Source organism: Haliotis rufescens, unplaced genomic scaffold (assembly GCF_023055435.1).
Source record: "Haliotis rufescens isolate VD_foot unplaced genomic scaffold, xgHalRufe1.0.p SCAF_14, whole genome shotgun sequence".
Lineage (NCBI taxonomy): Eukaryota > Metazoa > Mollusca > Gastropoda > Lepetellida > Haliotidae > Haliotis > Haliotis rufescens.
In genome coordinates, this window is record NW_025963824.1 from 26,935,795 (window position 1) to 27,196,188 (window position 260,394).

Below are 260,394 nucleotides of genomic sequence, written 5' to 3' on the forward strand. Positions count from 1 at the left end.
ACACGAAGTAAAATAACTTCTGTCAATGGTGGAGTGCAATTCCCCCACGTACCACCGACCGTATCCTCGTGCGAGAGACTACTTCCGGTATGACGTCACTTTGTTGACAGTTGGATCGGTGGAAGAATTTCTGAGACAAGAGAGTGATAGCCGGTTGGAGCCGAGATGTGTGAGTTGACATTCAAGTATTTTATATTTATTGTACATCTTCCTAACTGAATGAAATACTGAAAAGAATAATTATATTCTTGTAATTTCTTGAAAAGTAAATTAATTAAAACTGTGTGGTTGGTGGTATTTGGAGTGATCCACAATTCGCTACCCAAAGCTGTATCCCAATACCCACCCCCTGAACCGTTACACAGGTTGTGAGAGGAACATCTAAATCGTGCTAGTGCAATTCTAATTGTTTAAATTCAAGTTTACAGAGGTACGCCTCAATTTCAATATTACTTTTCATGATTCTATAATATTAACATATGCTGTCAGTGCCCGTCATAATGTGTGCGTGAAGTATTACGGTGCAAACAAACTGCCTGAGCATATACAACGCCATTTTCACACAGACTGTTTTTTACAGATGTCAGTAGGTATGTATAACTGTATGAATGTTTTTGAATACGCTTTGATATGAATGTGATGAACGAGGCCTTGAACAAATACTGTAAAAAAATAATTATACACTCCATTCACCATCGATAAACTGGTCATTTGGTTGGTTTCATTAGCTAATTAATACATAGATGCGTAGATATTTGACCATTTTCAATCTTTTAACCAAAATATTTGTGAAGGTTTCAAACATTCCTTCGCATGTGGATTTTGCGTTTTGTGTAGGGACAAAAATGTTAAACCCCCTGGATGCCACAGGGACATATATGTCCCTCCTCTACAACCCTCACTTTGAAGTCAAATAATATTCAAAATACATCACCCACACAACTACACTTTACAGTTTTGAATAAGGTGGGTAATTCCCTGTTCTGTGATATCATATCATGATATCACTGGCATTTTAGGCCAAGCAAAAGTACTGAAGATGACCTCTGAAAATTAGGTACATCGTAAATGTCGCCATTTTTTACACATTACTAAATCACCACTCACGGCGTTATTTACAGCATGTTTTGAAATCTACATTTCGGATATTTACTCGGAGAAATGAATTTCAAAAATAGCATATTAGTGATCACGGGTATCTGTCTTTTATGAAATCACCAATGATCATTCCAAAACGTCTCCGATAACCCTAGAATCGTATAGAATGTTTTGGATAAAAACGAAAACACGAACGAACGCCGTGCTCGAAAAACTGCACATGGTTGAAATGTAAACAAAGCAAAATTCAGATTTTACACAGTGTAGCATATTCTCCTATTTGGAGCTTTCCATTCGTCTATTCGTTCAAAATATTGGCTCAATATTTTCAGAATATGCATAGGAAGAGAATCGTAGGAAGAATTAGGGAATTTCAAATAGATACATTGCAATGATTTGATATTTTCAACAGAAGTTGTCAAAGTTACCGTTCTGGTTGACGCCATGACTTACGCAAAATCACGCACAACGACAACGGTATTTATCGGAATTTCTGACTATTTCCGTTTGTTTCAATGAAAATTATGACAACAAATAACAGTACATAGATTGTATGAATGTTTCTGATTACTTACATGTCACATTTATGTTTATACGATCCCTGAATCAATGCAAGTCCCCTCGTACAATCCCGCGTACTGTTGAAAGTGTACACGCCATTTTGTAAAAGTGGGTCACAGGTAGTGATGTCATACGTCAACATTGTTGTACATATTTGGTAATTTCTTTGAGGTCAAGGTCCTTGAATAAGAGTGCACACGATCAGTGTATCAGTTTCAGTTATGGTGTATATTTTGCATGTCTTTTATACATTTTTTCACACAATTAATTTCACTTTGGATATTGTCAATGTTCAAAATAAAATCATACGTACGTATAGGCCAAAACATGTATGAACGAACCTTTGATAATCTCCTGTATGTTTGAACATTGTTTACATAACAATGTGATAGGTTTATAGTGTCGACTACGATATTTCTTTCCTTTGGACAAGTGTTAGAAGATGAAGTGTAAATGTTACTGCAGCATGTACGTATTTCTTGGAATGTGTAATAAGTCAACATTATACGTTCATATAACCAATGTCCATGAATAGCCGTTTCATTTTATTTTATAACTAAAACTGAATATATTACTTTAACAAAATGGATAATATTTTTCGGTGAAATATATGCACACATTTCTGAAATGTCTTGGTCTTGGGTTTGTCTTTTATGTCGTTGGATACAGAGAACAGTGATATCCAACGATTCGCCAGGTGCGCGTTAGTCACAAACAATTTACGAATTATTCCTCTCGTTTTGCATTATATAATCAATGGTTACATTATTTTTTCAATATTTTGATCACAGCCTAGTAAACAGTTTACTTTATTTCTCGAGGAATTGTAAAATGTATAAAAAATAAAAGCCATGCCAGGTACCCCGTTGGTTCAAACGTATACGATTATCCTGATAATTCTATACCAATAGAGCTTTCTTTCATCTTTTATTGTGTAAGAAAAAATAAAATAATCATGAACAAATATATGTCCAATATTGAATATAATTTTGGTTGTTTTGAACTATTCTTTTGGGAATTTCATTACGCAAATTGATGCCAAACAGGCGCGTGTCTCGTCCAATTAAGATACCCGATAAACTATCTAATTGTTTACAAATTCAAGACATTATTTACTTGGTGAGAGCAGTCATTTTATGTTGTGTCGAAAAAGCGTTAAATTCCGTTCCACACATCGAAATTTTCCATACCATGAACGAAAATTAGAGGAAATATATATTAATCAAAATACCAGTGTCGTCTTTTTCTGACGTTATCAAAGACATAAAACCAGCCATGACGTCAAAATGAATCGTGTTATTTTTAGGGTATTTTATTACATTTGATGATAAGGCTTGTGCTCCATTAATAATGATGCAACATTAGTCAAATTACACTTACACAATCAGGAGAATGTTGGAATCTAAGGACTAAGTTATAGGTTAGATAAGGCCTTCCATTTCTCTATTACCTCCTTTTTGTGAAGTACGATTTCATTATTCTTATGGGTATATTTTATAACTAAACGTGTACAGTTTCAATATCGTTATTTGTGTTGGAATAATTTGGTTCCTCCTGAACAAAACACAACGAAAATATACTGTCCTTACCCACAGCTAATTCTCACCAAGTGACCTGAGTTACAACAAACTAGAGCTTAGCATAGCGGAGTTATGCCCCCTTTTCTTTGTACGTGTGTAACCTCTCTGTCACCTTTTGACGTCATAGAGAAAAATCAGTTTTCGTCATTTACGGCATGCTATTTTTTTGGAATTGAATGTATGTCGTTATACATACGCATATAACTCCATTTGATATGTAGTTATGTCGTTCAGATATTAGGCAGTATTTTGTTCGCTCAGAGTTTCCGTAAAGCTTCTTTATAAAAAAAAAAATGGCGCACAGTACTTTAATCGGTGTACGATAAAAAGCGGGGAAAATTACTGTTTTTCAACGCAGAAAAAAAAATAAAAATTAATATATCAGACTGGCCAGAAAGATTTACGGCGCAAGTTCAAGGTAATTCAACGGCACAACGTTACACGGATGAGATTCTTCCGCCACACGTCCTCCTCATTATTCAAAGCGAACGTCAGTTTCCAACAAGACAACGCCCGACCTCACACAGCAAGACTGACAACAGCCTTTTTGAGGAATCGCGACATCCGGGTCTCGTGGATTTAAACCTTTTTAAACATTTATGGCATGCACTGGATCAACGACTGCGAGCACGTCAGCAACAGCCGCAGAACCTCCGACAGATGGCACTAGAAGTGCAGGAAGAGTGGGTGAACATTTCCCAGGCCGGGGATTTGATTGCTTCCATTGGAGAACTGCCTCAGTAAGTCAGTCACAAAAACAGCGCGTCGTAATACATTAACACCAAGTACAAGACGTCAAAATGGCCGACACGATAAACGTTAGGGAGATATTTCCGAAGTTTTTAAGGAACCTGTGGCTATTACAAGTGTCAGTCATCATTGATCATTTGCCCGATCACCGAAATGTGATTGAAAAGATACGTCAAACATATACCAATGTACATTCACCTTATGCTGTAGACTGTCACTGCAGCCTAGAATCGGATGGAGTAGATACTACGGTTGTTTGGATGTGTATTTCTTCTCTAGGATGGGTTGTAGCGACGTGCCATCTCTCTGACTTATCCCAAGGTATGCTAAAACGCTAATTTCAAGATTAAAGGGTCTAAATGATGAGAAACAACGCTTCTGCATGTATTCGTGCTTGGGAATTCCCAAGTATTTCCCTGGGAATGGGGAAGTATCAGTGTTTACGTCATTTCAAGAACACGGTTTCGTGAAAAAAGGATGAACGTCAATTTGTGTCGTTCAAACACTTATAAACGTCTATTACGCGGCCACTTATGAACGTCAATTTCGCGGCCATGTGACCGACCTATCGTCCAGTGGAAAAGCAGTATATTATTTAAACTTCAAATTACAAAATTACTGATGCTTAGACTGAGAATGAGATGTGTTTAATGCCACGTTTTTGTAGCGTTGTCACAGCATGGAATATGGGAGAAAAGTGTAAAGTGATGCAGTTCTCAGTTGCTTACCACTTTAGGGAAACAGCAAGTTGTAGCCTCGCAGTGGGCTACTGGAAGTTGAATACATCTTTACTGTTTAACAATGAATATATCCAAAAAGTGAAAGATACACTAGAAAAACAAAGCTAGAATGTTCAAAAGTAATATTCCAAAGATGAAGCCAGAAAAACTGAAGATCTAAACTTAAAACTAAAAATCAGTGATACTCTTTTTTAGAAACATTTTTGATGAGTGAATCAAAGCTGTCAGACATGTCTAATTATAAAGTACTTTTGGAAAAATTAAAAGAAGAATCAAGGGACCAATAGGTACAAGGAAGGAGAAAAACTATGAACATATTTTTTTCACCTTGAAAACAGGAACTATACCAGTACACTGATTAACAGTATTATAAGGGGAGTTGATGGACAATTCATCTTAACTGAACAAAGAAATTTTTATGAGAAATATGCTCTTCAAGTGGAGAAATAACTTATTCATCCAAAAATTTATTACACAAACTTAACACACCAAAACTAAATCACAGTTTGATTATTTAGAAGACATGATTAACATGAATGAAATAACAAAGGCCGTAAAATCTATGAAAAATAACAAAAGCCCAGGTATTGGTGGATTCCCTGTTGATTTTTTCCAATTCTTCTGGAAAGATCTTGGAATATGGGTATACAGATATATTACAGAAACATTTTGAAATAACACTTTGAGTCTAACAATGAATAGAGGTGTCATTACCTGTATACCCAAAGGCACTAAAGATAACCAACTACTCAAAAACTGGCGACCAAATTCTCTCTTAAATTCATTGTATAAAATTTTGAGTACATGTATAGCAAACAGAATTAAAACAACACTTAATACTCTTATACAAGAAACCCAAACTGGCTTTATCCCTGGAAGTTGTATAAGCGAAAACATACGACTACTGTATGATATTTTGTGTGAAACAAAATTACAAAATAAGCCTGGTTTACTATTACTTATAGACTTTGAAAAAAGCTTTTGATACTGTTTCAAAACAATTTACCATGTTGACACTGGAAAAGACCTAATATAAGAAAATGGATATACATACTTATAAATAATGCTTCATCTTGCATCATCCAAAATGGACACCTATCTACATTCTTCTGTAACGAAAGGGGATGTAGGCAAGGCGACCCATTGTCTCCATATCTATTCCTGTTTGTTGCAAGAAACGTTGGGAATAATGATTCGTGATAATAATGCAATAAAAGGTATCAAACTGAATAATGTGGAACATAAACTTGGATAATATGCTTATGATACTGCAATATTTCTAGATTGGACTGATGAAAGTTTAAGTACAGTGATTGACACCCTAAATGATTTTTATAAAATGTCAGGATCAAAAATTAACATTGATAAAATAAAACCAATATGGATAGGCTCAATGACAGGCTGTGACATCAAACTATGTCAGGATCTGAAACTAGACTGGCACAGTGGGGACTTTGTGATATTGGGAATAAAGCTTAATTCGAACTTAAATAATCTGTGCGTAATAAATACAAAGAAGAGAATTGAAATAATTAATCAACTTTTAGGAAATTGGTGGGAAATTTACATTGATAGGTAAAATCACTGTTGTCACAGCCTTCGACTTGACCAACTTAGTTCATATAAATTCCTCTCTTTCAAACACTCCAGGTGTTTTTATTGATGAACTAAACAAATTATTGTAGATTCATCTGGAATGATAAAAGGGACAGAATAAAAAGAACAACTTTAATTAGAAAATATGACGAAGGCAGACTGAGAATGATAGAGGTAAAGTCTTTTATAATTTCTCTAAAACTGTCAGTTCCCAAAAAACATCTCCAAAACATAAACTGTAATACCCTAGCATCTTCCCACCCAAAAACATATTCCTACTTTGGGCCAATATTGAAAAATGTATGCACTTAGCTAACCCTTACAGGAGAAATGTTTTGGCTGCTTGGGGAACACTGTATAGAAGACACAAAACTAACTCCACAAAAATTGAAGAAGTACTATCAGAACCTCTTTGGTGTAACCATCAGTTTAAAAAACAACCTGATTTCATTATAAGAAATTGGTTTTTAAAGGGAATTTACACTATTAAAGATCTCTGTAATGAAGATGATATAATGCCCTTCAATGGACTTAAAAGAAAATACCAAATTAAAGGCCATTTATTGACTATTACCAAGTTCTATTAAACATACCAAAACCTGGAAAGATGCTTTTAGAAATAATCACATTATCTTATATAATCAACATTTAAATACCACTTTGATGGACTTACTTGTAGCGCCTAAAGGCTCCAGATATTTTTATGATTAGACTATAACTACAGCAAATCTCCCAACAGTCTGTGAAAAATGGGATACCATTCTCGACTTAGATATATCATAGAAGAATGTTTTTATCAGATACAGGAAATGTACAAAAGATGTAAAATTACTTGAATTTCAATATAAATTTATTCATCGCATCATCTATACAAAGAAAGGATTGTTTAAAAAGAAAATTCTCGATGATCTGTAATCATTTTGCGAAACTGATACTGAATTCTTACTTCATGTATATAGGGATTGTAAGCATGTTAAAAGGTTTGGGGCGAAAGTCGAATTTTTCTGAATGCAAAATGTTCACAAAATTTACATTTACAAAATGCTCTGTTTTACTTGGGTACAACTCTAACATTCTGTTAAATCACATCATACTGGCATGCAAAAAATACATACTTGTATCAAGTATTAAGAAAAAGAAATGTTCACTTGAAAGGTTTCTGAAGACTTTTATTGATATATCAAATTGCACACAAAAACAATACAATAAGACAGTTTGACAGAAAATGGAAAACTTTGGCAAATGAGTTTTCTGGGTAATATGTCCGTATTTTTTAAAAATTTTTTACAAGAACAATTTCCACAAATGTACTGTAAGGATTTAGCTTCACACTTAGTTAATAAACATGGCAAATGTAGCCTGCCCATTTCACCATTTGTAAACATTGTAGGACACCTGTAGCCAACTTAATTTTGCTATCTACTGTAGAGGTATGTAACCTCCACCTAATAAGTATTCCACATGACGTGCTACTCAATGTATAACTTTGTAGTATCATATACTGAATTGAATAATACATATTTAAAAAAAAAAAAAAAAAAAAAATCATTACTGGTGAGGTTTAATGACTGCCTGGGGATCGTATCACCGACCTTTTGCTCTCGGGCAGACATTCTATCTACTAGATCAAACAGAATTACAATTTACCTGAAATCAACTGTGGCATCAATATAGATAATGACATAGTCAGTAAATAGATTCCTAAAGCTAGTTAAGAATCGTTAACCGCCATTCAGCCAACGATACATCCTAGCGACCATAGTTTTATATGAAACGAGTCTGAACAACAAAACAATTTAACCATCATGACGCTATAGGAATAATGATAGAACAAAATACTTCCCCAAATACTCAACATTAATGGAATTGTACAAATCATAGTGGTGACGAAACAGGAGATTTAAAAAAATGTTCTGACCCGTGACTCTAGGCCATACCATAAAACCAGCTATGTATATTACAAACATCATATATTATATACTATTTTCAGTCAGACAAAAAAGCAAACAAAATATATCATACATCGAATATTACATATTTCCCTCAATCACAATGTGAAATATGTATTGGACAAGCATTCACATTTCAGAGGGTTAAACCTTTCAGTTGTTAAATTTGAGAGTGAATATGTTGTGTATGACCAACCCTGTTAATTTAGATAAAAGCAAACGTTTTCTATAATCGTAGATTAAAGTGACTAAATCCTTTCAATTATCCTACGAAATATCTGTTAAAGTCATTGTACGATTTCGACTATATCGTAAGGAATGTGTTTATGAATCACTAGTGAATAGTGACGATACCAGGTGTTTCCGAAAAGGTGAGCCCATCTTGTCCCACTGGTGGCATCTGTCACAAACACGTGCAAAGCCAAGTTAAAATATAGACACCAAAGGCTCGAGCTGCTGGAATGTTGCTCGACATGATGTTTGTTTGTTGTTTGCTGATTAACACCCGACTCAACACTATTCCAGCTCTATGACAGTGGCATGTAAATAATCTAGTCTTGTGAGCAACGATCAACGTCGTCGGGTACGTTGGCACGCCATCATCCAAGTCACTGAGCCTGACCACCCGATCCATTAAGTCGCCTCTTACGACAAGCATAGGTTGCTAGGGCTGCTAGGGTTGCTAGGGAATTCTGACTCGGGATCCCTCACATTAACATGAACCTAATTTCCTTGCATGGTTTTGACGAATACCATATGAACTTAGATACTAATTTAAAACAAATGAACACACCAATTCGATCTGAATAAAAAGATCACCCTCGGGGATGTGTTCGAGTTGTTAAACAAACAGCAGCAACCCCACCGAATGAGATGGTACAGTGTTGTCTAAATATGCTTATTTCTCCTCAAACATTGAACTAGCAATCTATCATGCTCATTCTCACTTCTGTCTCTGTGTGTTTCGCGTCCATATGCTCAGTAATGAGAGCTTAAAAGGGAACAAACTGAACCAATAGGTACTGGTACGTCCCTTCCTCGAAAGAGAGATGACAAAATACAGAGGGAATTGTTTTACTAAAACGGGAAATCCTTTTTTCCAAGGGTCGGTGATATATTAACGAAATAAATACATTTTTTATTGTTTGAGCCAGACTGTATTTTAGGACTCGGAGCAGAAAAAAATGAAGAGAAACGAACACAAAATCCAGAAGGCCTTGATGTAACTTCACAGAATTAGTAAGGCCAGCATTAGTCAGTTTGTAGCCTTTGTGCAGTTGTCCCACATGTAGCAACAATAATCCCATATCGCATGATGTGCATGACGATATGGGCTCGTATACGTCCAACGCTGTCTGATCATAATCTGCAAATGTCGGAAGTCGTAACAGTTTCGGTTTATGTGTACGCTTGCCTTTTAAATGTTAGTATGTACTGTGTATATAAATATAACTGCTTGTCTTGAAAATTACACACTTTTTTTACAGTCCGAAACAAACATTTCAATGTTTCATCCTTGAAATAAACCTTTCCAACAACATTATGCTGGCCCATTTGCTCTTGTTGGCATTAAGTGACACAGAGAGAGTGAATTACTGTCTTGCCATTTGCTGAGGACTTATTTGACCCTCAGCTTCGTGTACCTAATCTCACTAAGCCTTCCCTTGTCACACGTGTCCATATAAACACACGAATGAATCACCAGTTGGGTTAAACATATGTTGATCATTACCTACCCACCACTAGGGATTTAATCATTATTGTTGACAACAAGAACGTGTTGATGGATTGAGTTCTTACTGCAGCTACATCAGCAGCAGATACAAATACACCGTTGATGTCTTCTACTCTCATCATCTTCAGTCATGTTCACTGGATCACGATGGATCATCACTTGGGCAGTACTATCATCTCCACCACACAGATAGTGAAGTGCTGTCCAGCCCTCCACGCCATCCTTGTTGACATCAGCACCGTTTTGTAACAACAGTTTGATAGCGCTTTCATTGACATCATCTCCAACACACAGATAGTGAAGTGCTGTCATGCCCTCCACGCCAGCCTTGTTGACATCAGCTCCGTTTTGAAAGAACAGTTTGATAGTGCTTTCATTGACATCATCCGTAACACACAGATAGTGAAGTGCTGTCATGCCCTCCACGCCAGCCTTGTTGACATACGCTCCGTTTTGTAACAACAGTTTGATAGTGCTTTCATTGACATCATCTCCAACACACAGATAGTGAAGTGCTGTCATGCCCTTCACGCCAGCCTTGTTGACATCAGCTCCGTTTTGTAACAACAGTTTAACAGCGCTTTCATTGACATATTCCCTAACACACAGATGGTGAAGTGTTGTCATGCCCTCAACGCCAGCTTTGTTGACATTAGCACCGTTTTGTAACAACAGTTTGACAGCGCTTTCATTGACATCATCCCCAACACACAGATGGTGAAGTATTGCCATGCCCTCCACGCCAGCCTTGTTGACATCAGCACCGTGTTGTAACAACAGTTTGACAGCGCTTTCATTGACATTATCCCTATTACACAGACAGTAAAGTGCTGTTAAGCCTTTCACGTCAGACTTGTTGACATCAGCTCCGTTTTGTAACAACAGTTTGATAGCGCTTTCATTGACATTATCCCTAGCAAACAGGTAGTGAAGTGCTGTCAAGCCCTCCACGTCAGCCTTGTTGACATCAGCTCCGTTTTGTAACAACAGTTTGACAGCGCTTTCATTGACATCATCCCTAGAACACAGATAGTGAAGTGCTGTCACGCCCTTCACGTCAGCCTTGTTGACATCAGCTCCGTTTTGTAATAACAGTTTGACAGCGCTTTCATTGACATCATCCCTAACACACAGATAGTGAAGTGCTGTCACGCCCTTCACGTCAGCCTTGTTGACATCAGCTCCGTTTTGTAACAACAGTTTGACAGCGCTCTCATTGACATCATCCCTAACACACAGATAGTGAAGTGCTGTAAAGCCCTTCACGTCAGCCTTGTTGACATCAGCTCCGTTTTGTAACAACAGTTTGACAGCGCTTTCATTGACATCATCCCTAGCACACAGACAGTGAAGTGCTGTCCTGCCTTTCACGTTAGGCTAGTTGACATCAGCTCCGTTTTGTAATAACAGTTTGACAGCGCATACATTGACACCATCCCTATCACATAGATAGTGTAGTGATGTCACGCCATCCACGTCAGCCGTGTTGACATCAGTTTCGTTTTGTAACAACAGTTTCATAGCGCTTTCATCGACTTCATCTCTATCAAACAGATAGTGAGGTGCAGTCATGCCCTTCACGCCAGCCTTGTTGACATCAGCTCCGTTTTGTAACAACAGTTTGATAGTGTTTTCATTGACATCATCCCTAGCACACAGACTGTGAAGTGCTGTAAACCCCTCCATGTCAGCCTTGTTGACATCAGCTCCCTTTTGTAACAACAGTTTGACAGCGCCTTCATTGACCTCATTCTTAGAACACAGATAGTGAAGTGCTGTCGCGCCCTCCACGCCAGCCTTGTTGACATCCGCTCCGTTTTGTTACAACAGTTTAACATCGCTTTCATTGACATCATCCCTAACACACAGACTGTGAAGTGCTGTAAACTCCTCCATGTTAGCCTTGTTGACATCAGCTCCGTTTTGTAACAACAGTTTGACAGCGCCTTCATTGAGATCATTCTTAGAACACAGATAGTGAAGTGCTGTCGCGCCCTCCACGCCAGCCTTGTTGACATCCGCTCCTTCTTTTAACAACAGTTTGATAGTGCTTTCATTGACATCATCCCTAGCACACAGATGTTAAAGTGCTGTAAAGCCCTCCATGTCAGCCTTGTCCACATCAGCTCCGTTTTGTAACAACAGTTTGATAGCGCTTTCATTGACATGATCCCTAGCACACAGACATTGAAGTGCTGTAAAGCCCTTCTCGTCAGCCTTGTTGACATCCGCTCCGTTTTGTAATAACAGTTTGATAGTGCTTTCATTGACATGATCCCTAGCACACAGATGATGAACTGCTGTAAAGCCCTGCATGTCAGCCTTGTTTAAATCTGCTCCGTTTTGTAACAACAGTTTGACAGCGCTTTCATTGACATCATCCCTAGCACACAAATAATGAATTGCTGTCACGCCCTCCACGCCAGCCTTGTTGACATCAGCTCCGTTTTGTAACAACAGCTTGATAGTGTTTTCATTGACATCATCCCTAGCACACAGACTGTGAAGTGCTGTAAACCCCTCCATGTCAGCCTTGTTGACATCCGCTCCCTTTTGTAACAACAGTTTGACAGCGCCTTCATTGACATCATTCTTAGAACACAAATAGTGAAGTGCTGTCGCGCCCTCCACGCCAGCCTTGTTGACATCCGCTCCGTTTTGTAACAACAGTTTAACATCCCTTTCATTGACATCATCCCTAACACACAGACTGTGAAGTGCTGTAAACCCCTCCATGTCAGCCTTGTTGACATCAGCTCCGTTTTGTAACAATAGTTTGACAGCGCCTTCATTGAGATCATTCTTAGAACAGAGATAGTGAAGTGCTGTCGCGCCCTCCACGCCAGCCTTGTTGACTTCCGCTCCTTCTTTTAACAACAGTTTGATAGTGCTTTCATTGACATCATCCCCAGCACACAGATAGTGAAGTGCTGTCGCGCCCTCCACGCCAGCCTTGTTGACATCCGCTCCTTCTTTTAACAACAGTTTGATAGCGTTTTCATTGACATCATCCCTAGTACACAGATAGTGAAGTGCTGTCACGCCCTCCACGCCAGCCTTGTTCACATCAGCTCCGTAGTTTAACAACAGTTCGACAGCGCTTTCATTGACATCATTCCTAACACAAAGACAGTGAAGGGCTGTAAAGTCCTTCTCGTCAGCCTTGTTGACATCCGCTCCGTTTTGTAATACCAGTTTGATAGTGCTTTCATTGACATGATCCCTGGCACACAGATGGTAAAGTGCTGTAAAGCCCTCCACGTCAGCCTTGTTGACATCCGCTCCGTTTTGTAACAACATTTTGACAGCACTTTCATTCACATCATCCCTATCACACAGACATTGAAGATCTGCAAAGACCTCCACGGTAGCCTTGTTGACATCCGCTCCGTTTTGTAACAACAGTTTGACAGCGCTTTCACTGACATCATCCTTAGCACACAGACATTGAAGTGCTGTAAAGCCCTTCACGCCAGCCTCGTTGACATCCGCTCCGTTTTGTAACAGTAGTTTGATAGTGCTTTCATTAACATGATCCCTGGCACACAGATGGTAAAGTGCTGTAAAGCCCTCCACGTCAGCCTTGTTGACATCAACTCCCTTTTGTAACAACAGTTTGATAGCGCTTTCATTAACATCATCCCTAGCACACAGATAGTGAAGTGATGTCACGCCCTCCACGCCAGCCTTGTTGACATCCGCTCCGTTTTTTAACAACAGTTTTACAGCGCTTTCATTAACATCATCCCTAGCACACAGATAGTGAAGTGCTGTAAACCCCTCCACGTCAGTTTTGTTGACATCAGCTCCGTTTTGTAACAATAGTTTGACAACGCTTTCATTGACTTCATCCCTAGCACCCAGATGGTGAAGTGCTGTAAAGCCCTCCATGTCAGACTTGTTGACATCCGCTCCGTTTTGTAACAACAGTTTGACAGCGCTTTCGCTGACATCATCCTTAGCACACAGACATTGAAGTGCTGTAAAGCCCTTCACACCAGCCTTGTTGACATCCGCTCCGTTTTGTAACAACAGTTTGATAGTGCTTTCATTAACATGATCCCTGGTACACAGATGGTAAAGTGCTGTAAAGCCCTCCACGGTAGTCTTGTTTACATCCGCTCCGTTTTGTAACAACAGTTTGACAGCGCTTTCATTGACATCATCCCTATCACACAGATGGTAAAGCGTTGTAAAGCCCTCCATGTCAGCCTTGTTGCCATCAGCTCCGTTTTGTAACAACAGTTTGACAGCCCTTTCTTTGACATCATTCCCATCACACAGAATGTGAAGTGCTGTAAAGCCCTTCACGCCAGCCTTGTTGACATCCGCTCCGTTTTGTAAAACCAGTTTGATAGTGCTTTCATTGACATGATCCCTAGCACAAAGATGGTAAAGTGTTGTAAAGCCCTCCATGTCAGCCTTGTTGACATCAGCTCCGTTTTGTAACAACAGTTTGACAGCGCTTTCAGTTATATCAGCCCGATCACACAAACAGTGAAATGCTGTAAAGCCCTCCTTGTCAGCCTTGTTGACATCAGCTCCGCTTTGTAACAACAGATTGACAGCGCTTTCATTGACATCATTCCTAGAACACAGATAGTGAAGTGCTGTCCCGCCCTTCACACCAGCCTTGTTGACATCCGCTCCGTTTTGTAACAACAGTTTGATAGTGCTCTCATTGACATCATCCCTAGCACACAGATAACGAATTGCTGTCACGCCCTCCACGTCAGCCTTGTTGACATCAGCTCCCTTTTGTAACAACAGTTTGATAGCGTTTTCATTGACATCATCCCTAGCACACAGATAGTGAAGTGCAGTTACGCCCTCCACGCCAGCCTTGTTCACATCAGCTCCGTAGTTTAACAACAGTTCGACAGCGCTTTCATTGACATCATTCCTAACACAAAGACAGTGAAGGGCTGTAAAGTCCTTCTCGTCAGCCTTGTTGACATCCGCTCCGTTTTGTAATACCAGTTTGATAGTGCTTTCATTGACATGATCCCTGGCACACAGATGGTAAAGTGCTGTAAAGCCCTCCACGTCAGCCTTGTTGACATCCGCTCCGTTTTGTAACAACATTTTGACAGCACTTTCATTCACATCATCCCTATCACACAGACAGTGAAGATCTGCAAAGCCCTCCACGGTAGCCTTGTTGACATCCGCTCCGTTTTGTAACAACAGTTTGACAGCGCTTTCACTGACATCATCCTTAGCACACAGACATTGAAGTGCTGTAAAGCCCTTCACGCCAGCCTTGTTGACATCCGCTCCGTTTTGTAACAACAGTTTGATAGTGCTTTCATTAACATGATCCCTGGCACACAGATGGTAAAGTGCTGTAAAGCCCTCCACGTCAGCCTTGTTGACATCAGCTCCCTTTTGTAACAACAGTTTGATAGCGCTTTCATTAACATCATCCCTAGCACACAGATAGTGAAGTGATGTCACGCCCTCCACGCCAGCCTTGTTGACATCCGCTCCGTTTTTTAACAACAGTTTTACAGCGCTTTCATTGATATCATCCCTAGCACACAGATAGTGAAGTGCTGTCACGCCCTCCACGTCAGTCTTGATCATATCAGCTCCGTTTTGTAACAACAGTTTGATAACGCTTTCATTGACATCATCCCTAGCACACAGATGGTAAAGTGTTGTAAAGCCCTCCATGTCAGCCTTGTTGACATCAGCTCCCTTTTGTAACAACAGCTTGATAGCGCTTTCATTAACATCATCCCTAGCACACAGATAGTGAAGTGCTGTAAAGCCCTCCACGTCAGTTTTGTTGACATCCGCTCCGTTTTGTAACAACAGTTTGACAACGCTTTCATTGACTTCATCCCTAGCACCCAGATGGTGAAGTGCTGTAAAGCCCTCCATGTCAGACTTGTTGACATCCGCTCCGTTTTGTAACAACAGTTTGACAGCGCTTTCGCTGACATCATCCTTAGCACACAGACATTGAAGTGCTGTAAAGCCCTTCACACCAGCCTTGTTGACATCCGCTCCGTTTTGTAACAACAGTTTGATAGTGCTTTCATTAACATGATCCCTGGCACACAGATGGTAAAGTGCTGTAAAGCCCTCCACGGTAGTCTTGTTTACATCCGCTCCGTTTTGTAACAACATTTTGACAGCGCTTTCATTGACATCATCCCTATCACACAGATGGTAAAGCGTTGTAAAGCCCTCCATGTCAGCCTTGTTGCCATCAGCTCCGTTTTGTAACAACAGTTTGACAGCCCTTTCTTTGACATCATTCCCATCACACAGAATGTGAAGTGCTGTAAAGCCCTTCACGCCAGCCTTGTTGACATCCGCTCCGTTTTGTAAAAGCAGTTTGATAGTGCTTTCATTGACATGATCCCTAGCACAAAGATGGTAAAGTGTTGTAAAGCCCTGCATGTCAGCCTTGTTGACATCAGCTCCGTTTTGTAACAACAGATTGACAGCGCTTTCATTGACATCATTCCTAGAACACAGATAGTGAAGTGCTGTCCCGCCCTTCACACCAGCCTTGTTGACATCCGCTCCGTTTTGTAACAACAGTTTGATAATGCTTTCATTGACATGATCCCTAGCAGAGAGGGGGTAAAGTGCTGTAAAGCCCTCCGTGTCAGCCTTGTTGACATCAGCTCCGTTTTGTAACAACAGTTTGACAGCGCTTTCATTGACATGATATCTTTCACAAAGACAGCGAAGTGCTGTAAAGCCCTCCACGGCAACCTTGTTGACATCCGCTCCGTTTTGTATCAACAGTTCGACAGCGCTTTCATTGACATCATCCCTATCACACAGACAGTGAAGTGCTGTCACGCCCTCCACGGCAGCCTTGTTGACATCCGCTCCCTTTTGTAACAACAGTTGGATAGTGCTTTCATTGACATCATCCCTAACACACAGATAGTGAAGTGCTGTCACGCCCTCCACGGCAGCATTGTTGACATCCGCTCCCTTTTGTAACAACAGTTGGATAATGCTTTCATTGACATCATCCCTAACACACAGACAGTGAAGTGCTGTAAAGCCCTCCGCGGCAGCCTTGTTGACATCCGCTCCCTTTTGTAACAACAGTTGGATAGTGCTTTCATCGACATCATCCCTAACACACAGATAGTGAAGCGCTGTCACGCCCTCCACGCCAGCCTTGTTGACATCAGCTCCTTTTTGTAACAACAGTTCGATAGCGCTTTCATTGACATCATTCCTACCATACAGATAGTGAAGTGCTGTCATGCCCTCCATGTCAGCCTTGTTGACATCAGCTCCGTTTTGTAACAACAGTTTGACAGCGCTTTCATTGACATCATTCCTGACACACAGACAGTGAAGTGCTGTCCTGCCTTTCACGGCAGCCTTGTTGACATCAGCTCCGTTTTGAAACAACAGTTTGACAGCGCTTTCATTTACATCATCCTTACCACACAGATGATGAAGTGCTGTCCTACCTTTCACGTCAGCCTCGTTGACATCAGCTCCGTTTTGTAACAACAGTTTGACAGCGCTTTCAGTGACATAATCCCTATCACACAAACAGTGAAGTGCTGTAAAGCCCCCCATGTCAGCCTTGTTGACATCAGCTCCGTTTTGTAACACTAGTTTGATAGCGCTTTCATTGACATCATCCCTATCACACAGATGGTGAAGTGCTGTCACGCCCTCCACGTCAGCCTTTTTGACTTCAGCTCCGTTTTGTAAGAACAATATGACAGCGCTTTCATTGACAGTATCCCTCGCACACAAATGGTGAAGTGCTGTCCCACCTTTCACGTCAGCCTTGTTGACATCAGCACCGTTTTGTAACAACAGTTTGATAGCGCTTTCATTGACATTGTCCCAAACACAGAGACAGTGAAGTGCTGTCACGCCCTCAAAACCCTCCAAGGCAGCCCTGTTAACATCAGCACCGTTTTGTAACAACAAGTTCACAGCGAGGTGATTGACATCATCCCTACCACACAGTAGGTGAAGTGCTGTCAAACCCTGCACGCCAGCCTTGTTGACATCAGCTCCTTTTTGTAACAACAGTTTGATAGAGCTTTCATTGACATCATTCCTACCACACAGATAGTGAAGTGCTGTCACGCCCTCCATGTCAGCCTTGTTGACATCAGCTCCGTTTTGTAACAACAGTTTGATAGCGCTTTCATTGACATCATTCCTAACACACAGACAGTGAAGTGCTGTCCTGCCTTTCAGGGCAGCCTTGTTGACATCAGCTCCGTTTTGAAACAACAGTTTGATAGCGCTTTCATTTACATCATCCTTACCACACAGATGATGAAGTGCTGTCCTACCTTTCACGCCAGCCTTATTGACATCCGCTCCGTTTTGTAACAACAGTTTGAAAGCGCTTTCAGTTACATTATCCTTACCACACAAATGGTGAAGTGCTGTCCTACCTTTCACGTCAGCCTCGTTGACATCCGCTCCGTTTTGTAACAACAGTTTGATAGCGCTTTCATTGACATCATCCCTAGGACACAGATAGTGAAGTGCTGTCCTACCTTTCACGTCAGCCTCGTTGACATCAGCTCCGTTTTGTAACAACAGTTTGACAGCGTTCTCAGTGACATAATCCCTATCACACAAACAGTGAAGTGCTGTAAAGCCCTCCATGTCAGCCTTGTTGACATCAGCTCCGTTTTGTAACACTAGTTTGATAGCGCTTTCATTGACATCATCCCTATCACACAGATGGTGAAGTGCTGTCACGCCCTCCACGTCAGCCTTTTTGACTTCAGCTCCGTTTTGTAACAACAATCTGACAGCGCTTTCATTGACAGCATCCCTCGCACACAAATGGTGAAGTGCTGTCCCACCTTTCACGTCAGCCTTGTTGACATCAGCACCGTTTTGTAACAACAGTTTGATAGCGCTTTCATTGACATTGTCCCAAACACAGAGACAGTGAAGTGCTGTCACGCCCTCAAAACCCTCCAAGGCAGCCCTGTTAACATCAGCACCGTTTTGTAACAACAAGTTCACAGCGAGGTGATTGACATCATCCCTACCACACAGTAGGTGAAGTGCTGTCAAACCCTGCACGCCAGCCTTGTTGACATCAGCACCCTTTTGTAACAATAGTTTGAAAGAGCTTTCATTGACATCATCCCTAGCACTCAGATGGTAAAGTGCTGTAAATCCCTCCATGTCAGTCGTGTTGACATCAGCACCATGTTGGATCAGTAGGGCCACATTTCTTACGTTAGTATCCCCTCCTTTACACAAGACATGAAGTGCTGACTTGCCATTTTCACCGAACATGTTGACAGCAGCGCCATGTTTAATGATTAGGTCAAAGACAGATGTATCTACATCCTTACGTGCACACAAATAGTGAAGAGCTGTATATCCCACCCCGTCAGCCCAATTCAGATCAATGTTGTTCTTGATCAACAGTTCCACATTTGCAACATCGACAGTACTCGCAGTACACAGACAGTGGAGAGCTGTTCCGCCATCCCCACTCACTATGTTGACATCCGCCCCGTGTTTGAGCATCAGCTTTAGAGCACTTGCATCGACACCTTCGCCTTCACACAACTCATGGAAGGCTGTTTTCCCCCGCATATTCCCCTTGTTCACATCTGCGCCGCACTCCAGAAGAACTTGGATAGCTGTCGTATTTTTACATCTTGACAAAACATGCAACATGGTGTCTCCATTACTGTCTTTGTTGTCAAGGGCCACCAGTTTATCATTCTGAAAAATATATATTCGTAACAAGAATTCTTAGATACATTGTTATATGGCAGTGTAATTTATTGTTAAAAAGTGTTGCAATTGTACTGCATTGTTTCTGCTGAGATTCAGTAGCAGGTCACATCATTGTGTTTTGAGAACATTAGTTGTCAGAAATGTCATACTGTTTAATGTAAGCATTGGTCATATTTAGATGCTTGTGTGGACAAGTGTAATCTATAATCTTCTGTAATGTTCTAGTACCGTTAGACTAATCAAGGATGTTATGATATGTTCCGGAAGCTAGTTTGGCTATATAAGCGGACAAGTGCGTACCTCTCTCATCTGACGCAAGATGAGGAAAGTGTGAAACGTATTTGGGAGTGAGTGAGTTTTGGTTTTGATAGGGACTCTGTTCAAGCAGTATTCCTTTGAATGCAATGGACACACATTGTCTTTACAAAATGTTAATTCTATATTTCATGACCTTTTTTCTTACTTACCTCATAGTTCAGATTATTGGTCCTGATCAAAGATGAAAAGAAATCCCTACACAAATCTTCCTTTTGAAAGAAACTGTGTTCAAGGACAGAAAACAATCCGTCGGCCACAGCCTGCGTAAGTCTTTCACAAAATGTTTTAATATTAATCCTGGTTGGAGGAACATTGATGACATTCCGCGAAATGCATTGGGTCTCCATAAATTTTATGCTCTGCATTATGTAAGAGAAACTGAAATGTTTGATTGCAAATACTACGTCTAATTGTCCAATGCAATGTGCTACACTTTCATGGATTGAGGAATGTGAGAACGTTATCATGCCATTGTTGTCTGACAGGTAGCTTCCGAACAAAGGAGATGACACTGACTGGAGACGGTTCCTTTCTTCGTCATCGTCTATTTCATTCAGGTCAAGCTTTCCATCCTTTTTCATCAGCATCTTAAACACTTCCTTTGTTTCCTCATTCTGAAGATGTGTGTTGATGACGCTTTCAAGACACTCAAGAGGACAGGAAAAGAATTTTTCAATGTCTACTTGTTTTCCTTGAGCTTTTAATTCTGTAAACATTTGACAACAATGTGGAAATCCATGTGGTGTCTTAGTACAAACTACCTGTTTCTTCCTGCTCTCTGGTATGTCAACAATACCTGCAAGTGTCAGGTGATACTGGAGAATTTCCATGCGCTCTGTTTCAGGAAGTGAAGCAAGAGATGTAAGAGCTTCCTTGCCTACAATATCAGGAGTGTGCTTGTCAAAACTGCCACGTGCTTCACAGAGAACGTTTGCCCTTAGGACAAAGATAATGGTCAGAGTGCTTGCGAATTCAGACTTGTTAGTTTTTCTGATATTTTCAAGGGCATCAAAGATGACAGGTTTCCATTTGCTGAAAGCTAGTTTGTCCAAGGCAAACGCACCTATGACATCATTCATCATGACAACAAATTTGACTCTTTGGTTGGTATTTTCTGTCAGGATGTAATACTGCTCAGGCTCCTTCACGTAAAACACCTCTCTGCCTTGCTTCATCATCTCCTCCAACACCATGTAGGCTGTCGTTGTCTTCCCATCACCAGCGTTACCAGTGATTGTAATCCAGTGCTGTCCTGATTCAATCTTCTTCACAATGTCGCCAACAAATGACATCTTAAACCGAGCCTCTGTCCATATCTTGATCTCTTTTTTTGTCTGTTCTATTTAAAAGATAATTTGGACCAGTATCAGTATATACAGTTCACTACCGTTAAGTGGAATAACTGTAGATATAGCAATCTGGATACATTGATTCTTTTATTCTGTCCCAACTGCCTCCTTCGTTATTTATCATCCTTTTTAAGTTGGACAACTAACTAGTTTCAAGACAAGACTGCATAAGTAGAATATTTTTCAGTTTCCTGAGTCATCTTACAATGGCAAATTGACTGCTGAACAAGAAAGAACCTTGTTATTGAAACACTCTGATGGTGGATGGCAGCTTATAGTTAACGATTCAGCTTGTCAAAATACTCGCGAGGCAAGGCATGTACCTCACTGACATGATATGTTAACTTTATATTACGTTTGCTATGTTCAAATGCAGGTAGTCTGCTGCTTATAAGTAAGGAAAAACGTTTAAGAAAACTATTTGGTTTGCAACACATTGGAGCGCGGATTTAAAGTCTCAAACTTTTGGAGTTCACTCAGCATAGATATTTGCTACTGAGCTTATGATGAAACTCGGGAATTGGTCCAGCAGATACATCGACTTAGTTCAAGTAAATATATGACGTCAAAATAAAATAGATAAATTAAGTACTCATACTGACAGAAATTGACATGCAATGTCTTTATTATATTATACTTTTATCCTTTGCTCATCACCATCAGGTTATAGTGGTCATTCCAGAATTCCTATGTATTGTATGTCTGAGTACAGCCATGACAATCAGCGAGACAAGGTTTTGTAATGTTGCGTACCTCTAATGTGATGTACTCTCGGGTCTCTCGGGGTTTCTGAAGAAGAAAACAAACCAAAACAAATTGAATATACTTTGGGGAGTTTTTATCCTGTTAATCTTCAGTTTTATAGATTATGTGGGTTAAATTATGTTTTCAATACGTTTGACAGCATAGCATTATGTGTCAGACATTTGCCTTGAGCACCAGTTTTTGTGAAAACCTTCAATAACACACCACAGCGAATTTAGGGATGTCTTCAATTTCTTTATTCAACGTACTGAGGAGGCCACAGGCCTATAGTACAATCATGATTACAGGAGCAATTGGTACAATCATATAATTTCCAAACTTGATTTTCTTTGTATAAAAGCATGATATATGTACATAGTAAGATTTCTTATGGTTTCAATGTTGCTAGTGGTCAGTACTAGTTTAAACTTAAATGTACAATGGTTTATATGAAAATATTTTGGTAAATAAACTTTTCTTAGTTCATCAAAATGCGGACATACTAGTAAAAAGCGATACTCGTCCTCAATTAATCCTAGGTCACATAGTGGACAGAGTCTATTGTCTCTCGGAATATTTTGATATCTACCTTTTTCAATTAAAAGACCGTGTGATGATCATTGGAATCTTGCAAGTGCTACCTTAAATTTTCTAAGACTAACACTGAAAAGGTATTGCTCTACAATGATATATGACTTGAAACTGCTATATAACAGGGACTTTGGTGAATGCGTTAGAGTTGCATTCCATGACTGAAAATATAAATCTTTTAATCTTTGTGTTATAGCATTTATGAACAACTTCGGATAAGCAATTTATTAATTTTAAAATGTAACCAAAACCACAACTATTCAGCAGATTCCTTAAGTCGGTTACCCAATTTGTTTTGCCATTGTTATCATACAAACACATCATATTGTAACATTTCTTAGGGAATCTTGAGGAGGGCATATTAAGTAGTACTAAAATGTGAAAATATGTCACGTTCCGATTCATCCTTTAAACAAACTGAGGTAGTGATGAGCATTCTTGGATAGATAATGACAGGTTTGATTTGGGTTAGAGGCATATTTTAACAGTATTTAATTCATATCACGGTGTGGTAACTTAATGTAGGATGAAAGTCAGAAGTGGTGCAGGTCTTTAGCGCTATAGCGAAACGTATGGGCATGGTTATTGCGGTGACCAGGAATAATAATCAGTGCGCACCTTGGGTTCGAACCTACAACTTTAGGTTCAGGCCACGTATTGAAGATGCAAAACCACACAGCAAATTTCAGAGCCTTAGACGACTGAGTCATCTATGAACCCCAAATTGTTTCGTTGTATTTAGTGCAGTGACTAACAACCAGTACATCCCAATCCTTTGTGTGAACCAAAGGAATGTGGCAGAAAACATTGCAGTCCGTTTGGCTCCAAATGACATTCGATGAAATGCAAAATAACTCAAAATCGGAAATGGTATATTAAATGTCCATACGGTACACGGCAATGAATTATTCTGTACACAAAAATATCTGCTGTTTGTTATTTTTATTCCCATAACTGGAAAAAGTTGTTGAAGAAACTATCATGTTGTTATGTGTAAAATGTGACAGCTTTCACGGAGGGGGGAGGGGTTAAACGGTTGGTTGGTTTGTTGTTTTACGCCGCACCAGCAATATTCCAGCTATATGGCGGCGTTCTGTAAATAATCGAATCTGGACCAGACAATCAAGTCATTGATATCATGAGCATAGATCCACGCACTTGGGATCGATGACATGCTTCAACCAAGTCAGCGAGCCTGACCACCCAATCCCGTTAGCAAAGTCGCCTTTTACGGCAAGCATGGGTTGCTAAAGACCTATTCTACCCCGGATCTTCACGGGTCAGGTTAAACGGATGGAGGAACAGCGCAAACACGTTCTGCAGGCAGTACAGAAAGGTACAGGGAATAACAGTATAAGAGAGGTCGTCTCGCGGTAATTAAAACGCAATCTGACTCGCTCATGGGACTGTTGCTTGCTGAAGTCCATCACGTGGCCAGTATCTTGACTCTATCCTATTGACGACTTTGGTAACCCAACGCTGCCATGTGTCCACTGTTACCTGACCAAGAGATTAATGTACTAGCTTTTCAACATCCCGCAATTTAAACGTTGTGTTCAATCGGGCAACGTGACCTTTGACGACATCCCATATCAACTCTATTGAGTTCAGGTCGCAGAGGTAAGGGGGGACTTTGACCTTTTATGTAACAGCAAACCCTATACATGGGCTTAGGTTTGTCAGATTTGATGATTTCAGAGATCTGTGGTTTTGTAGCCCTGGAAGGAAAGGTCATATTGCAGCCACATCACAATGTCTCCGTTTAAGGTTATTAGACGTCGGGGACTTGCTGTCTGCATCCTGTTATTGTATACTGTGATATGGTGCATTGTCCATGATAATAAGGGACTTGGCAGGCAAAGCAGGGACCGATTTGTTTTTCACCCACTCCAGAAATACCTAGCCGCTCATTTAGGAGATAAACCTACTGTGTTTTGAAATTTGATGTAGTCCCTCTGTAGAAAAGATACCTCTTAATTATAATTTTGAACCGAGCGCTTTTTCACCACTGATCCTTTTGTATCTGTATCCAAATGTATGCAAAAATTGCCATAGCTTCTATTTTGTAAGAAATAAATCATGTTCAGTTTCAAGGGATTTCTTAAAGTCTCAGTGACATGTACCTATTTTGTTAAAGAAGTTTAACAATTTCACGACTGATTTGAAAACTGTCTAATTTAACAACCCTACATAGTTTTGATGTTCCCCACCCACTACACCGGTTGCTGGAGTCAACATTTTTCAGCTTGTTAGGAGACATACCAAGAGCTTTAGAAGCTTTTCTAAGTATTAATTAATGGCATAAAATGGTTTTCCCTTCCTGCTTCACTTCGAAAGTGAACCATACACCTTAAAAAAACACATAGCTGAGTAGCGCATCTTGTCAGTCAACAATGACATATACAATGAAGCACGTATTTGTGCTGTTCCTTCTACCGTTGTGCCCCCCCAAGATGTCAACTTGAAAACATAACAACATGATAGTTTCTTAAACAACCTATTCCAGTGAATCGACTGAAAATAACAAACTGCAGTTATTAATGGGTACAGGGTATTCATTGCCGTGTACCGTATTGGCATTTAATAAATTATTCCCGAATTTGAGTTTTTTTGCAATTCATCGTTCTCATTTGGAGCCAAACGCACGGTAGTGGAAATATACACACACGTAAGGAGATATCGTTCATGGACATCCATGTTACAATGAGTGTTGATTTATATATCACTTACTGGTTTTCTCTGTGTGGTCTTCAGAGCGGGGGCCTTGTGGTTGATGAACCACCTGTTGTCCTCCCATTGCCACATTGCGAGCTTTCGGAGCATTCAACTCGGTCTTCTTTGTCAGATACAGGCGTGGGTTGTTTATTACTGTGAAGAGTATTGATTAGTTATGACCTTAGGAAAGTACTTATGGGAAGAACACAACGATATATTTACCCTGCAATTTGTTCACCTTATACATTCTGGTGATATTTGACAAAAGTGTTCAATGTGTTCATTAAATAACAAGTGAGTCATGTGTGCAAAATTATATATTTTTTATCAAACACATTTGGGCATAAAGAAATTATGTATACAGTTTAAAACACGGACTATAGGCCACCAGTAACCAAAGCTAGGCCACCTTGCTGGGGATCATGGGGACTTACGGTGCCTCTTCTTCCTGCAAGACATCCCAGCAGGATTTACCTCATCACTTCAGCTATCGGTGTTTGTGTTCAATACTAGCCAATATCTAAAAATACTCAGTTGAGTTGGCTTAAAATACTGGTTGATGATAGTTTCATCGATTATGAAAGGATTACGTGCCACACAGGGGGACAATCATTTTATTGTACTTTAAAACCTGGATAGAGCCTTTAATAATGTCAGTTGGTAAAATCATCACACCGAGTTTAAAAACAAGCAATTCATTACTCACATACATACTTAAATGTATTTTACAGACCAATTTCTTTCAAGTAGCTGAGAATGAGATGCCCGCTTACACAGGAAAAGAGATCTTTCAGATCTACTGTTTGATAATGTGAATCCCATTGCAATTGCAAAGTTTACACAGTCAAACAATTTATGCTTAACGGTGAACCTTTCGTCACAAGGGATCCACACAGGAGGTTCGTAATCGTCTGTTTATTCGTGGGTAAACCAACCATGGCCAATAGACAACTTCGTTAAACGACATCATCATGTCTTGACTGACAACCCAACTAGGTATGACCGATTGTTGGTTTAAATCCATGAAGTGTATTGATTCCTACTTGGGTGTCCCACCTTTTTTGCATTAGATCCCGAGTATAGCTGTTTTTTGTCCAGAGCTGCTTTTGAGTTACCAGCTATGCCTACATGACTTGGTAACCAGCAAAAGACAATGTCACACTGGCCAGTAGAAAGATTATTGAAACGTTCTAAAATGCCAAGGATCATGGGATGATTTGAGGAGACACTTCTAAGTGCCTAAAGGCATGAGAATGAATGAGAGAAGATGATGAATATAGGTCAAAGCTGTTGGGATAGTTCTTGATCCAATGATGATGGCACTTGCAACCTCACCACCATCCTTGGACCGATCTGTAAAAATGATTCTGTGAGAATTATGCTTGTTGATAAACAAAATGATTTATTTAAGATTTTTTGAGCTTGGTTAGAGTGAGGTCTGCATCTGGCTTCACCGTCTGCCAGTGTTGTATGTTGTTGACAATAGAATATGTAATAAATGATTCTAAACGCACCAAATGGTTAATGGCACTTGTGTTTTACGGAAACCACACTGGATGTCACTCAGGAGGTTTTTGGTCTCCAAGTACCAGACTAATAAACTGTTGACCAAGCGCTCCATGAACTTATAAACACAGCTAGTTAATGATATTGGACTGTAATTGGATCTGTATGATACCGTCCATTCTTTGGTATAAAATGACAATAACGTTGTGCCACGAAGGAGGGAAATTTCCAGCTGTCCAAATGTCATCAAATATATTTAGCAGTATTTCCAAACATGAATCAGGCATGTGTTTCAGGAGCTGATAATGAATGTTGTCGGCTTCTGCTGCACTGTCATGAACTTGCCCTTGGCCAGTATGCATGGAGTGCAAATATTTCGTTGTAGTCCTCACCAATATAAGAGTTAAAATTGACATTTTTTTTCATGTTGTTTTTGAAACCTCTGAAATTGAGGGTTATAGTTGAATGATGAGGAATGGTTTGCCAAAGTTTGTTGGCAATGTCAGATTTAGTTGTTAACAGTGTATTACCATCCTTTAGATGGTGAACTCCAGACTTTGATCCTTTGCCTTTAATCTTTTCACTCATGTTCCACACCTTGGACATGGGAGTGCAGGAATTGAGTTTAGACACAGTTTCTCCAGAATGACTTATAATTTGTTTAAAGGTACACCTCACTTTGACGCTCGTGATTTTAACATTAATCAGGTTGTTGACAGTGGGGTATCGGCGAAAATATTTCTCACCTTTCTTCTTATTTTTCCTAGCTTGTTTAAAAATTATTATTAAACCATGGTTTACGTATATGAGGGTTTGCAGAGGACTTATGAATGAGTTCTTCTCCAACATGCCTGACACTGTCAGGTGTCAGTTTTCTGTACATAATGTTTGGAATAAATACCAACTGGCCTTGTTGAAGGTGGTTCGTAAGAGAGATTGCTAGTTGTAAGTAATGTTGGAAAATGGTCACTTCCACAAAGGGCATCATGGATCGACCATCAGAACTCGTTTAAAATATGAACTCTCCAACACATTGTCAGTGGATTCCCAGCTTTGGCACAAACAGCATCTTAAGAGACATGATGGTGTAGCTGGATCCTTTAATTGCCGTTCTCGCCATGCTTGTGGTTTAGAGGTCCATCAATGGTACGACCCAGAATATGGAGAGGGTGTCATGGAATATGATAAATACAAATTCTTTTGGAATAGGCCCGTTTACAGCTTCAGGCGTATCCAGGCCAACAAACCTGATCGTGTCCTTTTTGATAAATCCAATGAAATCATTTATATCATTGAATTTTCTGTCCTTTTGGACACGAATGTGATTGACACGATTCAGGAAAGACATGGCAAATATGCGGACCTCGCTTTTGAAATGTCACACTTGCATTCCAAGTACCAAGTTAAAGATACTCCCCATTGTTCTCGGTGCATTAGGTTTGGTACCCGCCCAATCTGTTGACTGACATTGGGAGTGTACCCTTGTTTTCTACCAGGAATATAGCCCTACTGACAATCTGGATAACGCAGAAGGCTGCAGTGTTGGGGAGTTGTCACATTCTCCAAAAAGTTCAGGGTGGGTTTGACTTGGCAGTGCTTCCTGGGAGAAGTCCCAGTCGCTACGTGTAGAGGGGGCAAGGGCCCTGAGCTGATGATGAGCCTAGATAGCCTGACTGCCAGGATCACCCAAATCCTCTTTGCTGCATTTTTTATTTTAAATCGGTAAATGATAGTAATGTAGATATGTGTGGTGCTGATCCTCGTCGCACCTAAAACGCACCCAGTCAACTGATCAGTTACATTGAGTGTTAAATCCAAAAGACAACCTTTAGGAACCTTTAGGGTAGTGTGTAATGATTGTTTTTCATTCTTGCATATCAATACCATATTTGAATATCATCTTTCGAGTATATCATTTAATATCATTTTTTGAGACAACAATCAGTTACCTGAAACGACCTGAAACCCTGTACATGTAATAAATACGTCTCTATTTCTCTAATTTTCAGAATTGATATTTTTTTCCTAACTTTACTCCGTGGACGTATTAATAATTGTGTAAAATAGCTGCTTGGTTTGAAATAGTCAAGTTGTGGACGTATGTGGAAATAAACTTTACAATACCTATTGATGTTGGGTGTCTGTTCGTCGGAGCTTGGGCCCTCTTTCTGTTATATAATTCTGTTGTTGCAGTGGCCAAAAGTTGTGTCCCCTCTGTAATATAAGTGGGTATATTATGTTAAACTAGACACAGGATTGCATTACATGCCAATACATCAGTAGTAAAGGCCTCAGTAAAGCTTTCAAAATACTTTATGGTGGACATGTAGAAGACATTTCCAAATTTGACACATAAATGACAAAAATGATGCAATTCCCTATATTGATTTGTACCATATGTTTGATGGTGAACAGCTGACTAACCAACGTAATAAACATTTCCGGTTGAAGGAATTTATTTCAGTTTTGAGCAAAAAGATGTCAAATGCAGTGCAGCTTTGATACAGAAAATACTTTTGCTAATAGGTACGTTAAAATGAAAATGATAATCACTTTCCGTTTTTATTTCTCTTACAGACATATCATAGGAAGAGGATTGGTGCAGTACACAAAGAAGCAGAACTACACTACAATCCACCCGCGAAGGAAGACCTACAGTCGGCTCTGCTTTTGGCAAACATGTCTAATGAATATGGAAAGGCTTTTGTAGCATCTACTTTCATGTACCAAGTTTGATTGACATACAGTAAATATATCACAAGATACCATTTAAAGGAACTTTCCTGCCGACTATGACCTGGAGGATGACCTCGACCTTTGACTTGACCAAAATATGCCCCAGGGCTAAAAGCAATATGTATATGATAGGATATTCATAGGATGTGAGAGCTAGGCATGGTTTCAAAAACACAGTGCAGGTTTGCCATTTGCATGGTGGTCAGGCTTGCTGACTTGTTTGATGCATGTCATCGATCTCAATTGCGTGGATCGATACTCATGATGTCAATCACTGGATTGTCTGGTCCAGACTCGATTATTTACAGGCCGCCATCATATAGCTGGAATATTGCTGAGTTGGTGTTAAACAACAAACAAACAAATAGCATTAGGCTGCTTATTTAATTAGTCCTAAATATTGATTTAAGGAAGTCTTTCAAACTGAAGACACATATCGACACTCACCTTGTGTAAGCTCTACAAGTTCCAGTGACTTTTTCTGACCTCTTTGTCTGTTTTTAATTAGGTCACTCAAGGGTCCACTGTCATATTCGTTTTCGCTTTCATCTTCTGAAAGCAGTACAATTGGGTCTTCAGTGTTAGGGCCAGTGTTTGTGCTGGCTTCAGTGATGCAAAATAATCCTTCTGTATCCTGTATACTCATCGTGTTCTGCTTCCCTTCATCTTCAGTGCACCTTGTGGACAGAACATCTACGTTAGGGTTGAATTCATTGCTGACAAACACAGATTCCTCATCATTGGTACCAGTACTTCCTGAGTGGATGCTGGAATCATCATCGCCATCGTCCACGCTACTCTCACTTGATGAACTCATTTTTGAAGCGCTTGATTTAAGAATCAGGAATCTGTGGACAAACTGAACCTTAAATATACATACATGCAAGTGACACTACAGTAGGTGTATTTGTACATAGCCATACTTTCCGAACAGTGTTAGGTGGTTGTTTTACCCTCTTTGTCAGCGCACGCAACTACAATCTCATTAAAATCAAATCTGAGGACATCCAATTACGGGTCACGTCAGAACGACTTTTCATCCGACCAATAAGAGCGTTGCTTACCAGATAAGGAAATTGTTTTCTAATCATGCAAACTCGAAAAGGTTAAGACAGGGTCTTCCAAGCAACAGATGCTTGCTGTACTACTGATTCCGTCAAAATCATCTTCTATCTCTTGCTTCAATGGGATAAACATTTGAAACGGAAGAGACTTTCCATAACCCGTGGAGGTACTGCCATACAATCTCAGCCATCTATTAGTTGTTGCAGAATCTTGTTTTGTTCAATTTTCAAATTTTTAATCAAGTTCGCGAAAAGTTGTTCTGGCGAGACCTGTACTGGGATGTCTCCAGATGTAAATGTAAATGTAGCGAGCGTGTCTCGTGACTTTAGTCAACAGACATTTCCGAGTGATCCCGATGCGATTTGGCGCACTCGTCCTATTCCGTAATCGACAATAAACCGAGTGGTGAGTAATGAGCCGAAATGGCGCGACCTGAAAACGGCTCCAGGCTTTCAGGCGTTAGACGTCGAACTCGCGGGTAGGCAAGAGTAACATGGTATTTAATAATTCGTGGTGTGATTTGTGTGACAGAAAAAGTGTGGTAGGGAACACTGTAAGGACAATTTGGATAATAGTAAGGAACGGGGGAGGCATAAGCATGGCTAGTGACGACACAAGGGTGAGTGAGCTTTTGAATCAGTACTGAATAAATGGAGCGGGTGAAAGTGGCTTCTGTGAATGTGTCAGAACATTTTCCAGTAGCCAAAATATAAGACACAAAACCATTTCATCCTGCTTTCTCTACGTGTGTGTGTGAAGACTATGAGGAACCACTATATAATCTACAATAACGGGTAACTAAACCTTATGATCGTAGAGCTATGGTTGATTGATTGTAAATGGGCTCCAAGGGCTAAGACATGAGTTTGGGTAATCTAATAGCCACTAAACGGGAACCTAACCCCAATGATCGTAAAGGGGTGATGATCGTAAAGTGGATCCAAGGGCTAGGGCTAGGGTTCGGGTTAACCTACCCCAAAACCAGCGACCGTTAAGTGTGTTCAGCATCAAAATAATAGACCTAATTATATATACTGAATTCCTGTGCATAATAATGAAAATTAATGAATCGAAAAACATATTTATGTATATAAGTTCCCATTCATAATCATTTTAGCCACTCGAATTACGAAAAAAACGACATAAGAAGTGTATTGATTATAAAGGTGCTTTCGTAAACTACCGCCTGCTATAAAATGCGTTGCCACAGCCCATATTTAGTAAACACACATTAAAAACTCTCAACATTGCTTGGCTTATTCAATGACGTTGCGTATAGATATGATAGATCACTGGGAGGAGCTTATGCACACTCGATGACCCCTGGGCACTGGGCACCGGGCATTGTTTTCGTCGGTGTGACTACAAATTACATCATAGGGTATGGTGACGTGTTTGAAAAGTTTCTGACACTGGGTCTAGATTTTCGAAACGATCTCAGCTACGATTAATCTTAACAACTTACATTCAAAGAAAAGATATCTTAAGTTTAAGATAAGATACATTTTCGAAACTACCTGAAATCTGTCGCAGATCGTACAAGGTTACGATTCCTATCGTAACTCTGACAGAGAACTCATTTGTGTTAGAGATTGGTGTTCCCCATGACGTCACGGGGATTTCCCAGCCACTGACAATAAGAACAGCATGGAAGTGACAAGGAATTCATCATCACATTGTCAGGTCACACTGTTTATGTCGCAACTATTTGAGTGGCATTCCGTATAATTCTACATTTGTCCTACATGTAGACGTTTTGTTCTAATGATAAAAGATGCCATGACTTCCCGAACAGAAATAGCATTCGTGTGCCATGCAAAGGCATTTTTAAAACCCAATAAATGTTATAATCAATAAGTGTAGTGTAACCACACTATAGCTATTAGAATTGAAATAATGTGCAAAAAAATATTCCACTATTTTCCCTTTTTAATGTGAACACATCGCGTACAAAGTCAAGGACGAAAGTAAGGGACGTTATTGACAATGACTAGACGAGACGTTTGATCGAACAGCAGGCGTTCACCCTTTAAGATGCGTGTTCAAGTCTGATGTTACCTTATGTATACGGGGTCAGTTTAACAATACTGCTTGTTTTTTGTGTTTATGTCTAAAGTCAAGTTTACAGAGGAAACACCAACATTCTACCTGGAAACACTCAAAACAATTTTTTTTCAGAAAAGCAGCACACCCACGTGCGTGTTATAATAACAATGTAAGCTTGAGAAATTTGTTTGGTTATCTATATAGCCAATATATTTCACGAATAAACAAAGGACTCAAATACAATATGAAATAATGCAAACTTATTTTATTTATCAGCTATTTCCAACGACAATTCAACGCAATGAAGTATTCAAATCTTCACAAATAGTTTCATGCTACCATGGTCTTCAATGTAATAAAATTGGCGATACGCCTAACATTTGCAGCACACAGACATCTTGCACGGGCCTACATATGTGCGTTTACAAATAATTGAAGATGAAATAACGTTCAGAATAAAACAACTCATTTTAAATGTTACCTTTTTATCAAAACTTCCTCTTACATATGATTTATATTATTTTATTCTTACATTATGTTTTAGAAATATGCCAAATGAAAATCTACCATGCATTTAACAATCAGTTACTCAGTTGTTATATACATACCAGTCATCATACTTTAAAATAAAATAATTACTCATATTTTTCTGCCCCTTATAATAATGTGTCCCACCATTAAATGTGCTTTGAGTCTTGACAGGTGTTAATTTATTGATTTCTTACAGAATTCTGATACTCATGCTCTGAAAGTAGTAGTATTACAGAGACTTGTGGAGCACCTTTGGAATACAGTACCACAACTTCTCGTGAGGATGGTCTCTGCTGTAGGTTACATGTCTCAAAGACAAGCAACCAGTTTTTGTGAGAATCCGTCGGACGCGAACTCGCGGCCTTCGGATTGTTAGCCTGACAGCTAACCGACTGAGCTACGTCCATACTGTGCAAATTTACCTAGTCATGCCTACGACATTACGGAACTAAACGAAAAGGGTCGAATAGGTGATGGACACTTAGGAAGGTTACAGGTAGGCATGGTGTCTCGTGGCTTTGGTCTACGGACACTTACAAATGATACCGATGCAATTTGGCACAGTAGTCCCATTTATAACCATTTTAGCCTCTTGAATTACGAGAAAAACGAAATAAAAAAGACATTTAAGAAAAGTGCGTCCGTAAACTAGCGCTTGCTATAAAATGCGCCGCCGCAGGCTATATTTAGTAAACAAATATTCAAACCTTTCCACACCGCTTTGCGTGTTCAGTGACATTTCGTGTAGAGATGATAGATCACTGGGAGGAGCTTATGTACACACGGTGACCCCTGACGTCACAGGGCATTGTTTCGACGGTGTGACTGGCAACAAAATACTACAAATTACGTCATAGGATATTGTCACGTGTTTGAATAGTTTGTCGTACTGTATTCTAAAGGTAGGCCAATCATAGTAATATCTTCTTGTTTTAGTACCATCATATATATTATTTTGTTGACAAATTATTTCCCTTACAACCCACACATTGCTACACTATCCTTCTGTGGCTATAAATCCTGATTGTTATTCAATAGTTCTTCAAGACACCTATCATATTCTATTTATTAGATATAATAATAAAATAGCAAATATGATTTTAGAATGTTTATGATAAAAAATGGATGATGACATCAATGCAAATTGGCCCCACATTCATTTCATGTAGATAAATGCATTTATTTATTTAATTGTATTCGCATATAACAGATTATATTTACATATGTTTCAGTAAGAGTCTATAATCAGGCAATATATATATTGCCTGAAAAATGGGCCTGGATTTAGACAGATGAATGAGACTGAAATGAATTAGTCTCCTAAATTTTATCTCCTAATTTTTATTTGAATCTATTTTGATATAACGAAGGTCAAATGAACTTATGTAAGTAATGAAATGTTTCCACAATGAATTGATAGGTTCTTCAAACACGAAAGAATACTTGAGCCCTTTTTATGCTCCTTAATTATATAGCAACAGATAATGACTGTTAAACATGCATGCATGTGTAATCTAATACTAGCATACATGCACAAGTATACAAAGATAGCAAATAAAGTAATAACAGTCATTGTGCAATGCAGATATCAATAAAGAGAAGAAAAAAAAGAAAAAAAGTGTAAAGAGAAAAAAGGTAATATTAATAATTTGTTTACGTGGGAATATGAAACATCAGTCTCGAATAAGAAAACATAAAAAACAAAACCCTATTGAAAATTTAGAATGTGCTTTATCTATATTACAATCATCTGATGATTGTCAAGGCAAACTGGATGTAGACACTGCAATATTCATACAAACATAATTATAGAGATTTAAAATTAGTATGAATATATTGTTTAAATTAATAAGATGAAAAAAATCAGTTGGTATAAGTACCCTTGAATATGTATTTAAGCTAATATATAGTGTCTTCTGTGTCTGAAAAAAAAAAAATTTCTATTTTTTTAAATTTAGAAAAGACCATAAAAATATATCTTTTATTTATCATGTTGAAATATAATCGTGGTTGTATTTGGCAACAAACAGGCACGCTTCATCCATAAAATCTTTTTATACAATATGCACTTATTAACCCTTAAATATTTCTTTATTTTGAACATTATATCATGATATCTAGTTTCTTTTAAAAGTTCTTGAAAACATTTCTCACTTCTCTCAGTTATATAACTGATAAATACTTTCATGTGTCGCTTTCAAAATTCACAACATTTAGGCTACTGGCATCTTTATGTTGCATAATACCTTCACATTTCGCCTACTGCATCGCCTCACCGCTGTACATACTGATATGCATGCATATGATGTAGCCTGCTTGGCGATACTACAACTTAGATATGGGTACGTGTACAATGAAAATCTACTTCCTTTTCAAAAGTGTGATATTCAAACTTCAAGGGCAACACTTTCAGTACCGATTGCAAAACGTCTACAAAGCGACCTGGCATGTAAGATCAGCTGATCTCACCCCCTCGCTTCGAACGGCTATCAAGTGGTTAACTGTACAATATAATCAGCCGTGGTCATCCTTATGTATCAATGAATCATGGAACATCTATTTCCGGACATGTCAAAAGATAGATCATTGTTTAGGCGAAAAGATATACTGCCCATACACCAGCGTGAACATTGCCGAAAGAAGTGAAAGCTATACTGGTTAACCGTCTATAGGTGTCATAGTAACATGTACCGCTCGTATTGCGCATACCACATGCGCCCCCAGTTTAATGTTGGACCGTCCGGGTCAGCGCATCTAGCGGGTTAGTGAAGGGAAGATAAATTTCCAAATTTGAAAGTGACTGAATTTATCAGTGCCTGTTTCTTTTAAAAGTTCTTGAAACCATTTTTCACTTCTCTCAGTTATATACCTGATAAATACTTACATGTGTCGCTTTCAAAATTCACAACATTTAGGCTACTGGCAACTTTACGTTGAATAATACCTTCACATTTCGCCTACTGCATCGCCTTACCGCTGTATATATTCAATGCATGCATATCATGTAGCCAGCTTGGCGAGCCTACAACCTAGATATGGGTACGTGTACAATGGGGAAGGTAAATGAAACAAATCACCCAATTTTTTCCAAATTTGAATGTGACACTGTACCAACTAACCCGGATGTTCTCGAAACCCGAACAATAAGTTAACGACAACACTCGTGATCCTTCCTTTGACACGCTGAAGGATAAACAACTGTGACCTGGATATCAATGTGAGCTGTGAAAAGGCAAGCGTGCACACGTTTGCAATAGTAACAGTAGGGGATCACGCAACATTAAGACGACGCAATAAACTGGTTCCTTCTACATGTAGTTTCAACGTATCTACATTGGTTTTAGCTTCAAGTCCAATTGTACAATTTTATAACAATTTTAACATAATAAAGACAAGGTCGCAATCGTTAAAAGATGGCGCTTTGCATGAAGGGGCTAAAACAAGGACTGGTCGGCTCTGAGTCAGTATACTGTGTCTGAGTGGGGTAATCATGTTAAACTGCGGCATGGAATCTCCGTGAGCTAGCACTATAAATCGGCATCAGTCCGGACAAGTACAAGTAGCCACACACACACACACACACACACACACACACACACACACACACGCGCGCGCACACACACACACACACACGCGCACACACACACACACGTCCATGCACGTCGCTATATAAGTGCAATAATCTTGGACACGATGTTAAAGCTTATATCACCTCACCTTGTTCCACGTAACGTTGAACATTAAACGGGTGAAGTAGAAATCCCCTCATATAACCCATTTAAACAATGTTTTTAAAAAACCTACCTTAATAGTAATCGCAATTGAGATCCATTTTACCTGCAGTCCGACTTCCACCTAAGGTTTAGCTGTAACTAAACGACAACACCAAAGCAAGGTGAAATAAATTCAGGACTCTTTACAGGGCTTTGAGACTTCAATAACGCTGCATTATGTGTTGTGTGATAGTGACATTCCTCTGAAGTGTTGTCTGGACTGATTACAGGACTCATTGTATTGTATTACACCCAGGAATTATATGGGTGTGTTATTTTCAGATGCCCTGTTTCACCTGCGATTCGGTCGGTTGAACAGCTACTGTTTTTCCATGTCGTTTGACGTGTATCGAATAACTCATTTGCCTGTTGAATTCAATATTAAGTAAAGACAAAGTTTGCCAAGTTTATCTGTGGTTTGAATTATCTTGTGTATCAGTGTTGTGTAAAATCAATGTGAGTATCTTCAACTTGGTCAATTTGCTGTAGATATTTCAGTGTATTAACACAAGTTGTCTCCCTTTGACCACCTGCCACAAAACACACATGTTGCTCAGTCCAAATGCTTCTTTTTGTGAACAATTGATAATGAATTCAATATCATTATTTATATTGTGCTCATATTCACATTTGTATGGGAGGATCCCCTCTCCTATACGATTTGTAAGCTTCCTCATTATATCATAAGTGCTAAAGACTAATAAGGACAGATAGGTATAAACGGTTAATTAAAAACTGGTAAAACACAGTAACTATAAAAGTATCAAATCCCAAATGTAATATGAGGATTAAACTTGACTCCCAGTGACTGTCTTTATACTGCGGACAACCTCCATGGTGAATTGGTTGAGCGTCCGCCCGGAGAGCGGAAGGTCCAGAATTCGATCCCCGACCTCGTAGACCTCGTCATACCACGTTAAAACATGTACTTGTTGTTACCCTGTCTGGCGCTCGGCATTAAGGGGCTTAACCAAGGACTGGCCGGCTCGGAGTCAGTATACTATGTCTGAGTGGGTTATTCATTTTAAACTGCGGCATGATATCTCAGTAGGCTAACACTATAAAATTGGCATAAGTCCGCACGCACGCACGCACGCACGTCGCTAATTGTGTGCAATAATCTTGAGCGCGACGTTAAACCCCATCTCACCTCCAGCTCATCACACATCTTTCCACTACGGACTGGCATAAAACACTCACAGCGTGCATTGACTTCTTCTTCTCCTTCTTCTTCTTCTGGTGATGATGATGATGATGATGATGATGATGATGATGATGATGATGATCACAAAATGGCATAGAAAAAGACTGTGCATAGATCGTTCTTCTCATCACTATAATGCAGCTCAAGTTCACCAGCCAGAGTTTGTTGTTTGTTTGTCTGTCTGTTGTTCAAGGCAATATTCCAGCAATATGACGGCGGTCTGTACAACATCGAGTCTCGTCCAGGCAATCCAGAGATTGAAATATTGAGCATCGATCTACTCAATAAGAATACGATGAAATGTATCAGCCAAGTAAGCGACCTTGGCCAACCGATCCTGTCAGTCGCTCGTGTTGCGATTAGCAGGTTTTTTGGGGGTTCTTGTAATATTTGGAGATTTCCCTGGTATGGGTTGTTTAATTACGAGTGTTGAACTCCGAAGCTAATTGCAGGTTTACATTCCACAGGAATGTTTAGGTCAGAATGGTTTTAATGTGAACTATAACGGGCGCCTAGAATTTTTAATTGTGCTGACCCAAGCTTTATCTATAAGTCAACTGAAGAGGCATGTAGGCCATAATATTAATATAACGTACGAGCTAATTCTGAATCGTCCTTTTGACAATATAGTATTTACAATGAATACCTGAAGTATGATCATTCTGAGCCTAGCTTTCTATCTCAAAAGCTACTGTTAAGTTCATGTAGAGGCTTTGAGTTTATAATAAGCTTAAAATACGTCTACTAGGAGTTAAGTGAAACAGATACTATCACTCATATATAACCATATCTTCCTAGCCTTGGTATACTGCTGACACTTCTCTTTCGGCCTCAGTTCGATATTGGACTCCGAGCTCACCTGGCACAACACGGACACAAGCGCGAGACAATCTCACCTCCTTGACGTTTCTCCAGAGTGACGTCAGTGATTAGATTCTGGGTGATCGTTGTAATACCACATACAAGGCTGGAGTGGAGTTACAGATATTGCATCCCTTACCACAGACGCTGTTTTAAAATTAACGCTGTTGATACCAGTTAGACACCCAGTGTGTTGTTCATGATGAAGTTTAGTCCCCTCCCGACTTGATCTGAACCTACACGTGAATCCTGATAGAACAGGGTCACAATGACCCATGCTATATATTCTCTCTTAAAAAACCCACAAAAGTTGTAAAATCGTAAATATCTGTGTTGCTGATATCTATACAAAATTAATACCAACAACGAATTCGTCATTTCTGCATGGATTGGGATTTATTTGTGTGGAAGAAATGAAGTACATTGTACAGCAGAACTTTGGTGAAAAGATGGAAAAACACACACAAAATAACAACTACTTGAGAGCCTGGCGCCAAAACACGCCAACATGTCATGCACGTGCAGCAGCACTTGATGGGCTATAAAAACGTTTGGTTTTCATTTGCATGCCAGCAGAATCACAGCAAGTGAACAGCGAAAACATACAGCGACTGAGGGAGGCCAACGCAACAACGCCATCGGCCGACTGCAAGCACGCGAATCATTTTCGGCTACAGCCATGTTTTTTCACGTAACACCAAGCTCAATTACAAGACTGTGGAACCGTTATTAGACACACTGGACGACACGTGACCTTCCCAGATCTGGTCGACCACGAATCACTTCTACAGCACAGGACAGATTCGTACGGCTACGTCACTACACTGGTAGAACAGACTGGTTGCAAGTTCAAAAGAATTAAACGGCACAACGTTACACGGATGATATTCTTTGGCCACACGTCCTCCCCATTATTCAAAGCTGACGTCATTTTCCAACAAGACAACGCCCGACCTCACACGGCAAGACTGACAAAAGCCTTTTAGAGGAATCACAACATCCGGGTCCTGTAATGGCCCTCCAGGTCTCCAGATTTAAGCCTTTTTGAACATTTATGGAATCCACTGGATCAACGACTGCGAACACGTCAGCAACATCCACAGAACCTCCGACGGATGGCACAAGCAGTGCAGGAAGAGTGAGTGAACATTACCCAGGAACATTTCTGGTGTCCCCCGCCGTGTTATTGCTGGAATATTGCTAAAAGCAGCGTAAAACAATACTCACTCACTCACTGTATATACTTTATGTCATTACTGACTAGGTGTGCTATATGCCATTACTGACTAACTGTACCATATGCCATAGCTGACTAACTGTACTATATGCCATAGCTGACTAAGTGTACTTTATGCCACAGCTGAGTAACTGTAATAGATGCCATTACTGACTAACTGTACCATATGCCATAGCTGACTAACTGTACTATATGTCATAGCTGACTAACCGTACCATATGTCATAGCTGACTAACTGTACTATATGTCATAGCTGACTAACTGTACTATATGTCATAGCTGACTAACTGTACTATATGCCATAGCTGACTCACTGTACCATATCCCATAGCTGACAAACTGTACTATATGCCATAGCTGACTAACTGTACTATATGTCATAGCTGGGTAACTGTACTATATGTCATAGCTGGGTAACTGTACTATATGTCATAGCTGGGTAACTGTACTATATGCCATAGCTGACTAACTGTTCTATATGCCATAGCTGACAAACTGTACTATATGCCATAGCTGACTAACTGTACTATATGCCATTACTGACTAACCGTACTATGTGTCATAGCTGACTAACTTTACCATAAGCCATTACTGACTAACTCTACTATATGTCATAGCTGACTAACTGTTCTATATGTCATAGCTGACTAACTTTACCATAAGCCATTACTGACTAACTGTACTATATGCCATAGCTGACTAACTTTACCATAAGCCATTACTGACTAACTCTACTATATGTCATAGCTGACTAACTTTACCATAAGCCATTACTGACTAACTGTACTATATGCCATAGCTGACTAACTTTACCATAAGCCATTACTGACTAACTGTACTATATGCCATAGCTGACTAACTTTACCATAAGCCATTACTGACTAACTGTACTATATGTCATAGCTGACTAACTGTACTATGTGTCATAGCTGACTAACTTTACCATAAGCCATTACTGACTAACTCTACTATATGTCATAGCTGACTAACTGTTCTATATGTCATAGCTGACTAACTTTACCATAAGCCATTACTGACTAACTGTACTATATGCCATAGCTGACTAACTTTACCATAAGCCATAGCTGACTAACTGTACTATATGCCATAGCTGACTAACTGTACTATATGCCATAGCTGACTAACTGTTCTATATGTCATAGCTGACTAACTTTACCATAAGCCATTACTGACTAACTGTACTATATGCCATAGCTGACTAACTCTACCATAAGCCATAGCTGACTAACTGTACTATATGCAATAGGTGACTAACTGTACTATATGTCATAGCTGACTAACTGTACTATATGTCATAGCTGACTAAATTTACTATAAGCCATAGCTGACTAACTGTACTATATGCCATAGCTGACTAACTGTTCTATATGCCATAGCTGACTAACTGTACTATATGCCATAGCTGACTAACTGTACTATATGTCATAGCTGACTAACTGTACTATATGCCATTACTGACTAACTGTACTATATGCCATAGCTGACTAACTGTACTATATGCCATAGCTGACTAACTGTACTATATGCCATAGCTGACTAACTGTACTATATGCCATAGCTGACTAACTGTACTATATGCCATTACTGACTAACTGTACTATAAGCCATAGCTGACTAACTGTACTATATGGCACAGCTGACCAACTGTTCTATATGCCATAGCTGACTAACTGTTCTTCATGTCATAGCTGACTAACTGTACTATATGTCATAGATGACTAACTTTACCATAAGCCATAGCTGACCAACTGTTCTATATGTCATAGCTGACTAACTGTACAATATGTCATAGCTGACTAACTGTACTACATGCCATAGTTGACTAAGTGTACTATATGTCATAGCTGACTAACTGTACTATATGTCATAGCTGACTAACTGTACTATATGCCATTACTGACTAACTGTACCATATGCCACAGCTGACCAACTGTACCATATGCCATTACTGACTAACTGTACCATATGCCATAGCTGACTAACTGTACTATATGTCATAGCTGACTAACTGTACTATATGTCATAGCTGACTATCTTTACCATAAGCCATAGCTGACTAACTGTACCATATGCCATAGCTGACTAACTGTACTATATGCCATAACTGACTAACTGTACCATACGCCGTAGCTGACTAACTGTTCTATATGTCATAGCTGACTTACTGTACCATATGCCATAGCTGACTAACTGTACCACATGCCATAGCTGACTAACTGTTCTATATGTCATAGCTGACTAACTGTACTATATGCCATAGCTGACTAACTGTACTATATGCCATTACTGACTAACCGTACCATATGCCACAGCTGACCAACTGTACCATATGCCATTACTGACTAACTGTACCATATGCCATAGCTGACTAACTGTACTATATGTCATAGCTGACTAACTGTACTATATGTCATAGCTGGCTATCTTTACCATATGCCATAGCTGACTAACTGTACCATATGCCATAGCTGACTAACTGTACTATATGCCATAGCTGACTAACTGTACCATATGCTGTAGCTGACTAACTGTTCTATATGTCATAGCTGACCAACTGTACCATATGCCATAGCTGACTAACTGTACCACATGCCATAGCTGACTAACTGTTCTATATGTCATAGCTGACTAACTTTACCATAAGCCATTACTGACTAACTGTACTATATGCCATAGCTGACTAACTCTACCATAAGCCATAGCTGACTAACTGTACTATATGCAATAGGTGACTAACTGTACTATATGTCATAGCTGACTAACTGTACTATATGTCATAGCTGACTAAATTTACTATAAGCCATAGCTGACTAACTGTACTATATGCCATAGCTGACTAACTGTTCTATATGCCATAGCTGACTAACTGTACTATATGCCATAGCTGACTAACTGTACTATATGTCATAGCTGACTAACTGTACTATATGCCATTACTGACTAACTGTACTATATGCCATAGCTGACTAACTGTACTATATGCCATAGCTGACTAACTGTACTATATGCCATAGCTGACTAACTGTACTATATGCCATAGCTGACTAACTGTACTATATGCCATTACTGACTAACTGTACTATAAGCCATAGCTGACTAACTGTACTATATGGCACAGCTGACCAACTGTTCTATATGCCATAGCTGACTAACTGTTCTTCATGTCATAGCTGAGTAACTGTACTATATGTCATAGATGACTAACTTTACCATAAGCCATAGCTGACCAACTGTTCTATATGTCATAGCTGACTAACTGTACAATATGTCATAGCTGACTAACTGTACTACATGCCATAGTTGACTAAGTGTACTATATGTCATAGCTGACTAACTGTACTATATGTCATAGCTGACTAACTGTACTATATGCCATTACTGACTAACTGTACCATATGCCACAGCTGACCAACTGTACCATATGCCATTACTGACTAACTGTACTATATGCCATAGCTGACTAACTGTACTATATGTCATAGCTGACTAACTGTACTATATGTCATAGCTGACTATCTTTACCATAAGCCATAGCTGACTAACTGTACCATATGCCATAGCTGACTAACTGTACTATATGCCATAACTGACTAACTGTACCATACGCCGTAGCTGACTAACTGTTCTATATGTCATAGCTGACTTACTGTACCATATGCCATAGCTGACTAACTGTACCACATGCCATAGCTGACTAACTGTTCTATATGTCATAGCTGACTAACTGTACTATATGCCATAGCTGACTAACTGTACTATATGCCATTACTGACTAACCGTACCATATGCCACAGCTGACCAACTGTACCATATGCCATTACTGACTAACTGTACCATATGCCATAGCTGACTAACTGTACTATATGTCATAGCTGACTAACTGTACTATATGTCATAGCTGGCTATCTTTACCATATGCCATAGCTGACTAACTGTACCATATGCCATAGCTGACTAACTGTACTATATGCCATAGCTGACTAACTGTACCATATGCTGTAGCTGACTAACTGTTCTATATGTCATAGCTGACCAACTGTACCATATGCCATAGCTGACTAACTGTACCACATGCCATAGCTGACTAACTGTTCTATATGTCATAGCTGACTAACTTTACCATAAGCCATTACTGACTAACTGTACTATATGCCATAGCTGACTAACTCTACCATAAGCCATAGCTGACTAACTGTACTATATGCAATAGGTGACTAACTGTACTATATGTCATAGCTGACTAACTGTACTATATGTCATAGCTGACTAAATTTACTATAAGCCATAGCTGACTAACTGTACTATATGCCATAGCTGACTAACTGTTCTATATGCCATAGCTGACTAACTGTACTATATGCCATAGCTGACTAACTGTACTATATGTCATAGCTGACTAACTGTACTATATGCCATTACTGACTAACTGTACTGTATGCCATAGCTGACTAACTGTACTATATGCCATAGCTGACTAACTGTACTATATGCCATAGCTGACTAACTGTACTATATGCCATAGCTGACTAACTGTACTATATGCCATTACTGATTAACTGTACTATAAGCCATAGCTGACTAACTGTACTATATGGCACAGCTGACCAACTGTTCTATATGCCATAGCTGACTAACTGTTCTTCATGTCATAGCTGACTAACTGTACTATATGTCATAGATGACTAACTTTACCATAAGCCATAGCTGACAAACTGTTCTATATGTCATAGCTGACTAACTGTACAATATGTCATAGCTGACTAACTGTCTACATGCCATAGTTGACTAAGTGTACTATATGTCATAGCTGACTAACTGTACTATATGCCATTACTGACTAACTGTACCATATGCCACAGCTGACCAACTGTACCATATGCCATTACTGACTAACTGTACCATATGCCATAGCTGACTAACTGTACTATATGTCATAGCTGACTAACTGTACTATATGTCATAGCTGACTATCTTTACCATAAGCCATAGCTGACTAACTGTACCATATGCCATAGCTGACTAACTGTACTATATGCCATAACTGACTAACTGTACCATACGCCGTAGCTGACTAACTGTTCTATATGTCATAGCTGACTTACTGTACCATATGCCATAGCTGACTAACTGTACCACATGCCATAGCTGACTAACTGTTCTATATGTCATAGCTGACTAACTGTCTACATGCCATAGTTGACTAAGTGTACTATATGTCATAGCTGACTAACTGTACTATATGTCATAGCTGACTAACTGTACTATATGCCATTACTGACTAACTGTACCATATGCCACAGCTGACCAACTGTACCATATGCCATTACTGACTAACTGTACCATATGCCATAGCTGACTAACTGTACTATATGTCATAGCTGACTAACTGTACTATATGTCATAGCTGACTATCTTTACCATAAGCCATAGCTGACTAACTGTACCATATGCCATAGCTGACTAACTGTACTATATGCCATAACTGACTAACTGTACCATACGCCGTAGCTGACTAACTGTTCTATATGTCATAGCTGACTTACTGTACCATATGCCATAGCTGACTAACTGTACCACATGCCATAGCTGACTAACTGTTCTATATGTCATAGCTGACTAACTGTACTATATGCCATAGCTGACTAACTGTACTATATGCCATTACTGACTAACCGTACCATATGCCACAGCTGACCAACTGTACCATATGCCATTACTGACTAACTGTACCATATGCCATAGCTGACTAACTGTACTATATGTCATAGCTGACTAACTGTACTATATGTCATAGCTGGCTATCTTTACCATATGCCATAGCTGACTAACTGTACCATATGCCATAGCTGACTAACTGTACTATATGCCATAGCTGACTAACTGTACCATATGCTGTAGCTGACTAACTGTTCTATATGTCATAGCTGACTAACTGTACCATATGCCATAGCTGACTAACTGTACCACATGCCGTAGCTGACTAAGTGTTCTATATGTCATAGCTGACTAACTGTACTATATGCCATAGCTGACTAACTGTACTATATGTCATAGCTGACTAACTGTACCATATGCCATAGCTGACTAACTGTACCATATGCCATTACTGACTAACTGTACCATATGCCATAGCTGACTAACTGTACTATATGACATTACTGACTAACTGTACGATATGCCATAGGTGACTAACTGTACTGTATGCCATAGGTGAGTGAGTGAGTGAGTGAGTGAGTATGGTTTTACGCCGCTTTTAGCAATATTCCAGCAATATAACGGCGGGGGACACCAGAAATGGGCTTCACAATTGTACCCATGTTAGGAATCGAACCCAGGTCTTCGGCGTGACGAGCGAACGCTAAACCACTAGGCGACCCGACCGCCCCGTATGCCATAGCTGACTAACTGTACTATATGCCATTACTGACTAACTGTACTATATGCCATAGCTGATTAACTGTACCATATGCCATAGCTGACTAACTGTACTATGTGCCATAGCTGACTAACTGTAATATATGCCATAGCTGACTAACTGTACCATATGCCATAGCTGACTCACTGTACTATATGCCATAGCTGACTCACTGTACTATATGCCATAGCTGACTAAATGTACTATATGCCATAGGTGACTAACTGTACTATATGCCATAGCTGACTTACTGTTCTATATGCCATAGTTGACTAACAGTTCTATATGCCATAGCTGACTAACTGTACTATATTCCATAGCTGACTAACTGTACTATATGCCATAGGTGATTAACTGTACTATATGCCATAGCTGACTAACTGTACTATGTGCCATAGCTGACTAAGTGTACTATATGCCATAGCGAAATAACTGTACCATATGCCATGGCTAACTTACTGTATGTACTATATATCATAGCTGACTAGCTGTATGTACTATATGCCATAGCTGACTAACTGTACTATATGTCATAGCTTGCTAACCATACTATATGACATAGCTGACTTACTTTACTATATGTCATAGCTGACTAATTAATATAACTGTACTTTATGCCATAGCTGACTAACTGTACTCTATGTCATAACTGGGTTACTGTATTATTTGCCATAGCTGACTTACTGTATGTACTATATGTCATAGCTGACTAACTGTACTATATGCCATAGCTGGCTAACTGTATTATATGCTACAGCTGACTAAATGTATGTAATATATGCCATAGCTGACTAAATGTTTATAATATATATCATAGCTGATTAACTGTGCTATATGCCATAGCTGGCTAACCATACTATATGCCATCGGTGACTAAATGTACTGTATGCCATAGCTGACTGACTGTACTACATGTCATAGCTGGCAACACTGAATTCCTGATCATACTTTAAATCACTATATTGTCGAGTCCAGAATGAGTTTTAGTGTTTCGTGTTTTGTCTCTATTACGGTTATTCATATACAACAAAGGCATAAGGTGCATCGTTCACTTTGTGTGACTGCATTGGAGCATTACCATTCTTAGAGTGAGGGCCAAACTTTGAACGTCGGCGCTTGCGACAACCACATTCATATAATTTTTATATCACTATTTACCTCAAAGTACGTAGACCTTGATCTATACACAATTATATTTAGTACGCGTGACTTCATGTTTACATTGACAGCCATGCAACAACCATCTGTATCGCGGACAATATGGTTCCTCAAAAGGAGAGGTGACATGAGCTTATGTATGCTCAACAGGAATAATTTTTGTAGTGTTTGTACATAAAATGTACTCAAATAATATCCTCATTAGATAAGAAAAGTCTGTTGAGAACTGCCCCAGTTCCGTCAAAACGACAGCGCGTCGTAATACATTTACACCATGTACAAGACATGAAAATGGCCGGCACAATAAACGTGAGGGGGGAAATGTTCGAAGACTTTAAGGACCCTGTAGCTATTACAAGTGTCAGTCATCACTGATCAATTTCCCGATCACAGAGAGGTTATTATAAAGATATGTCAAATAGATGCGAATGTACAGTCTTCTATTGCTGTATTTATTCTATTTTTTTATGTATTCATGCTAGGGATTTCCCAGGCGTTTACCTGGGAATGGGGAAGTAGTCCGTCAGTGTTCACTTCATTTCAAGAACACGGTCTCGTGAAAACACGTATGAACGTCAAATTGTGTCCTTTATACACTTATGTGACCTACCTATCGTCCAATGGAAAAGCAGTATATCATTTAAACTTCAAATTACAAAATTACTGATGCATATACGAGGGAATGAGGAGCGTTTAATGCCAAATGTTTCTAGCAGTGTACAGCATGTCAGCTATATATGGGAGAAAAGTGTAAAGTGATGCGGTTCTCAGTTGCTTGCCACTTTAGGGAGACAGCAAATTGTAGCCTCGCAGTGGCTGATATGGTGAACAAAGTAATGTGCTGATACAATGACATGTATGGCACTAGTTCAGAGTCTCCTGTGTTGTTAACAAGTTGTCCAAGGTACAATGACAATTTCAAGAAAATATGTTGCACGATCCCAATGACGTTTCGATTGATGTCTTGTGAAAGACGATGGAAAAAAGAGTTAGGTATGAAGTATTTATTAAAGATATGGTCTTGGTATAAGCACATATACTGATGGAAACAAATAAGGGAACACAAAACAAAATAACAGAAGAAAGCGTTCCTTTCACACTCAAAATCTACAGGAAGACACACAGAGAAATAGAAGTATCAGAAGTGTTGCAGCAATGCAAAACAATCTTATTTTGTCTTCGTTATACACCAGGCAAGAGGTTTCATGTTCCACAGTTATATTTACATTGAAATGGCTACTCAGTTCATGATATTATTCTAACTGATAATAACACATGTACCCAAACAAATTACTGGTGAGGTTATAAATATAACTATTGATTCTACAATTATACCAGGATACAAATCGGATCACTCTACAATAACATTGACTTTTTCAAATACACTAAGCAAAGAAAGAGGTAGGGGCTACTGGAAGTTAAAAAGATCTTTACTGTTTAACAATGAATATATCCAAATAGTGAAAGATACACTAGAAAAACAAAACTAGAATATTCAAAAGTAAATATTCCAAAGATGAAGCCAGAAAAACTGAAGATCTAAACTTAAAACAAAAATTCAGTGATACTCTTTTTTAGAAACATTTTTGATGAGTGAATCAAAGCTGTCAGACATGTCTAATTATAAAGTACTTTTGGAAAAATTAAAAGAAGAAGAATCAAGGGAACAATTGGTACGAGGAAGGAGAAAAACTATGAACATATTTTTTTCACCTTGAAAACAGGAACTATACCAGTACACTGATTAACAGTATTATAAGGGGAGTTGATGGACAATTCATCTTAACTGAACAAAGAAATTTTTATGAGAAATGTGCTCTTCAAGTGGAGAAATAACTTATTAATCCAAAACTTTATTACACAAACTTAACACACCAAAACGAAATCACAGTTTGATTATTTAGAAGACATGATTAACATGAATGAAATAACGAAGGCCGTAAAATCTATGAAAAATAACGAAAGCCCAGTTATTTGTGCATTCCCTGTTGAGTTTTTCAAATTCTTCTGGAAACGTCTTGGAATGTGGGTATACAGATATATTACAGAAACATTTTGAAATAACACTTTAAGTCTAACAATGAATAGAGGTGTCATTACCTGTATACCCAAAAGGCACAAAAGATAACCAACTACTCAAAAACTGGCGACCAATTTCTCTCTTAAATTCATTGTATAAAATTTTGAGTACATGTATAGCAAACAGAATTAAAACAACACTTAATACTCTTATACACGAAAACCAAATTTGCTTTATCCCTGGAAGATGTATTAGCGAAAACATACGACTACTGTATGATATTTTGTGTGAAACAAAATTACAAAATAAGCCTGGTTTACTATTACTTATAAACTTTGAAAAAAGCTTTTGATACTGTTTCAAAACAATTTACCATGTTGACACTGGAAAAGACTGGCTTTGGACCTAATATAAGAAAATGGATATACATACTTATAAATAATGCTTCATCTTGCATCATCCAAAATGGACACCTATCTACATTCTTCTCCATATCTATTCCTGCTTGTTGCAAGAAACGTTGGGAATAATGATTCGTGATAATAATGCAATAAAAGGTATCAAACTGAATAATGTGGAACATAAACTTGGATAATATGCTTATGATACTGCAATATTTCTAGATTGGACTGATGAAAGTTTAAGTACAGTGATTGACACCCTAAATGATTTTTATAAAATGTCAGGATTAAAAATTAACATTGATAAAATATAACCAATATGGATAGGCTCAATGACAGGTCGTGACATCAAATTATGTCAGGATCTGAAACTAGTGGGGACTTTGTGATATTGGGAATAAAGCTTAATTCGAACTTAAATAAGCTGTGCTTAATCAATACAAAGAAGAGAATTGAAATTATCAATCAACTTTTAGGGAATTGGAGGAAAATAAATTTAACATTGATAGGTAAAATCACTGTTGTCAAAACCTTGGACCTGTCAAACTTAGTTCATATATTATCCTCTCTTCCAAACACTCCAAGTGAATATATTGATGAACTAAACAAAATATTTTAGATTCATCTGGAATGATAAAAGGGACAAAATGAAAAGAACAACTTTAATTAGAACTGAGAATGATAGAGGTAAGGTCTTTTATAATTTCTCTAAAACTGTCAGTTCTCAAAAAACATCTCCAAAACAAAAACTGTAATACCCTAGCATCTTCCCACTCAAAAACATAATCCTTCTTGGGGTCAATATTAAAAAATGTATGCACTTAGCTAACCCTTACTGGAGAAATGTTTTGGCTGCCTGGGGAACACTGTACAGAGGACACAAAGCTAACTCCACAAACATTGAAGAACATACTATATGAACCTCTTTGGTGTAACCATCAGTTTAAAAAACCCGATTTCATTATAAGAAATTGGTTTTTAAAGGGAATTTACACTATTAAAGATCTCTGTAATGAAGATGATATAATGCCCTTCAATGGACTCAAAAAAAATACCAAATTAAAGGCCATTTATTGACTATTACCAAGTTATATTAAACATACCACAATCCCGGAAAGATACTATTTGAAATAATCACATTATCTTATATAATCAACATTTTAATACAACTTTGATGGACTTACTTGTAGCGCCTAAAGGCTCCAGATATTTTTTTATGATAAGACTACAGCAAATCTCCCAACAGTCTGTGAAAAATGGGATACCATTCTCGACTTAGATATATGATGGAAGGATGTTTTTATCAGATACAGAAAATGTACAAAAGATGTAAAATTACTGGATTTTCAATATAAATTTATTTATCGCATCATCTATACAAAGAAAGAATTGTTTAAAAAGAAAATTCTCGATGATGATCTGTGCTCATTTTGTGAAACTGATACTGAATTCTTACTTCATGTATATCGGGATTAATTATATTGTAAGCATGTTAAAGAGTTTTGGGCGAAAGTTGAATTTTTCTGAATGCAAAATGTTCAAAAAATTTACATTTACAAAATGCTCTGTTTTACTCTAACATCTGTTTAATTACATCATACTGGCATGCAAAAAATACATACATGTATAAAGTATTAAGAAAAAAAAGATTTCACTTGAAAGGTTTCTGAAGACTTTTATTGATATAAATTTGGAAAAATTTGGCAAATGAGTTTTCTGGCATTTTTTTTACATGAACAATTTCCACAAATGTACTGTAAGGATTCAGCTTCACACTTAGTTTATAAACATGACAAATGTAGCCTGCCCATTTCACCATTTGTAAACATTGTTGGACACCTGTAGCCAACTTAAATTTGCTATCTTCTGTATAGGTATGTAACCTCCACCTAATAAGTATTCCACATCAACTGTGGCATCAATATAGATAATGACATAGTCAGTAAATAGATTCCTAAAGCCAGTTAAGAATCGCTAACAGCCATGCAGCCAACGATACATCCTAGCGATCATAGTTTTATATGAAACGAGTCTGAACAACAAAACAATTTAACCAACATGACCCTACAGGAATAATGATAGAACACAAAACTTCCCCAAATAATCAACATTGATGGAATTGTACAAATCATAGTGGTGAAGTGACTTTTAAAAATGTTCTGACCCGTGCCTCTAGGCCACAACATAAAACCAGCTATTTATATTCCATACATCACATATTATATACTATTTTCAGTCAGTCAATAAAGCAAACAAAATATCTCATAGATCGAATATTACATATTTCCCCCAATCACAATGTGAAATATGTATTGGACAAGCATTCACTTTTCAGAAGGTTAAACCTTTCAGTTGTTAAATTTGAGAGTGAATATGTTGGGTATGACCAACCCAGTTAATTTAAATAAAAGCAAACCCTTTCTATAATCGTAGATTAAAGTGACTAAACCATTTCTATTATCCTACGTAATCTCTGCTAAAGTCATTGTACGATTTCGGCTATATCGTAAGGAATGTGTTTATGAATCACTAGTGAATAGTGACGATACCAGGCGCTTCCGAAAAGGTGAGCCCATCTTGTCCCACTGTTGGCACCTGTCACAAACACGTGCAAAGACAAGGTAAAATGTAGACACCAAAGGCTCGGGCCGCTGGAATGTTGCTCGACATGATGTCGGTTTGCTGATTAACACCCGACTCAACACTATTCCAGCTCGATGACAGTGGCATGTAAATAATCTAGTCTTGTGAGCAACGATCAACGTCGTCGGGTACGTTGGCACGCCATCATCCAAGTCACTGAGCCTGACCACCCGATCCATTAAGTCGCCTCTTACGACAAGCATAGGTTGCTAGGGCTGCTAGGGTTGCTAGGGAATTCTGACTCGGGATCCCTCACATTACCATAAACCTAATTTCCTTACATGGTTTTGACGAATACCATATGAATTTAGACACTAATTTAAAACAAATGAACACACCAATTCGATCAGAATAAAAAGATCAACCTCGGAGATGTGTTCGAGTTGTTAAACAAACAGCACCAACCACACCGAATGAGATGGTACAGTGTTGTCTAAATATGCTTATTTCTCCTCAAACATTGAACAAGCATTCTATCATGCTCATACTCACTTCTGTTGCTGGAATAAGTACATAAATGTCACTCTGTGTGTTTCCTATCCATACCCTCAGTAATGAGAGCTTAAAAGGGAACAAACTGAACCAATAGGTACTGGTACGTCCCATCCTCGAAAGATCATTATGACAAAATATTGCGGGAATTGTTTTACTTTAAACGGGAAATCCTTTTTTCCAAGGGTCGCTGATATATTAACGAAATAAATACATTTTGTATTGTTTGAGCCAGACTGTACTTTCGGACGTGAGGGAGAAAAAAATGAAGAGAAACGAACATAAAATCCAGAAGGCCTTGATGTAACTTCACAGAATTAGTAAGGCCAGCATTAGTTCGTTTGTAGCCTTTGTGCAGTTGTCCCACATGTAGCAACAATAATCCAATATCGCATGATGCGCATGACGACATGGGCACGTATACGTCCAAAGCTATCTGACCATAATCTGCAAATGTCGGAAGTCGTAACAGTTTCGGTTTATGTGTACGCTTGCCTTTTAAATGTTAGTATGTACTGTGTATATAAATATAACTGCTTGTCTTGAAAATTTAACACTTTTTTTACAGTCCGAAACAAACATTTCAATGTTGCATCCTTGCAATAAACCTTTCAAACAACATTATGCTGGCCCATTTGCTCTTGTTGGCATTAAGTGACACAGAGAGAGTGAATTACTGTCTTGCCATTTGCTGAGGACTTATTTGACCCTCAGCTTCGTGTACCTAATCTCACTAAGCCTTCCCTTGTCACACGTGTCCATATAAACACACGAATGAATCACTAGTTGGGTTAAACATATTTTGATCATTACCTACCCACCACTAGGGATTTAATCATTATTGTTGACAACAAGAACGTGTTGATGGATTGAGTTCTTACTGCAGCTACATCAGCAGCAGATACAAATGGACCGTTCATGTGTTCTACTCTCATCACCTTCCGTCATTTTCACTGCATAACGATGGATCATCACTTGGGCAGTACTATCATCTCCACCAGACAGACGGTGAAGTGCTGTTACGCCCTCCCCGCCAGCCTTGTTGACATCCGCTCCGTTTTGTAACAACAGTTTGATAGCACCTTTCATTGAATTTATCCCTAACACACAGACAGTGAAGTGCTGTAAAGCCCTCCTCGTCAGCCTTGTTGACATCAGCACCGTTTCGTAACAACAGTTTCATAGCGCTTTCATTGACATCATCACTAGCACACAGACAGTGAAGTGCTGTAACGCCCTCCACCTCAGCCTTGTTGACATCAGCGCCGTTTTGTAACAACAGTTTGATAGCGCTTTCATTGACATTATCCCTAGCACACAGACAGTGAAGTGCTGTCACGCCCTCCACCTCATCCTTGTTGACATCAGCACCGTTTTGTAAAAACAATTTGATAGCGCTTTCATTGACATTATCCCTAGCACACAGACAGTGAAGTGCTGTCACGCCATCCACCTCAGGCTTGTTGACATCAGCACCGTTTTGTAACAACAGTTTGATAGCGCTTTCATTGACATTATCCCTAGCACACAGATAGTGAAGTGCTATAACGCCCTCCACCTCAGCCTTGTTGACATCAGCTCCGTTTTGTAACAACAATTTGATAGCGCTTTCATTGACATTATCCCTAACACAGAGACGGTGAAGTGCTTTCTTGCCCTCCACGCCAGCCTAGTTGACATCAGCACCGTTTTGTCACAACAGTTTGATAGTGCTTTCATTGACATTATTACTAACACACATACAGTGAAGTGCTGTAAAGCCCTTCTTCACGCTAGCCTTGTTGACATCAGCTCCGTTTTGTAACAACAGTTTGATAGCGCTTTCATTGACATCATATCCATCACACAGATAGTGAAGTGCTGTCATGCCCTCCACGCCAGCCTTGTTGACATCAGCTCCGTTTTGTAACAACAGTTTGATAGCGCTTTCATTGACATTATCTTTAACACACAGACGATGAAGTGCTGTAAAGCCCTTCTTCACGCAAGGCTTGTTGACATCAGCACCGTTTTGTAAAAACAGTTTGATAGCGCTTTCATTGACATTATCCCTAGCACACAGATAGTGAAGTGCTGTCACGCCATCCACCTCAGCCTTGTTGACATCAGCACCGTTTTGTAACAACAGTTTGATAGCGCTTTCATTGATATTATCCCTAGCACACAGATAGTGAAGTGCTGTCATGCCCCCAACCTCAGCCTTTTTGACATCAGCACCGTTTTGTAACAACAGTTTGATAGCGCTTCATTGACATTATCCCTAACACACAGACGGCGAAATGCTGTTTTTCCCTCCTCGTCAGCCTTGTTGACATCAGCACCGTTTTCTAACAACAGTTTGAAAGCTCTTTCATTGACATTATCTCCATCACACAGATAGTGAAGTGCTGTCATGTCCTCCACGCCAGCCTTGTTGACATCAGCACCGTTTTGTAACAACAATTTGATAGCGCTTTCATTGACATCATCTCCATCACACAGATAGTGAAGTGCTGTCATGTCCTCCACGCCAGCCTTGTTGACATCAGCACCGTTTTGTAACAACAGTTTGATACCGCTTTCATTGACATTATCTCTAACACAGAGACGGTGAAGTGCTGTAAAGCCCTTCTTCACGCCAGGCTTGTTGACATCACCTCCGTTTTGTAACAACAGTTTGATGGCGCTTTCATTGACATTATCCCTAGTACACAGACGGCGAAGTGCTGTTTGCCCTCCACGTCAACCTTGTTGACATCAGCACCGTTTTGTAACAACAATTTGATAGCGCTTTCATTGATATGATCCCTAACACAGAGACGGTGAAGTGCTCTCTTGCCCTCCACGCCAGCCTTGTTGACATCAGCACCATTTTGTAACAACAGTTTGATAGCGCTTTCATTGACATCATCTCCATCACACAGATAGTGAAGTGCTGTCATGCCCTCCACGCCAGCCTTGTTCACATCAGCACCGTTTTGTAACAACAGTTTGATAGCGCTTTTATTGACATTAACTCTAACACACATACAGTGAAGTGCTGTAAAGCCCTTCTTCACGCTAGGCATGTTGACATCAGCTCCGTTTTGTAACAACAGTTTGATAGCGCTTTCATTGACATTATCTCCAACACACAGACGGTGAAGTGCTGTCTTGCCCTCCTCGTCAGCCTTGTTGACATCAGCTCCGTTTTGTAACAACAGTTTGATAGCGCTTTCATTGACATTTTCCCTAACACACAGACAGAGAAACGCTGTCACGCCCTCCACCTCAGCCTTGTTGACATCAGCACCGTTTTGTAACAACAGTTTGATAGCGCTTTCCTTGACATTTCCCTAGCACACAGATAGTGAAGTGCTGTCACGCCCCCCACCTCAGCCCTATTGACATCAGCACCGTTTTGTAACAACAGTTTGACAGCGCTTTCAATGACATTATCCCTAGCACACAGACGTTAAAGTGCTGTCTTGCCCTCCTCGTCAGCCTTGTTGACATCAGCTCCGTTTTGTAACAACAGTTTGACAGCACTTTCATTGACATCATCACTAGCACACAGACAGTGAAGTGCTGTCACGCCCTCCACCTCAGCCTTGTTGACATCAGCACCGTTTTGTAACAACAGTTTGATAGCGCTTTCATTGACATTATCCCTAGCACACAGATAGTGAAGTGCTGTAAAGCCCTTCTCGTCAGCCTTGTTGACATCAGCTCCGTTTTGTAACAACAGTTTGATAGCGCTTTCATTGACATCATCACTAGCACACAGACGGTGAAGTGTTGTCTTGCCCTCCTCGTCAGCCTTGTTGACATCAGCTCCGTTTTGTAACAACAGTTTGATAGCGCTTTCATTGACATTATCCCTAGCACACAGATAGTGAAGTGCTGTCACGCCCTCCACCTCAGCCTTGTTGACATCAGCACCGTTTTGTAACAACAGTTTGATAGCGCTTTCATTGACATTACTCCTAACACAGAGACGGTGAAGTGCTGTTTTGCCCTCCACGCCTGCCTTGTTGACATCAGCTCCGTTTTGTAACAACAGTTTGATAGCGCTTTCATTGACATTATCCCTAACACACAGACAGTGAAGTGCTGTAAAGCCCTTCTTCTCGCTAGCCTTGTTGACATCAGCTCCGTTTTGTAACAACAGTTTGATAGCGCTTTCATTGACATCATCTCCATCACACAGATAGTGAAGTGCTGTCATGTCCTCCACGCCAGCCTTGTTGACATCAGCTACGTTTTGTAACAACAGTTTGATAGCGCTTTCATTGACATTATCCCTAACACACCGACGGTGAAGTGCTGTTAAGCCCTTCTTCACGCTAGCCTTGTTGACATCCGCTCCGTTTTGTAACAACAGTTTGATAGCGCTCTCATTGACATTATCCCTAACACACAGACAGTGAAGTGCTGTCACGCCATCCACCGCAGCCTTGTTGACATAAGCACCGTTTTGTAACAACAATTTCATAGCGCTTTCATTGACATTATCCCTAGCACACAGATAGTGAAGTGCTGTCACGCCCCCCACCTCAGCCCTGTTGACATCAGCACCGTTTTGTAACAACAGTTTGATAGCGCTTTCATTGACATAATCCCTAGCACACAAACGGTGAAGTGCTGTCTTGCCCTCCTCGTCAGCCTTGTTGACATCAGCACCGTTTTGTAACAACAGTTTGATAGCGCTTTCATTGACATCATCACTAGCACACAGGCAGTGAAGTGCTGTCACGCCCTCCACCTCAGCTTTGTTGACATCAGCACCGTTTTGTAGCAACAGTTTGATAGAGCTTTCATAGACATTATCCCTAGCACACAGACAGTGAAGTGCTGTCACCCCCTCCACCTCAGGCTTGTTGACATCAGCACCGTTTTGTAACAACAGTTTGACAGCGCTTTCATTGACATTATCCCTAACACACAGACGGTGAAGTGCTGTCTTGCCCTCCTCGTCAGCCTTGTTGACATCAGCTCCGTTTTGTAACAACAGTTTGACAGCGCTTTCATTGACATTATCCCTAAAACACAGATAGTGAAGTGCTGTCTCGCCCTCCTCGTCAGCCTTGTTGACATCAGCTCCATTTTGTAACAACAGTTTGATAGCTCTTTCATTGACATTTTCCCTAACACACAGACGGTGAAGTGCTGTCACGCCCTCCACCTCAGCCTTGTTGACATCAGCTCCGTTTTGTAACAACAATTTGATAGCGCTTTCATTGACATTATCCCTAGCACACAGACGGTGAAGTGCTGTAAAGCCCTCCTCGTCAGCCTTGTTGACATCAGCACCGTTTTGTAACAACAGTTTGATAGCGCTTTCATTGACATTATCCCTAGCACACAGATAGTGAAGTGCTGTCACGCCCTCCACCTCAGCCTTGTTGACATCAGCACCGTTTTGTAACAACAGTTTGACAGTGCTTTCATTGACATCATCTCTAGCACACAGACAGGAAAGTGACGTCACGCCATCCTCGTCAGCCTTGTTGACATCAGCATCATGTTTGATCAGTAGGGCCACATTACTGAAGTTAACATCTCCTTCTCCACACAAGACATGAAGTGCTGACTTGCCATCCACACCCACTATGTTGACATCAGCGCCATGTTTAATCATCAGGTCAAAGACAGATGTATCTGCATCCTTACGTGCACACAAATAGTGAAGAGCTGTATATCCCATCCCGTCAGCCCAATTCAGATCAATATTGTTCTTGATCATCAGTTCCACAGTTGCAACATCGACAGTACTCGCAGTACAGAGACAGTGGAGAGCTGTTCCGCCATCCCCGCTCACCTTGTTGACATCCGCGCCATGTTTGAGCATCAGATTTAGAGCACTTGCATCGACACCTTCGCCTTCACAGAAATTATGGAAAGCAGTTTTCCCCCGCCTATTACGCTTGTTGACATCTGCGCCATACTCCAGAAGAACTTGTATAGCTGTCGTCTTTTTACATCTTGACACAACATGCAACATGGTGTCTCCATTGTTGTCTTCGTTGTCAAGTGCCACCAGTTTACCATTCTGAGAAAAAAAAAATCGTAACAAGAATTCTTAGACATTTTGTTATATGGCAGTGAAATTTAGGGTTAAAAAGTATTGCAATTGTATTGCATTGTTTCTGCTGAGATTCAGTAGAAGGTCATATTATTGTGTTTTGAGAACATTAGTTGTCAGGAATGTAGTACTATTTAATGTAAGCAGTGGCCATATTTAGATGCTTTTGTTGTCAAGTGTAATGTGTTATCTTCTGTCATGTTCTAGTACCGTTAGACTAATCAAGGATGTTATAGAATGTTGTCGAAGGTTGTAAGATTATATTAGGGGACAAGTGCGTACCTCTCTCATCTCACATTTTATGTCACATAAAGCTTTTATGTGAAGATAATTGTTTTCAACCTCGATATCCAGCCTAGGCTTATAGTACCATAAAATTTTGTACTGCCATTGTATCTGCTGTGCAGTAATTTGTATTGATTTGTTAACCTAGTTGATATCACAATGAAATTGTTAAAGATACCGATTATGCCATTTCTTTGTTGATTGTTTATTTCACACTGACTTCATTAGCGTACAAATTTCTGGGTTGAATTATTGTATCAGTTTGAGAATCGGCATGCTGCATTCATGTATTGTACATGCTATTGCATGGTGTCACAAACAAACCCAAACTTTGTCCTTAGCCTGAATCATTTCTGATAATTACATCTAATGACTGCAACCATGCTCATGAAAGTCAGCTGTCAAAATATGTGAATATCAGTTAGATGTTTTAATCAAGTTAATTAAATACAGCATCTAGATCGTGAAAGACAAGTGTGTTTTCTTTACAACATTAATTATTCCACATATTGTTTTTCTTGCAAGATGAGGAAAGTGTGAAAGGTATTTGGGAGTGAGTGAGTTTGGGTTTTGATAGGGACTCTGTTCAAGCAGTATGCATTTGAACGCAATGGACACAAAGGGTCATGTGAAGCCTTTACATAACACATTGTCTTTTCCAAGATGTTATTTCTATATTTCATGACATTGTTTCTTACTTACCTCCAAGTTCAGATTATTGGTCCTGATCAAAGATGAAAAGAAAATCCTACAAAAATCTTCCTTTTGAAAGAAATTGTGTTCAAGGACAGAAAACCATCTGTAGGCCACAGGCTGGGTAAATCTTTTACAAAGTGTTGTAATATTCATCCTGCTTGGAGCAACACTGATGACATTCCGCGAAATGCATTGGGTCTCCATAAATTTCATGCTCTGCATTATGTAAGAGAAGCTGAAATGTTTGATTGCAAATACTACGTCTAATTGTCCGATGCAATGTGCTACACTTTCATAGATTGAGGAATGCGAGAACGTTATCATGCCATTGTTGTCTGACAGGTAGCTTCCAAACAAAGGTGATGACACTGACTCTAGACGGTTCCTTTCTTCGTCATCGTCTATTTCATTCAGGTCAAGCTTTCCATCCTTTTTCATCAGCATCTTAAACACTTCCTTTGTTTCCTCATTGTCCAGATGTGTTTTGGTTACGTTATCAAGACACTCAAGAGGACAGGAAAAGAATTGTTCAATGTCCACTTGTTTTTCTTTAGCTTTTAATTCTGTAAACATTTGACAACAATGTGGAAATCCATGTGGTGTCTTAGTACGAACTACCTGTTTCTTACTGCTCTCTGGTATGTCAACAATACCTGCAAGTGTCAGGTGATACTGGAGAATTTCCATGCGCTCTGTTTCAGGAAGTGAAGCAAGAGATGTTAGAGCTTCCTTGCCTACAATATCAGGTGTATGTTTGTCAAAACTGCCACATGCTTCATTAAGGACGTAAGCCCTGTGGACAAAAATAATGGTCAGAGTGCTTGCGAATTCAGACTTGTTAGTTTGTCTGATATTTTCAAGGGCGTCAAAGATGACAGGTTTCCATTTGATGAAAGCTAGTTTGTCCAAGGCAAAGGCACCTATGACATCATTCAACATGACAACAAATTTGACTCTTTGGTTGGTATTTTCTGTCAGGATGTAATACTGATCAGGCTCCTTCACGTGAAACACCTCCCTGCCTTGCTTCGTCATCTCATCCAACACCATGTAGGCTGTCGTTGTCTTCCCATCACCAGCATTACCAGTGATTGTGATCCAGTGCTGTCCTGATTCAATCTTCTTCACAATGTCGTCAACAAATGAAATCTTAAACTCTTAAAGCCTCTGTCCATCTCTTGATCTCTTTTTTTGTCCGTTCTATTTAAAAGATAATTTGGACCAATATCAGTATGTACAGTTGACAACCGTTAAATGGAATAACTATCGATATAGCAATCTGGACACATTGATACTTTTATTCTGTCCCAACTGCCTCCTTCTTTTTGTAATATCGTTTTTGATCTGGACAACTAAAATTGTTTCAAGACAAGACTGCATAAGTAGAATATTTCTCAGTTCCCTGAGTCATTTTATAATTGCAAATTGACTGCTGAACAAGAAAGGACCTGGTTATCTAAACACTCAGATGGTGGATGGCAGCTTACAGTAACGAATCAGCTTGTCAAAATGCATGTACCTCACTGACATGATATGTTAACTTTATATTACGTTTGTTATGTTCAAATGCAGGTAGTCAGCTTGTTACAAGTAAGGAAAAACGTTTAAGAAATCTTCGGTTTGCAACACATTAGAGGGCAGATTTAAAGTCTCAGCACAAACTTTTCTACTGGAGATGACTCAGCATAGACAAATGCTACTGAGTTTATGATGGAACTCGGGGATTGGTCTACCAGCAGAAACGTCGACTCAGTTCAAGTAAATATATGACGTCCACATAAAATAGATAAATTAAGTACTCATACTGACAGAAATTGACATGCAATGCCTTTAATATATTACACTTTTATCCTTTGCTCATCATCAGCAGGTTATAGTGGTCATTCCAGAATTCCTATGTATTGTATGTCTGAGTACAGCCATGGCAATCAGTGAGACATGGTTATGTAACGTTGTCTACCTCTCATGTGATGTACTCTCGGGTCTCTCGGGGTTTCTGTAGAAAAAACAAACCAAAACCAATTGAACATTCAACTACTTTGGAGGGTTTCTATCATGTAAATCTTCCGGAACTTAAGATTATGTTGGATAAATGATGTTTTCAATAGGTTTTACAGCATAGCTGTATGTGTCAGACATTTGCCTTGAGCACCAGTTTTGTGAAAACCTTCAATAACAGACCACAGCGAATTTAGGGATGTCATGTTAGCTTGTAAGGCGATGATCATGTCTGAATACATTTGAGTGACGACTGGTGTCAGACTTCTGATGACAATGTGAAAATATGTTACATTCCGATTCATCCTTTAAACAAACTGAGGTAGAGATGATCATTCTTGGGTAGATAATGACAGGAGTCCTATTTACATATTCATGCGTGAGTGAATTGGATTTGAGGCATATTTCAACAGTATTTAAATCATATCGCGATGTGATTACTTAATGTAGGAAGAAAATCAGAAGTGATGCCGGTCTGGGCATGGCTATGGCGGTGAGAGACGAGGAATAATAATCAGTGCGCACCTGGGGTTCGAATCTACGACCTTAGGTTCAGGCAACGTATTGAAGATGAAAACCACAGCAAATTGCAGCGACTTAGACGACCGAGTCATCCATGAACACCACATGGTTTCTATGAATTGAGTGCAGTGGCTAACAACCATTACATCACAATCCTTTGTGTGAACCAAAGGAATGTGACAGAAAACACTACAGTCCGTTTGGCTCCAAATGACATCGATGAAATGCCAAATAACTCAAAATCGGAAATAGTCTATGAAATGTTCCTACGGTACACGGCAATGAGTTATCCTGTACCCAACAATATAAGCTGTTTGTTATTTTTATTCCCATAACTGGAAAAAGTTGTTGAAGAAACTATCATGTTGTTATGTGTAAAATGTGACAGCTTCAACGGAGGGGGGGGAGGGGTTAAACGGTTGGTTGGTATGTTGTTTTACGCCGCAGTCAGCAATATTCCAGCTATATGACGGCGGTCTGTAAATAATCGAGTCTGGACCAGACAATCCAGTAATTGATATCATGAGCATCAATCCATGCAATCGGGATCGATGACATGCTTCAACCAAGTCAGCGAGCCTGACCATCCGAACCCGTTAGCAACGTCGCCTTTTACGGCAAGCATGGGTTGCTGAAGACCTATTCTACACCGGATCTTAACGGGTCTGGTTAAACGGATGGAGGAACAGCGCAAACACCTAGTGTACGCAGTACAGAACGGAACAGGGAATAACAGTATAAGAGAGGTCGTTTCTCGTTAATTAAATCGCAATCTGACTCGCTCATGTCACCGTCCTCGTCATCGGAATTGCTTGTGTCACTGCTGATGGTCACAAATATTGATGGGACTGTTGCTTGCTGAAGTCCATCACGTGGCCAGTATCTTGACTCTATCCCGTTGACGACTTTGGAAACGCAACGCTGCCATGTCTCTTCTGTTACCTTAAGGGATTAATGTACTAGCTTTTCAACATCCCGCAATTTAAACGTTGTGTTCAGTCGGGTAAGGTCACATTTGACTACATCCCACATCAACTCCTTTGAGTTCAGGTCGCAGAGGTAAGGGGGAAGTCGTAAGACAGCTTAACCTTGACATTTGATGTAATTGCGAACCCTATACACGGACTTAGTTTTGTCAGATTTGATGATTTCATAAATCTGTGGCTTTGTAGCCCTGGAAGGAAAGATCATATTGCAGCCACATCACAATGTCTCCTTTTAAGGTTATTAGACGTCGGGGCCTTGGTGTCTTCATCCTGTATACTGTGATATGGTGCATTGTCCATGATAATAAGGGACTTGGCAGGCAAAGCAGGGACCGATTTGTTTTTCACTCACTCCAGAAATACCTAGCCGCTCATTTCTGTGTGGTAGCCCCTGTTATCCTTGTCCTTCGCACGAAAGACGAAGTCACATCCTGGGAGAAAACCAGGACTAGCACAGCCAAGATGAAGAACGATAAATCTGTCACCTTTCCCCATTGGTAACTTTCTCATAGACTCCTTTCAGTCCCCACTGACTGCTGGCTGTGTGAGAGGCATTACTCATGTCTCATCTAGGAAAACAGGCTCCTATCCTTCTTCGCGTTTCGGCTTGATGGGTCGAAGATAATGATTTCGGAGATGAAGGATCATTCACATAACACAGCCCTATTTTCACCACTGATCCTTTTGTATCTGTATCCAAATGTATGCAAAAATTGCCATAGCTTCTATTTTGTAAGGAATATATCATGTTTAGTGTCACGGTATTTCTTAAAGAGTCTCAGTGACAAGTACCTATTTTGTTAAAGCAGTTTAACAATTTCACGACTGATTTGAAAACTGTCTAATTTAACAACCCTACATGTTTTGATATGTTCCCCACCCACTACGCCGGTGTGACATTGAAAATAGACCCGCGTTGAAAAGTGACCCGGGAGTCAGTATTCAACGTTGGAAACATACCCTGTCTCAATTTTCAACAGACCAGGGTCAGTTTTCAACTGTTGAAAAGTGACCCTGTCAGCTTACCAAGTCGTTAAATAGTGACCCGGGCCTCGCGTTTAAAGGTGACTCCGTTGAATTGTGACTTCTAGTTAAATAAAAGATCTAATGTTATACTCGATGAAATCTTTTTAGTGTCTTTATTCGGGTGTTTCTGAGTACGTATCTGTCAGCTGGCATCAGTTGTTTTACGTACATGTATGTCGTTTTGAGTGCGGTAGAGAGAAGGGTGGAGGCGCTTCATGCTTTATTAAAACGGGAAAAATCCAGATTCAAGATTTACTGGCCAAAACTATAGATCTATACAACCCAAAATCCAGCTACCTTTCAATCTTCATTTTTGTTAAGATTTAATTGATAAACAAAGTACTTTTAAGAGCGGATATCAAAACATTTTGAGCCTCAATAATTTACAGTTGAAATTCTGGTTAAAGTTACAAATATTTTTCAACGTAGTACCATTCCAGTTTCACACTTGTTTTATCTGGTTTTCAAATCATTAGATCTAATGCCCGATATAAAGTCCAGCCGTCAATTGTTGTCGTCCTCAAATCTTCAACCCCGCAGGTGCTTTTTCAATTTAGGGGACAAGTGGAAATCACTGGGGGCTAGATCTGTAGGTCACAGTTCGAACCCACATTCTCGAAAAGCATCAATCACAACCCAGCTGGCGTGTACTGGTGCGTGGTGTTGTTAGACAATCTAAAACAGGTACCAGTATTTGGGTATTCTCCATTGTTTTGTATAGAGTCGCTTAATGTGATAGAGAATGCTCGTCATCTACTTATAACAAGTGTTTTAGGTTCAAAGCATTTGATAACGTCCACTTTTCCAAAATTCAGTGTGTAATTTTGAAATTCGGCAAAATTCACAGATATTACTACAATTAACTGAAGTTTTTGAAATAGTGCTGTTTTTGTTTTTATTTCATTTAATCGTGCACACCACTTTTCACAATTTAAACAGGTTTTTTTAGGAATTGGGTGTAACATCATTGTCAATTTTTTAAACGAGTTCAATATCTTTGATTTTGTGTTTTTTCGAAGAGTTGCCTTCATTGCCACTCCGATACGGACACAGTTCACTGACTCATTAGAACATTGCCCTTTTGGTCAGGTTTTCAGCTTTCTTATCTTGAAATGTCTATAGTATGCAGATGTGTCTTTGATCTTTACCTTTGTTTGATCTATTAAGTGTTTGAACTTTTTAGCAATAGTAAAAAAGTTTAATCTTTGAAAACAAACTTGGTATTTAGCTGTTGGCGAGTCTGGTAACTTCCATCGCTCGGCCTGCACTTTTGTTTCACGTTGCAAATTATGGTAGTGGTCATTGTAGCATATGTGATCAGAAATTTCTTGGGTTAATAATACAAAACTATGCATTTCTGATTTGCTTCGGCCGCCTTACATAAATCGCTATTCCAAATTCGATGATGATGATGTGATCCACCCTTCCAACAGAGAAGCTGATAACCCAGTTAACACAGGGGGTCCAGGCAACGTTGCATACCTTTCAATCTTCATTTTTGTTAAGATTTAATTGATAAACAAAGTACTTTTAAGAGCGGATATCAAAACGTTTTGAGCCTCAATAATTTACAGTTGAAATTCTGGTTAAAGTTACAAATATTTTTCAACGTAGTACCATTCCAGTTTCACACTTGTTTTATCTGGTTTTCAAATCATTAGATCTAATGCCCGATATAAAGTCCAGCCGTCAATTGTTGTCGTCCTCAAATCTTCAACCCCGCAGGTGCTTTTTCAATTTAGGGGACAAGTGGAAATCACTGGGGGCTAGATCTGTAGGTCACAGTTCGAACCCACATTCTCGAAAAGCATCAATCACAACCCAGCTGGCGTGTACTGGTGCGTGGTGTTGTTAGACAATCTAAAACAGGTACCAGTATTTGGGTATTCTCCATTGTTTTGTATAGAGTCGCTTAATGTGATAGAGAATGCTCGTCATCTACTTATAACAAGTGTTTTAGGTTCAAAGCATTTGATAACGTCCACTTTTCCAAAATTCAGTGTGTAATTTTGAAATTCGGCAAAATTCACAGATATTACTACAATTAACTGAAGTTTTTGAAATAGTGCTGTTTTTGTTTTTATTTCATTTAATCGTGCACACCACTTTTCACAATTTAAACAGGTTTTTTTAGGAATTGGGTGTAACATCATTGTCAATTTTTTAAACGAGTTCAATATCTTTGATTTTGTGTTTTTTCGAAGAGTTGCCTTCATTGCCACTCCGATACGGACACAGTTCACTGACTCATTAGAACATTGCCCTTTTGGTCAGGTTTTCAGCTTTCTTATCTTGAAATGTCTATAGTATGCAGATGTGTCTTTGATCTTTACCTTTGTTTGATCTATTAAGTGTTTGAACTTTTTAGCAATAGTAAAAAAGTTTAATCTTTGAAAACAAACTTGGTATTTAGCTGTTGGCGAGTCTGGTAACTTCCATCGCTCGGCCTGCACTTTTGTTTCACGTTGCAAATTATGGTAGTGGTCATTGTAGCATATGTGATCAGAAATTTCTTGGGTTAATAATACAAAACTATGCATTTCTGATTTGCTTCGGCCGCCTTACATAAATCGCTATTCCAAATTCGATGATGATGATGTGATCCACCCTTCCAACAGAGAAGCTGATAACCCAGTTAACACAGGGGGTCCAGGCAACGTTGCATACGTAGGCTATTTGGTTACTATGTAGACTCCCAGTAACGTTCGACTTATTGGCTGCTTTAATACGTTGTAGCAATATTACGACAACGTTCTTACAACGTTGTGGGCACGTCCTTTTGTTGGCTGGTAACACTTGCAGTCCGTCCTTTCAGACCTTTGTCATGCATTAGATTAATGGTTTCTATTAAGTTCCACCGAATACGTCCCCACGCATCGAATGCGAATGGTGCTTTTAATGTTATAGGTTTTTAACTAATCTTATTGATACTAACTTCTCACAACATTGTTTATTCGACTGTGAAGTGGGATTTCATATTTTGAAATATTATGGGGCTGAAGTTTGTATGTAAATATACTGAGTCAACATACTATACAATGGACAAATTTATCAGAGAAGGTAATTTTTAATCATTAATGTCCAAAGAAGGATTTTAATTAACAGTGGTAACCGTAATTTATTCCAAGCACCTACGATATTCGGTAATAACATCAACAGATTAAATCATAAGTCCCAAGCACGAGAATCTGATGGCACACAAGTTCAGTAGTGTGTATGGCCACCATGTGCGTTGACAACTGCCACACAACGCCTCCGCATGGACCTTGTGATGCTTGTGAACACATGATTGGGAAGACGACGCCATTGTTGCTGCAAAGTGGTGCCAAGATCTTACAAGTTCTGTGGTTTTTTCTGGAGAGTGCGCAGACTTCTCCCAAGAGCATCCCAGACGTGTTCGATGGGATTGAGGTCGGGAGACCTTGACGGCCAGTCCATGACGTTGACTCACGCATTCTGAAGGAAACACCTTGTCCAAATTGCTGTGTGGGGTCTTGCATTATCGTGTTGGATGATTAAAAAGGGTCCATGTGCTGTCATAAAAGGCAGAAGTTCTGGTGCCAGTACCCGGTCGCGGTAAGCAGCAGCGTTGAGGTTGCCACGGATGACAAGAAACCTGGAACGTGCATTCCCACAGAAAGCACCCCACACCATGACACTTCCGCCTCGAAATCCGTCAACTTCCTGTACACAACACTGGGCGTAATGTTCATGACGGCGCCTCTACACCCTCGCCCTACCATCAGCAAATCGAAGATTAAATCGGGATTCGTTACTGAAGACGACTTGATACCAATTCCTCTGAGTCCGTAAGTGTCGCTGTGCCTCAATTGACGTTGACGTCTATGTAATTGAGTCAGAATCGGCCCGCAGTATGGCCGTCGTGCTTGAAGGTGAGCAGTTCTCAGACGGTTTCGAACAGTTTGCGCACTCAGTCTACCCCTAAACAGTTCATTTCTGGTTGATGTAGCCGTCAAAAATCGGTTACGGAGGTGACGTAAGACAATCTGACGATCCTCTACATGTGACGTCACACGTGGTCGACCTGGCCGAGGGCGATCAGTGGTGGTACCCGTTTGCTGTAGACGCGTCTGTAAATCATAAACAGTCCGTCGACTACAACCAATCGTCCTTCCCGTCTGCAACATGTGGATGGCACGTTCACGTTGCACATTTGAAAGGCGTGGCATGACAAATGGCCGTAAAAACTTTCGTTTTCTTGTCTTTTTAATGACTGCTAACAGGTATGGCTGAAAACACGTGCGGTATTATGGCCACGTGACCAGTTGCACGTGAAAAAACACTTTTGCCACTATTGTGCACATGAATTTGATCGATTCACCTGCACAAAAACGGGTGTTATCTGAAGACAATTCGTGGTCATTACTGTTTAAATACACAGTAAGTGCCCCATTGTAACCACCGTGGCGTCATGGTTGAAATACTACCCAAAGCCACGTAAAACCCAATCAAACAAACTTAACAGACGTACAAGCGTACACACAGGCAGTCACTGGGCGCTCAAAACAGCTGTACATGCACACACATTTCTGAAGTGAGTGAATGAGTGAGTTAATGCTTTACGTCACATCGGCAATATTTCAGCCATATCGTGACGATCATTTCTAAAGCCAGGAACCATGACAATTTGTATATGTTTACGTTAATACATGCCTATAAATACGTTTCACCTCCAACACTCATCCCGAACACCCTGATAAATATTTGCACCAATTTAGGTATGTTGCCAATGTCTTCTGGAAAGCAGTCATAATTCAACGGAGTCACTTTTCAACGCGAGGCCCGGGTCACTATTTAACGACTTGGTAAGCTGACAGGGTCACTTTTCAACTGTTGAAAACTGACCCTGGTCTGTTGAAAACTGAGACCGGGTATGTTTTCTACGTTGAATACTGACTTTTCAATGCGGGTCCATTTTCAATGTCACACCGGATTGCTGGAGTCAACATTTTTCAGCTTGTGAGGAGACATGCCAAGAGCTTTAGAAGCTTTTCTAAGTATTAATTAATGGCATAAAATGGGTTCCCTTCCTGCTTCACTTGGAAAGTGAACCATACATCTTAAAAAACACATAGCTGAGTATGGCATCTTGTCAGTCAGCAATGACATATACAATGAAACACGTATTTGTGCTGTTCCTTCTACCGTTGTGTCCCCTCCGTTCAATATGTCAATTTGAACACATAACAACATGATAGTTTCTTAAACAACCTATTCCAGTGAATCGAATGAAAATAACAAACAGCAGTTATTGTTGGGTATAGGGTATTCATTGCCGTGTACCGTATTGGCATTTAATAGATTATTCCCGAATTTGAGTTTTTTGGTAATTCATCGTTCTCATTTAGAGCCAAACAAACTGTAATGGAAATATACACACGCGTTAGGAGATATTATTCATGGACATCCATGTTACAATGAGTGTTGATTTATATGTCACTTACTGGTTTTCTCTGTGTGGTCTTCAGAGCGGGGGCCTTGTGGTTGATGAACCACCTGTTGTCCTCCCATTGCCACATTGCGAGCTTTCAGAGCATTCAACTCGGTCTTCTTTGTCAGATACAGGCGTGGGTTGTTTATTACTGTGAAGAGTATTAAGTAGTTATGACCTTAGGAAAGTACTTATGGGAAGAACACAACGATATATTTACCCTGCAATTTGTTCACCTTATACATTCTGGTGATATTTGACAAAAGTGTTCAATGTGTTGATTAAATAACAAGTGAGTCATGAGTGCAAAATTATATGTATTTATCTTTTATCAATCACATTTGGGCATAACGATATCATTTATACAGTTTAAAACACGGACTATAGGCCACCAGTAACCAAAGCTAGGCCACCTCGCCGGGGATCATGGGGACTTACGGTGCCTCTGCTTCCTGCAAGATATCCCAGCAGGATTTACCTCATCACTTCAGCTATCGGTGGTTATGCTCAATACTAGCCAATATCTAAAAATACTCAGCAATGAGTTGGCTTAAAACACTGGTTGATGATAGTTACATCGATTATGAAAGGATTACGTGGCACACAGGGGGACAATCATTTTATTGTACTTTAAAACCCGGATAGAGCCTTTAATAATGTCAGTTGGTAAAATCATCACACCGAGTTTAAAAACAAGCAATTCATTACTCACATACATACTTAAATGTATTTACAGACCAATTTCTTTCAAGTAGCTGAGAATGAGATGCCCGCTAACACAGGAAAAGCGATTTTTCAGATTTACTGTTTGATAATGTGAATCCCATTGCAATTGCAAAGTATACACAGTCAAGCAATTTATGCTTAACGGTGAACCTTTCGTCACAAGGGATCCACTCAGGAGGTTCGTAGTCGTATGTTTATTCGTGGGTAAACCGACCATGGCCAATAGACAACTTCGTTAAACGACCTCATCATGTCTTGACTGACAACCAAACTAGGTATGACCGATTGTTGGTTTAAATCCATGAAGTTCATTGATTCCTACCTGGGTGTCCCACCTTTTTTGCATTAGATCCCGAGTATAGCTGTTTTTTGTCCAGAGCTGCTTTTGAGTTACCAGCTATGCCTACATGACTTGGTAACCAGCAAAAGACAATGTCAAACTTGCCAGTAGAAAGATTATTGAAACGTTCTAAAATGCCAAGGATCATGGGATGATTTGAGGAGACACTTCTAAGTGCCTGAAGGTATGACAATGAATGAGAGAAGATGATGAATATAGGTCAAAGCTCTTGGGATAGTTCTGGATCCAATGATGGTGGCACTTGCAACTTTACCACCATCCTTGGACCGATCTGTAAAAATGATTCTGTGAGAATTATGCTTGTTGATAAACAAAATGATTTATTTAAGATTTTTTGAGCTGGGTTAGTGTGAGGTCTGCATCTTGCTTCACCGTCTGCCAGTGTTGTATGTTGTTGACAATAGAATACGTAATAAATTATTCTAAACGCACCAAATGGTGAATGGCACTTGTATTTTTTTGGAAACCACACTTGATGTCACTCAGGAGGTTATTGGTCTCCAAGTACCAGACTAATAAACTGTTGACCAAGCGCTCCATGAACTTATAAATACAGCTAGTTAATGATTTTGGACTGTAATTGGATCTGTATGATACCGTCCAGACTTTGGTATAAAATGACAATAACGTTGTGCCACGAAGGAGGGAAATTTCCAGCTGTCCAAATGTCATCAAATATATTTAGCAGCATTTCCAAACTTGAATCAGGCACGTGTTTCAGGAGCTGATAATGAATGTTGTCGGCTTCTGCTGCAGTGTCATGAGCTTGCCATACGGCAGTATGCAATTCATGGAGTGCAAATGTTTCGTTGTAGTCCTCACCATTATAAGAGTTAAAATTGACATATTTTTTTTCATGTTGTTTTTGAAACCTCTGAAATTGAGGGTTTATAGTTGAGTGATGAGGAATTGTTTGCCAAAGTTTGTTGGCAATGTCAGATTTAGTTGTTAACAGTGTATTACCCTCCTTTAGATGGTGAACTCCAGACTTTGATCCTTTGCCTTTAATCTTCTCACTCATGTTCCACACCTAGGACATGGGAGTGCAGGAATTGAGTTTAGACACAGTTTCTCAAGGAATGACTTATAATTTGTTTAAAGGTACATCTCACTTTGACGCTCGTGATTTTAACATTAATCAGGTTGTTGACAGTGGGGTATCGGCGAAAATATTTCTCACCTTTCTTCTTATTTTTCCTAGCTTGTTTAAAAATCATTATCAAACCATGGTTTAAGTATATGAGGGTTTGCAGAGGACTTATGAAAGAGTTCTTCTCCAACATGCCTGACACTGTCAGGTGTCAGTTTTCTGTACATAATGTTTGGAATAAATACCAACTGGCCTTGTTGAAGGTGGTTCGTCAGAAAGATTGATAGTTGTAAGTAATGTTGGAAAATGGTCACTTCCACAAAGGGCATCATGGATCGACCATCAGAACTCGTTTAAAATATGAACTCTCCAACACATTGTCAGTGGATGCCCAGCTTTGGCACAAACAGTATCTTAAGAGATATGATGGTGTAGCTGGATCCTTTTATTACCGTTCTCGCCATGCTCGTGGTTTAGACTCAGAGGTCCATCAATGGTACGACCCAGAATATGTAGAGGGTGTCATGGAATATGATAAATACAAATTCTTTTGGAATAGGCCCGTTTACAGCTTCAGGAGTATCCAGGCCAACAAACCTGATCTTGTCCTTTTTGATAAATCCAATGAAATCATTTATATCATTGAATTTTCTGTCCCTTTGGACACGAATGTGATTGACAAGATTCAGGAAAAACATGGCAAATATGCGGACCTCGCTTTTGAAATGTCACGCTTGCATTCCAAGTACCAAGTTGTCCTACTCCCCATTGTTCTCGGTGCATTAGGTTTGGTACCTTCCAATCTGTTGACTGACATTGGGAGTGTACCCGGATTTTCTACCAGGAATATAGCCCTTCTGACAATCTGGATAACGCAGAAGGCTGCAGTGTTGAGGAGTTGTCACATTCTCCAAAAAGTTCAGGGTGGGTTTGACTAGGCAGTGCTTCCTGGGAGAAATCCAATTCGTTGTCTGGGCTGCGTGTAGAGGGGGGCAAGAGCCCTAAGCTGATGATGAGCCTAGCCAGCCTGACTGTGCCAGGATCACCCAAATCCTAATTGATGCATTTTTTATTTTAAATCGGTAAATAATAATAATGTAGCTATGTGTAGTGCTGAAGCTTTTATGACATCGTAGCACCTAAAACGCATCCAGTCAACTGATCAGTTACATTGAGTGTTCAATCCAAAAGACAACCTTTAGGAACCTTTAGGGTAGTGTCATGTGTTTCATTCTTGCATATCAATACCATATTTTCATATAATCTTTCGAGTAGATCATTTAACATAATCAGTTACCTGAATCGACCTGAAACCCTGTAGATGTAATAAATGCGTCTCTATTTATCTAATTTTCAGAATTGATAATTTTTCCTAACTTTACTCCGTGGACGTATTATTGATTGAGTAAAATAACTACTTGGTTTGAAATAGTCAAGTTGTGGACGTATGTGGAAATAAACATTACAGTACCTATTGATGTTTGGTGTCTGTTCGTCGCAGCTAGGGCCTTCTTTCTGTTATATAATTCTGTTGTTGCAGTTGTCCCCTCTGTAATATAAGTGGGTATATTATGTTAAACTAGACACAGGATTGTATTACATGCCAATACATCAGTAGTAAAGGCCTCTGTAAAGTTTTCAAAATACTTTATGGTGGACATGTAGAAGACATTTCCAAATTTGATAAATGTCATAAATGACAAAAATGATGCATTTCCCTGTATTGACTTGTACCATATGTTTGATGGTGAACATCTGACTTACCAAAGTTATAAACATTTCCGGTTGAAGGAATTTACTTCAGTTTTGGGCAAACAAATGTCAAATGCAGTGCAGCTTTGATACAGAATTTTTTTTTGCTAATAGCTACGTTAAAATGAAAATGATAATCACTCTCCGTTTTTATTTCTCTTACAGACATCTCATAGGAAGAGGATTGGTGCAGTTCACAAAGAGGTAGAACTAGACTGCAATCCACTCGCGAAGGAAGACCTACAGTCGACTCTGCTTTTGACAAACATGTTTAATGAATATGGAAAGGCGTTTGCAGCATCTACTTCCATGTACCAAGTTTGATTGACACACAATAAATATATCACAAGATACCATTTAAAGAACCTTTCCTTCCGACTATGACCTGGAGGATGACCTCGACCTTTGACATGACCAAAATATGCCCCAGGGCTAAAACGAATATGTATACGATAGGCTATCCACAGGACGTGAAAGCTAGAAATGGTTTCAAAAACACAGCGTTGCATCGCCATTTGCATTGCGTTGCTTAATTAATTAGTCCTAAATATTGATAAAAGGAAGTCTTTCAAACTGAAGATTTCGTAAGACACATATCGACACTCACCTTGTATAAGCTCTACACGTTCCAGTGACTTTGTCTGACCTCTCTGTCTTCTTTTAATTAGGACACCAAATAGTCCATTGTCACATTCGTTTTCGCTTTCATCTTCTGAAAGCAGTACACTTGGGTCTTCCGTGTCAGGGCCAGTGGCTGCATGCAAACGTTAAACGGTTAAGACGGGGTCTTCCAAACAATAGATGCTTGCTGTACGACTGATACTGTCGAATGATGCTTCAATGGGATAAACATTTGAACGGAAGAGATTTTCCAAAAGTGATAGTTGATTCAATCTCATCATAAACGGATTTTCGTGTTCGCTCAATCTACATTTATATCTGATAACATTCCATTACAGGTCCTGTCGGAACGACTTTTCGCGAACTTAATAAACTAGCGCTTGCTATTAAAAGCGCCACCGCAGCCCATATTTAGTAAACAAACACTTTCAACATCGCTTGCCTTAATCAATGAGTGAGTGAGTATGGTTTTACGCCGCTTTTAGCAATATTCCAGCAATATCACGGCGGGGGACACCAGAAATGGGCCTCACACATTGTATCCATGTCGGGATCGAACCCGGGTCTTCAGCGTGACTAGCGAACGCTTTAACCACCAGGCTACCCGACCGCCCCCTTAATCAATGACATTGCGAGTAGAGATGATACAAATTACATCATAGGGTATTTTGACGTGCTTAAAAAGTTTGTGATACTGGGTCTAGATTTTCGAAACGATCTTAGCTACAATTAATCTTAACAACTTACGTTTAAAGATAAAATATTTTAAGTTTAAGATAAGATACATTTTCGAAACTATCATAAATATGCCACGGATCGTACAAGGTTACGATACCTATCGATACTCTGGCAGAGAACTCATTTACGTTGGAGATTGAACAAGAGGGGTGTTTCCCAGCAGCTGACAATAACAACAACATGGAGAAGTGGTTGGACTCTTGTTTAACGCCGCACTCAGTATTCCAGTATAGCAATATTCCAGCTTTATGACGGCGGTCTGTGTAAATAATCGAGTCTTGACCAGATAATCCAGTGATGAATATCATGAGCATCGATCCACGCAATTGAGATCGATGACATTCATCAAACAAGTCAAACCACCCGATTCCGTTAGTCGCCTCTTACGACAAGCATAGTCGCCTTTTACGGCAAGTATGGGTTGCTGAAGACCTATTCTACCCCGGATCTTTACGGGTCCACATGGAGAAGTGACACGGAATTCCTGATCACGTTGTCGTTCGCACTGTTTAACAGCAACTATTTGAGTAACATTCCGTACAAACCTACATACGTCGTACATGTACAGGAGACGTTTTGTTCTTATGATAAATAATACCATGACTACCCGAATACAAATACCATTCGTGTGCCACGCAAAGACATTTTTTAAACCAAATAAATGTTATAATCAATAAGTGAAGTGTTATTACACTATAGATATTAGAATGCAAAGAGAGATATACTTCACTATTTCCCCTTCAAATGGTCGCGAGCGCGCAGAATTTCATGTAACACAAAGTCACGGAAGAAAGTAAGGAACGTTATTCTAAATGCCAATGACGAGACCTTTGATCGGACAGCAGGCGTTCAGCATTTAAGATGCGTGTTATAGTCTGATGTGACGTCATGTATACTGGATCAGTTTGACAATACTGCTTGTTTTTTTATGTTAATGTCAAAATGTCAGGTTATAGGGAAAACACCAACGTTATACCTGGAAACATTCAAATAACAAAAATTGTCCAGGAAGCAGCGCACCCACGAGCGAGTTACGACAATGTGAGCTTTGGTTTGTTTGTTATTTATATATCCAATATATTTCAAGAATAAACCATGGACTCAAATACAAACATCAAGCTATTTGTATTTAGATGATCTCATTAATTTTTTTTATCTTTCTGTCGTGTGGCTCGCTTTAAAAGTTAGACAAAAAAGGACAACTCGTGCCAATGACCTGAATAACTTATCCAAACGTTTTAGAGTTATCCCCCTTTAAGTTGCTTTCAATTGCCAGTAACAATGAATTTTATCTCAAATGCTTTCAATAAATAATCTTATTTTTCTCTCTGTCAAGATCCATAATTCTTTTCAAAATTTGAAAGTGACACTAATTTTCGTTCACAAAGGGAGATAATTTAGGAACTGTCAAGGTGTCTCATGGGACACGCCACAAGTTAACGTGAACATACATATAATGTAATCCGTTTTTATCCTTTTGAATTAAGTAGAGCTAATAAACTGATTTGTCTGATTTGATTTATATCTGGCTAAGGAGTGAACTATTTACATTGTAAATGTGTGAAATCTATTCCCGAACGCATTGCTGAAGGTCATTTAAAAGTATTTGTCTGGTGACCCTATCCTTTACAATGATTTTATAAGCTGCATGTTGTCAAGTATCTAAGATTATTGTGGTGAAAATGTCTATTTTCATATTGATCAGTAAATTTCTTTTCATAAACATTTTCTGCGAAAATGTATTTGAATGTGAATTTGGACAATGTTTAAAATATATATATATAAATATGTGCCTAACTTTTGCCGTCAAAATACTAATAAATTGCGATATTTAATGAAATACATCTATGCCCCTTAAAAAATAGTTTTTAAATAATTATTCAACAGGCAATATCCAATCACTTGTTACCAAATATTTGTATTTCAATAATATAGATAACCTAGGTGTTGTTTCTAAAACAAAACAAGATACAATTACTTTTGCTAGAAAAACATTAAATATACTCTTAATACGAATATACTATACTCATATTTAATCATATGTATTTCCTTGTTAAATCAAAGTCACTTGTTAAAACCTCTCGTCCCACACCATTTAAGATCTGAAAAACTGACTGGAAACGCTTATGGTTTTGCCCTTTGTAACAATGTCATATTCAGATTGATATATAATTTTAATGCGAAATTCAAGACTTGCCATAAATGCGATCCAGAAAATATAACAGGTAAACACTGCGCATTTTGAAAACTATAACCTTGAGCACGGTTTCGCCGGTCGAATACAAAGGGAAACCGCACTCGACTAGAGTATGAACTTACACTAGCTGCCCCTGAGTTATCAATAAGGTCATGGTCATTACTATAGCCTGTCGAAACCTTATCAAATTTTTGAATAGGTATGTTGTTTCACACTTCTTCAGCATGAACTCGGATAGAAATACATTGTAAGTTATCAGCGTCATAGTTAAGTGGATCGCTGTGGCGATTAAGGACATTTCTGACGTTAAATCTTTGATGCTTTCTTTTTATTTTCGAACAATCAATTTGAATCACCTAATCTAAGTGCCCTAGTCGCAAGCACTTAAACAATTATAAGTGGTGTTTCTTGCCATCTGCAGTTTATGATAGCATACGTAACTGTAGTTGTGATGAGTTGTGTTATTACTTAAACAATAATCAGAGAAGTAAGGGAGTTCTTACTTTACTTAGAGATCAATGCGAGCAGGGGTCACCATGAGGTGTACTGAGAAGTACAGCATCAATCATCTGGTGATCTGAGTAGCAGACTGGAGTCTGGAATGCTACAGCACTGGCATGATCAGTAAACAACAAGTCCAGTGTAGCTCCAAGACAGTTAGTTGGAGAGTGAATGAGTTTAGTCATTTTCCGCACATTCTTTAAACATCTTCAACTTTCAGTTTTTCACTCGGATCACAGCTGAAATCCCCTGTAACTAAGACATGTTCTCATTCATGCTGCTTGGAGAGATTCTGCAGTTTCTGCATGAAATGAGAAAGTGAATGCGATAACCGTGCCCATGACAATTTTGGAGGAACATACACACATGCAATGCAGAACTTGCCAACAAGAAAGTAAATGTATTCAATACTGCGATATGACATTGCATCACATTGCTGGACACTGTTCTTGAAACTTGTTGATCTTGTAGTAGTAGACTGGTGTCTTAAATGCCACATCACCGGCATGATCAGTAAACAACAAGTCAAGTGTAGCTCCAAGACCGTGAGTTGAGAGTTGAAATCCCCAGTAACTAGGACATATTCACATTCATGCTGCTCGAAGAGATCCTTAAGTTCATGGAATGAGTAAGTAAATGTGACGACATCTTTGGAGGAACATACACACAAGCAATGCAGACTTGCTAGCAAGAACGGAAATGTATTCAATACTGCGAAATGACGTTACATCACATAGCTGTTCTTGAAAAACATACACAGCAATACCACGTGTAGTGTCCCCTGTATAGACTTAATATCCTCGAAGGTCTCTTTCACGTTAATCATTGATGTGAGTTTCTGTGAAACACAAAACATGAACCACACCGACAAACTTATCATTCTTCACATCCTCAAAATGAGCATTGAGAGAGTGAACATTCACGTGAGTCCATCACCATGACTGCTCTTAACAGGGTGTGTTCAGGTGAACAGTCTTTCATTCCACATTCTAGTCATTCTTTTTACTACAATTTTTGTGTTCATCAATACCTACAAGTTTTAGGCCTTTCCTTGATTTGATGCTTCTAAGAATTGTATACATGTTCACTTGACCCTGCTGGGCTTTAAATGTACATCTCAATTAGGTAATTTTGGTAATGGTTCTCAGACAACCCTGCATAGATCTTTTTGCAGAATGTGTAAACGGTTTCTGAATCATGCTCCGGAAACGAATGCTACACGTACAGTATATGAGCCCAAGTCCAGTTTCTTGCATGGAAACATTCTGAGAAATCCTAAACTGTCAAAAGGCACCAGTTCACCACTAGACCTATCTATGTGTCAAGTTTGGTGAAGAAATATTTACGGTTTTCAAGATCTGTTCCGGAAACGAGCACTACCGCTTTTCAGTCTTACTTAAACTTGTTGCTATGGAACCTGGAAAACTATTCTTTTTAAATAAACCAAACTATCAAGAGATACCAGTTTACCACTAGACCTATCAATGTGCCAAGTTTGGTGAAAAAATATGGTACAGTTTTCAAGATCTACTTCGGAAACGAGCACTACTTCCATTTTCAGTCAAAGTCAAAGTCGTCACTATTGGAACTCGAAAAATATTTGTTTTTAAAATCCCAAACTATCAAAAGGCACAAGTTAACCACTATACCGATTGATATGCCATGTTTGGTGAAGTAATAGTGTACGGTTTACAAGATCTGCTCCGGAAATGAGCACTGCCGCCATTTCCAGTCAAAGTCAATGTCGTTGCCATGGAGACTCGAAAAATAAAAAAAAATTAAATCCAAAATTATCAAAAGGCACCAGTTCACAACTAGACCTATCTTTGTGCCAAGTTTGGTCAAGATATCTCTCATGTTTTTTGTGTTATTTTCTGGAAACGAAACGTGACGGACGGATTGAAGGACGGAAGGACGGACGGACGGACTGCACTCATTCCTATACCCCCCTTCCACTTGGTGGCGGGGGATAATAATGTGGAAAAGGATACTTTCTGAGTTCTGCACCAGAAATGAAACGTGACTGACGGACAGAAGAACGGACGGCACCTATTCCTATATCCCCCTTCCACTTCTTTGCGACAAATTTACGACAAATTTAAGATATCTTAGGGCTACAATAGTTTCGAAATTACGCTACGATAGCCTACGATTTCTTTACGATAACTTTACTATAATTTTAGGGTTATGATAATTTCGAAAATGTAGGCCCTGTCAAAAATTCAATTTCCATTATATATTCGTTTATTGAATGAAATGTACTGATCAGTATAGAATTTTAAAATAGTAACTGCCATCACTGCAAACACGAAAACGTCGTTTTTTCCGTATATGGTCATAGGACGGAAAAACGACTAAAAATTCATTAAAATTGATTAATTGGCGAGCGTCTAGAAAGTGTCCGGAAAAGGGTCGAGTTTTTCAAGCGTAAAATGGACGGAAAAACGATGCTTTGTGCCCCGCCTTGTACAACTGTTAACAGCCAATGAGATGGCGCTGGTCCCCCGACGCACGTGATGCCTAAGGCATCCTTTCGGTAAGCATAAGGTTTCGTATTTCTGGCATGCCTTGCTCTAGTATCTGTCGCGCGTAGTGCAGCGAGATTAGCTGATAAGCTAGTTTTAGGATATGTAACATGTTAAAGGAATTCAGACACGCGCCAAGACGTCAAATCAAACCATGTTACCAAGTTTATTGTGATAACATATCCCTCCGCTATGCACAGTTACCTCTTTCGGATATGGGTTGTGTTTCATTTGGTTATAACAGTAACTATTTTTTTAGTTGAAGTTTACAAGATATACGGCTTTTCCATTGGAGGAGAGGTCGGTCACATGACGTTTTTCACGTGACTGTATTCCTGAAATGACATAAACACTGACCACTTCCACATTCCTGGGGAAAACCCTGAGAATTCCCTGGTACATGTACGAATTCAAACAGAAGCGTTGGTTCTCGTCATTTAGACCCTTTAATTTTGAACTTAGCGTCTTAGCTTAGTCTGGGATAAGTCAGAGAGTTGCATAGCCCGCTTAAGGATACCTCGCTACAACCCATCCTAGAGAAATAAAAACGAAAAAAACCAAAACATCGAAACTATCGTAGTGACAATCTACAGCAATCTATGTGTTTACCTTAGTATCTATTTGACACATCTTTACAATCGCCTTTCAATGATTGGCCAATTGATCAGTGATGACAAAAGCTTGAAATAACCACAGGTTTATTAACAACTTCGGAAATATCTCCCGTCACGTTTATCGTGTCGGCCATTTTGACGTATTGTACTTGATGTTAATGTATTACGACGCTCTGTCATTGTGATTGACTTACTGAGGCAATTCTTTAACAGATCTTCTCATCTACTGAGGATATTGTTTGGAATACATTTCTTATAAACAGACTAAAAGGGATGTTCCTCGCTTTTGGGGAACTATTTTATTCCGGGATGGCCTATTAAAGCTAGTAGTAAGTGAAGGCACCATGCGTGTATATGATCTGTTATTAAATGTGTTTAAATTACGGTTTGGGGGGTTAATAAAAAAAACTGACGCAAGTATATTCTAATCAAATCAATTGGGTAATTGAAGCAGCCTGGTTCCCCTGGTATGCGGCGCTGGCGCTACAGTGACCGAGGCAATGACTGCACAATGGCCGCCTCCACTAGACGAACAAACATGGCTGACACGCCATGTATATACTATAGAAAAACCCTAGAACGGGTTGTTAAATATTTTTTCTTAGCATTTTCATGAATGCTCTTGCAATGTATATGTCACGAGAATAACGTCCGTTGTTACTTTTAGTGAAGGAAAACATTATTTAAGCTGTTTCGAGACTCGAAAGTGTTCTTCAAATCAGTGAAATGTAAACAATGACACACACTAAATTTTCGACAGTGATACGTGCGTTAATGTTTCGTGTCAGCTCACTGTTAACACGAAATCGTATACATAATACGATCTTCATTTGATGAAGTAAATATCGCCGATTATGTCCCGTATTTTCACATTGTGAAATGGTGGTTTAGCGGAATTATTGAACGCCCAGTATCCTTAACAATCGTGTTTAATGACAGGGTCTGTCATTCGTTCCGATATTTGGCCTCTGGATTTTATTCACATGAAAATCCATTTATTTGACAATTGTTTTCTTATTACACAATGAAGTAATCATAAATATATCTAATAATTTTGGAATCATATTGGATTAATTTCAGTCTAGTGTTTCTGAACTATATCTCTGTGTGTTCTTGTTAAAATGTAGGGTCTGAATGGGATAATAATATAGAATATGATCATAATTAATTTGGTACAGTGGCATACACATCCATGAGTATTCTATATGATGCAATATAGCCTCTGGGGAATCCGTGTACAGAACAACATAAAGAACTGTGCATACCATTATTATTGAAAAATAGTTATGATTATAATTACCATGTTAGATGAATTATCTGTATACGAAATAATCTACAAATAAACGACTCAATAAAAGAAGTTAAGTTACATTATTGTTCAAGCAAAGGACAAAGACCCAGTATGATCATAAAGGACCACTCGCTAATTAGGTTCTTGTTTACTTAAGAGCAGAGTTGACCATGTTAGATGATATAACCAAAATCCAGGCGCTCCGCCGGGGGACTAACTCGTCTTGTTATTGTGTGGCATGAGCTGTGACGTAGACCCAAGAGAATAATGTAAAAAATGAGACCAACTCAAGTCTATAATGATTTGGAAAGTCTAGATTTCCACAGCTCTAGTCTGAAATTAAGAATTGTTCTGTGCTCCTTTTTAATTGCATTATTTTCATTTTGTAGACATGGATAGACCAACCAGGAAAGAAATTGATGGAATATTAATATCACATGTTACCACTGATCCAGTCAAATTCATCACATAATAATATATTAGTATTTGATATTACGACATTTGATTATGAGGGCATGATCATGTACATGTTCACTGTAGTAATGTACACGCTAGTCAACTTGATTATAATTTTCATTATAGTGTAGCGCGGCATCCTCACTTGTCATTGTGTGCCGGGACCCTGTCACGAAATATATTCGCCCCCAGAATAAAAAATCTCCCCCCCCCCCCCCCCCCCCCGGCGAATTTATACCGGTACTGTTCCGCCCCTCTCGAAATAAACTCTCCCCCCACCTACGAAATAAAATATCCCCCCAGAATATCCCCCCCCCCCCCCCCCCCCCCCTTTTCGGTCGTTTATATAAATACTTGCCATGCGTGTGTAATCGGTTAAATTGTAAGGTATACATTGTAGACAGACAGACAATAATGTATTAATGTCCCACTTCTGTACATACATAAAACAGCTTTGTACAAATAAACATTGATAGAATGTACAGAACCATTCAATAGAATTATGAGAGTTTATTAACAGAATATCCCACAGCTAAGTATATAATAAATTGTTGAATTAACATTAGATATGGTTGAGAATTAAGTGTGTGTATTTTCAATACATCTTAGACTGGTGAGCCGTCTGCTCTATGATAACCAGCCTACTCATATTTTTACCCTTTTCCCCATTGTTGGAAAGTGTGTCGTCTGCTACACCAGCTGGAGCCATCTGGTAACAATTTATCACAAGCTGTCAATAAACAATACATTATAATACATCAAGATGGCAGTTTCCATGTAAAGATTAAGTATTTCTAAGCAACTTAAAGATATGCACAATATCTAGACATATGTGTCTTTAATTTGCTTAGAAATACTTAATCTTTACATGAAAACTGTCATCTTGATGTATTATTCTGTTTTGTATATTGACAGCTGGCGATTGATTATGAGGTTATACTGTATCATTTTTACTGTTTTGATATTTTTCAATATGTTGTGGTCATCAGTTATGCAAATCAGTTTCGGTGTGTCTTTTTAACAAGGTGTTTTTCATTAAGATTCACCGCCAGCCCGATTGTAACAATTACATGTGCACTTTGCTTTAACGATGCCGGTTGATGTTGTTCAATATAGGCTGGCGGTGGGTGTTTTAGAATTTATTCTACATGCTAATCATTTCGGGAAGATGATACACATTTCTCTATATTTTGGGTTACTTTGCTTATAAAATTTCCGATTATCATTCTTAGTTTTACTTTTTCTCTTTTGCTGCGATAAAATAGTCCGAATCCAGGACCTTTGCATAGTCCAGATTTAAAGAGTATACATCTAAACGTACGCTGTCTTAAAGACACAGTAGATTTAATCACTGCTGAATTAGATAGTTATGATGTTGTATGTTTAAAGCAAGGACTGGTCGGCTCGGAGTCAGTATACTGTGTCTGAGTGGGGTATTCATTCAACTGCAGCATGGTATGTCAGTGAACTAGCATATAAGTCGGCATCAGTCCGGACTAGTACAAGCAGCCACACACACGCACACGCGTGCATGCACGTCGCTATATAAGTGCAATAATCTTGGACGCGACGTTAAACCCCATTTCACCTCACCTCACCTACACCGATACCATTTTCAAATCGTAGCCTGTATTAAGGAATATATTTTAGATCTTAAATCAGAGTATAACGGACAGCCTGAGCTGGAGGCGCGCGTGGATATGTTGACAGTTTGTACGTGTTAAAACCGAATGTTTGCGAGGATTAATAAGATTTCTGAATTTCAGTTACAACAGTAACCGTACATGTATTTGTCACATTAAGTTATTTTTAATTCAAATTTGTTTGGTATGATTATGTCTTATAATTATTTTAGGATGGAAGGTACAGTTACCAAATAACATATGCTGAAATATCAATTCATTATGACCAGAAAATATAGATATAAGGGCACACCGTCCATATATGAAATATAGGTTTGAGACATTCAAACGCTCGTGCACGTGCCATGCGATATGACGTCATTGATGGGGGCCTATGGACGTGCAATGTGTTACTGCACGTGCATCCTGTGCAGCTGTACACAGCATGTGCAACTCAAAATTCGCTGTCACTTTGGAAAGCATAATCTGTGGTCATTCAAAAATTCAAAACTTCTCAGGCGCAGACACAAGCATATCACAAGCAAATCATGCCAAGATTGACAGCTGCACAGCGTCATGAAGTCATTGGAATGATCCGAGCGGGAATGAGGCAACAACAGGTGGCAACACATTTCCAATGCCATCGTAACACGATATCGGCATTGGTGAGGCGTTATCAGAACACAAATGACGTTGCCGACCAACCACGTTCAGGACGTCCCCGAGTAACGACGCCAAGACAGGACAGATGGATTCGAGTTACACATCTCCGACACAGGTTCCAAACGGCAGTAACGACGTCCCAGACAATTCCTGGACTGCGCGTATCCATCCCAACACTGTCAGGAATCGTTTACGTCAGTACGGGTTTCGACCACGACGCCCTGCCATACGTCCCATCCTGACACACCGTCATCGAGTCAAACGTCTAAGATGGTGTCGAAATCATGTTCGCCAACCTCGAATATGGTGGAGAAATGTTGTCTTTACAGATGAATCGAGGTTCAACATTTCCACAAGTGACGGGCGCCAACGTGTCTACCGGCGTTTGGGAGACCGTTATGCACGCAACTGTATTGTGGAGAGAAATCGTTTTGGAGGTGGCTCTGTGATGATTTTGGCTGGGATAACAGCACGGCACCGAACCCCTTTGGTGGTTGTTCAGGGCAATCCCACCGGTGTTGGCTACAGAGATCAGATTCTGAGGCCTGTAGTCATTCCTTTCCTGCAACGTCATGGCCCGGGATTGACATTTCAACAGGACAACGCTCGTCCTCACACGGCTAGGGTCGCAATGGATTTCCTACACCATAACAATGTCATGTTACTGCCATGGCCTGCAAATTCTCCAGATCTCTCCCCAATAGAGCATGTGTGGGATGAAATGGAGCGCTGTCTGCGTCAGCTTCCACATCCTCCAGATAACGTCCGTGACTTGGCACAGGATTTGAGGAGGATATGGCAGGCCATTCCCCTGGCCTTCCATGCCCATTTGGTGGATTCCATGCGTCGCCGATGCACTGCTGTGATTCACGCACAGGGTGGTCATACCCGTTATTGACTTTGTGACTTTGTCGTTTGACCCTCTACTCCATTTTGATCTTCTCACGTCATCGTAACAGATGTTGTTCAGGTCCCGTTGACATTTTCTTATGGTCCGATCATTCAGCTGCTACAGCATCTGCATCATTTTGTTCTTGCTGTGTTGTATTTCAGTCCAGAATATATTTTCTCCGTGCACAGTTTCTTTATGTGGCTAGTATATTTTTAAAGTAACCCTCCTTACATTAAAGATAACTATTTAAAGAATATAGTACTTAAAGACATTGCAGCAAACCGAATAATCAGAGGGGAGACTTAATACTGAGGGGGGCGCGAAATATATCCGCCCGGGGGAGATTTTATTTCACAACAGATTCTCCGGGGGAGAATCTGTACCGGTATAAAATCTCCGGGGGGAGAATTTGTACGGGGGAGTGTTTATACCGGGACACCGGCGTCAGTACAATTTTCGTAGTTAAAAATATGTATCTACAAAATATAATCTGAAGCAGCCAAGAACAATATTTTTTTATTAACGCTTACTTTCATTAATAGCATTGAGGCAATCTAGGCTTGACAAATAGTTCTAGACTTGAGTTGGATTCCTTTTAAATTTATTCTCTATGGACTGGGAGACGCACAAGAGCGACAGTATCGCATGGAGAACTGGAGGACTGGGTCAGTGTAATCGGATAAGGGCTGTTTCGGGTTTGGGCTGTTGACTGAATAGAACAACGGCTCACGAACATGGGCACAATGTAGAGATTAAACCATTAGCACCTCTGTTTATATAAGATATGTTATTGTGATTTGAAATCTCTTTTGAACAATTGCGAGTTATTGTATACTCTGTATTCTTTCTTTATGATAGAATATATATTTTCTACTTTTGCTTGTTGAATTATCCACAAATAATGAGAACTACAATGTAAACCTCTCTCTGGAGATATACAATAATACTACTGAAGGGCATATCTGACTAATCGACTAATATTTCTTTCTTAAATACTGTCTGTTACAGGAATTCTCATCATTATATTATACTTTGTACAGTATTAACGTCAAATAATGGCAAATTGTGTATCTTTCTACATTTTGAATTCATTATAATTGCTGCAATAAAACCTTAAGACCAGATAGTGATATAAACGAATATGATCTATACTGTGATAAATGAATTATTAATTTCGTATTATGAATTAAATAAACTGAAATATGATAGTAAAAACAAATTATTTTAATCTGTTCGTGTGAGAAGGTAACGAGAGATCTAGGCAACTCACTAACGTAACCATTATTGAAAAAAATCAAATATTCAAAGTTTAGGGGTTTGAACATGTACATTGAATGACGGACAAGAAAGCAATGCAATAATTAAATTATGAATCAAATTATGTTATAAATATAACAGAATATATAGAAAATATAAGTTTAATTTCTCATTGTTGGAAGGTGTTTAATAATAGTTTTTGTTTGAGTGTTTGTTGTTAAACGCAGCACTCAGCAATATACCAGCTATATGACGGTGGTTCGTAAATAATCCAGTCTGGACCAGACAATCCAGTTATGATCATCAAGAGCACCGATCAACACAATTCGGATACGATGACATGCATCAACCAAGTCAGCGAGCCTGACCACCCGATGATGTGAGTCGCCTTTGTACAAGCAAGGGTTGTTGAAGGCCTATTCTAACCCCGATCTTCACGGGTATTTTTTTAAATAATATGTTGCAATGAAATTATGTACATGTCCATAATAAATATGTATAAGTAGATGGATAATATGTCCATACACGGCAATTAGATGGGTTAGACTGCAAATGGTTCAATGATGGGTTCTGTTACAAGTCCATATTTCAAGACATGTATTTGATATTCATAGCAACTCCACAAAAGCTACACAATGGCGACAAAACGGTACCAGCACCACAGATACCAATAATACATTTTTTTTAACATGAGATACATATAATTACTTTAAAGTTAAAACTTGTATCTAAATAGAAAATTAGAAGGATTAAGATGAAACACTTCTGACATTTTTCGTATTTTATTTTCGTTTGGAGAGAGAAGTAGTGACTTGAATCTGATGGGTGTAAACAGCTTTTTTCTTCCGCCCAGTCCTCACTGCAATGCTATAGCCCCAAATGAAACAAGCCTAGATGTTCAACAGGTTCAGGCTGAAATGTCCATCCCACTGGGGCTCCTTTAAATTTAAATATAGTTTCTCGTTTTAATCAAAGTAATATATTTTCAGAGACTGAGCGTTAGTCTAGCCGTGAGGTACAACTATCCAAAAGATCCCATGCGTGTCTATATATCTTCAGACAGACTCTCCATGTTCCTATCGATATGTGTCAAAATACAAATAAATTAAATATTACAGCAATGGTGAATAGGTTACTAGTATATGCGCATGTCAGCGTCGATCCTACAATATCCTTTTGCGCAAAATACATATATACTGATGAATTAACATTCGTGCTTTAAGCTCTTTTTCTACAGGATATTATGGGGTGTTACATCACACCAGAAAGCCAGTTCCAAATTCAAGTCATAATTTCATGGTCCGTCTTGTATGTTGGAAACCAATATCGCAATATGGCTGAATATTGTTAAACGTGGTATTAACCCGATTACTCACATAATTATTCCATTTTCTTCATGCACGTTCTACAATCATCTACGAACACTATCTATAAGGAGGTATATCTATATTCATCCAAATGTTCATACATATATGTCTAGACATATCTGTATAAATAAGTCGTCCTGCACTCTTCCTTAAAAGGTAGATGCTAAGCATTTCCTCTGTATGTATTTATATATGTAAATATCGTTTTAATGTCAACTCTGATGTAGTGAACGTACCACAGACCTGATGCTAGAATTGCACCTAATCTCTGAAAGGAACATATTTGACAGAAAAAAACAGTTATAAAAGAATAGTTATAAAATATAATAAAAAGGAGCCGAGAGACCTTCTTCATTTTGCCAAATATTGGGCTGTGTTGGACATATTTGTTTCGGGGTCTGTATGACAGACAACACTGATGCTTTTAAGTATAAAGATAAGCAAGTACAGCTGTTGTATATATTCAAATATGTTGGTGATAACCCAACCTTGAAAAATATTGAACGATGAGTGGTAACTATTTATGTCTTTATTTCAAATTAGGATGATAACACATCGGGTAAGCATGGCACTTTAATATACGTATCTTGTTAACCCAACAGTTCTTTTTAAGTAAGAGCAACATGTATATCGAGAGTAAAGGTTTGGTGCGTGACTTATCACTCATTACTTTCAGAAAGTGTGCATATTCTGTTTATCGGCAATAAATGACATAAGACGATTCATAAGGGTAAATACGATTTACTTCAGAACTAGGATATATTACTTAAATGTTAGGGGAAAATGTAAAAACTATGTAATTAACATAACTGTGGGCGGGTTTAAAGGATTAGGGTCCTTGCTTGGGCTTTGTGTTGGACGTGTAGACGACATTTCAAGGTTTGACGTATCAATGACCAAAATGATGTCTGATGCAATTCTCTGCCTTTTCAGGTGAACAATTTGCTTGCCTTTGCGGGTGCCACTAGTGGAGCGGATTGAGCTCGCGTTTTTGCGAGCACCCAGTGTCATCATTTTTATGGTGAATCATGAAACATGCTCCTGGTCTTGTCGTAATCGTGCAGTTGGCGCTACTTTTGGCAAGGGTTTCTTATGGTAATGGAAATGCTTATGAAAAGATAGAATGCTAGTGTATATGGTCATATAATTAAGACACAAACGACGAGTAGGAGTTGTTTATTGTTCCATAAACAACGACCACGACTTGTTATTTCTATATGAGATATCCACATTATTTACAGCCTCTTTTAAGGGTGTTAAATTAGGAAAAAGTACACGTTTTAAAATATTTATCCTACAGTGAAGTAGTCCTCCACACTATACATTCAGTGAAGAAGCCCATGAACATATTAACTATGTAACATACATTAATCGAAATAAGATGAACAGTTGAAGTTTGCAAATGATATTTTTCGGTCGAACGTCTATCAGCCAATAGTACATTATTGAATTGTGACTCCACAGTGATTTTGCAAGGCTACCTTCATAAATGTCATGACGCATTTTAGGCCAGGGTTCTATACTCGCATTAATGTGCTGTCTTATGATTGCATTAATTTCATGATTTACAGTATATATGAAGAACATTTCACGTGGGACCAACAGAGGGACTTATGACTATCGACTTGCTAATTACTTTTTTATATTCATGCTAGCTCAAACGATCCATTGGTTTGATTTATTTTTATGGTATCCACAAAATAAGTAGGATCCGATTTTTTTCCGTTTTTGTTGAAATAAAACTGAATTATATTTGCTGTTGCCAAATTGTTACAAAATGTTTGGGCACAGCAAGGCTACGTATTCACAACATATTGTGCTGGGCACAGTATAGCTGGACTGAAGGAGGGCCGTATTCCTCCTTGTGGGTGACCTGCTTGGCAATATGGGATAGGAAAACTGCAGGGGCTGAGGGCAGTCAAGTTGATGGTTCAGACAGATAAGAGAGATCATTTTACAAATGTGAAACCTCATTCCACAAAGGAATAGGCGAAAGCTGAAACTTGGTGAGATTTACAGAACAAAGGCAGTTAGTTCTAGTTTCTTACTGATACTCGATGATACATTTAATGAAACAATTAATGTGAATGTGTGTGTGTGTGTGTGTGTGTGTGTGTGTGTGTGTGTGTGTGTGTGTGTGTGTGTGTGTGTGTGTGTGTGTGTGTGTGTGTGTGAAGAAGAAGTAGAAGAATTGTACAGCATAAAAATGACTACGTAGTTCGAATAGATATGTAGAATGCCCGGTCACATTTTTTTGAGTAAAAGAAAACACTACTTATGTTTACATTGCATGCATCGAATATCACGTTTCAAATATTTTACAATATGTACATATTATAGTTCAGCAAACAGAGATTATCATAACGCAAAAGATTTCATTCATCAGAATGCACTAAAAAGTTCAACTGGTCAGGAGGTGAGAGTTGCGGAAGATTACGATAAACATACAGATCTCCTTTCGAATATCTAAAGTGTGAATAAAGATGACAGCTTGCTATAACGTGTACTGCATTCCTGCAGATTTAGCAATGTCATCAGCTATAAAAATTTATGTCTAAATGCTCATGCAGACAAAGACCCAAATGTTTATAGGCATGATCATATTATATTCTAAGCAAATATCTCCACATTTATAAAACAAAGCTAGATTGAGTCTTTGAAGGGCATTAAGAAGTGATACACATAAGGAAAAAAATATGAATGTCAACGTCTTTATTATGAGGAACACAACGTTTCGGTGTATATACTCACCCCTTCATCGGGTGAATAAATGCTATGAGGCAGAGAACATATACAAGTACCTGTAAGAACAACAAAAGTAAAAAGATAGCAAAGAAGGAAACGTAACAAGGGAAGCCAACAGATAATTAGCGCTGATTACCCCGGCCTCCCGTTTGCCCATTGTCTATTGCCCATTACCGATCATTCATAAGTTAGGTTTTGGCTTTAATTTGTCCATCAACGTCCATTATCTCAACCTTAAATATTACGAGAATATGTAGTTTACTGAGAATGGATTAGACCGCTGACTTGTTTCCTGGCGATTGGGTGCCTCACTCACAGTGTGGGCTCAAACCCCGGACGGGAGTCAACCCCAAAAAAACACGAGAATCTGTACTTTACTAAAAAAGTGTTATCCCAATTATGACATTTGTCGTCAAGAAAGCACAATAAATATATTCGGCTTTGGATGGGTAATAATATCACAGACATTTACGGATATTGATGACGACTTGGTAATGACTTCGTAACGCACGTCTTTTCATTTCAGGGATTGGTCAATCAAAATTCATCTTGGGCGGGATGGTAGTTCGAGTTGAATAAGCATGTTAACTATGATCTTCTTAATGTAAAGAATGCCGCGCATGAATGTATTAATGAGATTCCCAGGTACATGGGGCCTTTTCGTCCCAAGGAATACGCACAGTGGAGATTTAAATGGGGATATGGTGTACATAATGTCATCAAACCAGACAACGTTGGTCCTTGACTGATTGTGGCGTAAGACACACTTATTCACTTACTTGTATCGGAAATTGAATGTTCATCTCAATTGTTATTCATGAACACGTAATATATGTTTAAAGAAATAAAACAGTGCCATAATAACTACAACTTTATTGACTTTATTGGGTAATCAAAAAAGAGATCGCGACGTAAAATAGCCCAAATATCATACGATTTCACTTGTCCACCACCTTGGGGGCAAGGCGAAAACATTTCAGGGCGTTTGAAGCCACTGAGAATGCCCCATGCAGAGTTGGACGAACATTCTGCGGTAACGCGGCTGAGTTGACCAGAGGCGATCAGCAGTATTTCCTGTCCAGGTTATTTAGGTCCGTGTGTGTGTGTGTGTGTGTGTGTGTGTGTGTGTGTGTGTGTGTGTGTGTGTGTGTGTGTGTGTGTGTGTGTGTGTGTGTGTGTGTGTGTGTGTGTGCTTGATTTTTGAGCGGCATGATAGTTCGACTTGGATAAGCATGTTAACTATATAATCTTCTAGAGGTAGAGAATGCCGTGCATGAATGTTTTAATGAGATTCCTAGGTAAATTATGCCTTTTTGTCACCAGGAATACGCACAGTGGAGACTTAAATGGGGATAGGGTGTACACAATGTGCTACCTGGTAGATTGTGTGTCATCAAACCAGACAACGTTGGTCTTTGACTAATTGTAGCGTTAAACACACTTATTCATTTACTGGTATCGGAAATTGAATGTTGAAGTGACTTTATTGGGTAATCAAAAAAGAGACAGCGACCTATAATAGCCAAATTTCATACGATTTCACTTGTCCACCATCTTGGATGCAAGGCGAAAACATTTAAGTGTGTTTGAATGCCCCCCTGCAGAGTTGGACGAACATTCTGCGGTAGCGTGGCTGAGTTGACCAGAGGCTATCAGCAGTATTTCCTGTCCAGGTTATTTAGGTGTGTGTGTGGGGGGGGGGGGGGGGGGGGGAGAATATGTCTTAGTGTGAATAGGCATCACCAGTTTGGAATTGTACGATTCCGAACTTTCACGAGACTGTGTTTATGAGTCATTGTCAAATAGGGGAGACATGAAATCTCGGAAACAATACGCGAAAACGCGCATGCTCAGAACGGAAAATTTGGACAAGGCATTAAGTAATCCGCATGCGCAGAACGATTGATTTCAATACTTCCGCTAAGCGCTTCGAGTGCAGCGTCAAACGCGGGCCTGTAATCTAACACGCGAGAACTGACCAATGAAATCTGAGAAGTAGAAATACCGGTAGACGCTGTTGCTTGATTGACAATGTCAATCAAGAAAGGGAGGAGCTTAACGCTATCGTTCTCTCCCAGTAAATTCCGATGTCAAATAACGACGTTATTTGGACGGGAAAACGATGGTTTGAAAACGTCCAAATAACGTCGTTTTTCCGTCCAATGACCATATACGGAAATAAACGACGTTTTCGTGTTTGCAGTGCATGTAAGTGTTCATTTCCTGTTTTATGTTATAAAACATAGATACTTCACACCATGCAGACAATAAAATCATTGTTAAGGATAGGGTCACCGGACAAGTATTTGACCCTTAGAACTGCGTTCGGGAATAGATTCGACACATTTACAATGTAGTTATTTCGCTCCTGAGACATATTTAAATCAAATCAAAAAATCATATACTAGCTCTACTTAATTTAAAAGGATAGAAAAGGAATACATTATATGTATGTTCGTGTTAACTTATGGGTGTTCCATGAGACAACATAACTTGACAATTCCTAAGTTATCTCCCTTTGTGAAAGAAAATCAGTGTCACTTTCACATTTTGAAAAGAATTATGGATCTTGACAGAGAGAAAAATAAGATTATTTATTGAAAGCATTTGAGATAAAATTCATTGTTACTGGCAATTGAAAGCAACTTAAAGGGGGATAACTCTAAAACGTTTGGATGAGTTATTCAGGTCATTGGCACGAGTTGTCCTTTTTTGTCTAACTTTTAAAGCGAGGCCACACGTGGGTAACATTCTTGCTCGCGCAGCAGTCCATATCGCCGAGTAACAGTAGCAGCATGACAACTAAAAGGAAGAGTGGGGGGTCTGTGAGGACAAGGAGGGCAGGACGAAAACAGGCGAGGTTTGACAGTGACCGGGGACTGCAGACAACTGAGCAGGCCGCCACTGCAGACATCCAGCGCCAGCCGTCCGCTCCCGTCCAAGATGGCGCCATATCGGGTGATGTTATTCGTAACATAATTTCAATTACTCCTCCTTGAACCCTAGATATGTCTCACCCTCAGTTAGGCCCCTTTAACAACCCTCAGAACGTTCCTATATCTTTCGAAAGTATGGTAGGAACCAGTCGCTCTTCCGTCCTGGGCTCGTCAAACGATATGTCCAATGCAGCACACGTATGTTAAGCTCCCCCGTCCATGTCGACATCCACACAGCACACTGTCGCCGAGATCAGCAAAATGTGTATTCCACTAGCTTGGGATGATTTGGGGGATATTGTCCCACCGCATGTTAAAGAAAAGATTTGGAAGTATGTGGATTTGGCCATAATGTTCAAAACAAGTAAGGGGTCATCATATTCTGATACCGGTTTAGTAGTATGGGCCTAACTAACCGAGGCAATCTGGAGATAGTAAACCGCCAGCAGTCCAAGATTAACAATGTCGAAGGGCGGACATCATCCTTCTTTGGTTTTACCAGCGAGTTCAGACTTATTCACCGCTAATCATATCCAGAAGGTTCATACATAAATGACATTATTGATGACAATGTTGCCTCCGTCACATACACCCGCTTTTGATGCGATCGCATGGTTTGGGCAAGAAAGCACTTTTGGTCAAGGCAGATATAAAAAGTGCATTTAGGCTTTGCCCAATAAGGAAAAAAGATTTCAATTGGCTTGGTTTTCAATTTCAAGGTAGTTATTACTTTTATATGTGCCTTCCAATGGGCTATAAAATCAGTTCAGTATTTGAAAAGTGTTCAACATTTTTGCAGTGGGTCACACAATGCACACATCAAAAAGCATGAGCCAATACAATACAGTGTCAACAAAGTTTGGATATGTGCCTGGATATTTGCAATAGTCATTGAGTACCAATAGCAGCGGAAAAGACCGTGCTACCATGCACTTGCCTTACATTTCTGGGCATAGAAATAGACAATGGAAGCAAGAATCCCTGCTGAGGAAATCATACAATGTCAGCAAGCAATATCAGATTTACTTCAGCAAAACAAGGTCCCACTTAAACAAACACAATCACTACTGGGTTAACTGAATTTTATCTGCAGGGCCATGTCAATAGGCCGTCTTTTTTTCCCGCAGGCAAATTGATGCGACACGACATGCCAAAAAAATCAGTCATCATATTCGCTTGACGCAAGGAGCCAAAAAGGATTTACAAATATGGAAGAAATTCCTGCATCAGCATGAGTCTCATTGTTTCTGGATAAAGAATGGCTTCACCTTTATACGGATATCGCTGGAGGTGAGGGGAGAGATTTTGGCCTATATTTTGGGTATCAGTGGTCTTACAGTGTTTGGCCATGCGAGTGGAGAAAAGAGGGTTTTAAAGAGGACATAACCTTCTAGTTCTTTCCAATTCTTGTAGCTGTCGGTAGATCGGCTTGTAAACAGGAAAATTATGTTTCATTCAGACAACCAATCAGTTGTGACGATTCTAAACAAATTAACATCTAAGTCCCCATGTGTTAACGTTCTGATTAGGTCTTTTGTGCTTCTCTGTTTACAGAGCAGGGGACAGTATATCCAAGGCAGTAAGAATATCATCGCAGATGCTATCTCTCGTTTTCAGTTTTATCGCCTACCACAGCTGGCTCCCAATCTCAATCTACGACCAACAGACATACCAAGCCAACACTGGGACAAATGGAAACTGAAGCTATCAGGCAATTGGAGCTTTCACAATCTGACAACAAATCCTATACATTTCTTTGCATTCCCCTGTCAGATTTAGATCATCTTACAATATACCAGAACTATAGCCAGCCCCTAAAGAACAATTACTGCAATATATCTCGTATTTAACTCTGCACAACAAAGCTCATTCAACTGCTTCAGTATGTATGGCAGCAATGTGCTGGCATCACAAAGTAATATAGCTTGCAGAGACCACTGATCATTTCATATTTTAACAAATGTTGCTCAGCATGTGCAATGGCATAGGCAAACCAGATTCTCGTGCTCCGATTACTTTGGACATACTGCATAAGTTAAGCACAGCATTAAACCATATTTGCAGCTCGATTAATGAAACTCTCCTTTTCAAGGCTATGTTCTCGCTGGTTTTCTTTGCATTTCCTCTGATTCGTGAAATGGGGTTGCAGGTCATGGTTTGCTTTTAATGGATATAAAGACACAAGCACAACAGGTTGAGCTAAATATGAGGCACTCCAAGACTGATCAAACAGGCAGGCGAACGAAGCTCATGGTTGGATCTCATTCTTAATATGAAATATGCCCAGTACAAGCTATTTCTTTCTATTTGGCAATCCGGCCACCTACGCCACCATCTCATGCTCTGTTTATTCACATCAACCATTCTCCAGTTACAAGAGCACAGTTTTCAGCTTTACTACTCAAGGCCCTCAAGTTCAGACAACTAACAGAGGCTGCATTTAAATCTCATTCATTCCGCAATGGCAGCCATGCAAGGAGTACCACAGGAGATAATAAAGCTGTGGGGCAGATGGAAGTCAGATTCATTTTACCGCTTTTTCAGAATCGGTCTGATTACTTCAATATTACTAGCAATGCAATGTTATGTGCTAATATCTCTTTCAGTTTCAGACATTTGGTTTGTGTGATCATCTTACATTTATTGGGCACATAAGAGTTTGTTTAAGTTGGGGTTTAGAAGAGTGAGTGAGTGAGTTTGGTTTTACCCCGCTTTTAGCAATATTCCAGCAATATCACGGCGGGGGACACCAGAAATGGGCTTCACACATTGTACCCATGTCGGGAATCGAACCCGGGTCTTCGGCGTGACGAGCGAACGCTGTAACCACTAGGCTACCCGACCGCACCGGGGTTTAGAAGAAGAAACCTAGGTTTGGGCTCTGATTCTTGCATTTTCCTGGGGAAGGAGGGACTCCATTCGCCTGAGTTGCTGCCATGTATCATGGCATCTCTACCTCCAGGTACTATCCTACTAGATGTTAGCTTAAATGACCTTATAGGCCTTAAGGGTTGTGTTATCACATGGATGCAGGCATGGATGAACTCCAAAAATTCCTGCCAAAAACTCAGTATCTGGTCGGAAATGTTGCCGCGCAGGAGATGGGATGGAGCCGACTCGCCACTAGTTACTGATGGAAAACGAAACGAGCATGACTCGCAAAATTTGTCAAATGGGAGGTGCTAAAATCAAGCATCAGATCAAGGCAAAGAATGCACGCCTGTATTTTGATAATGACATTCGTCTGTCTGAGATAGGTTCTGCCTTTTTCATCAATGCCATTCAGGAGACTCTGCAATAGACAACTTCGGAACAATTTGGTGGCGATGATCCATACGGGATCAGTGGCGGGATCCTGGGAGAAATCTTAATTTGAATAGGGCTAGGTAGCAGGGGGCAATGTTTGTTGATGAGTTACCCTCACAAGCATCCCTTTGCTATGTGTTTATGGCTATGGTTTGTGGTTGGTACAGCTGCCTGCTGGAGGGGATGTTCCGACAGGTGATTTTGCACAGCTTGTCGACAAGGGCAGGGTGGGGAGTTGCTCATCGATGGTTACCATCACGGGTTATCTCCTCTTGGTTCTCAGTTGCTCGGGTGTTCTATTTTGGCGCTCATATATTATATTTGGTAGGTTGCTTCGACAGCTTGTCGACAGGGGCAGGGAGGGGAGTTGCCCATAGATGGTTACCCTCTTGGGTTATCGCCCCTAGGTTTTGAGCTGCTCGGGTGTTTCATAATGGCGATAGGATATTATTTGTGATAGGTATCTCCAACCAATACTGAATAAACTGCGCCCATATTTTGCCACACACAGGTGTTTTGTTTTGATTTCATGTTTGATGTTTTAATGTTTGGTTTTCATGAATGGATATCACTATAGTTCTTGTGATAATTAAATCCTCAAAGTACAAATAGCTTGATATTGTATTTGAGTCTATGGTTTATTCGTGAAATATATTGGAAATATAAATAACCAAACAAACTTATCAAACTTACATGAATCTGTCATTATAACTCGCACGTTGGTGCGCTGCTTCCTGAACAGTTTTTGTTTTGAGTGTTTCCAGGTATAATGTTTCTGCATCTCTGTAAACTTGACTTGTGGCAAAAACACAAAAAGCAAGCAATATTGTCAAACTGACCCCGTATACATCACGTAACATCAGACCTGAACACGCATCATAAATGCTGAAAGCCTGCTGTTTGATCAAAGGTCTCGTCATTGTCATTTAGAATACCTTCCCTTACTGTCGTCCTTGACTTTGTACGTGATGTGTTTAAATAAAATTCCATGTCCGCGAGAGGACCATTTGAGGGGAAAATTGTGAAGTATCCTTTTGCACATTATTATCTCCCGCCCCGAGGTGGAAGGGGGATATAGGTAATGGGTGCTGTCCGTCCGTCCTTCCGTCCTTCCATTCCATTGTTTACGGAGCAGAACACAAAAACCATGAGAGATATCTTAACAAGATTTGGCACATAGATAGGTTTACTGGTGAACTGGTGCCTTTTGATAGTTTGGGACCGTTGAAATGTTCGGGTTTCCATGGTAACGACTTTGACTGAAAATGGCTGTATTCCTCGTTTGCGGAGCAGATCTTGAAAACCGTACAATTTTTCTTCCCCAAACTTGGCACATAAATATGTCTTGTGGTAGACTGGTGCCTTTTGATTGTTTGGGGTTTTTAACAAAAAAATTATTTCGAGTTTCCCTGGCAATGACTTTAACTTACACTGAAAATCACCAAACTTAGCACAAATCTTGAAAACCGTACAATATTTCTTCTGAACTTGGCATATAAATAGGTCTTGTGGTAAACTGGTGCCTTTTGATAGATTGGGAGTTTTTACGATGTTTCCTTAGCAAGAGCGTAACCCAGAAACCGTTTACATATTCTTCAAAATCATCTACGCAGGGTTGTCTGAGAACCGTTACCATAATTACCTAACTAAGATGTATACCACTTGACAAAGGAACTTGGACAAGGTATATGGGAAATTATTGTGAAAACACAATTTACAAGTGGCACACAAACCAGCCTTCTTCCTCTCAGTGGGTACCGGTAACATGAACAGGGGCACCCGAACCAGCCTACTTCCTTGCAATGGGTAGTGGTAACATGAACAGGGGTACCCTGAACTAGCCTACTTCCTTGCAGTGCATGCCGGTAACATGAACAGTGGACCGAACCAGCCTACTTCCTTGCAGTGGGTGCAGGTAACATGAACAGGGGCACCCGAACCATCCTACTTCCTTGCAGTGTAGGTTTGTTGGTGTGCTTGATGTTTTGTGTTTCACAGAAACACACATCAATGATTACAGTGAAAGAGACCTGCCAGGATATCGAGTCTATCCAGGAAACACTTCACATGGTATTGCTTCACAAGTGTCAAGAACAGTGTCCAGCTATGTGATGTAATGTCATCTGGCAGTATTGAATACATTTCCTTTCTTGTTGGCAGGTTCTGCATTGACCTCTCTTAATGTTTATGCATGACCCCAAGTTCAAACTCCAAAACGAGGTTTTCCCCGCATAATACAACTATGGCGTCAAAACAAATTCCCGGAAGCGACTTGACTCGCGTACCACGCTTGACTTTTGCTTTTGTGGAGAACTTTGTTCGAGCTAACTCTTGGGAGTGCAGGAACTTCTCAGCTGAACAAGGGGTTCAAGTACTACAGCGAGGGTATCATATCCAGTCAGAAGGGTAACTTTCTCATTCATTTTCTACCAATTTGACGATCACTTCACTTTGACAGGTCACACTGACCTTGTCATAATCATGTGCTCGCAAGTGCTGATATATTTACATGAACTCAAAGATGTGTATTAAATATTATGACAGTCAATTGTAAGTTGGAAGACATGCATAAATTCAAAGTCATTATACATATTGGACATGAGAAGTACCGAGTACCGGAATATAAATTCAGGCCAGAGTGCAACTCAAAGGTCACACAGTGCGCAGTTCGGCGTCCCCTTGCATGCATGACGAAGTTTACATCTATTTCCCGAGCTGATGATTAAAACAAAATGATGCAAACCGTACCAAGTAACGTATACAAGAACATTCTTAATCTATTATTTGCGTGAATACTAAATACCTATAGATCTAGAAATATATAATATACATTTGTATTTCCATTTTCCAGCTTCTTGTGATGACAACTGTTGCCGCTTGACAGCAAGGTGCTATCGCTCACAGCGGAAAAACGAATCCCCACATGATATTCAGGTGCGAATGAATCTCAAAGATGCCTGAGTTTATCCCTGCAAGCATGTTGCCCAACGTTATTTAACAGGACTGTAGGTAGAAAGCAGCTAGGTTGAACATGTGAAAAGAATATTAATCGTTTTTTATGACCATATTACTATTTTGGAACCAGCCAGTATATTGGCTGGATTGGAATTTCCAACTACTGAAAATAATTCCAAGCATTACAATTAACGATGTCAATGGCAATAACACTACAAGGCTACGTAGAGCCATTACTACCACTGAATTATTTCAGTACTCTCACCACACCATGCTATGTTGCAGACAAGTACAACATCCTATATTTGGTTTATTTCTCTCTATATGCAGATTATTCTCCACTCTGAGCCGGTGAGTGTCAGAGTCAGAGCTGTGGACACATCACTGGAACTTTGTATCTTGTGGCTCATTACAAGCTGTGTGGAGTGAGGTCCATCCCCCAAGATGTTGCCAAGACATCTTTGCCAAAGACATGGCACACATACCAAGGGGAGACAAGATTTCATGGAATGTCAGTTCAAGAGGTAGAAGTTGTTGGCTACAAGAGAGTGATGAGGGCATAAACCTGTGAAATCTACCCTGTACTACCCAATCCGTTCACCACTTCCTCCATTTGAGCTTTTGTTTGACAAGCTGACTGTGTCTCATCCTATTTCATCTCTGCTCACCACTGTACCCCCTACTGGTGAACCCTATCCACCTCTTGTCACATCAAAGTTTGGCTTGTTTCACAAGGGCAGCACAATCAGTCATCAACAGAAACTTTCACCATCATATTTGCTGAATATTGTTGATGCCTTTTGCCCAGACCTTCCTGTCAACAGTGACAATACTACAGCCATGTCGCTAATGAGTCCCTACCCTGCTTGACTCACTCTTAAATCAGCAAGGAGGAGGCTGTGGAGATAGAGAAGGCTACCAGGCTGCAGGCTGCAGATAAGAAGTGGAAGAGATTAAGGACCCACAGAGTAACTGCATCCAAAGTTGGAGAAATATCAAAGCGAAAAAAAGGTAAACAATTGAAAGTTACAAAATTATGTCTAGATTGTGTATGAGAATAATAACACACAAATCAGATAGCTTATATGTAGTTATTAAAATAAATGTTGATTGATTTGCATTTTGAAACTGATATACTTTTTAATTGTATTCAGATCCTGAAAACTATGCCCAAAAGCTGAGGACCTCGACGAGAAGTGTCATGACTGAGGCCATGAGGGAAGGCCTTGCTAATGAGCCAGTGGCTGTTGCAGCATACAGCAGAGTGAGATATTTTCTTAATTTGACACTAACTGTGTTGGTACAAGTAAAATGCAACAAATCAATTTTATGGAATGTTTAATTATTTATCTCCTCATTATATTGACCTGATTGGTATATAAGTGTATTCCATTCTATCACTCAACTTGATGGTTTTCATTTTTGTGGTTTTTGAAACAGTTATCTCCCTTTTGACAATCACTAGTTATTCTTTAGGCACACATTAGATAGGTAAAATATCTAAAATTGACTTTCAGGTGAAGGATGATAAGATAAATATTTATCCGTCTGGTATTATCATCAACCCCAAGTGTTCTTGGATGGCTGACCCACGAGACAGGAAGGTGCTTGACCCAAGCACCACTCCACCATTTGGCCTCCTGGAAATCAAGTGCCCTGACCTAACAAGGACATCCACGATCTACAGTACCTGACCATGGTCAATGGTAACCTTTGCTTAAAGAAAAATGACAACTACTATCACCAAATACAGATGCAACTAGCCATGACTGGCCTAGTGGGGTGCGATTTCTTTGTATGGTCAACAAATCTACTTATTTAGAAAGAATATACTTTTGCAGAGAGAGCTGGCAGCAAACTAAAGACAAAGCTGATAAGTTCTACTTTGATTATATCCTATGCTAAAATTATCTTGTAAAAATATGTCATTTTCTCAGTCCATCAGGTATTAGTGACTACAGGAAAAGAAATCAGAAACTTATTAAGTGTGATAGGTATTGTTTTAATACTGGCCAGAAGACAACCATTTGTCACTTGTTTTACAAGTATTTGACATCACAGCTTGAAAAACAATCATAATGACCAATTATCATGTCATGTAACATCGTTAAATATTAATATATCAACAAGAATATTTAATAAATAACACAGCTTGTCTTTGCAACCTGTTTCAACAAGAATGCATTTTCAATGAGTAAAAGCTCCACTAAATGTATGTACAAAATAAACACTAATATAAGTGTTGTGAATCACTTCCATTCATCCATTCCACATGTGTCATATTTCTGTTTTGGAGTTTTTTTTATTATTATATATTGAGTTGAATATCAAGTTTAAATTCAGATGTCAACTTTTTACAGATATTAATTATTAATATCAACATGACAAAAATGCACTTCTCTATGACATATATTTTTGGGGTGGAAACTAAATAACTATCAGTGAGTATCATTAAATGGATATTTGCAATCTGTATGCGAGTGAGTGAGTTAAACTTTAATGTCACATCAGCATTATGTCAGCCATATAGCTACGGGACCAAGTTGATATGCACACAGTTTGTTCATGAATACAAAGTTACATTCAAAAACAATTTATGGAACATATATGGGCATAACAATCTCATGCATACAGTTTTAAAACACAGGCTATAAGCCACCTCGCTGGGGATCATGGGGACTTACAGTACCCCTACTTCCTGCATGACACCCCAGCAGGATTTACGTCATCACTGGAGCTTCTGGTGGTAGTGCACAATGCTAGCCAATTTTAAAAAATGCTTAGCAATGAGTTGGCTTTAAAACATTGGTTGATGATAGTTACATCGATTATGATAGGATTACCTGTCACACAGTGGGACAATAATGTTACGATACTTTAACCTCCTGGACAGATCATTTGATAATGTCAGTTGTCTCCACTTGTGCAGTACTTTGTATTGATTTGCAAATTTAGTGAATTTTGTAATACATTTGTTGATCGTATACCACTTGTTGGTTGTTTGTTGGTTTCACACTAAGACTTCTGGGTTGAAATACTGTCTCAATTTGGGAATCGACACGTAACACGTAGGATTTGGTTTCATGTAGCATCATGACTGACAGCAGGGGCTTAATAGCAGCAATAGTGTGATTATCACAAATGATCTTCGACTTTCTATAAATAAAGGGGGAAAAACATTACCATATTCAGCAGCTGTATGAACTAAATCTAGGCAGCATGGACATTTGGCAAAAGAATTATCTAAAGTGGTTGCTATAGCTAAAAACTCTTAATCAAAGGTCCCTGATTCTGAATGAATAATGCCACATCAGTGTGACTGTAGGTGGTTTTATTATGACACTAATCAAGTCTGAATGAATTTATGCCAAAGCACTGTGACTATGTCCAGGTTGTGTACACCGACGCTGACTATACAAATCTGAATGACTTTTGTTGTTTACTGCAGAAACATAATTGACTTTACATATTCTTTTTCCATGAAATTCTTCTGAGATTTGACTAAATTGTTTATTTAGAAAATTGCATTGAAGAGTCTGTTCTGTAAGTTCTTGCAAACACCACTGGTTACTTTATGCTAGTTCCTCGTCTTGCTTGATCAAATTTCAATTTGTGATATGTACCAATGAAATGTCATATAATCAATAAATATGATTTTTTTCCAAAAACATTATTTGTTTTGCTTCATAAGCATAAAGAAATATGATACTGATCAGCCATAACATATATAGGTGCTGAACAAATATAAAATATACTAATGCCCTAAATGTTTTCCTAGTATGAATACAGCTCACTTAACAAAAGTTGTAGTTCCACGCTAGTAATCAAATGACATTGATATTTTTTTCTGTGCTTTATTTAGGTGTTTTCTATGGATGCCATTAGTCTTATGCACCAATTTGGGACCATTGTATTGTGTTTCGTCCTCCCATTAAACTACACTGTCCAGATATAACAAGTAATTATACCGTTCCAAACTAATCTTTTAATTTCACCAGGGCCAAATGCCAAAGCACATGACCAATGACTTTCCATTTTTTCTGAGTGAGAATGGTGTTAGGCCACTTTTAGCAATATTGCAACAATATCACGGTGGGTGACACCAGCAATACGCTTCACACATTTGTACCCATGTCGCGAATCGAACTTGTGAACAATGCATGCCCACATATCTCAGTTTTAGGAGGATATTTACAACTAAAATAACAAAGAATATTACAACAGCTATCTCATATGTACAGACTAACATTAATAACCAGAAACAAGACATGAAGAAAATTTGCATCCGGATACCTTCCGGAAACCTTCCGGTAACCTACCAGATGCCTTCAGCAACCTTCAAATTTCTTGGTATTTTCAAGATAATTTTTTTATGTGTTTCACACTTAAGTGAACAAAATGCACCCCTCAAATTTTGACATTTTTTTTGGAAGGTTTTTCCGGGCCGGATCCAAAATGGGTAGGTATCCGGAAGGTTTCCGGAAGACGGAAACCTACACTTTTTTTGCTGTATGAAAACCTGATATTATACAGGCAACTGGTCAATGCTGCCCAGTTCAGCAATAGAGATGCTGGAGTCAAACAGGTGATTTTGTTAAACTCATTTGATAAGTCTCACCACGTGAATCCTAAGAGATGCAATTTTCTGGGTCTCTGCAACTTCTTCAGCTGTAAACTGACCACAGTTATGCAGGAAGGGAGAAATATGTAAACCAAGACCCTTCTCACTGGGAATACTTGCAATAGTAAAGCCCTTATCAGCCACGACACTGTCTACTGGTTCTACAAGATCTAGGATCCCGGAAAGTTTAGTGATTTCTACATCAGACATCACACCGGTGAAGAGACATGAAACAAATGTTACAGCTCCATGTTGGGCAATACCAATCAGACCTTTAAGAGTGCAGTTGCTTTTGTAGTGGGAGTAGAACATGGAATTTACCACTAAGGCGGATGGAATTTGAAGCCTGATTTCTGTGCAGTCCAAAATAACTCTTGTGGATGGGTATGTCAACCGGAAATCCTGGGGCATGTGGCGATCCACCTGCACTCTAGAAGGCCAGATCGGTATTGATCCTAAAACAAAGTACAAGAAATTGCAACCAATGATTAATGTCCTGCTGATAGTTGAAATATGACAATTGAACCTAACTGCCAGGTCTTGCTCGGGTGTGCCAAGTCTTAGTCGTACAAAAAATATGAAAAGTTCATCAATTAGAAGCATACTGCGTGGTCTTCCTACAAGAGGGATATAATCTGAACATACATAATATTTGCTGCATATGTTAAAAGCACTGGGTTCGAAAAGTCGAAAAATATTTTGAAAGAGTGATAAACTCTGAAGGAGGTTCAATAATGCATCATGGCATCATCATGGGAGAAACGTTCAACAGCAAATCTCTCAATAGTAAGCTGCCTGCTGAGATCAGCTTTCTCCTGCTGAAGCTGCTGGATCCGCAACTGGATCTGTTGGATGTCAGGAAGGCAGAGGTCAGTCTGTGTCTCAGTCTGAGGGTTTACAAAGACAGGCTAGTTTTGCAAGTTCCCCAAACTGAAACATAAACATTGTCAAACTGATCACAATCATGATGAGTTGTATTCAATTCTCAAAAAGTTTTATGAAACCTTGTCTGTCAGTGTCAGAGACCATGAAATAGCGCTGATGGTTTATGGTAAAATGTTGGGGAGGGCCATCCCTCTATTCTATGGTCTCTGGCCAGTGTATAACGAAAGGAAAATGAACTGACCTGTTAGGTTAAAGCTGAATGATGTTGCTAGTTTATTTATTACTGAGAATTACATAAAATCCTGCTTGCTTTGACGACCAAAATCAAACGAAAACACTTCACTTTGATGTTCAAACATGGTATTTGACTTGTTTTATGTATGGGCTTGTGTCTGATTCAATCACTTGACATTAATAAACCATTACCTCTGTTTTCTCATTCTTGCTAGGGGTCGGAGGGGTGGACCTTTCCTTGTTGTTTTTGCAGAGCTTAAGGGAAACACAGATGGCACTATCCCTTGCTTCACGGTTTTTCTGACTGGCGTGTACTTATAGTCCTCATTCAAAAAGTGGTTAGAGCAGACAGTTGTTTTCTTTGTTACCCCTAAGACAGATGATAATAATGTCAGTACCACATCGGAATATGCCATTAATCCATATAAGCAGAAATTAACTCTGTGCCGATTTTATTTCCAGTAAAGCATACAAAATTCAAATTATCTCTTTTCATCTAAGAAAAAAAACTATGGCAACAATTAGATGCAGATCGCTGATGACTTGTATACGTATCTAAAATGTCACGAACGAGCGATGTTTCCATCGAGCAGCGACTCGTTGCACAAGAAATAGCTGAAAAGAGTAACATGCCGATTTGCCCATTTTTTTCACTTCATTAGTATTATACCTGCCTCTGATTGTAATTTACTTTCATTACTACGTGTTGACTATATGAGAACTATATGACAGCGGCATGCATCATGCTCAACACGACTGTTTGACAGGTGACAGTTACAGTGATATTTTCTTAGATTCAAACGAAAAAAGCTGAATGAAAATTATACCTACCGTAAAAAAAGGTTCTTCGTCGCGTCGAATAGCCACTATCCAAAGTTTCCGCAGATCTGCATCCTGAGGGAAGCTGTGGAAACTGACCGATTTGTCATAACGTGCATCCGACATGCACTGAGACACACAGCAGTGTTCGGCCGCCATGATGTCATGATTTGACTGCTTGCGGGGTTAGCCTCGTTTTGGATTTTGACCTCGAGGTCATGCATAATTATTTAGAGACGGTTATTGCTTGTGTGTATGTTCCTCCAAAAGTGTCATGGACACGGTTGTTGCATTCACTTACTCATTTCACACAGAACCTTCAGGACATGTCCTCGTTACTGGGTTTTTTAACTGTGATCTGAGTGAAAAACTGAAACTTGAAGACTTCTTGTAGAATGTGCAGAAAATGACTAATCTTATTCACTCTCCAACTCACTGCTTTGAGCTACACTGGACTTGTTGTTTACTGATCATGGAAGTGCTGTAGCATTCCAGACTCAAGTCTACTACTCAGATCACCAGATGATTGGTGCTGTACCTCTCAGTACACCTCATGTTGACCCGTGCTCTCATTGATCTCTAAGTAAAGTAAGAACTGTCTTACTTCTCTGATTACTGTTTAAGTAATAACACAACTCATTACAAATACAATTACGTATTCTATCATAAACTGCAGGAAGTACCAATATGTAAAAACGAAATTAAAAGTATCACAAAGGAGAAAATCTTCCCAAAGTGACAAAATAACTATCAGAAATCTGACTGCAAACTGAAACACCTGCTACAAAAACACTCAAAAACAAAAATCCATCATAAAACCAAAAGAATTGACAGAGTAATAACCAAACTACAAACAGGCCACACTAAACTCCCACCTACAACAAATTAAAATGCCCGAACTGCAACTTAAAAGAAACTCCTGAACACAATATTGCACACATTACCAGCAACACAGAACAACACTCCAATCCACACTAAACTGCAACCAGTCAAACACAACATACTAGCTGCGCTACTAAACCCCCTAAATGACTTACAAACCTATAAAGCACCAGGCATCTATCTCATCAAACGGGGCCTACTCGGTCGCATCTAAAAAAGTACAACAACAACAAACCCCCACCCCACCCCACACACCACACACCCCCCACACACCCTTTTTGCATGGCATATTTCAAAGTTCCAAACTTGTTCTATAAATTACATGTATGAAGATCAAACTCTCAAGAAACCATATGATACTATAAAACATTTTTCAATGATATTGATAATACATAAGCAAATATAATGGTCATTGCTGAGATTGAGTGCTTAAAATAGTTTTATTTGGGAATTTAGAGGCATGGGACTCACAGCTTCAAAGTTGTACTACACTGGACATGACTTCCCATACGCGGGAAGTGCTTATGAATTTGTAATTTAGATAGTACTTTCTGTTATACAAACGTACTGCAGTTGACATATTTTCACCATACCGGAAGTGCTCATAATTGCTTTGTTATTTAGCAGAGGGATGATCTTTATCTTTCCAAGTTGTTCTGCATCAAGCATATAATTTCGAAAACCAGAAGTAATACATTTCATGTGGAAGTGCTTATACATTTTTCAGACCGCCTCCGTGGTCTAATGGTAGAGCATCCGCCCGGAGAGCCAAATACCTAAAGATGTTAAAAGATGGTACTTGTTGTTACCCTATCTGGCGCTCGGCATTAAGGGGCTTAAACAAGGACTGGTCGTCTCGGAGTCAGTATACTGTGTCTGAGTGGGGTATTCATGTTAAACTGCAGCATGGTATCTCAGTGAGCTAGCACTATAAATCGGCATCAGTCCGGACTAGTACAAGCAGCCACACACACACTACGCGTCCATGCACGTCGCTATATAAGTGCAATAGTCTTGGACGCGACGTTAAAACCTATTTCACCACCTATAAATTTGTTATTAATGTATTCAGGTGCAAAGGACTTTCTATTGTAAAAAGGTGGGGTTTTTTCAACCCCGAAGGGATGACATTAAAATAGAAGTACTTATAACTTGTATTTAGGGTCCTCCGTCACCTTGTTTGGTAATATCCAAATGGTTCATGGCGTGATGATTTGGGAAGGGGGGGGGGGGGGGGGGGGGGGGGGGGCATTGAGGAAACAGGTGATATTGGGACTACTTCTATTTTTGCATGAACGCGTATGTGTTTTCTGTTTAACGGCACAAAATATTCCAGCTCTATGTTGGCAGTCTGTTCATAAGCTAGTCTGAAAATAACGTAATGATACCACATCCTGATTAGATACTATATTTTCAAATAACATAAAGTGGACAAAGAGGGTAACTATTTATTGCTACCCATAACACTACACACATATATTGTCCTACCTGGCAGAGGTTTTTGGATGAAGTGCCAGGTCATTCCTTTTCGACTCTGGTCTTCAAGACAGTTAGTCACTTCACAGTCTGCCACCACATTGACTATGTCTGGCTTTCGACAGGTAGCTTCTGTTCGGAATTGATCAGCATTGAAAACATATTCACAAACTGATTGTGTCCTGGAATGAAGGAAAGCACTTTTAGATTGTGTTTGAAAGATATGTCAAGTTAAACATGTTGATCTTAAAACTCCAATAGCTACACTTTACATTAAAACATGTTGTTATTCTGGCACACTGAAGGACACACAGTGGGGAAGCAGAGGGAAGGAACAGTTATTTAAAGATATCTGATAGCACTAGAAAAAAACATTGTTACATAATATATAAAGAATGAATACCTGGCTTGTTCTGCTAAGACATCCGACTTTGTCACAATCATTGTGGGACCAGACCTTTGTAATCTTTTAGCGACTTCAAGTAACAAAACAGTTCCTCCACAGGATGGCCTTGTATTCACTGTCACGTGTTTATGATCAATATTTTCAGTAAGCACACGGAACTGCTCCGTGGTAAGAACCCATAACGAATTCTCTGCGTCCGTCCTGCGAACACAGTCAGTCACAGCAAGCGATAGCAGAAATGCTCGAAGGACCTTTCTGAATTTCTTTTCAAACATGCTAAGTGCCAGGGGAACAGCTAATTGAGACGTTTTTGCATGTATTCTATCGATGGCCTTTTTGAACCTGACATCATCTGATAGTTCGGCTTCTCGCAACAGACCAAAGACGACACTGAACTGTTCATCTGTGTACTTCCGAACCGCTGCTACTATGCCTTTAGCGATAGATTGGTTGTACTGCAGCGCTTCAGAGTGTTTCCTTCTGGTTATTTTGTCACAGATAACTGTAAATACAGTTGGTGGTTCATCTGGGACAAAGAGTATCGCGTCATAGAGTGCTTCAGTAGGCCTTGGTTCTGCATCTATATTTGCAGACACGTTCATTCGTTTTGCTGTGTAAGCCACACCAGACCTGAATAAACCGCTTTTTACTCTCTCTAGAACTAATCTACAGATCCCAGTATCGTCATTCGGATCGCCATGCGTTGGGTATACACACATACCACCTGAAACAGCAAATAGATAGTTTATCATAATTTTCCATATAATAAATAGTCTGGTTGTTGTCTGGCGTTCACCTATCACATTATGCTTTCTAAGAGCTTTATACATTTTGAAGCGTAAAGATGATAATGTAGTTATTTAGTTTTTGCCTCCATTTTTAATGAAACATTAACTCTTGTTCTATAGCACCTGTAGCTATAGGGGTCAAAGTTAAGGAATACATACCTGCATTCAGTACGTGGTGCTCTATGTCATCAATAGATTGCCTTATCTGCCTTACATGGGGAGGGTGACGAGCGAAGGACGTGATCTCCACTTCATGAATTGGCTCTTTTGGAACAGGCTCTGAAATTTATGCATGTGATTTAAGGCTCTGTAGCATGCATTGACTATTTCTAAAACGGATCAAAATATTCAAATATTGATAGAAATGACCATTCATTGATCTTTAATCAAAACGCTCATGACGTATTGTACCTTATCACAGTCCTACATATGCTTTTATATGCTGTATGACGCAGCATATCTCAATTTACAACCCTACATTAGATATGAATACATTGTAGTAGTTTACAGCAACAGTTCCAATTTGGAAATTATGATGATGATATGAAAACAATACTGTATATTCCAGTGACAGGATAGATCAATCAGTTAATTGCATAGGGTCAGTGGGACTCACAAATGAGCTTCATATATTGCACTGATATGGGAAATCGATCTCAAGCATTTGACGTAATAAGAAAATGTTTTTACCATTAGGTTACCCCATCGCATAAATCCACTACCCAATGTAGTTAAAGATGTTGAAATGTCTTGTTTAAAAGTTACATTACAAACTTACCCTTAATCTCAAGATGTCTTTGTTTTGAAGAAGTCATGTTTGCTTTCTGAAATGACAAGTGTTTAGTATATTATATAATGTTTCTAGTGGCAGATCATGAGGCAAAACTCATCTAAAGCATGTCGAAATATGCCTTTATATTACACAATATAGATTAGAAGACAAGAAGTGACTTGAGCTTTATAACAAAGTGTCAGTGCAGACAACGCGTTGCTAGTAGTAGAAAGAACTGTTAATATTACATCTTAGCAATCGATCACGCCACTCCACAACTGGTAGTCTCCTCTCCGAATTGCAGTCATCTAGTTCATATGCTTCTGGTCCTTTTCTGTCATGGAATACAAGTCCATTTACAGCAGGTGCTGCAACTTCTAATATAAACAACTCCCCCAATGGATGAAATTCTATCTTAATTAAATCTGGAGATAGGTTGCTGACAACAGCGTTATTGTCATAAGGAAGCACAAGTGTTTCGTTCCTTATTTGTTCTTTTATTTGTGCTTTAAGCAAATCATGCTTGTCAAGTGAAATGTCGAATCCCTCCTTTTGATATCGGTGAGACTTGTATGATCTATATGTAATGTCCTCCTCAAGAACTCCAAGATAGAATGACCCACCCCCTTCAACCTTGGAGAATGCGCTGATATAATATCTTAATTTACATTGTGTCCAAATGTAATTTGCAAATCTGTGTGGGTCATTTAGAAGCTCCTCTTTCAGATCTCTGTCTGTGACCTTAAAGCGCTTCACTTGGATGCCTCGAGTCTCTTGTAGGCAATCCAAACCACGAATTCTTGTACTGGTGTTGCGAAACGGAATCTTCCTGGTGAGAAACGTCTGAAGTTCTGTGTTTGTAGGATCCTCAACACTGTTATCAAGAGGGACCTTTGTGTTGAAGTCTACTGTCACAACTGTAAATGAAGGTGTTACTGTCACTCCAACTACACTCTTGAAGAGAGCGTTATAATCAATTCCAGCTTCTTCAGGTTCATCATCAGGATCTTCTTCAAACTCTTCTTCGTCAGTGGTATTGTCAGCGAGAGTGTGTAACCAGTTCTTCCGATACACTTGAACAAATAGACTTCCATCTTCAATAAGTGAATTGAGTTTAACATCAACTAGTTCGTTGAAGTGGTCAAGGTAATTATCATTAAAGTCAAGGTCATGAATATGAACAATTACAGCACCCCCACCAGAGTTTCGTAAAGCTGATACGCACTTCTTTAACTTCCAAACGAAATCCTTACGCCTTTCCGTCACTGAATTCCTGTCTTCATCTGTATTTGGAAGGTTGATAAATGACGAATTTGCATGAAGGAACAGGAATGTACTTTCACATGAGAGGATTCTTTGCCGTTTGTCTTTTATCTCTGAACATGTTTGGCACACTGAAAGGTAAAGCGACACATATACACTTATCCAAAGACACTAAATTATGTAAATATAACGGCAAACCCGATCCATGAAGTTATTGTTGGATGTTCTTTTGAAGATATTCAGTGGGATAATAAACTATAATATGTCACTTGCACAACCAATACAACAAAATATAATATAGAAGATACTTTAGGCTTGAGTTGAATTGTCGGAATATCATACAGCTAACAATTTTGACGTACACATGCATACAATTGCCTGTTTAACTTAAGGTGTACTAAATACGGTACCATTGTCTTAAATTACAGATTCTATAAAAACAAGAAACAGTTAAAATCGTACATTGGATTCTTTCTGATTTTGGAAAGGGTTTTGTCGTTTTAATTACTGGCATGGCAACACACACACATCATTGTTGTTAGTATTTTCTCCCAGGACTACAGCCATTCCATGACTTGTTGGTCTATTAATTCTCTTTACTTCATATGGTTTATGAAGTCATACTGATCATTTATTGCGACATTTATTGACATATTCATTCCCTATTTGACAAATGCATGATCAATTCAAAGATTTAGTTCATTAACATGCAACTGTTTTCAGAGTTTTTTATAATGATAGAATGGATTTTCTCGCTTTAATTTTATTTCATAATGGCGATTCATCTTTATTTTGAAGTTCACTGATGTGATGATAAAATGAGATATTAAACGTCAACAAATTGTTATTGTAATATCAGTATCTGCATCATGCGAACATACTACGTTTCCTCAACATGTGTATATGAAGAAGTATTTTTTTATCTATTATATGTGGAAAGACAACATACCTTCACGCGCTTCTGCCATCACCAAAACATCTGATACTCATTCTCAAGCGGCCAGTCAGTATGTATACCTGTAAAAATAAACTCTTACTGAAATATTCTACAAGTATTTAGAAAGTCAAAGTTATCACGATCACATCTTTTGTTAAACTAGAGAACAGCATTCATAAAAAAAGATAAGAAAGATAATGAATAATCGAGGCCATTTTCTCCTAAAAGGATAAGTAATATTGCATGCAAATGTTTTCTTTGCCTAAACGATAATTAGCTTATCAACATCAATTTTTACTCGGGCAACAAGTATAGATATAATATTTTCATCAGGCTTATACGTGTACTCACAGTACTTTATCTTTCACATACTTGAAATGGACGTTGAACATTCCAATTTTACAGTGTTACAATATTACATTTAATTTCAAGCACTTTATATTGTTATATTTTTCATATATATTTAAAGCATTCAATATATTGAAAATTAATAAACTTAACTTTGGTACATGTATGTGCATCTGTCATGACGGGGGCAAAGTTATGCAACGAAATTTTGTGCTTAATATTCCTGTGAGTGGGCTGTCGGGTTGAGTGTAAGGAGTTATGAACCGTGATAGAGTGTTTTGTAACTAAATGCAAGTCAAACTGTACAAAATCATTTCACAACGATTCACATGACACGTTGATAATCTGTAGAAGCACAAAGGGATTCAAATTGTCCTCTCTCATCAATCACCAATCTGACTGCATTACATAGCTAATTAAAAAAACATATTTTCCTTTGTCAAAGCCTAAGGATTTCACTGTATTAAACATTCATGTACCCGATGAGTAACGATGCCTTAAAGGGGCACTGATCTAACGCAATTCCCCGGACTGGTTGTTGCCTTTGTTATTGTTTTTTTCCCCGTGAGTACCCGGATGATACGCAACGCAACTGAGCGTGACCAGAGACTGGGCTTCCGTCTGCAAGGAGAGCAAAATAAACTTGGAGGCTGGAGGCAATATTTGTTTTACGCATTTTTGCATGAACACTGATTGGTTAACTGTGATCAATAAAGATTTCGACAAAGGGCGGATGTTAATTAATTTCTTCAGCCTAAACAAACAGACAATAAAAACGGCGGAGCTCATCAGATGTCGTCATTTGGAAATACCCCAGATGGTTATAGTTTAATAATAAAAAAAGTATCCATGCAGTGAAATCATTTTCGGATTTCTGATTGCGTCGATAATACGATTACTACTCCCTTTTTGTCATCAACGTTTTCTGGTATAACGCTACACTTGTGTATTTGTCGTCATTCACTTGATGCTCAGTTAATGAATTTATTACAGGTACAATTAGTGGTAGCACCACTTAGATTACCCGACAAAGGTTCCCATTTGGCATTTATTGTGTCTGGGGTAATTATTCAATCTAAATCCAGGTTTGAAGTGAGGTGAAATGTGTGTTATATAATATGCACGTGGCAGACCAGCAAGAGATGAATGATCAGTTGATTTACTTTTTTGTAAATCAACGGATCGTTCCTAGTCATCAATGGATTAACAGAAAATACGTTGATTGATTAATCACTGTTATCTTGCACAATGGATATGTCAAAAGTGAGTGTTTACATGTCTAGGTTTACTAAAACAAAGGGAATACACTCATATCATGGCGTGAAGTGCCGATGTAAAAACAACATACTTTGTTCAAAGGGTTAACTGACAATATGTTGATTGATTGATCATTGTTATCTATCACTCAATGGATTTTTTAGGCACCGTGGACGTTATGAAAATAGTTGTCACGTGGGCCTTCTCAGCCGACCCTTGAGACTTGACACCTATGTGAAACACATGAAACAATCCAGGTGATCAGTTGAAAAACGAACACGGGTTATAATATCCTGAAACGATATATATCTTTTAAAATATTTGATTGTTACAGAGACACGTAAACGTAACATTTTCAGTCTCTTGGTGATGACATTAAACATCAAAATGTTTGGAATTTGTTATCATAATAATAAAGATGGAAATGTTTTTCATTCACTTTGTAAAATAACTGGATATTTAGGCGTTTAATAAATTTGAAAATGTTACACATTTTGACAGTAAAAAATATACACACTGTAAAAAAAGCAATGCTCAGGTGAAATATTTTCTTTGTGTTGCAAGTCAAAATAGTGTAAACGAAAATCTCAAAATTACCAAGCAAGTGACAATAATACAACACACGTCTGTAGGGCATTGTAAAGTTCTAGATCTGTATAAGATAGAAGAAGATTTCAAGGCACCCTAACTATTTGATCTCAGCAGATGTTCGATAGTTGTGGACATAGTCTATTCATGATTTCAGAGCATTTATTCAAGGTCGTCTCCATATACAAAACCAGAAGCCTCTTCCACAATTATTACTGACTGTAGATTTACGTCAACAATAAGTTTGTTGTATATGCTTCTGTGGCAATATTGTGAAACCGGTTTCTGCATGAAAAAGTCACTGAATTGTTCTTATAATATATATCCTAAAAGAAACAAATAATTAACTTTATGCTAAAAGGTTTGGAACTGGGTAATACCAATCAATGCAAAAGAATAGCCCCAAGAAGACCTCACTCTTACATGTTATAAGTAATAGAACGAGTGCATTTGAAAACATTATACCAAATTGATCTGGTGACTACGTGAGCATAGCGGTCTGGGGATCGGCTCACTAACTTTAAAATTAGTTTCAAAATGTACTTGTGTAATGGCGTTAATCTTGTTCAGTTTGATGAGTCCTTTGTTACAATCATGATTGTAAGCAGGCAGATAACACATCATTGAACCAAGCCTCATCAGCCAAACATGAATACAGTTTTGGAAGTCGATGATACCAACGCAGAGAGCAAAATTACACATACACTACTGCCTAGAAGTTCATTCCCCTTACACGCATGGGCAACGCGTTACGCAACCAGTGTGCATCGGGTTGGTCACGCGTGTGAGACCCGTGTGAAACGCGTTGCACACGGGTGTGCACCCCGTCCGCCACTCGTGTGCAACGCGTGACACACTCATTAGAGGGGGAACAAACTTTTGACCAAAGGAGGACCCGTCTTAAGCTGAACCTGGAGGTGGTAACAAGGAGAGAAAATTTTGTTATCCTGACGAAAAATGATAATACACATGTATTTCCTAATGTCTCCTTTCTTTATGTGATTTTGTGGGAATAACATGAATACTGTTGCGATTAAATAGATCTGTTTTGTTTTATACGACCATTGCTTCTAAATCCGATGGTGTTAAGAGAATACATGGTCCTGGAACATGTTATTGCAATTGAAATGCTTTTATTGTGATTTGACATTAACCGTCTGTAGTACGACTTTCAGTGATAATATGTATGAGGTTTGGCGGCGCATTGTTTTTATTGGACCCTGATTACTTTATGATGACTTGGACTCTTTATCACAGCTCCATAGCCGTGAGGCTGGAAAAGAGCAGCATGTAATTAATGAGGGTGGGTTATATCATTGAGGATACACTTGAGGGAGAGAATACTAATTACCGTACTACAGGAAGAGACCTGTAGACGTAAGCGCGGGGTTGTGTTTTAGCTGGCCGTTTGATAATGGCCGCCAGGAGAAGTGAGCTTTGACTGCATCATCTAAAATAAATAATAAGATACAGCAGTGTTATTTTCACGGTCTGTTGAATAAACTCCCAGCGCAACGGTCAATGTATCTTCTACTTGATCCTTGATACATCATTTTGTCTTTCACAATATATAGTATTTCAACGTACAAAGGACACTGATCTAAAGCAATTCCGCGGGAGTAGTTGTTACCTGTGCATTACTGTATTTTCCCAGTGAGTACCCGGATGATATAGCAGAAATCTAGACTTGTTCGCGACCTGTGCTCGCCATTCGTAAGCGCATTTTAATTGAAAGTAGAAGGACGTATGGTCACACTGATCAACAAAAATGAAATACAGTTTTTGAAATGTAGGTATATTTGTGGGGAGCATCGGTAATGGTGATGCAGTTTTGATAAGTCACTTGCTTAGTAATTGTGCAATCTTCGTGTACACTATTTTGACTTGCAACACAGAGTAAATATTTCACTGAACATTGCTTATTTTACCGTGTGTATATGTTTACATTCAAAATGTAAACAGATTTCACTAAGGAAATGTATTAAAACGCCTAAATATTCAGTTTATTTCACAAATTAACTGAAAAATATGTCCATCTTTATTAATATGATAACGAATTCCAAATATGTTTAATACCATCACCAAGTACAGTTCTGTATTGTTTGGCTTCTTTTCTTAGCATAATTAATATATTGTGATGTGTTTAAGCTCTCTTGGTCGTCTTTATCATTTTTAGTCAGTCGGTTAAATAAATGAATGGATTATTCAGTCAATTTGTAAAATGACTGAAATATTTAGATATTTAATAAATTGCCTGAGTGAATCATATTTTACACATTGACTGTAACATATACACGCTTACAAAAGAAAATACTTGTGAAAACACCGTCTATCGCGCATCGAAAAACTTCCCAACCAAACGGAAAGGAACAAGAATGATTCTGTTCAAAGCTGCAGCGAATGAATGAAAACAAAATGCAAATATCATTATAACAACCTACCAAAGTTATAATGTATCCGGGAATATCAACATACAGGAACAATATCCATTGCGTCTGCAGCTGTACAAAAATACTTATTCGATGTAAAATGTCTATGTGAGAATCAGATACTTTAATAATAATTATTTGGAAACAATATTTGGAAACAATATTTGGAATATATATGAAATATATTAAAATATTTAAATATATCGTTTTTAAACGTTATTTAAATGTATCGAATAGTATAACCCGTGTTTGTTTCTTAACTGATCACTTATTTTGTTTCAATTGTTTCACATAGGTGCCAAGTTAGCTGAGAAAGCCCACGTGACAACTATTTTTATAATGTCCACGGTTCTTAAAAACATACATTGAGTTAGATAACAATGAACAACTAGTCAGTGTATTATCGGTTACCCTTTGAACAAAGTACATTCGATGGTCCTTCAGCATCAACATTGTCGAGGTGTAATTTCATTTGTTTCTTATAATAAAGCTTGAAATTCTTTATGATCCTGGCATCTAGTGTTAATTGTTAAAGTTAATCTCTGCAGCCGGTGCGTGTCAAAACACGGGGTTGTGTACTCGCGGGCAGATGACCACGGAGTACGCTGACCACTGTGTCGGATTAACGAGACTGATTAATGAGTGATTTCAGTAATTCGTTGCAAATTAGGTGTGTCGGAGTCGGAGTGCGAGAATGTCGGATTAACGGGACTAAATAGCGCTGAATCAATCGGTTCCCATCATTTGTGTCGGATAAAGCCGAGCGTCGGATTAACGAGTGTCGGATTAACGAGACTTGACTGTATGTTGTTTTTACATCTGTACTTCACGCCATGATATGAGTATTCCCTAGGTTTAGTAACCCTACCTTCACATGTAAACACTTACTTTTGACGTATCCACTGTGCAAGATAACAGTAATTAATCAATCAACGTATTTCCTGTTGATCCTTTGATGTCTGGGAATGATCAGTTGATTTACAAAAAAAGTAAAGCAACTGATCATACATCACTTGCTGGGCTGCGACGTGCATAACTCACATTCCACCTCACTTCAAACCTGGATTTAGATTAAATAATTACCCCACGTACAAGAAAGACCAAATTTGAACCTTCATCGGGTAATCTGAGTTGTGCTACAACTAAGTATACATGTTATAAATTCATTAACTGAGCAGCAAGTGAATTACGACAAATACACAAGTGTAGGGTTATACCAGAAAATGTGGATGACAACAAGGGAGTAGTAATTGTATCATCCACGCAATCCGAAATCCGCAAATGCTTTCACTCAGGGATACTTTTTTATTATCAAACTGTAACAATCAGGGGTATTTCCAAATGACGACATCCGATGAGCTTTCGCCGTTATTTGTCTGTTTGTTTAGGCTGAAGAAATTAATTACCATGCGCCCTTTGTTGAAATCTTCATAGATCACGGGTAACCAATCAGTTTTCAAAAATGCGTAAGTTTATTTAGCTGTCCTTGCAGACTGGTAGCCCAGTCTCTTGTCACGCTCGGTTGCGTTAACGAGCAAATTGACTCACGGCAGCTAGTAAGCCCAAGCGGAAATCCAAAGGTCGTGCTACCTGAAGAATCAACCTTCATTTGCGAAATATCTACTGCTCTCAAAATCAATATTTCTCCCAATACTAAAAGTCAGAACTTTCTAACCAAGGAGTACCAGTTGAAACAGGTCGATGGCTGAACATTCCCAGGGAAGACAACCAGTGTCCACTCTGTGATTCTATCGCCGTGGGAGATGAATTGCATTACATCCGATGTGAAGCTTTTCACTAACGGCGATATGAACTCTTAAATAAGCAATATCTTAAGTTTCCAAACATTTAAGAAAATTATGACCACTAACAGTGTAAGAAATCTTAAAGGCCTATCTAAATTCCTTAACAATGTGTACAATACAATTGGTACATTGTATTAGTATCCACGTATCCTATTTTTATTAAATTGTACATAATAAAAATTGTAGATAATTGTATGTCATGTTATTCTAAGAATAAATGAGTTTGAGTCCGACACCCGAGAAGAAGCCAGAGATTAGTGCCCCTTTTTGAATAGTTTACAATCATGTGTTTTACCGTTAGCTGTGTTGGCTTAAACGTATTTTTATTTCAAAAGAAATCTGTATCGGTAAAAAAGCAAAACATGCTTATGTAATACCTCTCCAGGTAACAACTTAACAACCGCTGGATATATATAAGAGAGTGATGAACATAAACATACAAAATGCACAAATGAAAGCAAGCAAGTGGTGTCTTTGAAATAAGGTAATGCAGTTTTCCTTTACTACATGCATAAACTTAAGCTACTCAAACCTTTTGCTTTTGACAATGATGTCATGATCTGATTTAAGAAGAGTCATGTTTGTAGAACTGCTTAACTACTGCCATGTAATATAATTTTTAGACCATACCCATGTGTGTAGAAATACACAGTGTTTCTGATATTATCGTATTTTTTAACAGTTATAGAAAAAGTGAATTGCATCTTCAAGGTGATATCCACAAGTGCAGTCTGGTATGTCTGATACATGTCGTCTAAACTTATCAGCGTTTAAGTCACTGCAGCCGAGCCTAAGGCGACAGTGGACAATTTGGCATGATCTATGAAAATATTTGAAGTCAAAATTATTAATAATTGCATCAGAACGATTAATTAAGGATTTGATTTCTTTTAATGAGCGAGCATTAGTTACTTCATCGGATAGAGGGTTCCGCAGGTTGATCATATCCAGAAAAAATGATAATAAGCATAGGACTGTGTTCTACATTTGATTGTTTGTATGTTGAATCTTTTCCTAAGGTTATATTTCCTGTTATCAGAGAATTGAATATACACTTTTCAAATAATTTGGCTAAGCAACTTGTGAGTGCTACAAGTCTATAATTTGAGCATTCATGTACATCGCTGACACTGACACCGCATCAGCCCGGCAGTGGACTTGACACAATTATTTGCGCACCGATTATATAACTCCTACAGACAGGTGGGGTGGTTGTTCAAAGCGAAACGGACGACCCCGTCTGTTATCTAATAAATGCTGTGCGGCGCCTTTGATCTTGCCTCCAACCATACACCTTATAGTAGTAAACGACGATCAGGATGGCCTGGAAATAAACACAATTCTGTCTGCCCGGTGCATCCACAATTAACTAGAATGCTTCATATCTACAAATATATATAGAAAATAGATTGCACTTCTTTATTTAATCATTACCCTTTTTTACCCTAATAGTACAAGTGCTTCCCCGTGTCCGAGATAGGCTTAAGTCGGAAAGCGCACGTTATATCTCCGAGGTACCTATCTACCAGAACTCTATTTGCTGTTCTGGCCATACATAAATATATGTAAGTTACGTACATGGGGAGGCTAGATTATTTACAGCTTACAGCAATATAGTGCAAATATTATGTTCAATAAAAGAAAACGTTGATAGATCTATAACACACTTTTTGTACTATTAAACCAACTGTGGACTTTTAAGACATTTTCGCTTATTGTAATAACATCTAGCTAACCAATCATGTCTATCTCTGAAATCCACAAGCATAGTTGCTGTCAAACCTAAAAAACATATTCAGGGAGGTCAGTTTTGATTTGCCAAGCACCTTAAGGTGAGTTTATTTTTAAACTGTCAAAAGCGATTGTCCCTTCAATACTAGTATATGTCTGGAAGCTGTCTCTCGGACTGTTATGGGTTATGATGTATTTTATGATATAACTGGGGAATGTTCAAATTAGTTACTGTCGTTTAATCCAACGTTCTAACTGTCAACTGTCTCAACAGGATCATAGGTTTGGTTATATATCTCCTCCCTGTCTCTATGTCTTAAGTTGTTAATCGGTAACTGCGGTCCAAATGTATCAACTTATTCATCTATTGTTGCAAACTTGACTGATTTAAACATATCTTATTGATCATGAACTACTCAGTCAGTCAAGCACCTGTATCAGAAATGTAAAACCAGCCATGTTTCATGTAGTCCCAATATCACTGAAAAATGCCGATGTAACGTGACAAATAAATTTACTCACAGGCAATATATTTTTCGTGAGAGTGAAGCACAATTTTATTAAAGTTTTATTAACAATTTCATAAACTATAATAATATTAATATTAAAATTCATCATCACTTGCCAAGTTTATGAAAATGTCCCCATTTGGGAGATGTCACATATAAACAAGGATTCGAACTAAGTTTGATCGTCTTTGACACTGAGGTTTATCCCCACTTTGCCAGCAAACTGCAGAAGATTAACAGTGAGTGAGTGAGCATCGTTTCTATGTTTATACAAGAAAAGATGTCATGCCAAAAACGCTCACAGTAGTTAGTAAGTAAACTCACGACCTGTCATGACCTGGTTGAGTGACTTCCTCAAATGAACGTGAAAGGATTACCCACAGAGAAAGAAAGGATTAAAGTCACCCATAAATCTTATCCTAACGTAGTACTCCAACTTCTAAATGCCTCTCAAAGAAGGATTAAAATCCTAAAGATATCCTATCTACGTGGTATAGGTACTCACAACCTCTAATAATAAACTGTTACGTTTGGTATCCCCAGCAATACTCACTATGGTAATTGGGCAAATGTAAAAATCACAAACCCTAACGAGATTCTGTCTACATGGTCACACCCGGTGATTGTGAAGATCTCAAATTTTATCAACTGTCAGACAGCATGGCTGTTCATATTCATTTACAACATCCTCTTATAATTAGTATAAAAGTGTCCCACACAAAACCTTCTTTTATTTATTTTTCAAAATACAACACAGAAAGTTGGGTGTGGGGAAATTGGACATATTCCTACGTGAAATAATAAGACATTAGTAGTGGTGACGGCTATGTTATAATTGAACTGTCTAAAGCATAAATTTGGCGAACGAAAAACGTTATATTTGCAATCAAATGGAATGACTCGTGTGGGCAAATGAATATGTTCGCAATCCACAAACAATTATTTTATTAATGGCGAACATTTACCAACCCGCGACAATCGTGTCAACACGGGGGTTTCTTAGCAATAAACTCGCATCTAAATTCACTACTGTTCTACTGTCGGCTAGCCACAATGGCTAGACTGGACCCTAGTGGAATGGTTCATGCCATAAAAGTCTAGCAACCGAACACTAATTAAGATGGGCCGACCTTGTATTTACGGTCTGGTGAACACAGCTCAATGGCCGCTCATTAACTCAAATTTCACATCTCACTGTTTTGTTTTATTTCACTATTCATTTGATAAATTTGTCAACTTCAACTGGAACCCGGTCCCGTGTTACACGCGTGGCACACGCGTGTGCAACGGGTTGCACACGCGATTCACACCCGTTGGACACGGGTGTGCAACGGGTGTGAATCGCGTGTGCAACCCGTTGAGCACCCGTGTCACATGCGTGTTACACGCGTTCTCAACGCGTGTTAGGGGAATGAACTTTTAGGCAGTAGTGTACGCCTTTCAGGTAACCTTGAATAGACTGCGCACACATACATGCACGATGTGTATCATTGGCACCATCAGTTGGTAACGTAGGGCTGATGAATAATGAAGTGGAACATAATATGATGTGAAATATAGTCCGATGCATTACTGTTGTTGAGAAGGCACCGCTTGCAGGGGGTAGTGATAAACTTACTTCAGGCGTCTCACTATAAGATAGCCAGGTAAAATGTCATAGTGTCAGGTCAGATACTTATAATTAGCCAAAGCAGTTTCACTTCTAAAACCTTAGCCTCTTTATAATGGATATCTGTCTGACTAGTGTTGGGTATAAATTCATGTTCGAGTAGTTGTTGTGAGCCAACCAATGGTTAACGCATTCTGTATCTGAGGGGAGTAGAAGTTTCGAAAAGTGCAATTCATTCTCATTTTAGTTATTTAATCATTTCCAATTCACACAATTTCATTTTGAATTAGGGTATTTCTATGTATTTGTTAAGTTCATCAATGTTACCCTTCACTGTTTGGCACTGATTAGATACATCCAACCATATGACCATCATCCATTGAAAAAACAGTTTTTAAAATCGTAATGCAACAAAAGCCTTAAAAGTTTCCAAAACACTACAACTTCTGATGATACAAGCAAAACAATCAAACCGCTTTAAACAATCTGAAATTAAATAACATTTTGTGAGACGACGTACACTGAAACCTAATCTAGTTCACAGTTGGTTGGTTTGCCTGCAGAAGTTATATATTTTAGCACCACAAATAATGTTCCGTGAGCCAAATACTGTTTGTCGTTTTCTTTTACAGTGACACACACAAGTAATGAATTTTCTAATTTCACACAGTTTTCATTTTTATTTTCATTTATGATATTTCCACATGTTCTGTTTGTTCACAAATAACGTTCACACAGCGTGAAATGGCAGCGTTAACGTCAGTTCTTTACCTGAATTAGATCCTGTGAGCTCCGTGCCTATTCACCTTGCAATGACTGACGACGTTTAGAAGCGATTGAGGCGGCAGTTGACATTGTCGGACATGGTGATCGGGTTCATCCCATAGATGTTCAAATGGGTTTAAATCGGTGATCTTGGAGAAATGTAATGTTCTGATTCTGTAGTAAATCCATAGTCACACGTGCAACATGTGCTCGGGCGTTGTCCTGATGGAAAAGCTCTCGTTAAGGGTCGACGATGGTGAATTTCACCTCGGTAAGGTTATACTGTCAAATTGCCTTGCACGTGTACCAGGTTGGTTCTACGGGTGTAGGATGTGGCTGGCCTCTTTCGGATCTGTCCACTTTGTCAACACAGTGTTGAGCAAAACGTTCACATCTACGCCTGAGGACACGGGTTGGTTCATCTCGACGTTGCAGTAAAATTCGAGATTTACCACTGAACCAAACTCTACGCCAGTGTCTCAAATTCCATTCCTGAACCCTTCACACACCATCAAACACGTAAACGTCGGAGCTGACGTCGTAGAATAGGACCTTAATACGGCCTTCGGGCTCGAAGTCCAAACTCCATATGTATTGTTTGGGCTGACACCCTACACAGACCAGGCGCATTGGAGGCGATGTATGTCGCTGTAATGGTTACGGTGACTGAGATGGAAGACCCGGATGAACTCTCCCGAGGTGCAGTTGAGATCCGTGTTCTGTCAGATCTTGGGCGATCTCTTGTAGACCCATACCTTCGGTATCCGTTTTAAAGATATGAAATTGTGCTGTGGAGGACGTTAAAATGACTACTGACGACGGGGACTCTCAAGCCTCTATACATCGATGGCATTTCGAGTTGCTGGGCCTCGTCGTGGCATATCGAAAATTATTCACCATTCATGCAACAGTAGGCACTTTACCGAACGAAAACCAGCCTTTTATACCCAATACCCCTACCTACCCGAAAAACAAAGCGATGAGCAAGAAGTTTTATTCCAATCTTACTCCGATGCAATGTCAAGAAATCCGTTTTAAATATCAATTATCAAACGGTGCGTTTCCATCAGAAAACACTGTAGAGTAACATATGTGAAATATGTAACTTTATCAAACATTTAAGGCGAAATATGTAGAATGTTTATAAAGAAAATCCCCTGTGTGTTTCGTTTTTGACAGAGTATATTTCCTATTGTCATATTAAGTAAGAAAATGAAGCAAAGCGCATGAAATGTGAGCGGGACACACATACTTCACTGATGATAAGATGGCGTTATGTAATCTGTTTGTGACATCATGAACAATGGAGGGCGTCATATCGTATATTCCTCAACAATGAAGCGCTGTGAAGTCGTATGGCGTCTGCCCGGAGAGCGGAAGGTCGGCGGTTTGATCCCACGACTGCGCCATACCAAAAGACGTTCAAAGACGGTACTTGTTCTTAACCTGCCGGTCGCTTGGCATTCAGGGGAAACTGAGTTTTATCAGATTTATGGCCAGAAATAGTATAACATTTTCTGCCTTTTACCCAAGCAGTTTAATGTAAGTTATCGACATGATTCCACAACCACGAACCAAAGCCCATTGTTTGTTAACATTAAGGAAGTACTGACACTAACACTTTAAGGCTTCAGTACAGCTTTCAGAAAGTTGTATGGTAGACATGAGGATAATTTAACGGTCCAGTGACAAAACGTATATGTGATGGAATTTTCTATGTTGACTTGAACCATATGTTCCCGAGTGAACCATAGTCGTGCCTTTGCCACCGATCGGATAGGATGCGATTCCCTTTTCGCGAACACCTAGTATCGTCACTATTTGATAGTGATTCATGAGCACGTACTAAACATGTAGTCGGAATCAGACAATGGACTTATGATTATAGAAAGTGTATTGTCGCTTTTATCCAAGACCTGACGACAAGTTCATTTCTCTTTTGTACTGGATTCGAAAGCTCCATAAAAATCCATACAAAAAGAGACATCTTGCTTGGCCCAGAAATTACACCAACAACGCCTTGTGTCAAATAGTAACCACAATCCTTAATACAATCACAGAGGGACGTTCTTTATATTCTCATTAGCTTTTTGAGACATATGGAATAAACACCATGTGGATTCTATCAAATTGCATTTTTGGCTCTGTAAACTTCTTCAACTCTGAATTTACCAAATTTGGGAAAGATGAACTTTGGCTTTCAAGTTAAACTTTCTTCTTATCATACGATGGCATCCTATTTTATAAGCACATGTAAACATTTACATTAATTTAAGAGTGAGGGAGCCTACGTAGACTCCCCAACTGTCCGTCCTCAAACTACTTTCCTCAAGTAAAACTCCGATCTAGTATTTTTTAGTATTTTGTGTTTTATTTTAAAATGTAGTCAAAATGTTTATGTAATGTATGCGTTTTTCTTTTGTACCAAATATCTGATTGGTCTTAACACTTGTTGATATATTAAATGTCAAAAGACACGGATGAGATTCTTTATGAATCATGTGGCTACTTTCAAATGCTGTGACATGGAAACATAAAGCGTAGCCTGTATTTTGCACAGCTGCAACTTTAATAATCATATTTAACATTTAACAATCTGTTTATACATCCCATTCTCAGTGAAACATTGAAAGTATTACACTGTCAGCTCGACATTTTGGAAATATATTTTAGTTGACGTTTGTAGTCAGGCGAATTCGTGGTGCAAAGAGTTATCACCCTGCAGATAGTCTTAATTGCTCAAGTTATCTTTGTTCGGTGATTATTTCGCCGGCAGGTTGCGAGTTGTATGTTGTCCTTGACAAATTGGATATTGTAGTCAAATTATGGAAGAGTTATAAATATCGCAAAGCGTCGGCGCCATCCGGCGGAAAAGAACACATATGGGAGCACATGCTACTAGTTTGGTAAGTTCCCTCACATGAACTTATGCTGATTGCAGCATGTATACAGGGTACAGATTGGCTGACACTTAACACAATCGCGTGTATTTGTGTCTTGCCTGGTTACAAACACGGGTGTAATCAATTATCATAGGACAACGCCTAAGCACAAGTAAACATTTGAAACTATTTTAAGAATGAGCATGCCGACGGAGGCGCCCCTACTTCTGTTAACTGATGTGTGTATTTTTATTGTCAAGTATAATGTCAATAAATCTATGTATATTTATTTGGTTTATGAAATTTTTGAGTTTTTATTTTGTGATCTTTTTCAGGTATTTTTGTTGTCTCAATTGCAGAAGGTATTATTACTCAACTGCTAGCATATATAGATATATTTATATATGCGTACGGATTACATGGTTGATACTATTTGAAACCTGACAGATTAGGTTTTATGTGCGATGTGCCTTCTCGTGTTGTTGCACTGAGTATATTTATCCCATTGTCAGATGTCTAGGCACTTGTTCTCACTTACATATGGGTCATTATCAAAATTTGTACCCCTTTTGGCCCTGTTGAATAAATAAAAATAAAACTTGAAATTCAAACTGATTTGAGAAGAAACATCTTAACTTGACAAATAGTTGGGTAAATTATGCCAACACAAAGAAACATAATTTTGAAATATTTCAAATATATTGGAGAATCAGTGGAAATCTATTGTCCTTGGTGTAACCATTATAGTTGCCGATCTTTTACAGAAATAAAAAATAAATACAATATTTCTTTCGGTGTATTATTGTAAAACTAATATTTTACCTCTACCAAGAAGAGAAAAAGAATCTCATTTTAATATCACCTCGTTTTAAAACGTGGATTGTCACTCTTTGTGGGAAATAAAAAGATAAAATTGCATTTTACTCTTCTCTTTGTCCCACACATTACCAAAAGGATCGATATAATTTCAATATTCTGTTTTTATTGAACATGTTCTTTGGACTATTTGAAAATCATGCTATGTGTGTTTACCTGAATAATTTTCAGAATTTCCTCTGGTTACACTAAAGACAAAAAAGTTACACCAAAGGCGGTAACACTAAATACATTACCATTACTCATGATGATTTTTCTTTCACGTCACAATAATCTATCAGTAGGAAATGATGCATTATAGTTTGTGTTGCATATTAGAAATGGTGTCAGACATGTTTGTTTCACAACGTTTTCTTTGAAGTTAAAACTACCGACTTGTGGTAACACCAAGGACATATTAAGTAACAGCCATCATCAAGTAACAACATGTCATCACCGGCTAATGATCGTAGCGCCAACCTTCTCACCCCTCTTCGTCATTTTGCTGATTAGGCTATCGCTAGCGAGTTTTTTGTCTTTATATTTTATCCTCCAGCATTTGTTTCTTATGTTCATGTCATGTGTCATGTGATTAAAAGCAATCATTTTACACTCTAATGGTAAGTGAATATTCCTAGCTCTGGACAATAAACAAAACAATAAACAAAACATTACTATATCATTTAAATACAAAGAGGGCCCGTGAAGATCCGGGTTAGAATATGTCAACCCATGCATGCCGAAAAAAGGCGACTACGCTTGGCGTAAGAGGTGACTAACAGGATCGGGTGGTCAGGCACACTGACTTGTTTGATGCATGTCATCGTGTCCCATCGTATGCCAATCACTGGATTGTCTGATCCAGACTCGATTATTTACAGACCGCCGTCATATAGCTGGAATGTTGCCTGAGTGCGGCGTTAAACAACAAACAAACAGACAAAAAAGACAATAGTAATATATTGCGTAGGCTTTTCACTATGCAATTTAAGAATGACTCTTTATAGTTTTAGCAACAGTCCTGCATTGTCGTCATATAACAACTGACCCAATGAGGTAGCCCTTCGCAACGATTGTCTTCATATCAAACAACATCACACGGCACAGCGGGGAGGTGGGGTAGCCTAGAGGTTAAAGCTTTCGCTCATCACACCCGACATGGTTACAATGTGTGAAGCCAATAACACTATGCATACAAACTCTTGGTGTTCGATAGATATTGACAACAATACCTATCTTACTTGTATGCAAACTCTTCAAATGCAACACTTTGTGTCTTTTACTTAAATTACATTGGTATACATTGTGCTACTGGGTCAGCGTGACATGTAATATTTTCGTAGTACAGGCGTGTTTATCGACCCAACACAAGATTGTTAGTGGCCTGGTTTCGATCACGGGTGTAAATGATAACGCACGACAGTCAAGTTGAACGCTATTGCACAAGACTGATGTTATCTCTCTCCCAAGACGACCTCATTCAAATAATCTATTGCGCATAGTGTTTCTACTATTAATATCTCGTCTATTACTGATTATAATGGATTAGTGTGTGTATTCTACCGTCTGTTATAGTGATATTTTTTGAACATTTGAAAGCTGCGCGGAGGGGTCCTGAATATTACGTGCCTACTCATTTTGTTGCCCTCTATAGATGTACCATTGTCATTTTGGCTCTTAAGGTCTTAAGGTTCTCATCAAACCATCGATATACCTGAAGCTTAGGTTAAACCTCTTGGCCAAATGTCTGTGTTTGAGTTTGCCAGTCAGAGCAGAAATTTCGAATCAAATGCATAAAGATGCATCTAAGATTTCACCTAGATGTTATCCAGCATTTCACATAGTTTTATCTCAGTAAATTTCAGATGTTATGTGCTTTCATTTTGGCAAAGTGTCCTTAATCTTTGAAGAAGTATATGTAAAATCTACGTATATTGGAGAGTTTCAGTTACAAAAACAGGTTACGTCGTTTCTAAGTTCTGTCATGATATCATTGTCATTTTGTTAACAAGTGTATAACTGTTGTGAATGAGAAAAGGAAAACTAAAACAAACAAATGATACATACTGTGTTAAAAATTCACAATTATATCAATGACCACATGTCACAACATAACCTACTTCTATGTAACTATATCTACGGTCAGCACGTTAAGTGACAAATGACCCATTGACCAATGTCAGGTTAAACATAAACCTCTAAACCAAATAACAAAAATACATTTTCTGCGTAGATATTAAACCCAACAACTGTCAACTGAGATATTAAAAACAAATAAATGATATATACTGTGTAGAAATTCACAATCCCATTTGTGACCACTGTCGAGACAACAACATGACTGTAACTCCTTCCTGGAAAATACTCAGTAAAACATGATTGATTATACAGCCTGTCAGCGGCCGTTATCAAGGCGAGGCTATTCTAGGAAATGAACAGTAACCATGCGCATGCCCGCTGAGAATACATGCATTAATAGTTGAATGTGATCTACTGTGAATGTTTAGTGGGTCGATTGGGATTTTCCAAAGTTGTTGGTGCATTTCACGAAGTAAAAACATTGATGCATATTCAGAAGAATAAAAAATGAGAGTACTTTAGAGTTATGTCACTGTGACCTGTCTCTTCTCCGCTACATTTAGTCATTATGCTAAAGCAAGCATGCATGGCCAAGTCGAAGGGTACCGAAATTTACTGTGCAGAAGACTGTCTCCGTAGCCTATAGCGTAGAGCGTCATACCAAAAGACGTTAAGAGATGGTACTGGTTGTTGCCCTGTTTGGCGCTGGGCATTAAGGGGCTAAAACAAGGACTGGTGGGCTCGGAGTCAGTATACTGTGTCTGAGTGGGGTATTCATGTTAAACTGCGGCATGGTATCTCAGTGAGCTAGCACTATAAATCGGCATCAGTCCGGACTAGTACAAGCAGCCACACACACATACGGGTGCATGAACGTCGCTATATAAGTGCAATAATCTTGGACGCGACATTAAACCCCATTTCACCTCACCTCTTAAGTGTCCGAAACACACACACACACACACACACACACACACACACACACACACACACACACACACACACACACACACACACACACACACACACACAAACAAACAAACACACACTGCACGTCGCTATATAAGTGCATTAATCTTGGACGCAACGTTAAACCCCATTTCACCTTACTGTGCAGAGCTTCGCCCTCTATCCGTAGTTCCTAATGTCAGATTCTCTCTGATTATAATCCCTGGTTTGTGAGCACCATACGTTACCCATTCCCTTTGGCTTTTCCAAAGTGTTAAACGTCTTAAAGCTCCATCACGTTTGTCTCGTACATAAAGCAGAATTCCTGTTCAAAGCGGCGTTGACGTTTGTATATATATTTTATGTTGCAGTCATACTTTTCACATACATATAAATACCGTGTGAAAAATTGAATGCAACATAAACAAATTCTATTTATTCGTAAATAAATATGCAGAATGACAGGCAGTCAGATAAAGACATATTCAAAAAATAAATAAAAAATACTGTCAAATTATCTCTATATCACATTTCGACTGAAAGTACTTGAATAGATAATTCACAGAAATCCTTATTGTTATTGCGCTGCTTAAAATCATTATTTTGCTGAACGTTTCTGCAAATAACACCAGTCAAGTGCGACCGTAATGTTGTAATGTGCATCACAGTGTCAGTGTGACATATGGAACCGTAGTACAAGCGTGTGTGCAGTGTCTGGCTGATACAAAAACGAGGTGTTACAACAAGAGAGCCTTTGTTGGTTGTTGCTATGTTTAAGTGAAGCTCAACTTTATGACAACATATAAGAGGCGAGGCGAGGCGAGGCGAGGTGAGGTGAGGTGAGGTGAGGTGAGGTGAGGTGAGGTGAGGTGAGGTGAGGTGAGGTGAGGTGAGGTGAGGTGAGGTGAGGTGAGGTGAGGTGAGGTGAGGTGAGGTGAGGTGAGGTTAATCTAGGGTTAATCTAGGGTTAATCTTTATCGAGACCTCGGAGAAAGGGTAAACCGCGGGGCATTTTAACTTTATTCAATTCATCAAACGTTTCATTGGATGTGTCCCGACACAATACGTTTATCCTTGATTATGTAGCAATGCCGCAATGTCAGGACCTAAAATAGTTTATGGGCAAAATGTTAACAGTTGCCTTTCTACATATGTATGCGAAGGTAGCGATACATCCCTGATGCACACTGATAAAGTCAGTCAACATGTGCAGTATTCAATACAGAATAAGCGAGGCGAGGCGAGGCGAGGCGAGGCGAGGCGAGGCGAGGTGAGGTGAGGCGAGGTGAGGTGAGGTGAGGTGAGGTGAGGTGAGGTGAAGTGAGTTTTTCCTATAGTTTATCGGCAAAATGTTAACAGTTGCCTTTCTACATATATATGAAAACGTAGCGATACATCCCGCACCTTAAAACTGATAACGTCAGTCAACATGTGCAATATTTATAACAGGATACCCCGTCAATAACATATTTCAGCTTCTATGCATAATACTATGATAACGTTTGATTAACAGCATTTACCCGGGAAGTAAACAGCAGCAACAATTGCTTTCGAAATGTTTCTATTACCTTATGTCTGGGTTATATTAAGAACGAGGAAGTACTCCTAACCCGGTTTTGAAATACTTGAACCTTTCCTCATCATCATAACACGGGGAGCATTTCTCACTTACGGACGCCATCGATTGTAATATAGAACCAGCATGTCATAAACAAGAACATATTACACACGTCAACACAAAAACACCCAAACTTTAACCCAAAAAACAATTTAGTTTGTGCAAAATAACAAGAATTTGCGTTTGCTAAAAAGGTGAGGTGAAATGGGGTTTAACGTCGCATTCAAGATTATTGCATTTATATATATATAGTGTGTGTCTGTGTTAATTCGGAATAATGCCGCTTTATTTAGTGTTATCCCACCGAAGTACCGTTCCGCAGTTCAACATGCATACCCCACTCAGACACATAATACTGACGACGAGACGAGCAGTACTCGTTTTACCCAATATACAGAGGGTCAAGCAGGGTGGCCACAACTACCATCGTTTAACGTGTCTTTGTATGATGTGGCAGGGAATCAATCCATCGACCTGCCACTCTCTGCGGAGACGCTCTATGCACTGGACCAAAGAGGCAGTCACAACGCATTTGACACACATATCTATTTATTTTAAGATAGTACTGAATCCTTGACAAATATGTGTCCTGGTGCATAAAACACGTTAAAAGATATGAGTATTCATAGTATTTACCCTCGTCCTGCGTGTTTGATATAAGGGCCGACACTGGGATGGGAATTTTGTACTGTTTAAAATGATATGAATAACCTCTCTGTGGCCTTAATAAATGTTCATGAATTAAATGATTGTTTTCGTTTATACATTTTATCAGATGTGCCTGAAAATAAGACGTGTTCATATTCTGACTTTAAAATAAATATAAGTTTGTTTAAATGGGTACATTTATATGTATTTATCATTGATTATACACGCGTGCCATTATCCGTGGAACACTCATCTATTAAGAATATATCGATATAGTAGTGTAAAATAGTTGTACAACACAACATTAACCAAAACGAAATGGGGTGTACAAGGCTGTAAGTCTCAACTGACAAAGGGGTAGTACTCCTGGCGCTTTTAGCAGACATCTCCTTCTCAATACACATTCCGGTGCAGTTTCGCTGTGCAGACTTGCGTCCCTTGAGCACGCCAGAAACCTATGGGGTTCACCGAAGTGGTAGACGTCAGAGACCTGCATCACTTCGGGCTTTCCTCCCACGTTAAGCTGACACGCCGCGATATAACTGGAATACTGTTAAAACCCAACTCACTCACTCACAGTACAGTGATGATTTAACACCACTGCCCAAACTTAATTTCGGACTTTCCCCTTATTCCGAAATTAGAGCTGTTCGGCCTGATGAAATCAGTGCGTTTACAATTTACAATTATTAAGTGTTCAATCGCAGGACGTGTTCTGTCTGATTTTTCTGATGTTTTGCTAAAAATAAGTCATGCATGTGTCTTGCATAATCCGGATTACGAGGTCTTCTGCAGGGCAATTATTAAATAATTTAGGGTTCACCAAGTGAAATGCGATATAACATAACCTACGAGGGCCATTCAATATATAACCAGCCTAATCTATTTGCTACTGCTCCTCACTTCTTCTTTTTCCACATAATCACCATTGAGGTCTATGCACTTTGTCCAGCGATGTGTGAGAGCTCAAAGCCCGTTTTGATAGAAACCATGGGGTTGTTCGTGTAACCACCCCTCCACTGCTGTCGGGAGTTCATCATCGGACCGGAAATGACGTCCACGCAGTTCTTTCTTCAAGTTTGGTAAGAGAAAGTAGTCGCTTGGTGCCAGGTCTGGTGAGTAAGGTGGATGAGGCAATACTTTGAACCCGTTCCGCTTCACTGCGGCAACCGCAAGTCGACAGGTGTGCACTCTGTCATTATCATGTTGGAGCAGCACACCTTTTGTGATCTTTCCACGACGTTTGGCAAGAATAGCAGTCCGCAAACGGTCCAGGAGATCGGAGTAGTACTCTCCAGTAATAATCTGGCCGCGTGGCAAGTAGTCAATGAGCCCTTTGGTATCCCAAAAGATGGTTGCCATGACTTTGCCAGCCGGTTGCCATCATGGTTGACTCTTAAACTTTTGGGACGGGGTGAAGCAAAGCAAATCCACTGCTTACTCTGTTCTTTGGCTTCTGGGTCATAGTGGTGTACCCAGGTTTCATCACCAGTAACAATTCTCTCCATAAAGTTGTCCGCATCCCGACTGCATTGCGTCAAAAGTGCCTGACACATTGACGCACGTACAGCCTTCTGATCATCACTCAGACATTTCGCGACCCATCGGGCAGACAGCTTCCTCATACCCAGATGATCATGCAAAATGTCAGGACACTTCCCTCTGAAATGTCCAAGGCCTTGGCCATTTCTGACACCTTCATTCGCCTGTCTTTGACAACCAATTGTCTCACAGCTTCACTGGTTTGGTCATAGGTCACCTCTACAGGCCTGCCAGGGCGTGGCTCATCTTCCAGGTTCACCCGACCCCTCTTAAATTCTGCAACCCAGAATTTGACCTGTGCATACGAAGGTGCACCGTCACAATAAACATCTCCTTTCCCGGTTTCCCTTTTAAGTGGAGGTACCTAATAACAGCCCTGTATTCAACCTTTGACGAAAAATTGGCAGAATCTACCCTTGCCATCTTTATAGATTACGTGTGTGACTTCAAATACAATTTCCTCAGTGAAACTTTGTCTATGCACGTGACATACATTGGTGCACAGCACGTGACAAACATGCAACCGTTAAGATCTGATAAATAGCTTAGGCTGGTTATATATTGAATGGCCCTCGTACATGAACGTAGACGTTGATGTACATTTACAGTTCATTTTCCTTGTTTATTATCACAATATCTGTATACAAATACACACACAAAATGGCCAGGTGTATATGTTTACCTAGGTCGTCATGGAAGAGACACTGTATTTAAATTTCAATACACATGTCGTTCTGTATGCCCGCAGTGTTGAGGAATCTCGATGTGTGTTTTTACTGTTAGGTGGAGTATAGAAATTAAAGCGACAAAACCCTTTCAATATTCATAAAAAGAAAGATCTGCTAAAAGCAGAGTCCATTGTACGATTCCGACTATATCATCAATCTCATTCAAATCAGATCTGAGTTCTCGCTGCCGCTAAACAAAGATCTGAGGACATCCCATATCGGGTCACGTCAGAACGACCTTTCATCCAACCAATCAATGCGTCGCTTACCAGATCATGAAAGTGACAGTTGGAAACTCGGAACACGGGTTATTCCGAACGTCAGTTAGGGCCCTTGACACTGATTCCTTCAAAATTATCGTCTATCTCTCGCTTCCGTGGGATAAACATTTGAATGGAGAAAGCATTGCACAGTACGTGGGAAGCACTGCCAAACAATCTTAACCACATATTAGACATTCCGGAATGTTCGTTTGTTCATTTTTTTAAAATTTATATCAAGAACTGTGTCCAAATACTTTTCAAGCGTAGTCTGAAATGAAAGTCGCCAGGTTACTTACTTACTTACTTTGGAGATTTAACGTGCGCTTTCCGACTGATGCGTATTTCGCCAGGTTTGAAACGGACCGTCTATATACACGACATCGTGCAAATAGTGGAACAATGCCGTGCAATATACACGACTGGAAAACTCCCTTCTCCGCCGTGAGACGCGAACGCTGATTGGTCTATTTATTTTCTACACAACAAACCTGGTTCCCGATCTCAGTTGCGCTACGCTACATTGAATATAGCTCCCCAAAATGTTAACTCTACACCATAGTGCGGGTATCGTTTCTAAAAAGATATATCTAGATAATAAAAATTCTTTACTTGTTGATAAAATTGTAATTTCTTCTCTAAACGTCTGTGAAGATATAAAGGTTTGCTACGGTAGATAAACCAGGTATCACGGATAGTTAAAAGTTTTGCAGTCGTACAGACATGTTGTGAACATAGAGATCTTAAATATTTTGAATAAACATACTTTACCTAATGAGATACTAGTTTTACGAACCAGAATATTTATAGTTTAGTTTTGTTGAACCAATTAAAATCAAAACATAATTTCCCCTATTAAAATACTACGAACCTTCTGGTAAAACAAAATTTACGAACTTTCTGTAAAAGAGCAAGCAATCTGAAGCAAACATTTATTTTCCGCATTTATGTTGTTAAGGCTGTGGCTATTTATACTGAAAAGATCAGGGAGTTAACTTCCTTGGAGAGTGTTTACGTGCACTTCAGTCGTGTACCTGACTGATGCAATCGGGTTGTCAAAGCAAGCTGAAACATTTTGTATTGCATACTGTCTGTTTGAAAGTATCATGTCAATGTGCTGCATGACTTGCCAATCCATTCAATAATTGGAATCCATTTTTAAAAATAAATAATTTTCCAAACCCATGTACAAAGTTCAAACGCGTATATAGAGGACATAATGAAATTCCAACAAGCGATATGATATGTATATATGCTTCTGCTGTGTTTCAATGCATGTGCGCAAATAGATATTTAATGACGTATAATGTCACTGCGAGTTTATTACGCATAACTTCCTCAATGGTATATACTGTTCACAATGGAGTAGATCATCATTGTTATAGGGCGGATCAAGATGGAGAAAGTCGACAAATACGTATGTTTTATGTGGTACCGAGTTGCATCATAATGTAAACAGAGTATAAATTGATTCAAGATAACTAAACTGAAATAAATACTTAACGTGTCATGGTACATTTAATATAAGTCTATTGTTCCGCTTAAACCCAGGAAACATACTATAAAGTAACCTGTGAATACGTATAGTGTGTGACAAAAACATTTTTGAGTTTTCAAATCCACACAAATTCAGAGTTTTTGGATCAACAAGCCAAATTTTGATGTTTTTGATACGATAATGTAAATCAAGAACGTTTGGCATTTCAAAAGCAACATCAGCATGAATTCAAATGTTGATACTAAATACTTCAAACAATCAAACTAATGTAAGCGATTCTTGGATTTGATATACATGTATGTATCTACGTATGAAATATAACTATAAATGCATTGACTGTTTATCATAAGTCAAACTTGAAATCTAACTTAACCTAACATTTAAAGACGTGATAAAGCATTAGAACAACTCAAAACAGCCCAGTCACAATGGGCCAGGAACAGGATATTAAGATTAGATTTTATTAATGATGAACTGCATAAAGAGGGGCATTCAATTCAAACGTTTAAGAATGTTGAATCTGACATGCACGAATACTTCCTTGTTTATGGAAAGAAACTTGACCCAATACCGAGACCAACAATAAGTCAGTTTAATATTATATTATCTTGTCAGAGAGCTGAAAGCTTTGGCAAAGCAACGTGGTCTACGTGGATATTCTCGAATGATAAGAGCTGAATTGATCGATTTACTCGGTTTGGAATACAACAAACCTCAGGCTGTAAGAGAACTCAAAGCTCAAGTGAAAAAAAGTGGGCTGAGAGGTTTTTCTCGAATGAGAAAAGCGGAATTGATTGATTTACTAGATAATAATAAATCAGTTGACGATGTTGATAAACCTACTGTTGTTAATAATAATGAGTTCACATTTGTACCCACAGCCGGCATTGGTTAAAATCTAAGAGGTTGGAAGATGGATATTAATTCCAACATGGATGTTAATGATGTTAAGCACATCGTATCAAGCAAACTTAACGAGGAGTTAGATGATTTAAAAAGTATAAAATACCAGCTGACGGTTAAAATGTCATTGAGTAAAAGTAACGCAGACGATGGCACTGAATATACCAAACCTTATTTCCAGAGCAATCAAGAAGTTATAACCGAACCCAATACTATAAGCGAATCATTAGATACATCAATTCAGGGGATACAAGAAACTTTAGAATGTAGAACTAAAAGAGGTTCGGGTTGTGGTGTGGATAAAATCGATAGTTTACATTTAGATATAGCAAATTATATGCCTTTCAAAGGTGGATCTTATATAGATTTACCCTCATATTATAAAAAGAAAAAAGCCATAATTAATGTAAAAAGTAAAGGTGATAACTGTTTTAAGAATGATGATAAGATCTGCATCGTTCCCCGTAGATTCTAAATTGCAAATAGACCTTCTAGCTATCCCCAAAACGATGGACTAAGCCTTGATGGTATAGACGAACCTACACCAATCTCACAAATTGATCAGGTGGAAAAGCAAAATAATTTAGCCATACATTTTTTCGGACATTCTGCTAAAGGAATTGTTGTACACAGGATAAGCTGTGCCCCAGATCATATTCCCAGAATCAATTCATTTCTGATCGAAAAAGATGGTAAATATCATTATACGTGGATAACGAGCTTAAGCAGGCTATTATACAATAAAAAAAAACATGCTAGAAAGAAATATTTCTGCGAAAGATGCCTGCATGGCTACAGCAGACAATATCTATTAGAAGGGCATAAAGCAGACTGCAGAGGTGTTGGACATACTGCCATCAGGATCGATTGGCCTAAAGAGGGAAAAAATATATTAAAATTTGAACATTATTGTAATCAAATGCCAGTACCGTACATAATTTACACTGACTTCGAAGCGCTTATCAAACCGATAGAAAATACCGAACGCAATACTGAATGTAGTTTTACGTACGAAACTCAAGAACATATTCCTTGTGGATTTGGATATATATAGTTGTAAGGTATGATGGGAAAACAAACCCGCCCGTGATTTTCAGAGTTCCCGATGCAGCGGGAAAGTTCCTAGAATATCTACAAAACGAAGAGAGAATAATTAGGGAAAATTTATCGCGGAAGAAACCCATGTGTATGACCAGGGATGATTAGAGGGCTTATAAGAAGTCAACGATTTGTGATGTTTGTAATAAACCCCTGAATGGGGATTCCGTAAGAGACCATTGCCACGTCACAGGTAATTATCGGGGAGCCGCTCATAACGAGTCTAACTTGAAAATAAAAATGAATTCTCAAACAATACCAATCGCCGTTGTGTTTCACAACCTTAGAGGATATGATTCACATCTCATTATGCAAGCTATCTCAAAGAGCGACTGCGGCTTAACATGCATTTCTAACGGACAAGGATGGGAAAGCCAGACTAAAGAAAAGTAATGGGCTTAGATTCATAGACTCAGTGCAGTTTCTGTTATCTTCCCTGGACAATTAAGCTAATGCGAACAATCCCGATGACTTTGCAATAACAAATCAATATACTGATCGGTTAACACGTCATTTGTTGCTAAGAAAAGGTGTATATCCTTACGAATATATGGATGATTGGTCTAGATTCGTCAAAACTAAATTACCACCCCTTGAATCATTCTATGGTAACTTAACAGAATCTAAAATAACCGATGCCGATTATGAACACGCTCTGACAGTGTGGGGTGAATAAGGTTGTAAGAATTTAGGTGATTATCAGGATCTGTACTTAAAAACACAGTACACTGTGTCTGAGTGGGGTATTCATGTTATACTGCGGCATGGTATCTCAGTGGCCTAACACTTCAAATCGGCAACAGTCCGGAATAGTACAAGCAGCCACACACACGTGCATGCAAGTCACTATATACATGCAAGTGCAATAATCTTGCACACGACATTAAATCCCATTACACCTCATCTATTACATGGGGAGAATGCCCCTCGGAACCGGACGTGCCGCCATCTTGGACGCGTGCGCAACCGGATCCGAAAATGCCGCCAACTTGTATGCGCGCGCCACCGGAACCGAAAGTGACGCTATCTTGGATGCGCACGGCACCAACTACTCTCCTCGCTTCGAACGGGTATCTCGTGGTTAACTATACAATATAAATCAGTCTTGGGCATCCCTGTATTATTGAATCCTGGAACATCTATTTCCGGATGTAATATCTGTAATTGAAACGCAGTAGTTTTAAACTAGCTAGTGTATAATATTATGACAGGCCAACAGATGTCCGCTCTTGTAATGTGATTAGTTGCAGGTAAGCGCAATCACGTGCTCTTATGTAACATGCGACAGTCTGAATAAACAGCCGGTCAAGTGGCAGGCTCGTCTCCCTACTCCCGCGTTTGTCGTTCCTCCCTGAGAACCCAACATCTTGGCGACGAGGATGGGATCCAAGGTAGCTATGAAGTATATGTAAACGAATTTTGGTACGTTTATCTGGCTGTTTGACGGTACATTAACGAGGTGTGTTCGTTGCGACGAGTGTGTTAGCCAGAGCACGTGGTCTGCTGACCTTTGTTTCACCCGTCAGTGTGAAGTAGAAGAAGCGGTATAGATGAACATTGACTTTTGTTTCGCTCTTCTTGAGGCATTATAACCGTCACTATCTTAAGCTCAGAGATTATGGCTACCACGGGTTTTGTTTGTGGATTGTTTGAATTTAATCCAAAGAAGTCGACATCGGAGGAATGGTGTGAGATACTGACACATGTTTTCGTGGCAAACGGAATTACAGACGAAGACAAACAGAAAAGCATACTGTTAGCAACATGTGGAACTGAAACTTACCAGTTGATAAGAGCATTGGTTCAGCCCGTGAAACCTAGCGAGAAAACAATTGACCAGCTGGTGGTTTTATTGAAAGAACATTTCACGCCGAAACCATCAGAAATTGTACAGAGATTTAAATTCCATTCACGGAATAGGAAGGCTGGTGAAAATGTAGCTGCTTATGTCGCAGAATTGAGAAAGTTGACTCTCGGGTGTGATTTTGGAATGTCTTTACAGGGCATGTTGAGAGACAGGTTAGTGTGTGGTATTTGTGATGACAATATTTAGAAAAAGTTGTTGTCAGAGACTGCTCTAACATTTAGTAGTGCATTGAAAATTGCTACCGCAATTGAGGCGGCAGACAAGAATCTACAGGATCTTCACGGTGATAAAACTGTGGGACATTCAGTACACAAGTTTCGCAGTAAACCATCAGCACAATATACCAAAGACCAGAGGCCTCATGTTGGATCTGGATATAACAAACCTTGTTTTAGATGTGGAAAAACTACTCATGCTCCACATATGTGTTTTTATAAGAATGAGAAGTATAATAAGTGTGGAAAACGTGGCCATATTGTGAGTCTGCAGGTCAGAAGAATCAATTCGACAGAAACAGAATTCTAAGGCTAAATTCAAGGGAAGAGAGTGAATGCTGTAGTGAGTGAGGTGAACTCCTGTGGCCCAGGTAACAGCAGTGCTAGTGTGGAAGACTTGTTTGAGAACTCGCTATTTCATGTTTCGATGAACCTTATGAAATCTACAGATTTGACACTTAATGATGTTTTGAACGACACTCAGCTGTTTTTGAAGAAGGTCTTGGAACACTTAAGGATTTCCAAGCTCACATCTACGTGGATAAAGACGCAACTCCGAAGTTTTTCAAACCTAGATCTGTGCCGTATGCATTACGCCAGAAGATAGAAGTTGAACTTGATCGCTTGCTGAGTGAAGGCATTATTGAGCCAGTCAAGCATTCTGAGTGGGCGTGTCCCATTGTGCCAGTCATCAAACCTGATTCTTTTGTCAGGATTTGTGGAGATTTTAAACTGACAGTGAATCAGTTTTCAAAATTGGAGCAATATCCAATAGCGACGTTGGAAGATTTGTGCACAAAGCTATCTGGGGGCGTAAAGTTCACTAAAATTGACATGAGTCATGCATATCAACAGTTAGTCTTGGATGAAGAATCCCGAAAATATGTCGTGATTAACACCCACAAAGGACTCTTTAGGTACACAAGATTGTCATTTGGAGTATCTTCGGCACCCGCTATCTTTCAACGGATGATTGAAAGAATTCTACAGGGACTCAATTACTCAGCGGGTTATCTCGACGATATCATAAACTCTGGAATCGACGCCAGTGAGCATCTTCGTATTCTGGATGAAGTACTTCATCTATTGTCAGAAGCAGGATTACGTTTGAGAAGAAACAAGTGTGTCTTTATGGCTGATGTAGTTGAATATCTTGGCTATAGACTTGACAGTGAAGGTTTGCATCCAGTGGAGAAAAAGATTGCTGCAATTCAGGAAGCTAAGGTCCCTGAAAATGTGAAAGAATTGAGAGCTTATCTTGGTATTCTGAACTACTACCATAGATTTCTACCAAATCTGCCTGACACTCTCTCCCCCTTGTACAAGTTGCTACAAAAAGAAGTGAAATGGTCATGGAGTACATCTCAACAAAAAGCATTTGAGAAGTCGAAGAACTTGCTTAAGTCTTCGGATGTCTTGATTCATTTTGACAGCTCCAAACCACTTTTACTGCAGTGTGATGCATCCCCCTATGGAGTAGGTGTTGTGTTGGCTCACCAACTGCCTGATGGTTCGGAGAGACCTATAAGTTTTGCTTCAAGGACACTGACTAAGGCGGAGCAGAATTATTCCCAACTTGATCGTGAAGGACTGAGTGTAATCTTTGGACTGCGAAAGTTTCATAAGTATGTTTATGGACGTCATTTCCAGATCGTGACAGATCACAAGCCGTTAGTGTCATTATTCAATGAGAATAATCCAGTGCCCCAGATGGTGTCTCCAAGAGTTCAGAGATGGTCAGTGCTGTTGACTGCATATGACTATAAAATTGTACACAGGAAAGGTACACAGCATACCAATGCAGATGCATTGAGCAGGTTGCCAGCGCCTGTCTCAGGGAAGCCTATGGAAGATATGACAGTCTTAATGCTTCAGGAATTGGACACGTGCCCTCTGAAGTCTACAGACATAAGTATCCAGACTGGCAAGGACAGAACATTGTCAATTGTTTGAGAATTTGTGATCCGAGGTTGGCTGCAGCGTGACAAGTTGGATGACCACTATGAGTCGTACTGCAGAGTTCGTTCTGAACTCAGTGTGATGGATGGATGCTTATTGAGATGTTCGAGGGTCATCATTCCATTGCAACTCAGATCTGTCATATTGTCAGAGTTGCATCAGTCCGACCCAGGAATCACCAGGATGAAGGGCTTGGCCCGAAGGTATGTTTGGTGGCCGCATCTAGATGCTGACATTGAAACAACAGTAAACAGTTGTGATTCCTGCCAGGAAGACAGGAATTGTCCAAGTGTAGCTCCCCTACACCCTTGGGAGTATCCTTCTCAACCATGGCAAAGACTGCATATGGATTATGCTGGTCCATTCATGGGTAGCATGTTTCTTATAGTGATTGAGGCCTACTCCAAGTGGATCGAATGTGCACCTATGTCCTCGTCAAATGCAAAGGCTACCATAAACCAGCTGCGTTGGATGTTTGCAGCTTATGGCATACCAGAAATTATTGTAACTGATAATGCTACAGCTTTTTGGGGGGAAGAATTTGCTACATTTATGTCCAGAAATGGAGTTGAACATGTGACAACATCCCCTCATCACCCGGCTGGGAATGGCTTAGCAGAAAGGGCGGTTCAAATAATAAAAGACGGAATAAAGAAGACAACCGGTGACACAGTTGCAACTCAACTCCATAGGTTACTATTTTCTTATAGAATTACGCCACAGTCTACGACTGGTTTATCACCTTCAATGTTGTTTCTTGGACGCAGATTGCGTTCGCGATTTGACTTGATGTTTCCAAACCTTACCTCAAAGGTGAAAAAGAACCAGAGAAAACTTGTGGATCAGTCAGCTCTAACGAAATGTAGGGCATTCCAAGTGAATGACTCGGTGTGGGTTAAGAACTTTGCTTAAGGTCCAAAATGGATTAGTGGACAAGTTGATGGTGTAACTGGTCCATTGTCGTACATCATCAAGTTAACAGATGGAAGATTGGTCAGAAGGCATGATGATCATGTCAGACGCAGGATGTCTTTACCTTCACCCCAATGGGACGTGACTCAACGTTCAGACACTCCGCTAGAATCGCAGTCTTCACGAAGGAAGGAGTATGAATCAGACTTACCTGACACATCACAGGTAGATTCCCATGAGGAAAGAATCCCAGGGGATGTTTCAAGTGTACTAGATATGTCTGAACCGGGGGAGGAAACGCCGGTAGTGACATCGCCTGTAGCACCCATACTTCGTCGTTCAACCAGAGTGAAGCAGCAACCGTCTTATCTGAGGGACTTTGTGTCAAAGTGACATTTGAGTGAACTGTGACTGTCATTTGCAGTGAACTATGTGTCAAGGTGGCATTTGATTTAGCTGTGAATTACAGTTACTTGTATCAGGACTATAATACTGAAGCAGGTTATCAGTATTATTATTTTTCGAAAAAAAGCTCAGTTTCGTTGAATTTCACTTTCTACTTTAACAATGTTTTCATTATGACTGTAACTTGTCAAGTTATCAGGGTTATTAGTACTTTACAAGGGTCAGTGTACTTTGTTAAGTTACTTATACTTTATAAAGTCCTGTGGACTATGTTGTTTATCAAAGGTTATTATTTTTGTTTCAAAGTAACTTAAATTTAGGAGGGGCGGATGTAATATCTGTATTGAAACGCAGTAGTTTTAAACTAGCTAGTGTATAATATTATGACAGGCCAACAGATGTCCGCTCTTGTAATGTGATTAGTTGCAGGTAAGCGCAATCACGTGCTCTTATGTAACATGCGACAGTCTGAATAAACAGCCGGTCAAGTGGCAGGCTCGTCTCCCTACTCCCGCGTTTGTCGTTCCTCCCTGAGAACCCAACACCGGACATGACAATAGATAAATCATCGATTAGGCGAAAAGATAAACTGTCTATACACCAGCGTTACCGTTGCCGATAGAGGTGAAAGCTATACTGGTTAACCGTCGAAAGGTGTCATAGTAACATGCACCGCTCGTATCACGCATACCAAGTGCGCCCTCGGTTCAAGGTTGGACCATCCGGGTCAGCGCACCTAGAGGGTTAATGTAGGGAAGATAAATCGAAAAAGATAGCTCAGTTTTTTTCAAATTATAATTAGAAAGTGACACTGTACCAACTTAACCAAGGACTTGCCGGCTCGGAGTCAGTATACTGTGTCTGAGTGGGTTATCCATGTTAAACTGCAGCATGGTATCTCAGTTGGCTAGCACTATAAAAGTCCGGACTGGTACAAGCAGCCACGCACGCACGCTCGTACGCCGCTTATTGTGTGCAATAATCTTGAACGTGACGTTAAACCCCATCTCACCTCGAGCTCATCACACATCTTTCCCGTACGGACTGGCATAAAACACTCACAGCGTAAATGAACATAATAACTTCTTCTTCTTCTGATGATGATGATGATGATGATGATCACAAAATGGCATGGAAAAAGGACTGTGCATGGATCCTTCTTCTCATCGCTATAATGCAGCTCAAGTTCACCAGACAGAGTTTGTTGTTTGTTTGTCTGTCTGTTGTTCAAGGCAATATTCCAGCAATATGACGGCGGTCTGTACAACATCGAATCTCTACCAGGCAATCCAGAGATTGATATCTTGAGCATCGATCTACTCAATAGGGATACGATGACATGCATCAGCCAAGTAAGCGACCCTGACCACCCGATCCCGTCAGTTGCTCATGTTGCGATAAGCAGGGGTTGTTGTAATATTTGGAGATTTCCATGGTATGGGTTGTTGAATTACGAGTGTTGAACCAAACTCCGAGGCTAATTGCAGGGATGTTTAAATCAGAATGGTTTTAATATGAACTATAACCTGTCGGGTGCCCAGAATTTTAACTGTGCTGACCCAAGCTTTATGTAAAAGTCAACTGAAGAGGCATGTAGGCCATAATATTAATATTATGTACGAGCTATTTCTGAATCGTCCTTTTAACAATATAGTATTTACAATGAATACCTGATGTATGATCATTCCGAGCCTAGTTTTCTATCTTCCCTAGCCTTGGTATCTGCTGACATTACTCTTTCGGCCTCAGTTCGATATTGGACTCCAAGCTCGCCTGGCACAACACTGACACTAGCCCGAGACAATCTCACCTCCTTGGCGTTTCTCCAGAGTGACGACAGTGATTAGATTTGTGGGTGATACTTGTAATACCACATACAAGGCTGGAGTGGAGTTACAGATACCAAGTGTGTTGTTCATCATAAAGTTTAGTCCCCTCCCGACTTGATCTGTTACACCTCTCCTATTACTTTTTGACGTTCGTTCGGGAAACACAAGTGTGAACAAATACATCACGCCAATCAATTTGAAACAAAAATAGCACAATTTTCATATCGTAAGCCATGTTTGTATCATATAGCTATCTGTTCATATGGCTAGGTAAATGTCTTACATGAGATATCAACATTATTTACGACCTCTTTAAGGAAGTATACATACCTTGAAAGGCTTTGTTGATTGCATGTCATCGTATACAAATTGCGTGGATCGAGGTTTACGATTGTTTGTCCCAGATTCAATGAGTTACAAACCGCTATCATAAAGCTGAAATATTGCTGAGTGTGACGTTAAACAACAACCACCAAAACAAAAACAGCCAATGCGTGTACAATTATATGTGCAGATTTACCGAGAAGATGAGAAACATAAATTGTGTTCCTGTGTCCATCTTTCACCTATCAGTGCTTATAACCCTGGCCTCCCGTTTGCCCAGTGTCCATTACCTATTACCTATCTGTGACAACTTAAGTACTGGCTTCCATACCTTCAGCGCTTATTACTGTAAAGTGTTGGCTTCTATTGTCTATTGCTAATTACTGTAAAGTTTTGACTTCCATACCTTCAGCGCTAATTACTGTAAACTTTTGACTTCCATACCTTCAGCGCTCATTACTGTAAAGTTTTGGCTTCTATTGTCTATTGCTAATCACCTATCAGCGCCAGTCATCTGTTGGCTTCCCTTGATAGTTTCTACCCTTTGTTATTTTCCACCTTTGGTTATCTTATTAATTTGGTTGTCCTTACATGTACATATATATGCTCTCTGCCTCATGGCATTCATTCACCTGATGAAGGAGTAAGCATATACTCCAAAACGACATGTTCCTCATAATAAAGAAGTTGACATCCACATATTCTCTTCCTTATGTGTATCACTTCTAAATGCCTTTCAAAGTCCTGATAAATTGTGTTGCATGATTACGCTTTGGCTGTTGGCTTGAACCTTTCATGTTACTTTGTCGCACATATCTGTCTGATTTGTAGGAAGCCAGTACAGTATCGTCTTATTTTGGCCTTCATCCTCTGTGTAAGGGCTAGTTGTTCTCATAACAATACCCTAAATGATGGCTGAGAAGACTGTGTTGTAGTGAAATAACAGTGTTGACCGTTCCGAGAGACGACTGTACATGAAGCTTGTCTGATAGGTTATGATGACGTTGTGGCTGGTTGGTTGGTTGGTTGGTTTGTTGTTTTACGCCGCACTCAGCAATATTCCAGCTATATGGCGGCGGTCTGTAAATAATCTAGTCTGAACCAGACAATCTAGTGATTGATATCATGAGCATCGATCCATGCAATTGGGATCGATGACATGCTTTATCCAAGTCAGCGAGCCTGACCGCCCATTCCCCTTAGTCGCCTCTTACGACAAGCATAGCAGCCTTATAACGGCAAGCATAGGTTGGTGAAGACCTATTCTACCCCAGATCTTCACGGGTCAGATGACCATGTGACTCAGTTTTCGATCACCCGATGTCAATTGTCTTATGATGATAGTTAGACAAGGATTTCAACTGATGAGAAACCACTTAATGTCATCATAAAGGCAACATAAAGTCATATTTATTACTTGTTTGAGGTGGTGTGTTTTTCTCAATTCAAATAGAAATTGAAATAGTAAACTGCTAACATGTATTAATTTAGTTATGTTTCCATATAAATGTGTACAGCTATGCGTGTTACTTACAAGCAGGGAATGAGTACAGCATCATGTATACAACTCGAAAGAAATTAAAGAACACCCACAATTGGAAGGCTTATGTTAGAATGCCTACCACCAGCCAAGACAGAAAGCTACAGTCCTATGAAAAATCGGGTGATATAACTGAAATACTGTTGGCCTTGAACTTCAATCATTTGCCCTCTCCGCACATTTTTTGTGGAACAATCATCAAAAACAAATTGGTTTTGTGCCACCCTTTACGGGTCAGATGTCCAATAATATGTTAGATATGTAATGGGTTGCATGCTGTGTGGATAATGTTAATACATATATTTACTGTCTGTTTCGCTTGCACAGTTTCATTCATATAACTTCAGTAGTTTCTGAGAAAACTTGTCCCTATTTCATGCAGTGTGCACTAAGTTGAAAAGCAAGGAGCAAGGGCCAAAGTGCCTGTAACTCCGTAATAAATGAATTTAAGACACTTATGTTCGAACATATTAATATCATGAGTAGTATAGGTAATGGTGATTCTGGACCACTTCCACTGGAGCCAGATTTATATACCTATACCGCTACTACAGAGGGATTTTTTTGTCAAAACGATGATGTGATTCAATGATGGTAATGAGATTAAGTTAAATTGGCTCTAGCTCACCACTACCTGGAGCCAATCAATGATACCATAGAGGGAAGTTTTAGTACAAAAACTATGATGAGACTAAACTAAATTGTAATGAAAATATTCTCAATTATTTTTACTCATACGTACAACATTATTTTTAACAAAGTGATATTCAACACTTTTACTAAGTTCTTCGTTCATTTTACTGGGAGACAAGACTATATACTCTTCTTGGTAATTGGAAAGAAACAATTGATATTTTGGTTGGTTTGACATCACTGATACAATATATACCATGTGGTAATTCTCTCCATTTGATAATCTTGTCCCTGAGCATAAAAACTTCGATAGCTTTTTCCAGATCTTCCTTTGTTGGTTTGTAATTCTCCATTTTTATGTACTTATATAAGCATTCGTTTAAATGAATGTATGATATTTTATGCGGTGCGACCCAATGATAGAAATGAATCTATTTTTAATCTCCAACAAGGTCTTTGGTTTTGGCATGAAATAATGGACGCACTTGTTGTGTCCCCTGTTCTATGAACTTTATTTTTCTGTCTTCGCTAAAACCACTGCTCTTACGAGAATTTGATCTAATCTCCTGCTTCATTACGTTGTATTTGGTGAGTTCTGACAGCACTAAACGAAACTCCTCCTCAGATATCTTACAATCAGCCATTGCTGTTGATATATGGTCCTCAATGGTTCAACTTTGCTTCTGCGAGTATCCGATTATTAACATGTTTTAATGCTTTCCTTTGCAACCTACGAGAAATGAATTTTATCCCTATTCCTGCCAGTCCTGAGACTCCAGCCGCTATTTCCATGCCAAGTATGATAGGCGCGGCAATTATAGTTGATAATAAACCAACACCAGCTACACTGAGTCCCATGCCAGCCGTAACAAGCACAGTGTCCACTCCGTCGAGAGCATTCAAGGCTCTGCAATATTTTTCATACAATCCAAGTCTCAACTCCCTCTCCTTCTCTATTCGATGTTTTATGTCACTTATTTGATGTAAACCAAATCCATCAACAGTATCCATCTTTTCAGATGCTTCATCGAGCGCCAGATATAAACCCATAGTGTATATTATTATATCATATAATAGTCTTTAATTGGTCTTGCTTCAATGTTTTGAGAGTATACATCAGCCTTATTAAATGTATATTATACGGCATGAATATCTTAGTAAGAGAAATGCTGTCACTTTTAATAATTTGGACCCCCTCAAGGCTTGTAATGGGTAATGCTCCCATATAAATAATACTGCAACGTTTACGTTGGTGTTTCTTGAGCCATTTAATCGATAGACCTGGTAATATTTCAAAGGCATCTACCGGTGCATCTCCAAACAAGACTTCAATAATAAGTGTAGAAAGTTCAGGTATTGCACTCAAGTTATCTTTAATATCATTGAATTCAGAAACCAAATTTAAACTAACCACTTTTACTGCCCGACGATTTAATAACATATGACCTTGGTTTTCTGGCAGGGGAGAGACTAACACACTTTTTCGTTTTGATGGGATATAAGCCGCGAGTACGATCCCACTATTTATTATCTTAGTTAAATTATATGCTTTACCCATCATCACATATGGTGGGGTAATGACGATATTCAATAGCCACTCGATTTTTACTTCAATCATAGTCCATTTATTATCATCGTTGCAAGTAAGATTGTACGATGTGTTTTTATTGAGTCTACTAACATTGACATTGCTTAAATCTCCTTGATTACCTGTGTATGTAACTCCTTTCTGCTTGTATACATTATTATTCCATGCGATGTTTTGTTGGTTGGTATTAATATTACTCTTCCTCCTACGTAGTTTGCTAGTCCAAGTGTATATGCTAAGCTCCATCTAATAACTACTTCCTTTTCTCCAGGGTTAAAAATCAGCATCCCATTCGCGTCATTTTGTGTGATAATACCTCCCAAAGGCTTATACCCATCAGGTATAATAATGGGAGTGTTTTTTCTATTGTCATATCAATTAGTATTATATCATTATTATCTCTCGCAGCATTTATATTGGTCCACCGTGGGTAATACGTTACATCACATAGGGCAACTTCAAGTTGACCAGCCGAGTTATCAATAGTATGAAGCAGTTGAATAGACTGGCCATTTGTTATTCCCGGGAGTGTAACATACATATTACATATACAAAGATACTATATCATAACTTAAATATGAAATCAAACATTATTTATAATAGGTGAGTGTTACACTCAAGTATCCTATATGTACAGGTTGATGTTTTAAATCTAATACAAAAATGTTGAGATCTGAAATAATATCCCGCTTTAATTTTTTGTTGTTGAAGGACTTTCGAGTTGAATATTATCCGTTGTACTGATGTGATCAAGATGGATGCACAACTCTTTATAGGGAACTAAATCGGGTAATTTAAATCCATGCACTATATCGTTAGGTGGTATTATTCCCGTTTTGCCTTCAAGTCCAAGTGTTTCTGCTAAGATCTTGGCAAGAAATACTTTCTCTTCTCCGGCGCTTAATTTCAGCATCCCATTTGACCCATTTTGTGTGAGACTAATTCCATTAGGCTTAAAAATTTCATCATTGAGTGAGCATACGCTGCAATACCCATCAGGTATAACAATGCGAGTGTGATTCAAACCTATTTCACCTATTAAAAACCTATTATTTTCTCTCACATCATTTATATTGGTCCATCACGGGTAATACGTTACAGCGCATAGAGGGCCTTCAAGTTGTCCAGTCGAGTTATCGATAGTATGAAGCAGTTGAATAGACTGACCATTTGTTATTCCAGGGAGTGTGACATACATATTAAATATACAATGGTACCATATCATAACTTAAATATGAAATGAACTTACATTACTAATCAGCCCATTTTAGTAAGTGCCTCTGGTGCTTATTGTTTTGTTGAATTCCCTGATATGTTTGAAAAATACAGGGTCACGGCAACTAGTGATAAAATGGTGCACGATTGGTTTCACAATCCAATGCAATTTTGGCAGAACCAATTAAACTTTGCCATATGGTGTGCCACAACAGGATGTGGTGTATCTCTTTATGCCCCAGGATTTGAACTAGATAAGTCTATTTTATCATTCCACGTGTACTATCAGATTAGATGTATACTTAAAGAAATAAGTGCTCCATTACCACAGGATCGAGCATGGAATTCCACAAATAATCCGTACAATAGGTGGGCATTCAAACGTATGTGTCAGGAATTTAATGTTTCTACGAGTAAAGATTGGCATCTGAGTGGAGTTAACCACGGTCTAGGAATTCCGTACGCTGATGCACACTCTGTTAAAGAAGACAGCGTTGATTTACTTAAAAGAGGTCATCTTCTTCCAAGCTTTGCTCTCTCAAGTCACGAGTGGAGAGACGATCGTATGAACTTCAAGGGTGGTGTTGCTTTCACCATCCAAAAGGTTGAGCAACCATCTGGAAATGCTTGGAATGAATTTCTTAATGATAAAACAGAAAATAATTTTACTAACCCAGGAGTTGTAAGAGTTAATGAATCAATAAGAACTTTTGTATGGGCAATTCTTGGTGCACAATCACAAACACGAACGGGAATAATTGGTTCGTGGACGGCGCTCAATGCACAAAAACAGTTTGTCGCAAATGTGGAGGATGCTACTAATCCACCAGTTGACATACCATCTTCTATAAATCTTTATCAAGATGTATTACAGTACACTCAATCCAAAGTAGATTACGTTTATGCGCCGGGACTATACATGTCTCCGAGTAATATGGAACTTAAGATCGGTAAAGTGATTGTTTATAATAATAAAATTGTTATTGCTACCGATCAACAAAAACCAAGTACAAATTCAGATATCAACACCAAATTAATGACGCAAACAAAAGCCACAGACACCACATCTACTAACGCACAACCACAAATGCCACCACATATTGCAGCTAAAAATCAACAACATATCGATGAAAAAATAGCGCTTATAGTAGGTGGGGTCACGGCTGGTTTACTCATGATTTGGTTAAATAGTTCTTAGCGGATACGTACAACAGACCCGCAATTGCTACGATCAGTGCCCACAAGTTTTGACTAAGGCAAGTGGTGGTTTTAGCTAATAAATTCAACAGCCAGGAAACAATACTCCCTATTATAACAGAAAGTGCAGACGCGGCTTTCCCAGCGAGCTAGGCGGTCCGCCACCTCCTGTTACGCCTGTACCATCAGTTAACGCGAGAGTCAAAGTCGATATAATAAATCCCAATGCGCTTAAAATACTAGCAATGGTTATTCCCTGTTCTCTGAACAATGTTTTAATTTTATCGGCCAGTGTAGCATCGTCGTTGAGGACTTGATCGATAGTTTCTCGAATTCGACTGATTTGTGAATGAAGTGTCTTTCTATTACTGGAAGCCGCTTCGAGGCGGGACGATCTTTCGTCTTCTAAGTTACACAATCTTTCAGCAATGTGGCGTCTACTGAATTCATAACCCGCCTGTTCAAGTTTTGTTTTTGCATAAGCTATTTGCTTGTCGAGTTTGGATAGCTCCCCGCATTGTTTGCATTGCCTTGTCAAGGCCTCGTAATTCCCTAATACTGAACTCCGAGGATGGTGGTACCTGTAACGTGGAATTATTGTAGTATGTATCCAAGATTTCTCCGAGTCCGTCCGAGGCCAGCTTCGAGCTTTCTTCCAAATTATCTTTATCTATGTTACCGAGTTCAGCCTGCACCGTCCGAAGAACCTCAGTAGTGTTTGCAGAATGTTTTTCTCGTGAGTAGTCTACAAAACCTAATTCATTATGGACAATGTTGATGCCGTGTTTACTGGCTATCGTAAACATGGCTAGGGGCTTACGAGTACGAGAATTCATAAAATCAATATCCGGAGAGCCACTCAGTTGCAATATTCCTTTACTATCTATCATAAACTTTGAATAGTATAGGGGTTTCTTTTAAGGCATCGTAATAATCATTAACGTCTGGTTTCAAAAGTTCATCGTTAAGATTCGTAGAGCTGGTTTTATCAGTACACTCTTCGATTGTACTAGTATCAGTTATGTTATCTAGATAAATATCATCCATTTTTATATTAAACATAAGGTTACATAATTTCAATATAACAATGTCTTTGCAATACGGAGGCAAGTTAAACCCACAACATAGACTTCAGGAACCATTAGGTATCAAAGCAATTCGCCAGTCTGTAACTATAACTAATTGAGTACCATTGATCAGAATCAAACGCTTCTGGTTTGCTTTCCTGATCTCGGCGCACATGATGTGTTAGTTCCGGGAACTGCACGACTATCATTTACTATTAGTTTGAATTCTACCGACGCTAGCAGAGAGCTCGTTCAGAACATAGGTCGTGCGATTGTTAAGAAAATCGTGATTAAAATTAGCAGTGATGAAGTTTTGAGTATTGAGGACAGCGATGTATATTTCTGGTACATGGATCTCTGGAGAACGGCTAAAGAATGGGAAAACTTACAATACCAAGGTATTTGTAATCAGAACACTTTGAGACCACGTGTGGGTGCTGATAGACTATCGAGGGTGTGCCTAATCAACTATATAGTCAAGGCATGTGAGCATATCAACAGTGGTATGAGATTAAAAAACTCCCTTCTCTAAAACGAAGCCCAGAAGTTAACGCGGTCGCGAAAGATCTGTCTCTCGGGTGTTTATCAATGGCTGAATTCCTTACCACGAAGTATGCACTGTGGCTCAACATGCGAACAAATGACGATGACCAACTACACAGCAGTGGGCAGAGAATAGAAAATGCTAGCGAGGGTGTTACTGTACAGATAATAAAGCACCATGAAGCGGCTGGTAAATTCAACATATATTTGTATGTGATTATGGACGCGCAACTTCATATACAGCATGGACGATTCGAGCAAGCGATCTATAAATAATCTTTTACCTAAAGAACCGCACTGCACTATCATCTGTGGGCAAACGGGTTGTGGAAAAACAGCTTTTATTCTAGATATTTTAAAAAATTCATCATCGGGACGTTTTCAACCATATTATTATTCTGTGCCCGACTATAAGCTTTAATAAAACATACCTATGGAGAGATTGGGTAATGAATGATCCCAGCATGCACAGAGTTGATCCAGGCAATCGTCTACAAGACTGTTTACGAGTATGTCACGAAAAATACAAAGGAGAATCAACCCTTTTTATAATAGACGATTGTAGTGAACTAACCAAAAAGAAAGATATGCTTTCATATTTAGCATTCTCTGGACGGCATACTCACCACAGCGTTTCGGTGACTTACTCAAAAATACAACTCTGTCCTGAAAGATCTCAGAGAGCAGACCAAATGGGTAGCCCTGTTTCATTGCAAAGACCGAGATTCATTTGTGGAATGTCTAGGCGAAAATGATGTTATTTATACCAAGCTCGAACGAGATAAAATCAGAGAACTGTTAGCAGAAACGAAGCATTGTAAACTCGTATTAAAAACCAATCAACCATCTGCTTATGCAATTGCTCAGCAAATATAGCAGAAATATGGCAAAAATAGCAACTGCTAAGCAAAAATATAGCAAAAATAGCAACTGCTAAGCAAAAATATTGCAAAAAATAGCAACTGCTAAGCAAAAATATAGTAAAAATAGCAACTGCTAAGCAGAAATATAGCAAACATATAGCAAATGTAGCAACTGCTGAGCAAAATTATAGCAACTGCTAGGCAAAAATACAGCAACTGCTGAGCAAACATATAGCAAAAATAGCAAAAATATGATAAAATTGAACATTAGCGGTTATTATGTAATAATATGGTTTGAAATCCTCATTCTTTTGCAACAGTTTATTATTTCAGGCTGTATTGGATATGCCGTATTCCATTATGTTAGACATAAATATCTCCATAGGTATTACATTATGGAATGTGATGAACTCATCGAACAAATGCCAAAGAACCAGATCAACATGCAGAAGAACATACAGATAAATCTTTAGATAAACATAGAGAAAGACTTGCTGCTTTGGTAGCCGGTGGAAAATGTTCCTAATATTTTGGGGAAAATTATACCACTGAAAAAATTGATAACATGACCGACGCAGAAATTAAAAAAATGTACGCTCATAACGAGTCTAGACTGGGAGCTACCATGACTAAAACAATAGGTTCGGCTATGTTACATTTATACACAGTCGTAGCTAGTACGTTTCTTCCTTATTCTGGCAGAACATCGCCCTTATTTATGCGATTCTCTAGAGAAAGACCCATTCATCGAACACGCTATAAGTGCACTGAGCTGTGAGTTTTATCATAGATACGGAATGTTCTTAGTGTCGGTGACAATTTAAACATAAGCGCCCACTTACTAATAATGGAGACTCAAGTGACACCACAACAGACTGTGGAGACACAACCACAACAAGTGAATGAGGAAATAACCGCATTTGTATCACAGATTGTGGAAACACAATCACAACAAGTGAATGAGTAAATACCAGCGATAGAGGAATCACAAGCCAGAGTGACTAAGAACCCCAGAAAAATCACCACTGGTAAAAAGTGTGCGTTAGCGAGGAAGTTGAAACGGCATATTGAAAATAGTCATCTGATTAAAACTTGGGCTCCCTATGCACTAGGAGTTGTTGCTAAAGCGTTGGTATGGTTGTTTTATAAGACCGGAAAAGAGAAAACGTCACCACCGATAACACAACAACAAGTTCAATTAGAGGTAAGCCCCCATATAATGTTATGAAAAGAATGACTACTCCAGTTACAGACGTTAATGTTGGTAAACGCAGCGTATCATTCAGCGGTGGTCAGCGGCTTGGCCATTGGCTATGCCCGTATGGCTAAAATGATTAATAAAGCCACACCACCCAAGCTAGATTTTAATGGTTATGATATTAGTATGATGGTTCTTGATAGTGGATTGGCAATGGCAACAAAAGATACCTCATCAAACAAGGACTTATCCAAGAAGACATAATGAAGTAATAAAACATTTGAATATTTTATATTCATATAAATATGGCAACAATTGTGATGATGGTCAGTGGAGCTATTGTTAATGCTCTAGCTTTTTCTACTATCATGGGATAACATTTATACTAAGTTATCTTATAATAATTAGATCTACATCAAGTGCTTTTATGAGTTATCGTGGTGTAATATTTATACATCATTTCATATAATTATAGTTTACCAAGTTATAAATATCATTAGGTAAAATGCATATATAAAATATCAGTAGTTTTAGTTAAAGCTGTTTTAGATGGTTGCTAGCCTAAGGTAATGGGAGCGCGTCTTCTAGACATACTATTCAATAAGACAAGAGTTACGTCTACATAGTTTAATTGATTTGAAGTTTTTAGATAAATGCTAGCCTAAGGTATCAAGATCCCATCTCCCAGACAAAGGATATTTATTTAAGTATATCTGTCATCACCTACCGGGGTATATTAGAATAAAATTACTTCAATTAAGACTCATTAAGGATTAGCCCCCATACAAGCTCGTCCATAGTGCATTAAGGATTAGCCCCCATACAAGCTCGTCTATAGGGCATTAAGGATTAGCCCCCACACAAGCTCATCTATAGTGACACCCTAATCTCTTTCAAAACATCCAGTAAATATGTCAACAAGATTAGTGCCAGTCCAACAGGATAAACAGGATTTAGTATTCTCCTCTGTCTAGCCATCCATTTAGCTTAGGACACAACCAAGCGTGTATCATCCAATCACATTCCTTTCTATTGTTTAAATTTTTGTTAAATACATATTGTAGGCAGGTTTTAAGCAGAGAAGGGGTTTGACTCTCTTACCAAGCAGACCTCTCTCCCACAGCCCAGAGTGTGTACCGACTCTCTGTGGCACCCTCAGTTAATTTCTAAGATATTGTAAATTGTTAATTGTTCTTGTAAATAAAATTGTGATTAGTCTCCTGTGACTCTGGCTCTTTGCTGACTAATTCCCCAAGAAAACCAGCACGTCATTTGGAAGGTATTGTTCACCCAGAACAGTTCCATGATAATTTGGCGGAGAATCATCGTTTTCGGAACCACAGAGTCCAGGAACTAACTACGACCAGCTACAAGAACCCATTGGAGGACATGTCCAACTGTGATCATCTGATGGAATAACAAGCAAGCTGCATCAACCTCTGACCTCAACACTGGATTAAAGACCACCAACTCCTCCAAAGACACCAACAAAGGAAGAAAAAGTCTTCAAATATTGTAAGTAATACATTGTTGATTTCTTGTCATCCTTTAATCTAGTACGGTACATACTAATAGGTGTCATGGCAAATATGGAGTCTGGTATGGAAAGTAACTTTGAAAGTGAAATTCCAACAGTGTCTTTAGTTAAGCCCCTTGCCAAAAGTGTAATTCAGGCAAAATTTGGCACAACAACAACAAATTGTTTAGTAGACACAGGGGCATCCATTTGTTGTATTTCGTCTGCTTTTCTGAGCACAGCTTTTGAAAACCTTACTCTTGGAAACTCACCCTTTCCACAGGTAAAAGGTGTTGGCGGCGAATTGCACAAAGTGTTAGGTTCAGTTGTGTTAGATTTTGTCATTGAGGATCAGGAATTTTCTCAAAGATTCTATGTACTGCCTACACTGCCGAAGGCAGTGATACTAGGTGAGAACTTCCTTGATGACAATGATGCAGTCTTAGATTATAGCTGTCATTCCTTGATACTCAACAACAGCACCTCAGATAGGCAATATATCAATTTCATAGCCAATTCAGTGCAAGAGATTAGTGGATTAGCAAAAACAATAGGTCAGATTTACATCCCCCCTCAGAGTGAAATTCATTTCAAGGTCAGACTATCAGAGACCAAAGAGGATTCCCTCATCCTCATTGAACCCATTGCTTCCCTCACTGCTCATTCTAATGTAGCAGGCGGTAGAACTCTTTCTAAATCAAAAAACAAGACTGCTACATTTAGGCTTATGAATCCCTCCCAAGAAGAAAAGGTTCTTGACAAGGGTACAGTTGTAGGCAAATTTAGTTACATTGACAAAGACTCTGTTTTTGAAATCGGCTCTGACCAACCATTCATCAGTACCGTTAACACCGACAATGAGAAGAGAGACAATGACACCAGGGATTATGTCAAAATTGCACAGGAGTTAGGATTTGATTTGACCAATACACAACTGACTCCAGACCAACGACACAGACTACTTAGATTTTTGGGACAAAATAGAAACATGTTTTCAACAAGTCTTGCAGATTTAGGTAAGACTGACCTGCACCATCATACCATTAACACTGGCAACCACCCACCCGTTAAGAGTAGACCATATCGTCAATCTCCTCATCTCCAAAAAGTCACTGAAGAACTTTTAGATGATTATCTGAAGTATGATTTGATCGAGGAGTCAACTTCTATGTATTCAGCTCCCATTATCCTAGTCAAGAAACGTGATGGCTCATATAGATTTGTTTGTGACTACAGAAAGTTGAATTCTGTCACTTTACCAATGTCATGGCCTCTTCCTGTTTTTGATGATGTTGTTGATAACATCGCCAATGCACAAGCTAAGATCTTCTCAACTTTAGACCTTGCTAATGGCTTCTTCCAAGTGCCATTACATGAAGATTCAAAGCATAAAACTGCTTTCGTCACCCATCAAGGCCTTTATCAATTCAAACGATTGCCCCAAGGTTTGACAAATTCTCCACTTTGTTTTCAACAGCTCATGAGCAAAGTGCTACGAAAATTGCTTTTTAAGGTTGCGCTGATCTACATTGATGATTTGATAATTTACAGCAAAAACTTTGAAGAGCATCTTCAACATTTGGAGCAAGTATTTTACTATCTGAAACAGGCAAAATTAACACTAAAGCCATCCAAATGCAATTTTGCAACGGACAAAGTATCTTTTCTGGGTCATGTTTTATCATGTGGAGGTGTTCAAGTTGATGACAAAAAGATTGAAGCAATTAGAACCTTTCCAGTGCCCAAGTCACAAAAGCAGATTCGCTCCTTCTTAGGCCTCACAAACTTCTACAGGAAGTATGTGAAAAATTACGCTCACATAGCGCTTCCACTAAATGCCTTGCTAAAGAAGCATTCAGAGGCAGAAGTAGGAAAGAAATCAAAGTTCCAATGGTCACTTGAGTGTGATCAGGCATTCAACACACTGAAACATGCTATGAGTAATACACCTGTTCTGGTTTATCCAAATTTTGACAAAGAATTTCTTCTCGCAACTGATGCCAGTGATATGAGCATAGGTTTTGTTTTGAGTCAAAAAGACGAGAAAAATAATGAACATCCAATAGCTTTTGGTGGTAGAGCTCTTCATGGCAGCGAAAAGAACTGGAGCATTACAGAAAAGGAAGGCTTAGCTCTAGTTGAAGCCATTAGATCCTTTCGTCCATACCTTGCAAATTCCAAATTCACAGTCTACACTGATCATATAGCATTGAAGTGGCTGAAATCCATCAAGGATGCCACAGGTAGGTTAGGTCGATGGTCTTTGGAACTTTCTACCTACACTTTTGACATTGTTCACCGCAGCGGCAAAGCCAATGGAAATGCCGATGCTCTCTCACGTAGGGAATATGAGGTAAATATTAACTGTAATGATCAGACAGAAGAAGATGCTGAGAAAACAGTCTTCTCAGTAACTTCAACTCAGCAAAGCAAATCAACTAGCAGTACCACAATCTTGCCAAACACCCATTCATCCACACAAGTCACACAGACAACTCAGACTGAGGATATTTGCACACCCATTGTCAATCACTTAGAATCAGACACACAGACAACACATTGGTCAGTCACCTTTGAATATGAAGAGGATTATCAGTCAGTACCAGTTAATGTTGTCGCAGCATTACATGCTACAAATGCTGATGTTACACAAGACACATTGGTTGAAGTAAGTATAAAAGAACATCCAAATTTACGTCACCTACAAAGGATTTGTCCAGATTTCATCCAAATCTTTGACTACAAAGAGGATGATGTCCTTCCACAAAATGAAAAGGATCGTCAAAAGATTCTTATCGAAGCCAATACTTTTGTAAATTGATGAAGGCATCCTATACAGATTCGTTCCACAAAGACAGAAAGGCCACGCAGACAAGTTCATTAAACAGCTGGCAGTCCCAAGAACCCTCAGAAATCAAGTCCTGCAATCCTATCATGACTCAGAGTTTGGCGGTTGCCACCATGGGAAAGAAAGGATGCACAACACCATGAGACCTAAGTACTACTGGCCCAAAATGTACAGCGATATTGCTACTTATGTCCAGACATGTGAGGTATGTCAACAGACCAAGAGGCACTACCATGGCAAGAAGGCACCACTTCGTCCTCTACCTGTAGAAGAGGTCTTCACCCGATGGCACGTTGACATTCTCGGTCCCCTGCCAACAACAGCAGATAAGTACAAATACATTTTGGTCATCACAGATGCATCATCTAGATGGTGTGAAGCCTTTCCACTTCGGACCCAAGAAGCCAAAGAAGTAGCAGATGTTCTCGTCAGAGAAATATTTTGTCGGTATGGCGCTCCAAGGACCTTAATTTCAGACAGAGGTCAGAACTTCATGTCCAAACTTATCAAAGCAATTTGTGAACTTTTGGCAATTAAATTTACCCATACCAGCCCATACCATCCTCAAACTAACAGCTGTGTAGAAAGGCTCAACTCTTATATCAATCAATCACTGAGAGCCTACTGTAACAAGTCTCAAAATGATTGGCCCCGTTTCATTCCTGGCATCATGATGGCCTATCGGATGGCTCCAAATTCATCAACTCAAAAATCCCCATATGTTATGCTTTTCGGCCGGGAAATGAGAGCTCCACAAGATGTAGCATTAATTCCAAAAGAAAATTTAGGCCACAATAACAAAGGTTATCTTTCCAATTTGCTTGAGGAGCTTGAAATCACTAGAAAAATCGCAGCTGAAAACACTGCTCGGGCTAAGGAGGTGTATTCAGAACAATATAATAGAAAGGCTAAAGAACCAGAATTCGCCCCAGGTCAAAGAGTTTGGCTTTACTGTCAAAAAGTTGAAAAGGGCCTTTCCAACAAATTAACCAAAAAGTGGTATGGTAGCTATTATATCATCCATACAGGTCCAAATTATACCTACAAACTACGCCGAAGTTCTGACGACAAAATACACAAACCACTGGTCCATGCCAACCGTCTGAAGCCATATTTTGATCCTGCTGATCGTCCACAGTATCCTCCAGAACCATACCTCAATAACCCCAGTGACATAGATTCAGGAGTCATGGATGACAACGAGGAACCAGTCAATGATACTCAGTTTGACAGCAACAATTCCCCATCAACAAGTTCAACTTACCAGGCTACTGATCAATCACCTCCACAACAGAAAGGTAAGAAGGTCAATTCCAAAACAAAGGCAGGTACTTCCAGCAACAAGAGTCCAAAGCAAAAGACCCCAACAAAGAAGAAAAACCCTGTTTCAAGTACAACAGAAAAACCTACCAGTCCCACAGCAACAAGGAAGGAAAATCATGCCACACCAGGTCCTAGTGCTCCAACCAAGGTAAATGAAAAGGTAAACAAAGGGAAAAGAGGAGTGAATATTAAGCATCACCAGCCCAAATCCAGAAAACAACCCGACGACAGCCAGGTACAACCTCCAAGTCCAACATCAGGTAATCAAACCAAGGATATCCCTCAGGTCTTCAATCCAGAGGACATCCACTCAATTGTTAGTTCCAAGAGAGCAAATGGCAAAATCTACTACAGAGTAAAATGGAAGGATCAAGAAAGAGGTAACACATGGGAGTATGGCAGCAGCATTCCAGACTCCATTCGGAGAGAATTTCACCTCAAAAGAAGTATGTCAGGAAAACGACGAAAACGTCCACTGAAGAATCATAAGTTTTTCGACCAAAAGGAATCAGCACAAGACAATAAATCAGTCAATGTTCTGTCAGGGAATACAATGTCCGGAAATATCAAGCAAGACAACACCAAACCATGCATAGAATTAGATGTCAAACCATATCGTTTTTTTCCAAAACACCTACGAAAAGTAGATCATAAAATAGAAAGAGTTATGGGCATTGAAATTATTCAAGGAGACTGCTATGTCAAGGTCTCATACAAAGAATATCCTGGTCAATTCACATGCTATTTTGAAAGTGTTCCTCCCCACCTCATACAGCGCTACCTTGATGATAGCTGGCAGGATCTCGGTTTTTGGTTTTGTATAGAAGATAATCCTCGATATGACCCAGAGGAACCACCAATTTATAAATCCAAAAGGGTTATTTTTCCAGATAAAGACTTTGGAAACATCGACACCTTTTACTACCGTATTTTAGCCACAGACCATAGTTCCCATCTACCATACTTTGATAACCTTACCGTACATACCGAACAATGCCAATTGCACATATTCTTGATCAAAATACAAAATCTCCTGAATAAACGGTGCAAATCACGAAACAGCTATTAGCTGTATCTTGTTATGTTTTCTTGTGTCCAGTCTTTTCACTATGGGTCGCCAGTTGAGAACAAGTGGCATCAGCCTGATCATCTGAGTTATTTGTATCACAACAAATTTTGAGCATTGACCTGATCAACCAATCTCAAAAGCGAACCGAACCCAAAACGTACCGAAGCAAACCCAAACCCCACCGAAGCGAACCCAACCCGTACCGAAGCGAACCGAACCATACTGGGAATCGAACACAAAACGTACCGAAGCAAACCCAACCCGTACCGAAGCGAACCGAACCATACTGGGAATCGAACCCAAAACGTACCGAAGCAAACCCAAACCGTACTGAAGCGAACCAAACCATACTGGGAATCGAACCCAACCCGTACTGAAGCGAACCGAACCATACTGGGAATCGAACCCAAAACGTACCGAAGCAAACCCAAACCCTACCGAAGCGAACCAAACCGTACCGAAGCGAACCAAACCATACTGGGAATCGAACCCAAAGCGTACCTAAGCGAACCAAACCATACTGGGAATCGAACCCAAAAACCGTACCGAAGCAAAATAAACCAAACCCTATCGCATTGAACCGAAGGAAAATCAAAGCGAAACAAACCAAATTCAAATAAAGTAAACTTAACAACCGAAATGAACCAAAACAAAAAAAAGGCAAACCAAATAGTTACGAAAACTAACAATGATATACACCTTTTGTATACCGTATTAATGTAACTAATCAGGGCACTTGTTATATGCACATGCACATATAATGTGTCTAATGTTTGTATCCAAAAGTAGAAGGATATTACTATTTTTTTCATGATAAACTTTTGTAATTTGCCGCCAATACATCCTTCCTGGTCATGACACCGTTTAGTAATAATTATGTACTGATCTTTTACATCATAATTATCATATTTGTTTTATTTTCTAGTTATTACAGACAAACTAAGGAAATATTTATATATGACATATTATTTGAACATGCTAACTCTCTTTTCTTTGTTTCCATGTAACACCTCCATGGACACAGCCTACTACCTTACAACCCCAATCCAGGATGTGGAACTCAAGGCCTCCTACATCACCCATAAAGCCACCAGTACAGAGTGCCAAGACAAGCCAGCTCCACATCCAGAACCCCTGATGACAGCATTTTTATATTATGTTCCCTTATGTCAAAGAGACTCTATAATAATTATTATTCACTACTACCAGTTTAACTTTATACATTGTCCATCTAAGCCTTAATTATTTTTATTTTTACACGTTTGGGGTCCAAACTTTTTCAGACGGAGGGGAAGTTATCATGGGATAACATTTATACTAAGTTATCTTATAATAATTAGATCTACATCAAGTGCTTTTATGAGTTATCGTGGTGTAATATTTATACATCATTTCATATAATTATAGTTTACCAAGTTATAAATATCATTAGGTAAAATGCATATATAAAATATCAGTAGTTTTAGTTAAAGCTGTTTTAGATGGTTGCTAGCCTAAGGTAATGGGAGCGCGTCTTCTAGACATACTATTCAATAAGACAAGAGTTACGTCTACATAGTTTAATTGATTTGAAGTTTTTAGATAAATGCTAGCCTAAGGTATCAAGATCCCATCTCCCAGACAAAGGATATTTATTTAAGTATATCTGTCATCACCTACCGGGGTATATTAGAATAAAATTACTTCAATTAAGACTCATTAAGGATTAGCCCCCATACAAGCTCGTCCATAGTGCATTAAGGATTAGCCCCCATACAAGCTCGTCTATAGGGCATTAAGGATTAGCCCCCACACAAGCTCATCTATAGTGACACCCTAATCTCTTTCAAAACATCCAGTAAATATGTCAACAAGATTAGTGCCAGTCCAACAGGATAAACAGGATTTAGTATTCCCCTCTGTCTAGCCATCCATTTAGCTTAGGACACAACCAAGCGTGTATCATCCAATCACATTCCTTTCTATTGTTTAAATTTTTGTTAAATACATATTGTAGGCAGGTTTTAAGCAGAGAAGGGGTTTGACTCTCTTACCAAGCAGACCTCTCTCCCACAGCCCAGAGTGTGTACCGACTCTCTGTGGCACCCTCAGTTAATTTCTAAGATATTGTAAATTGTTAATTGTTCTTGTAAATAAAATTGTGATTAGTCTCCTGTGACTCTGGCTCTTTGCTGACTAATTCCCCAAGAAAACCAGCACGTCATTTGGAAGGTATTGTTCACCCAGAACAGTTCCATGATAATTCTCTGAGAGAATCAAACGCTAAAAAAGTTGAAGAGGAGCATAAACCACATAATAAAGCATTAGAACAACTCGAAGCAGCCCAGTCACAATGGACCAGAAATAGGATATTAAGATTAGATTTTATTAATGAAGTACTGCGTAAGCAAGGACATTCAATTCAAACATTTAAGGATGTTGAATCTGCCATGTACGAATACTTCCTTGTTTATGGGAAGAAACTTGACCCAATACAGAGACCAACAATAAGTCAGTTTTATTCACCATCAGAGGCTCATAGAGACCACGAGATAGCATTTATAATGTTTGGGTTATCAGTCATTGCTATTTTTAGCTACACAATGACTATGCATAAACCATGATCTATGTCAGGCTGAGTCTTATCAGCTATGTCACCCTGACTGCTAATCTATAAATAGCGCTGACTGGCTGTTCTGCTGTTAGTAACCCTGACGGCTTATCTATAAATAGCGATGACTGGCTGACTGCTTATGTAAGGCTGGGCAGGACTCGGCTGATGACATGCATTTTGACAAATGATACTAGAAGTGTATATTTATCACAATAGCGAGAGGCACATCAAGATGTAAATTCATACGCATAGGCCAATCACAAATTTGTGGAAAGAGCTGTATGTTGGATTTTTGTGGAATCCATTCCATTGCAATTAGAAAAGGGGATATTAATTATTCGTGTTCTGTATGTGGGTATTGGGGTCAAAGGTAGTTACTGTTTATGTAAGAGTCACGGTGCTGACAAGGAATGGTTTCAAATTATTTAGGAGAGGAAAAAGGCTCACTGAAATGAGATAAATAGATTGGGTAGAATTTAAACCAATTAGACATTAGTTCACATGTATTTATATATCACAATGACTTATGTTGTCAGAGAGCTGAAAGCTTTGGCAAAGCAACGTGGTCTACGTGGATATTATTGAATGAGAAAAACTGAATTGATTGATTTACATGGTTTGGAATACAACAAACCCCAGACTGTTAGAGAACTCAAAGCTCAAGCGAAAAACAGTGGGCTGAGAGGTTATTCTCGAATGAGAAAAGCTGATTGATCGCTTTACTAGATAATAATCAATCCGATGATGTTGATAAAAATAATCAACCAGTTGATTATTTAAAAATTGTACCCACAGCCGGCGTTGGTAAATATCTAAGAGGTTGGAAAATTGATATTAATCCCAACATGGGTGTTAATTATGTTAATCCCATCGTATCAAGCAAAATTAATGAGGAGTTAGATGATTTAAATAGTATAAAATACCAGCTGACGATTAAAATGTCATTGAGTAAAAGTAACACAGACGATAGCACTGAATATACCGAAACATATTTCCGTAGCAATCAAGAAGTTATAACCGAATCCGATACTATAAACGCATCATTAGATACATTAATTCAGACAATACAAGAAACTTTAGAAAACTGGACTAATAGAGGTGTGGATAAAATCGATAGTTTATATTTAGATATAGCAAATTATATGCCTTTCAAAGTTGGATCTTATATAGATTTACCCCCGTTTTATAAAAAGAAAAAAAGCCATAATTAATGTAAAAAATAAAGGCGATGTCTGTTTCAATATGATGATAAGATCTGCATTGTTCCCCGTAGACAAACATCCGGATAGGTCTTCTAGCTATCCCAAAAACGATGGACTAAACCTTGATGGAATAGACGACCCTTCACCAATCTCACAAATTGATAAGGCGGAAAAGCAAAATAATTTAGCAATAAATGTTTTCGGACATTCTTCTAAAGGAATTGTTGTACACAGGATAAGCTCCGCTCCGGAACATATTCCCAGAATCAATTCATTTCTGATCCTAAAAGATGGTAAATATCATTATACGTGGATAAAGAGTTTAAGCAGGCTATTATGTGATCAAACAAAACATGCAGGAAAAAAATATTTCTGTGAAAGATGCTTGCATGGATACAGCAGACAAGATCTATGAGAAGCGCATAAAGAAGACTGCAGAAGTGTTGGACGGACTGCTGTCAGGATTGATATGCCTAAAGAGGGGAAAGATATGTTAAGATTCGAACATAATTGTAATCAAATGCCAGTACTGTATGTAATTTACTCTGACTTCTGACACTTATCAAACCTATAGAAAATACAGTCTGAAGCAATCAAGATAGTTTTAGGTACTAAACTCAAGAACATATTCCTTATGGGTTTGGATATATAGTTGTAAGGTATGATGGGAAAATATTGATTTACAGAGGTCCCGATGCAGCGGGTAAGTTCCTAGAATATCTACAAAACGAAGAGAGAACAATCAGGTAAAATTTATCGCGTAAGAAACCCATGTGTATGACGAGGGATGATTGGAGGGCCTATAAGAAGTCAACTAGTTGTCATGTTTGTAATAAACCCCTGAATGAGCATTCTGTAAGAGATCATTGCCATGTCATGGATAATTATGGGGGAGCCGTGCATAACGAGTGTTACTTGCAACTAAAACTGAATTCTCAAACAATACCTATCCCCGTTGTGTTTCATAACCTTAGAGGATATGATTCATATCTCATCATGCAAGCTATCTCAAAGACCGACGGCGGTTTAACGTGTATTCCTAATAATATGGAAAAATACATATCATTCTTATTGACTAAAACTATACATTAGACGGACAAGGATGGGAAAGCCAGAATAAAGCAAAGTAATGGACTTAGATTCATTGACTCTGTACAGTTTCTGTTATCTTCCCTGGACAATTTAGCTAATGCGAACAAACCCGATGACTTTGCAATAATAAATCAATATAATGATTGGTTAACACATCATTTGTTGTTGAGAAAAGGTGTATATCCTTACGAATATATGGATGATTGGTCTAGATTCAACGAAACTAAATTACCACCTCTTGAATCATTCTATAGTAACTTAACAGAATCTAAAATAACCGATGCCGATTATGAACACGCTCTGACGGTGTGGGATAAATTAGGTTGTAAGAATTTAGGTGATTATCACGATCAGTACTTAAAAACCGATGTACTGTTACTCACCGATTTATTCGAGATATTCAGAAAGACATGTTTAAAACAATATGGCTTGAATCCGGCATGGTACTATTCAAGTCCCGGACTATCATGGGAAGCATTGTTGAAGAAGACCGGTGTAGAACTAAAACTACTTACCAAAAACAATATTCACTTGTTTATGAGAAGATTAAGAGGTGGTATATCGATGGCGCCAGAAAGGTATTCTAAGGCTTATAATAATTTAGTGGAAGGATATGATCCGAGTAAACCTGACACGCACATATTATATCTCCACGCCAACAATTTGTACGGATGGGCTATGAGTCAACCTTTACCCACGGGCGGTTTTGTGTGGATAGATGTGAATAATATTGATGTGAATGATATCTCCTCAGATTCCGATAAAGGGTACATACTAGATGTTGACTTGGAATATCCAAATTCGTTACATAAAGATCATAACAGTTATCCACTAGCTCCTGAAAGATTAATGGTTAATAAAGATTGGAGGTCGGAATATCAACACTCCTTGATGGGTAATACAAGGTTAGCTAACCTAAAACTCTAAATTTGATGGATAAGACTAAATATATAGTTCACTTCAGAAATCTCCAGTTATATCTATCGTTAGGTATGAAACTAAAGAAACTACACAGAGTTCTAAAGTTTGATCAAAGCCCTTGGATGGAGCCCTATATAAGGCTGAACACAGATTTAAGAAAGATTGCTACCAGCGATTTTGAATAAGAATCTACATAAGCTGATGAATAACTCAGTATTTGGTAAAACTATGGAGAATCTAAGGAAGCGTGTTGATGTTAAATTAGTCAGGTTTAATGAGGAAGAAAGACTCAGGAAACTTATAGCCAGTCCGCCTTTCAACAGAAGCAAGATATTTGATAACAACTTAGCCGCACTACATATGCAGAAGAGTAATATAAAATTCAACAGACCAGTGTACGTTGGTATGAGTATTCAAAACAATTAATGTATGACTTTTATTACAACAAACTTAAGAAGCAATACGGTGATAGATGCAAGGTGTTATACACCGACACAGATTCTTTGTTGATGGAAATACAAACCGAGGATGTGTATAAAGATATGGCAGAAAAAAATAGATATGTACGACACGAGTGATTACCCAAAAGATAATCCACTGCACAGCATAGTAAATAAAAAGGTGTTAGGTAAGATGAAGGATGAATGTGCTAGGACCCCTGTAGCTGAGTATGTCGGATTAAGACCTAAGATGTATTCTATAAAGAAGTCCGAAAATGGAGAGATAAGAAAAGTTAAGGGTGTTAAGAAGTATGTGGTGAAAAGGCATATCAAACACGAGCAGTATAAAGAAGCATTATTCAACGGTAGAACATTCAAACACGAGATGAGCTCTTTAAGAAGTTACAATCATAGGATATATGGATTAAGAATGAACAAGACATCGATATCATTATCCCCCTCAGATACAAAGAGATGGATTGATAAGGGTGGTGTAACTACCTATGCCTATGGTTATGGTGGTAATACTGTATGGTTAGGAACTATGAACAACTCTTCTCGTAGAAATGCCCTGCCCGGTCCATTTTTAAGTTAATAAAGAATAGGCTCTCCTTCTTTCATAACCAATCCACTAATGTTATATATCTTAAGAGACCAAATCGGATCGGTTGCGTGACGTAGGCCTCCTTCGAGTTCACCAGGCTGGTATAAATATCTTACACTTACTCTATCCGGAAGTTTTTGTTCTTCGCCTCTCCTCAGTGCTGAAGATTCGGAAGTCACAGATTTCATTTACATCGCATCGGAGGGTTCCTTCCCGAATAATCTTGTTACTTCATTATTCAGCACTGATGCAACAGCTGATAATCGTGTCACCCATTCGGTTGATCTTAATCGTTCCGATTTCCTTTCGATCCCATACTGATAGCCAAACAAATGTTCGGCTTATGTCCGGTTAAATCTTTCAACGATAGCTTGACTACGGTGGGCCCCCTTTTCAACATGTCTGATTTCGACATCGTGCTTTGTTAACAGTTTAGTTATTGATCCCATAAACTCGCGACCAGGATCTACTTGAAATAGCTTGGGCCATTTTAGTGGTCCGCGTTTATATATGCAGCTCAGTGCATTAGCTACTTCTGTTGAATCTTTCGAGGTTAATGGCTCAGCCTCTTTGAATCGACTAGCCATATCCACTACGGTTAAACCGTATTTATACGTTTTGCGTCTTACCTTCTCATGGGGAAGAAACAAGAGGTCAGCCTGATGAACTTCATTCGTTGTAAAAATATCAAACTTCCTCGGTATATAACGCAGTGCTGGTAAGTATATTTGCCACATCGCTTGTTTCGTTAGCCAATCCTTGGCCACATCTTTAGATACCTTAGCCGCAGTGGCTAATTTTTGTAGTGCTCCTATACCTTTCCAATGTCCTCGTGGGCTATAGTAAATTTTATTCATTATTAATTAATATTGATGTTTCTTTTAATACGACTCATGACCATCGTTGAATCGCATCATCATTTTGACAAAAAAAATCCCTCTGTAGTAGCGGTATAGGTATATAAATCTGGCTCCAGTGGAAGTGGTCCAGAATCACCATTACCTATACTACTCATGATATTAACGCGTTCGAACATAAATGTCTTAAATTCATTTATTACGGAGTTACGGGCAGTTTTGGCCTTTGCTCCATGCTTTTCAGCTTAGTGCACACTGCATGAAATAGGGACAAGTTTTCTCAGAAACTACTGAAGTTACATGAATGAAACTGTTCCAGCATGGAAACATAACTAAATTAATACATGTTAGCAGTTTACTATTTCAATTTCTATTTGAATTGAGAAAAACACATCACCTCAAACAAATCATAAATATGACTTTATGTTGCCTTAAATACGAGATGACATTAAGTGGTTTCTTTTCAGTTGAAATCCTTGTCTAACTATCATCATAAGACAATTGACACCGCGTGATCGTAAACTGAGTCACATGGTCATCTGACCCGTGAAGATCTGGGGTAGAATAGGTCTTCAGCAACCTATGCTTGCCGTTATAAAGCTACTATGCTTGTCGTAAGAGGCGACTAAGGGGAATGGGTGGTCAGGCTCGCTGACTTGGTTGAAGCATGTCATCGATCCCAATTGCGTGGAACAATGCTCATAATATCAATCACTAGATTGTCTGGCCCAGACTCAATTATTTAAATACCGCCGCCATATAGCTGGAATATTGCTGAGTGCGGCGTAAAACAACAAACCAACCAACCAACCAGCCACAACGTCATCATAACCTATCAGACAAGCTTCATGTACAGTTGTCTCTCTGAATGGTCAACACTGTTATTTCACTACAACACAGTCTTCTCAGCCATGTCGTCCTCGCCGTGTTGTCCCTGAACATCGTAGAGCGAATCAGGAATATTTCGATATAACTGTCCCAAACACATCAGTGTATTCAATATATCTAGCCTTAATAGAATTAATATTTCTTGAGATCATTCAGATAGCAACATGATTTGAACTCGAACCGGGACACTCCTCAGACTGCGCTCATGTACAAATTACATGACATGGTGGGATAAACCCGTATAGACCTGATTACACAAGAAACGTACTGAAATAAGGGGGTAGAGAAAATCTTATAACTTTAATGACACAACTATACTGAACAACAAAAGTTCCTGTGACAATGAATAAGATTTAATGCAAAGTTATGTTTTTTTACCAAATCTGAAACAATTTCGGTTTGCAACAGATAAAAGACTCCTGTAAGTGTTCAAACGGCTAATTTGCCATACTGACTTCAGACTCGTCAGTGAATAGAACTTGTCCCACTGCATGGCCGGCCATTGCAGACGCTGTCTGCACATCTGTAAACGTGCTTGACGGTGGTTTCCTGTAAAAATAGGACGTCTGGCGGGTCTTCTGGCGACAATACCCTGCACATCTGAGGCGGCGACGAACGGTTTGTGAAGATGTTCGTCGAAGGCCAGAGATGCTTCTTGCAGTCACTGTTGCTGGCTGGAATCGATTTTGAGGTGTGTTGTTCGAATCCAGTTGTCTTGTCGATAATTGGTAACTCGTGGCTCGTCACTCCGAGGATGGTCTCTGACTGCATTCGTCTGTTGCCAAAATTGCCATAAACACCAAATGGTGTTTCTGTGGACGTAAAATTGTCTTGCAACATCACATTGACTCGATCCTGCTTCAAGCACAACAATGGCTCGCAGACGCTCATTTTCGGACAGGCGTGGCATTTCGTAATGGTGTAATTTTGTTGTTTTTCTGAGTGGTTATTGTCAGCACGATGTTAAACAATGCATGTTCGGCAAGGGTGGAAACTGGACTTTTATAGTTAGTTAACTCTCTTACCTCGGGAAAATGTTGCAATAAGACTACAATCTGATATTTCTACTTCTACGAAAAGTCTTGAAAATACAGCTTCCACTCCACTGGTTTCTTCTCAACCATGGCAGTCAGTAAAACAAAAGGTGCATCTTACATTAACTAGCTAAAGAAATCCAAAACAGATCAACTAATTTATTAACAAGAACATAATCAATTAAGAAGCTTTTTTACGATTATACATAGAAATTTATTTTTACAGATGGATCCAAAGACGGTGACGCAGTTGCCAGCGCGAATGTCATTGTATCCAGGATTATATGATAAAGAATACCAGATAACGGTTCCATTTTTTACGGCCGAATCAAAGGCCATATTTACAGGACTAGCATACAATAGTAACAAATCAAGGCATAAACAATTATTATTATATTTATCTTTAAGACAATACAAAATCAATCTTACAAAAATCCATTTTTTATCGAAATTATTGAAGTATAGAATGATCCTGCTTCTGATCAATATGACATCTATTATTGGTGGTTGCCCAGCCATGTTTGAATCGTTAGTAACACAATGGCTGCTGCTGCTGCAGAGGCAGCACTCAGCAACTCTATGACACCACTTCTGAACCCTTACAGTGATTATTAACCTGTCATTAGATGTTACATCAGAGATCTAATTTATCTTCCCAAGTGGATATTAAGAATTTACATGCAATAAAACCTACTATCGGTTATATCTTTTTCGGTTCTTAGTTCAGATTTGAAGAGGTCTTTATGCAACGATATCGCATAGGCCATTCGAGATATACACATGGATATTTATTGAAATGTGAGGATCCTCCATTCTGCATCCATTGTGATGAGAGAATCACAGTCAAACATGTCCTGTTGCCTGTTGATTTTGCCATCCATTTCAAAGTTTCATCAATCAAGGATATTATTAATATCAGTTCACATTTAATTACATTTCTCCCTGAGAGGGTAAGTCCCATAACTGTTTGGCTTAACGACATGACAATCGCCAGCAGCCCGAGGGATGGTGTCAATCCTGCTGGCGTACCATTTAGGGATCAGAAGTACTGTAAGTCCCCATGGTCACTAGTATTGTGGCCTTACTTTGGTTGCACGTGATCTATAGCCGTTTTTATAATGTATAGTTATGTATCGTCATATTTTAAGATTATATTCATTTTAGAAACAGATCTGTGATACTCTCTATGTTTTACTGTCCCTTGTCGACAGACTTTTATAAACTCTAAATGTTTTACCACATGATATATTAATTGGTCTCGTCATGATATGGCTGACATATTGCCGATGTGACGTTGAATATTATCTATCAGTGCGGAATATACCGCCCACATTATTGCACTGCCGCCGTTAGACTTGTCGACTTCCTGTTATCAGTTAGCGCCAAATATCACGCACACATACACACGGGCACTCGGTCGCTAAATTAATAAACACAATTTAACATTAACATTGTTTGCCTCAGTGGCTGATGTGCATCAAAACTTCAGGGCAACTTCAGGGAGACTGACTGACTGACTGAGTATGGTTTTACGCCGCTTTTAGCAATATTCCAGCAATATCACGGCGGGGGACACAAGAAATGGGCTTCACACATTGTACCCATGTCGGGAATCGAACCCAGGTCTTCGGCGTGACGAGCGAACGCTTTAACCACTAGGCTACCCGACTGCCCCACTTCAGGGAGAAGTGATATACGTTTAAGAAAAGCGCAAGTCATTGCGTGTATTGATTATTTTATTGTTCACGACTAAACATTCATAAACAATCCCTACATTTCAAAACACGAGCTAACATCAAGATTGCTTTGTCTCCATGGCTGGAAACTTAACAGAATGTCATGTCAGCCTCAGATCTGTAGGGAGATGAATATGTTCTATGTTCATGTCTCAGGGGGATCGGTGTTGACTCAAGATAAGGTATTAATTGAAAAGACACATTCATGGATAGCGACAGTGAAATTTGGAGATTGATATATGTGCAGTGGTAAAGAAGTGGGTCGCCCCTTATCGTCCCTTGTTTGTTAGATTCGAATATCTTACGCATTAGCACAACGTGAGAATTTCTTTGTCCGACGATCTCTATCCCTCGTTCTCCTGCTATCTTCTCAGTTTGACTTATGCTACAACCCCTATACTTAATAAACTGCAAATGTAAAAAACACGTTCAAGGCATGTGTATTGTGAACTGAAGTTTTAAATTTACACTGCAAATACAAAACCGTAGTTTGTTTCCGTACATGATCATTTGAAGATTTAACGACAGGATATTCATGAAAACTGATTAAATGGTGCGCGTCAAACAAGCGTCGTTATTTTCAAGATTGACGAATTTGTTTTACTATGTTTGCCCCGCCCAAGCATAAAGGAACGTCCAAACACACGACGACGTGTCGCACGTAATACAACCAAACTGTTAGATTTCAGATCACACGTTGCTTGGGTGGCTGCAACGTCTACTAGTAAACCCAAATAATTCTTGATGGCATAAGTAAACAAACAGACTATCCGCAAGCAAACGCAATGGATCAACAAAAGGAAGACCAGGCTTGGGCCTATCTCAACCCCAGCAATTAGATCCAAATAATTTAAAACGCTTCTTTCGTTGTCTGTTAACTCACAATTTTACAGGGGCGGTCGGGTAGCCTAGTGGTTGAAATCGTTCGATCGTCACGCCGAAGACCCAGGTTCGATTCCCGACATGGGTACAATGTGTGAAGCCCATTTCTGGTGTCCCCCGCCCTGATATTGCTGGAATATTGCTAAAAGCGGCGTAAAACCATACTCACTCACTCACTCACTCACAATTTTACAAGGTCTTTTAATCCAGTAATTGGTGACGAATCCAATCACACGCACATACATTCACATATGCATGCGCTTTTTACAAAGATAATTCACACACAAAAAGTGGAACACAGGCACACACAGACACAGATACACGTGCATATACACATAGACACAGACACGCGTGCCTATACACACAGCCGCATACATAGACACAGAAAATGACCCAGACAACCGCAAACATACACATACATAACACAGACACACACATGATCACACAGACATACACAGAAACACACACACACACACACACACACACACACACACACACACACACACACACACACACACACACACACACACACACACACACACACACACACACACACACACACACACACACAAAGAGGGCACAGGGAGACACTCACATGCAAACACAGAGATTAACACACAGAGATACAGACGCACATGCATATTGGCACAGATACGTTGACACACAGATACAGACATATACATACACACACAAAAAACACATACAGACACATACATACACACACAAAAACACACACAGACACAGACGGAGACACAGAGACACGAAAAAGGACACACAAACACACAGACATACGCTTCCTACACACAAACGGCACATACAGACACACGAATTGGGACACAGACACAAACAGGCACATTGAGACAAGCAGTGGGACACACAAACACACAGACATACGCCTCCTACACACAAACGGCACATACAGACACACGAATAGGGACACAGACACAAACAGGCACATTGAGACAAGCAGTGGGACACACAAACACACAGACGTACGCCTCCTACACACAAACGGCACATACAGACACACGAATAGGGACACAGACACAAACAGGCACATTGAGACAAGCAGTGGGACACACATACACATAGACATCCGCTTCCTACACACAAACGGCACATACAGACACACGAATAGGGACACAGACACAAACAGGCACATTGAGACAAGCAGTGGGACACACATACACATAGACATACGCCTCCTACACACAAACGGCACATACAGACACACGAATAGGGACACAGACACAAACAGACACATTGAGACAAGCAGTGGGACACACAAACACACAGACATCCGCTTCCTACACACACACGGCACATACAGACACACGAATAGGGACACAGACACAAACAGGCACATTGAGACAAGCAGTGGGACACACATACACATAGACATGCGATTCCTACACACACACGGCACATACAGACACACGAATAGGGACACAGACACAAACAGGCACATTGAGACAAGCAGTGGGACACACATACACATAGACATGCGATTCCTACAGACATGAGGCAACACAGAGACACGAATAGGGACACAGACACAAACAGGCACATTGAGACAAGCAGTGGGACACACATACACACAGACATGCGATTCCTACACACAAACGGCACATACAGACACACGAATAGGGACACAGACACAAACAGGCACATTGAGACAAGCAGTGGGACACACATACACACAGACATACGCCTCCTACACACAAACGGCACATACAGACACACGAATAGGGACACAGACACATTGAGACAAGCAGTGGGACACACATACACACAGACATACGCCTCCTACACACAAACGGCACATACAGACACACGAATAGGGACACAGACACAAACAGGCACATTGAGACAAGCAGTGGGACACACATACACATAGACATACGCCTCCTACACACAAACGGCACATACAGACACACGAATAGGGACACAGACACAAACAGACACATTGAGACAAGCAGTGGGACACACATACACACAGACATACGCCTCCTACACACAAACGGCACATACAGACACACGAATAGGGACACAGACACAAACAGACACATTGAGACAAGCAGTGGGACACACATACACATAGACATGCGATTCCTACACACAAACGGCACATACAGACACACGAATAGGGACACAGACACAAACAGACACATTGAGACAAGCAGTGGGACACACATACACATAGACATACGCCTCCTACACACAAACGGCACATACAGACACACGAATAGGGACACAGACACAAACAGGCACATTGAGACAAGCAGTGGGACACACATACACATAGACATGCGATTCCTACACACATGAGGCAACAAAGAGACACACACGCACACAGAAGCACAGAGAGCCACACAGAAACACACACGCACACACACAGAGAAGCACATACATACACACAGAGCCACTGACGCACATGCACGTGCACACAGACACACAGACATACGATTCCTACAGACATGAGGCAACACAGAGACACACACGCACACAGAAGCACAGAGAGCCACACAGAAACACACACGCACACACACAGAGAAGCACATACATACACACAGAGCCACTGACGCACATGCACGTGCACACAGACACATAGACATACGATTCCTACAGACATGAGGCAACAAAGAGACACACACGCACACAGAAGCACAGAGAGCCACACAGAAACACACACGCACACACACAGAGAAGCACATACATACACACAGAGCCACTGACGCACATGCATATTCACATAGACACATACATTGAACTGAACTGAAGGAACTTTTTGAAAATGAGAGACATCTACAGACATTAACAAGCAATATTGTTTTCATTTTTATTACAATAAATGGTGTTTTGTATGGGAAAGTTTGATTATGAATACACCAGACAAAACCAATGTCTCCTATTGACCTACACTATTGGTGAAAACAGAAAAATGGCCACCACAATTAGTGTAAACGATCGTGTCAAAGTTGGCGACGAAAGAAGACGACGAATCCGCCCTACTTTCCAGCCACTTGAAATGAGTAAGTGCGAACATTATCTGAATGAATAAATGAGGAAGGTAGGACGGACTAAACTCACTTTTGTCCCCGAGACGGTTTCGTTAGCTCCTAGCTTCGTTTTGAACATCGTGTAAGGTTCGACTTTGATCTAGGATGTGTATTTGATTGTCATGTGACCCGCCAGAGCCGAGGATGTAAATGACAGACCCCGATTACAACAATCTGTGTGTAAGCCAACATACGATACCTTGCAAGCAATGTATGGTGAAATGTTAGTTGAAGCCATACCCAAAATGAATATGAGATAATGTGCGGCTTTCTTTTCTTTAAAACAAATTTCAAGATACATACTTAGTTAAAATTTGAAGATAATCGTTTTGTAATTTTAAGATAATAACTTGAAATTTCAACTCAGTATCTTGAAATTTCATTTAAAAAAATATTTTAAACGAAAGGCCCTGAAAGGTTTCCGTAGTAAACGTGTAGTACTGCCGGGAAAGGAAAACATATCAGCATGTAGGTTGTTCATCGAACAAATAACTCAGAAAGATTTCTATAAATACTGATCACATTAAGAGGTGAGGTTATACTTACGTATCCCTTACGTATCCCTGGGTTGACTACTGCTCTGTGACACTCTTACCTGTCCTTTAATCAGTTTTCATGAATATCCTGTCGTTATATCTTCAAATGACCCTGAACATAACACGTGAAAAGATAAGGTATTTAGGGTACGTGTTTACTGAGAATGAGAGCTTGGCTTGTGTGTTGTGACGATGACATTTCTGTAGCTTTGAGTGAGTGAGTGAATGATGGTACGCTGCCTAAAGCTCCTCGCATTAAGGGCGAAAACAAGGACTGGTCGGCCTTCAGTGAGAGCGGTGGAAGGACGTCACCAATGGCCTGGTTTCCGAGTAGGCCGGGGGAGGAAATATTCTGGGGGGAGATTTTATTTCGTAGGGTGGGGGAGAGTTTATTTCGAGACGGGCGGAACTGTACCGGTATAAATTCGCCGGGGGGAGATTTTATTCTGGGGGCGAATATATTTCGTGACACCGGCAATATGAAACCGGCATAAGTCCAAACTAGTACAAGCAGTCATATACACGTGCATGCACGTTGCGGAGCGGTCGGGTAGCCTAGTGGTTAAAGCGTTCGCTCGTCACGCCGACGACCCGTGTTCGATTCCCGACATGGGTACAATGTGTGAAGCCCCTTTCTGGTGTCCCCCGCTGGAATATTGCTAAAAGCGGCGTAAAACCATACTCACTCACTCACACAAGCACGTCACAAGTAATATAATCTTGAACGCGACGTTAAGTGCTATTTCTCTTCATCGCCCCTCACCTTAGAACTCACCACAGTCTCATTAAAATCAGACCTTTTGAACAAATCCAAAAAGAAGTTAATATTCACCACAATAGTCTCTAATTTGGGGGACTTGTGCTACACAGAGGCTTTGCTCAACATCCTTGTGCCTACTTCACGTATAGGGTCTGAAGTCCCCGAGTTTCGTCATAATCTCAGTAGCATTTATCTATGCTAAGTGAATAGAAATATTTGGGCAAAGATATTCAACTGCCCACCACTGGGTTACATATTTCTTAAAGGGTTTTTATACCATATGCATATATTTGCAGCGCTACACCATTATTATCAAGGTCAAATGATCAGTGTGCTCTCGAATGCCATTCACAGTTCCCTGGGGGAGAACACAAGCCAGACTGGCAATGAGGAACTACCTGGATTAACAGTCACATTACAAGTTCATCCTACAGAGTACCAGTTCAGTTTGGGTGTGCTTGCCGTAAAAGGCGACTATGCTAGTCGTAAAAGGCGACTAACGGGATCGGGTGGTCAGGCTCGCTGGTTGAAGCATGTGATCGTATCCCAGTTGCGTGGATCGATGCTCATGATATCAATATATTCCTGGACTGTCTGGTCCAGACTCGATTATTTACAGACCTCCGTCATATAGCTGGAATTAATTGATGAGTTCGGCGTTAAATAACAAACCAACCAACCAGTTCTAGGTGAACATAGGCATATTTCGAAGAAAGTTACTTGCCTGTGGCGACATCACATGTCACATGTGTTTTCGTGTGGAGCAGAAAGGAAGGTGAGGTGAAATGGGGTTAAACGTCGCGTCCAAGATTATTGCCCTTATATAGCGACGTGCATGTATGTGTGTGTGTTTGTGTGGCTGCTTGTACTAGTCCGGACTGATGCCGATTTATAGTGCTAGCTCACTGATATACCATGCCGCAGTTAAACATGAATACCCCACTCAGACACAGAATACTGACTCCGAGCCGACCAGTCCTTGTTTTAGCCCCTTAATGCCGAGCGCCAGACAGGGTAACAACAAGTACCATCTTTTAACGTCTTTTGGTATGACGCGGCCGGGTATCGAATCCCGTACAGCCGCTCTCCGGGCGGACGCTCTACCACTAGACCACGGAGGCGGTCGACACCCATGACAATGAAATTCATACTAGGATATGACTAGACAGTCTCTAGACGGTAATATCATAGAAAATGTGTGGGAAGTCGGGACATAAGGCTGCAGAGACAACTACATGAAATCAAAACCAACCAGGACCTCACAGACAAGGGTATGAACATCTGGACTTCATTAACTCAGCAGTACATAGAATCAGTATATGCCAGCTTACCAAGGAGAATGAGATATGTACTTTGGCAAATGGCTGCATTTCAAAATACAATTAACTACGGTTATAACGAACCCAAAGGGACTTCTGATGTTAGATCGTTATAACCGTAGTTCGTGTTAAGCATATATACAGCAAAACCACAGCAAATAGTCGGGACCAAAAAACTAAGTTCGTTCTATCCGTCGGTTCGTCATAAGCGTGTTCGTTATAACCGTAGTTTACTGTGGTAGTTAACTTCAATTTCATGTAATGTAAGTTTGTTTCTCTGCGCTTACAATCGATGCAGATGAAACGGCGGCCATTTTGTGAAAATTAATATGCCACTTGAGTGTATATTCTTACCCAGAACTCAACGGGTGCCGCGTTTGATTGAATGTTATCGAGTCCCAATTTGCGCGCATCGATGTTCACGATTTCCAACACAGGAGAAGCTCACAGGTAATGGTGCTCCTGGAACAGACTTGATGATATACGATGCAACCGTGTGTAATACTGTGAGGAACATTCTCGCGATCTCGACCTTTGGAAACGAGATAAATGTGCCCAAAGTGCGAGAATGCGAGAAAACGATATTTGGCCAAAATCTCGTGTGCATGCGATCTCGCAATCTCGTTGTTTTTTTACATAACACTTGTGAGAAGCCCGAGATGTCACGAGAGGTCAAATTTCAAAGTTGTGAATGGTCCATTCAATGATGGCTCAACAGAATTACAATCAAAATTTCCAATTCTGTCTCTCTGTTTTGTGTACTTGTAATCACGTAAGACTTCTAAGTTAACCATGAGCGATAAATGAACAACCATTAATCACAAAAGGAAATTATTCCAACATAGGCAAATATTCAATAATCTGTCATAGGACACTTACTGGTACATATTCACACTCCCTCAACTGTTTCACTCTTAGTGATAACAGACGTGAATACTTCTTCCTCTGAAGCATTACTTCAGCAAATTGTCTAGTTTTACACTGCAAACACGAAAACGTCGTTTTTTTCCGTATATGGTCATTGGACGGAAAAACGACTAAAAATTCATTAAAATTGATTAATTGGTCAGCGTCTAGAAAGTGTCCAGAAAAGGGTCGAGTTTTTCAAGCGTAAAATGGACGGAAAAACGATGCTTTTTGCTCCGCCTTGTACAACTGTTAACGGCCAATCAGATGGCGCTGGTCCCCCGACGCACGTGATGTCCAAGGCTTCCTTTCGGAAGCTTTAGGTTTCGTATTTCTGGCATGCCTTGCTCTAGTATCTCTCGGGCGCAGTGCAGCGAGATTTGCTGATAAGCTAGTTTTAGGATATGTTACATGTTAATGGAATTCAGGCACGCGCCAAGAAGTCAAACCAAACAATGTTACTAAGTTTATTGTGGTAACGGCTATGTACAGTTACCCCTATCGGATAATGGGTTGTGTTTCATTTGGTTATAACAAGAACTATTTTTTTAATGTGAAGTTTACAAGATATACGACTTGGACGCGAGGTCGGTCTCATGACGTTCTTCACGTGACTGTATTCTTGAAAAGGCGTAAACACTGACTACTTCCACATTCCTGGGGAAAACCCTTGGAATTCCCTGGTAAGAATTCATACAAAAGCGTGGTTGCAAGCCCATTTAAGGATACCCTCGCTACAACCCATCCCAGAGAGAAAAAAACACGAAAAAAAATCCAAACTGTCGCAGTGACAATTTACAGAAATCAATGAATTTACCTTAGTATCTATTTGACACATCTTCACAATCACCTTTCAATGATCGGCCAATTGATCAGTGATGCCAAAGGCTTGAAATAGCCACAGGTTAATTAACAACTTCGAAAATATCTCCCGTCACGTTTATCGTGTCGGCCATTTTGACGTATTGTACTTGATGTAAATGTATTACGACGCTCTGTCATTGTAATTGACTTACTAAGGTAATTCTGTAAAAGATCTTCTCATCTAATGAGAATATTGTTTGGAATATATTTCTTGTAAACATACTAAAACATATGTTCCTCGCTTTGGGGGGAACTATTTTATTCCGGGGTGGCCCATTAAATCTAGTAGTAAGTCAAGGCACCATGCGTGATCTGTTATTTTATGTGTTTAAATTACGATTTGGGGCGTTAATAAAATACACTGACGCAAGTATATTCTATTCAAATCAATTGGCTAATTGAATATGCTTTCTTTTACATATTACATAACATCACTGCACAAAATATGAACAGTTGCAGTAACACACTACGGTAATCGCATTAAACATCATTTTCAACTGTACAGTATATCAGTATTTCAGTTATATCATGGTGTATCAGACTGATGTGGGATAAAAATCCGAAGTGGTTCAGGTCATACAATTGGTGTTCGGGAAAAGGTGAGCATATCCTGCCACACAAGTGGCACCCGTCACAAACACATGCAAGGACAACCTGAACAAAGCACGGAAACACACAATGATGCCCGTCCTCAGTTTTACCGAGCATGTAAATTATTTTGTCCGTCAAAAACAAACAATATGTTCATTCACGTAATACATGTCATACATTTGACAAAATGTATTGACTCGGAGCATTATTGTTAATCACAGCGTATGCAGTTGAACTCATCACCCATCCCATTATTGATAACCCTTCTTGAAGATCTATGAAATCAGAAGCTGCAACACTCTATCTTTTAACTGGCATGTCAGACTTCTATTTCATTACTCAGTTTTATTTGCGCGGATTACTATGGAAGGGACATTGTCTCGTTGTCGCATTGTCGCATTGACGCCTTTACAAAAACAAGCAAAACGTGTCAAAATTAACAAAAGCGCGACAATTGGCCATTTGTCGCATTGTCGCGTGTTCGCATTGTCGCTCTTTGATAATCCTTTTCTTTATTTTACAAAAGGGCGACGATGCCGTAACGCGATATTTTCAAGGTCAAAATATGTCTCGTTGTCGCATTGTCGCCCCATCACAAATGTGTATAAAAGGCGTAGAGTTCAGTTATTGTTACAGTTAGGAAGTTCAACCTGATAAATGTACGTCTTGAAATGAAAACACAAGTCCGTCCGCGAGTCCATAACGTTTTATTGTGAGCTCTTCTCTAAAAGTGCTTAGTGTTCAACTCCCTGTTCCAAACACGTAGTACCTCCTCAATAATCCACATACCTCCAGTGCAGTGGTCTTCCGGAAGATCTTACTCTTGACCGTTTTAGACAACTGACGAGGGCATTGCCTAAAAGTCGGGCCGGGCCGGGCCAAGACGGGCCAAAGTGTTATTGGCTAATTACTTCATTATCGGCGATCATACCTACAAATTATTGATGCAACATACACACATGACATTAATGAACAATCACCAACCAAAAACGTGAAACATAATTAGGTATTTCGGAGTAAATCGCTTGAAATCCAGAAAGTGGAGCTGTGTGTAAGCGTCGCTGATCGAGGTAACTATAAAAGAGCAATCGTTAAACGAAATAAGATTTGAAACGTATCAAATACTTCTAGCTCTCGCGATACAAATTTTCATCTGTCGGCATAGTGTTTATATTTATAGGATAGTTATATATATCTATGTAAATACCACTTAATAATGTCACTGTTCATCGTGTATAAAGCAGACACGTTGGTTAAAGTAAACCTCTTCTCCCCATACTCTCAACAGTCTCACAAGTGTTCGGTCCGACTTGGCCCGGGCTGTCAAAATCAACTTAAACCTCACAGATGTAACATGAAATGGATTCACACCTATAGATTAGTATTATATCTACCTAAATATCTCTTTATAGTGTCTCAGATCGCGGTTTTTAAAGAAAACAAGGTGCTCAAAGTGAAGCCCTTTTCCCTCTACATTCTCAACATAGTCTCTATCAGAAGTAGTGCTCGGTCCGACTTGTCCCGGGCTGTCAAAATCAATTATACACACAGATGTATCATCAAATGTGTTAATATCTGTAGCTTAGTATTGTATCTACCTATAAAACACTTTATAATGTCACAGTACATCGTATTTAAAGAAAACAAGGTACTCAAAGTGAAGCCCTTTCCCCTCTAGATTCTCAACATAGTCTCTATCAAAAGTGTTTGGCTTGGTGTAGGTCCGACTTGGCCCGGGCTGTCAAAATCAACTTTAAACACACAGCTGTATCATCAATGTAGAGGGAAAAGGGCTTCACTTTGAGCACCAAGTTTTCTTTACAAACCGCGATCTGAGACACTATAAAGTGGTATACAGGTAGATATTATATCATTTTGTCTTGGAACATCTATAAGATGTACAGCTACATGTATTTACCAAAAGAAAGAATCTACGTTTTTACTTCATTAAATAAACATTCACTCATTGAACATCTCCAACAGTTTTGTCCATGTTGAGATCCACTGAAATGGTTAGTTCACTTGTTACATTTATATAGAACAGAACGATATTTGTGATTAAATATGATTGTGGATACATTTACCTTGGCTATATTTTAAAATTCAACAATAGCTTGCGTGTGGTTTGTTTGGAAGCATAAAATCAACTATTGTTTGTAAAAAACATTTGTGTGTGTTAATATATATGTTTTTTAAAGGAAGAGGTGTTTGAATAAATAATTATTTGTGTGTTCACAAACCCCTATCATGTAATTATATTTTCCTGAATAACATGTTGTTTGCATGTAAAATAAATGTCCCTGTTTACCTATGTAGAAAGTCGATAAGCGAAATAAAACTGAGTAACAGACTGTGTATTATGGATCCATAGAAATGCGATTGCATAGACGATCAATTCAGAATACAACAGGTGTAAGGTGTGGCTAATTGACATGTATCTCGATGACTAATTGAAATGTATTTCGCAGGTAATAATCAATAAACATTGTGACAGAAAAACAAGTGAAGGATTGAGTTGAATTTTAGTTTTGCGAAAAAGGTCCGTGGTTTCTGTGGATGAAATGTTGCAAATGATCACTTTCTTTGACTTCATTACGGATTCCTCAACCTGTATCGAGGAGAATTGTTTACAGTTTACAGTTAAGTAAAATTCTAATTAAGATTTCTTAAAGCTGTCACGGTGGCAAATTCAAACTTCGATATCATGGTACACAGTTCTTTTGTAAAGTCAGATTGGGAGTTCGAATTGACGCTATATATTTTTATCTCGAATTTGAAATAAGCGGTTAAATTTATATGTTTTGTTTGTTTCTTTGTTTTTTTGTTTAACGCCACACTCAGCAATATGCCAGCTATATGACGGAGGTCATGCAAATAATCAAGTCTGGACCTGACAATCCAGTGATTGACATCACGAGCATCAATCCAATCAATTGGGATAAGATGATATGCATCCAATCAACCAAGTCAGCGAGCCTGACAACCAACCCGATCCCGTTAGTCGCATCTAACGACAACCATAGTCACCTTTTAATACAAGCATTGGTTGCTGAAGATCTGTTCCAACCCTGATCTTCACAGGTCCAAATCTATATGTATTTTTATGGTGAGGCGGTCGTGATCGGAGAATAGGTTCGAGAGTTCGGTACACACATTCGTGGTCAATATCTCTCATGTTGTGGATGATAGGGATTTTGTCATGTTTTGAAGAAATGTCATCACTGGCATGCTTTTGATGGTACACAAAACGTAAGCTTTACCTCGAACATGCTAGTTCCGGTCACAAAATATATGCTTTATCTTTTACTGATTTTTGTATTAATAACATTACAACGTTTCTCAAGGTTACAGACTCCAAGGATTCATTAAAGTGCATTTTAAGCACCTAAAATTGACAACTAACACCCTGATCGCAAAACTCCTAACGATGTTTACTAAAAATAGATACGAAAACTTTTGCTGAACCCGAGATTTGAATGACTGACAAATCCGTACTTTCTTGTGTTCTCATACATAAAACAGCAGTGTAAACATGATCTAACATGGCTTTTTTCAAACTCAATTAAATGAGCAAAACAATACGTTTGTGGACATTAGAGATCTGCCTAGATATGAGCGTTTCGTTTTATTATTCTGCAATCCATTTTTAGGATTACCCGCTGGCCCGGCCCGGCCCGACTTTTCTTGGCCCGACTTTTAGGCAATTCCCCCACTGACGAGTGCACGCCTGACCTGTGACCTCGTTGCAACCCTCGAGATGTGTTTGCTGAAGGGAGAGGTGTAGGAAATGTGTGCTCCAGCCCAGCGCAGAGCTCGCGACACACTGTATACGTTGACCCAAGAGAATAATGTAAAACATGAGACCAACTCAAGTCTATAATGATTGGGAAAGTCTAGATTTCCACAGCAATATACCAGCTATATGACAGTGGTTCGTAAATAATCCAGTCTGGACCAAACAATTTAGTCATTATCATCAAGAGCACCGATCTACGCATTTGGGATACGATGACATGCATCAACCAGGTCAGCGAGCCAAGTCGCTTTCGTAGAAGCATGGTTTGTTGAATGCCTATTCTAACCCGGATCTTCACGGGTATTTTTTTTAATAATAAGGTACAATGGAATTCTGTATATGTCCATAATAAGTGTGTATAAGTAGATGGATAATATGTTCATACACGCCAAGTAAATGGTATATGCATTAATTTAAATGCAAATGATTCAATGATGAGTTCTTTCCCAAGTCCATATTTCAAGGCATGTATTTGATATTCATAATAACTCCACAAAAGCTACACAATGGCAACAAAACGGTACCATCATCACAGATACCAATAATACATGAGATACATATAATTACTTTAAAGTTAAAACATGTATCTAAATAGAAAATTAGAAGGATACACTTCCGACATTTTTCGTATTTTGTTTTCGTTTGGAGAGAGAAGTTGTGATTGGTATCTGATGGGTGCAAACAGGTGTTCCCTTCCGCCCAGGCCTTGCAGCAATGCTATAGCCCAAAATGAAACAAGCCTTGTTCAACAGGTTCAGACTCAAATTTCTATCCCACTTGGGCTCCTTTTAAATTTAAATATAATTTCTCGTGTCGATATGTGTCAGAAGAAATGAAATATTACAGCACTGGTGAATAGGTTATATGCGCATGTCAGCGTCGATCCTATAATATCCTTTTATGCAAAATACATATATACTGATGAATTAAGGTAGTAATACTACGCAAATATATGTCAAGATGCATACATCAGTATCATCTCGTGATCTTAATTCGTGCTTTGAGCCCTTTTTCTACCGGAGATTCTGGGGTGTTACATCACACCAGAAAGCTAGGTCCAAATTCAAGTCATAATTTCATGGTCCGTCTTGTATGTTGGAAACCAATATCGCAATATGGCTAAATATTGCTGAACGTGGTATTAACCCGATTACTCACATAATTATTCCATTTTCTACAGTCATCTAAGAACACTATTTTTAAGGAGGTATATCTGTATCATCCAAATGTCCATACATATATGTCCACATATATATGTATAAAGCAAGTCGTCCTGCACTCTTCCTTAAAAGATAAATGTTAAGCATTTCTTCTGGATGGATTTATATAATGTAATATCGTTTTAATGTAATGCTGATGCAGTAAACGTACCACAGACCTAATGCTAGAATAACATCTAATTTCTGAAATGAACATATTTTACAGAAAAAACCAGTTGTTTAAACAATACTTATAAAATATAAGAACAAGGGGCCAAGAGCCAAATATTGGGCTGTGTTGGACATGTTTGTTTCGGGGTCTTATGACAGACAAACCTAATGCCTTTAAGTATAAAGATAAGTAAGTGTAGATGTTGTACATATTCAAATATGTTCGTGATTAACCCAACCTTGAAAAATATTGAAAGATGAGTGGTAACTATTTATGCCATTATTACAAATTAGAATGAGAGCACATCAGGAAAGCATGGTACTTTAATATACGTATCTTGTTAACCCAATATTCTTTTTTAAGTAAGAGCAGCATGTATATCGAGAGTATAGGTTTGGTGCGTGACTTATCACACAGTACTTTCAGAAAGTGTGCATATTCTGTTTATCGGTATTAAATAACATAAGACGATTCATACGGGTAAATACGATTTACTTCAGAACTAGTATAGATTATTTAAGGTTAGGGGGAAATGTATGTAATTAACAGAACTTTGGCCGGGTTTGAAGGATTTGGGTCCTGGCTTGGGCTTTGTGTTGGACGTGTAGACGGCATTTCCAGGTTTGACGTATCAATAACAAAAATGATGTCAGATGCAATTTTCTGCCTTTTCGGGTGAACAATTGGCTTGCCTTTGGATGTGTTTGTGGCGGGTGCCACTAGTGGATCGGAATAAGCTCGCGTTTTTGCGAGCATCCAATGTCATCATTTATTATGATGAATCATGAAACATGCTCCTGATGTTGTCGCAATGGTGCAGTTGGCGCTACTTTTGGCAAGGGTTTCTCATGATAATGGAAATGCTTATGTCGCTTTTGTTGACCGATAAACATGAAAAAATATAATGTTAGTGTATATGGTCATGTAATTAAGAAACAAACGACGAGTGGGAGTTGTTTATTGTACGATAAACAACGACCGAGACTCGTTTATTTCTATATGAGATATCAACATTACGTACAGCCTCTTTTAGGGTGTTAAATTAGGAAAAAATACACGCTTTACAATATTTACCCGTACTTAAATAATGATGATTCCTTGAATAGAATCCGACAGCGGCCATGCTAGATAAATCCATTTTAGGATTTGAGTTTGGTCCCGCATATTCTCACAATTTTCTCGTCAATCATCTGTACCTTTTCTCCCAATACCGATTGTCATATCACTCTCATTTTCGGATTCTCCAGCAACATTTATTGGGAATAACTCACTAGACACATACCTCTCAAAAATAAGGTCAAATTTACAAATTTTACTTTTCAAGTTGCGAGTGCATGTTCGAATCTCAATAAATGACGTCATGATAGAACAATGTTTTATCGTGAAATAAATATCGCTTCCTTCTTTGTTCTAATTTCTAATTGCCTTATCATGACGTATCCGTGTCATGTAGCAATAACATACACAAATATCGTTGTCTTCGACGTTGAATAGTGTCATGAAATCTGATTATCTATCCTCTTGTGTGCAATATTTCTGGTTGATAAATGTAACATATTCTTACTTTAAGAATAGCGACTATACATTATTATATATCCCTTATCAGGTCTCTGTAACATTTGCAAAATGATACAAATATAAAAATACAACGGAACCTAAATGTAATGTTTTAATATCCTTACGTTGCTGAGTGCAGCATTTAACAACAAACAAACAAAACATAATATATTTAAGAATTATGTTAACAATTCCGATGCTAAAAATAATCTCACAATCTCCATACCTCTTCTCTCTCTCTTTTTCTCTTTTTTTTAATAATCTGAAGGAATAATAATGGCAATACTATCATAATTATCATCATTATTTATGTTACTTATCCTCAAGTGAAGTAGTCCTTCACACTATACATTCAGTGAAGAAGCCCATGAACATATGAACTATGTAACATACATTCATGGAAATTAGATGAACAGTTGAAGTAAGCAAATGATATTATTCGGTCGAACGTCTATCAGCCATCTATTCTATTCATGAAGAACATTTCACGTGGGACCAACAGAGGGAATTATGACTATCGACTTGCTAATTATTTTTTATATTCATGCCAGCGCAAACGATCTATTGGCTTGATTTATTGTTATGGTATCCACAAAATAAGTAGGATCCGATTTTTTCCGTTTTTGTTGAAATAAAACTGAATAATATTTGCTGTTTACATATCAAAGTTTGCCAAATTGTTACAAAATGTTTGCCCACAGCAAGGCTACGTATCCCCAACATATTGTGCTAGGCACAGTATCACTGGACTGAGGGAGGGCGGTATTCCTGCTTGGCAATATGGGACGGGAAAACTGCAGGGGGTGAGGGCAGTTAAGTTGATGGTACAGACAGATAAGAGAGATCATTTTACAAATGTGAAACCTCAGTCCACAAAGGAAGAGGCGAAAGCTGAAACTTGGTGAGGTTTACCGAACAAAGGCAGTTATTTCTAGTTTCTTACTGACTCTCGACTCTCTTGGGGTAGATATGTTGAATGCCCGGCCAGTATGACCTTTGAGTAACTTCAGTTTCAGTCATTAAAATGCGCAAAACAGTATTTGAGTGAAAGAAAACACTATAAGTGAGTGAAACATAAGACCTCAGTACAGGCACACCCAGTCCCCCAACCCCAAGTCTGCATGTATCAATACTCATACCTGCCACATCCTCAACCACTTAACTTACTCACACAATCATCTGACAACATGTTCGCCAACCCTCGTATCACAACGCATGCACGCATGCACGCACGCACGCACGCACACACACACACACACACACACACACATTACATTCTTCTTTCCCCACCATTATGTCTACGTCAGCCATCATGGATCCATGCGCATGCTTTCATACATAATCCATCCTCCCACCATTCTCCAACATCCATCGAACTATAACTATATCCGCCCTCATGTATCGGTTTTCGTGCTTTCATACATACATACACCCCCCTACCATTCCCCTACATCCATCGCAGGATAACTATGACTATAACCGCCTTCGTGCATCCGCACTTATGTTCACATTGCATTGCATATGCATCGAATTACACGTTTAACATATCGTAAATATTTTACAATATGTACATATTATATATCAGCAAACAGAGATTATTATAACGCAATAGATTTCATCCATCAAAACATCACAGAAAGAGGGGCAGCCTGGAATTTTACAATGGCATCTGAATGCACTAAGACGTTCAACTGGTCAGGAGGTGAGAGTTGCGGAAGATTACGGTAAACTTCAGTTACAGATCTCCATTACGAATATCTAAAGTATGAATAAAGATCACAGCTTGCTATGACGTGTACTTCATGCCTGCAGAATTAGCAATGTCCTTAGCTCTAAATTGTATGTCTAAATGCTTATGTAGACAAAGACCCAAATGTATATAGGCATGACCATATTATATTCTACGCAAATATCACCACATTTAAAAACAAAGCTAGATTGAGTCTTTGAAGGGCATTAAGAACTGATACACACAAGGAAAACTATTTATGGATATCAACGGAGGAACACTGTGTTTCGAAATATATACTTTCTCCTTCATCAGGTGCATATTATTAAATGCTATGAGGCAGAGAACATATATTTGTACCTGTAAGAACAACAAAAGTAAAAAGATAGCAAAGAAGGGAACGCAACAAGGGAAGCCAACAGATAACTGGCATGGCGCTGATTACCCCGCCTCCCGTTTGCCCATTGTCCATTTCCAATTATCAATCATTCATAAGTTAAGTTTTGGCTTTAATTTGTCCATTGATAATCAACCATCAACGTCTATTATCTCCACCCTAAAAATATGTAGTTTACTGAGAAAGTGGTATCCAAATATAATGTGTGTTACTGTTGACCACTTTCTTAAAGGCATTGTTGGTTCAAAGCTTTCGGTCATAGAAGCCGTGCCATTTTTCTCTTGTCAGAGGAGTACACAAAGTAAACGTCATCTGGACTAACATTTTTGGTTCGGTGGCTGGGTTAGATCGCCAACTTTGTGTTCTGGCGATTGGGTGCCTCACTCACAGTATGGGTTCAAATCCCGGACAAACTCATTCATTTACTTGAACTGAATGTTCATCTTAACTGTTATGGATAGTCACGGAGCCATGATCCAGAGAACAGGGTGTCATTAGATAGAAATAAACTAAGTAATAATAGGATTACCAGAAAAACGGGGTTTTACACACAAGCCAATAAACTTCGCTCATTAACACCAGAGTAAGTCAGTACAAGATTGAAAATTGCCCCATAATTATGTATGACATGCTTGTCGGGTATTGCTACATATATATGTGAAAACAAAGTTATTAAAATGAAGAGCAAAACTGATGAAAGTTAACAATAAACGTGTATACGTGTTATATCGTCACTGCAAAAATAATGATTGTTTGTCTTTAGTATTAACATTCAAATACGTTATATCTGTATTAGCGATATTGTCTTTGTTCCACCGGTGAGTCAGCGTTAGCCGTACTATCTCGTAGTATAATTGAATTTCTGAAGACATCACGATACAGTTTTTACGATGCATCACGTCTGCACTAGCGCTTGATAACAGCCTTGTGTTTGGGTGTTTCAGTGGTTTAAATCGCTGCTCTTGATATTGTTGATTACACTTTGATACTATGAACAATATAATGTTATGTGAGAGGTTGACTTTAGAACGGTAACATACTAATAGTATATAGGATGACATAAACAGAACAATGAGAAGTTGGTCCAGATTAGTGTATAGGCAACATTTAATAATTAAAATAATTACATTCAACAACTCCCCTTTTAAGTCCATTTTCCTGACTTATAAGTAAATACAAGAACAATCGGCCGGAATACAATGTATAGTTCTTGTCCACTTCCATATGACTATATAGCATACAATAAGCTATCGGGTCCCGTTTAGATGGGTTTGGGTGGCAGCCTAGATAGCCATAGAATAGTTTCATCTTGGAATCTCCCATATCACTGGGGATCCTCTTCAATTTAAATGGAGTTACTCGTTAACGATTCCGAACCTTCACGTGACTGTGTTTATGAAACATTGTCAAATAGTGGTGACATTAAATCTAGGAAACAATAAGCGAAATCGCGCATGCACAGAACGGAAAATTTCGAGTGCAGCGTCAAACGCGGGCCTGTAATCTAACACGCGGGGACTGACCAATGAAATCTGAGAAGTAGAAACACCGGTAGACGCTGTTGCTTGATTGACAATGTCAATCAAGAAAGGGAGGAGCTTAACGCTATCGTTCTCTCCGAGTAAATTCCGATGTCAAATAACGACGTTATTTGGACGGAAAAACGATGGTTTGAAAACGTCCAAATAACGTCGTTTTTCCGTCCAATGACCATATACGGAAAAAAACGACGTTTTCGTGTTTGCAGTGTTATTAACAGGTTTCTTGAAGTATTTAGTAAATGTGGATTCTTTCGACCACCAAGCAGCTTTCAAAACAGTCTTTAAAGAAACAGCTGCACTTCCCGCAGCTGTTGTTGCAACTGCCCTAGTAGAGTGTGGAGTGAAAATGGACATGTCAACACCAGAATTAACTGCAACCTGCCCTATACATCTAGATAAAGTCTCTCTAGACACCGCATTGGAGGGATTAACTGATGTACAAACGTGTGCAATCATTTCTTAATGATTCAGTTCGTGAAATACTTTCTTTGAACACAGTACCTGATCTGGAGGGAATGCTGGCAGTACAGTCTCTGAGAGAGACAATATTCACTCTCTCACTCACTCACTCACACGCTCACTCTTTCTTATACGTACAAATGGACCCTCTCACGTCCCCATCACGTACACCTCCAGCATGAATCCCCAGTTTGACACACCCATGACTACCTGCATTACTTGAAGTACCACGAAGACACACGTAGGGGACCGACCATTTCATATCATGTTATAATATTTCCCTTGAAAGGAGGAGTAATCAAGATACAGTAAACTACGTTTATAACAAACACGCTTATACCGAACTTACCGATAAAACGAACCCATTTTATTAGTCCCGGTTATTTGTTGTATATATGCTGTATATATGCTTATAACGAACTATGGTTATTACGAACTAAAACAAGCGGTCCCTTTGAGTTCGTTATAACCGTAGTTTACTGTATTTTTATCTTTGACCCACAACACATGATTTACCAAACCCCGCAGAAATAGATTTAATTTTGTCTGTAAAGTATGAGGACAAAGTATTTTTTCAAGCTTTCTTAGTGACATTGTTTTTAAACATTTCCCAGCTTCATCACACACCCTCCCCCAGAATATGAAGGGTCGGTCCGATATTGCTGGACATTATGTACGTCTCATGTTATGTTTGAAAAATTGGTGGAGTGCATAACCTTGAGCGTGGCTTGATATGAAATATTCAGCGTCGATAAAATAATCACATTTGAGTCTTTCTCTGAGAAAAAGGCGATGCTGTATTCATAGTAAATTAGTATTTTAGAATATTTAGCACGTTTTGATAATTGTTTATGTACCATTTAAGACCATATGATGATCTCGGTGTTAATGAATAAATAAATTGCACGTTAATTGAATCGGCAGGATTGTTATTTTATTCATGCTTCTTATTTATGTAAAGGATAAAACACGCCTACGAAGTCTGGGTGGAAAATGTAAACAAAACTCTTTTGTCCAACATACAAAACCGTCTAAGTGAAGGAAATACCAGAAATATTTTTTAATAAAATCATCGGGAAACCTTACAGTGAAACAATTTCGTAGTCGTGGTAAGAGAGCAATTCGAAGATAGCGGGCGAGAGAAAGACCACGCGCAGCAGGCACACAACTGAAATCAGTGGCATGTAAGATTGAACACCCTTGCAACACCGACCCCTATCTTCCTCGCCACTTTAAATGGAATCACGAAATATCACGATGATTTATTTACGAAGATAGCTGCATGTGTTCAAATACTGTTTGGAATATTACTTACAGCAATGGCAAAAAATGCGCTTTTTAAGCAATGTCAATTGTCTTAGCGATGAACATTATCACTGCGTTTGATCAACCGGGTAATACTTGGCGGAGATATTGCAGTACGTTAACGGAATTACCGTGGTACATATGCTCAAGTACTGCAGTATGTTCATGGAATTACAATTGTATCACTATGTTTTTCTCAAAATATTTCGAGAAAAAAGGGGTACTTGAGAGCAGAAGTGCATGCATATAAGTTTTTAACATTATGAGTTAGATTAATCAACAAGAGAAATATTTATTCACTTACAAACATGCCTCTGTATTTCATTGATATCAGGTGTCTGTATCACTGAGGGCTTGAGTGAATTCAATGCTGAAAACAATACTTTCGAAAATATGCAGACAGTCATAAAAATGTGTCATCGAGAAGATACCTTGACTTATTTTATACAGAGTTTTTGTGAACATGTTTAACCTTTTCACTGTAAAATAACAATTTACTAAGTTTACATAATCAAAAAATGTAGAGGGAGAGCACGTGTGGGTGAGTGAATGAGTATAGTTTTACACCGATTTTAGCAATATCACGACAGGGGACACCAGAAATGGGCTTCACACATTGTACCCATGTGGGGAATCGAACTTGGGTCTTCAGCGTGACAAGCTAACGCATTCACCACGAGGCTCACGCCCCCCATCCCCCACGCCGAGCACGTGTGGTATAATGTTAACTGACGCCAAAGACCCGGGTTCGATTCCCGACATGGGTACAATGTGTGAAGCCCATTTCTGGTGTCCCCCGCCGTGATATTGCTGGAATATTGCTAAAAGCAGCGTTAAATCATACTCACTCACTCACTCACTCACTCACTCACTCACTCACTCACTCACTCACTCACTAATGTTAACTATCTCTAGAAGAAATTATGAGAAACTGGCGTCATAAAGTAACTTAACAAGAATTATAAATAAGAACAAACAAAAGAGGTGAAATGTATTTAATAGATAAATATGTCCAGTAATGAATACGGAAAATTATAGTAATAAAGATACCAAGGGTAACGTCAAAGCTGCCATCAGACAGCCGGGGTACACTTTTCAGGATTCCACCAAAATAATCCTTACAAGGCATTTAGAATATTTGAAACATTGTAAATATTGCAAATATTGAAAATATCTTCTATTTGTCCAATAAAAAACCCGACAGGAAGCCTTAAGTCACCTGCTTGAAGACAAGTAGCACTTTGATGTAGCCCAGTGTAAGGTTCTGGCAGATGATGGGTCATAATTTGAACGAACCCGGAAATGGAAACTGTATACGATAGAGATCGGGCCTGTACTATTTGACCGTCTCTGTTTTACACATACAATTTGTCTATTTTCTGATTGCTGAAATATTCATTTATTACGATAGATTATGCTTTGATGGGAATGTACAAAATGAAACAGTTTCAGTACTCTCTATGGGACTGCCAGAAAGATCAAGGTTTCAACGTTCTTGGACCAACCAACATATCACTTTGTTGTCACGGCGCTGTAACACATTGTGCTTGTTTTATTGTTCCCAAAGAAAAAAATAACAGAAGGGTAAAATGTTGACCTTGAGCACCTTAAAATCAAGGTGCGCTATGAATATTCATGCTTCTAGTGTTATGTTAATAGAAATGCATGACGTCACAATGAGGACGGAGCAATTACATTATGCATGAATTTTAAGTATGTGAATGCGACCTTTGTTAAAATGTTTTAACCTAGGAGTTCTTTAGGAATGCCATTGAAACTAGTCAGGGTCGATTCTGTTAGATACGTACTAGAATGATCATCCTTAAATGGAACGGCACCCTTTCGTGAAGAAATTTAGTATTTTTTAAGGAATGCCATTGAAGCTATTTGAAATGCAGTTGAGGTAGATTCCGTAAGATACATACTAGAAACATCATCATCAAATTGAATGTCACCCTTTCGTGAAAGAATGTGGACACATGTAAATACCCTTCTCTGTTTAACCTATCCTATCCCTCTTCACCTCAATAAAACAGAACCAATCATTTTAAATGTTAATTATAGACATGAAGCCAAAAGGTTATCTAACCAATCAGCCTACGTTTTCCTTTCAACAGCCAATGAATTTAAAAATTCTAGATATACATTCGTTTGTCTTTCCATTTCAACCGCCTTTTATCAGAGTCACGAATTGTGAAAACCTTTGTGTGCATGTGTGTACGTCTCATCATGGCAACACTGGTAGCAGATAGGTTCTACTGTTTTATTCCAAGTTCCGCTACTGTCACTCATATCATGATAAAGAATTTAACTGTGCTGAAAATTTATCATGTACAGCAAAGCAGTGACATTTGGAGATTGGGACACAGCCGAGGAGATTTTAAAATGTTCATCACCTGCAGAACAGAAACGACTGGGTAAACGTGTTAGACAGTTAAACCAATGGAAGTATGAAGTGTAAGCTCTGATGTGGTGCGAAAAGCATCTGTTGCAAAATATCGTCAGTCTGCTTACTTAAAAGACATTCTGATCATCTCTTATACTGGAATTCTCGTAGAGGCTAGTCCTTATGGTAAACATTGGGGTGGTGGTCTATCTCTCCATGACCCGAACATCGTATTTTCATCTATATGGATAGGAGAGAATTTAGTCTTCTGCACACTCGGTGACCCCTGACGTCACAGGGCATTGTTTCGCCGTTGTGACTGGCAACAAAATACTACAAATTACGTCATAGGGTATGATATTAGGGATAATATCAACGGAAGTCAGAGACATTCTCGTAACTGAACACTTTTGTTCTATTGAAAGAAGGGTGAGAGATGAAAGAGCCACTTTATGCACATGGAAATATGTCACTCGAGCAGCTGACCTCAACGAAACAGTCGTTGTACAGTAGGGACAATGGTTTCAAGACCAACATGAGTGTGTGCTGGATGCTAGGACAAAGTACCATGACGATGTGGAAGCAGCCAAGTCGGAAATCGTCAAGAAAATACGTCCAGAGAAAGTTCTAGTAGATGAAATAGAAGCTGTTTGTGTAATCCTGTATATTGAATCCTTGGTGACATTGTGTTACAGTTTGGAACTCAGTAAAATCATAAAACATGTCAGTGTTTAATTCTGCTTTGTGTAACAGAGAAGAAGAATAAGTTCACACTTGTCGTGACTTGTCTGAACAAGATAAAGTCAATCAGGTGTTTAACATGGACATGTCTGAGGTCAATGATGATCAGGTGATTGAAAAGACGTTTCATCTGGTTCGGGATAACCCCTCTTTAACTCACGCGTCGGCATTTATGTCAATATCAGTGTACAGATTATGGTAATGCACAATTTAATACAGCTCAGTGGATTGACGCGTTAAAGAAACATGTAAAAATGCTGCAATTAGTACGAGTGATTACATTAATACTCTTTTTATCACTGCCTGATTGTTTTGTAATTATTGCTTGTCTTCTATAGATATGGCAATTGTGAAATATACAACCCTATATTGAAATATATATTGAGTGACCTACAGGGACTCTCCACTCATTTCTAAAAGAGGACGCGAACATATCACTTCTCATACGACTTTATCCTTTTCTATACAAACAACAATGGAATGAATATTATACATTCCCGATCCCAATAAGTTTATCCAGTATTTTGAAAATAGAACGAAGAAGACATTCCAATCTGTACTAAAGAAAGGTCGTCGTAAATCAAACATGATACCCATCGTTGTGGAACATGTGCCTCTTCAAAGCAGAGAGATAGTACTCCGAACATAGAAGTGACATCACACAATCGAGATATAGTGGACTGAAACGAGGCTCCTCAGGAGAGAACTATGGCTAAAAACAGTAATGTTGGAGACGAGAGTGTCACAACTAAGTACGTACGACGAGTTAACGATATGAAACTATCCAGTCCACCAACCTACCAGCAGCTGGTAAACATATTTGTTGATCCATTATGTCTGTACTAACTGAGAAAGACTTTAAGGAAACGTTACCATTGAGTTTAGACCTATTCGAGATGCCACCTCATTCAAACATCCATAGTATTATACAATAAACTGTCCTGTGTTTTTGTCATGTATTGAACTATAAACTATTAATTAAATCTGATTTCACATACTCATGTTTTCTTATGACGATGGAGTATAAAACATGGAAAACACATTATTCAATCCATTTTCAGCGGAAGAAGCTGTGAGGGGAAGACGTCTTAAGATAGACATGTGTAAAAAGGTCCAGGTATCTGTCCAGGGATATATTTGAAACTAGTGTACACCCAAAAACAAACAAGCAAATGACAATGTAGACAGAATAGAAATGCAAGCAAAGTGAAGTCAACCCGAGGACAAAATCTATGATATAATATGTCCTCCAGGGGATCAGGGATCAACTGAAAAGGCATAAAAAGACATAATATAATTTATTTTTATGATTTTGCATAACCCATTTCCGAGAGGTAGAGTCAGGTGACATTTATCTGAACTCTCATTACTCTCAATTCTCAAGTCGACTGACAACAGGTGAACTTATTTGACAAACGCAGATAATTTCATGTCAGTATATAACAAAACAGTGAAACCCCTTTATGTGAATCTAACTGTAGACCTGTGACCTTCTACTAATGGAAAGGGACGACTGCAGCCCAATATTTTAGAAATGACACCAAACAAAAAGCAGACTTACACATCAACTCAACCTGATTTGACCCGTAACAACAGCTCTTTAAAAGAAGCACTCAGATGTATGGAAACTCTCACCAGCATCACGCCATTACATCAGTATATGTTGAGAACGCTCATGTTTATAAGCGAAAACGTCAACAGTGATAATTTTGATGACATAGCGATGTAGTGCAAATGGAGGTCGTTAAAAATACGTGCGAGGTATGACGAGGACAGCGACGACGACAATGAAGCAGAAAGGAACTGGAGTCTATATTAACCTGACTGGAAATAAATGGCAAGAAGTCCGTCGTCGACGCCTGTGGACTCGTTTCAATGATATATATTGAGAGGAAATGAAGACTAAACGGAGAAAGTATTAAGCAAAAGGAAAGTCAGAGGAGTGGACCGATAAGAAACTGAAAAGATCATGGAAAAACATGTTTGTCAATTCGCTAAATTGTGCTCTCGAATTTACAAGCTATTTCTCAGAGTCACCATTGTTTTGTTCTGTACTTAATAGATTGAGTGACACGGATCCCACCATGGATCAAACTGTGATCAAGGACCAGATAAAAAGTCTCTTGAAATCAGTCAAGGAAGACCTGTCTCATATGGATATGACAGAGGATGAAAGTGACTCTGAATCTGATAATGGCGATGATGAAATGAGTGACCAAGACTAGTTATATGAGTAAAGCTGTTCTCTAAAAGTTGAACATTGTTCCATCTTCGTTAGCTATGATTGGGTTGGTGACAGATTAGGATCACAAAAAACCATTAACATTTTGTCAGTAACAAAAACAGGTCTGATCTCCTTAACTCAAACAAAATATTGAAATCAAGATGGCGACCTGCAACCACCATGTCTACAGAAACCAAAGGACGCCGCCCAACCAAGACAAAACCTAAGCTAAAAAAAAGAATGTATGTAAAGAGGTGAGCGAAACTGGGTCCTCCAGGCTTGAAACACCATCCAAGACATAGTACATACAGTTGGATACAACTTCTTATGCTTGTCGAATCAAAATGTAAGACATCATTTATTGACCGAGTTAATAAAAAGGATGAAAAATAAATAACCGTTTGTGATTATGTCTTGATACACGTAAACAGAGTAGTTTTTTTCACAGTTTAGTGAAAAATTGGTGATCGAATGAACACACGAATGTACACTGATGAAGAACAATGTCAGTCAAATCCTGTCTTCCATAATACACACAATAACTTCACTCGCAGTAAGGTGGTGTTCCACAGGCTAATGTGTTATTGGTTAACAATACAAGAGCAGATATCAACTGTTCTAAGACTTTAACATTTAATCATAGCATACTTAAATGTATGGCATACTATTATTTCGACTCCACCACCTTCATGTATCCTATCGGTGGGATATTATCATAGTGACGTTATCCGCTCCTTCGGCTTTCACGTAACCCTTCAAGCATTTCCTCCCATCATTTACATGACTCTGTGCGCGTCCTATATTCATGGAGGTTTTCATTGATGAACGTAGTAAACTTTGAGTACTCTCTTCTTGTTTTCATCGTCTTTTAGTCGACTGTTGATATAAAAAAAAATTAAATTAATCACTGAGATAATTCAGGCAGAGTGCGTTTATTCATTGTCCGTTCATTCATGGACCTGATTTGTGCAAGGATGAAAGGTTTCATCATTTTCCATTCGCCCTGATTAAGCGTTATCCCATTTATTGTTGGTTTCTCATTCAGAAACTGCCTAACCTACGGTGCGATTTTCGCTACGACAAACGACAAGACAACTTGTGTAGAATAGGATAGGACAAACTGTGTGTTCAAACACTGTCAAGAAGGTTGTGAGACTGTAGAATGTGGGGTTTATTCAATAGGATGGTCCTCCAAAAATACTTCACTATCTATTTCCTGTGAAGTTTTATTTCTCCAATTGGAAACAGTAACTGCATTAACGATAGTAAAAATGGTGATTGCTATCTTCAGTAAACCACCGTCGTTGTTGAGGGTACTTAACAGTCCAATCTACCATTGTTGTCGACATGCGTTTCCTTTGTTGATGCAATACAAGTGCAGTGATTCCTTTCAATGTCTGACCGCCTCTGTGGTCTTGTGGTAGAGCATCCGCACGGAGAGTGGAAGGTCCGGAGTTAGATCCCCGGCCGCGTCATATCACAAGATGTTAAAAGATGGTACTTGTTGTTACCCTGTCTGGCGCTCGGCATTAAGGGGCGAAAACAAGGACCGGTCGGCTCGAAGTCAGTATACTGTGTCTGAGTGGGGTATTCATGCTAAACTGTGGCATGGTATCTCACTGAGCTGGCACTATAAATCAGCATCAGTCCGGACTAGTACAAGCAGCCACACACACACGTGCATGCATGTCGCTATATAAGTGCAATAATCTTGGACGCGACGTTAAACCCAATTTCACCTCACCTCACCCCTTTCAATGTCTTCATTCCATAGTTTTTCTACTACTGAAATAACCCTAGACTCATAATTATTCATAGTGCACCTTGTTTTTAAAGTGCTCAAGGTCCTCATTTGACCTTACTAATAACCACACTATAGAGTGTGCAAACCTGTTATAGCTTTTTATGCCGATGCGACGTTAATTTTTAACTCACTCACTATAGCATTTTAACAATGCGTCGTAATTGTTAAAATGCTAATTCCACAGTATCATTTGTTCGTTATTGTGTCCCCTCTGAACTAGAATACTGTCTTGGAATATGCTTGCATTGAGTTAATCAACCGTGACGCAGCAGACAGTGAATACCAGTTTGAACATGAGAAATTCGGTTACATGAGCTCATTTTCATTGCTGTGAGGCGAAATGGGGTTTAAGGTTGCGTTAAAGATCATTACATTATATCGCGACGTGCATGCACGTGTGTCTGTGGTTGCTTGTACTCGTTTGGACTAATGGCGTTTAAATAGAGCTAGCTAACTGAGACACCATGCCATATTTCAACATGAATTCCCCACTCAGACACAGGATACTGGCTCCTTGTTTTAGCCCCTTAATGCCGAGCGCCAGGCAGGGTAACAACAAGTACCGTCTTTTTATGCCTTTTGACATAACACGGCTGAAGATCGAACCACTGTCCTCCCGCACTCCGGGAAGACGCCCTGATCACTGGACAGCAGAGGCCGTCTGATGTGAGTAAATACTGAATAGATATTCATTTTTGGTCAGGGGTTTGCTCACGGTTAAATTTTCCCCTACAAATTTGAATCGTTTTAGCTATTCTTCCGTAGTAGATCAAATCATCAGAAATACAATGTGCAAATGATAGAAGAAAAACACAGCCAGTTTTGTTACAACATTTAAATATTTTCTTTATTTCAAAACTTGTGTTTCATGGATGACACCTGTCAGATCTCGCCCTTTTGGAAGGTTGCTTTTTAGTCTGGTAAAAACAACTGACAAATATATCCATGTTTTTGGTCACAGGATGCAGCAAACCAGTTCACGCCTGTCATTGTGAACTTCATTTTAACACAATTTTCATGACGACGCCCCTCGTTATTACGCGTTGTTTCACCCGGCGCCCATTTGGTGTATGTGGGGGCTTTCCCGTCAGGCCAGAGAAATCTGTTGTTGTCGCACAGATCTCGCAACCCAATCCAGGCCTCAACTGGAGTAGAAGCATAGTTGCCATTACCGTGTTTCCCCTCATCCACGCATCGTTTAAACCGTTAAGGGGCCGACCATTAGAGATTCAGGTTTGAAGGAATTTTCGGGGACATTAACCTTTTATAGAAAAGTTTCATTTTTTCATAATTTTCATTCAACCAAATTTTCAAAATCAAATTCTACGTAGCTTTAGTGTAATGTTTATTTATTCATGTATCCCGAATGATATTTCTACAACGAATTTATCTTACCGACATGTTTTAATGTAACATTGTAAAAGAATTGAAACACATTCAAAATTGATCGAAAACAGCTGTTCGACTGAGCTCAGGTTAACTTGTGCTGTGTCACAATGACTTCCATTAACTCGGTAAAAGTGTGCGGCCTTTTGCATCGTGCCTTGGAAAAAAGGATTTGTCTGCCTCAGAAATACACGAGCAGCTGCGTATAAGGGATTTATTCACCTGCTAAGGATTTTATTTCCCCCCAAGACGGCATACATAGTATTTTATCAAGATAACGTGAACCAATCAGATCTAATCATTCTGACATGGAGGTATGATAAGGTATTTTATCAAGCTCGCGTGGACCTATCAGAACTCATCATCCTGACATGGAGGTATGATAAAGTATTTTATCAAGCTTGCGTGGACCTATCAGATCTAATCATTCTGACATGGATGTATGATAAAGTATTTTATCAAGCTCGCGTGAACCAATCAAATCTCATCATTCTGACATGGAGGTATGATAAAGTATTTTATCAAGATCACGTGGACCAATCAAATCTCATCATTCTGACATGGAGGTATGATAAAGTATTTTATCAAGATCACGTGGACCAATCAAATCTCATCATTCTGACATGGAGGTATGATAAAGTATTTTATCAAGCTCGCGTGGACCAATCAGATCTCATCATTCTGACATGGAGGTCTGATAAAGTATTTTATCAAGCTCGCGTGGACCAATCAGATCTCATCATTCTGACATGGGGGTATGATAAAGTATATTCAAGATCACATGGACCAATCAGATCTCATCATTCTGACATGGGGGTATGATAAAGTATTTTATCAAGATCACGTGGACCAATCAGATCTCATCATTCTGACATGGTGGTATGATAAATATTGTTGTGAAGTCTCACGAACTCCAGCGTCTAATGAAGCTTGTCGTAGCATTTCATTCCTCATAAATTGATCGCCCAATGCTCAGCGGATCCTGGCTTGGACATCGAATTATGAGTTGATTGTTGTTTAACGCCGCACTGAACAATATTCCACCCACATGACGGCGGTTTGGAAAAAATCTAGTCTGGACTAGACAAGTATAGGTTGCTGAAGACAATTTCTGACCTGGATCTTTAGAGGGTAGGCGTGTAGTGAAGCCAGTCGTTGCTTTATACTCGGGGATCATAACAGGACATGCCCAAAGATCACCGGGTTATTGAATTATTAGCTATAACACACCTTATGAAACATTGGAGTCATAGAGGATGTCAAAATGAAGTGATATACAAACTTTTCTTAAATGAATCAAAGGGGTTGAATAGTTTCGTTACTGCTTCCTGTATTTCCTCACTGGTCACAGTGACAAGTCTTGCCCCATCATTCTGACATGCTTTCTTTGCATCATCCCATCTCGTGTGTGCATATATCCTTTTGATGTAGATCGTCCCACGGCCAACCGCATATTCTTTGTAGTCTCTTGGGAGATCTACAAAAATACAACGTTCCACTGAAATAACAATATATTAATAATATTCTGAGATATATTTTGGGAGTTTGTAAAAGATTTGTTTTGTTTATTTGATGTCTAACGCCGTATTCAGCAGTATTCAAGCTGTGACGGCGGTCTGAAACTAATCGAGTCTGGACCAGACAATCCAGCTATTGATCCATCCAATTGGGTTGCTGAAGACCTATTCCACCCCGGATCTTCGCGGGTCTTTTGTTAATGAAACAATATAGAGCAGAACAAAATCAGTGCCAAACAAAGGCACTCACGCAGACGCACGCGTGCGCGCACACAAACAAAATCACACACACACACACACACATTCTAATATCTAATGTAAACCATAATACACTCAAGTCACGTTAATCCGAGATGGTTCTTTGCATAAGATTATGTCGGATTAACGAGTATGTTGGATAAACGAAATTAAGTAGTATCATGGTTCGTAATCGAAAATCGGACAACAATACGATAGAAAATGAAACGTACGTTGTAATAAAATAATAAAAAGGAAATATTCACATTGTTATGTAATGTTATGTTGTCAGCGGAATTTATGTTTTCTAATCATGCAACCTCGGAAAACTTGAAACAGGGCATCTGGGCTGCATGGCTGTATCAACGAGGGTCGGGTGAACACACACCTGATATAAACCATATTATAGGAGCGTATCGTAGCCTAGTAGTACAAGCGTTCGCCCGTCACGCCAAAAACCCGGGTTTGATTCCCGACATGGGTACAATGTGTGAAGCCCATTTCTGGTTACCCCCGTCGCGATAAAGCTGGAATATTGCTCTTCACAGTTAAAAGAGTTCAATGATTTGCTTCAATTTACTCGGTGCCACGTGGGCTGTGAATGTGTGACGTGCACATGCTATTATTGGATCAACATTGGTAATAATGTACATTTGATTTATAATATCATGCATGATTCTGAAAAATTCATAGCAGTTATATTTTAATGTTTTTACTGTGCGTAAGAGCTCTTATTCGAAAATAATACATTGTCCGTGAATATGCTTGATGAATAAAATACGCTACAGAATGTTGAGAAAAAGAAATTTTCTGCCTAAAAACTACTAAAATACTTGGATGCAAGATTTTGGTATTTAGACTCACAGTTTTAATGAAAAAAATATCTGGTTTTGCAGTTGCAGCTGAAATATATATCTAGTCTCCATACAAAATAACAAACCCACCCCACCCCACATCCCCAAGAATATCAATTGGTTGGTCCCAAAAGAACTGTGGCTGGACAACCGTGCCCTCATCAAAGTTTACCCTTTGTCCAGACACTGGCTAGTGGGTTATTTTCTGCCTTCTCTTGGACTCTTCCTCTTGTGTCACTCCCCATACACGTGCACCTGCCAGCGTTGTAACCAATCACACACATGGGCCTCGAAGAAACTTTACAAAAATGAAACATTAATGAACTGTAGATTGATTTGAACATACGTATGGCATAAGAGTGTTCGTACGGGTAATACATCCTTTAAATAAGACACAAAACCTTTTCCATAATCTTATAAAATCTCTGAAAAAAAGCATTTAAAAAAATTCAGCTATATCATAAGCATGTGTTTATGAATCACTATCAAACAGTGATGATACCAGGTGTTCGTGAAAAGGTGAGCCTATCCTGCCTAAACGGTGGCACATGCAAAAGCGGGTCAGGTGTTCTCCTGAAAACATGGGAACATATGGTTCACGTCAAAATAGGGAATTGCATCAGACGACATTTTTATTTTTGAGAACTTTACTGAGGCCTTGAATTTCGTAACCCTCTTTGGAATTTCCGTTGAAAGAGCATGTCCCATTGTACCTCAAAAGTTGTGAAAACACCAAAGGCTGGAACTGCTGGAATATTGCACATAAAGGGAAAGTTGACGATTGGAAAGTCACCCCTCTTGTCTCTTGTGGAGAGATGTTTGTTACTTTGACTCTTTATGAATAGATCCAAACATGATACACATGAGGCGGTCTCTCTGGTCTCTTTTACTAACAGTTTGGGTGTTCAGGTGGGTAAATTAGTGGAGGGAGATTGGCTATTTGACCAACATACCTGAAGTTTAAGATAAACTTCCTGTTCATAAAGTATAAAGAAACCTATCAGCAAAGTTGCAATTGGTTCCCATGGCGATGCCTACTTCTTAAAGATATTCTCTACGAGGAAATCAAGCATTTCATATATTTCTTTCTCAAATGACATTTGCTTTCATTTTTTATAAATTGTTCTGGACCTTTGAAGAAGAGATGTTCATGTAACTATATCTATGGTCACCAGGATTATTGGCAATAAAAGATGGTACTTGTTGTTACCCTGTCTAAGGGGGTAAAACAAGGACTGGTCGGCTCGGAGTCAGTATACTGTGTCTGAGTGGGGTATTCATGTTAAACTGCGGCATGGTATCTCAGTGTGCTAGCACTATAAATCAGCATCAGTCCGGACTAGTACAAGCAGCCACACGCTATATAAGTGCAATAATCTTGGACGCGACGTTAAACCCCATTTCACCTCACCTATTGGCAATACCCAACGGATCGAGGGATGACGTTTTTCCTTACATAGTGGGATAGTGGTGTACAAAGTTAAACAATCAAATCGTTTGGCATCATTGACCTTTTGTTGGCTAGGATTGTATTAAGGATTATGGTGAAACTAAAAGACAGGGATTTGGTGGTTTAATTTGCAGGATCCCGCAGTCTCTCCAATACGTTAATAATATCACATTCAGATTTGAAATACATGTACCCTGAAATCCTTCGTTTTAAATGATAAAATACTTCCCCTTCAAATAAATAAACACATTATAGTTCTCTTGGCTTTTTAGGACAAGTATAGGCTCACATCATAGAATTATTTGATGTGTCATGTCCTGTGGACGCATTCATCCAATGGGCAGAGGGGGTAGCCTACTGATGAAAGCGTTCGCTTGTCAAGCCGAAGAACCGGGTTCGATTCCCCTAGTCAAGAATCGGTCAAAGCTCTACATGCTGGTTGGTATTGCATTTTAAGCCCATTCACCATGGCTGTAAATTCTCGAGTATCTTATGAAACAGATTCCAAACGTAAAACAGTCATGAAAATGATATAATTAAATCGCTGAAAATCAGCGATGACACCAGAGGTTCGCGAAAAAGGTAAGCGTGTCCTGCTCTACCGGTAGCACAAGCCATATACAGAATTTCGATTTAAAGAGTCGGTTTCTTTGTTACTTTCCACACCACATGGGATGGTATCTCTAATTTAATTTAATTTAATTTAATTTAATTTAATTTAATTTAATTTACATTTACATTTACATTTACATTTTCAGCCGATTCCAATTAGCGAATTGAACCGCTATGGTTCAAACAATTGAGGTTTGAAATGCTGTTATGACAACACGAATTCACGTACCCGCCACGCAGTGAACGCCCTTCGTCCTGCTTGGATGGAGTCGAGAATGCAGTGCACATGTTCTCCTTGAGACTTCGTCCATTACCCGCTGCTTGGAATACAAAATATAAATAGGATCTCTCATCCAACGTGTTCTATCCATGTTGCCACGTACACAGCCAATACAGTGTATCTTCCCATGCACCCATCCTACATAGTGCACCCATCTCCCCATGCATCCATCACCCCATGCACCCAGCCTATATAGTGCACCTATCACCCCATGTACCCAGTCTATATAGTGCACCTATCTCCCCATGTACCCAGCCTATATAGTGCACCTATCTCCCCATGTACCCAGCCTATATAGTGCACCTATCTCCCCATGTACCCAGCCTATATAGTGCACCTTTCTCCCCATGTACCCAGCCTATATAGTGCACCTATCTCCCCATGTACCCAGTCTATATAGTGCACCTATCTTCCCATGTAACCAGCCTATATAGTGCACCTATCACCCCATGTACCCAGCCTATATAGTGCACCTATCACCCCATGTACCCAGCCTATATAGTGCACCTATCTCCCCATGTACCCAGCCTATATAGTGCACCTATCTCCCCATGCACCCAGCCTATATAGTGACCTATCTCCCCATGTACCCAGCCTATATAGTGCACCTATCTCCCCATGCACCCAGCCTATATAGTGACCTATCTCCCCATGTACCCAGCCTATATAGTGCACCCATCTCCCCATGCATCCATCTCACCATGTACCCAGTCTATATAGTGCAGCTATCTCCCCATGTAACCAGCCTATATAGTGCACCTATCACCCCATGTACCCAGCCTATATAGTGCACCTATCTCCCCATGTACCCAGCATATATAGTGCACCTATTTCCCCATGTAACCAGCCTATATAGTGCACCTATCTCCCCATGTACCCAGCCTATATAGTGCACCTATCTCCCCATGTAACCAGCCTATATAGTGCACCTATCCCCCCATGTACCCAGCCTATATAGTGCACCTATCACCCCATGTAACCAGCCTATATAGTGCACCTATCTCCCCATGTACCCAGCCTATATAGTGCACCTATCTCCCCATGTAACCAGCCTATATAGTGCACCTATCACCCCATGTACCCAGCCTATATAGTGCACCTATCTCCCCATGTACCCAGCCTATATAGTGCACCTATCTCCCCATGTAACCAGCCTATATAGTGCACCTATCTCCCCATGTACCCAGTCTATATAGTGCACCTATCTCCCCATGTAACCAGCCTATATAGTGCAGCTATCATCCCATGTACCCAGCCTATATAGTGCACCTATCACCCCATGTAACCAGCCTATATAGTGCACCTATCTCCCCATGTACCCAGCCTATATAGTGCACCTATCTCCCCATGAAACCAGCCTATATAGTGCACCTTTCTCCCCATGTAACCAGCCTATATAGTGCACCTTTCTCCCCATGTAACCAGCCTATATAGTGCACCTATCTCCCCATGAAACCAGCCTATATAGTGCACCTTTCTCCCCATGTACCCAGCCTATATAGTGCACCTATCTCTCCATGTAACCAGCCTATATAGTGCACCTATCTCCCCATGTACCCAGTCTATATAGTGCACCTATCTCCCCATGAAACCAGCCTATATAGTGCACCTTTCTCCCCATGTAACCAGCCTATATAGTGCACCTTTCTCCCCATGTAACCAGCCTATATAGTGCACCTATCTCCCCATGAAACCAGCCTATATAGTGCACCTTTCTCCCCATGTACCCAGCCTATATAGTGCACCTATCTCTCCATGTAACCAGCCTATATAGTGCACCTATCTCCCCATGTACCCAGTCTATATAGTGCACCTATCTCCCCATGTAACCAGCCTATATAGTGCACCTATCTCCCCATGTACCCAGCCTATATAGTGCACCTATCTCCCCATGTAACCAGCCTATATAGTGCACCTATCTCCCCATGTACCCAGTCTATATAGTGCACCTATCTCCCCATGAAACCAGCCTATATAGTGCACCTTTCTCCCCATGTAACCAGCCTATATAGTGCACCTTTCTTCCCATGTACCCAGCCTATATAGTGCACCATTCTTCCCATGTACCCAGCCTATATAGTGCACCTATCTTCCCATGTAACCAGCCCATAAAGTGCACCTATCTCCCAATGTAACCAGTCTATATAGTGCACCTATCACCCCATGTACCCAGCCTATATAGTGACCTATCTTCCCATGTACCCAGCCTATATAGTGCACTTATCTTCCCATGTACCCAGCCTATATAGTGACCTTTCTCCCCATGTAACCAGTCTATATAGTGCCCCTATCTCCCCATGTAACCAGCCTATATAGTGACCTATCTTCCCATGTACCCAGCCTATATAGTGACCTATCTACCCATGTAACCAGTCTATATAGTGCCCCTATCTCCCCATGTAACCAGTCTATATAGTGACCTATCTCCACATGTAACCAGCCTATATAGTGACCTATCTCCCCATGCACCCGGTCTATGTAGTGCAACTATCTCCCCATGTAACAAGTCTATGTAGTGACCTATCTCCCCATATTCCCAGTCTATATAGTGACCTATCTCCCCATGTAACCAGCCTATATAGTGACCTATCTCCCCATGTAACCAGCCTACATAGTGCACCTATCTCCCCATGTAACCAGCCTACATAGTGCACCTATCTCCCCATGCATCCATCCTATATAGTGCACCTATCTCCCAATGTAACCAGTCTATAAAGTGCACATATCTTCCCATGTACCAAGCCTATATAGTGTACCTATCTCCCCATACATCCATGAAGGTAAGGAAGTTAGGAATGTATTCTGTGATATAAGATAGGCTTTTGATAAAGTGTGACACAAAGAACCATTCATAAACTACAACATTGTGATATCTGTGGAAAGTTATTGCGATGGTTTGACAGTTACTAAGAAAATCGATATGAAAAGGTAGTTATAAATGGCTATAGCTCAGATCCAAAAGCAGTATTGAAAGGCGTGCAACAGGGCTCGGTCTTGTGGCCCTTATTGTTTATTATCTATATCAATGACATGGTTGGGGGAATAAATAGTAATATACGACTTTTAGCTGATGACACATCTATGTATGTGATCGTAGAAGAATGTGATGTAGCAGCTAGCAATCTCAATAATGACTTGGACAGAATTTCAGAATGTGCAGCTAGATGGCAAGTTAATATTGGTCCTGAAAAAACTTAATCTAGTCAATTTACCCGTAAAATAAACCCTAACTTATGCATGGGTGGTCCAGAAATATAGATCACAGTTATAAGCAATTAGGTATACAAAGTAATTGTACATGGAAAAACGCACATTGAGGATATTGCAAGGAAATGTTGCCTATGGTTAATTGTTTAAGAAGTTATGAATATCGTCTATCCGGAAATACCTCGGAAACTATGCACAAATCATATATTGTACCAGTGTTTTGTTATTGTTGTCATATTTCTGATAACTCTACTAAGCAACAGCCTAATTTATTGGAAAAAGTAATCATATATGCTCTATGACATTTTTGTGGCGCTGTCGAGTCATCAGAAAATTTACAACGAAACAAACTGTAAGTCATTTAAAGACAGAAGATACAGTTAAAAATTGGTCACGTTTTACAAAATGAAATAGAGATTCTCACCCGAGTGTCTTTTGATATCAAATATATCAACACGAGTTGATAAAAGTGGGAAAACTCCGAGGCTTGCCGAGGATGTTTTCCACTTTCATCAACGAGTGTTGATATATTTGATATCAAAGGACACGAGGGTAAGATTTTAATTATCACCCAACATCATTCTTCCAACTTTTTCAGTTTGTAGAAAGTAATAAGCAGTGTCTGAAGTGTAAAAAGTACTGCTAATAGCTTCAGTAGCAGAGCCATTAGTGATGTCATTTGATTGTGACGTCATGGTAATCAATGAAGTCACAATGGTCTGCAAAGCACTGTGATGCAATTTATCTACAGCGTAGCAATTGCTGCACGGAAAGGGAAATAATACCGTTACAAAATTGAAGAAATTGCTGCACGGAAGGGGAAATACTAGGACACACTGGGAATTTAATTATGGAAACGGGTTATGTTACGTTCTTACCCTTGTAGATATTTCCAAAAATATCAATTCGTCAGCATCCTTTATTCGATTTCTGTCATGAGCCACTTGACACCACAACGCTGCTGATGAGTAGACACAAAACGGACGTCCTGTAACTTGGCGACAAAACTGCCGACACATCTGGACACCAAAAGGTTGAATGACGTAGCCACGCAATCCCCTCATGGCGATGATAATTGCCACACGTAACCAGGAACACATGTTTCAAGCACCCATTCAAGCTTAAAAGAGATGAGATCCATTAACAGTGTTATCTGAGAATTGCTGCACGGAAGGGGAAATAATACCGTTACAAAAATTGAAGAAATTGCTGCACGGAAGGGGAAATAATACTGTTACAAAAATGAAGAAATTGCTGCACGGAAGGGGAAATAATACCGTTACAAAAATGAAGAAATTGCTTCACGGAAGGAGAAATAATACCGTTACAAAATTGAAGAAATTGCTGCACGGAAGGGGAAATAACACCGTTACAAAAATGAAGAAATTGCTGCACGGAAGGGGAAATAATACCGTTACAAAAATGAAGAAATTGCTGCACGGAAGGGGAAATAATACCGTTACAAAATTGAAGAAATTGCTGCACGGAAGGGGAAATAATACCGTTACAAAATTGAAGAAATTGCTGCACGGAAGGGGAAATAAAACCGTTACAAAATTGAAGAAATTGCTGCACGGAAGGGAAAATAATGGGACACACTGGGAATTTTATTATCGAAACGGGCTGTATCTCCGCTTTGTCTAGAGCTAGCTTCACCAGTGTGTCTTCTTCTCATTTCATGGATATTTAAGTGAGACCCGATCCAACACAGCTCCACCTGTTGCCTTTTGTTCGATAGTTTTACATGTTCGTATAGAATATTATAAACTATGTTTGGCCTGGAGTTGGTGTTTCTGCCGCTGATGCGAATCTGATGAGGATAACTGCCTTTGTTTCCGGTAGTTCCAGTATGATTTTGAGTTGAATTCATCCAAGTCAGCAGTGAATACTGACCATCAGAGTGAGTAAGGTTTTACGCCGCTTTTGGCAATATTCCAGCAATATCACGGCATGGGACACCAGAAATGGGCTTCACACATTTTACCAATGTCGCGAATCGAACCCGGGTCTTCGGCGTGACGAGCGAACGCTTTAGTCACTGGACTACCCGACCGCCCCCTGACCATCAGACACACAAGTGTATATGCAATAATTTTGAACCTCACCTCACCTCAATGAATCAGAAGGTATCCATAAAGTTATACGTTTTCTCGAATTTAACTCTGTTTGGAATAATATGATAATTGACAATTTGAAGAAAGTTTAATATGATAAAGTAATATTTTCATTATACGAATTCACACCGTCTATATAAATATGTGGATTCATTAAACAGGTAGCTAACTAAAATTATATTTTACCTTTCGTAGAGGTTAATACAGGCTAAGACAACTGCACTCTTTCACTGTTCGCTCTATACTTCATGTCACTGTGTCATTTATCTCCAGTGTCTATTCCCATGTACATTCTTCTAAATGATAAAGAGTCAGGCTAAGTATTTATCATAAATTTATCATAAATGGCAAGCCAGAAGCCACGACACAGCTGATACAGCTGATCTATCCGTGATACGTGATGTGCTTGCAATACATTGGTATAAGGGTAACGCTATTTTTCAGGGCATTATCATTTGCAGAAACCCGAGGTCTTTTTCCATTAACGGCCCGACGAAGGAGGGCAGATGAAAAGACCGAGGGCTTCTGCAAATGATAATGCCCTGGAAAAATAGCGTTACCGTTATTATAGCTAAAATGGATAGAATTTGAAATCAAATAAAATAAACAATATCGGTTTTGAAACATTTAGTGCAATCAACACGAATTTCACTGACCCACTTTTACAAATATGGAAACGTCATAGAACAAACCAGATGACGTCACTATTGAACGTGACGTCACCTTCCCTATCCCTGTGACGTCATCTAACAACGGGCGCGATAATGGCCCGTCGTCAAGCAATTTCAGGGCATTATCAAGTTACAGTGGCCCGCTCATTTCTGATAACATGCGGGCAGTTTAATGATAATTATATCCATTTTAGCTATAATGTACAGTAACCCAATCGTTGGTCCACTTGTACAGAGTGAGTGAGTGAGTGAGTGAGTGAGTGAGTGAGTGAGTGAGTTGGATTGAACGCCTTTTAACAGTATTCCAGTTATATCACAGCGTGTCGGCTTAATGTTGGAGGAAGGCCCGAAGTGATGCAGGTCTAAGACGTTTACCACTTCGGTGAAACCCACGAGCACGGGTATGGTGCTGACAAAGCTAGAAAATAATCGAGGCGAACCGGGATTCAAACCAACAATCATAGGTTTCTGGCGTGGCCAAGGGACGCAACTCTGCACAGCGAATGGCGGCGCCTTACAGACTGTTCCCCCCGCTGCACCCCATAGATCACTGAAGGCCTTGAACATAACTGAACAAATGAAGTTTCAAGATAGGGTGTGATTCGAATAAATATTATTTATTATGTTCAAACATTGGCATTTCATTGTGTTAAACTGTGTGATCACATCGAAACTTCGAAGCACGAAGAATGCATCACAGACTTCAGTAAAGAAATTATGCTCAGCAATAGTTGTCTGCATGACAATCGATAGTCTAAAATATTTCTTTTAGCAGAATCTACGCTGAATGAAGTGAGAACAAAATACCTTTGTGATATTGTGGAATGGATACAACGGAAGGCGTCTGCACGCTTAAGCAATCTTCTAGACAAATTGCGAGTGAACAAAATTAACCCCATTCCGATTATATCATAAGCAGCTTTATTTCCGTATCTAGGCCACCGGCCCATTAAAGCGCATAATGTACAATACAGTGTTTCCACGTTTCTACCTTCACACTGATACACCCTGGACCTACACCTGTACCTTCATACTGATACACCCTGGACCTACATCTGTACCTTCATACTGATACACTTACACCTCACCATGGATCTACACCTGACCTTCACTCTGATATACACACACGTCACCATGGATATACATCTGTACCTTCACACTGATACACACACACTACCATGGATCTGCATCTTAACCTTCACATTGATACACACACCCCTCACCATCGATCTACATCTGTACCTTCACACGGATACACACACACCAACCTGTGTCTACATCTGTTCCTTCACACTGATAAACACACACCACCCTGGACCTACATCTGTCCTTCACACTGATACACACACACCACCCTGGACCTACATCTGTCATTCACACTGAGACACACACACCACCCTGGATAGAGATCTGTTCCTTCACACTGATACACACACACCACCCTGGATAGAGATCTGTTCCTTCACACTGACACACACACACCACCCTGGACCTACATCTGTCCTTCACACTGATACACACACACCACCCTGGATAGAGATCTGTTCCTTCACACTGATACACACACACCACCCTGGATAGAGATCTGTTCCTTCACACTGATACACACACACCACCCTGGATAGAGATCTGTTCCTTCACACTGATACACACACACCACCCTGGATAGAGATCTGTTCCTTCACACTGATACACACACACCACCCTGGACCTACATCTGTCCTTCACACTGATACACACACACCACCCTGGATAGAGATCTGTTCCTTCACACTGATACACACACACCACCCTGGATAGAGATCTGTTCCTTCACACTGATACACACACACCACCCTGGATAGAGATCTGTTCCTTCACACTGATACACACACACCACCCTGGACCTACATCTGTCCTTCACACTGAGACAAAAACACCACCCTGGATAGAGATCTGTTCCTTCACACTGATACACACACACCACCCTGGATAGAGATCTGTTCCTTCACACTGATACACACACACCACCCTGGATAGAGATCTGTTCCTTCACACTGATACACACACACCACCCTGGATAGAGATCTGTTCCTTCACACTGATACACACACACCACCCTGGACCTACATCTGTTCCTTCACACTGATACACACACACCACCCTGGACCTACATCTGTCCTTCACACTGAGACACACACACCACCCTGGATAGAGATCTGTTCCTTCACACTGATACACACACACCACCCTGGATAGAGATCTGTTCCTTCACACTGATACACACACACCACCCTGGATAGAGATCCGTTCCTTCACACTGAGACACACACACCACCCTGGATAGAGATCTGTTCCTTCACACTGACACACACACACCACCCTGGACCTACATCTGTCCTTCACACTGATACACACACACCACCCTGGATAGAGATCTGTTCCTTCACACTGATACACACACACCACCCTGGATAGAGATCTGTTCCTTCACACTGATACACACACACCACCCTGGATAGAGATCTGTTCCTTCACACTGATACACACACACCACCCTGGACCTACATCTGTTCCTTCACACTGATACACACACACCACCCTGGACCTACATCTGTCCTTCACACTGAGACACACACACCACCCTGGATAGAGATCTGTTCCTTCACACTGATACACACACACCACCCTGGATAGAGATCTGTTCCTTCACACTGAGACACACACACCACCCTGGATAGAGATCTGTTCCTTCACACTGACACACACACACCACCCTGGACCTACATCTGTCATTCACACTGAGACACACACACCACCCTGGATAGAGATCTGTTCCTTCACACTGATACACACACACCACCCTGGATAGAGATCTGTTCCTTCACACTGATACACACACACCACCCTGGATAGAGATCTGTTCCTTCACACTGATACACACACACCACCCTGGATAGAGATTTGTTCCTTCACACTGAGACACACACCACCCTGGATAGAGATCTGTTCCTTCACACTGAGACACACACACCACCCTGGATAGAGATCTGTTCCTTCACACTGATACACACACACCACCCTGAATAAAGATCTGTTCCTTCACACACACACACACACACACACACACACACACACACACACACACACACACACACACACACACACACACACACACACACACACACACACTACCCTAAATCTACATCTGTACCATCACACTGAGACACACACACCACCCTGGATCTACATCTGTACCTTCACACTGATACACACACACCACCCTGGATCTACACCTGTACCGTCACACTTATATATACACACACACACACCATCCTAGATCTACATTTGTATCTTCACACTGATACACCCTGGATCTACATCTGTTGTCCTGCGTAAAATGAACTAACTGAATATAGCTGAACTGTGAGATAGTTTTCATTCACTGAAGCATATACACTGCCCCATTCCACCACTTGAAGTACTTCAAGTACTAAACAGTCAAGGCAAATATATTTTCTTAGGCCCTAATAAACGCAATAGATATATAAAGATGTCATTAACTACCCTAGCCTAAGTAGTGTTACTGTCCATTAGTGGAAAAGGCAAGGATAAGGCAAACATAATGGCGCTCTGTCAAGGTGAAGGTGAAATGGGGTTTAACGTCGCGTCCAAGATTATTGCACTTATATAGCGACGCGGCGCTCTGTCAAATACATACGTGAGTGTGTATATACTTGTATAATGGGCCGGTGGCCTCATTACAGAGTATACAACATCAACAGTAGAAACACTCAGCCGCTTTGCCTTTATTATCCTCATCCATCTTCATCATTGATCACGGTATGTCTAGTATTTCCACTGTCCTGTTATTCTCTACGTACAAATTGAAACGTGCTCGTTAGAAATTCACATGGTAAAACTGGGATTTCATCCCTTGTACGCCCTGTCTTGTGATTATAACAGATCTTCTTACAAATACTTAGGTCATGTTTCCTGCTAAGAACTTTCTCGACGTTTCTGGGTGCGGGTAACATCATTCCCATGAAAGGTCTCTCAACCAATGGGAAAATATCATGACGTTTGTAAGTGGTGTTTCCGTTACCCAGTTTAATAAAATGAGTCAAGTTGAGAGAGTAAAAGAATATATCCAGGAAAGGCCACCTCCATGGAGCACTAGATGTCGGGATTGACGATTTATTGTAAAATTTCCAAATGGTCTCCCTTGTATGAAAGGTGTACGTAGTGTTAAGCAGTAAAGTCTTCAATATTTGTTTGTCGCCTTTTTTAACAACAAGATCTATATCGTCATCCCAGGGCACCATGTCGTGATGGAAATATGAACCACGCAGCGTATATCCATACATCAGATACGACACCTTGGATGTGACTGCCTCGCTAAACACTTTCATCAAAGACCGAAGTTGTTCCTTTTCACTCGGCTTTATAGTATCTGAAAACAATGTCATGGCTTGTGTGCGGTCATGGATTTCCTTACAGCGTTTCTTCTTGGGAACAAGCTGCCTTTTTTTCGAATTTTCTTTGATCAGAATCATGTTCGGGTTCTTGACTAGTTCGTTGTCATGAATCAACTTATTGGTCTCGTTCTTAGGCACGACGCTCATTGTCATAGTTGGTTTTCCGGTCGTGGTGGTAGATGTTTTAGATACAATTTTGTTTCTCGCGAATTCCAGTTTTATTGACCCTACTGCGGCGGTGTGCTTGTTGTAGCTCCTAACACGTGTCGCAATGTAGACAAAGATAGCCATGACACATATGCAGGAAAGGGTCCTCCTGTATCGTGCTTTCAATGTCCCCCAACAGATTGCCATGTTGAAGCACTGACTGAAATTAAATAAATTAATAAAGGTTGTGTTTTTTTGTTTTTTACGCCGCACTGAGCAATACCCCAGCTATAAACTATATATATTTGCTTAAAAGCGACAACACACTTTCCACAAGACACCACTTCTAAAACCAGGGTTGACGAATCAGTATCAAATACACATGCGAAGGCACATGTCACAACAAACACTTACAAAGGCAAGTCAATTGTTCCTGAAAAAAATACGGAAACATATGGCGCAAGTCTAAATAGGCAATTGCATTGGTCATCATATTTAACTCAAGGAATAAATAAAGCTCCCTGTTAAAAATATATCTCCTGAGGTTACTACGGTACTAGCTCTACATGGAAAACACAGTATATGACTCTCTTCATTGACCACATCTATTAATATTAGTAAAACATTGATAGTTCCGAACCCTATTAATGAGAGAATGTTATTATTTCTCATTCAATAGATCACGAAGGAAAGTTGTGTAAAACACACAGAGAGAGAGAGAGAGAGAGAGAGAGAGAGAGAGAGGGAGTGAGAGTGAGAGAGAGAGAGAGGGAGTGAGAGAGAGAGGGAGTGAGAGAGAGAGAGGGAGTGAGAGAGAGAGGGAGTGAGAGAGAGAGAGGGAGTGAGAGAGAGAGGGAGTGAGAGGGAGTGAGAGAGAGAGAGGGAGTGAGAGAGAGAGGGAGTGAGAGGGAGTGAGAGAGAGAGAGAGAGGGAGTGAGAGAGAGAGAGAAAATAGTTTGTTTATGTCTCACGCCTTTCATAGGCTGTGTATATACAAAAATGATTTAGATGTAACGCCGAGCTATAAGGCTTATGAGACACAATAAAACAATACATATATCTGTGTATAAAACATAAGAAGGATACTGTTCGCAGCTTGTTCAAAACAGTATTATACATGGTAATATTCATAGTTAACATTAATGTTCATGAATTAAATGATTGTTTACGTAAAGAACTTTATAAAGAGTGCTTGATAATAGGATTTGTACATTTTCTGACTTTAAAATAAGTATAAATTTGTTCAAATCAGTCAGATTTGTAAAGGTAGGATTTAATAACATGCAACTATTAAAAATGGACATGTTATTAAGAAATGTAATCCATCTTAAATAATTCTCTAATTAAGTTGTTTAAAACATTGTAGGCGAATTCTGCCAAGAAGATGGGTTGGTGGTTTGTTAAAACGTCCAGTTTCTATGGCAAGAGGTAAATATCTGCATCTGAACAAAGATAAAATTCGACGGTGGTCCCTAAATTGTACATTTAAAACATACGATTCAACAACATTTTGCGTCTTAAATTTCCTGTAAATTCTTAGCTTCTTGCCATTTACAATAAAACATATAATGTGTCGTTGCAATGGTCTGAAATAGTATAATTAAATTTTACAAGTATATCATTGCTTCACACGTGACTTACTAACTCCGCTTGTCACACATTGTAGTTTTGTCAAGTATTTGGTGGTACATTTGCTGGACTGGTAGATGGATGGATGGATGGATGGATAGATGGATAAATAGATAGATAAAGCACTATGACATGGTATGCCCATCCCGCGTCCAACCTGAATCCATTGCTCATTGATGTGGATGTCAAGACCATGCCCTATCATGCCGGGCTCAGTTAGAAACAATAACTGCAGTTAGATCCGCTATCTGTCGTAGATCTCCTACGATGCACAAGTGACTCTAACTCTATTTCTGAGAGAGGGTCATCTACTCAAACGTGTATAAACAGAGCTATCAATTTCTAAAATTCAAGACCCAAACCATATCAGTACGAAAATAGAAACGTAATTATTACAAAAACAGAAATGTCATTAATACTAAAATTATCAACAGACCTGAGGGGTAGACCAGGCGAAATTGCTCAGGCAGAAAGCGATCTCTTAAACACTAAAAGCAACAACGACGACGAAGTAAGGTCTGATGTCCGTCTGATGAAACGTATGTTAGTATGTGTTGACGCCCCAAATCGTCAATCCCATCAATCATGTGACACGTGGTAGCTTCCACAACGCGTGAGTTGATAAAATGAATTAAAAGTACATATTCCTTTCAAATAAACACAAGCAAACTTTATAAACAGAAACAACTTCCTTTGCACAACTGGAATCCAAAATGTCTGCTTCGTGAGCAGAACCCGTTCCTGGTATCAATACTCTATGTTAATGCCTTCTACGTGAACATGCAGTTCACACATGGTGAGTGAATGAGTGAGTTGGGTTTAACGCCACTTTTAACAGTATTCCAGTTATATCGCGGCGCGTCAGCTTAATGTGGGAGGAAAGCCCGAAGTGATGCAGGTCTCGGGCGTTTACAAATTCGGTGAAACCCACAAGCACGGGTATGGTCCTGACAAACCTAGAAACATAATCAGGGTGAACCGGGATTCGAACCCACAATTATAGTTTTTTTGCGTGCCCAAGGGACGCAACTCTGCACAGTGAATGGCGGCGCCACAGACGAATGGGCCACCCGTGTCCCCGCTTGAATAAGAAGATATGTCCAGCATGGAAGGTCACGCGTGATGAAGCACTTCATTACCTACGTGGTGAAGATACAGGTGGTAAGATACTAAATCCGTACGTCACACGTGTGTCGTGCAAGGTTGACCTCGTTTTACTCGTTTTGATTGGATAACCGTGACCTCTGTCACACCGGGACTACTTTTTTCATTCATAAAAAATCGCGAGACGTCAGTCATTTTGCAACTACAAGGCAGAACTGAAGAAATTAATGAGAACGAGAGATATTTACAAACAGTTTATTAAACCAAACAAGATAGTCACACGTATCAAATTCGGTTTGCATTATATAAAAGTTATGCATAGAGCTGCTACAGACATTATGTAATCGAGCTATATCCATTTACAACGCACGAATACCGATCAATAGAGCGAGGGTCCCCATGAGGATGACGCACCCGAGCAAGTTCGCAACTTTCAATTTGATTTAACGTAAAAGGATAAGCGTGGTGAAATGAAGTCTGTTTAAACTATCTGGACAGATATTTAGACTTACTAGGGAGGATCCGGTTGAGCCATAAGTGTCCCCTTCGAAGCGTATTTTGTGGCGCTGTTACGGGAGGCGTTGTTCATGAATGAACGTACACGACTGCACTACCAGATCACTAAAAGTGAACAGTTCTGATACAAATCATTCGAAAACTCCGTGGAAGTGTGCCTGACTTCTGATTTTGTGGCCCCAGACGTCCCAAATGTGAACAATAACATTTCCTATCTCTAGCGTAAAACGCTGTGAGTAGGCCTAGATCATGGTTGCCGTCTTTTCTTATACCGGTGGTGACCTTGCCCTTCGATCGTTCGAAGCTGTCACTGACATGCAAGCAGACTTGAGTTTGTTGATTTTCACGTCTTCAGTATAGGGTGGTACAGTTAACATGAATGTCTTTAGCGAACACTCTGATTTTCCTCTTCCAAAATGGTACGAACATGATATAAATTCAGCTGATAGATTAGGGAAACCGAACCATTTTGATTGCACAGACGGGACACCGGCAGTACGAGTGACCGACTGTTGGTCCGATATTCAAAGCGCGGCGCGAAGGTGACTTTTCAATGTTTTTATAGGTGTCCTTCGTACTAACAACATGGCGCTTGAATTACCATAAGTTGAAGAAATTCTTCCAAAAGGATCTTGAGCGTCGGCGCTGTTATGTTTGCAAACACAACTGCAGGCGCATGTAGTTAATGCGAATGCATAGAAATGTCAGCAATGCCCATATTTGGGCAGATATCAATATTCATGCGCAACCATATTTTGCAACCGGTTTCAGTTTGGTCTGTCAACGAACGAAAGTTGGTATGTATTTACACTTAAATATATATATTTAACGTGGGTAATAAATAAAATACCACCCTCATTCTCGTCAGATACCATTTTTTACAAAACTCGGGAACTTTCTATGGTACCTTACGAGAATGAGTGTAGTATTCTCTATATACTACGCCTATAGCTGAAGTCGCTCAATTCGCAATAGTTTATTCTAACAAAATATAGACCGGTTAACTTTAGGGAAAGGAGATATATTTCCCCTAAACAGTTTCATCCCATTTTAAAAAGTCAACATTTTTCAGAGAAACCAACATGGCGCTCCCCATCAGTCACAATCAAACAAGGGGGCGGTCGGGTAGCCTAGTGGTTAAAGCGTTCGCTCGTCACGCCGGAGACCCGGGTTCGATTCCCGACATGGGTACAATGTGTGAAGCCCATTTCTGGTGTCCCCCGCCGTGATATTGCTGGAATTTTGCTAAAAGCGGCGTAAAACCATACTCACTCACTCACTCACTCACAATCAAACAAACCCTCGGTGTCGTCTGCTAAACCAGCTGGAGCCATTTGGTAACAGGCTGCTTAGAAATACATGAAAACAGTCATCTTGTTTCATTATTCTGTATTGTATATTGACAGTTTGTGTTCACTTGTTGCAGGATGTCTCCAGCTGGGGGAGCAGACGACATACTTTCCAACAATGGGGAACAGGGTACAAAAATTGCTAAAATATGAGCAGGATGGTTATCTTCGCACTCTGGCTGGGCTAGCAGATAACTCACCAGTCTAAGATGTATTGACAAAACAAAATTAATATTTAACCTTATCTAACGTTAATTCAACAATTTATCATATAAATACATATCAACGAAGTCATTAGAAACGTAAGTCCAATGATCAATTGCTTAAAGAGTTTTAAATTCAGACTAACAAGAAATACACTTGAGATCAGAGCATTGGGATATTCTGTTAATAATCTCTCATAATTCTATTGAATGGTTCTGTACATTCTATACGCTTGAAATAAGAGAGCAGTGGGATATTCTGTTAATAATCATCTCTCATAATTCTATTGAATGGTTCTGTACATTCTATACGCTTGAGTTTAGAGAGCATTAGGATATTCTGTTAATAATCTCTCATAATTCTATTCAATGGTTCTGTACATTCTATACGCTTGAGATTAGAGAGCAGTGGGATAATTTGTTAATAATCATCTCTCATAATTCTATTGAATGGTTTTGTACATTCTATACGCTTGAAATAAGAGAGCATTAGGATATTCTGTTAATAATCTCTCATAATTCTATTGAATGGTTCTGTACATTCTATACGCTTGAAATAAGAGAGCATTAGGATATTCTGTTAATAATCTCTCATAATTCTATTGAATGGTTCTGTACATTCTATACGCTTGAAATAAGAGAGCATTAGGATATTCTGTTAATAATCTCTCATAATTCTATTGAGTGGTTCTGTACATACTATACGCTTGAGATTCGAGACCTTTAGGATATTCTGTTAATAATCTCTAATAATGTTATTGAATGGTTCTGTACATTCTATACGCTTGAGATTCGAGACCTTTAGGATATTCTGTCAATAATCTCTAATAATTCTATTGAATGGTTCTGTACATTCTATACGCTTGAGATTAGAGAGCAGTGGGATATTCTGTTAATAATCATCTCTCATAATTCTATTGAATGGTTTTGTACATTCTATACGCTGGAGATTAGAGGGCATTAGTATATTCTGTTAATAATCTCTAATAATTCTATTGAATGGTTCTGTACATTCTATACGCTTGAGATTAGAGAGCATTATGATATTCTTTTAATAATATCTCATACTTCTATTGAATGGTTCTGTACATTCTATACGCTTGAGATTAGAGAGCATTAGGATATTTTGTTAATAATCATCTCTCATAATTCTATCGAATGGTTCTGTACATTCTATACGCTTGAGATTAGAGAGTATTGGGATATTCGGTTAATAATCTCTCATAATTCTATTGAATGGTTCTGTACATTCTATACGCTTGAGATTAGAGAGCATTAGGATATTCTGTTAATAATCTCTCATAATTCTATTGAATCGTTCTGTATATTCTATACGCTTGAGATTAGAGAGCATTAGGATATTCTGTTAATAATCTCTAATAATTCTATTACATGGTTCTGTACATTCTATCAATGTTTATTTGTACAAAGCTGGTTTATGTATGTACAGAAGTGATTGTTCATGGCGAAATACATTTCAACGAAATCATTAGAAACGTTAGTCCAATGATCAACTGCTTAAGGAGTTTTAAATTCAGACTAACAAGAAATACGCTTGAGATTATGTACACATCTTTTTATCCAACTTAACTTCGACTACTGCTGTCATATTTGAAGCAATTGTACAAACGAACATTGTTACTCTGGAATTTACATTTGGACGCATTCAGAACTATTTGTGTGGAAATTCGTGGTACTAGTCATGCTAAAACTTATAGTGAAACAAATTTTCTTAAAAAGAATGAAGACACCGCTTCAAATTGATTACATTTTACAAATATTAAACGGTATTTCACTTGATCTCAACGATCACAATCCAAGTCAAGTCTCTGATAATAGCAATTATAACCTTAGAAATATCTAACCTACAAACAATCAAAGATAGAATCCCGACCTATGCCGACTCATTTCTTCCGGATACGGTATACCCGTGGAACACTTATACCTGATTAAGTAACTAATGCTCGTTCTTTAAGAAAATTTAGATCCTTCATTAATCATTCTGATATAATTATCAATAACTTAGACTTAAAATACGGTCATAAATCATGCCGAATTGTCCACTGTCGCCTCTGGCATGTTAGCATATGGACCTTGCAGTGTAGTCAAGAATGCTCTCAGGTAAGACTGGTCTTTCTCTTCTTCGAAAATCACATTCCCACAGGATGACCACTTGGGTTGATGTCAGGATGTTGCTGTAATACTGCAAGACGATACAGGGTGTGATGGTACTGTTGACAATGCGTTGTACCCCTTCAGCAACACGTGCTTCATACCAAGTCACGAACGAACTAGGTTCAGCAGGAAACATACCATCAGGATCGGAAGTAGAGACAGGAGGATAAGCACCTACGTAACCTTGGTGAGCTTCCACGTTGAAGATTTGGTTGGTTGGTTTGTTGTTTAACGCCGCACTCAGCAATATTACAGCTATATGATGGCGGTCTGTAAATAATCGAGTCTGGACCAGACAATCCAGTGATTAATGTCATGAGCATCGATCCACGCAATTTGGATCGATGACATGCATCAACCAAGTCAGCGAGCCAGACCACCCGACCCCGTTAGTCGCCTTTTACGACAAGCATAGTCACCTTTTACTGCAAGCATGGGTTGCTGAAGACCTATTCTACCCCGGAATCTTCATGGGTCTCCACGTTGAAGAAGTTGAGAAAGTAGCCCAAACGGTTCTGGACACTGCTTCAGAGCCATGGTAAAAAAATCCAGAGACTCTTTGACGATGGGATGTCCCGCGGCCGTCTGTAAGATGTGTTGTCCTCTGAGTGTGGTATGTGGTGGTTTCGCCAGATATTGGTGCAGATACTGTAGTACCAGATGACCATAATAAACATGGTGGGTGTGGGCCATCACCAAAATGTCATCGTCAAGAGTAGGTGAAATGTCTTTGCAATCGTCTGGTTCTTCTTAATCGTCATCATCTTATGATGGTTCGGCATAATCATGATCTTGACAAGGTTGTTTTTGTGTCGTGTCTGAATGCGTAATGTGTATATGGAAGCATACGCATAGCATGACAAACACTGCTTTTCGCCAGTCTACAACAACTCAAAATAGTTTGGTGGCGGCGTTAAACCCAACTCACTCACTCACTCTAGAATGTTACTATGCTTTAAGGATTTCTGCCGTTTGTGGGATTCAAACTCCTTCAACACTGACACCGCATGGGGTGGTAGTTTACGCGAAACGGACGACACTGCCTGTGTCTGCTAGGCTGCGCCTTTTATATCGCCTGATTTGATTTAAACATATTTTATTGCGGAATCACTTACGAGGCCTTCTGAGTTGGGTTTAACGCCGCTTTTAACAGTATACCAGTTATATCACGGCGTGTCAGCTTCATGTGGGAGGAAAGCCCGAAGTGATGCAGGTCTCGGACGTTTACCACTTCGGTGAAACCCACGAGCACGGGTATGGTACTGACAAACCTAGAAACATAATCGGGGCGAACCGGGATTCGAACCCACAATCATAGGTTTCTAGCGTGGCAAAGGGACGCAACTCTGCACAGCGAATCGCGGCGCCCTAGACGACTGGGCCACCCGTGCCCCCGATAAGTGAATGATGATAGTGCAGTATAAATGTACAGTGCAAAGGAATTATATACAAGTAATAAGAAAATATAATAACACACACACACACATATGATATATATGCAGTATTACACACAAACACATATACATGCATACACACAAATATAAAATATAACTAAGACTTTTTGTACTAAAACAACCATGTGTTAAATGTGCAAATCACATGTAAAACAAGATTATGTAGAAGTTGCTAGTAATACATATAGCTCTTATTACATTAGGATAAATTTAAAATCTGTTTGTTTCTACAATAAATTGATGGAAATATTTAAAAATTGAGTTATTTTGTTCCTCGGGTAGATTTTTGTTACCACTAAGGATTGTTTCTAAATAGACTGATCCAGTCTGTCAATCAAAACTAGCGCATGCGTGAGTTTAATCCAATCAGAAGGCCGGCGCGCTTTGCGGATTTGTCAGACTTACTTCCTGGGTCAAACGATACCCGAGAAGCGACGTGGCTACGGTTTGTGCTATTTTTACTCGCAATATCCATTACGTGTCGCTGGGATTAGATGTAAACCTTTACCCACAACCACAGGGTCGGGAGAAAAATGTTTGAGGCTGATCAAGGTCTGCGGTAGGCCTCACCATCAGTTAAACGTCGCCACCATCCTCCACGGGACCCACGTCTGCTCGAAGATGAGAATTTGCACAAATTTCCGCACTGTTGCACATATGCATATTCAATACGAGTAAATGACAACACGTAGCAAGTTATGATTTTACGCATGTTATAAACAAGGATAATGCTTGTAACTACAAAATCATTTTTTAATTATGTATTTTGGCAACATCGGGCATTGAGTTAGCAGTTCATAATTGCTGAAATGTGACACGCGAGGCGGCCGTGTTACAGATTTTTAGATATGATTTTAATTTAAAAATCACAAAAAAACGCTTAATATTGCAAGTTACTCGAGCTTAATATTGCAAATTACTCTAGCAGTAATAATTCTTTAAACATAGAAATATAATCATTGTCAATTGTTTTCGTTACTTAAAATCTTTCAATTTAATTCATATAAGTTACCATTAAATCATGCTTTGAATTTTTCAGCATTTCTATGAAAAGACGGGACCCATGCAGTAATGAATTACCTGATCCTATTCTTGTGACATGGAATCATCCCTTCAAGGTTAGAGAGTAGATGAAAATTTCGTGAGAAGGAAGTGAATTACTGAACTATTTTGACAGACTGAAATTTAAAAAACTGACTTTTAAAAACGAAAAATGCAAATTACAAGTCACTACTGTTACATGTTGTAAAGTAAGGATCTTTTTTTAAAATTGTTATTTGAACTGGGCTTTTTAGTGATAATATCATTTTCTGTGAAGAGTTGTACACAGAAAAGTCAAAAGAAACCAAACTGAAGAAAATATAAAAAATGATGGTAAACTTTGGTTTGTCATTTACATTTTGATAAAATTTTAAGTTATGACACAAGTCTTCTTGTACTAAAACATTGTTTGTTCTGGCAGATTTCTTTCAGAACATACAATTACATGCTTATTTATTATATAATAACATATAAAACAAAAAATAAAAGGAAAATAATAAATATTTACTATAATTTAGGCCGATAACTGCAGTGACAGTACATGTAACAATTGTGACAAGCAGAACAGTAGTGACTTTTTGATGAAACAGGAAATTTAATATGTCTTCCACATTCCATCTTTCAACGCAACAAACGATGTTATCAAACACAAACACATCATATCAACTGAATAAACTTTAATTTGAATGAAAAAAACTGTGCCACTGGCTAACATGCCGGGTTTATGACGAAAAACATTTTAAAACAAACGCTGTTGTAGAAGAATGTTGAGAGATGGGTAACTCACAAAAAAACACATAAACATTATTGACATGGGATTTTCCATCTCCCCCTTCATCCAGAGGTGAAGATGTCTCTTGAACATCCTGCATCATGGATTGACCGGGATTCACTGGTGTCTCCAAACTGTCCAGAGGTGAAGATGTCTCTTGAACATCCTGCATCATGGATTGACCGGGATTCACTGGTGTCTCCAAAATGTCCAGAGGTGAAGATGTCTTTTGAACATCCTGCATCATGGATTGACCGGGATTCACTGGTCTCTCCAAACTGTCCAGAGGTGAAGATGTCTCTTGAACATCCTGCATCATGGATTGACCGGGATTCACTGGTCTCTCCAAACTGTCCAGAGGTGAAGATGTCTCTTGAACATCCTGCATCATGAATTGACCGGGATTCACTGGTCTCTCCAGACTGTCCAGAGGTGAAGATGTCTCTTGAACATCCTGCATCATGGATTTGTTGGGATTTACTGGTCTCTCCAAACTGTCCAGAGGTGAAGATGTCTCTTGAACATCCTGCACCATGGATTGACTGGGATTCACTCGTGTCTCCAAACTGTCCAGAGGTGAAGATGTCTCTTGAACATCCTGCATCATGAATTGACCGGGATTCACTCGTGTCTCCAAACTGTCCAGAGGTGAAGATGTCTCTTTTACATCCTGCATCATGAATTGACCGGGATTCACTCGTGTCTTCAAACTGTCCAGAGGTGAAGATGTCTCTTGAACATCCTGCATCATGGACTTGTTGGGATTTACTGGTGTCATAGATGTTTCCAAATTGTCTCTAATCACTGGTGTCATAGATGCAAAACTGTCCAGAGATGAATATGCTTCTGGAGTGCCATCTCTCCTTTTGCCTGTAACGCCTTTGGCGTTCCACCGAATTCATACCCATCTTTGATTCTTTGCACTGAAAAGCCAAAAATTTCACAACCCTAGTCACTACAGTTGCAAAAACATGTGTTAACTGAATGGAGAAACTATGTTGACAATTACATCAAAGCCATCAGGATCTTCTGAAATATTACAAGTAAAACATAAACAATATTCAAAGACATAAAAAGGAATAAGTTGGGTTTCAAGATACCTTATCACTAATCTTACAGTACTCTGTCACTATTGAAAACATAAACCTGTTTGTAACCAGTTTGTCAAAACCCTTATAACCCTTTGTCACTACTGTTACAGAACCACTTAACTCATAATATTGGAGAAAATATGTCTACCAATATTTCAGTTCAAGTCAATTTCGTAAAAGAGATTTGTTTTAAACACATATTAAAATTAAGAAACACTAAGTTACAACATATTCTTTCAAATTGTAAAATCCCTAGTCACTACTGTTATAATTCAGTGTCACCACTGTTACAACATATGCACTTCAAGTAAAACTATTAGTAATTCAATGAAATCGGTATCAGTTTTTGTGAAACAGTTTTTAATGAGAAATGCACTTTGAAAGTAATTCTCTGCAATTGTAAAACTTAATCTCCAAAACCATTTTCTTACAACATTAAATCAGTTGTCACTACTGTTACATTTTGTGTCCCTACTGTTACAAAATAACTAAAACACATGAGATTAAAACACTTATCACTGCAAACACGAAAACGTCGTTTTTTCCGTATATGGTCATAGGACGGAAAAACGACTAAAAATTCATTAAAATTGATTAATTGGCGAGCGTCTAGAAAGTGTCCGGAAAAGGGTCGAGTTTTTCAAGCGTAAAATGGACGGAAAAACGATGCTTTGTGCCCCGCCTTGTACAACTGTTAACAGCCAATGAGATGGCGCTGGTCCCCCGACGCACGTGATGCCTAAGGCATCCTTTCGGTAAGCATAAGGTTTCGTATTTCTGGCATGCCTTGCTCTAGTATCTGTCGCGCGTAGTGCAGCGAGATTAGCTGATAAGCTAGTTTTAGGATATGTAACATGTTAAAGGAATTCAGACACGCGCCAAGACGTCAAATCAAACCATGTTACCAAGTTTATTGTGATAACATATCCCTCCGCTATGCACAGTTACCTCTTTCGGATATGGGTTGTGTTTCATTTGGTTATAACAGTAACTATTTTTTTAGTTGAAGTTTACAAGATATACGGCTTTTCCATTGGAGGAGAGGTCGGTCACATGACGTTTTTCACGTGACTGTATTCCTGAAATGACATAAACACTGACCACTTCCACATTCCTGGGGAAAACCCTGAGAATTCCCTGGTACATGTACGAATTCAAACAGAAGCGTTGGTTCTCGTCATTTAGACCCTTTAATTTTGAACTTAGCGTCTTAGCTTAGTCTGGGATAAGTCAGAGAGTTGCATAGCCCGCTTAAGGATACCTCGCTACAACCCATCCTAGAGAAATAAAAACGAAAAAAACCAAAACATCGAAACTATCGTAGTGACAATCTACAGCAATCTATGTGTTTACCTTAGTATCTATTTGACACATCTTTACAATCGCCTTTCAATGATTGGCCAATTGATCAGTGATGACAAAAGCTTGAAATAACCACAGGTTTATTAACAACTTCGGAAATATCTCCCGTCACGTTTATCGTGTCGGCCATTTTGACGTATTGTACTTGATGTTAATGTATTACGACGCTCTGTCATTGTGATTGACTTACTGAGGCAATTCTTTAACAGATCTTCTCATCTACTGAGGATATTGTTTGGAATACATTTCTTATAAACAGACTAAAAGGGATGTTCCTCGCTTTTGGGGAACTATTTTATTCCGGGATGGCCTATTAAAGCTAGTAGTAAGTGAAGGCACCATGCGTGTATATGATCTGTTATTAAATGTGTTTAAATTACGGTTTGGGGGGTTAATAAAAAAAACTGACGCAAGTATATTCTAATCAAATCAATTGGGTAATTGAAGCAGCCTGGTTCCCCTGGTATGCGGCGCTGGCGCTACAGTGACCGAGGCAATGACTGCACAATGGCCGCCTCCACTAGACGAACAAACATGGCTGACACGCCATGTATATACTATAGAAAAACCCTAGAACGGGTTGTTAAATATTTTTTCTTAGCATTTTCATGAATGCTCTTGCAATGTATATGTCACGAGAATAACGTCCGTTGTTACTTTTAGTGAAGGAAAACATTATTTAAGCTGTTTCGAGACTCGAAAGTGTTCTTCAAATCAGTGAAATGTAAACAATGACACACACTAAATTTTCGACAGTGATACGTGCGTTAATGTTTCGTGTCAGCTCACTGTTAACACGAAATCGTATACATAATACGATCTTCATTTGATGAAGTAAATATCGCCGATTATGTCCCGTATTTTCACATTGTGAAATGGTGGTTTAGCGGAATTATTGAACGCCCAGTATCCTTAACAATCGTGTTTAATGACAGGGTCTGTCATTCGTTCCGATATTTGGCCTCTGGATTTTATTCACATGAAAATCCATTTATTTGACAATTGTTTTCTTATTACACAATGAAGTAATCATAAATATATCTAATAATTTTGGAATCATATTGGATTAATTTCAGTCTAGTGTTTCTGAACTATATCTCTGCGTGTTCTTGTTAAAATGTAGGGTCTGAATGGGATAATAATATAGAATATGATCATAATTAATTTGGTACAGTGGCATACACATCCATGAGTATTCTATATGATGCAATATAGCCTCTGGGGAATCCGTGTACAGAACAACATAAAGAACTGTGCATACCATTATTATTGAAAAATAGTTATGATTATAATTACCATGTTAGATGAATTATCTGTATACGAAATAATCTACAAATAAACGACTCAATAAAAGAAGTTAAGTTACATTATTGTTCAAGCAAAGGACAAAGACCCAGTATGATCATAAAGGACCACTCGCTAATTAGGTTCTTGTTTACTTAAGAGCAGAGTTGACCATGTTAGATGATATAACCAAAATCCAGGCGCTCCGCCGGGGGACTAACTGGTCTTGTTATTGTGTGGCATGAGCTGTGACGTAGACCCAAGAGAATAATGTAAAAGATGAGACCAACTCAAGTCTATAATGATTTGGAAAGTCTAGATTTCCACAGCTCTAGTCTGAAATTAAGAATTGTTCTGTGCTCCTTTTTAATTGCATTATTTTCATTTTGTAGACATGGATAGACCAACCAGGAAAGAAATTGATGGAATATTAATATCACATGTTACCACTGATCCAGTCAAATTCATCACATAATAATATATTAGTATTTGATATTACGACATTTGATTATGAGGGCATGATCATGTACATGTTCACTGTAGTAATGTACACGCTAGTCAACTTGATTATAATTTTCATTATAGTGTAGCGCGGCATCCTCACTTGTCATTGTGTGCCGGGACCCTGTCACGAAATATATTCGCCCCCAGAATAAAAAATCTCCCCCCCCCCCCCCCCCCCCGGCGAATTTATACCGGTACTGTTCCGCCCCTCTCGAAATAAACTCTCCCCCCACCTACGAAATAAAATATCCCCCCAGAATATCCCCCCCCCCCCCCCCTTTTCGGTCGTTTATATAAATACTTGCCATGCGTGTGTAATCGGTTAAATTGTAAGGTATACATTGTAGACAGACAGACAATAATGTATTAATGTCCCACTTCTGTACATACATAAAACAGCTTTGTACAAATAAACATTGATAGAATGTACAGAACCATTCAATAGAATTATGAGAGTTTATTAACAGAATATCCCACAGCTAAGTATATAATAAATTGTTGAATTAACATTAGATATGGTTGAGAATTAAGTGTGTGTATTTTCAATACATCTTAGACTGGTGAGCCGTCTGCTCTATGATAACCAGCCTACTCATATTTTTACCCTTTTCCCCATTGTTGGAAAGTGTGTCGTCTGCTACACCAGCTGGAGCCATCTGGTAACAATTTATCACAAGCTGTCAATAAACAATACATTATAATACATCAAGATGGCAGTTTCCATGTAAAGATTAAGTATTTCTAAGCAACTTAAAGATATGCACAATATCTAGACATATGTGTCTTTAATTTGCTTAGAAATACTTAATCTTTACATGAAAACTGTCATCTTGATGTATTATTCTGTTTTGTATATTGACAGCTGGCGATTGATTATGAGGTTATACTGTATCATTTTTACTGTTTTGATATTTTTCAATATGTTGTGGTCATCAGTTATGCAAATCAGTTTCGGTGTGTCTTTTTAACAAGGTGTTTTTCATTAAGATTCACCGCCAGCCCGATTGTAACAATTACATGTGCACTTTGCTTTAACGATGCCGGTTGATGTTGTTCAATATAGGCTGGCGGTGGGTGTTTTAGAATTTATTCTACATGCTAATCATTTCGGGAAGATGATACACATTTCTCTATATTTTGGGTTACTTTGCTTATAAAATTTCCGATTATCATTCTTAGTTTTACTTTTTCTCTTTTGCTGCGATAAAATAGTCCGAATCCAGGACCTTTGCATAGTCCAGATTTAAAGAGTATACATCTAAACGTACGCTGTCTTAAAGACACAGTAGATTTAATCACTGCTGAATTAGATAGTTATGATGTTGTATGTTTAAAGCAAGGACTGGTCGGCTCGGAGTCAGTATACTGTGTCTGAGTGGGGTATTCATTCAACTGCAGCATGGTATGTCAGTGAACTAGCATATAAGTCGGCATCAGTCCGGACTAGTACAAGCAGCCACACACACGCACACGCGTGCATGCACGTCGCTATATAAGTGCAATAATCTTGGACGCGACGTTAAACCCCATTTCACCTCACCTCACCTACACCGATACCATTTTCAAATCGTAGCCTGTATTAAGGAATATATTTTAGATCTTAAATCAGAGTATAACGGACAGCCTGAGCTGGAGGCGCGCGTGGATATGTTGACAGTTTGTACGTGTTAAAACCGAATGTTTGCGAGGATTAATAAGATTTCTGAATTTCAGTTACAACAGTAACCGTACATGTATTTGTCACATTAAGTTATTTTTAATTCAAATTTGTTTGGTATGATTATGTCTTATAATTATTTTAGGATGGAAGGTACAGTTACCAAATAACATATGCTGAAATATCAATTCATTATGACCAGAAAATATAGATATAAGGGCACACCGTCCATATATGAAATATAGGTTTGAGACATTCAAACGCTCGTGCACGTGCCATGCGATATGACGTCATTGATGGGGGCCTATGGACGTGCAATGTGTTACTGCACGTGCATCCTGTGCAGCTGTACACAGCATGTGCAACTCAAAATTCGCTGTCACTTTGGAAAGCATAATCTGTGGTCATTCAAAAATTCAAAACTTCTCAGGCGCAGACACAAGCATATCACAAGCAAATCATGCCAAGATTGACAGCTGCACAGCGTCATGAAGTCATTGGAATGATCCGAGCGGGAATGAGGCAACAACAGGTGGCAACACATTTCCAATGCCATCGTAACACGATATCGGCATTGGTGAGGCGTTATCAGAACACAAATGACGTTGCCGACCAACCACGTTCAGGACGTCCCCGAGTAACGACGCCAAGACAGGACAGATGGATTCGAGTTACACATCTCCGACACAGGTTCCAAACGGCAGTAACGACGTCCCAGACAATTCCTGGACTGCGCGTATCCATCCCAACACTGTCAGGAATCGTTTACGTCAGTACGGGTTTCGACCACGACGCCCTGCCATACGTCCCATCCTGACACACCGTCATCGAGTCAAACGTCTAAGATGGTGTCGAAATCATGTTCGCCAACCTCGAATATGGTGGAGAAATGTTGTCTTTACAGATGAATCGAGGTTCAACATTTCCACAAGTGACGGGCGCCAACGTGTCTACCGGCGTTTGGGAGACCGTTATGCACGCAACTGTATTGTGGAGAGAAATCGTTTTGGAGGTGGCTCTGTGATGATTTTGGCTGGGATAACAGCACGGCACCGAACCCCTTTGGTGGTTGTTCAGGGCAATCCCACCGGTGTTGGCTACAGAGATCAGATTCTGAGGCCTGTAGTCATTCCTTTCCTGCAACGTCATGGCCCGGGATTGACATTTCAACAGGACAACGCTCGTCCTCACACGGCTAGGGTCGCAATGGATTTCCTACACCATAACAATGTCATGTTACTGCCATGGCCTGCAAATTCTCCAGATCTCTCCCCAATAGAGCATGTGTGGGATGAAATGGAGCGCTGTCTGCGTCAGCTTCCACATCCTCCAGATAACGTCCGTGACTTGGCACAGGATTTGAGGAGGATATGGCAGGCCATTCCCCTGGCCTTCCATGCCCATTTGGTGGATTCCATGCGTCGCCGATGCACTGCTGTGATTCACGCACAGGGTGGTCATACCCGTTATTGACTTTGTGACTTTGTCGTTTGACCCTCTACTCCATTTTGATCTTCTCACGTCATCGTAACAGATGTTGTTCAGGTCCCGTTGACATTTTCTTATGGTCCGATCATTCAGCTGCTACAGCATCTGCATCATTTTGTTCTTGCTGTGTTGTATTTCAGTCCAGAATATATTTTCTCCGTGCACAGTTTCTTTATGTGGCTAGTATATTTTTAAAGTAACCCTCCTTACATTAAAGATAACTATTTAAAGAATATAGTACTTAAAGACATTGCAGCAAACCGAATAATCAGAGGGGAGACTTAATACTGAGGGGGGCGCGAAATATATCCGCCCGGGGGAGATTTTATTTCACAACAGATTCTCCGGGGGAGAATCTGTACCGGTATAAAATCTCCGGGGGGAGAATTTGTACGGGGGAGTGTTTATACCGGGACACCGGCGTCAGTACAATTTTCGTAGTTAAAAATATGTATCTACAAAATATAATCTGAAGCAGCCAAGAACAATATTTTTTTATTAACGCTTACTTTCATTAATAGCATTGAGGCAATCTAGGCTTGACAAATAGTTCTAGACTTGAGTTGGATTCCTTTTAAATTTATTCTCTATGGACTGGGAGACGCACAAGAGCGACAGTATCGCATGGAGAACTGGAGGACTGGGTCAGTGTAATCGGATAAGGGCTGTTTCGGGTTTGGGCTGTTGACTGAATAGAACAACGGCTCACGAACATGGGCACAATGTAGAGATTAAACCATCAGCACCTCTGTTTATATAAGATATGTTATTGTGATTTGAAATCTCTTTTGAACAATTGCGAGTTATTGTATACTCTGTATTCTTTCTTTATGATAGAATATATATTTTCTACTTTTGCTTGTTGAATTATCCACAAATAATGAGAACTACAATGTAAACCTCTCTCTGGAGATATACAATAATACTACTGAAGGGCATATCTGACTAATCGACTAATATTTCTTTCTTAAATACTGTCTGTTACAGGAATTCTCATCGTTATATTATACTTTGTACAGTATTAACGTCAAATAATGGCAAATTGTGTATCTTTCTACATTTTGAATTCATTATAATTGCTCAATAAAACCTTAAGACCAGATAGTGATATAAACGAATATGATCTATACTGTGATAAATGAATTATTAATTTCGTATTATGAATTAAATAAACTGAAATATGATAGTAAAAACAAATTATTTTAATCTGTTCGTGTGAGAAGGTAACGAGAGATCTAGGCAACTCACTAACGTAACCATTATTGAAAAAAATCAAATATTCAAAGTTTAGGGGTTTGAACATGTACATTGAATGACGGACAAGAAAGCAATGCAATAATTAAATTATGAATCAAATTATGTTATAAATATAACAGAATATATAGAAAATATAAGTTTAATTTCTCATTGTTGGAAGGTGTTTAATAATAGTTTTTGTTTGAGTGTTTGTTGTTAAACGCAGCACTCAGCAATATACCAGCTATATGACGGTGGTTCGTAAATAATCCAGTCTGGACCAGACAATCCAGTTATGATCATCAAGAGCACCGATCAACACAATTCGGATACGATGACATGCATCAACCAAGTCAGCGAGCCTGACCACCCGATGATGTGAGTCGCCTTTGTACAAGCAAGGGTTGTTGAAGGCCTATTCTAACCCCGATCTTCACGGGTATTTTTTTAAATAATATGTTGCAATGAAATTATGTACATGTCCATAATAAATATGTATAAGTAGATGGATAATATGTCCATACACGGCAATTAGATGGGTTAGACTGCAAATGGTTCAATGATGGGTTCTGTTACAAGTCCATATTTCAAGACATGTATTTGATATTCATAGCAACTCCACAAAAGCTACACAATGGCGACAAAACGGTACCAGCACCACAGATACCAATAATACATTTTTTTTAACATGAGATACATATAATTACTTTAAAGTTAAAACTTGTATCTAAATAGAAAATTAGAAGGATTAAGATGAAACACTTCTGACATTTTTCGTATTTTATTTTCGTTTGGAGAGAGAAGTAGTGACTTGAATCTGATGGGTGTAAACAGCTTTTTTCTTCCGCCCAGTCCTCACTGCAATGCTATAGCCCCAAATGAAACAAGCCTAGATGTTCAACAGGTTCAGGCTGAAATGTCCATCCCACTGGGGCTCCTTTAAATTTAAATATAGTTTCTCGTTTTAATCAAAGTAATATATTTTCAGAGACTGAGCGTTAGTCTAGCCGTGAGGTACAACTATCCAAAAGATCCCATGCGTGTCTATATATCTTCAGACAGACTCTCCATGTTCCTATCGATATGTGTCAAAATACAAATAAATTAAATATTACAGCAATGGTGAATAGGTTACTAGTATATGCGCATGTCAGCGTCGATCCTACAATATCCTTTTGCGCAAAATACATATATACTGATGAATTAACATTCGTGCTTTAAGCTCTTTTTCTACAGGATATTATGGGGTGTTACATCACACCAGAAAGCCAGTTCCAAATTCAAGTCATAATTTCATGGTCCGTCTTGTATGTTGGAAACCAATATCGCAATATGGCTGAATATTGTTAAACGTGGTATTAACCCGATTACTCACATAATTATTCCATTTTCTTCATGCACGTTCTACAATCATCTACGAACACTATCTATAAGGAGGTATATCTATATTCATCCAAATGTTCATACATATATGTCTAGACATATCTGTATAAATAAGTCGTCCTGCACTCTTCCTTAAAAGGTAGATGCTAAGCATTTCCTCTGTATGTATTTATATATGTAAATATCGTTTTAATGTCAACTCTGATGTAGTGAACGTACCACAGACCTGATGCTAGAATTGCACCTAATCTCTGAAAGGAACATATTTGACAGAAAAAAACAGTTATAAAAGAATAGTTATAAAATATAATAAAAAGGAGCCGAGAGACCTTCTTCATTTTGCCAAATATTGGGCTGTGTTGGACATATTTGTTTCGGGGTCTGTATGACAGACAACACTGATGCTTTTAAGTATAAAGATAAGCAAGTACAGCTGTTGTATATATTCAAATATGTTGGTGATAACCCAACCTTGAAAAATATTGAACGATGAGTGGTAACTATTTATGTCTTTATTTCAAATTAGGATGATAACACATCGGGTAAGCATGGCACTTTAATATACGTATCTTGTTAACCCAACAGTTCTTTTTAAGTAAGAGCAACATGTATATCGAGAGTAAAGGTTTGGTGCGTGACTTATCACTCATTACTTTCAGAAAGTGTGCATATTCTGTTTATCGGCAATAAATGACATAAGACGATTCATAAGGGTAAATACGATTTACTTCAGAACTAGGATATATTACTTAAATGTTAGGGGAAAATGTAAAAACTATGTAATTAACATAACTGTGGGCGGGTTTAAAGGATTAGGGTCCTTGCTTGGGCTTTGTGTTGGACGTGTAGACGACATTTCAAGGTTTGACGTATCAATGACCAAAATGATGTCTGATGCAATTCTCTGCCTTTTCAGGTGAACAATTTGCTTGCCTTTGCGGGTGCCACTAGTGGAGCGGATTGAGCTCGCGTTTTTGCGAGCACCCAGTGTCATCATTTTTATGGTGAATCATGAAACATGCTCCTGGTCTTGTCGTAATCGTGCAGTTGGCGCTACTTTTGGCAAGGGTTTCTTATGGTAATGGAAATGCTTATGAAAAGATAGAATGCTAGTGTATATGGTCATATAATTAAGACACAAACGACGAGTAGGAGTTGTTTATTGTTCCATAAACAACGACCACGACTTGTTATTTCTATATGAGATATCCACATTTTTACAGCCTCTTTTAAGGGTGTTAAATTAGGAAAAAGTACACGTTTTAAAATATTTATCCTACAGTGAAGTAGTCCTCCACACTATACATTCAGTGAAGAAGCCCATGAACATATTAACTATGTAACATACATTAATCGAAATAAGATGAACAGTTGAAGTTAGCAAATGATATTTTTCGGTCGAACGTCTATCAGCCAATAGTACATTATTGAATTGTGACTCCACAGTGATTTTGCAAGGCTACCTTCATAAATGTCATGACGCATTTTAGGCCAGGGTTCTATACTCGCATTAATGTGCTGTCTTATGATTGCATTAATTTCATGATTTACAGTATATATGAAGAACATTTCACGTGGGACCAACAGAGGGACTTATGACTATCGACTTGCTAATTACTTTTTTATATTCATGCTAGCTCAAACGATCCATTGGTTTGATTTATTTTTATGGTATCCACAAAATAAGTAGGATCCGATTTTTTTCCGTTTTTGTTGAAATAAAACTGAATTATATTTGCTGTTGCCAAATTGTTACAAAATGTTTGGGCACAGCAAGGCTACGTATTCACAACATATTGTGCTGGGCACAGTATAGCTGGACTGAAGGAGGGCCGTATTCCTCCTTGTGGGTGACCTGCTTGGCAATATGGGATAGGAAAACTGCAGGGGCTGAGGGCAGTCAAGTTGATGGTTCAGACAGATAAGAGAGATCATTTTACAAATGTGAAACCTCATTCCACAAAGGAATAGGCGAAAGCTGAAACTTGGTGAGATTTACTGAACAAAGGCAGTTAGTTCTAGTTTCTTACTGATACTCGATGATACATTTAATGAAACAATTAATGTGAATGTGTGTGTGTGTGTGTGTGTGTGTGTGTGTGTGTGTGTGTGTGTGTGTGTGTGTGTGTGTGTGTGTGTGTGTGTGTGTGTGTGTGTGTGTGAAGAAGAAGTAGAAGAATTGTACAGCATAAAAATGACTACGTAGTTCGAATAGATATGTAGAATGCCCGGTCACATTTTTTTGAGTAAAAGAAAACACTACTTATGTTTACATTGCATGCATCGAATATCACGTTTCAAATATTTTACAATATGTACATATTATAGTTCAGCAAACAGAGATTATCATAACGCAAAAGATTTCATTCATCAGAATGCACTAAAAAGTTCAACTGGTCAGGAGGTGAGAGTTGCGGAAGATTACGATAAACATACAGATCTCCTTTCGAATATCTAAAGTGTGAATAAAGATGACAGCTTGCTATAACGTGTACTGCATTCCTGCAGATTTAGCAATGTCATCAGCTATAAAAATTTATGTCTAAATGCTCATGCAGACAAAGACCCAAATGTTTATAGGCATGATCATATTATATTCTAAGCAAATATCTCCACATTTATAAAACAAAGCTAGATTGAGTCTTTGAAGGGCATTAAGAAGTGATACACATAAGGAAAAAAATATGAATGTCAACGTCTTTATTATGAGGAACACAACGTTTCGGTGTATATACTCACCCCTTCATCGGGTGAATAAATGCTATGAGGCAGAGAACATATACAAGTACCTGTAAGAACAACAAAAGTAAAAAGATAGCAAAGAAGGAAACGTAACAAGGGAAGCCAACAGATAATTAGCGCTGATTACCCCGGCCTCCCGTTTGCCCATTGTCTATTGCCCATTACCGATCATTCATAAGTTAGGTTTTGGCTTTAATTTGTCCATCAACGTCCATTATCTCAACCTTAAATATTACGAGAATATGTAGTTTACTGAGAATGGATTAGACCGCTGACTTGTTTCCTGGCGATTGGGTGCCTCACTCACAGTGTGGGCTCAAACCCCGGACGGGAGTCAACCCCAAAAAAACACGAGAATCTGTACTTTACTAAAAAAGTGTTATCCCAATTATGACATTTGTCGTCAAGAAAGCACAATAAATATATTCGGCTTTGGATGGGTAATAATATCACAGACATTTACGGATATTGATGACGACTTGGTAATGACTTCGTAACGCACGTCTTTTCATTTCAGGGATTGGTCAATCAAACTTCATCTTGGGCGGGATGGTAGTTCGAGTTGAATAAGCATGTTAACTATGATCTTCTTAATGTAAAGAATGCCGCGCATGAATGTATTAATGAGATTCCCAGGTACATGGGGCCTTTTCGTCCCAAGGAATACGCACAGTGGAGATTTAAATGGGGATATGGTGTACATAATGTCATCAAACCAGACAACGTTGGTCCTTGACTGATTGTGGCGTAAGACACACTTATTCACTTACTTGTATCGGAAATTGAATGTTCATCTCAATTGTTATTCATGAACACGTAATATATGTTTAAAGAAATAAAACAGTGCCATAATAACTACAACTTTATTGACTTTATTGGGTAATCAAAAAAGAGATCGCGACGTAAAATAGCCCAAATATCATACGATTTCACTTGTCCACCACCTTGGGGGCAAGGCGAAAACATTTCAGGGCGTTTGAAGCCACTGAGAATGCCCCATGCAGAGTTGGACGAACATTCTGCGGTAACGCGGCTGAGTTGACCAGAGGCGATCAGCAGTATTTCCTGTCCAGGTTATTTAGGTCCGTGTGTGTGTGTGTGTATGTGTGTGTGTGTGTGTGTGTGTGTGTGTGTGTGTGTGTGTGTGTGTGTGTGTGTGTGTGTGTGTGTGTGTGTGCTTGATTTTTGAGCGGCATGATAGTTCGACTTGGATAAGCATGTTAACTATATAATCTTCTAGAGGTAGAGAATGCCGTGCATGAATGTTTTAATGAGATTCCTAGGTAAATTATGCCTTTTTGTCACCAGGAATACGCACAGTGGAGACTTAAATGGGGATAGGGTGTACACAATGTGCTACCTGGTAGATTGTGTGTCATCAAACCAGACAACGTTGGTCTTTGACTAATTGTAGCGTTAAACACACTTATTCATTTACTGGTATCGGAAATTGAATGTTGAAGTGACTTTATTGGGTAATCAAAAAAGAGACAGCGACCTATAATAGCCAAATTTCATACGATTTCACTTGTCCACCATCTTGGATGCAAGGCGAAAACATTTAAGTGTGTTTGAATGCCCCCCTGCAGAGTTGGACGAACATTCTGCGGTAGCGTGGCTGAGTTGACCAGAGGCTATCAGCAGTATTTCCTGTCCAGGTTATTTAGGTGTGTGTGTGGGGGGGGGGGGGGGGGGAGAATATGTCTTAGTGTGAATAGGCATCACCAGTTTGGAATTGTACGATTCCGAACTTTCACGAGACTGTGTTTATGAGTCATTGTCAAATAGGGGAGACATGAAATCTCGGAAACAATACGCGAAAACGCGCATGCTCAGAACGGAAAATTTGGACAAGGCATTAAGTAATCCGCATGCGCAGAACGATTGATTTCAATACTTCCGCTAAGCGCTTCGAGTGCAGCGTCAAACGCGGGCCTGTAATCTAACACGCGAGAACTGACCAATGAAATCTGAGAAGTAGAAATACCGGTAGACGCTGTTGCTTGATTGACAATGTCAATCAAGAAAGGGAGGAGCTTAACGCTATCGTTCTCTCCCAGTAAATTCCGATGTCAAATAACGACGTTATTTGGACGGGAAAACGATGGTTTGAAAACGTCCAAATAACGTCGTTTTTCCGTCCAATGACCATATACGGAAATAAACGACGTTTTCGTGTTTGCAGTGCATGTAAGTGTTCATTTCCTGTTTTATGTTATAAAACATAGATACTTCACACCATGCAGACAATAAAATCATTGTTAAGGATAGGGTCACCGGACAAGTATTTGACCCTTAGAACTGCGTTCGGGAATAGATTCGACACATTTACAATGTAGTTATTTCGCTCCTGAGACATATTTAAATCAAATCAAAAAATCATATACTAGCTCTACTTAATTTAAAAGGATAGAAAAGGAATACATTATATGTATGTTCGTGTTAACTTATGCGTGTTCCATGAGACAACATAACTTGACAATTCCTAAGTTATCTCCCTTTGTGAAAGAAAATCAGTGTCACTTTCACATTTTGAAAAGAATTATGGATCTTGACAGAGAGAAAAATAAGATTATTTATTGAAAGCATTTGAGATAAAATTCATTGTTACTGGCAATTGAAAGCAACTTAAAGGGGGATAACTCTAAAACGTTTGGATAAGTTATTCAGGTCATTGGCACGAGTTGTCCTTTTTTGTCTAACTTTTAAAGCGAGGCCACACGTGGGTAACATTCTTGCTCGCGCAGCAGTCCATATCGCCGAGTAACAGTAGCAGCATGACAACTAAAAGGAAGAGTGGGGGGTCTGTGAGGACAAGGAGGGCAGGACGAAAACAGGCGAGGTTTGACAGTGACCGGGGACTGCAGACAACTGAGCAGGCCGCCACTGCAGACATCCAGCGCCAGCCGTCCGCTCCCGTCCAAGATGGCGCCATATCGGGTGATGTTATTCGTAACATAATTTCAATTACTCCTCCTTGAACCCTAGATATGTCTCACCCTCAGTTAGGCCCCTTTAACAACCCTCAGAACGTTCCTATATCTTTCGAAAGTATGGTAGGAACCAGTCGCTCTTCCGTCCTGGGCTCGTCAAACGATATGTCCAATGCAGCACACGTATGTTAAGCTCCCCCGTCCATGTCGACATCCACACAGCACACTGTCGCCGAGATCAGCAAAATGTGTATTCCACTAGCTTGGGATGATTTGGGGGTTATTGTCCCACCGCATGTTAAAGAAAAGATTTGGAAGTATGTGGATTTGGCCATAATGTTCAAAACAAGTAAGGGGTCATCATATTCTGATACCGGTTTAGTAGTATGGGCCTAACTAACCGAGGCAATCTGGAGATAGTAAACCGCCAGCAGTCCAAGATTAACAATGTCGAAGGGCGGACATCATCCTTCTTTGGTTTTACCAGCGAGTTCAGACTTATTCACCGCTAATCATATCCAGAAGGTTCATACATAAATGACATTATTGATGACAATGTTGCCTCCGTCACATACACCCGCTTTTGATGCGATCGCATGGTTTGGGCAAGAAAGCACTTTTGGTCAAGGCAGATATAAAAAGTGCATTTAGGCTTTGCCCAATAAGGAAAAAAGATTTCAATTGGCTTGGTTTTCAATTTCAAGGTAGTTATTACTTTTATATGTGTCTTCCAATGGGCTATAAAATCAGTTCAGTATTTGAAAAGTGTTCAACATTTTTGCAGTGGGTCACACAATGCACACATCAAAAAGCATGAGCCAATACAATACAGTGTCAACAAAGTTTGGATATGTGCCTGGATATTGGCAATAGTCATTGAGTACCAATAGCAGCGGAAAAGACCGTGCTACCATGCACTTGCCTTACATTTCTGGGCATAGAAATAGACAATGGAAGCAAGAATCCCTGCTGAGGAAATCATACAATGTCAGCAAGCAATATCAGATTTACTTCAGCAAAACAAGGTCCCACTTAAACAAACACAATCACTACTGGGTTAACTGAATTTTATCTGCAGGGCCATGTCAATAGGCCGTCTTTTTTTCCCGCAGGCAAATTGATGCGACACGACATGCCAAAAAAATCAGTCATCATATTCGCTTGACGCAAGGAGCCAAAAAGGATTTACAAATATGGAAGAAATTCCTGCATCAGCATGAGTCTCATTGTTTCTGGATAAAGAATGGCTTCACCTTTATACGGATATCGCTGGAGGTGAGGGGAGAGATTTTGGCCTATATTTTGGGTATCAGTGGTCTTACAGTGTTTGGCCATGCGAGTGGAGAAAAGAGGGTTTTAAAGAGGACATAACCTTCTAGTTCTTTCCAATTCTTGTAGCTGTCGGTAGATCGGCTTGTAAACAGGAAAATTATGTTTCATTCAGACAACCAATCAGTTGTGACGATTCTAAACAAATTAACATCTAAGTCCCCATGTGTTAACGTTCTGATTAGGTCTTTTGTGCTTCTCTGTTTACAGAGCAGGGGACAGTATATCCAAGGCAGTAAGAATATCATCGCAGATGCTATCTCTCGTTTTCAGTTTTATCGCCTACCACAGCTGGCTCCCAATCTCAATCTACGACCAACAGACATACCAAGCCAACACTGGGACAAATGGAAACTGAAGCTATCAGGCAATTGGAGCTTTCACAATCTGACAACAAATCCTATACATTTCTTTGCATTCCCCTGTCAGATTTAGATCATCTTACAATATACCAGAACTATAGCCAGCCCCTAAAGAACAATTACTGCAATATATCTCGTATTTAACTCTGCACAACAAAGCTCATTCAACTGCTTCAGTATGTATGGCAGCAATGTGCTGGCATCACAAAGTAATATAGCTTGCAGAGACCACTGATCATTTCATATTTTAACAAATGTTGCTCAGCATGTGCAATGGCATAGGCAAACCAGATTCTCGTGCTCCGATTACTTTGGACATACTGCATAAGTTAAGCACAGCATTAAACCATATTTGCAGCTCGATTAATGAAACTCTCCTTTTCAAGGCTATGTTCTCGCTGGTTTTCTTTGCATTTCCTCTGATTCGTGAAATGGGGTTGCAGGTCACGGTTTGCTTTTAATGGATATAAAGACACAAGCACAACAGGTTGAGCTAAATATGAGGCACTCCAAGACTGATCAAACAGGCAGGCGAACGAAGCTCATGGTTGGATCTCATTCTTAATATGAAATATGCCCAGTACAAGCTATTTCTTTCTATTTGGCAATCCGGCCACCTACGCCACCATCTCATGCTCTGTTTATTCACATCAACCATTCTCCAGTTACAAGAGCACAGTTTTCAGCTTTACTACTCAAGGCCCTCAAGTTCAGACAACTAACAGAGGCTGCATTTAAATCTCATTCATTCCGCAATGGCAGGCATGCAAGGAGTACCACAGGAGATAATAAAGCTGTGGGGCAGATGGAAGTCAGATTCATTTTACCGCTTTTTCAGAATCGGTCTGATTACTTCAATATTACTAGCAATGCAATGTTATGTGCTAATATCTCTTTCAGTTTCAGACATTTGGTTTGTGTGATCATCTTACATTTATTGGGCACATAAGAGTTTGTTTAAGTTGGGGTTTAGAAGAGTGAGTGAGTGAGTTTGGTTTTACCCCGCTTTTAGCAATATTCCAGCAATATCACGGCGGGGGACACCAGAAATGGGCTTCACACATTGTACCCATGTCGGGAATCGAACCCGGGTCTTCGGCGTGACGAGCGAACGCTGTAACCACTAGGCTACCCGACCGCACCGGGGTTTAGAAGAAGAAACCTAGGTTTGGGCTCTGATTCTTGCATTTTCCTGGGGAAGGAGGGACTCCATTCGCCTGAGTTGCTGCCATGTATCATGGCATCTCTACCTCCAGGTACTATCCTACTAGATGTTAGCTTAAATGACCTTATAGGCCTTAAGGGTTGTGTTATCACATGGATGCAGGCATGGATGAACTCCAAAAATTCCTGCCAAAAACTCAGTATCTGGTCGGAAATGTTGCCGCGCAGGAGATGGGATGGAGCCGACTCGCCACTAGTTATTGATGGAAAACGAAACGAGCATGACTCGCAAAATTTGTCAAATGGGAGGTGCTAAAATCAAGCATCAGATCAAGGCAAAGAATGCACGCCTGTATTTTGATAATGACATTCGTCTGTCTGAGATAGGTTCTGCCTTTTTCATCAATGCCATTCAGGAGACTCTGCAATAGACAACTTCGGAACAATTTGGTGGCGATGATCCATACGGGATCAGTGGCGGGATCCTGGGAGAAATCTTAATTTGAATAGGGCTAGGTAGCAGGGGGCAATGTTTGTTGATGAGTTACCCTCACAAGCATCCCTTTGCTATGTGTTTATGGCTATGGTTTGTGGTTGGTACAGCTGCCTGCTGGAGGGGATGTTCCGACAGGTGATTTTGCACAGCTTGTCGACAAGGGCAGGGTGGGGAGTTGCTCATCGATGGTTACCATCACGGGTTATCTCCTCTGGGTTCTCAGTTGCTCGGGTGTTCTATTTTGGCGCTCATATATTATATTTGGTAGGTTGCTTCGACAGCTTGTCGACAGGGGCAGGGAGGGGAGTTGCCCATAGATGGTTACCCTCTTGGGTTATCGCCCCTAGGTTTTGAGCTGCTCGGGTGTTTCATAATGGCGATAGGATATTATTTGTGATAGGTATCTCCAACCAATACTGAATAAACTGCGCCCATATTTTGCCACACACAGGTGTTTTGTTTTGATTTCATGTTTGATGTTTTAATGTTTGGTTTTCATGAATGGATATCACTATAGTTCTTGTGATAATTAAATCCTCAAAGTACAAATAGCTTGATATTGTATTTGAGTCTATGGTTTATTCGTGAAATATATTGGAAATATAAATAACCAAACAAACTTATCAAACTTACATGAATCTGTCATTATAACTCGCACGTTGGTGCGCTGCTTCCTGAACAGTTTTTGTTTTGAGTGTTTCCAGGTATAATGTTTCTGCATCTCTGTAAACTTGACTTGTGGCAAAAACACAAAAAGCAAGCAATATTGTCAAACTGACCCCGTATACATCACGTAACATCAGACCTGAACACGCATCATAAATGCTGAAAGCCTGCTGTTTGATCAAAGGTCTCGTCATTGTCATTTAGAATACCTTCCCTTACTGTCGTCCTTGACTTTGTACGTGATGTGTTTAAATAAAATTCCATGTCCGCGAGAGGACCATTTGAGGGGAAAATTGTGAAGTATCCTTTTGCACATTATTATCTCCCGCCCCGAGGTGGAAGGGGGATATAGGTAATGGGTGCTGTCCGTCCGTCCTTCCGTCCTTCCATTCCATTGTTTACGGAGCAGAACACAAAAACCATGAGAGATATCTTAACAAGATTTGGCACATAGATAGGTTTACTGGTGAACTGGTGCCTTTTGATAGTTTGGGACCGTTGAAATGTTCGGGTTTCCATGGTAACGACTTTGACTGAAAATGGCTGTATTCCTCGTTTGCGGAGCAGATCTTGAAAACCGTACAATATTTCTTCCCCAAACTTGGCACATAAATATGTCTTGTGGTAGACTGGTGCCTTTTGATTGTTTGGGGTTTTTAACAAAAAAATTATTTCGAGTTTCCCTGGCAATGACTTTAACTTACACTGAAAATCACCAAACTTAGCACAAATCTTGAAAACCGTACAATATTTCTTCTGAACTTGGCATATAAATAGGTCTTGTGGTAAACTGGTGCCTTTTGATAGATTGGGAGTTTTTACGATGTTTCCTTAGCAAGAGCGTAACCCAGAAACCGTTTACATATTCTTCAAAATCATCTACGCAGGGTTGTCTGAGAACCGTTACCATAATTACCTAACTAAGATGTATACCACTTGACAAAGGAACTTGGACAAGGTATATGGGAAATTATTGTGAAAACACAATTTACAAGTGGCACACAAACCAGCCTTCTTCCTCTCAGTGGGTACCGGTAACATGAACAGGGGCACCCGAACCAGCCTACTTCCTTGCAATGGGTAGTGGTAACATGAACAGGGGTACCCTGAACTAGCCTACTTCCTTGCAGTGCATGCCGGTAACATGAACAGTGGACCGAACCAGCCTACTTCCTTGCAGTGGGTGCAGGTAACATGAACAGGGGCACCCGAACCATCCTACTTCCTTGCAGTGTAGGTTTGTTGGTGTGCTTGATGTTTTGTGTTTCACAGAAACACACATCAATGATTACAGTGAAAGAGACCTGCCAGGATATCGAGTCTATCCAGGAAACACTTCACATGGTATTGCTTCACAAGTGTCAAGAACAGTGTCCAGCTATGTGATGTAATGTCATCTGGCAGTATTGAATACATTTCCTTTCTTGTTGGCAGGTTCTGCATTGACCTCTCTTAATGTTTATGCATGACCCCAAGTTCAAACTCCAAAACGAGGTTTTCCCCGCATAATACAACTATGGCGTCAAAACAAATTCCCGGAAGCGACTTGACTCGCGTACCACGCTTGACTTTTGCTTTTGTGGAGAACTTTGTTCGAGCTAACTCTTGGGAGTGCAGGAACATCTCAGCTGAACAAGGGGTTCAAGTACTACAGCGAGGGTATCATATCCAGTCAGAAGGGTAACTTTCTCATTCATTTTCTACCAATTTGACGATCACTTCACTTTGACAGGTCACACTGACCTTGTCATAATCATGTGCTCGCAAGTGCTGATATATTTACATGAACTCAAAGATGTGTATTAAATATTATGACAGTCAATTGTAAGTTGGAAGACATGCATAAATTCAAAGTCATTATACATATTGGACATGAGAAGTACCGAGTACCGGAATATAAATTCAGGCCAGAGTGCAACTCAAAGGTCACACAGTGCGCAGTTCGGCGTCCCCTTGCATGCATGACGAAGTTTACATCTATTTCCCGAGCTGATGATTAAAACAAAATGATGCAAACCGTACCAAGTAACGTATACAAGAACATTCTTAATCTATTATTTGCGTGAATACTAAATACCTATAGATCTAGAAATATATAATATACATTTGTATTTCCATTTTCCAGCTTCTTGTGATGACAACTGTTGCCGCTTGACAGCAAGGTGCTATCGCTCACAGCGGAAAAACGAATCCCCACATGATATTCAGGTGCGAATGAATCTCAAAGATGCCTGAGTTTATCCCTGCAAGCATGTTGCCCAACGTTATTTAACAGGACTGTAGGTAGAAAGCAGCTAGGTTGAACATGTGAAAAGAATATTAATCGTTTTTTATGACCATATTACTATTTTGGAACCAGCCAGTATATTGGCTGGATTGGAATTTCCAACTACTGAAAATAATTCCAAGCATTACAATTAACGATGTCAATGGCAATAACACTACAAGGCTACGTAGAGCCATTACTACCACTGAATTATTTCAGTACTCTCACCACACCATGCTATGTTGCAGACAAGTACAACATCCTATATTTGGTTTATTTCTCTCTATATGCAGATTATTCTCCACTCTGAGCCGGTGAGTGTCAGAGTCAGAGCTGTGGACACATCACTGGAACTTTGTATCTTGTGGCTCATTACAAGCTGTGTGGAGTGAGGTCCATCCCCCAAGATGTTGCCAAGACATCTTTGCCAAAGACATGGCACACATACCAAGGGGAGACAAGATTTCATGGAATGTCAGTTCAAGAGGTAGAAGTTGTTGGCTACAAGAGAGTGATGAGGGCATAAACCTGTGAAATCTACCCTGTACTACCCAATCCGTTCACCACTTCCTCCATTTGAGCTTTTGTTTGACAAGCTGACTGTGTCTCATCCTATTTCATCTCTGCTCACCACTGTACCCCCTACTGGTGAACCCTATCCACCTCTTGTCACATCAAAGTTTGGCTTGTTTCACAAGGGCAGCACAATCAGTCATCAACAGAAACTTTCACCATCATATTTGCTGAATATTGTTGATGCCTTTTGCCCAGACCTTCCTGTCAACAGTGACAATACTACAGCCATGTCGCTAATGAGTCCCTACCCTGCTTGACTCACTCTTAAATCAGCAAGGAGGAGGCTGTGGAGATAGAGAAGGCTACCAGGCTGCAGGCTGCAGATAAGAAGTGGAAGAGATTAAGGACCCACAGAGTAACTGCATCCAAAGTTGGAGAAATATCAAAGCGAAAAAAAGGTAAACAATTGAAAGTTACAAAATTATGTCTAGATTGTGTATGAGAATAATAACACACAAATCAGATAGCTTATATGTAGTTATTAAAATAAATGTTGATTGATTTGCATTTTGAAACTGATATACTTTTTAATTGTATTCAGATCCTGAAAACTATGCCCAAAAGCTGAGGACCTCGACGAGAAGTGTCATGACTGAGGCCATGAGGGAAGGCCTTGCTAATGAGCCAGTGGCTGTTGCAGCATACAGCAGAGTGAGATATTTTCTTAATTTGACACTAACTGTGTTGGTACAAGTAAAATGCAACAAAACAATTTTATGGAATGTTTAATTATTTATCTCCTCATTATATTGACCTGATTGGTATATAAGTGTATTCCATTCTATCACTCAACTTGATGGTTTTCATTTTTGTGGTTTTTGAAACAGTTATCTCCCTTTTGACAATCACTAGTTATTCTTTAGGCACACATTAGATAGGTAAAATATCTAAAATTGACTTTCAGGTGAAGGATGATAAGATAAATATTTATCCGTCTGGTATTATCATCAACCCCAAGTGTTCTTGGATGGCTGACCCACGAGACAGGAAGGTGCTTGACCCAAGCACCACTCCACCATTTGGCCTCCTGGAAATCAAGTGCCCTGACCTAACAAGGACATCCACGATCTACAGTACCTGACCATGGTCAATGGTAACCTTTGCTTAAAGAAAAATGACAACTACTATCACCAAATACAGATGCAACTAGCCATGACTGGCCTAGTGGGGTGCGATTTCTTTGTATGGTCAACAAATCTACTTATTTAGAAAGAATATACTTTTGCAGAGAGAGCTGGCAGCAAACTAAAGACAAAGCTGATAAGTTCTACTTTGATTATATCCTATGCTAAAATTATCTTGTAAAAATATGTCATTTTCTCAGTCCATCAGGTATTAGTGACTACAGGAAAAGAAATCAGAAACTTATTAAGTGTGATAGGTATTGTTTTAATACTGGCCAGAAGACAACCATTTGTCACTTGTTTTACAAGTATTTGACATCACAGCTTGAAAAACAATCATAATGACCAATTATCATGTCATGTAACATCGTTAAATATTAATATATCAACAAGAATATTTAATAAATAACACAGCTTGTCTTTGCAACCTGTTTCAACAAGAATGCATTTTCAATGAGTAAAAGCTCCACTAAATGTATGTACAAAATAAACACTAATATAAGTGTTGTGAATCACTTCCATTCATCCATTCCACATGTGTCATATTTCTGTTTTGGAGTTTTTTTTATTATTATATATTGAGTTGAATATCAAGTTTAAATTCAGATGTCAACTTTTTACAGATATTAATTATTAATATCAACATGACAAAAATGCACTTCTCTATGACATATATTTTTGGGGTGGAAACTAAATAACTATCAGTGAGTATCATTAAATGGATATTTGCAATCTGTATGCGAGTGAGTGAGTTAAACTTTAATGTCACATCAGCATTATGTCAGCCATATAGCTACGGGACCAAGTTGATATGCACACAGTTTGTTCATGAATACAAAGTTACATTCAAAAACAATTTATGGAACATATATGGGCATAACAATCTCATGCATACAGTTTTAAAACACAGGCTATAAGCCACCTCGCTGGGGATCATGGGGACTTACAGTACCCCTACTTCCTGCATGACACCCCAGCAGGATTTACGTCATCACTTGAGCTTCTGGTGGTAGTGCACAATGCTAGCCAATTTTAAAAAATGCTTAGCAATGAGTTGGCTTTAAAACATTGGTTGATGATAGTTACATCGATTATGATAGGATTACCTGTCACACAGTGGGACAATAATGTTACGATACTTTAACCTCCTGGACAGATCATTTGATAATGTCAGTTGTCTCCACTTGTGCAGTACTTTGTATTGATTTGCAAATTTAGTGAATTTTGTAATACATTTGTTGATCGTATACCACTTGTTGGTTGTTTGTTGGTTTCACACTAAGACTTCTGGGTTGAAATACTGTCTCAATTTGGGAATCGACACGTAACACGTAGGATTTGGTTTCATGTAGCATCATGACTGACAGCAGGGGCTTAATAGCAGCAATAGTGTGATTATCACAAATGATCTTCGACTTTCTATAAATAAAGGGGGAAAAACATTACCATATTCAGCAGCTGTATGAACTAAATCTAGGCAGCATGGACATTTGGCAAAAGAATTATCTAAAGTGGTTGCTATAGCTAAAAACTCTTAATCAAAGGTCCCTGATTCTGAATGAATAATGCCACATCAGTGTGACTGTAGGTGGTTTTATTATGACACTAATCAAGTCTGAATGAATTTATGCCAAAGCACTGTGACTATGTCCAGGTTGTGTACACCGACGCTGACTATACAAATCTGAATGACTTTTGTTGTTTACTGCAGAAACATAATTGACTTTACATATTCTTTTTCCATGAAATTCTTCTGAGATTTGACTAATTTGTTTATTTAGAAAATTGCATTGAAGAGTCTGTTCTGTAAGTTCTTGCAAACACCACTGGTTACTTTATGCTAGTTCCTCGTCTTGCTTGATCAAATTTCAATTTGTGATATGTACCAATGAAATGTCATATAATCAATAAATATGATTTTTTTCCAAAAACATTATTTGTTTTGCTTCATAAGCATAAAGAAATATGATACTGATCAGCCATAACATATATAGGTGCTGAACAAATATAAAATATACTAATGCCCTAAATGTTTTCCTAGTATGAATACAGCTCACTTAACAAAAGTTGTAGTTCCACGCTAGTAATCAAATGACATTGATATTTTTTTCTGTGCTTTATTTAGGTGTTTTCTATGGATGCCATTAGTCTTATGCACCAATTTGGGACCATTGTATTGTGTTTCGTCCTCCCATTAAACTACACTGTCCAGATATAACAAGTAATTATACCGTTCCAAACTAATCTTTTAATTTCACCAGGGCCAAATGCCAAAGCACATGACCAATGACTTTCCATTTTTTCTGAGTGAGAATGGTGTTAGGCCACTTTTAGCAATATTGCAACAATATCACGGTGGGTGACACCAGCAATACGCTTCACACATTTGTACCCATGTCGCGAATCGAACTTGTGAACAATGCATGCCCACATATCTCAGTTTTAGGAGGATATTTACAACTAAAATAACAAAGAATATTACAACAGCTATCTCATATGTACAGACTAACATTAATAACCAGAAACAAGACATGAAGAAAATTTGCATCCGGATACCTTCCGGAAACCTTCCGGTAACCTACCAGATGCCTTCAGCAACCTTCAAATTTCTTGGTATTTTCAAGATAATTTTTTTATGTGTTTCACACTTAAGTGAACAAAATGCACCCCTCAAATTTTGACATTTTTTTTGGAAGGTTTTTCCGGGCCGGATCCAAAATGGGTAGGTATCCGGAAGGTTTCCGGAAGACGGAAACCTACACTTTTTTTGCTGTATGAAAACCTGATATTATACAGGCAACTGGTCAATGCTGCCCAGTTCAGCAATAGAGATGCTGGAGTCAAACAGGTGATTTTGTTAAACTCATTTGATAAGTCTCACCACGTGAATCCTAAGAGATGCAATTTTCTGGGTCTCTGCAACTTCTTCAGCTGTAAACTGACCACAGTTATGCAGGAAGGGAGAAATATGTAAACCAAGACCCTTCTCACTGGGAATACTTGCAATAGTAAAGCCCTTATCAGCCACGACACTGTCTACTGGTTCTACAAGATCTAGGATCCCGGAAAGTTTAGTGATTTCTACATCAGACATCACACCGGTGAAGAGACATGAAACAAATGTTACAGCTCCATGTTGGGCAATACCAATCAGACCTTTAAGAGTGCAGTTGCTTTTGTAGTGGGAGTAGAACATGGAATTTACCACTAAGGCGGATGGAATTTGAAGCCTGATTTCTGTGCAGTCCAAAATAACTCTTGTGGATGGGTATGTCAACCGGAAATCCTGGGGCATGTGGCGATCCACCTGCACTCTAGAAGGCCAGATCGGTATTGATCCTAAAACAAAGTACAAGAAATTGCAACCAATGATTAATGTCCTGCTGATAGTTGAAATATGACAATTGAACCTAACTGCCAGGTCTTGCTCGGGTGTGCCAAGTCTTAGTCGTACAAAAAATATGAAAAGTTCATCAATTAGAAGCATACTGCGTGGTCTTCCTACAAGAGGGATATAATCTGAACATACATAATATTTGCTGCATATGTTAAAAGCACTGGGTTCGAAAAGTCGAAAAATATTTTGAAAGAGTGATAAACTCTGAAGGAGGTTCAATAATGCATCATGGCATCATCATGGGAGAAACGTTCAACAGCAAATCTCTCAATAGTAAGCTGCCTGCTGAGATCAGCTTTCTCCTGCTGAAGCTGCTGGATCCGCAACTGGATCTGTTGGATGTCAGGAAGGCAGAGGTCAGTCTGTGTCTCAGTCTGAGGGTTTACAAAGACAGGCTAGTTTTGCAAGTTCCCCAAACTGAAACATAAACATTGTCAAACTGATCACAATCATGATGAGTTGTATTCAATTCTCAAAAAGTTTTATGAAACCTTGTCTGTCAGTGTCAGAGACCATGAAATAGCGCTGATGGTTTATGGTAAAATGTTGGGGAGGGCCATCCCTCTATTCTATGGTCTCTGGCCAGTGTATAACGAAAGGAAAATGAACTGACCTGTTAGGTTAAAGCTGAATGATGTTGCTAGTTTATTTATTACTGAGAATTACATAAAATCCTGCTTGCTTTGACGACCAAAATCAAACGAAAACACTTCACTTTGATGTTCAAACATGGTATTTGACTTGTTTTATGTATGGGCTTGTGTCTGATTCAATCACTTGACATTAATAAACCATTACCTCTGTTTTCTCATTCTTGCTAGGGGTCGGAGGGGTGGACCTTTCCTTGTTGTTTTTGCAGAGCTTAAGGGAAACACAGATGGCACTATCCCTTGCTTCACGGTTTTTCTGACTGGCGTGTACTTATAGTCCTCATTCAAAAAGTGGTTAGAGCAGACAGTTGTTTTCTTTGTTACCCCTAAGACAGATGATAATAATGTCAGTACCACATCGGAATATGCCATTAATCCATATAAGCAGAAATTAACTCTGTGCCGATTTTATTTCCAGTAAAGCATACAAAATTCAAATTATCTCTTTTCATCTAAGAAAAAAAACTATGGCAACAATTAGATGCAGATCGCTGATGACTTGTATACGTATCTAAAATGTCACGAACGAGCGATGTTTCCATCGAGCAGCGACTCGTTGCACAAGAAATAGCTGAAAAGAGTAACATGCCGATTTGCCCATTTTTTTCACTTCATTAGTATTATACCTGCCTCTGATTGTAATTTACTTTCATTACTACGTGTTGACTATATGAGAACTATATGACAGCGGCATGCATCATGCTCAACACGACTGTTTGACAGGTGACAGTTACAGTGATATTTTCTTAGATTCAAACGAAAAAAGCTGAATGAAAATTATACCTACCGTAAAAAAAGGTTCTTCGTCGCGTCGAATAGCCACTATCCAAAGTTTCCGCAGATCTGCATCCTGAGGGAAGCTGTGGAAACTGACCGATTTGTCATAACGTGCATCCGACATGCACTGAGACACACAGCAGTGTTCGGCCGCCATGATGTCATGATTTGACTGCTTGCGGGGTTAGCCTCGTTTTGGATTTTGACCTCGAGGTCATGCATAATTATTTAGAGACGGTTATTGCTTGTGTGTATGTTCCTCCAAAAGTGTCATGGACACGGTTGTTGCATTCACTTACTCATTTCACACAGAACCTTCAGGACATGTCCTCGTTACTGGGTTTTTTAACTGTGATCTGAGTGAAAAACTGAAACTTGAAGACTTCTTGTAGAATGTGCAGAAAATGACTAATCTTATTCACTCTCCAACTCACTGCTTTGAGCTACACTGGACTTGTTGTTTACTGATCATGGAAGTGCTGTAGCATTCCAGACTCAAGTCTACTACTCAGATCACCAGATGATTGGTGCTGTACCTCTCAGTACACCTCATGTTGACCCGTGCTCTCATTGATCTCTAAGTAAAGTAAGAACTGTCTTACTTCTCTGATTACTGTTTAAGTAATAACACAACTCATTACAAATACAATTACGTATTCT

At 39.3% G+C, this 260,394-nt stretch overlaps 7 protein-coding genes across 7 annotated transcripts; all 7 read right to left on the minus strand.

Annotated features, from left to right (window-relative positions):
• Positions 1–3,524: 3,524 nt before the first annotated feature.
• On the minus strand, positions 3,525–11,380 carry LOC125379158 (putative ankyrin repeat protein RF_0381). The gene has a single exon (XM_048395219.1). The coding sequence runs from the start codon at positions 10,739–10,741 to the stop codon at positions 10,085–10,087; it is 657 nt and encodes a 218-aa protein (XP_048251176.1). The 5' UTR covers positions 10,742–11,380; the 3' UTR covers positions 3,525–10,084.
• Positions 11,380–11,827, minus strand: LOC125379216 (protein VAPYRIN-like; the record flags this gene model as incomplete). The annotated part of the gene is made up of 1 exon (XM_048395453.1): positions 11,380–11,827. A coding segment is annotated over one exon (441 nt), but the record flags the coding sequence as incomplete, so codon positions are not given.
• On the minus strand, positions 11,825–61,735 carry LOC125379157. The gene is made up of 2 exons (XM_048395218.1): positions 60,592–61,735; positions 11,825–19,720 (listed from the first exon to the last, which is right to left on the minus strand). Exons 1-2 carry the CDS (start codon positions 61,633–61,635, stop codon positions 12,092–12,094), a joined length of 8,673 nt encoding a protein of 2,890 aa, XP_048251175.1. The 5' UTR covers positions 61,636–61,735; the 3' UTR covers positions 11,825–12,091.
• Positions 28,664–38,053, minus strand: LOC124131272. Its single transcript, XM_048395220.1, has 3 exons — positions 37,141–38,053; positions 30,142–30,553; positions 28,664–29,172 (listed from the first exon to the last, which is right to left on the minus strand). Exons 2-3 carry the CDS (start codon positions 30,509–30,511, stop codon positions 29,006–29,008), a joined length of 537 nt encoding a protein of 178 aa, XP_048251177.1. The 5' UTR covers positions 30,512–30,553; positions 37,141–38,053; the 3' UTR covers positions 28,664–29,005.
• On the minus strand, positions 61,736–180,614 carry LOC124131190. The gene is made up of 12 exons (XM_048395454.1): positions 180,333–180,614; positions 114,280–114,347; positions 112,316–113,461; positions 112,074–112,119; positions 111,455–111,574; positions 110,505–111,231; positions 110,114–110,283; positions 75,106–75,252; positions 74,218–74,295; positions 70,583–70,720; positions 62,546–62,581; positions 61,736–61,785 (listed from the first exon to the last, which is right to left on the minus strand). The coding sequence occupies exons 4-12, from the start codon at positions 112,108–112,110 to the stop codon at positions 61,736–61,738; spliced, it is 1,503 nt and encodes a 500-aa protein (XP_048251411.1). The 5' UTR covers positions 112,111–112,119; positions 112,316–113,461; positions 114,280–114,347; positions 180,333–180,614.
• LOC125379217 (histone-lysine N-methyltransferase SETMAR-like) lies at positions 135,305–135,700 on the minus strand. The gene has a single exon (XM_048395455.1). It carries the CDS (start codon positions 135,698–135,700, stop codon positions 135,305–135,307), a length of 396 nt encoding a protein of 131 aa, XP_048251412.1.
• Positions 180,615–208,248: 27,634 nt separating the features above from the next.
• Positions 208,249–221,217, minus strand: LOC124131300. The gene is made up of 2 exons (XM_046494494.2): positions 220,101–221,217; positions 208,249–208,364 (listed from the first exon to the last, which is right to left on the minus strand). The coding sequence occupies exon 1, from the start codon at positions 221,209–221,211 to the stop codon at positions 220,249–220,251; it is 963 nt and encodes a 320-aa protein (XP_046350450.2). The 5' UTR covers positions 221,212–221,217; the 3' UTR covers positions 208,249–208,364; positions 220,101–220,248.
• Between the last annotated feature and the right edge of the window lie 39,177 nt (positions 221,218–260,394).

What these genes read in the sequence shown, in the direction of transcription:
- LOC125379158 (XM_048395219.1), bottom strand. Translation starts at nt 10,741, where the DNA reads ATGGCAATACTTCACCATCTGTGTGTTGGGGATGATGTCAATGAAAGC.
- LOC124131272 (XM_048395220.1), bottom strand. Translation starts at nt 30,511, where the DNA reads ATGAGTTCATCAAGTGAGAGTAGCGTGGACGATGGCGATGATGATTCC. An exon ending in ACTTGTAGAGCTTACACAAG is followed by an intron (nt 29,173 to 30,141) that starts GTGAGTGTCGAT and finishes CTTATATTACAG; the next exon opens with AGGGGACACAACTTTTGGCC.
- LOC125379157 (XM_048395218.1), bottom strand. Translation starts at nt 61,635, where the DNA reads ATGGTGTTGGATGAGATGACGAAGCAAGGCAGGGAGGTGTTTCACGTG. An exon ending in CCAATAATCTGAACTTGGAG is followed by an intron (nt 19,721 to 60,591) that starts GTAAGTAAGAAA and finishes TATATTTTTCAG; the next exon opens with AATGATAAACTGGTGGCCCT.
- LOC124131190 (XM_048395454.1), bottom strand. Translation starts at nt 112,110, where the DNA reads ATGACTTCTTCAAAACAAAGACATCTTGAGATTAAGG. An exon ending in ACGTGTAGAGCTTATACAAG is followed by an intron (nt 74,296 to 75,105) that starts GTGAGTGTCGAT and finishes CTTATATTACAG; the next exon opens with AGGGGACAACTGCAACAACA. An exon ending in GAGAGTACATCACATGAGAG is followed by an intron (nt 61,786 to 62,545) that starts GTAGACAACGTT and finishes TCTTTTAAATAG; the next exon opens with AACGGACAAAAAAAGAGATC.
- LOC125379217 (XM_048395455.1), bottom strand. Translation starts at nt 135,700, where the DNA reads ATGGCAACCATCTTTTGGGATACCAAAGGGCTCATTGACTACTTGCCA.
- LOC124131300 (XM_046494494.2), bottom strand. Translation starts at nt 221,211, where the DNA reads ATGGCAATCTGTTGGGGGACATTGAAAGCACGATACAGGAGGACCCTT.